We start from the raw sequence: 288,358 nt of genomic DNA on the forward strand, positions 1-288,358 counted from the left end.
CTTACTTCTAAGGGTGTAGAAGGAAGGTCACCGCCGAGATCTGCTGTTACAAAGCCCCACAGAGCAACTGAATGAGAATGTGGTAACCAAAGCCCCCCAAGCAGAGCAAGGAACATGTGACTACCTCCAGGTGAAGGGATTCTACCATTAAAACTAACGTGGCCCTCTCCTCAGCTGTGGCTTGTCTTCCAGCTGCTGCAAATGTGGTGTTCGGGCTTTCTTAAATCAATGGGATAACCCTTTGCTAAGGCAACAGGTATCTGTAAACTTTCTTTCAAACACATATTAATAATCCATTTTTTTTCCAAGACCTCTTAGGTGCTCTAGAAAGTACAGGACAGGCTTAAAAAACCTCCGTGTTTTCAGAAAACTTGGCACCTCTGTTATTTTAACCTCGAGGGTTTCACCTTAAGTGTTTCCAACTCTTCTAAGTCATTTAAAGCTTTGCAGGGAGAGCAAAGAAGGGGACAGAAAGTCATCTTGGCAATTAGGATCCTGTAGTGAAGTGAGATTCTCAGTTCCTATTATAATAATTTTTTTTTTTTTTTCCCTGAGTGAAAAGTGCCAGAAAAATTTTACATCTTTAAGCTCTCAAACACCAGCCAAACACTCAGAAATGCATCACTTCAACAAAGCTTCTAAGAACTCAGTCTGTATGGAAACAGAACAGACTGACAACCAAGGCATGACAAAAAGAGGAAGACACTGCCTCAAATTTGGAGGTGGAGAACGTGGCAGGTTCAACTGGAAGCACATAAAAAGCTCACGGCAGACACTGAGTTGGTCACTGCCGCAAGCAGGCTGCTAAACTTCAGCTAATTGTTGATGAAGGCACTCGGGGTTATCCTGTCTTCCCCAGCAGCTCTAGCTACTTCCATTTGCTGCTGGCTCCCAAGCCCTCCTACTGTGAGTTTTCAATGGAGGAACAGGGACAGATTCAGCTCTGGACTGAACTACGAATGTGAACGACCCGCAGGTCCAGCACACAACCTGAGCCAGAGTGCAAGCCCTTTGTGACTTGGGCTGGTGAGGAAACGAGCTGTAAACCATTCCCAAAGCACTGGCAGATAAACTGTAAACTAATTAATATCAGAATTATTGGCGCACAGCAAATATTTTGCGAAGAATTTATCTGAAACTCTGTCACCACTTTACACTTTACAGAATTGATTTATAAATCACTGAACAAACAGTGGCATGTCCAATAAATACTTTATGAATGTTTGCCAACAATTTATCTTACATAATATGAAATAAATACATTGCAAATACTGCAATGTTTGAGCACGCCGTTTATAAATTACAACCTGTGTACCATCAACTAGAGTTTATGGAAACGTTTGTTCCTTTGCCCAATACCAGGAATTTAAAAAGAAATCTGGCCCCACGCTTGGGGCGTAGCAGTATGAAATACAAGCCTTGCCTCTGATCATTCACTGATGCTAGTCCCTACTACAACTCTGTTCTTACTGTTAGTTCTTCCTGCTGTGCCTTTCTTCAAGCTTTGGAAGAGTTCCTCATAAACTATCTATAAATAGATGCACTGTCTATAGGCTCCTCCACCTGAGTTTAACAGTGGAAAAAGCTCCTTGACATCACTTAGAGTTAAAAAGAAAACAGTGCCAACCCCAGCACACTAACTACCAAACATTCCTGTTTCCGAAACTTCTTACAGCCAATACTCCGTCCATGTGCTCTTTTGTAGGTCTGCATCCACCTGCTTTCACTGGAACGATCCTCAGGTAAAAAGTTCTTCAGGCAAAGGTTACCTTTTCCTTACGTTCTCTACAGCAGCTAGGACTTACGGACCCCGGATCCAGGACCAGGATCATGTGCAGGGTAAACACAAATATTAACTCGAACAAAGTCTGATTCATTTTCTTATTACACCTCTCAAACGCCCAGTGATCCAACTCGTCTAGCTTCAGAGAAAACATGAGAAATAAGTTTCAGTCAGTCAAACTTTCTTCCTGTCTGCCATAACCTCAAAAATGTCCTATAGGTACACATAAATCTAGGGGGAATCGCAGATCCCAAGGTTTTAAGATCAGAAAGTCCTACTGTGCTCAGCTTGTCTAGCCCCCTGCACACGGCAGGCCAGCAAAGCTCACCCAACCGCGATCCCGCGCTCGCGGGATCCACAGGAACTTCTCACGTAAGGCGCCGGGCGGCCAGAAAAGGGGGGCTGTGAGCAACCCGACTGAACTATGAAGTTAACTCTGTGTTCAGCAGGAAGCTGATCTAGCTGACCTCCGGAGAACCTTTCCAGCCCATGTTTTCCTACTACTCCGTGACTGAATTTGGCCAGCCCTCTTGCTTTTAATCAATGAAATGTCCAAATGCAGTTAAGTTCAGTCTTTCCCCGAAAATTCAGCCTGAGCAGACAAGCAAGTCACAAGATGGTGACTGAAGATACATTTTGCTCTAAACTGCTGGGACACGCATTTTTATTTTTTTTCCCAGCAGAACACTAACATCACTGTATATGCTAGCCTGCTCTCTTTTTCAACTCTAAATCCCAGGAGGACTTTGGAGGAAAACGCTTTCTTTTTCCTTCTTCATCAGCCTATCAAGATCCCCTCGTTCCTGCTGCTCTGAGAACACAATTTTAGCAAATAAGAGTGCTTCAGATCACTGGGGAGTCCGAAGCGCTGATTGAAAGTCACGAGCTACCATAGCTTTTGCATTATCAAATTGATTTTGCTTGCCTTTTTAATACGCAAAATATCACTAGGGGTGACAGGGAAGGGGGGAAGACACAGAGGGCTTGTTTGACTTTATTAGTTATTTCTGTTTCAGTTGCACCAAGAGTTATCTCTGAGACCAAGGCTGCCCTGGTGCAAAATGCTGGGCATAAGATGCAGGCTCTGTCACGAAGAGCTCACAACTGAAACGAGACATGCTAACAGCTAGGAAGGAATTAAAAAAAAGTGAAGTGGCATTCCCGAGGTCATGCAGCAAAGCAGAGTCACAAACACCTGACTCCACACAGCAGAGGCAGCAGGTCCCCCTGGAGCTCCTGCAGTCGCTGATGCAATGACCTGTCTTAAAGGCCGCTGCTTCACCACCACCACCACCACCACCACCACTCATCTTCTCCACAGTGTCCACAGGAACGCAACAGGAATAAGATCTACTACCTGGCCAAGGTGGCAGCTGATCATCTGCATCTTGCCTCCGTGAGAGGCAGTAACTCCCGAGTTACTCAAGGCTGCCTTGCAGATGCAGAATGTTTCAGCTGCTACTGAGTTTGGAAGGACTCTCTTCCTTTTCTGCCCAATTTTGGATGCTTCCTAGAGAAGAAAAACACAAAAATTACTAAAAGAAGCATGAATGCATTTAGCAGCTTATTTGTAGCTATTTAGAAAACTTGTCTTACCCGTAGTTCAATCATGCAACAAAAATAAACAAGAAATTATATATATATTGCTTGCTTAATTTTTAAAGTCACCTAAATAATTGCCTAGGGTGATGTATCTTAAAGCCACTGAAGCTGATCACGCCTCTGAAGCTAGTGGATAATGTTCACATCCCTCTCTGCAGTTCACTGAAGACCGCAGAAGTGCTGAGCTAGCACTGGAGGGCTGCTTGGCAGCTACTTTGTGGGAGAGAACCCTGTGCTCTGCCTGCCTCAAATGCAGTTTTATTTTTGCCACACCAGAATATGTCTTAGCACAGTAATGACAAAGGTGTAATGTATCCCTTGACTCCAGTAATGACTGGCATAATTCTCTTCTGTAGACTAATTTACTTTAACCTGCCTACATATTATTAAAACGCCAGCCACCAGGGCATCAAAGCAAATAATGGCATTAAGGACTAGTGAAACAACTGCACGAGAAAGAAATGAAGGAACATTTGGTACTGCTACTCCACTTAGGACCTAAACCACAGGTGTCTGGGTTTCCTTATTGACCGATCTACTTCAGTCTTTCTGTTTAACTCTTTTACCAGTATGGAGTTAGGCTGGCTGTATTTTTAAGGAAAAGGCTGGTGTACTCTTATTTGCCATTGATAATTACACTCGCTAAAATAATGGTAATCAAATCTCATCTTTCCAGTGATGAGGAGGACTCTATGGTGATTAGGAGGGACATTTTCTGCTCTCGCAGGGCACTGGGGAACGCATGTTTGTGTCCCTGAAATCTGTCTTTCCCTCTGTTTTCCGGGAAGCAAGGAGAAAATGTAATTCTTGCCCTCTAACAAGCCCAAACTCAACAAAGTCTGTCACAGTCTTCTTTATCGCTCTTAGTGTTACGAGAAAGGCATTGCAAAGCTTGTGCATGGGCAATAATACCAGACAGGTAATTTCTTTTTTCTTAATTTAAGGCAACGTTCCAGCTTGATGGACTTATAGCCTTATCAACCCCCCCTTGCCTTATATAAGTTTAAAAACGTGACTAGTGACATTTAAAGGAGCCCAATTGCAAGAACCAGCTAAAAATTAATAACCTTCAATACACAGTACATTACACCCTTAAATCTTTATGCAGCTTAAAAATATCTATAAAAGCACTAGATTTCCCATGTACAATGTGTGCCAAATTCCTTCAGGGACTTTTTCCAGTGGGGAGTCAAGGCAAAATTGTGTTTATCAATCTTCAGGACACTTTCAATTCATTACAGAAAAGGGCAGCTTATTCCAAAAGATTTCGAAATCTCAGAGCAAAATATTGCCAGCCTTGGAAGTAATTTTGAGCAGCAGACTGCTTTTACAGGATCTTTTTCCTTGGGTGCAAGATCCTACCCAAGGCATTACCAGGACAGCGTAATTTCAGCGCCCTACTGACATTTGCAAGACAATTACTAGCTAGGGAGATAGCCAGCAGTCAGTTTTTCCCAAAGTCTTCCAGAACCTGTTATTTGGTCATATCAGTTGATGTCTCTTACAGAGCACAGAGTTCACAGCTTTGGTCCGAAGGGCAGGCTCATTTTTTTCTTGCTTGTCTGGATACTGCACAACCGTGAGCTCTCACAGCAAGACCTCTGGGAGCTCCGTGGCACTCAGGCACTGTGCAATGACCACAGAAGCAAACATTCAGTAATGAGTCCTCTTCAGTAATGCCCTATTTGCTGTTGGCTAGGAGAGGAATCAGGGACAAACCATGGAAAGACTGTACTTCTTGGGTCTTACCTGGACATCTCGTGAGTTGCTCCACCCTCCCTTCCAGAGCAGTCACTTCCCTCACAAGAACTGTAAGAAGAGGAGTAGAAGGACCTTCCCTAAGAAGAGTTCGGACATAGTTTTAAGCTGAAGGTGTAATACAATCACACAATTCCAGCAACTGACATTTGAAAAACAAATACAAAACTGATAACAGAAGATTGGAGATGAACGCTATTGGTCTTCAGTTTTTGCATTACAGCTGAAGAGCAAGGGTTTTTAATCAGATTTCTTTGTCTTTCATTGCAGTTTAAGCTTCTGTTACATCTGGAGTCCTAGATAGGCTTGCATAAAGCCCTTTTAGTTTGATCACCACAAGCAAGTAACATTAGCTCAGGTAGCTCAGCACATGCTGCAATGAGTTCTGCTTTGATCTAAAGCAATCTGTGACATAAACATTCAGTTCTTCGTGACCTTTAGCACTGAAGTAAGGTATAACTTCATGCCTTCAAAACATTCTTGGAACATTACCTCCTTAATTGTCACGGATACAAAGAAAAGTTATAGGGTTCTTGCCCCAAACTGGCATCAGTGTATAAACAGCAGAAACCCAGCAACATTGCAGGCAGAAAAGCAGGAATTCATCCAGGAGACTCTGCACACAGTAGTACATTTTTTTCTCCTTGGGCAGCACAATTCCCAATAATTGCAAAGAAAATCTGTAATCTGAGTCTAATGCCAGTTCCAAACATCCCCCAAATCAAAGCTAAAATAATTTTGAAATCAGGAAATTAAAAAAGGGAGTTTAATTTTACCTTCCCTTTCAGCAGTTACAAAGCTGCTTTTCCCAGAGTGTGGGGGGAAGTTGCATTGATGAAGATTATAAATAGAATTGAAAAATAAACAGCTATTCTCCAATATTCACATGACCCCAGCAGCTGGGGGTTTAAGGAAAAAAACATATAAAAACCCCATAAGTACTCCCGCTTGACACTTCCTTCTCTGGTTTGGTACTATCAGGTTGGCAGATGCGTAACTGCCCTCTTAAAAACTGAACCAGAATTATACAACTGTCTTTAATGAACCTTATAATAAAAACATGACCATTCTCATCTTTTAGGTGCACGGGAATGCCATTACGCTTTGGATGCTTATTGAAATGTATTCTACTGCTGATCTGGAGCCCACAGGAATCAATGGGAGTTCTTCCACTTTCAGCTCAATAGGCTGTGGGTCAATGTTTGAAACTCAATTTGAAGGAAACTAGTGTTTCAAGCAGCTTTCTCCCTCCATCCACAGCACTGCTAAAGCTGACAGATATCAAGATGTCCAATAGAGCTGGCTGTAAACTCATCCCCAGCCTTTCGCTCTGTTTTCTTTTCACTTCCTCTCTAACACTTAACTCTAAATACGTTACCTTCGATGCATCAAGTTGCCTTTGTACGTCCACGTTTCCCTGCAAGCTGCCTAGTGCACAGACTGTGTACATCCACACATATTCCTCCTTTCCTTTCAGAGAAAAATACGTAAGTTTTTCAGGTGAGAAACACGGAATACGACATATATGTGATGCAAGACTCAGCACTTCCAAATTCCTTAAGCTCTTACCTTGTGGCCAAGAGTATTTCTCATAAAAACAGACAATATAAATACGTCAAACAATCACGAAATTCATTATGTCCCCAACCCCACGGATGTATTATTCACCCTCCAGTTAAGAACGTAGGCCTTATGTTCTAATCTGATGTGGTTTAGCTTCAGCTCAGAGTTGGCACCTGAAAAGGCTGCCTTCTGATAGAAGAAATAAAACCAAAACCTTTAGTAAAAAAAGGCAGCTGCTTCCCCCTCTTTCCCTCCCCCAGGCCCCTATTGGTGTTCTGATAAAATCACCTCTTAACCTTTCCTCAGACAAGCCAAATGAATTGAGCTTCTTCAGGCTCAGGTTTTTTAAACCTCAAAACAATTCCTTGAGCTCCTTTCTAAGAGGAGAGATAGAGGTGAAACAGGACAAAGCATCATTCCCTTAGTCCACTGAGTCACCACGTCACACATCCAGAGAAATCATTCAAACAGTAGCTTGCTGTGGTGTCCCAACCACAAAATAATATGTTTATTTTTTTTCCACCACTTTTTTTGTCGTCATTTTATTGATAAAAACTACACAAAAACTAACTGATCATAATAATTAATTAAAAAAACAAAAAACAATGTTACACATTCTCCTGTGTTTTAGAAATTGTGTCAGCCGGTGAGTTTCACCAAATACTCTTGCTTTAAGATTTTCCTTCTGATCCATTTCAAGCACATCACTTCCATTTTGGTTCCCAAACGTCCGTTAATTTTGCTTAACAAGCACCGCTGGACTGTAAATATGAGAGTCGTTACTCCGTTGCATGTTTTCCCCTTTTTTAGAGCCCGAAAAGTAACTATAGTGTCAACAATGAAGCACAATGAAGATAGTAAAAATCAAAAGCACCCTCCATAGTGTACAGCCTGTGTCTTAAATGTACATGCACCCAAGTTTCTTTGTTTCTGCTGCATCAATTGCCAATGTCCTTTTGGTTCAACATAAGCTTTAATGCCCATGTCTGAAGTTTGAAATATTAGCGCTTGACCACTAAAAAAAAAAAAAACCAAAAACCAAAACCCAACCGAAAAACAAACCCCCAAAAGAAAAAAGAAAATATATATCTATCTTTCGTTTGTTTAAAAAGAACAAAAATATTAAACAAATCTCTGAAGAGTAATAAACACTTACTAAGGAAACATGGCTGACCCACCCCACCCAAACCCTTGCCCTCCCACCCCCTTTATTTTTACCTGTGGTTCTCCTTCCCTGGAACCGTGCAATGTAGAAAAATCAAATATACAAACAAAACTCTTAATCCATCCCTTTATGTAGCTAGAGTGAAATCTATTTTTTTTTTTTTAATAAGAACTTGACAATCTCTCTTTAATATTTACATTGAGGAATTTGTTTGAAAGTTTAAAGCAAAGAAAATCCTGAAGTTCTCAGTGTGTACTGCAAGACAGCACTTCCACAGTCTGCGGAGTTTGCTTGATCCCCTTCCCTTTGTCTGTGTTGGAACATTTGTAACTGGAATGGTAGATTTTAGTTTCTTGCCCTGGTCTCTTCTGAGATGAAAGGTCCCTCAAAAGAACTCCCCACTCCGCCCCCTGAAGAGGTTGTCTCCACCGTTAGTTTGGTATTCTCTCAATGTAAATGGCTGGAGCAGCCGAACGTGCGATTGTGGCTATGAAGCTGTGGTCTCGACTGAGTTCCAGGTTGGTTGTCTCAGCCTGCTCCCGGGCCATGGTATCGTACCCCTTATTTACATGGAGAGGCTTATGAGCTTGGCAGTATCCGATCACTGGTTGGTCGTAACTGTAATAGGGTAAAGTCTTCATGTGGTGAGGAACCTGCACCAGAGAGAGAGAGCAAAAGAGAGAAACATGTAAATAACAGGCTTCGTCACGCATCTGTACAGCATCCACCGCACGGCAGCCTCAAACCCACCGGGTGCCCAGTTCACGGCACAGTTCTGGCAGCAAGACAAGTCTTTGGGGCTTCTGGGTTGTCTGTAGCACACGCAGGTCCCCCCTGAGCAGGACTGCTCCCGTTAGCTGGGGGTCCCCACTTGTGGATGGACATTACGTCTGCCGAAAGCCAACGTAACCACAGACTCGTTCTGGCCCTTTGCAGGTCCTGAAGCCAACTAGAGGGGTCCCCTCTCCAGTTCAGTTGTCTCACTATGTCTGTGGTCTCACGTGCTGAATTCTGACCTCTTTTTGGACAATCTGGCTGCGAAGGCGAAACTGGAAGCTGCTGCTAATACAAACCTTTTAAAAACTGGCCCTTCTTCCAGTGCCTGGAAAGGGGCTGAGCATTTCTACAGAACTGAGACCAGCCCGAGCATGTCACAGGACTGGAAAGCCTGGCTGCCAGCACGCGTAGCTTTCAGCACAGCTGGAACATGTGTTTATCTCTTCTGTGACAAAGCTGCTTGCCCAAGGTCACGATTTCCTGGGTTCTTTATCTTACAACCTCACCAGGAGAAACACTATCAAAGCAGCTCAACTGATGCTCGCTAGAGCTGAGCAGATCCACACCTTGTAAAAACGGTCATGTATTTGAGAAGTCTGCAAGATCTATCTTGAATCCTATCTCTCTTCTTTATGTAAATACTCAGAAACTGCCAGGCCCCCACCCACTTTTTTTTTCCATAAATGTTCTATGCTTGCAAATGTTAATCTTACAACAAAATATGATTTATGGCACAACATCAGCTACAAATCTTCGAAGATAATTTTATCATCTGCAAGAGATGAGCTGATCAAGTAGAAAGAAATATGCTCTTAGGGAAAAAAGCACACACTGCAGGAGACACAGGCAAGAGTTTATTCTAACACTGCTAGAAAACCTGAGCTCATTCTAACTGGAGGTATCCTACACATAATTCAATCTTGTAAGAAATGGTTTTATATTTTCCATGCTGAACTTTAAATGAAGACTACAGAGACGATCTATCACATGCACGGCACACTTCATTCAAAAAGGTATGAAAAAAAGCAAAGGCATTAAGACTAATTACAAGTTTTGCAGGGTCAGAGTTCCTCCTGCATTTGGATCTCCTCAGCAGTTCGATTCCACCCCCTGCTTCTCTGCAGAACGCTGGAGAGATTCCAAAACTCTTCCACTAGATGGGATTCAGCTGAAAACATCATTTTATGTGACAGCTGAATGGCAAGAATGCAGAAGACAAGCTGCTCGGTAGAATTTGATGGGACAACTGTGTTCACTTGTGGATCAAATTCGGGCACGGTGCAAGAAATTGTAACTCCCTTCGGATACAGTAATATCTATGCCAGTTCCTATCAGGGCTTGAATTTGTCCTCAGCCTTTAAGGCAGCTCTTTATGATTCTATAAAAGCCAAGGACTGTTTGTGTTCTGGAGAGTTGAGAGATTGAGGTCCTGGCTTTACAGCAATAATACACAGTACATTAACCACCTGAGTCCTGTGTGCAGCACTGTTTGCTTGTTTTCTCCCCTTCTCCAAACGGGAGTCAAAAGGATCAGGATCTCAACAACATCCCGAAATGGTGGATAAACACGCCTGCTTTTCAACTGTTTCTCAGTAGTTTTACAGAATTGCTCGCTTGTTTTCACTTAAAAGCCAGGTTTGTGTGGGTCTGAAACCATATTAGTAAGGGTCACCGTGCCATGTGTGTGGAGGGAAGGGGGATATTTTTTATCAGTGTGAAAAACAAAATAAAATAGGTGTATCAGGCAACCCACGAGATTAAGTTGTTGCAGGTTAATTTGGAGAAAGCATTTCTAGGATAACGAAGCCCAGCAATGGATTTGCACCTCCCTGTTCTCAGGCCTGGCCCTTGTACTGTTCTTCCTCTCCCTCTTTTGGGTCCTAAATCCCACCAAGGGAATTAAAACACCAAACACATGCCAAATGACTGGAAGAAGCAATACCCTTAAGGTCCCTCCAGTAAAGACTGAATGAAGAAACGCCACCAGCTCCCCCCTCCCAAGTTAGTTCTTGTGATGAATCTAGAACTGTGGGAACAACTAAAAAAAGAACCTTCCCAATCAAAGTGAAAGCCTCCAGAAGACTGTCCCCACAAAACGGAGTGTCCTTTCCTTCCCTGAAACGTAACACTGCCTTTGCAGAAAGACAGGAGGGATCAGTTTCCACCTACAGTGAAATGACCGTACACAAAATCCAAGCCCTCAAAAGCTTTTTCAGGACACAGCCTTGACTACAGAGACTACTGCAAACCTGGGCACAACTGTACCACCGCTCAGTCTGATGCAAGCAAAAAGGATGGGAAATACTGATGACATTGTGCACTCTGAACAAAGCCGACACTATTGTATTTTTTCTGATTCCGAGATCAACAAAACATATTTTAGAACATCGAAGTTGTTGAAAATTAACTTTATAAGAATTTTTGCTGCAGCTTCTGAAGTAACTTCTTTTGTTTTTTCATTATTGCTATGGAACTAATGCCTGGGATACAGAGAGACGTGACCTTGGACAAGTAATTTTATGAGCTGGAAAATGAGAAGATGAAGTCCTGCCCTTGTGCTTGCCCTTGGAGACTGGAGCTCTTTGAGGCAAGGGCTGTTTGTGCAGGGACTAAAACAACACAACTGTAACCTAAGCCAGGGCCTTTCAGCTGCTACGGCCTCCAAGAGACAAAAAAGCAGATGACTGGAGTGAAAAACATCCCAACAGGTCGCTAAATACCTCAGCAAATAAATACAGCCTCTGGGATTCTGTCATCTCTATCTCAAGGCCTTTTCCACCACAGAAGACACATTTTTCACTAACTAGGAAGTGAGAGTAAGGCTGAGAATTTACCTGCCAGCAAATCAAAGGCAGAGCCAAGAACAGCACTGGGATCCTCTAGCAGTGTCCTTCGCTGTCTCCTCCATGCCACTTTGCTGCCACTAACCACAGCCATTTCTGCTACAAAATCCCTTAAATTTAGTTTTGGAAGAAGTTCAATTGTAAAGGAAGAGAAAAGAGTTGCTCACATGGAAACACAACAGATACAAAACAAACCTCTTTCTTTCATCTAATCTGTCGCAACACCTGATTCGTGTGCTCACTCATGGTTATGCTCCATGACAGCGTGGTCTGGTGGAGCTCAGGGGTGGCACACAGAATGCCAAGACGTTTGACAGCAGATGACGCCTGTGTCTGTTCACAGCATTTCCTGAAAAATTTCTATTTTAATTTCTAAAACTGACACTGCCTAATATGTACTTGAAGGATTAAAAATTTTTGCAGTAGGAAAACCACGAATCAACAAGAGAAGGAACTCTAAAGCCACTGATGTACATGGGACGGACATTTTGTTTTAGCCCATGTACGGCACCAAGTAGGATTGTCTCCTGCTCTAATGCCCATACTGTCTGTCCAGCGTTGCAGACAGCTCATTAAGCCAACGAACGAATCTGCGCTCTGAAGAAAGCCTTGACTCCATTATGCAAGAGCTTACTGCTTTACAAGCACTCTGAGTGTTCAGGGCGGGTTCTGGGCTAATGGGCTGGATTAGTCAGCTCCTACGGACTTCTGAAGCCCACACCTCTGTAGATCTTCCCTCTAAATTTAATAAACATTGCACCTTAGCAGCCACACGCTTCAAACAAAGGTTCTATTACAAGCAAAATTTACATAAATCCCCAGCTACAGGAGGAAGATAAAAGATTTAGTGGTGAAAATTTAAGAATGCAAATCTTCCCTTTCGCAGTCGAATTGACATTGAAGAGGTTAACAGCTCCACAGCCCTGCTGCAGCAGAACAACTCCCTTCAAAACAAGCTGGACTAACTTGAGTTTACCCGAAATTCAGTGAAATTCTGGCCTGAATTTCTCAGCATTCCCTGTCCACTTTTCCTTTGTCATTCAATAGTGATGTTCAGCTAAACCCTTAGTCATTCCAACATGCAAATACATGTATTCACATTCCAGCTCAGGTGTTTTGTCCTTTTAAGTTTTTTTTACACTGCACTGAATTTTATCAGCAGCTTTACTTTCTTATGTCGGAAACATTGGGAGGTAAATTAGCTAGCTTGTTCTATAGATCTCTGACGATTATTAAACAGGAAAGTTCTACTAAAAAACCTAGACTATAAGAATTCAGCTCAGACTTCTGCTTCTCATGGGTGCAGCCATTAAAACCTACATTATTACCAAAACATCATTGAAGATCCTTATTCTGGAACTTGAAAAGTATGTCAGTGAAGGTGAAACCTTACCATATAGCCACTGAACCTGGTGGGCTTTAAAGAATATCGGATTGGGACCCAAGTGGCCTTATTTCAAAAAAATCTCTTCTCTCTCTGCCACCTCTCATAGCATGTGAAACTCTCCCATACCTTCCTTGCCCTGCCTCCTAACAGGACACTTCAGACAACCTGCAATTCAGCCTTCATAGGAACTCTAAGGTATGACACCTCGCTACCAAAGAATGCCAAAAGAGTTTAACAGAATACCAGGTTTTTCATACTGCCCGCAACTCCTGCTAAAGTATTTTCTCTGTGCTCACAGCAACAGACTTATTGCAGTGAAAACTAGTTGAGGATCAGACAGAGATTAACTCTCTCTCAGAACCACTTGCAGTTCAGCAAGATCTAATCATCAGCAGTCCCAGGTTGAAATAAATTCCTGGTAAACCATTAAATCAAATTTTGGAAACACAGGTTTTTAGAACAGATCTATTTCCTGTTGGAAGTACTACGAGTTTTTTCTTTATGCTCAATTTTGAAGAAAGATCTCCCACCATTTGTTATCCTGCAGAGAAGGAAATTCTTTCCCGAGAAACATGAATGGCCGTGGATGTCAAAGTGACTCGCTACCAGAATTGTCAACAAGAAGACAAAAACGTCATATAAGGAAGGACTGACAGTCCCAGCACAGACTCTGGGGGGGGAAGTCTTTGGTGGGATGAGTGCACTTAATTTTTTTTCCCTGAAAGGAGAACGGTGTTAAGGGCACAAACTGTCACAGGATCCTCAGACAAGTACCTGCTTTGGCAAGAACCTAAAACCTGGAGCCCAGCAATAGAAGTGATGTACTTTCTGAGAACCAGACTGTTTCAGCTGTCTCAGTCTGGGTACCTTGGCTTTATACAGTCACTGTTTAGACACTGCCGTTTCTATGTCTTCAATTCTGTTGCTTTTGTTTTCAAAGAGAAGGAACACTCTGTTTTTAAAACTAAAGACATGCTCCATTCATCCTGACAGAAAATGCGATAGGACAACCACTATTGCCTTGCAGTAGACACATTTTTCTTCTAAAACCCAAAAATGAACCATGAATATTCTCAGGCCGTTGAACATTATCTGGTTTCACGTTTGCTAGTACTCTACAATCCAGGTAAACTGATTTATGTGTAAGCATTTGCCTAGATAATGATTACATGATTAAATTACACGCAACTTTAGAAGTTGTCCATATGTAGTGGAAACTCTGAGTTAGAAAATATGGAAACTATGTTTTCTCATTAGTGCTAATATTTAGTCTCAGAACACCATGACTTCATTGCTGAATTAGCATCATAGCTGTTGATAAATCAAATTCAGAGTTCATTTTAAACCCCATCATAATTTAGAGTAAAAATAAGCAACGTATACTATCATAGCTTTACGATTAGTGAAGCACACAGCTTCACCTTACAGATAGATTGATTAGGCACATGAGGCAGATATAGCTGGTATAAACAATTTCACTGGATTTCATGCTGCTGAAAAATCAGTTAATAACCCTGGAACATCCCTTTGGAGTCAGCTCAGAAAAACATTCCTATTCCGGAAAATGCACCATCATACACTTCCTATTAAACCAATTAAAAGGGACAAATGCAGACACTGAAGTTAGTTCTGAAACATGAACGGGTACGTGTCGTCTTCTGTACGCAACTGGAACACACACAAAAGTGCCTGGCTGTTTTTTAAAATAAACCTTTTGTTCTGAAATTCATGTTTCCTAAGGTAATTCTCCTATTGACAAAAAATCAAAATCTCATTTACTGAAAAATTCAGAACTCGGAAGTCTGAGCGCTCTGTCACGAGGCGGCATGAGGTTTTTACGAGTACTGTTTTTACTGAGGTTGTCTGTGTGACATCTGAGCATTTCAGGAAAACTGTCAGCTTGATTTATACGTGAAGGTCTTCAAAATCTTTAATTAGCTCAGGTTTTCTGAGAGTTATAGATTCCACTGGGAACTTTGCCTGAGGTTGGTATGCCTACATTAGGCATGAAGCATTGAGCAAGACTCTTTCGGTAGCTTGAATGGTAGGTGCAATTCCCACAATCAATCTCCCGCAATTTCATGTTCAATTTCCTTCCCGCTCCAGACAGAAACCACTTCTTTGCCTCCTCTATGTATTTCCCACCAAATCAGATTAACAGTCTATGCAGCTCCCCTGGCAGATGAGAGAGACAAGGAGGAAGCCTCAGGCTGTAGCTGAAGGTCCCAGGCTACGTGGTCCTGAGCCCCCTGCCCTGAAGTCGTTACCATCGCGATGAGAACCGCCAAGACTGAATCTACCAGTTTTCCCCAAGAAATCGAGAACATACAGCTAAATATTCACAGAGATGGTGTTCCACAGGGACAGGTAATATTGTCAACTCCTAATCTCCTGCGCGCTTGCACACACACACACAGACCTGTATCTATGTTCTCAAGTCAAAGCGCTGTTCCAAGGAAGCTTTTCTTCTAAATAAAGCACAGTACCTCCTTTGATCCACTGCTCTGCAGTCTTTTTTTCCTTCTCTTATGCTTATGTCCATCACAACAGTCCAACAAACTGACTTTACGAGCATCCTACATCCATTTAGAATTGGATCCTATCGGTCCAGCTGGAATTGTGGCTAGTGCAGAGCCCCGCCAGGCACTGAACTACAGCTGCTGGACATGCTCTGGACCAAACGGCAGAGCGCGTTCAGCAGGCTGCGGTCTCCCAGTCAAAACAAGCAGCGAGCCGCCAGGACAAAGACTGCTCTCCTGCCCAGACCTGAGGGTTTTTAGAACTAAGCCTGGAATCTTTTGAAGGATGTAGAGCCTGGGCACAGGATGGCTTCTTCAGCGTGCAGAACGGAAGCCTTTTCTTTATAGAACATCAACCTGGAGATAAAAGGTTTCAGCCCATGTCCTAGTAAAAAATATGTTGGTATCAGTGGAAATTTGGAGCCTAAATGCTACAAATGACTGACAGATGGGTCATTAATCTTACTCAATTCCTGTATTTGTGGCTGGGAAAATGGGATCCCCAAATTGACACAGACTGTCAGAAAAGAGGTCTTAGAATGAAAAATGTAGAGAAACATCACACAGCAGGCACAGGGCAGCAGACAGAGCAGCCATCAGTTCTGCATGTCCTACTAAAGGTCTACTTCTAGTTCATAAAAATTACTAACCAGTAATTAGTAACTACAGGAATTAAACAGACATTGTATTAGGTATGATTATAAGCATATTAACCTAATAAATTATGTCATGTTAATAAGCAACTCATGGCTATATGGGACTATATAATGCTCTACAAAATTGATTGATTTCATATAAACCAAAGTTAATTAAAATATATCTATTAATTTCTTATGTAGCATTAAAATATTCACTATCTTTTAAAACCACCTATAAGCTATACAGGGTATACCACAAAGACAGAATTTTATGATATATTCAGTCATCCTTACAGAGCCTATTTCATGTTTTAAACCCCTATATAACATCACCCTGTCAGCTCCACTGACACTGTGAGCTGGATTTTAAGCTTTCCTTTCCTTCCCTACAGATAACTTCCTAATCCTTCTACCCAATCACGCAAACACCTCTCCCTTTAAAACCGAACCTCTCGAGGGACTGTTTAACTAAGTGTGCTTTTCTAGAGATCAGGAGAAAAATCATGCACACCCCACTGCTCCCTCTATGGGCCGATTTGATCTTTCAATCAGTAAATGAAAAGGTTTCCCTAAAGGAAACTCCCAGAAAGAAGAAAGTCTTCTAAGCCTTGTTATTGTTCCTTGGGCAAAATATTTCTTTTAAATTGCTTTATCTGTTTTTTATGGAGTATCTGGCTCCTGACAAAAAGGCCCACTGATGAAAAACTTCAAGTGAGATGCACAGTAACCTTCGATTTTCCGCCGTGGAGGGCCGATAAAATAAACAAACTATCTAGATATTCTAATTGGAAAGCCATTAATATTGCTTTCAGTGCTATTAGGATAATTTCCTATAGAATTCAATAGGAATAGAAGCCCCGTGGTTGAAAAAAGGTTTTACATTGCTTAGGGACAGAAGATCAGTTTTTCAAAGCGATGCAGTACACTGCAGTAGTTACCTATCCAGATGCAAAAGAATCCCTTTGGGCGCCTCTCCATGTCTTTGGGTGCCTTCAAAAACGTAGTCCCTTTTAAGGCAACTCAGCTTTCATTTAGACACTTTAAAAAGCTATATTCTCCCTAGGAATTTCTGCTCCCTGTGCATTGCATTAAGAGCTGCAAAGCGTAGATCATTTGTACTTAACCTACCAGGACAAGTCAAAGGTCCACCTAGCCAAGCCTCCAGGGGATCAAGAAGAACAAGCAGAGCACAGGTCAACAATCTGGTAATAACCTCCACAGAGCATTCTCCTGACCTCCAACGCTCCCAGCTTCAGTTACAGCTTTCTAAATTGCTGGCATTTCAGGCCTGTAATGCTATGGAGCTGGACCTTCCAATGAGCCTGAAGCATCCTCACAGGCCCTAGGCCCAGCGCAGCATCTGGGAAATCGAGCATACTCTGTCTGTCGAAAAAGAACTATGACCATAAGGGAAAAGGTAGAGTTGTTTTTCCATGCAGTGATCATAAAGATGGTAACCTGCTCCATCCATTACTCCCAATAAGTAAGTACAGTATTTAATAAGAACATCTGGTAATGTTGCTGCCACAGTGACAAATGAAGGCACCGGAGAATGAGTGAAATAAGTCTTTGTCTCATATTAAAATACTGCCTTTTCATTACATCTGCCCAGAATTTATAGTGTGCAGAAGAGCTCTCCAGAAATCAATGGCTTCTTTAAAGATTTTTAAATACTATTTAAAGTTGTACATGGATTCTGTACATCAGGAGACCAAAAATGTACTTCCTAAAGCTGGAGAAACATGACTCAAATTGCACAATATTTTGTCCATGAGTAGGTATAAACAAGGCAACGTGATGGCTTATGATTAAAACCCACACCAACACTAGAAGAAAGGGATACTGGGTGCCTTAACAGACTGATGAAAGAAATGCAAGTTTTTCCTTCTATGTTATCTAGTTATACTATACCCAAGAGGTTTTGGCTCGAATGACACTCTCCACCCATTTTTGATCTAAAAAGTGCTTAGAGCCACATTTATAATTGACACTAATTCCATTTAATATGGCAATATTAAATATACAGATAGTACCCAGCCCCAGCATCCCCAACATGCTATGACACAGAATCACAGAATGGTTTGGGTTGGAAAGGACCTTAAAGATCACCTGGTTCCAACCCCCTGCCATGGGCAGGGAAGAATTTGAGATATATGGAATTGAATACATGACAGAGTCCTTCTCTTCTGACATAATTTAAAGTTAAATGCTCAACATTATGGCATTGACCTGAGAGAGCACATCATTTGTTTTATTTTTCAGTCATCTCAAGGCAATTTGAAGAGGTCCTTCTTTACAGAAAATGGGTGCCAAAGAAGAAGTGGCAGAAAAATCAAAGAAAAAAGGTGCTCACACCACTGTTGTTTCAGCTGATCTGGGGATCAGATGGTCCACATCAGACCATCAACATCCAGAGCTGTAGATCAGGAATGTCTTAAACTAAAAGAAGAGAAGCAAGCAAAGCATTGCGACTGTGAACTGAGCGCAATTTCTAGGAATTACTTATTTCTCCTGAGAAAACCGTGAGATAAATTCACACCAGTGGGAGACAAGAAAGAAACCGCTGGCACTACAGACCTTCTCGGACACGGGAGGGAGCTCCTATTATACTGAATGTCTCAGCAGGATTCTATTCATGAGAAATTACAAGATTTTAATTGCCTCCACTGTCTCCTAGCAGAGGGAATCAGTGTGTACGATGGCACAAACATACTGGCAAGAACATTAATCCAGCAGCAGAAGGGACAGCTTCTCCTCCTGATGTGTGTATGTCACTTCCATTAGCACTGATGGGAGCGGCGCGCCTACGCTGAGAGGAAACTGCAACCCCCCAGCTTCCACAGGTACTGATCCATGACTCACGTTGGGGTGAGGATTTATGTAATTGCCGTCTTCACTGGAAGGTGAGGGAACAGTCTGCATCTTGCAGCACTGTAAGTTACAGGAGAGTAGGGCCGAGCTAGAGGGAAATGACTATTTTAGGTTGAAGGAGAGAAAATAATCTAGGGATGAGGATGAAGAATTGGCAGGAGGGTGCCTACTTGTGGGTGACACAACTGGTGCAACAGCTGGAGGACCTGGTGTCAGGGCTCCTTGAAGGCAGTGGCTTTCAGTCAGCAGAGAGGGTGGAGTGGCTGGAGCGTGCCCTGACCCTGGGAGACAGCCTGGCTTAGAAGCGATGGGGAACGAACACTCACCTCTTCCCAGCAACTCTGCCAAACCCACTGAACGCACAAACTGTGATGGGAGAGCAAGTTCAATCCCCTCACTAGCGTGCTAAGGGCTGATGCTGTGCAGCCCATCAGCTCCAAGGAAAATCTATCTACCTGAACCCCAGAGGCTGCCAGCCTGCCTAGCCGTAAGTAGATTACTAGTAGGTCTCGCTATGCCGTCCACCCCCTACCCACCTCTGTCAAAACAAGACACTACAGAGTAATACGAGGACTTTCATTAAAGCTCATAAAAAGCCTTGAGACCCTTGGATACGAACAGCCACAACAACTCACTGGACTCCTAAAGCCTCTCTTTACTGGGACAGGGCAAGCATATTCTGCCATTGCACATCTATGAGCGCGTGGCGTGCAAAGGAGGGATGGAACAGCAGCACCGTGGCTGCTTTCTGAGCAGACTCCTGAAATGGCAAACGGGAGGAACAGAAAAGGCAGGGTAGGGACTCGCACAGTAAATTAGCAGCAAACATGGGTGCACGCTTCAGTCACGTTCTACAGAATCTTCGTATATCAGAGATCAAGCAAGCAGAAAATTAACGCAAGATTGTCCAGCATTGCAGGCAAGGACATTTCACAATGATAGTATTATTTTTTAATACTCTACAGAAAACAAATGACTTTTTCATTCCTCTGGGCAAGTTTTATAATATGCATGGAAATCATCAGTAAAGACATACTCAGAATCCCTGAGAAAACTGGAAGAAAGATGGGTTAGGAAATATTCTTGGCTTCACAATCTTTGCTGCTACAAAACCAAGCCGATCAATTCAATTACACCATGAAAGCAAAAATAATGGAAATAATTATTATTCCAGAAAGGAATGTCTGGATGACACTAAAAAAAAACCCAAACCCAAAAAACCACATACTAAATCCTCAGAACAGCCTGTATAACAGAGAGGAGAGTGCAGCAACTACATAGAAAAAACACTGAAACACCAGAAACGAAGGTTTAGTGGTCAACCCACCGAGAACTGGCACGGAAACTACACAGTCAAGATGGTTAAGTAGAGGAAAGGACAGATGCTCCAAGCTGCCTTTTCTCTGTGGAGATGGAAACTAGCAAGTCTTCTTAATTTTGTCCCATGTCTAAGTACCAACAAAGAGCTGCTCCAGACACAGGTTCAGGATGGAGCAGCTTTGGGACTGCTCCGCACCAAGACTGCCACTCTCCCCTTTTTGAAACAGCTGGCAGCTGGCAAGGGCCAAAGCTGTAATTACTGGCAAACAGATCGCGATGTGTAAATCTGACCGGAAGCCTGAGACCAGCTCTGAAAAACAAAAACTGTTCAGAGACATGTAGAGAAACAGAAACAGAGCGCCCTGCTCACACGCTGAGCACTGCTCAATCTAGCCAGGAGAGGGCTGTACAGTACACGGACTTTGGTGCCTGGTAGTTGCACTGCACAGACTGGCATTTCAGGAGAGCCAGAGCGGTCTCATACCTATTCTGACGCAATGGACATTAATAAGCAAAAACACTTGTTGCCCGCTTGGACCGTTTCTGTGCTTGAGCACAGCAGTAACGATGGAGTGTAAATGAAAAGAACCCAGTTCAGAGAATCCTGCTGGAAAATAAAATCTGCCCTGTGAGCTAGATTTTGAAAACCCAAGGAGCGGCTGTTAGAAATATCTGCAGCTCACGTCAACAAGAGACGGCATGCTTCAACAACCTCTCAACCAGCCAAGCATGAGCCAAATGGGTCCCAGCTACTCTGGTATTTTTTAAACTTGTTCTGTTTGGGAAAGTAGCTCCAGTGTGTCAGAAGGGATCAGCAAAGAAGTAAATAATAATCCAGTTTTCAGAGTGCAGTATTACTTTGGTGCGTTACTGGCGTGGTGGAACACGGGACTGTAACTGTTAACAACCTTCTGCAAAGGACCTTTCCCTTTGAGGGGTCTATACCAGTTGCAGCCACGCAGAACAAATACCCAATGTCTTGTTCATCTGTAAGGTCCAGCCAATATCATGACCTGATCCCTAACTACACAAGGGTGAAACAGACTGGGAGAAGAAATATAAAGAGATAAATAAGCCTCTCATCATCCAAAATCTGTTGTTTATTTGCAGTGCCTAGAGGCCTCGACAAAAACTGAAACTGCACTGTGGTAACCAATGCTCATGCGTTTAGAAGTCCTTGCCCTGCAGAGCTTGTACTCCAGACAGGCATGACAGATGAAGGGTGGGAGAAAGGAAAATAGCAAACAAGAAAAAGATCTCTAAACTGATGCACAGATTGAGGGACAGATTTTTCCACAAGCTAAATACATGAATACAGATCTTTTATCCCTAAATGACTTCCCTCATCATGTGGCCACTGACTGTGTGTACATTTGTAAGCGACACAGCCCAGTATGACCAAATCTGCAGAGCACAAGAGCTGGTGTGGAGTACACAGTGTCCACAACATACACATTTCAGAGGATTTACATCAAACTAGCTCCAGTCTGATCCCAGAGACTCTCAGAGCAGATCCAGTTTCACCTCATTTCAAAAGGATTTGGGCTCTGTTCTCTATGACTTCTCTGGGATGTCAACCGAAGCACACTGAGGAAGGACAACCTCGAGACCCATGTCAAAAGTACAATCCTGATCTGGACTAAAACACCGACGTAAATACATCCTTTGGGGGCCAGGGAAGCGCTCTAGTGTCCCAAGACAGCAATTCAAGACTCCCAGTTCGAAGATGGTTTTGACTTTGACACCATAGTTTAAGGTGATGCTACAAACCTTCATGCAAGGGGTTTGCCTGCTGCTACTTTTAAGAGCCCTCTTTCCTTCTGCCCAGTTAATCCAAGATCAGCGAAGCCTTCACAGAACTGAGCACTCACAGAGATGGATGCTCATGCAGGTCATGGTCTAGAGGCAGCAGACAGCAATCTCATTGCACTCCAGAAGAACTCTCTGGCAGAGCCCCTCTGAACTGGAGTTGCAGCCCAAAAAACTGGCTAGGTGCTGAAGGTAAGCTGTGCAAACCAGAGCCTTGCATGCACTGCGGCTGCCATCGCCCTGAGGGTTGCTCAGACCCCTCTGCTTCTTTCCTGTCTTTTCAAAGCAAGAAGAGAACAAAGGTGACACTGTGACTCCAGGCCACAGCCTGGGCACTTCTCTGGTGAAGAGACAGAAAGAGGAAGGCTGAAAAAAATGATCCCAGAGTAACTGCAGCAGGAAACGGATAAAAGATTGTGGAAAAGGCATTGGATCTCTATTGCACTAAGGTTTCCCTCTCAAGAGCACAGAGCATACTCTCGAGAACACACTCTATATCGAGGGTTTTCACTGCCATCAGTGAGCGCCGTGAAAACCTTGAATAAGCAGAAGAGGTCAGATCAAATGTGTTCCGCCCACAGGGTCCCTGGAAAGCAAAGGAAATCAAAAATCTCCCCGAGAATGTTTTCATTCTCACCAGGGGGACGGGACAGGCCCCCCGAAATACAGAGCACACTGTTACACATTTTATCTTTTGTCTGCCCCAAAACAGCGATGGAGCAAATGAGGGATAGCAATAGTGTATGAAGATGAATGTGGAATACAAGAAAGGCACTTTATCTCAACGCTCTGAGCTCTGCAAAAAATGAGCATAAAGCACTGGCCATTTCTCCATATCCTTTAACATTACACATAGTAGTGTTCTTCAGTCAGTAACTGAATGGATTCATGAGATTATTGGGTATTTCAGGAGTCAAATGATCACCCACCCTCTTCACACTGGTGGAATGGTTTATGTTTGTCTATCAGAAATGATTCAGACTTGCACGATACGAGATCTACTGCGTGTGTATCTCCCACAAAGCCAAACATGGATAACAGCACGAATAAACCATGATTCACAGCAAGCGTACTGCAGTCCCATCGGTGTTCACCCATCAGGTCTTTGCAAAATTTTATACAAAGCCTGTTTTCAGCCTGCCACATTCCTAAGTCAAATCATGGCAGCAACAAGAACAAACATCAGTTGTTTGCCCTTGTGCTGCACCTTTCAACCAAGGGCTCCGCAATCATTATTCAGCTAAGTCTTGCGTTGCCGGTTTGAGATGAGCGGGTATCATTACCCTCACTTTATAGATAAGTAAACAGAGGTCAAAGAACTCCCCCAAAGCAATCTGCAGAGTTAAATACCTACATGAAAGGGTTTAACACCGATACCACTATTCCTACCAAAAAGACAGGGCAACAGACAAGAGTTGAAGCTGTTACCCCCACACCTGGATCTTTGGTCTCCAAGACAACCCCGCCTGAGAGTCGTTGCCCAATTTAACAACTAGTATCAGATCTATCTAGAAACAACCATAATAATTTATGGCACCTTAACGCACCCCTGTGCTTGCTTACTGCTATACTCTGCAAACAAAGGAAGTGATGGGTTTTCTACATTAATTAATTACCTAGACGGAGTTTCTGGTCATTGTTTTTTACTGTTTTCTGGCACCGTTTGCCTGGTGCCTCACTTCTGCAAGCATGTTCCTTCCAGCCTCTCTCTGCTCTGGTGCATCGTGCCTGCAGCCTGCGCTGAGAAGGGAAGGTTCGTGACGGCGTGACTTGTACGACCCAGCCCGAGGATGAGCTTCGACCATGGCAGCTCCGGCTGTTTTCTCAGCTGTCTGTGCCAGTTGTCAGGGCACAGCAGCAGGAGAATCAGCCTTGCTGCTCATCCAGCGTATTTTGTATAGATGTTACAAAGTTCCTGAATAATTCATTCATGTATTTAATATTTGCCTATTTCCCTAATCCATTAATTTTCTACTGGACTTTTGGCTAAGCCCAATTCTAAATTAATCCTTAGCTACACGGCTCTATTGTGTGATATGGCCCAAATACAGTCAGTCATAAGGACCACACTGAAAACAGACTTTAGGGGTGGGCACAATACAATGGGCTTTAAAGTCTCTGAAGCTTAAAATCTGGCCCCAATGTCACAGATGAAGGGTCATTAAATCAATTACAGATCTTCTTCCAATTCCGGAAAGTGGAACTATTATATTGTTTCTGCAGCCCAACATATAGCCTTTTACCTCCATCAAATTCATCCTTTATCAAATCCATAGGACTTTCCTATAGGGTGCTGTAAGCGTTCGGGTGACCGACTCAACCCCAGCCACACACAGTGCCTGGCAGAGCGGGGCTGTGATCACAGTAAGGCTTGCAGCATCTGCTATAATTCACTAATAATCACCATACTTAACAGAAGGGACACAAACAATGGGGTCCTTGGGAAAAATTGAGTCCTCTGGGTGCCACCTCAGATTAAATAATAAATACAGCCTTTTTCTTTGGCCTGTGTGTTTTCTCATTCATATAAACAAACCAGGGGAAGGTTATTTAAGTATCCATTAGTTTTCCAGTAATTATGTTGTTCCCCTCCCTATTCTTTACCCTGGAATAAAGCACACGGACTTGCACCAAACACAAAAGCAATCAGAAAGACCAAACACAGCGATTCTAATCAGCTACTTGCTGCCTCGACACAATACTCGCTGCTCCGAGGAAGAGCCTCGGAGCCCTCGTCTCCTTGATATAAACAGGCCACCAAGGTAAGACGAGGTACGGTGAAGGATAGTAGTGCAAAGCACTGGTTGCCAGCTGGACAATGGTTGACATGGTTACCCTTTTCCTTTCTGTACTACAGGTATGTAGTAAGTTCAGCTTCAAACCCTCACTACAATACAACACAATGCAATGCAGTCTCTTCCCATTACCATGGAAGAAAAGAATGTGCCATTGACAGACTTCTGTGCCCTTTTAAAGCAGAACAGCTCCGACATCAAAGCTCACAGCACTCCTCTGCAATAGGTATTCACTGTGTCTTTGTGGCCAGGAACTAAAACATTTTTATGAAGTTCTAAGGGAAAAAATTATCTCCTGAAAATGAGCCTCTTCTAGTAAGTGCTGCAAATAATGAACAGCAGGATTGTTTCCTCTGGAAGGTGAAACGAAGGAAATGCAGTCTTAATGTGCATTTAAAGCAGGAACGGGTCAGTCTCCAAGACGTTTATTGGGCATAATGGAAACATTCAGTTGTCAAAGGAAACATTAAAAAAAAAATTGACAGAGTTGGGTAGGGTGCATTATTTAAACACGTATTTATCTATCAGAAAGAACACACTCCTTAGAGGGGAGTGCGATCAACCATGGCTCAATTGTAGCCTCAACCATATGGGTTTTGTCTGACGAATCAGGGGACTATCTTTGTTTTTTATCCCCCCTTTTGCAAGTGGGGCCTGGGTATCACAACACGAAAGGAAAATAATGAAGTACATATATTCTCATAAAATGTCCTTTCACTGACGGCTCTGCTGCCCCTCGTTGACAGGAATGGCAGTTCTCTCAGCGTACCTGATGCAGCCTGAATTTGTACAATAACGATGCAATGACAGCTCTTGTGCTCAGGCTCTGCTGAAAGACTGACATTCAGTCCCTTCAGTCCTGCTGCTCTTCAATCTTCTTTTAGAGAGAGTGGTCTTCATCCTTTTCCTTCGATATCAAGCTGGGAGATATTTCATTCCAAAAACCTTAGTTTCCAGGTCACTTCTACAGACTTCTGCAATAGCACACTCCACCTGGCCTGCTCTACATATATTAACACTCCAACATTTTTTTTTTTCTATATGTGTCACCCAAGATAGTCTGGGAAAAACCCCAAACACTCCAACTGTACTGTAACCTAAGCCTACGTGGTTTTTTTAAAAAAAAAACCTGAATAAAATATGAATAATTTATGTTCCCTCTGTGTTGCTAGAACTGTATGAATTTTGAGGAGAAAATTTTACAACACGACAAAATAATAAACATTAGAAGTTGACACAAATTTAGGACAGAAGAGAACCGAAGGCCCTGCACGCATAAAACACTCGACTGGTCTTCCCAGCCGTCTCAGACAGACTCCATTACTGCAGGCCAAACACCACACTCACCTTCTAAACCCAAGTGCATCAGGTAGAAACCACAGGAAGACAAATACATGGCAAAGCACGTTTGGTTCTTTTTTGGCTGAACACCAAGGGAGGGAAGGGGCAGTTACCCGCTGACCGCTGCCTCCCTCCTGTACCTCCACGGACCTGCCTAGGCTTGCTGCAGCCACGGCTGCTTTGGTACAAACCCCTGTTTCGCTCAAGCTCAGAGAAGATGCCAGATCTGGTGCCGACAGCACAGCAGCTGCCACGCTGGAGCTCTGATCCTAGCTTGCGATGTTGTTCAGGCTATACAAAACAATTAATTCTGGTCCTGTTAAAGACTAATAGGGCCTCTGCAATCGATGTGGCTGGCTGCAGGATGCCCTCTTAGGCAAGAAAGAAGAACAAATTACTTTCCCCCTTCCTTTTTACGGAAACGTTTCAAGTAGTGGTAAACGCAATTATCAAGCCACAGCATCTTTTTTGTTCTGACAAGCTGTACTTTACCCAACCCAGATGTGAGGCGAGGGCCTCGTTCTGCAACGCTGCAACCTTCCTGCTTTCCTGAACACGAATATTCATTTGATAAGCAACCTTAATGACGGGCCACAACAGAAACTTGTCTTCCCCCCACCCATGCACAAGCAAGTACGAACTGGAAATCCATTTTGTATAGAAACGACGGCCACAAAGCACATGCAGAGAAAACCTTGTCCCATTCAAGTCACTGTGAAAACAAACTACTGCAAATCTCTCCTACCCTGACTCTCCCTTTGTATCTGTTTACCCAAGCCTGAGAGCGCAGATATGCTAATATAATTAGTGGAGTTATGGATCATTATTCTGTTGTCTAGCAAACTAACTCCATGGCAATTTGAGCCTGCGCTGGATTATTTTGACTAAATAAATCTCTAGCTCAATCTAAGCAGCATGTAGAGTCCATAGCAAGATTATGACTCCGCTTTCTTAAACCCTACAGAAAACGCACTTCTGTCCCTGAAGGGCTGACGTGCTAAAAAGGTATGGTAAGATTCTGGTGATTTTGAGAGACCAGTTAATTGACACATTATGACAGCAAGTACCTTTATAGAACTGCAACCAGTTGAAATTGGTTTTCAGACATTTCTGCTCAACTTGCTTCAGATTTTACAAGACTTTTTAATTGATCTGGATAAAATGATGTCACCCCTTCCAGCACTGTGAGAAACAGTGTGTAATTCTTCCTTGGCTACTGGTGCAATAGCATTTTATAATGTTATGGACTTCATTCCACCCCCCCCCCAGTCACCTCTCTTCCGAGGTGTGGGATGTTGTTCATTCACCGTCACCTTCTATGTAAGCCTTTCCATACCTCTGACCTTCCTATTGCTTTTCTCTCTCTGTTTTCCAGTTCTCCTACATCTTCCCTGAGGTGGGGTGACCAGAACTTCAGGAAACTCTCACATGCAGTGCCTAAGTTGGAATAGTGATGTTTTCTGGTTTATTCTCAACTTCTTTTCTAAATATTTCTAACCATTCACTATTTATTTAGGACATTATTCAGTGACTGATATAGGCAATAGACACCCCACAGTTGTCAGCTTAGCAATTTCGTATTACAACAGCCCTTAGAAGTCTGGGGTGAACACACAGAATCATTAGGTTGGAACAGACCTCTGAGATCATCAGGTCCAACTGCTGACCTAATACCACCTTGCCCACCAAACCATGTCTGCAAGTGCTACATCAACACGTCTTTCGCACGCCATCTGGTCCTGGCCATTTGTTGCCGTTCCTGTTACTGATTTGTTCTAAACCCCCTGGCTACCAGTCCCCACAAAGAACAACTTAGGTTTGATCCCGCATCAACACAAAGTTTTCCAGTTGCTCCAGGGAGTTCAGGATTCTGGCTGGCCCTTTCCATCAAATATCATTATCGACTTCCAGCTTGCGCTGGATACAGCAATTCCTTTAGACATATCCCACTGGAAGTTAGGTAATTTGTTTATCTTTAAATAAAGGGAAGAAGCGTCACTAAAGGAAATGGAGAACCACTTCTTGAAGCACACAGGCCTACTTCCACACGTAAAATTAAACGTGTGTTTACTAATTAACACAAACCAAGCTTTGACACTACAATCTTTTGTGGCACTGAAAAACTGTTTACATAATCCAATCCACATAAGAACAGCAACTTCTTGGCACAGTGTAATGAAGGGCATTTGTCTCCTCAACACTTAGCCTACTGAGATAAGGGAAACAAGGGCTTTTTGCACTCTGGGTTGCATTAATAGGAATTCTCTTCACTCATTGTCACAAGAAAGCTATTGCTACTACTAACTCCACTTCTCAAAGCTGTTGAAAAACCGTGAGAGAAGTCACTAGTCTTAAAAAAGAAACCCAGTGTCATTTAATCATACACTGCTAGCTATTTGTACCCCTTAAGGAAATCCCATTACTTTAAATTTTTCCCTAAAAGTAATACTGGCTTATATTTGTTTGGGGTGAAGGTGAATTTCTTTTTATTTCCCCTGTCCCACTTCCATATTTTCAAACCATACGGAAGGCTTGGAAAGCTTACACCTATTTTTGAAATTATTACCACTTTTTTTCTTTTTAATTTAGCAGCTCAATGCAAAGCAGTGATAAACTTCAGGAAGTTTTGTATCACAGAACCTTCAAGATATGTTGGTTTCAGGAAGATCAGAGAGCACAGAACTATCTTATGCATTTGCAAGTTTGGGTCCCTTGTTTAAATTCCAACCAGTTCCAACTTTTCCAGACTTACTGTTTCAGGGAGAAAACACTTGAATAGTGCTCCACAGGCCTGCAGCAGATTTTGCTGCTGATAGATTATATCAGCAAAAGCACTGTCCAGAAACAACACTGGGGTTGCCTACTATTTCAGGCTGTGTTTCCAGAAGTTGGTTGTCTTTTCTTTTACTGAATTTGATATTTTGCTTTCTAAAGATGGAAACCGATTCATCTAGTGACTTTCAAAACTGTTTTCAGAGATGAAAATTGTTGAAAATGAAGGAAGTTGGGTCCTAGCCTTCTGAAACACTTCCGTAAATCCCACAAATCACTTTTCTAATATCTTTAAGCTACCTGAAAGCCTTGGGAGGTCTGGCTCCAACATTACCTGGGCTTAAAGAGGAGAGGAGTTCAGATTAATTTATTAAAACCTTTTATTAGAAACGAGATCCTGCCCTGCCTGTTCTTCAAATCTGTAGCAGAGAGTCCGCTGCAGAAGCAGAAGCTAGACCCCTTCTGGATTAGCAAGATGTCTCCAGTGCTCCTGATAAAACCAACTGAGGAACTGACTGGGAAGCGGGCTTCTTCAGAAGAGGGGACACACCAACAACCGCGTCGTGCAAAGACCAGCAGGGTGAGCCTTGCTTTTGTAGACATAAACTCAGTGATTGCAGCCGGCGCCAACCCCTGCTCAAACAGCAGTATGAAATTAACTGCAACTCTCCTGTGTTCCCCCAGAGGTGTTTGCTTAACAGGAACTTCTTTGAACACGAAACATCTTTAATGATTCTATCAAATCCGTGTTAACAGCTTGGGGGTGTATAGCCATTTATTCTAGCATCAGAAATGTCTGTTTTAGAGCTTCAGCACAAACACGTCTGGTTTTTTAACTCTCAATGAGGCTGTTCTGTCTAGCTTGGATCTCATCATAACTCAGCAGCACTTAATTGTATTAGAAACAGCAACAACAGCCTTAAATCCTTTACCTTTACTGAATCTATGACACTAGAAACAAATAACTGAGCCTGTTTCCATATAAATATGTAAAATCTATGCACATTACTCTCTAAACACACAAACAGAAGTAAGGATATGAGGCTCGTACTCCTTTTAGTTATGCTAATTCTGTTGATGCTAGTAGATTTACTCCAGATTTATACTGGTATAACTAACAAGAGGATCATGATGCGTATTTTGATGTGTGCAGGGAAAACTGCAAACAGCATTAGATGGTGCAATTGAATACAGAATTCGCAATTTTGTACCTTAAACTATTTTTAACTGTGCTGTACATCACTGAATCTAACAGCAAACTGATGTTTAAGGAGGGTTTGGAGCACAGTTGCAAGTAGCTGAGCTATTATCTTCAAAAGCAAGTTTGACCCTACTGAGTTTAGCTCATTTCCACCAACTGTTTGCCTCCTACAAAAATCTGCTTCCCATTAATTTGTGTTCTTTTGATGTTATCAAATCACATACTGAACCCGAAATATGCAGCTGTCCTTAATCATCTTTAACCTACGTCCCCATGGCCTTCTCGTATCCCCTTCCCACATCTCTATCTCCAGATTAGCACCGTTCTGTCTTTTGTCCCACGACAGCCTTTTGGAAAGCCTTGAATCCAGAACTTGCGAGCAAGGTTTCTACTTTTTTCTAAACTCCTTCCAGTTCTCAGTCAGGGCTTGATCCAAACTCAAGAACAAACTGAAACAAGCAAAGTCAGTCCCGCCCCAGCGCCCTAAACAACCCTGGGAAGAGCTTTTTAGGTTTGAGACACTAATGTAGACAGGAAGAATTTAATGCAAGTGGAACAGAATTAATTTGAAGGCTTTCCAAAATTTGATATTCAAGGATACTGCACTTTTCAATATGCCACATCCAGCAACAGCCCCAGCAGAGCACAGGGAAAAGCAAACTTGTTTCTGATAGCATTTGGAAGCAAGTACACGCTGACCTGGAGAAACTCTCGTCTTGCTGACGCCACCAGAAGATCTGTCTGCTCTAAGGATGAATGCAGCTCCCAAGGATACATTTCAACTCACTGAAACCATGACACCACAACCCCCCTGGCACCGTATTTTCTTGTCTTTTTGTCATCGAGATGTCTGCTGTCTCGTCTATACGGCAATGTTGGCTCACGGCTTGAACAACGCTCGGAGAAAAGACGGACCTCTCTTTCCTACGAAGCAATGGCGAGGAGGGGAAGGAATAACACAAGTCGCACCTACCTGTCACTCCGTTTGACGGAGATTTAACCGAGAGCGCTGGATTCCTTAGCTAGGCAACGAAAGCTCTCTCCACAATAAAAAACTTTGGCTGGAAAATATGCTGTGTAAACGAGTGAGGCAAAACACTGCTAATTTGGTGCTGTCAAAGTTGTACTGGACATTCGCAAGCAATTTCTCCTCTTCTGTAGCTAAAGCTGGGAAGTAAACAGTTCCTTGTATCTATCTTCAGTTCACTTCAATATATAGCTGGGAAAAATAGTTACCTTTTTCAGGAAACAAAACCAAACTAATCACACAGTACAACCTACGGAAAAATTACTGATACCATTAGTAACTCCCAGTCTCTTCCATGTAACTATGACCAGTACAGAAAACCTTGCAGTAAAATGATTTTTGGAGTTTCAGAATTATTTTCTCAGCACTCCTGTTCAATTAAAGCGAGCATGCTAAAATTTCTCAGGGAATTACTTGAAAATTCAAAGGCACTTTGAATCACAGTTTGTGCTTAAAGTGCTTAGCAATTCCTGCCTAAACATGGAACTGTCTTAGACTCGATGCCTGTTCTGGGAGCAGCACAATGAGCCGTTCTAAGTATCAGAGACGACTACAGCTGTCTTACAGATGTCAGGACCACATCACAGCATCCGAAATCAAAGATAAGAAACCACGACATTCTGCTATCAATGAGGAATTGTTCTCTAGGGCATATCAACAAGGATGATAAGCTGCCGTCTCCAGTTGAGGATGGTCTTATTCATAGGGCTTCCTACACGCAGGTGCTCAAACCCCTCTCTCATGAAGCCTCTCGCTGGGATTAGCTGATTTGCAATTGTATTCTTGAAAAAAGTGTGATGTGAAGACTTGCCTTTATACCGTGCTAGGAATATTCTGTATAAACAGTCTGATAAAGACAAAACCAGTTATCTTCAACTGTTCTGCATCTTTGATTTTTTCAGTAGTAGAGTCCAAGCACCACTTTCCTACTACGGAGTCATCAGACTTTTGATGCCTGTTTAACAACTGTCGGATCAATGACGTTACAAAGGCAACAAACGTAAAAACTGCTGCTCGTCTCCAGACCAACTCCTGAGGAAAGTGTTCCGACGCTCAGGTTTACGCCAATAGGAGCAAATAACACACTTCTAGAGACGCAGCAAAGCCATGTACAAGAAGAACAAAACCCAAGCACAATTAAAGAAACCAGCATGAGACCTCAACTTATGGAAAGCATCGCTAAGTGAAACAGCAGCAGCCAAACACAAACACAGCATAGAGTACAGCACGAGGTATCGGACAATCTGTTAGCGAGCTAATTTCATTCTGTTCACAGGAAGGCAAAATGACACCGAGCACACAAGACTCCTGCCCTGTGAGGCGTGTGCGCCTGGCTCCGGGGAGATATAAATCCATTCTACTCCCAGGCACTGTAGGAGCTAATGAACTCAAATGGAGACCATCGGGACAAGTTTTCTCTTGCTGCTGCCACTCTGCTACACCAACGCAGTGCAATGGGCTCTGCAGTCTTCTGTTGGTAATGCTGCAGCATGTGGAAGCAATAGGACTTTTCCCAGCGGACTTCAGCTCCATCTGTGTCAGTCCATCACTGCTCGCTGCTGCTGCCTCAAACTAAATGGCACTTAAAGGAACGAACACACAGCTCTTTTATTACGAAGTGAACCCACTTACATTCATCTGCTCCCTAGTTTTTATCTCCAAGTGCCTTCACAAACTTAGAAAAAGATCAGCACAGACATAAAGACCAATATCCTCTATAGGAACTGCTGACTGTGAGTGCCCAACTTGAGATGTTTAAAAAGGGCTCTAATTTTCAGAAAATTGATATTTATTTCTCTCAGCCAGTCATGCTTTTGTTGTACAGCTGGTAACCAAAGACCTCAATTCTCTAGTCACTGCCAAAAATTTAACCCATTACCTTTTTATCTACCAGTAAGAAGCGGCGCTCCAGTGACTTACATAGTTCCTTAGCAGTCTTGCACAGACTGGGAAAGAAAAGGATTTCTAGAATTTAAACAACCTAGACAGTTTAAAAAGGAACACTGATCTTACAGTTTCTTATTTAAAATACAACCTTTTCAAACATGGAATTCCTTAAATAATAATAAGCAGAGTTTAAGGTTTCTATTTAAATGTCCCTGCTTTCAAGAAATAGTTTGTAATCACACCACTAGGCTAGAAATTGTGACTGAGAATCAGGAGACCAGTCTTCTGTCTCAGGCTTGCTCGGTATCTTCGGACAGATCAGTTCTTTCATCGCTTCTTCAGTTCTGAGATTTTCAAAACAGCACAATTTTTCACTGAGTGCTTTGGGATATATCGGTGAAAAGCGCTAGATATCGTGATCATTCTTAGTCAATCTGAAAAAAGCACCATCAAATACACTCGTCGTTTATCTCCGTGTTTTTTCTACAGACACCCCACAGCCGCCTTCAGTCTGTGTTTCAGATTTGCCAGTACCAGCAAGCACTGGCTAGGTCAGCCTGCCTGCTTATGATCATCCCAGTATCAGACACAGCCGAGCCTCGAAGCAGCCCAGGAAGCAACTACTCTGGAATACACGAGAGAAACACACGTGAGAGCCCTTGGAGAGGCAGCAACACCACTGATCTGCACTGCAGAACCGAGGAAATTGGCTGTCCGCACGGTACTTTCACGGTGACACGCAAAGTAACTCGGCTATATATTCCATGCTCCATTTCATTTCATTCCCTTTATGTCATTGATTGCAACAACAGCACTTAATAATAGTTTTATACTAAAATGTGATTTTTTCAAATGAATAACCGGTATTGCTGGGCCCAAAGACAATGAAATAACGAACTGGACCCTCCCAAATTCATCGCATTGGCCTCGGAAAACTTCCGTTTCCAAAACAAATTATTTTTATTCTTCTTACTTCCCTTCCTATCAGTGGGGTAGGGGAGGGGGATGGAGAGCGGACAGCGGGACAGCTTTGGAGTTTATCTACACCATCATTTCAAGTTTCTTCTGCAGCCACTACATCGAGAAACCTTCTCGACCTGCAAAATGAGCTCAGCATCATATTCACATGGTTCTACCAGGTGAAGCCTTGGCACCAGTTATCGCAAAACCTGCCAATACTGGGTGGCTAGACAGAACGCAGTTATGCTAACAGGAGTGCTGTCAGGACAGTATGTGTTTATACGCATTTACAGAACGCACAGTTCTGTTTTAAGAAGTGCACTGGCTACCTGAAGGCAGCCAGACCTTCGTTTCAGTGCCTACCCGAGCGATACCAGCTCTAGGCACACTGGGGTCACTGGCATCACAGTAGCTAACCGTGAGGGCAAATAACCAATGAACACTTGTAAAGCTTTTGGAAGACGTGCAGTGTACGTGTGCAGTGGTACGTACCAACTGGAACAGCTGATCTGCTCACTCAGAGCCCCAGCCAGCAGCAATGGCTTCCTGGAGACTGATATTCATGCAACAGGCATATCCTTCTATACAACAATGGCTTTTCAATGAACAATCTACCAACAACAACCACTTTGAGTATAATTAAGTAATTAATTATATTTTCTAATCTATTAAGCCTTGATTGCTTATCAAAGCATTCAGCTGGATCATTTTCCTCTTGTCATTTCCAATTAATTTTGCCTTTTTTTTTTTTTTTTTTTAAGCAAAGGAAAAAGTCTCTCAAACTTCACGGGGAATCAGGGCTTCAGTGGAGCAGAAAGAGTAGTTGCTATTTTTTCAAACTATAGCTTACTAACGGATGATGATGTATACATGATTCCACACAGACAGAGCACCTGATTGCTAGAAAGTATGAAGTGCTCATCTTTCGCATTAGTGAAAAACTCATAAAGCCAGTAATGCTTTTATGGCTCTAACAATCCCTGAAGCTATGCAGTTGCATTCACCGCAGCGCAGGATTAAACACAGCAGCATGGGGTAATTAGCGCAATCAGGAATTAAACTCATCTGGCATCACATGTACAAATCAATACAGGCTGACATGTAACATTCGTAAGTACTAAGTAACAAAAATAAAAAATACCAAGACATTCTGAGATGGCTGAAACTCGCACGGCTCCATCACAGTCCATGGGACTAGTCTGCTTCAGGAGAACTGGAAAACCAGTCCACATTACACCGTCTTGGCTGTTAAAAAGGAGTACGTACTCTACAGTTTTATCACAAAATAACCTTTTCTTTTTTGCCACTAATTTGTCCTGGGACTTTCAGTAAGCACGGAAAACAAGTGAATATCCAATAAAGTGGAAGAAAAATTTGCTTGTGGCAGATCCCTATTGTATTTGGGAAGGAATCGTTTGCGAGAAAACCTGTACAAACATGTGTGCGACAGCATTGCTCCAGCTAACTTCCATACCCTACGTTAGTGTCATAAGGCCTTTAATAAGATGGAATTTATTTGCGTCCTGGTTTTGTTTCGGCTGGGATAGAGCTAACACTAAACCTTGCTCTGTTATGTCTGACCGCTCAGAGAGACAGAAGCCACTGGTGTTCTTCATGTTACAGGTGACTAAAAACCCCTCAAACCGCGGCCCTTGAAATTTCACAACTGCAAAGCCCGAGAGGAGGACACGTTTTCCTGCGATTACACTAGGTCCTCAAGGACACCACTGTGGATACAACACCTTGGATCATGGCACTCTCGTGTCTGGACAGAACATTCAGACCTGCCAAGGACTAGGACTTAACCCTGGGGCAGAACTCGGAAGCAAACCGAGCAAGGCAGTTAGGTCTCCTGGGAGGGGTCTGAAGCACAGCTTCACATTCTCTTACATCCTCTTCATTTGCATTAGCAGCAAATTACAAGCCTCTTTGCATGTAGTCATCTATTAAGGTAATAAAAGGTACATGAACCAGGTATCCTCCTTGCTCCTTGTCCAGCTGGACCAGGAATGCTTTCACATTACATACAATCCATGCAAGCAGATGACTGATTACTTAGTCCCTTGCGGACATATAATCCAGCTGTAATGAATAGCATGGCACAAATGAAGTGCTCTGGTTTACATAAAGAAGTATACATAATGTCCTATGTATAAAATACGCAGTACATATGATACAGAAATTATAACTTCAAATAAACAGGATGTAGAACTACAATGTATAAATACACGGTTGTGATTACAGTGTGAGAAAGAGCGATCCCTATACGAAATAAGATGTAAACCAGAGCAAAGAGAGGGGAATTTATCTCTGAAGAAAGAGAAGAGGATCATCTCACTTATATCGGTATAGATCCAAAGTTTCACTGCTGACTGTGTTGTGAAAGCATAAGATTTTTTCCTTATGAGTGACGCCAGGATTTCTAGGGTGCACATAGAAGTAGGGATGATGCCCCATTTCCTTCCAGCCACCGAGTTCTGATAGTTCACTCTTTTCACACTGTTTGTGAAATTATATGTTCCCAGTTCAGCTCTGGGTTTTTTTCCTCAGGACACTGCAAGCTTGCAACCTTTCTAGTAGTCATAAAAGCCTCTGCAAATCTAACGGGATGTGCTAGAGCACGTAAGATTTCTTCGTTGGGCATGGTGGTTAAAGTTATATTGAAGCTGGAATAACAGGACTGGAAAATTACCCAGCTGGGTACTGATACATCACACATAAAGTACAGTCAAATGGAATAAACCAGACAAAATTAACAGCATTCACTTCTGAGGATAATGATTTGAAAAGATGCTTCATAAAATAAAATGTAATGCTAATTATGCTTTTATGGAACATGATTGTTTAGCCTTAATAGCTATAGGGAGTGGACCATCAAAGCTAATATCCACTAAAGACACACAAGCTGCGTTCCAAAACAGTGCTTTTCAAACTTTTTCAACTTGGCTGCTGCCAATCCTGATGGACCATCATGCAACACTTAGAACAACCCAGCTAAGTTTGTAAACTTTACTACCTATAGGATTCCACGAACCATTTCGAAAGACCCTCTTGGTAGCTGCAAGTTTCCCATTCAGACTGATCATTTCCATTGCTCGGCTGAGAGCCTTCAGCACCCTGTGAAAAAAAACAACCTGGGCAAAATATAAGAGAACTTAAACATTTTGCCAGGACAATTTTCTTTTGAAAAACACGATTTCTGCAAAAATCAAAGGCTTTCATAGGAATCTATCGGTCCTGATTAATTTCTTAATTAGTAGAACTCAGAATTTTAGTTCAATTACATTTATACTAAATACATACAAAAATATGCTTGTGTTTGCCTTCTTGATATAGTAATTGAATAAAAATTTCAGAAAATATCTTGCAAAAACATTATCCACAAGAATAGATTTTAGCAATCCGAGATAAAAGTTCCTTATGTCTCAAAATTGCGACTTTTTCATTATGCCTCAATATTACCCTCACCAGCCTAAACTTTTCCCCTGTTACTTCTGCACATCTGCTGTTTCTCATGAGCTCAACACAAAGGGTTGTGTCATGGTTTAGGCTCACAAGAAACCTAGAATGCTTCCAGCTTCAATTAAGAGTAGCTGTGAAAATGCAGGATCTGGAAATCTAAAGGGATTCCCAGTGAAGTAACTGACGTCTCCAAGACTCCACATCTAACTGTACATCACAGAGAGTATCTGAGAGGTAGGAACCTATACAGCTTAGCCGCAAGACCAAAAATCTGTCCTTCTCCAAGGGCCTCAATTTTACCTCAGTTGTATGAGAAAATGCTAGGGTCAACAGTAGCTAGGATTGTGTCTGGAGTCCTTGGGAGTATGTTCAGGGTTCACCAAGGAGTTTCTGAGCAATGTTTTCCACACCTCTTTCCAATTAAAATCCAGTCTTAAACCTTGTCTTCCACAAGAGCCTCTTACTTGTATTTTTCATGATTTGGGGCACATGCCGTTGATCTTTCCTTTCCAAATGTAATAAAAATTATGTGCATCAAGCTGAAAAACGTAACTGCTACTTTGCCTTTTTTGGACCCGTGGCTAATGTACAGTTGTGTCAGGGCTTGCAGCAAATACAGTTTCAGAGATGCATGCAAGCGTGTGTGTTTGCTTCCTGGACATCTACTCAAGTTTTATAGTATGATTTACACAGAACACAAGCCAGTTACTTAAAGGAAACATCTACGCAGTTGAAGATAAATGGAAGGATTTGACCTTGTTACCGTTACTGTGAGACAATGAAGGCTTGTCAGGCGAGGAGTACATTTGCTCAGCTCATGTATTTGACCCTCCTTGCTATGCCAATGCTCAGAAATGCTTGCACTGGGGCAGGGAGGAGGAGAATGGGGGCAGGACGGGGCGACAATATACATGGTAGAAATTGCCTGTATATTGAAGAAATTGCCTTCCCCTCTTTGCCTTTTTTCTCTGTCTCTTCTAAAAAAAAACCCAAGTGGACAATCAGCACTGAAAACCAGTTAAAATAAAGCACAGCATCTATTTTCTGTACACATCACAAACACACTCAGAACTTCAAGATATCTGACTGCAATGTAAGGCACCTCTAGACAAAGCTCTCAGTGACATCCATTTACTGCTCTAAATAGCCCATTATGCTTTCTTAATTAACCAATTTATTTTTAAGCTTATGTATTAAATTATAATTCTTTTATATATTAATTAATATATTATACGGAGCACTGTAAGATCTAAACCCCTTCAATTGAGACTTAAGCAAAGTCGTACCCTCCCCACTTCACTGTGGGCTTCAAACAGGGCCTGGAATGGGCTGGACAGATGAAGTACATGGATAAATTAATTCCAGGCTGCAGCTTCTCCAAGAGATATAATCACCTGCCAGAGATAAGAGGAAGAAGGGACAGACCCCAGTTTGCACGAGATTATTTTCTAATTTCAAATCTGTGATGAGTCTAACAGATGCAACCACATACACCACGATGAAGTAGGATTAAAGTCTTTTATCAGGTCAGCGTGCCTGCAAGGAGAGCCACACAGAAAAAACAACACTGTCCTGGGAAACAGAAGGGCTCTTTACCTGGTGAGAAAAATTATCCCATTTGGATATTCGCTCACTATCCGCCCCCTCCCTTCCTTTCCCCAAAATAAATTTCCTTTTAGGAGCCTCAAGGATCTTGCACATGGGAACAATCTTTCCCCTTAAGTGACAGTTACATTTTGGCTATTAATGACACAGAGATTGGCCCCATGCCATTCTCCTGCTAAAGAAAGGGATATAGAATATATAATTCTTCCAAATTGCTGCTTCTAGGATCAGCAGTGGAAACTTAACAATCACAACAGAAAACTTCCTTAGAAAAATAATCAAATATATGTCTGAGATTCAGCTTGGTGGAGAAATTAATTTCTCTGTCAATACCAGAACAAACAGGGTTTCTCATCCTTCTCCTGGGGTATCGAAAGTCATTCATTTAAAAATAGATATATAGATGTATTGCCATTTTCGACTGCTGAAACAATGCACTGGAAAGACAGTTACCTGCCTCTGGATAGTAAATAAATTTCCTGCCTTATTGAGTGAGGTGAATACAAAGAGATGAAGCACTAAATCCTGCCCATGGCATGCCTTCTCTATCTTACGTTGTCATGCCAGCAAAAACTGTATCTTAACTCAGTCCAAGTAAATTCTGCCTCAGAAATATTCTTATTAAATACGTCAGGGAAGATTCGGGTTTGTATCCAGAGTTTAAGATATTGACAGCGATATTCTAGAGAGGAGAATTTCATCTGATGGCCTGAGTAGCTTTCAACAAGCACTTCAGTATCAGAGAGAGAATCTGTATGTGCAACCTATGCTTTATCACTTGAACTCTCCTAGGTCACTGTACGAGAGAAAGCAGTTTTAAAAATGTGGTTTCAGAGAAACCTAAGTGCATTAAATAAATCATAATCACTTTAATACCTGGTATGTCCCTCTACAGACTCATTCCGCTGTCCTTTCCACCCTCAACATCTACAATCTTAATGTACTGCAGAGCCCGTTTGCTGCCAGGCACACATGAGACTCGCAGCAACCTTGGACTATACATATAAAATAAACCCTGAAAACAGTGATAAATGAACAGATCAATCGTGGTATTTTAGGCAGCTGCAAACAGAACAGCTCCATAACCCGGTGCATCCAATTGTTGTAACCAAACACTTTCCTCCTCACCGTACCCCACTTCCCACGCTGTTGTTCCAGCACAGCATGAGAAGGTGCACCCTGATTTTTTTTTTTTCTTTTCTTTTATAAATAAAGAGGGAGCACCACTCTAAAGCGACTGGACCTGTTCCTGGAAGAACAGTGACAGCCTTTAGGACTTGCTATTTGGATTTATGTCACGGAATGGCAGGGTTTTTCAATCACATCAGCTAAGAGCTAGAGATAAGATAGGGCCAGAAAGGGAATTACAGGGGATATACCCTGGTATAATTTGGCTTTATGGCTGGGGAGAAAAAAGCAAAAAAAAAATCAGAGGCAGCCATTGAAAGCCCTAGTGACTTTAAGATTTCATCTTTAAAACAACTTATTTACTAGGAGTCAAAATTGGGATAATGTTTCAAAAAGAGTCTCTGTGGTTTAAAAGCTTGAATCTCGTTGTCAGACCTGACTTAAGCACTCAAACGTCAGTTTAGATTATGAGTGCCTAGGCGCATGAAAGTAGCCAAAATTTTTAGGGTTTGGGGGTTCAGAGTTTTTTTGGTTGCTTGTTTTTTTTACAAGAGAGGCTACTAGCTGCCTATACCACATCTGAAAAGGAACCTTTATATTCCTGAATGCTTGGAAAACTTACATTAGAATAGAATTTCTAACAGCTCATGAGCTTTTTTCGGTGGAAGTTCTGACTTTTCTGAAGTAGGCAGGTACGAATACTCTGGGGAAAGAAGGCAGGAATTCAAGCAACTGCCTGCATCACACCTGGGGTTAACGATTTGTCTGTAGGTATTTCTGTGGTACCTGGCACAACGAGCCCTGATGCTAACCGGGGTCCCTAGGCGTAGCGGTGAGGACCGAACGGCTGCGTGACCCATTCTGAACTGCAGCAAACCAGGGGCAGCTTCCTCAGACCGCCCTTCTCCAAGTCCTATCCTCCACCCATCAATGTGACAGTTGCCTCTGGCTGAATGACATTTTGGGAGCAGGAAGTTAAGAGAAAGTTATCCACAGCCACCTGAAACACTGAGTCACGGTAACAGCTACAGAAATAATACTTCCACTGCTGGCGGCTCCCGTCGTTCCAAGGGAAGGCTTTTTCCCTCCTGGCCTTCCCCGACTCCGTGTCAGGCGGTTTGCAGCAGGGCAGCAGATTGCCGGACTCCAATCGGGTGGAAACCTGTAGCAGCACCTGCTACAAGTTAATTAGTTCTTCCTCGCTCCACAACAGCTGCTGGTTTTGGTGTAGGTTTTGTCTTTATTTCATTTTTAAACTGCTTGTTCAACGGAGCAGGAGACAGGGGGAGCCCTGAGCATTTGGTGTTACAGAAAGGCACGGGAACGATGGCGAGGTCAGCTATTAAACCGTATTCTCGACTACAGAAAACATTCCCAAGCTGGACCGTGTGTGAGCAACGAACAATGAAAAGAGAAATGGTAAGGTCAGGCTGGTTACTATGGAGAAGGTATAATCTGATTTAATACAGACTGAGTGTGCCCGTAGTTCTCTGTTTTATTGGGTTGTTTCTGAAAAGCACGTCTCCCTCTCCAACTCCCACCCAACCTCACCTTCATAAACTGAAGTTTATCCAGACAAATATTTAAGTCCCTTAGTCTACCTGCAAAGCCTCCAACAGGGAAAAGGGGTGAGCTTATACACACATCGTACGAATGCCTTTTTACTTGGAGCTACGTTGAGACCAACAAATCGGACCACTAAATGGAAATAATGCATGTGTACATGTGACTGGATTCACACGTCCATCCTCAGACCTGTGAAGTGCAGACAGACCCTTTCCCCACAAAAAAACGGTACCAAGTAGTGAATTGGAAGAATTTTGTCCTAGATTATTAGCAGGCTCCGTCCAGGCCAGGTGAGCTCTGAGGCAGTACGGCTTGCAGCTACCCTAAGTGACATCCTCCTGGTGGGAAGCACCAGTTGTCTCCTGGGCCTGTAAGTTACCAAGACTGCACTTGTACGGTGACTCACAAAACGAACCCCAACAGAGCCCGAGGAACGAGTTCAGCACAATCATCACTACCGCTGATCAAGAGTGAATTCCCAACTAACACAGTGCCCCCGGACCACTAAAATCAGCCCCTTTTTGAAAAGAAGCACAGGCACCTTCAAAGGAAGTGCATGCTCAGGACAGCAGCTGAATTAAAACAATCTGATGATTTTAGCTGTCTTGGCAATCCAATTACACATAGAGACTAATACAGTTATGTGTTGTCTCAAAGATGAGTTGAATGACGAAACTGGTAATGAGTACATGACCATCTACAATTAAAAAAAAAGAGGCTTTATAGAAATAGCAAACCAATCAGCAGATGGCAAACAGATGGATACAAGATTCAGAGATGTGTACATACAAAATTTAATTGAAATTAAAATTATTATTCATTGCAATAAATTCAGCTTGGGCAGATGAAAGACAACATCCTTAAGTACGTAAGGGGAAAAATGGTTTTAAATAATTAAGGCTCTATTTATGAATGTCTCCTGAAGTATTCATGAGAATGTCTTCGTAGGGATAATAAAGAATATATCGCTCCCACATGACAAGCAAAGGTATTCTCTGAGCTATAACCCCTGCAGACGAAAGGAGCACCTGCCAGTTTTAAGAGGCTAGAGGACAGGTAAGAAATCCCAGCTCGCTGGGATAGCAAATCTGACTGCCTTTGGAAAAACTGTGCTGCGGCTCAGGCAGACTACTGTTCAACCACCAAGCACCAGAATCAAGATCTTTGACACCCCCTGCTCATTTGCCTTGTCATGCTTTTAGCAAAGGTCACATCATAAATATTTCTATCACACTAATCAGCCTTTGCAAATGTTAATTAACAGTAAACGAAGAATTGTTTCTTGCATTGTTCTACGTTCTCTTTATCCAAGCACTGCCAAGCACAAGGAGCTCAAACTCGCTCCCAGGAACTCAGCAGCGCTGCATCGCACCTTATAATGACACACAAACGGCTGCCTGATACGAGGCTAAGCAAAATTTCCCAAACTCTCTTTGATTCCAACAAAAGCTCTGGGGTCCTGGCAACTCATGCAACATTCTCCAGCGCTTGGCTGACAGGGTTCACAGGGTCTGCCTTTGAGGATCCTGAATCCCTGCAAACCCCCTGGGATTTCTGTGCAGCCTGCAGCAGCTTAGCCCCAAGGGACGGTCTGTCCTTGGGACAAGCCCAGGGCAGGAGTACAGCTGCAGAAGCAAGCAATGAAGCCTGGCAACGAGCATCAGCGAGGACAAAAAAGCGTTCAAAATCCTGTCACTCGTATATATTATAATACAGCAAGAAGACAGAAGGATTTATTGTACGTTTCCCTCCTTCTAGGGCAGCAGCATCAACAACCAGCACGTTCTGCAGGGACCGAGAGAAATGAACTGCTCTGCTAAGTACCTCGACACAGCCCCTGCGCAATTCCTTCAAGGCAGCGCCCTGCATCTGATCAAGGGCTGGTGACGGGCAGCGATGGCAGGGGCTAATGCCACCACGTGCAACAGACAGCAAAGATCTGCCGTGTTTGCTCTGCCACTCCTGTCTAAGGGGCTGCTTCTGCTCTGCTGGCCTTTCTCTCGCCTGCTAGATCTGCGGTTAGTTTGGTTCTGCGCTCACTCAGTCTGGAAGCTGGTTTTATTTTTGCAGAGAGGGGGAGACAGCCCCTACACGCAGATTTGTCCCACCACAAAGCCCTCAACCCTGACAGAAAATATTTTACCTTTACCTCCAGCAACTGAAAGCACACAGTAAGATTTTCTTTTCCAATTGAAACTGCAAGGAGAGGAGAGGGAGTTGGAGTATTATTACCTGGGTTTGAATATGCCCCAAAGCAGTTCCCTCCCTTCTCTTTAAAGGAAGGAAAGAACAAAACAGGTGCTCATTTCTGCGATGCACATAATGGAGCAGAACTAAATTAGAAAGAATTTGAATACCACGTTCATCTCCTGGATCTTCAGAAGGATACAACAGGTCCCAAATTGCACACAGGCAGCTATTTCCCCTACTGCAGGTGGCTGTTGTTGTTGTTGTTTGAACCGGGGAACTGCATTCCAGTCTGTTGCCGAGACACTAATTTTAATGAATTAATAACACAAATCCATTTGCCTGCAAGCACAATTCAGCCCTCAGATAAACAAGCTGAAGTTCAGGCTGGGAAAAAAGCTCCTGTTGAGCGTAGGTCCAACCCGGAACCTACGGAGCTGCCCATGGAAGACGCTCCAGGACAGAGCAACACCCCAGGGCCTGGAGACCCTGGGGAGAGGCCAGGCCAGCCCCAGCTCTCAAACAGCGGGCACCTATGCAGCAGCAGCTGGAACTCTGAGCTGATGCTGGCACTCCAGCCATTTGCCCCAAGGGCTCCGAGGTACTGCAGACACCAGCTGCCCTTCCTCAGGGCTACAGCTGCTTGTGCTGCACCTGCTTTCGCGGGCAACCGGGCTCCAAGCTTACGGTGAGATAAGTCAAGCCTTCCCTCTACGCAGGGACCTCAGAGAGTGTGACACTGGCTTCACTTGACATGCAAGAAATTTTAGGTTTTAACGGATCAATGACTTCCAGAAATGAGCGAATTCATTTGCAGAAGCACACAAAGATGACGCTTATTTGTTCGACTCCAGCATGCTTCGTCTACCTGCTCTCTGCAGCGTGCGCTCCTTAGGTAGCGGAGCAGCACACCGAATCCTTCCCTGTGTCACCGCGGCCGAACAAACAGTGCACGCCACTTGGGTAAACATCCTGCCACTCGTAGACTGGCGGTTATCCCAGGTTTCTCGCTTCCTCTCCCTCTCTCTGTTTCTATAATTAAAAAAACGGACAACCTCCACGCAGGCTACTGAGCGTGCCTGCCATCCACAAACTCAATTTCACACAATGACAGCCTAATTAATCTTCTTCTTTTGTTTCAATAGCATGCGGTCTCCGCTCAACTGTGGAATATGGTGGAATCTTGCTGAGAACACATCTGTCAGGATTGCAGTGTGAATAAAGGAATACAGCAGGCTTTTGTGTGATTATATCTGTATTTATATAGCTATGTGCCTATCGAGTGCTCCACACACACGTAGGCTAGAACAATCTATACAGTAATGTCCTGAATTTCGAGAAACACCTGTGATCCCAGACGCTTCAGCATCAAAATGCAGCAGGAAAGCCGTCTTTTTGCCCAGGGAGACATCATTACTCCCACACACAGCACTCAGGTAAAGAAAGATTACGCGACTTGTCCAAGGTCACACAGAAAAACTGTGACAGAGCTGGGAACTAAGCCAACGTCTCAGATCATGAACTTAACTCCTAAGACACCCTTTGCCCTTGTTTTCCAGGGTCTGCCTTTCCTTTTTCCTTCCAGGGTTGTAATTAGAACAATTACTGGCCCATCATTAGCACGTCTATAGAGCTGTGAAACTGGAAGCCCTTATTCTGAAAAGCTCCTGCTGAGAGCAAAAGGGCAAACTGAGATACTTGGCCACAACAGAGTTCCACTCACCTGAACGAAACCATAACCAATCTTTTTCTTCAATCTTTACTCACACATTAAGAACTTCTTTGGCCCCTGGGTGCCCAGGTCCTGTGTCAGCTGTCCACCCTCTAACTAGCGTCACTTTGGGCCATCTATGATGTGAAAAGGCTGACTAAAAACTGAGTAGAACATCTGCAGTCTGTCATTCCTGTGAGCAATGACACCCCAACCTCTGCCAAGTCATGGTCTCCTTAGAGTGCTGAAGACTCTTAGGGCTTTACCACGTCTCATAGTATTTGTTTATGTTTAGAATACTTGAGTTTCTGACACCATGCAGCAATTATGAGATTACCACAATTTTCACTGAAAAGACCTTTCATCGAGAACACGACCATGAAGCAAAGCCTCAAGAGCTCCACAGAAATTAAGGACTCCAAAGAAGCCAGCGTGTCATGGTCTTTTGATTGGGGTTGGAGGCTGGTGTTTGAACATCCAGGGTTGTCAGTGCTGTGCTTAAATTGCTTTACCACAAAATAATGAAAGGTCACAGGATTTCAATCAAGATACTCAGCCAGCGTAAATCTTCTCTCCGTGGAAGCACTTGATGCTGTATAGACTCATACCTGCTAAAGTCAGGCTCAATTTATAGTTTCAATATCAATCAATAAAATTTGGTGTCTTGGTTTTAAATATGAGAGCTGAATTTGGCTCTACTTCACGGGAATGCAGCTACGTTACCTTCAATGTAGTTTCCTGCATTCACACCAACAGAGAACCTGATCTGCATCTGGGAATTTTCTCAAGGCAAAGCCTCTGCTTTGCACTACAGGGTTTCTTCCAAATTGGCTGCCTAAATTTCTGATAATTGCTAAAGAAATTATTTGGCTAATGAGCAACGAAACCAACCATTTTCATTGGGAGCTACAGTGGCAATTAGAAAGACAAAAAAGGGGGAGGGGAGAAGGAAGAACCTTCAGGTTCTTTAGGATAATTATAATTTGTGTCAGATAAGACAAATATTTCAATTTTGGGCACCATGTACCTTCAGAATAAATGTGGGCTGTTTTAGTCACAACATGTCACGGGAAGTAGTCTGATTCGATATTTGCAGTCATACAATTAAACCTGGCATGTAATAATTAGGAAGGCAGGTGTACTCAATACATACTACAACGTTTCTTACTAGCTGTTGTCTTACATTAGCCCATCCCTGGTTCACTGATCATGGAGACAGAACCTAACTGCTTACAAATACCCACAGGACACAAAATAGAGGTCGGAGAAAAATTATTTATGGTGGGTGTGATCAAGAGCAATGTGAAGCGACTGAGAGGAATTGGAAGTGAGTAAGTGGGGAAAACCTCCCTGCCAAAGACTATGAGACTAACACAGGCTCCCAGCGGAGAACAGCAGGGTAGCTAACCCATGTGAGACAACTTCACAGGAGCTCATCGAGTGGCTTTCTGAAATGTAATAGGGAATTATCCTATCCGAGGTACTTGTCAAATGCAGTTAGACACCCTAATGCAACTAGGCACCCTGAAAGTGGAGCATGATCTACAGAAAAGCTATGATGATACACCTGCATCATATTCTAGTACACACGTAGCATATTCTAGCACATTTCCAAAATGCCACTGTGTCTTACAAGTTATTTTTCCAGAGAGCAAAATTGAGTTTTTGTAAATCTTTCTGACTCTGCATACTGAAAACCCTGAATACTAGGACCACACCTACCATCAGTGAAGTCTCTTGAAATTCTGATGCCTGGTGATCCTTACAGAAACATCAAAGAACAGTTATTGCTAACAGTAATAAACATTCAGTACTACCATCTTGGAGAAAATTCACTCCTCTGTTAAACAAGCTCCCCTACCAGTGAAAGCAGGTGCAGACAAGAACTGTAGTTCACGTGTCAGTGCACAGTGAAACAATTAGGAGTTTTGTCCTACTTCATACCAATATTCATAAAAGCAGTAGAAACTAAAGTACCATTAGACATTTTTATGGTTACTAAGAAGCTCCTTAGCTATACTAAGTGGGCTAAGGAGTTAAAAAGGAGTGTAAACTCCCAAGCTTCAAGCCAACAATGAAGTGCTTAGAGTCAGGAAGAAAATGTCACCTCCAGAGCAGGTCACTATATAATTGTCTGTAACAGGATTTTTTTATCATCTTATTCTGAAGTATCTAACACTAACGAACTACATACACAATTCAACTAATTCTAAATGGTTACTTTTATGCCTCCCACTAAAAGAGAAGATTTTTCAAAGCTACCCAGGGCATTTAGATGCTAAATTCTCATAAAAATTAATGGGAACTGAGCCTCCTAATTCCCTAAGCGTCTTTGAAAATCTCAGACCAAATATATAAAGTTCTATCCATTCTGAAGGCTCCTAATGCACTTTACAAGCATTACTGGTTCTATACAGAATACATTTCACTGAAATGTAGCTACCTCTGCGATGAAACATGGCACAGGAACACTACATAAAAGTTTAAAGACTGGACCTGAAGAATACCCAGGGGTAACTGGGTGAAACTTAATGGTCTGTGATATACAGAAGTTCAGAGTAGATGATCTAATGCTCCCTTCTGGCCTCAGATGCTATGAAATTGGAGTGAAACCAGAGCCAACCGAACGTTCAGGAAGACCCGGGAAGGTGAGGTAGGTGCCTGAAGAGGAGAGACAGCTCCAACTCCAACGTTCTGCAGAAATCCGCCTGCTGCGCAGGGGAGGGCTAGTGCAGCGAGGGCGGGTGTCAGCCGCCTTCGCCTCCTCTTAGTAAACCCGACCTGGTACCACTCTGGAATTGCCTGAACAGCAGAATTAACTATAGGGGTTCACAAAAGTGTTTGAGTGACATACAAAGGCTCCAGGGCGGTCAGGAGCTCAGCTTCCACACGTCGTCTCTACTGTAACCCTTGGCTGGGAGAGGGACTGGGAAGACGAGGGGGCAGGCGGTGGCCTTAGGATGGAAGTTTTACTCAGCCTCCCCTGAAACAGCGGCCCCGGCTGCCACTGCAACTCTCAGCCGCGCTCCCGACTGAAAGGAGCTTTTGGCGTAATTGAACAGCACGTGCGAAACCACAACGGGCTTCAAGACAGCAAACGATGCTTCCTCTGAACGGCAAGAAAACAACTGCCCTCTTTACACCTGTGTCACCTCTCCATCATTTTCATGCAAGGACCTCCGTGTAGTTCACAATGGTACCGCTTTTTTCCTGCCAAAACTGGTAGTGACACAAAGGCAAATAAAATACTGCATGGGAAAGTCTGAATATGTGCAATTATGGATGAATATATTCTTTGGAGCATACTTAAAAGGATTATCATTTCATGACACTAAAAATTATACTAATTATATCCACAATTTTTTGTACTTACTTATTTTCAGACTATTACGGGTCCTCTTTGGAGAAGTGAAATTGGTGCTTGCAGCCTTGACAGCAAAGGACAAACGCCTTGATAGGCCATAATGCTTCTCTAAGAATAATTAAATCAAAGTATGGTGTAAATCCCAAGGGTGCCTCTCCCTTGGTAGTATTTCTATCAAGAATCTTCAAAACCTTAAATCCAATATTTAAAATTTATGGGTTTCACCTATGGTTTCAAGGTGAGAGGCAGCTGTAGCAATGCTTTGGCACTTCTGTCTATATCGCCTCCTCTTTTAGTCCGATAAAGAAAACCAGATGAACAAAACTCTCACCTGCTTGCCACAGCCTACATAATTTCTGACTGAACACACACACAGGTAAAAGGGTTATAAATAAAAAAAATCCCCATAAGCCTGATGGGTAAACAGAAATACAGTACGAACATACTTGTTTATAATGCAATCTAAATGTTATACAAATAGGGGCCCCAGGCAAGATCAGGAAGAGGTATTAGGAGACATCACAGACAGGTATAACAGAACTCTCATTATCTTTGCTTAAAAATAGGTAAATGATGCACAAAAAGGTTCACTAAATTGCCCTAAATTATCCATGTTTCTGTAAGAGAACTAGCAAGTACTGTGACTAAACATTCTCCATTCAAACTCAAATCAAATCTAATTGAGATGAAGACAAGAGACAAGAAGAGACAAACTTACTTATCCAGCTACATCAACAAGTTTGCGGGTGTCTCAGTATTTGATCATAAGAGTTTCTGGTTTAGTCCAAAACAATAATGCCCATCACAAAGACACCAATCTTTTGAACAACCTAAGTTCAAACCTGAAGTTTTGTTCAGCCTCAAGCATGTGCACACTTTGCTGAATTCTGAACCTCTTTGGATTCAGCTGTAACAGCACTGAGAGGAAATCTTGTATCAGGAGTTTTGGGATACATGCTGGATCTAGAACACACAAAAGATTGTTTTCCTGTTCTCACGGTCATTGCTAACAAAGGCATTACTCTATCAACCTCTCCCACTTGGACTTCCCTTCATCTGTACATGCAACTTGAAGCCCTTTAAAACATTTCCTGTGTTCCTCCTGTGGTTTTAAAAGCTCAAGTTGGGCTATGATCTTTGCTTAAGAGAAGTTAGTGAAGCAATGGATTCTAAATGTTATAATCCAAACGGTCATGGCTGGATGAAAATCCAGTTTATTCAGTAATGCTGCCACCCCGGCATGCAATCGCATTCATTTATGAAACCGTTGCTGCCTGATGGGTTGAATAATGAAACCGCAGCAACATCAGCTTTGAAGATGAAGAACACTGGGACACAACTTTTACTAGTTTCCGTAAAATATCTGTAACATTGTTTAGGAGAAAAACAAGTCCTTTAAGGCCACCCAGATCAACACCCTGATCTTGATTTTCAGCTTCAAAGATCAACTCTGGTAGTGTGCCAAGACAGTAATTGCTTTTAGACCTGGTCCACGTTGAGATTTTGTCTCCCAGCTGATGGCCAGCTCCCGAAACGAAGCCCCAAGGCCAGCTGCTTAGCTGGCACGGATGAACTACTCCCAACTTCAAGCAAGGAAGGCAGCAGTGCCAGTTCACATCATCTGAGCATGTAGCCCCAGCTGTGGGCCAGGGAAGCAGCGATTCGCAGCACAGGTGATGCTTCTCTGGGGACCAGTCAAAGCCCAGGTTCTCAGTGTCCAAATCCTGCATATTCATCTATGTGCACAAACACGGCCTGTGAACTGGAACAGACCAGTCCATTTGCATGCTGGAACAGTCCAGAGAGACCTGGAGAACTTAATTCCTCAGTGTGAGATGGCCACCTCATTCCAGTAAGCTTTTACTGGCAATCCAGGGCATCAAAAAAAGCAAGGCCTAAGCTGTAACAGCGATCTGTTATATCAGTTAGTCAGCATAGAAAAGATTTGATTAGAAAAGCAAGATAACATTCTGATTTAATCTATACTGACACACCACACGAGCTCTCTGCCATTCTCAACTACCCAGGGACTGCAGCTGAGCTCAAAGACTGTTATTTTAAACCTCACAGAAGTCAACGGAGAAAATGCAGGAGCAGAAATAAAGCAAATATCATGGCGGGGAGGGAAATTTGTTATTCTTCTGCACAAAAGCTTCCAGGCCAGCTTTGCTGGGGCTCTGTCCTTCCAGCCTTGTCAGCGCAGCGCGAGCTCTGCGAGCGCTTTCCACTCGACGCGGAGTGCGGTACGGAGACCACGAGGCACTGCAGTCAGAACCGAAGCGCCTTGGCTGAAATACCCAGGGAAAGATCGTACGGTAGCAATTCAAGTAAATTAAATCCTAGTGTGCTCACTGCTACGAAATGCCGAACAAGCTCAAAGTAATGAATGAGATATCATATTTGTAACTACTTAGCAGACACACTAAGACAATTACAGTGATGAAAGCCACACAGGCAGTACTGTACATCAGACTTATTTAGCAGAAGTCCATAAATAAGTAATTTGACTTGGTAAAGCACTCTGGGATGGCTTGGGGTTTGGAAAGTGATATTAAAAAAAAGAATCTACATGTACACATGCAGCTCATTATACTGCAGCACAAGCAATTTCATACTTTCCTCAATGTATTTACACTGCAATGCAATAAGAAGTAGGCTAGAAATGAATGGTTGATGCCCCCTACCACTCAATTTTTGAATAGAAAATACTGTTATTGTCTAAGCAAAAAGATCTGTGTTCAGATGGAGCCGCATTTACAGATAGGCTCCGTTCTGAAACCATTTGAAAAGGTCGCGCAGAGGGAGAGAAGCAGCCTGCTAGACAATGTAATATATAAAATTTGGAATGTCAAATCTAAAGTAAACTTCCAAAAGTCTTTCCATAGGGGATGCTGAACAAGAAAGATGAAAGGGTGAACTGCCATGTAAAGGAATAGAAAATCAGGTGCAAGTGATGTTAAAAGCATCTGCTTAAAAGATTACTAAGATACATTAAAATACTCACCACATGAGAACAGAAAGTATCTGTAAAAAACCTAAACATCATTAGAAGGGAGTAGGACGAGATGATCTCCAGAGGTCCCTTCCAACCCCTACCATTCTGTGATTCTGTGATCAAAAACTTCTAAGGGACATGTAGTTTTTGAGAGTGTGTTAAGAAGGATCTCTACCATGAATTGCTTAAACAGCTGGATGTATAGATAAAACACTAATACAGAAACAGCACTGCTTTGATTATTGACTTGTTAAGCATGACATTTACCTCAAACAAAATACTTGTAATTTATTGAAAGCATCTAATGATCACTGACTAATCTTCTATAACTTATTAATAGACAACCTCTTAATAGAGCATGTGATCCAAAATCCTAGGTAAGAAATACCTTGGGGGACTGTGAGGCAACACTCACAGCTGTCTGTTATTATTCAGTTCATTTTTCTTTCCTCACATCCAAAATATTGTAAAAAAGTACAGGCTTGATCCAGAGCTCACTGAGGAAATCAAGGGGCATTTTTCTATTCTCTTTGGTACCACAAGGGTTGGAGGAAAGGCTGATAGAGAACATTATCACGCTCAGAGATGAAAAAGGCATTATACTCCTCAGATCTCTTTTTTCAAGGACAGAGATAACCCTGTGATTGGGAACTTATCATATGTTCAATTGCTGCTACACTTGAACAAAGTCAAAAGGCCAATATAGGAAGGAGGAAATGTCTCCAGTGAGGCTATCCCCAGGTGACCTCATCAAGAGAGGCATAACAACACCACTTAGAGGGTTCTGACTGCACACAACAGAAAGGAGATGCTCTATTTGTAGCAGACCCGGAAGAGTAGATTTTAAGGACAATGTAGTTATTTCCTGCCCCCTAACAGCACCTCAGTGCTTGACCTCCAGAGCAGTCTGCATAATTTTTATTTTATCTTTTTATTTCCCCCTATCTAAATTTTCTCTCTTACCTACATGTTGCCTTCTTCCCACTGTTCTATCCCCACAGGGAGAGGAGACTGCAGGCAGAAAAGGAGAAAAAAGCAGTCACATCCGCACCCTCTGACATGCACATGATACCCATGCCCTGCCATCCCCTGGGATGCCCAAACACAGCTCACCCTGTCAACAAGATCAGCCCTGACAGCCAAACTACTCAACGCGCCTCAGCAGGGCTGAGTTAACACTTCAACCTCCACTTGCTGTGCTGCCTTGCAGACTCTCAAGCTCCGGTGAAGGAGAAGATACAGAGCACCCTTCCAAGACCCCACATATCCAAATGACCTGCAACAAGGTCCTCAAACAGACTGCTGCTGTCCTGTTGTCACCGGTCTACAACGCCCATTCTTCCTGAGACTCCAGTCCACATCTTTGCTTCTTTTATAATTAGGATTTCATTTCTAGCTTTAGTCTTTTTAATTAATTTGTTATACATCATTAATTTCCCTTGTAAACTTTTTCAACACCTCCCTTCCCAAGACATTTTAAAGTCCAGCAATTAACTTCTCTCATCTCCCTTATCATACTGCCACCTCTGCTATGTGCTCAGTTTTGTTACTTAAGTTTTTTTAAATCACATTCGTTAGTTACTGACAGTCAGTGTCACTGTGTGAATGATAGTCTCTCATTAATTAATATTTTTACATTATGAAAAAAAAAAGAGTATGAGCATCTAGAGGGAAAACTAGCGTACAAGAACTAAAAATACAGCTTTGACTGTCTAACTGTCAATGTATGGTATAATGATATATTGCTCTTAGTAGACAGCTAATTGAAAATGTGAGTTTAGAATGAAATAAATTATCAGCTGCTCTGTACCTTCATAGAAATCAACCCCAAGTTGCCCTGTGCCATACACTCAGGGCACCGTAAGTTCACAGGGACTGTACCTCATTGCATTAGGAATGGGAGAGAAGGAGCCCTTGGAGAGGAGACTGGGGGAAGGAAGAAGCTGAGAAAACCACCGGTTGCTCAGAAAACAGCTCATAGCAGCAGTAACATCAACAACAAACTGAATTAAATTTTGCAGAAGAAAATTTCAGGGCTGCTAAAAAACTCTGTCGGGGAATTGTCCGGTTCCTGGGCGTAGTCTTGGCACATTCAGACTAACAGAACGCTGCAGCCTGCAGATGAGGCTGAATGAGAAGACTAAGTGGTACCTCTGGCCTCAACATCTCTGAACCTGTGATACTGAGACAGAGCCCTTTCCCTGCGATTCTGCCAGATGACAAACTATCATAAACCACCTTTACAGTTCACTTCAGTTTCATTTCAAAATAATCAACCGTTCTTTGAAGGAAGAGTGAGCATGGAAAAGTGAGCCAAATCAGTACCGGGCACCAGACTGCGTATGAGAGGCTTCAGTAAAACTGAGGTACCAGTAGGTGAAGCGATGTCCATGAATCCAGGCACACACGGAGACCTGGCGAGCCTGGGGCTTGAGAGATGCAGGGAGGCCCTGTTTCACACAAGGGCCTGGCTGCACAACTATACCGGAGAATAATAGGAGGCACTCAGATTCCGCGTTGTGGAAGTCACAAAAGTAGCTCACACGTAGCGTGCCTTCCACCTCCAGCCAGGATTTGCTGCTCTGCATTTAAAAGAAGACACAGTCACAAGAACGGGGCTTTCTGAAGCAGCTGTAGTACAAACACTGTATCTGCATTATACAAATTCATGGTGTCAGTGCTTAAAGCACAGATCAAAGCTACCTAAACCCGCGCTGACTCACTAGATGCTCACGGTTCCTTTGGAGGAACCACTGAGTCAGCCAGGAATCCATGGGTTAAGAGTCCCTGATGTTACATTTTTGGTACCACAGACTGTATCTGAAAGCATGACTATACATATGTCAGCTAGAAAACAAGTCCAGAGTTATGTTAGAGAAAAACTAATTAACAAAAGCTACATTAAGATAAAAATGAGATGCTGTATTCAACCATAGTTTACAAGGACATAAAATGATAAATTAACCGAGTTTGAAACGGAAATTGCACATGGTAATTACATGATTTATATTACATAAATAATGAATTAATATTAATTAATTCCAGAGATCTGGATTCTATTCTCAGTTAAGACAGCACAGTTTCTGTGCAAGAAAGACCTTCATCATTCCATCTTGGTCTGTTAAAAGAAAACAACTTTCTTTTACCACTCTTCTTATTGTGACTAGTCAGATTGCAAACTCAAGGACAACCAAATTTTTCTTGTATTTTAATTTAAAATATTTAGAAAGCCCCTTGAGACACTCACAACAGAATAGATGCTACCATTATCAAAACCTGGGAGGTTTTGAAAACAGTGCTACTACATTTTTTTCATAGCAAAACAAAGGCATTAAAGAGGGAAGCGAGCCTCACAAGCCCAGTCCTTCCCACTGGATCTTATTGTCTCCTTATGGGCTACATCTTCCCATGGATCCCTGTCAATGGGTTACCAGATTGACTCCTGGGATAGGTGTGCAAGCAAATAGCCATGTATGTGCCAGCAGCACCCTCTGATATGAAATCAAGGCTCCTATACTGCGTGACATTTCATTGGGATTCTGATGACAGCGCAGCGCTTGGAATGCCGTGTACCAGCACAACCAGCCAGGCAGAGCAAAAAGCCGCTACGGACATCGCCTTCCCGCCGGCAGAAGGGCCTCAGCTCCTTCACTTTTTTGCTGTGTAACGGTGCAGTCATCGGCCCTGCAAGATCCAGGCTGAAATGCAGAGCGCTCCACCAGAAGGGAAGTGTGAAAGACATGACATTTTCCAAATTACCACCCTCACTTCACCAGAAAATTAAGCCTAGCCTAATGTATTTGTATTAGTGGGCAACGCTAGCTTAGCGCACAGGGGAAAATCGTTGGGGAAATGCTACACCACCATATCACGCTTAGTTTCAGCTGACTGGATACAAACCTGTATGAGAAAGGTAATGCCAGGCAGAAAAAGAAGAGAACAGGACAACAGAGAAACCTGTTATATCAAACGCATGGAGAGACTGGGACCAGGTGACAGTGATTTATAACGCAGTATTAAAGTGTCATAGTGTAATTGTCACTCTCAGCATTTTGTGAGCTAAACCGCGCTAGCTGCAGACAGAGCCCTGACTACAGAACAGTGTGTTGAAGAAATGTAATGGGATCTGACACTTTTTGTTCCTCTCCGAATTAGTGCAATTCAGAAATGAAATTTTCCATGACACTGCTGCTGTAATTTGGGAAAAAAAAAATTTGTCAGGAGTGTATGTAGAACAGTTGGGTTTCAAGTTTGATGTAGGAAGTCAATATGGAGGGGAGGACGTGGATGAGGTACATGCAAGACCCTCAGCAACACCTAAGTGGTCTGCAGTTCTAGCAGAAGAAACCCACAGATGGACAGCCTGGTTGGCTTTCATCATCCCTAAAGCAACAACAAAATCACAGAGCTTCCTGCCGTTTCCAGCAGGCACCAGAGAAAGCCCTAATCCTGCCACCTACTTAAGGCTGGCTGGTGAAAGGGCATTGATGAGGCTCTGCTGAAATGCCAGGATAGAGAGAAGAGAAGAGGCTTGGCACCTTGCACTTCAATTGCTTCTTTCAAAAACAATGTGCAAGAATAATCAGACTATTGGAGTCCCTTCTTACAAGGAACGGTGGAAAACATCAAGGAATTTAACCGTGGCTTCAGAGCCTGCATCACCTGTGTCACGTTGCGCTGTCCTGCGGTGCTCCTCCATCCACCCACACACCGCACTGCTACGCGGTGCCTTTCCCCACCCCAGCTGGACCCGGGGCCAGGGAGGCCGAGCAACCGCCCTGCTTGCTCACCCACGAAATGGTACATTGCTGCCTCGCTTCCAGACAGAGCTCCCCTTGCTATTGCCTCTTGTATGCAAAGCATTGATTACCTCGAGGGAAAGTTAAGGGCCAACGGTTTCAACAGCTCCTAATGAATTAGGTCTGCAACTTCAGTCACAAAGTTAAGTTAGAAAACAACAACCAGGATTTAGGTTATTTCCATTTCTTAAAAGGCATTAATATAAGCACACTTCATACAAATAACTATTTCAAACACGATCGATGAAGTATTAGACACTGGTTTTCTGAGTGAGCACACAAGTCATTTACCTGAGATTAAACATCTGGATAACAGCATATTCCTCTGGGAAGTTTTGACTCTGATCCCCCGTTCTTGGGGTGTTCATACGCAGAGTTCCGCTATAAACCATGTCACAGCACAGAATCTCCATATTAGAAGTCTAATGCCTACTTTCTTAGAGTATTTTAGCAGACTACAAAAGAATATTTGCATGTATTGTAGCCCTCAAATTTGTGGAACTTTAATCTAGGAAGACGAGGCCTATTCCACTTCAGATGGTTAATAAAACAGATGAAAAAACCAGTAATCTCTGTTTGAGAATCCTTCAAAACCCAAAGTAACCACTGTAAAGTTAATTTTTTCATTAAAAAGCTATAATTTCAAATGCCTTTTTTTTCCTTTTGTAGGATTTACAGTGATATAGCTATGTGCTCATGTATATCCAAGGGATAGCTTTAAAGATAAAAAAAAAAATCCTGTTAACTTGTGGGAGATTTATTTTGCTAAGGAAGAATGTAGATTTGGCAGAGAAATGCAGAATAAGGATGATGTTGATAGCTGTCTGAAAAAATTGTTGGTTGGTGGAAACTTAATTTTACCACTGGAAGCAGATACTAGCAGCGAGATGAATAACTGGAAAAAGAATTTTCCATTAAAAACAGCTCCATGGGGTAATTTTCAACCAGCTGAAAGATATCTACATATACGCACGCGTACATTCATAAATCAAGTATGTTCAGGCAAATAACAAGTACGAAATTAAATCCAAACCCATATTACACACACATCAGCATATATTGATAAATATACACCAACTCAGTAAATATTTTGCTTCTTGTAAGAACTTTTCAGAAAAATATTTTCTGTTCACATCAAAATACACATCTATTCTAATCTAAAGAAGAAAAATGTTATCTTCTAACAAATACTTAATTTTGTAAAGTGTATTTCTCCTCAACAATCAAACCCAGGTAACTTTTCAGCTGCTCTGATATGCCTGCACGTGTAAGGCTGTTGTTGTTGGGTTGTTTTAACTCCGACGGATCTGTGCAGTCACAAACTCAACTGCTAACACCTTACTGTTTGAACTAAACGAAACGCCACACAAAGCGTGGGTCACAAGTAATGGTATCAGCAGGAACCTTCCACAGAAGAAACCCAACGCACCTACAGAGCAGGTTACAATGCTGCGCTACAAGAGAACGCAGCTAAGGCAGCCTTCCTTCATCCAAAGGAAGTTTTATGGGCAATCACGCATCTTACACCATTTCTCTAATGCTCATCATCTTTACCCCACCACATGCATTATGTCACATGACTAAATGACATAGGAGATGAACTAATGCAAAAGAGAGAAAACAATCTAAATTTTTGAGTTCTTTATCAACATTTTGACTATTAGACTTTCCTCCTCCTTATGGAAAGCAACTAATATTTAACCCCCCCGACCAAAACACACACAAAACACACCTTTCTCCTCCCCTGACCACACACTCCTCTGGGACAGGGAAGAAAGAGTAAGATGTCTATATTTTATGTTACGATGTTATTCAACAGATCTTTTTCATGTCAAGGTCTTATGCTTTTGAGAGAAAAAAATCTAGATTTTTTTTTTTTCCTCCATTGTTTTAAAGTTTGAATGCCTTCGTTGGATATAAAAGAGAAGAAAGCAAAGAAAGTAAATCCATCATTGAGAAGGATAGCGTGAAGTAAGATATAATACATATGCCACACATGATTTAGAGGATTCTGGCATAAGAACTAAACAGTAAGGCTCTGCATGCAGATTCATCGATAATGCAGTAATTTATGTGACAACATTTAAGAATAAAAAATTATGAAGGAGGAATACGCAAAAATAAATTTCCTTCAACACAGCCTAAATTTAATAAAGCAATCTAGCAACTGCCAGCGAATACCAAAGCTCCAGAGTGATTAAATAAGTAGAAGCATAAATTATGCAACACTGTTAATCAACGTGCACGCAATTTGGAAGAGCTCTTCTGCAGCGTTCAGAAAGGAAAGCGCCCGTTGCATTGTGCAGCCTCTGCAGCACCGACACGGCAGCATCCCACGTGCACGCACACCGACCGCCTGGAGAGCACGCCGCTCCTTGGGCCAGGGTTTCCGTCTCCTGTTGCAGGAGGGTTTTCCCTTTGCAACACCATCCATCACTGGGGACGGGCTTTCGCAGTCCTGCTGCAGGAGGCAGCTGCCTATAGCAGGATTTCTCTGATGCATTTATTTTAACATACAAAAAGGATTTCCTTCTCCCACCCCCCCTCCTTGTTTGGAAAGATTAAGGCTAATCTGAACACTGCCCCGGTGGAAATCTAGGATTTATTTTCCATACTCACTTCTACTTAAAAGCACTAGCTTGAATTCACGACACATTTATCACCAGGTTTAGCATCACCAACTAGGCTCTATTAATAGCTTTCCCAATTTCTAACGTTAACATAAGTTTCTTCACACACACACACGCACATCTTTTTCTTTGCCGTTTTAAAGGCATAAATTTATGCTGGCAATTTCAAATGCATTTAAATGGCGTTAAAATGGCATTTCAATGAGACAAGCGGCTCAGTCATTCCTGCATCTACCTAAGATGCAAGAGACCAAGGTTGGTTTCGGTGCCTGTCTGATTTAGACAGCTCATGCAGGCCCTTATGTTCACAGGTATTTCTGTGTTATTCCCTTGTAAAAGTGTCGAGACTTATGTAACTATAATCCTTCAAACATCTGAGCCTGGAACTTTCTTTCCCTCTGAACCTTACTTTCATCGTCTTTAAAATTCATGTTAGTGAGTCCTAAATTCATCAAGGTAATGAAGGATGTGCATGCTAGAAATCATGAGGTGTTAGGATAATTTTAATCTAGCTGAGACTGACAACTGTCAGGCTCCTTTGAAAATCACAGGTTTAAAAATAAACTCTGTATTATTAACAATTCTGGGTGCGAAGGAATCAGAGCATTATAAACAAAGACCTTATTTTCTCTTAATTGATCCTGTGCCACTGCCATTAACACAAACAGGATTCAAACACCTTTTATACAAAACTAGCATAAACTTCTAAGTCCTCAATTCATGGATTCTTGCTTTTTTCTTTTTTTAATTCAGGCCTGAGTATCTCAGCTGAACTGCTGAACTAATCTCCACACCAGAATAGGAATTCAGCCTTCCGATCCACTTCAGCTCTCACTCTCAGGCTGGGAGCTACAGAGACAGGTTCTTGTTCAATAAACGGCACCACTCCGTCAGACAGTCTTTCTTACTCGCTATTCAGATGATGCCAAGACTTTCCACTTGAACAGATAAAAAAAAAAAAATTTCCTTATTTCAATGGGATCAGAAAATGGATTTTCCTTAGTGGCTAGTTAGAGTAAAATACAGTGCACTTCTGTCATGAAAGGGCTGATACAGGTTTCACTGTACAAAGAGTCCAGTCCGAAAGAAGTCGGTGAAGTGACAGGATGCAACCGGCAGCTAATACATACACGAGTGGGAAAGGAACCCAGGCAACGCCGCCGCACCTCGAGACACAGATGCAGGCAGACCAAGCACTTCGAAGTCCTTAGCACTTGTAGACAGATATCAGAACCCCATGAGGAAAAATGACCATTTAACACGGGTACACTTCACAGGCTGGGAAACCGATTTTAGATAGCTTATCTTACGCCCTTTGATAAGCCAGAGCTTGCAACAGAGCTCAGTGAACTATTCTACAGCTTCTGATACCACAGATAAGCAGCAGGTCATACTGGGCATAAACCTTGACAAAAAGGTCCGTAAAACTGCACTCCATTAATTACTACTAATGGTGGTGGCCATAACAGACACCCTTCAGCTTTACCTACAAGTAACACCAGGCAGATCCTTCTCACCTGCACTTTGTTTAGGCCCAAACAATCAGGCCTCCAAATAAACATATTTTACCAAACTCAACACTTCCTATTCAGGTAACCTATGCCACCAATTTCCTTCAGTTTTACTTATTCATGAAGGTTAAAAGGTAAAGCCATGTTTTTCCTTCCTTGGAGTTTCACACAATTTATTGCCGCCAAGTAACTACAGTTAGCGCTACTGGAAAGCTCATTAAGAATTAAAAGTCAGGCAATATCCATCACTTTCACAAAGTTTAATCTAAAGAGAATGTGGGGAAAAAACCCAGAAAACTGAATACAATCTCTGTTTCTCTGAAGGGTAAGCGGGGGATCTGGATACCCAACAATGCTAGAAAACGAATTAATTTTTACTTTCTCTGCAGTTTGCCAAAGTTTTGAACAAGTCAAGGTTTCCCTCATTTGAGGGTGACATTAGAGACACCACTTTGCAGTTATCTGTATATTTTGCCTTTTGAAGTTAACTGAATTCACTCTGACAGCAAGTGGACTGGAATGATACCCGTACAGCCTTCTATCAAGTTGCAGGAACACCTGAACGCTACCTGACACACACTTTTTGTTCATTTTCCTTATTTATCTGGCACAAACTTCTCTACACAGTGACCTCACACGGAACGTTACTGCTCCACATGCCTGAAGGCAATGCAGGCTGCACACCTGCCTTGGCGACCTACGGCCTTCTCTCACATTTGCTGGTTCACCTGTGCTAAGCCTAGTCTTCTAAAAAACAACCGTCTGACAATTTATTCTTTAACTTCTGCTGCATGATGAAAGCACTAGACCTACGTTAACCTTAGGATCGGTTTGTGGAAGTCAACAGCCTGAAATAACCCAAGAAATCTGGTCCACAATGAAATTTCTATATGTTTCTGCTGTAGAAATAACTACAACGAGAGGTATCTGTCAACGATTCAGAAAATGTGGCTTAAACTGAGCCTAATACTTCCAGGATAAAACTTTCAGTTCAATCCATGTAAATGGTTCAGTTTAACCCTTTCTCTCTTTAAACAGATTTTTGAAGTGACAGAAAGAAATGAGGCAACTTAAAAAACAGAAATTTGACAGCAAACAGGCAGTTTGTAGCTTTCTCCTTCCTGCCTCAGTCTGCACCTGTAATTCACCGACGAACACGCTGCCTTCCTCCCATCCAGTGGCTAGCTGCACTGTGTAGATCATAAACCAACACCTGGATTGTCTTGAAATGGGCACGTACAGCACCTCAGCACAACACACACATCTCTGTGTGCTGTTCTAATTAAAGATATCACTATTTTATCTTAAATTAAAAACTAAATCAGCACCAACTAAACACCAACACTTTGCCATTAGCTCAATAAAGCAGTATTTTCCACCATGTTACCACAGGTTCTGTCAATCCTATTTCTCCTCTCCCAACGGTGGAGAAACACCAGTGTTTAAAACCAGGACTCCTCTGGACTTCTACTCGTGGGGCAATTAAAGCCACATGCAAAAGGTGTGAAAGACAAACTGGCTTTACCACTGTTACATAAGAAATTATCTCACCTTTCTCTAGAGTTTGGAAAAAAGTCCACTGCAGTTCTGGCTGAGTCCCTAGTTCAGGAATTTCCCGTCTCCCTGTTGTGATTTATTAATTATGCAACATGCATAAACAAACAGAAACCAGTTGACACACAGGATTGCTTTTTAAACAGTCGCACATTACCTTCAAAAACAATCAGACACACATTGGAATTTATCTGCGTGACCTTGAGCGATAATTAATCAGATCTGCTGTGAATCATGACTGATTTATTTCAGGTGACCTTCCAAGCCTGTGCTGTCTAAGAAGTTTTACAGGGCAGTGATTAATGACAGGCCCAAAGCTTGAGATCTGACATATTTGTGACCGACCCACGGCCTCCTTCCCAGCACCTCCCTGGAGCGGACAGCTGATTTGTGTCCTCTCCTGGAGGGCCTAACATCGAGCTAATGCCAGCAACGTGCCAACAACGTGTCCTTGCAGCACAGGCGGACAGCAGCATTCAGGGCTGCCTTCGGCACAGGGCTCTCCCTCTGCTCGGCACCGGTGAGACCCCGTGGATCTGTAGGAAACAGTCCTGGGTCCAGCTGTGGGCTCCCTGGGAGAGGACAGACATGCACATGCTGGAATGAGTCCAGTGTACAGTCACAAAGATGATGAAGGGACTGGAGAGCCTGACACGTGAGAGGGTGACAGAGCTGGGACTATTCAGCCTGGAGAAGAGTTCCTATCGGTATACACACTCATCTGACGGGGTGGCAGAGAAGGAGTGGGTGAAGACAAAGTCTGGAGCCAGACGCTCTGGTATGCAGTGAAACAACAAGAGGCAACGGGCATAAACTGAAATAGAGAAAACACCACCTGAACATCAGAAAAAGCTGTTTTACAGCGAGGGTGCTCAAGCACGGGGACATGTTTCCCAGAGAGGCTTCTGAGTTTCTGTCCTTGGAGATACTCAAAGCCCAACCCCAGGCGACTCTGCCCTGAGCTGCAGCGTTGGAGTAGATGATCTCCAGGGGTCCCTTCCAGCCTCAGCAACTCTGTGATTTTGCAAGATACTTTAAAGAGAAGCACACGAGATGACGAAGTTTCCAAAAGACAGAAGAGGCTGGTACTACCCTCACATCTCCCCTGTACTGAATGTCAAAGGGAATGTAACTGCCTCTTGAAACAGGGTTTTAATGAAGATTATACTGTTTGCACCTTTTCTCCAGTAAACGCTGCTTTCTGTGCAAAATGCCGACTACAGAGCATATACCAGGGCATAAACTGAGCTATAATTTACTGCTTACATAGATTTCTCACTCTAAGGCCTCCACCTGTTTCTCTATGCTTGAACTTCAGAAGAGCTGAAGCCTCTACTTTGCCTTTACCCTTCACTACTCATATTCAGATCCACGTGACAATCTAGCTTTATTTTGTTCTATCACTCTTGCTCAGTATCCTGGAGAGATCTGTATAACTCTCGCAGGCAGTTTCTCTACACTTTGCAAAGCAATCTTCCTAATCATGATCTGAAGCAAAATCCAATTACAGGCCCACTCTTCTGTCCATTAGATTACTATTAGCAAAGATAAAAGATATTGCTTGTCGCACTGCCCTCCCTCTCTGCTACCCTAAAACCTCCCACCCAGACAGCTCTAGAAATAATAGCAACACACACTGCTATGGAAGGATCCAGATCAAGAGGAATATCTTCCTTCCCAGTTAGCAGAAATGAAGGGACCAGCTGCTCTTGTAACCAATGGTGTACCTGAATCATGCTCATTACAGCTCCAATTCGAGAAGAGCTCACCACCCGATCTCCGTCTCCTTGTGGCACCTAGAGGGGCAGTCAGCTTTTCAAAACCGCTCTGAACTCCACAGTTCCCATGAAAGTCTTCTGGGGTTTGATGCTTGGTGCTGAGCGCTTTTGATTAAAAAAAAAAAACAACCTGCCCCCAACCACAGCTGCTGGAAACTCTGGCCAAGCATTAACACGTAGCTACAGAAACACTCTTCTTTTTCTGCCTCTTGCTGACCTTCGCTACTGCAAAGAGTGGCTGCAACGGGGTCACCGTGCAAAGGCCACAGGGACTGTCTCGAGGGCGGCGAGGGAGCACAGCACGGGGCTACAGAAGCAGCCAGCGCCAACGCTGGGAAGGGGAGGCAAGGTGACAGCGAGGGCAAGGGGCTGTGTACAAGAGATGGACGGACACAAGCCAGGCCCTGGAAAGCGAGGCAGCGCACGTACAGGTGTGCTGCGGGAACTGCTCCTGTCTCTCCTCTCTCTCTGCGATAACCACGGGGCAGCTTTGCTCCCTTTCAGCCACGCTCCAACACACAGAACAGATACAAGCTTGCTGAAGCAACGTAGAGAAGGGGACACGGCATCTAATTAAAATGCTAAAACCTGGCTTTGCCACTTATTTCTTGCGGGATCTGTCACTTCACCGGTCCATACCGTTCCCCTCTATCTAGCTTGTCTGTTCAGCGCAGGGACTGTCTTCTCCTTAAACACCTGCACATCACTAAGCACAACAGGGCCCTCATCTCAGGACACCTCAGCACTCCTCTAATATAAACAATAATATGCCTAATTATATGTTGATAGAGTGGAAAGATTAGATAAACTCATTTTACATAACCCTAGCAGTGAATCTGCTGCTCTGAGAGCTTAGAGATTCCTTTGAGCTGCTCCAGTGGCGAATCTGATCCTTTGTACACGGGCTCCCTTTGAAGTTCTCCGATCCTTGACTCATGCTCATAACACTTGCTTCTGAATTACATCCCAGCACTAAGTGGAGCAGCACAAGTTCTTTCAGATTATTTTTCCATCTAATTAATTATAACTGCATGCCTCAGGTACATCCACAGGAAACCCTTTAGTTCACTAAGGTCTTTTTCATAGAACTATGGAACATTTTGGGTTGCAAGTGACCTTAAAGATCATCTAGTTAATTTTTTACCCTTGTAAATATATATTATAAAGGTAACATTCATCATGTCCAAAGCATATAAGACATCCAACTTCCTGAGACCCCATTACGCTTCTTGAGATGATCCTGGCTTACAGATTCTAACTCGTTTTCCTTGAGAAATGTCTGGGGTGATATTTATCCTCAACACACATCTAAGAAGTCCACACTCCTAACAGAGAGGTCTGAAGTAGCCCATTGCATTTCTTATGATCATCCACAGGTTACAGTCACTGTGCAAAAGAGCTTCCTGTTGAGGTGAAAAAAGAAAAGGAAATGAAAGAAAAGGCAAGTGGGGTAATAAAAAAAAAAAAAAAAGGATTTGCAAGCAAAGCTAGAGGCCTAATTTAACAGCAGTTTTTCATGTACTTAATCAAGCTTTAGGTTTTTGTGTTTATCTTTGATGCTTCTCCAGAAACTTCAACCTGCCCGAGGTAAGAGTCCAATGAAAATCAGAGCAGTTACTGGATTTTCAAGCTGTTCACAGGTATGCCGTGCAAACACAGGCTCATTTGGGTTCAGGTATCTACTACCTTTAGCACAATGAAACGGGACGTTGCTTCTCATTGCTAACTCACGCTGTGTTTTTAAGCTCATGAAACAAAGTGCTGGATCCTTGGCCTGTTGAAATCTCAGTATTGCTCTGTAGGGTTGTGTTAAATGGCACTTGTTTAGGAAATGCCTGGCCAGTTTTTTTTTCCATTTGCCTACAGCACTTTTAGTGTCCCTGTCACTACAGTTCCAAGTACCCAAGGGAATTTGTACAGAGGTCACATCGGACAATTCATTCCTGCGCAGGCTCAGGGTACAAACAAGAGTTTCCAAATTGCTTCTTTTTATAGCGCATCAGTGTTTTGCATTGCTACACTTGGGTATTTTCCTTATCGTATTTTTATGTAAATATTCATATGCTTTGACAGAATGTGAATTGGTAATTTTTTTCAGCAAAACAAATCTTTAATGAATATATTTGTCTCTATATATAGTACTATTTAATACGCATGGAAACTTCATAATAGGGAAGAAATTGCAAAGGGCTCTCAACATGCTGTAGGAATTATTCAAGGTTTTAGAAGCCTGTCTTACAATAACTCATGAGCAGTTCATTCCATTCAATGGGGATGGTAGAGATTTTTTCAGTTAAAAATAAAGCTAATTTGTTCAAACAAACATTTCTTTACATGTAAGAACACTTTAAGAATTTCTCATTTCGAAACACTGTACAAAGCTCAGACTGTTAGTAATTAATTTTGAGAGCAGGATTACCCTCATCCAATTTTATAACACACACACACATATGTGGATGTACATATCCATGTACGTTTGTTTAAGTGTCTAATATCAGCCTTTGCAAATATTCACTAACATAATTTCAGAAGACCAAATTAGGATTTTCTTAATGATGGACTGTGGGCTTCGGCTGCCTAAATCTTTCCACTGTTTGCTAAACCCTCCGACCAATAATAACTGTAGGATAAGACTTTATGATGATCTTCTGAAGTCAGGGAACAAGAGATTAAAGTTTGGGGGTTTGGGAGGTTTTTTGTGTTTGGCTCGGTTTGGGTTTGTTTTGTATTTTTTTTTTTTTTTAACTCTAAACGCATTCTAAACAGTAGGTTGCTCTTTTATGCTAACTATGTCTGGGAGAGAATGGAAATACTTGCTGAGAGAGAGGCATAAATAGCTTTGATATCAAAGGCATTGAAAAGCTTTATTTACATTCACTCTGTGTGAATACCAGCTTCCATATGGTCAAACCCATGGATTATAGCTCTGTGGGGGAAGGTGAATAGGTTATCTAGAGCCTCTCATCTGAGTTGTAGTCTTCCAGCAAATAACATAGTTCTCAGCTTCTTCTGTTTTAATAGGTCTATCTGAACTACTTCATCATTCAAATCTGTTGTGAGCTGAAGTAATGTGGAGTTGCTCTAAACTAAGTGAATAAAACTGAAAAAAAAGATAGCAGAGGAGATTGTGTTGCTCTTCAAGATGATTATAACAAGTGTGTTTTCTCTCCAGTGGGGATTAATGGAGGGGACTATTACAAACAGAAACAAGCAGTGGAAAACCACTTGATAGTCCTCTCTTACAACCTTTTCTTATGCTGCTGCAATACTGCAGAGTGAGACAGCATAACAGTACAGACTGGTTGACCAAGACCAATGAAGCAGCGGCTAAAAGCTTTTGCTGCTGCTTGAGTTGAAGAATAGCTGCTTTAGCAGAGAGCCAGCATTGGATCTCGTGCATGGCAAGACAGCTTTTTTGCTAGACTTATAACAGAATAATGATGAGTGGACCGAGAGCAGCCCTGCAGAGGAGGACTTGGTGGGTGAAAACCTGAACATGACCCAGCAGTGTGCGCTCGCAGCCCACAGAGCCAATCGCATCCTGGGCTGCATCCCGAGCGGCACGGGCGGCAGGTCGAGGGAGGGGGTTCTGCCCCTCTTCTCCGCTCTGGTGAGACCCCCCGCCCTGCAGGGCTGCGTCCAGCTCTGGGGGCACCAGTAACAAAAGACGTGGAGCTGCTGGAGTGGGTCCACAGGAGGCCACGAAGATACTGGGGGGGCTGGAGCCTGTGAGGACAGGCTGAGAGAGCTGGGGGTGTTCAGCCTCGGGAAGAGAAGGCTCCGGGGAGACCTTAGAGTGGCTTCCAGTGCTGAAAGGGGCTGCAGGAGAGCTGGGGAGGGACTCTTTGTCAGGGAGGGTAGTGATAGGACATGGGGTAACGGTTTCAAACTGTAAGAGGGAAGATTTAGCTTAGACATGAGAAGTTCTTCCCTGTGAGGGCGGTGAGGCCCTGGCACAGGCTGCCCAGAGCAGCTGTGGCTGCCCCCTCCCTGGCAGTCTTCAAGGCCAGGCTGGATGGGGCTGGGAGCAACCTGGTCCGGTGGGAGGTGTCCCTGCCCGTGGCAGGGGGTTGGAACTAGATGAGCTTTAAGGTCCCTTCCAGCCCAAACATGCTGTGATTCTACAATTAAACACACTGAGAAAACTCTCTCCTCTGTGTACGATTCCAAATACCTATCCTGGAGCAACAATGCTAAAGCAGATCTTTTAGAAGGCTGCTAATTGGCTACCAAAGGGGGGTGGGGGTGGAGGATGGGGACAGAGAGAAGAGAGATCAATTAATACACATCAAAAGCTTCCAACTCTGGCCCAGACAGCACAGTCATCAAAGTCATCAGGCAGAACTGGACTTATCTCATCCCCACTGGATTATACATGGCATATGAGAAAAGGCTGAGAAAAGGCTAAGGGCATCAGGCTTGTTCAGCTGGAAGAGGAGGAAGCTCTCTACAGCAAAGGTCTTCAGAAGATGGAGCCAGACTCGTTTCAGGGATGTACGATGAGAAGACAAAGAGGTAACGGTCACAAGTCGCAGCGAGGGAAATTGTGATTGTACATATTAAAAAGAAATTACAAAAGAGAGCTGTTGAAGACACTGAAACGTAGCCCAAGAAGGATGGTGAATCCTCACAGATTTTCAGGTCTGGCTTGGACAAGGCTCTGTGCAACCTGCTCTAGCCCTGATGAGCAGGGGCTTGGATTAAGATTACCTCCAGAGGCTGCTTCCAAAAGTAATCTTTCATCAATTCTATGACTCCAAGTTCTTCCATCCTGTCAAATCCAAATGTTGCCATGAAAAAATGCCCCAAAAATGTCATGTCCTACGGCAGTAAACAAGTTAACACAGTAGCAAGATAGAAAAATTAACAGGATTTCAAACAATGGATGCCTGCAGACTGTTAGTGCCTTCAGAAAAAAAGCAGCTGTCAATACACACTGGGAACATCTCAGTAGCCTTAAGAAATCCACTGTCTCTGATACGGCAATATCAAACATGAAAGCCTCTTTACTTTTCTGTAGATTCACGTATAATTTTTATAATTCACTGATCTCGCAGATATTAAAGCCAGCTAATCATAACCCTTCATGCTATTCTTCCATCAGAACCTTTAAAGTATTATTTACAGACAGAAAGAGCTTTGCTTTGATTGCTGCCGATTTGAACCACTGGTTGATCAGGCAAAAATCAAAAACAATTATTTCCATGCCTGTACAGATTCCCTCATCTGCCACCTTTGAAAGACTGAAGAAACAAACTGCACTGAATTTACGCTTTACTTTGTTCAGCGAAACAATTAGCTCTCTCAGCTCCTTACAGATAAATGCCAGTAACTGTCATTTTGAATCCTGTCTCACACGCTATGGATCACCTGGGCAATAAAATGTTCGTATTGGCAGCACGCGACTAATCAGCCTGAGGCCAACAGGAACAACACAACTTTTGACAGAACTGAGCAGAGCTGGCGAAGGAGCCCGGTGCTCTGAATCGAGGGCTTAGCCACACTGTCAGTCAGAACCACGGAACCCAAAGGAGTCAGACCTGAAGGAGGCAGGTTAATAGCCTATAAACAGGGGTAGGACTCGGAGTTGTTTCACCCAGCACTCTGTTTCTAGGAGCTTTACTTCCTTAGTCCCAAGGCATATTCAGACAGCAGATCTGATCTATCCACTGAAAACCTCTGAGGAGTTAAGCGACTATACTCCTCATTTTAAGCTTTCCATTAAGTAAGAATCCAGAGTTTCATTAAGTACATAATATTTAGCTCATCCTGGAGTTAAAAACAGTGCTTTGCAACTCAAAGAGAAACAGAAAGCAAACACACACACAGAACGCTGGAGGGTTTTTTTAACTCACTATTTTTCAGTCAATCTGATAATAACTCGCAATTGTTACAAGCTTGAGATTGGCACCACTGGTAAAGGATGTTTTTCTGTGCTCTCCAAAATACTTTAGTTGCAATTGTCTGTTAACCCAGGGACTTCTCCAGCAAGCCAGCAGAGTGCTTGTGCCAAACAGCCGATTTCCATGCAGCTGCATGATTTCCCACAAAATTATTCACAGCTTGGTGATGGAGAAGATAATAAACATATGGAATAAGATGGAGACGGGTTGGAGAAAAGAGGGTATAAATAAAAACTCAAAAACTGCCAGCTGGGGAAATAAGAGACAGAGTAGGTACGAGTAAGAGAAATATAGGATCAAAGAGACAAGACTGACTTCGTCAATTTTGTGAAAGGAAATCCTTCAATAATGAAGAAAATGAATGAAACTGCCACCGATCCCAGGCAGTAGTAACACTTTCAGAGAATACTAATGTAAATAAAGAGCTGAAGTTTCATTTTTAGAGACTTCCCAGTTGCCAGTCCCGAAGATAAACCTCAATGAAAGCACACCTTATGTGCCAAAGTTACTTTGAAAACTCAGTTTTCACCTAGCCTGTTACTTTCTTCCGGAAAAAAACGTATCTGGAAGCTAAGCTATGTTAAGAATTAACTGAAATCATCTTGCAATGTAACATAACCCATGGTAAGCGTAGGAATCTCATAGATCAGCAGAAAATACATACAAAGAGAGTGCTACACATACTACATCTACTCATCCATATGTACGATTCTTTTAGTTGCTTTAATAGTAGAAAATCACAGGAAAAAGAGTAAAAGACAGGCGGTGAGGGGTGTTCTGTGGTCTAGTCAGCGAAAATAGCACCTTCTTACACACTTTTGCTTTTCATTTCCCATAAAGCCTGCTGAAAGCACACTGAGCTTTTAACTGCTAGAGGGCAAGAGAGGACAATATTGTAGGGATGGACAAATTAGCAGGAAAATGGATAATGGAGGAAATTACAAAGTCAGCCCAATTCTGCGGTTCTCAAGCAAGCCAGTCTCTTGCAGATGTGCAATTTGGACTATACCATTTATAGCAAAGTCAGGCTGGAAAAGAATATCGTACCAACAGCACTCCAAAAATTTTGGCTCAGGGAAAAGAGCTGACAATTACCCTGTTTTTCGAATGTCAGGATGGAGTAAGCAAAATATTACATCTCTCTTGACACCATGGGAGATATCCAGTTCCATTCATAACCACGCCATCTGGGCTGCCTGCCTTCTGTTGTACCCACTTCCCACTTCTGTAAACAGTTACTCTTGCTGGAGGCAGTTCTGTTTCCTAGAAAAGCCAGCGTAACGTGGTCCTTGGCACAAGGAGGCACCAATCTAAATGATGAATGTACACCCTGGAGTGTTTATTCCAGTGTACTGCATGCCTGAAGAACACAGTTTGCGTTCTACAAGTATTTACTGCATCTCTGCATAGGCCATACCAGGAAATTAGAAACTGTACTGATTTCCATTTGTATCAGCATGAGTCAGCTTAAGTAAGAGAATATAAAACACAACGGAACAGACATATACACCAAACTTCCACCTGCAAATCTTGAAGATAATATGTTCCAATTAAATCACTGCTGCTGCAGGCCTTGAAGTATTCGCTAAAGATTGACTTCAATGTTAAAGATCCCAGTTTTCAGGATTTTTAGCTGCCTCAAACTGGCTAGGACAACGCAGAAATTCAGGATATTTTCTCTGGCATCCTAGAGCACATCTTTTGAGACAGTAGTTTATCCCAGACTTTCATTTACGACACAGGATTTTCTCCTCTTCCTTGCCTCAAACCACAGCACTGAATCCCACCTATTCTGAGCACAGTGACAGAGAAACAGGAGAGTGGGACCCAGGCCTTGGGCTGCACCATGGAGCGAGCTGTAGTTGGCACAGGGGTTTTTGGATAAATACCCGGTACTACTGCAAAACCACTCTGGGATTCCTGCCGACTAGCTCCCAGACTAAATACATGCTATGTGCACCACAAGTCTGCTCACCAAGGATCCCACAATCCTCGTTTAAAACAACCTAACGAGAGACTACTGAATGACTGCGGGATTTTGTACTGCTTTCTCATCATCTCCTGTCAGGCAGGACAGAGATAGGGAACATTACAAGAAAAACCACTCTCCAAGTATCTCAAAGCAAATTTTTCAGATGTAAACGTTTAAGTAGTTAAAAATAAATCAAGAAAGTTAATGATTAGTTTCTTGCAAAAACATCATTGCTTGCTTCTGTGCTGTCAAGAAAAGCTCTGAGGAAAACTGTCTTGAGGAAGGAGGATGAAAGTACCTTTCAAAGACTGAGTAAAATAAACTGTGGAAATGTGGAAAACAGTTTAACTCAAGTGTTTTATTGCTTAGTTAACACTTCAAACCAATGACTTCAAGTCCATACCCACCCCGTGCGACAGTAATTTCAATGTATTTTACAGAAGTATGTTATATTCCAATCAATAAGAAATCCTGTAATAAGTAACAACTACAGAGAATAGCTTTACTCATCTTTTTTCAAGATCTAGAAACAGTGCTCCAAAACACAAGGACATGGGAAAACAAACAGTTGAGGTTTTTTTGCTTCGTACCAGCAAATCACTTGAATCTCTATGTCCCCTGGGGGTAGCATCGCCCTGTATTTTGAGCACCTTGTGAAGAGGAACGTTACAAATGATGTTCTGCATCTTTAAGATGGAAGAGCACGACAAATCACAGAAATGCTTATGATAAATGTTCCCAGATGTCATCTTCTTCTGCAGATGTGCTTCCTCTGCAGAACACAGTGAAGCACACACCACCCCCCCCAACAGTGAAGGCACTCTTTCAGGCTGAGGAAATCATCTTTCCCTGCCTCTCCCTCGATGGTCTCAGTAGTGCCGTTCTTGTTAAGAGTCCAGACACCTACCGGCACCCAGCTGCCTTCCCCTGCTCTGTTACTTTCACAGTAAACCCCTCTGTAAATTAACGGGAGCTACCTGCTTGAGTAAGGAGCATTGCTTAATTCACATTGTTTCTGCTGATACTGAACAGGCAAGAACCCAACGTGGCTTCTTCATTACTTCGTAGCCAGAGTTTTCACTGTAATACTGATGGAGACTAGAAAAAATGCTCTGACTTACGTGCGCCTTGCTTTGTATTTGCTTATTTTAAAGCATTAAATGGCAAAAATAGCTTCATAAACTGCAGCTAAGTGTGTCACTGTTGGTGTTGTTGAGCTCTGAGCGTGCAAACTGGCTCCTCGTTCCCCGTTCTGACAGACGTTACCTCCGTATACGGAGAATCAGCGGAACAGCCAACAGAAAGGGAACCCAGCTAACCCTGGCCCCGTCCCTCACAGCTCCGTAGCTCCCACCTGGCATCACCACTTGCCAGGAGACCCTTCGAACTACTATTTGAAATGAGATGGAATTCTAGGGATGGAAGATCCCTCTTCACCACGGCACAAAATGCAGCTGCTGAAGTCAACAGTGTATCAACAGGTCCAGCATCTGCTTTAAATTAACCTCCGCCTTCAATGTGGGTTTTTTGCAGGGTTTTGCTTTGTTTGCTTTTTACAATCACGACGGGCTGTGCATCGCTCACATACTTAACGTTCAAGAAGTGTGACGGCCACGGCCAAGGATGCTGTACACTGATTTACCTCTCCCTGTTGCCATTACGACAGCTAAAGATCCAATGCATTTAAATGCTTTCGGTGAGAGACAGACCAGCAGGGCACACCAGAGGAAGCCACATTACAGATACTTATTTCAATACGAACACTCTTCAGGCCAGATCCCTCACCTGCTGCACACAGGACAGCTCTAATGATTTCAACACAGCGGTACTGACCTGCCTGCAAAGGACACCGGTATGTAATGAACAGTTATTTTCTGCAGGTGGATGAACTACTGTCATTATTTTAATAGCGAATGCAAAACCATCATTGCAAATCACATAATTATATTTTACAGTATCACTTTCTTCTCTTTGCCTGATAAGTGTATTTTCCTTCCCTTTATCTAATTCATTAAACTCCAAAGCAAACAGAGAATTTCCCTGCCAATTTCAAAGGGTTTATGCAGGAGATCCTTGATGAAGCTAGATACACCTTAACTCATCTGTTAAATCGTACCATTGATTTACTATACATGAACATTCCCTTCACCTTGCATACTCTAGCTGGATCAGGTCGGATCAGATTATTCAGGATGGTAAGGTGGAACTGTCATTCGAGGGCAGAGAGAGATGAAGGATTAGCTGAACATTTTGACTGGGAAGTGGGTCATATTTTAACTCCTGTCAGTTCAAATATCTGACAATTCATATTGGCACCCTGTGTTTTATTCTAACTGCTGAACTGAGGCAGATGGAGGAAGAAGTTTGTACTTGAGAATCCTCTTCTAATCGAGAGGCCAACAGATAAGGAACACAATATAATCTCTGCAAGCTTCAGAAACTGTTAATGTTTCATTAACCCAAGCACCCCGCTCCCAGTTTACTTTCTGGTCTTTTCATATATGATCAAGGCAAGCAGAGGAGAGGCGAAACAGTTTGCCAACACTCCTTCAACTTGTCAGCTGTAAACCCAGAGACATACCGTAAACGTGCCTGCTTTGAGCTCCTCTCCTCTGATTACAGGACTCACTCTGCTATTGATTTGTTATAAACAGCACAGCAACACACATGGATTGAGTTTCACAATTAAATTCAGTAATTCATTACTGTCACGGACAGTTGGTATTACAATAATACATTGCAACATCAAAACAAGAAGAAAGAGGGAGAGAAGGAAAGTTCTGGCAATGGCTTATTTTGAAGCTTCTTTAAAAGACAAATTTAGGGCAGACGGGGTGATTCAGAACAAAGACTCTCTGAAAGTGGTTTTTAAATAGGACTTCAGATTCATCATATACTAATTTAAAAGTGGGCCTGCAGACGGATGTGCAGAATGCATAGCGGAAAATGCTTCGGGGTATGCATGGTGCACATGCACTAACTGAACTCAGGCAAATGCATCTTTGCTCGCACAAGTCAAGTGGAACAGTCTGGACTAAGAGCGTTACTTGCCTTCCTTTTATCAGGAAAGCACATGCTGTGGTGTAGGAAAGCCATGCTCTGGTTTGCACAGTGCAGCCTTGCAAACGGCTTATGGGCCAAGCACTTTATTGTATTTTTTTTTTCCCCTTATAGGAAGGTAAAGTATTATTTTCTCTTACAGAACACATACCAGTGGAAAGGATCTAACACACTTAACACTATTACACCTTTCTGCTTTAGCTGCAATAGCAGCGAGGAATTCGGCTACCTGTAAGGATTTGGGCCTCGCTCCCTGCAAATTCTGGTTTCCTGACATCAGTGAGCCATCCACCTTAATAACGCTGAGATTTCCCCCTTACGCGTTCATTTGCATGAATAATCCTTAGCTGAATGCCAAGCCTAAATCCTTGGCTGAAGTCATTAGCGTTATGCCATTCCCATTCTTCAAGCCTCGCTTCCCTTCACTAGAGGCCCATGACTATGTCCCATCACTTGCCGTCAGAGGCAACAAAGTCATAGGATCCTTTTCAAGCAGATCTGGCTCATTTGCTACTCTCAAAATGAGTGATTTTCTTTTGTATCTAATGTTCTAAACACAACACTTGTATGCAAATAGACACTGCTCTTCTCTCCCAGAGAGAAATATGGTCAACTACAATTATTACTTCTCTATTGTTGTTATGACTTTAAGCTGTTCTTTAAAGCCACTGTGATCTCTTTCAAGCAGTGGAGAAAAAGAACACTTTAATCACTAAAAGAGAATTAAAAATTCAACACTTGAGTCCTGACTAATAGATTGGTATTTCCCATGAGCTGTCAGAGTAAGATTAGCTATTAAAAATTCACTTGTCCACTGGCATGTTAAATCTACCTGAAATGGGGCCCTGCTTGTTTGTATGTTTAAAGAGGTGTTTAAATTCGATCTATCCACAATTTAAATAAATCAGAGGAATTTATTTGTGTCTTTTTACAAGTTTTAAGACCAACTTCCATTTCAAGAGCCAGCAGACACTCAATCCTCCTTGTCCTTTCCCAAGTGCCAAGGCTGTCTCAACGTCTGCAGCGTACCCTAGATCAGGAGCACGCTGCAGCCATTGTACTGAGGTACAATTTGAAGCCATGTGTTGTAAACTCCCAAAATTCTGTTTTGTCACCACAAACTTTTCCATTAGCTGGGTCGGGGCCTCAACTAGAGACGAGACACAAAGATCTGCAGAGAATCAGGAAGCCCAGCTGAACCTTCAATTAGCCTCTGAAAGCACACACTCCTCCCCACTGACTGAACGGATCTAAGGTACATAGGTAGCAGTCTATCCACAGTCTAAACCCAGGTAGAAGCAATCTACCCTGTCCCCAGTTCTTCACCCCTTCCATCCTCTCCTTCAGAGAGCTGCAAGAATAAAGCCTCTGTTCATCCAGGCTAAGCACGAGATGTTCAGTGATGGACACACGTTAGTTAAAAAACCAACCAACCAAAAACCACCGAACAAAACCCCACAACCGTCCCACCCTCTGGAAGGCAGACTTTGTGGCTGGCACAGCTCAAAATGCTATTTGTGGAATCCATGGATTATTTTTTTCCTGGGATGCATTACTAGCTTTCTTACCAGCTAAAGGAACCCTGTCACTGGCCAGGACGCTTATGTGCTACATGGACACAGAACTGAAGGAGTCCCCTCCTCGGCAGGCTTACATGAAAGCACAGGAGACCTCAGACAGGACACGAAAAGAAAGACTGAAGTAGTATCGATCGGCATGGTAAGCAGTCGTCACAACGCCTCAGCAGATTGATTGCTGTTGAGATTTACTTTTTTTTTGGTCTTTTCCCCTACAAAAAGAGAAAGAACTTGAATGCCTTGAATCCTGGCAATGTTGGACACCATCTAGCTTTCTGATCGTAAACAAGCAACACACAAAATTTAATTTAGAGCAAATCTGAACCGTGTTTGCCAGTCTAAGTGAATTCTCCTATGACGAAGATTCTATAGATAGCTTTCTGTTTCATTTCATGGTATTTCTTCCACCGTGATGTTACAACCAGAAACCACACTGGGAACAATTTGGGATTGAATAGACAATGATAGTGTCTAGACAGCAACTATGCCTGAAGTATTTTTGAAGAATATAAAACACAAGCATTACCATCAGCTCTAATAGCTGGAAGTTGATAATGATACTGTTAATTTTAACTGATTCAAGGTAGGTATTTAAAAAAAAAAACCAAACCACAAACCCAAACCAAACACACACCCCCTCCCCAAACAAAATCAATGACCTGGAATAAGAATTTAATTTTCAAAGCTGGACAATTATTAACCATTTATATTATTCAATTAATACTGATTTTTCTAGCGAGTAGTATGCTTTGTGTCCCCATCTGGTATTCAAGCACATCATTTATTTTTATTTTTAAGAAATAAAAAGGGCTGCAAAGGGGTCTGATGCACAACTGGAAGAAGGAGAGTGAAATCAGGCATCCGATTCCCTTTTGCATTCTAGAAAAAATCATTCCCTTGAAAAATAACTTTTTTTTTTTTTTTAACACTCCAAGGATTTAATGTCTTATATTCCCTCTGCACACCTTCTTTTTAAAGGAGCCTGCCAAAATTTTTATTCACAGAACATTTTCCCTGTCTTTCTGCGGTGCTAGAAGGTTGGTTAGGTTCAGACATTCAGAAAGAGGTCTTTATGCAAATATTTACACACTGAATGACCCAGACTACAACGCAGCACTTCAGCTAGTCAAAAATATTCCTACAAAACCTTTTCTTTGTGCCTCAGAACAGGCTGCTCTGACTCAGTAATACCGAGTGCCTCAAAGGAATGCGTCACATCAAAATACTCACAAGAGAATTTCAAAGCATTTGGTTCTACTGAGGCCAAATTAAGTCAAACTGGCAGTATTTAGTAATGACCTCTGTTTCATGAGAAAAAAAAAAAGTTTGTTTTCTTTCAAAAAACAAAGAAGGGTTTGAAGCTTAAGAATTTAATGTTTTTAATGCCAATCATGTCTTGCCAGAACAAGAGCAATAGCTAGGGCTGTCTGGATCCTGTGGGGTCAAGTATCTTATCAGCATCTGTCCCATTATGTTCAAAAGAAAAGGTACATTTTTAAAAGAGCTCATCTAAGTTTTTCCAGCTCAGCTCCCACAGCCAAAGCTGCAACTAGCTTCTTGACTTTTTCATGAGTAAGCAAGAAAAATTACAAAAAGAAGAAAAGCATCAAAACACTTCAGAAACCTTCACACCAGTGAAACAGCTCCCAGCCTCAGCCCAACGCTCTCATTTCAAGGGAACAACAGAAATGGTCTTTAGGGTCTCTAAAGCAAGTGGCTTCAGCAAATGCTACCCTTTCCATAATAATGCCATTACATTCTATTGGGGGAGTCTCTGCACGACTGCCCTGATAATGAAGCCCATAAAGGATGCAGTCTGTCTTCTGCAGAGAGACCGGAGCAGCCACTGCCTGGCAGGGAGGGAAATCAATGACTCCAGTGCAAGCACCCTGTTGGCTACAGTGTGGAGTTATCAATTTTCTTCCCAGCTAGATAGCAGCTGCTTCAATCACTCTGTTACAAAAACCAAAACAAACAAAACCCCCAAACAAAACAAAAAAACCCCACAAAACCCCAAACAACCCCAACCTCCCCAAACAAAAACACTCACTAAAAAAAGGAAAAAAAAAAAAAGAAACAAAAAAAAAATCCTCCATGCAGCAGCTGGCCACGACATCGTAAATCAAGCCAGAAACATTTATAGGAAGGAATCTCATATTCATGCCAAGCCGAAAATCCAAATTCTTTTGATAAGATTTCAGTTTTTACCCACTACAGTTTCCAGATCTTCAACCTCAAACACCAGGGCACACGTTCACAGGCCGAAGTCTGAAAGCAGATCACCTCAGCTGCTGTAGGTCGTGGAATAGGCTCTCCAGATATAGAAGGCTCTCCCACTAGGTCAGTGCCTGGCCCACTGTCTTCAATGAAATATATTCAATTTAAGATTGGTAAAATGAGTCATTTATTCACAGCCAAATCGTCCCATTATTAAAAAAAAAAAAAAAAAAGGAAAAACAACAACAACAACAAACCAAAAAAGGAAAGGATATCTGCAATCAGGTAATGGGAAAATAGAAAATCATAATCACAGCTTCAGCTCCCCCAGGCTTGTGCTAGTTTTTAATGCTGAGCCAGAGCCTGACATAGTTAAAACAATCACTGAAATGAATGGTACTGTGCCATGGTTGTAACTGTGGTTGGTCCAAGGCCTCACTTGGCATACATTCTGGCTGCTCATCTTAAAATAAGGGCAGAGACAGACACAGGCAGATCAAGATCTTGTCTAAATAAATTACTCGTTCTAAGTATCCCACTATAGTTGAATCAGAACAGCACTTTTCAGAAAAAGCATGGGTTTAGAGTATGAGAATGTTCTTTAATGTGTTTTCCTTTATAAAAAGGACCATAAAACTCTATTGAATTAAAGCACCATTACACTGAGAAAATTTATGAAATAAACACAAACTCATCCCTTAAAACCTCAAGACAAGGCCTACCTGGTTCTCCCATAGTTCCTTTGAAAAGTCATCTGTAGAGCAGTAAACGCAATTCATGGATCCCGACCACAAATTAAGTTTTGAATTTATCGTGCATAATGGTAACCCCCACACGTGTGCCTTTATCCTACAGTACGTGAGTCCTAGACGGTATCTTTCTTGGACAGGAAAGTAATGTAGAGCTTACTGCAGCGCAGGGTGTCGCGTGGACAAGCCAGACGACCCGCAGCAAACGCACACCGCACAACTCGCTGTCCTGGCAAGTTCACAGCACTAAACTCTCAGGGCTTTTATAATAAATTGTTTGTGCTTTTCAATTCGTTAGACTTTTAAATTAATAAAACTGCCTTCCCCTTCAATGGTACACAATGGATAATGAGAACAATCATCTCGAATCTCTAAAATATTCTAGGACACTCAATAAACTTGATACAGTGCATGCAGGCCCATAATTTGTAGGGGAAAAGTAGCAGATATTTCATATTTAACCACTGCAAGTGTCAACTCTGTGTACATGCATCACTGAAAGACTAAGTAAAGAAGAAAAAAATAAGAAACCTCTAAATATATTTATTTCAAACAAACATAACACTAGGCATTCACACGGACAGCACTAGCCTAATGTAATATTTAATTTAAAGCTTGGGCTGCTATAGTAGCATTACCAAACAAAGTTATTTTGTACCGCAGAATATGGCTTTTATTTTAATACTCTGCCATTAACCAATGCTGCCAGTTCTGAACAGGCCAAGTGGAAACCTGAACACAAACTTGAAGACCGCCCATGCAAATTCTCATCCTCTTTATCTTCTTTCACCTTTCTAGGACTCCTGCCAAATTAAACTTGTCATTTTTACTTGCACCCAGGCAAAGATCTATGTGGGCTCACCACCTTCTGAGCCCCTCTGCCTGCCTTCTGGGTGGCAGGCAGCTTACTGCAGGAGCTAGCAGGGTTAAGCGTTCTTCCACGAGAAGTTTTGACTTTCAAATGGAAGCCTTCAGGATCAAGACAAATCCATCATTCTAATGCTCAGAACTAAGCTGTTGAAACCAAAGGAAATGAATCCATACAGTGGATCATTAGCCATGTGTAGAGCGTTGCTCCCAGAATTAATAGATGCTATGTCATGCCTTGGGACTACTTTCAACCCGTTCCCAGTCAGCTGGAAAAGGACAGAGGGAAATTTCTATTTTTTCCCTGCTCTCTCTTCCTTCCTGCCTCTTTTTAAAATCCACACTGTTGAGAACTTCTCCACAGAGTAATTCATAATCTAACTCTATTAAAATAAGTGCTGCTGCTAAGCATAAACCCAAAGATGAATTAGCAAACCAGTACAATAATACTAATAATGAGGAGCTGCAAGCTCTCTCCAGGCATGGGACCATCACGAACTGAATGCCTGTCTACCCCCTTGAGATCAGTGCTCCAAAGTGCCACAAACATCTGCGTCAGAAAACAGCATCAAAGAAATCTGGTTCTACTGCTCAAGGGTTGTCAAACTCTAGTGCCTCTTCTGGTTTCAGACTGACCAGGAAAGCAAGGAGCACTGCCTGCTCTGCAGCATACAGCAATAATACAATCTGTGGACATCTACACATCCACTGATTAACTATTAATGTACACTTTCTTTTACCTAAAGTTCTCAAAGTACCTTCTGAGCCTTGGGATACATCCCAGGGACCCATTAAACAAACCGCTCTTTTTACACCGCCAACCACTGCCCTAATGTGGGCACACAAGAGGAAAAATCAAACCCATGACACCTCCACTTGTGTAAAGCAACAGACCTCATGGCGCGCTCAACTTTCACCCCAGGCTCCCGTCCTACGGCGTTCAAGGAACCAGTTGTCTCAGTGCTTCTCCAGTGTCTCACTTTTTCCTCTCTAACACAGTCAAGGGCTGGGTAGCTTTAACTGTATTTTGTCAGCACAAAGCAACGAGTAACAGCTCATTCCCCCTCAGTCATTCAACGCACCTTTCCAGTTATGGACATTTTCAAGTGTCCTTAAGCGTCCAGATCTGGTTTGGCCCCTACCTCAGCAGAGAAGATGGAAAATATTCAAACATCTTCATGCAGACTGGGCTTCAAGATTGCATACACAGAGAGCAAACGTTTAACGTTAGAGTGCCCATGAATAAATCTGGGCAAAACAGGGGGAAGGGAAAACCATGTTGGCAACATAGGCTTTTGACTGTACTGACAGACACCCCCCCCCCACGGGTGTGCTTCCTAAAACATGGCTTTCTGTCTACAAAGTTGATCATGAAAATTTAATGTTTTTAACTCCAAGCGGCGCTGCACTGCTCTAATGCAGCTGTAGGTTAAATTTCTCAGTCCCACACAGACCAGGGACTGACAGCTGCTCTGATGAATCCCTTCCTATGATGTATGTATGAACTGAGGGACAGCTTTCAATTGAAAGCGTGCACCCAAACTGATTTCAGATGGTTATAAATACCCCATCTTTGCATACAGAAACTATTTTAAATTGCTGTAACCAATTTAAAAAGCCACCACTAAGGAGCAGACCAAGAAGATGGTCTCTGTTACACGGACTAAAGTTCATAATAATGACCTTAATTCTACACAAGTTTCTTGCTTTTTGAAAACAGAAAAGACTCCCAAAATCTCACTTCAAAACTGTTTACAACTGAGGTATTCACCACCCTTATAATTTCAATAATTATTGCTATTGAATGAATCTATACATCTGTGACTTCTAGTGATGCCAAGTTTCCCTTCTGCTGTGCTACAGCCAACGGAAATACGGGTTTTATATATGCATACATTGTGTGTGTGTGTATGAACAGTCTCAGGAGCAAGTACTGAGACTGAGTAATTTTGGTTTTGAGATCACGTAAGGGAAGCCAAGCCAGTGCTCTGCGAGAGAACTGCGGCATACAAAGCACCTGACTTGATACGAGCTTGACAGTTTGCAGTGAAATTAAAGCTATTAACCTTAGTCTTTTAGCTACTTGACAAGCCAAGATGACAACAGTACCTTGACTCTAATACAGCTCAGTAGCTCCCAAGGCACTTTTAAAACTGCTCCCAAACGGAGGGGACAACGTACTCTTTCACAGAGTCATGAAGTGGACTACTGGCACAAGAACGAACCCAGCTCCACTGTCTTCCACTCTAGTCCCCGTTCACCAGCCTGTACTGGTGCTGTCCTCCTTATAATTGTCACTTTATCCCACACACACGACCTCAACAGACTGAGCTGCTTGTCTGACTTATGGAGGAAAGGCTTACAGCAGGCTTAGTAGCCATAACTCAGCACCAGTAAATTGAAAGTGAACTGGTTTTCAGAGTTGCTGGGAAGAGACCTTTAAAGATAAAGAAATAAATACAAAGAACAAGCTGCTGGAAGGGCAACGGATGCAAATTCAAGATCTCCTGATTTTATTCCAAGCTTTTGCCAGTGACTTAATGAACAATCACAGACAAGCCACTTCATGTTGTTTCTCAATACGTTAATTAGGAATAACGACACTCATCTCACATACAGTTCCACAGCTGAAAGGTGCTATGTGGCAAAGGTTTCATTTTTATTTAAAAAAAAAACCCAACACCTGGAGATAGAAACTTTGCCAGAGAAATTTGCCAGAATTCTCCACATCCAAACAGCAACTCCCAAAGAATGCCAAAAGCAGTAACAACAAGCTTTTCCTGTACACTGAGTGGCACTGTGCCGATCAAAATTCATTTGCCATGAAGAGCTACATATTTAGGGCTACGCTCTACTAAATCAGAAAGAAAATGCCTCAGAAAATTTAGTACTAAATGTTTTTCCATGCCTAACTATCCATTTTGAAAGAGTATGTTCTATACAAAAACACAGACTTCAAGTTGCCAACACTCAAAATTCTTGCTGAAGGTGATTTGCTTTCCATGCCGCTGTGAGATGCAAAAGGAGGAGTCTCGGAAGCCCAAGCCATCAGAACACTCTTGTACAGGAGTTCTGTATACTCCAGTGTTGAATACTGTATCTGTTGTAAATTAAGATAAGGAATGTAATGGCTATAGTTTAATTGCTTCAGCATAAATAAAACTGCAGAGCCTGCATTTAAAATCACATCTTCCTTTGAGCAAATCTGCTCATTTTTAGCAACCAAGACTTCCATCAGGCATACGTTGTGTCAGAAGCATGTTCTGAAAGCTTAAGCTTTGTTCTAACTGAAGACCACAGCATTATTTGCATCGGTTCCAAAAGAACCAGTCAGGACAATGTTACATTTCCGCTAAGTAAAATCTCCTTAGAGGTACTGAACAACCATGTAAGCTCCAAAACTTCTCCAGGACAACAAAGCTGCAAAAGAGCTCTGTCCTGTATCCACACAAATAAGCTTAAACATTTTGCACATTCATCAGTAATGTGCTGGATTTTGAGATGACCGCCCACCTTGGAAGAAAAGCTGGAGCAGAGAGTTCAAAGCCTTTGGGCAAAATCTCACCACTGCCTGGCAGAGCCTGCAACAGAAACAGAGGTTCCTCTACTCTAAACACTAAACCAGACTCTGCCCTGCATTAAGTGAAGTTAACTGTGCTAAAAACCAACAGGAATTGCCCCTGCTCAGTTTGTTAATTCAGCCCTACTGACGATGGCTGTTGCCTTGAGTAACTGGTTCTATTAACAGCTACAATAGCTACCACATCACAGGTGGCTTTAGCGTCAGAAAGGCTTGACTATGACTAAAACACACACTGTATCGCAGGTCTGTACAATTATATGGAAACATAAAAGATAAATCGAATATGTTATTAAAATGTCTCACAGACATAATGTAAAAAAAATATCATAGTTTAATCTTGAAAGTCATCATCTTTGATCATTTTAAGAACTCCAACATACCTCTCTTGAAACAATATGATTACATATAATTATACCTGCAATCCAGTATTTTTGGCAGAGAGCACTGTCAACCTCTGGAATTCACCGCTGCAGGGAGTACCGTGGTTATGTATTTTCTAGACATTTGAATAAAAGAAGAAGAGTTACTAGACAGAAGAGAAAGAAAGTAACCTATCTGATACTAGACTTGATCACTAAAATGATCTGGGCTTTGCAGGTGCTTCATAACCGTAGTTGATCTTCTCTTGTAAAAAGTACATTCTGTACTGAAACCAACAGCTCATCTAGCGCCATCCAACTGTGCCGCACCATCCCCATCTGTTGTGGTAAACGGTGTTTCAGAGGTCTCATTTGTTAGTCCGAGCCTGATGTGTTCAGTCTTCCATACCACAGTCTCTTAGTCTCTTACAGCTGTTCAGTCTTTACATTATACCCCTACAACAACCCCGCAGAAATTACCCTATTCAGTGGGAATTAAATCAAATTACAGCTACCCCCTCTTTCTGTTGGAAACACTGCCACTAAACTAAAAAATAAAAGGTGCCCAAGAAGCAAAACTACCCAGCGAAGGAGCCTTTTCATTGCTTGTGTGTAATTGGATCTGGTAAAAGAATGAAACGACAGGATCTGATCCTCTGTTGCAAGGACATGGAAAACCTGAAATTGAAAAAAACCCCAACCCTGATAGGCACTCCTCTGACCCTGGAGTTCATTTAACAGATCTCATAACGTGGGCCTTGCAGAAACAAAACTAACTGGAAGCAAATATTCCTAAAACGCATAGGGGCCAGTTAATGCTTTGGTAATGGCTTGACATAAAAAGCGGCATCCGCCACATGTCCTGGTGATAACAGGACGCTGGTTAGTACCTGCTGTCCTGAGGCTCCAGTGACAGCCTTTCAGTATGCAGAGCCTGTCCTTCTCATCGGTTTTTGGTTCGTTGCTGTTGTCGTTTTCTTTAAGTGAGAGAAAGCAGAAAGCTTTCTTCAGCCATATTTCTTAGCCTTAAATCTTTTAGTGAGTTAGAATGAGCTCCTCTCTTGATTAAACACAGGACTCTCTTTTACTCCATCATTTTCAGTATTATCACCAAGAAGAAACACATAAAAAACTCACTGTAAATGAGCAAAGTTAATGAAAAAGAGAGACATGCGAGGCTTGCAAACCCTCTCACTGTTTTTCAGATCTCACTATAACCTATGGCTCTTGCACACCACCTTACCTAGAGAAAAAACGCTGCAACGCAAATGGATCTGTAAATTATCTGTGTCTAATGCAGGTAATTGGGAATGGCCAGGATGAAAAAAGCATCTTAGCTGGAACGATCGCCAGGAAAAAACAGAAAAGGCATTGAGAGGAGGAATTTGTGCCTGAAATTTAAATTTTCAAGGCTCAATTCTCACTGCAGCCTGGCCTGATACAAAGCTTACTGACCCCAGCAGATAGAGATGGTCTGATTTCAGCAGGGTTTGGATCAGGCTCCTACACCAAAACACTGTTTCCCCAGCGTGCATTAGAGAGATCTATGCTTTCTCATAACTGAATATTCATTAAAAGAAGACAGCAAACAGACACAAAAAGAAGAATACAATGAAACAGTACATGACTCAACAATAAATCATCATCGATTTTGCTAAGCCCTCTCGAACCTGTTTACATGATGGAGAGCAAGCCTAAAAGGAAGCCACGCACAGACTGCAACGTAGTATGCAAACCATCACAAAAGACTTGGCAAATTAAGTGCAGTTACCTTATTCTCCTCTTTCAGATTATTCAAAGAAGAATTATTAACTGTATGGGGAAAAAAGCCTACTATGTCCTTCCATGTTTCCTTTTATTAATTTGTAATTCATTCTCTCCTAATTATTAGGACCAACTCTGCAATGTCCTGGATGAATGCTAATAATTAAAGTCCAGGAATTTTTTCTAAATTTAATCTGACCTCAGCTCTTGGGAGTGGTGGTTTGTTTTTTTTTTTTCCTCTTTTGAATTAGAAAAATTGGGGAGAGACATTTGTTTGTGACATCAACAGAATAGTTGGTTCTTAACATGACAAATATACCACGTTAATTTGAGGGTCGTATACATAATGCAGAATATCAATTTTGTATGACATACGGGCTTGTGCCTGCACAATAACAACCTAAAAACAACATTGTGTTGCCAGTGACAATTACTATACTGTAAACCATTTCAGTGGGTCACACATTAATTTAATTCATTGCAGCAGGCAGGTTGGCACGCAGCGAGAAAAATCACCGCAAAACGACAAATGCTGTACATTTTACAACATAAATACTTCCTTCGGGGCTACAAACCCCTGTCATGACAGAAGCACCTTCTGGCATTACTCCAATTTACTAAGTCAGTCCCACTGCAACAAAAAAAACCAACCAACCTGCAAACATACGTTCCAACCATTGTCAACTCCATTTTACTCCATCCCTCACATGGACGCAACTGCAGGGAAAGCATCCAGGAGCTTTCATCTAAAAATCGTGAGGAGTACTATGAAATATAAACCTAGAAGCACTTCTCTCCTTTCCTCTTAGAGCCAAGAAGTTACCTGTAAACAAGCCCTGAAAATTCATGACTCGGGAAACATTTCATGTGATATTGTGAGCGGCATGCTCAACTGGGGATCTCAAAAGAGCTGGATTCACTTTAGTTTGACAGATAAACGCTTTAATACCTTCAAAGTGTTGCATCACTTCTCCCGTTGATGCTAATATAATGGAGAATTCCATTCATTTCAGTGAAGCTAAATCCTGTGCTGGAGGATATATATATATATATATATATATGGATCTGTAATGCTGCTCGTTCCTCAAGGTTATATCCTGCAAGACGGCCCAGCCGTTCCACGGCTGATCTTGAACAGCCCTGAGAACGCACACTGCAGGGGGTGTACGGACAGAATATGAACATAGCGTGACTGTATTTTCCTGCACTAATTTAATCTACGTAGCACGCATGAGAAAAGAGTGTGTGCAGTTCTGAAGGCCGATGGGCTGCTGTCACCAAGGGGTTCTCAAGAACAAACACACACTTCACATTTCTGGTCTTAGCAATGGACCACGGAGGTAACCGTCTTGTTGAGGGTAACAGTGTCTTCAAGCTGCTTCAGAAGGGTACGTTAAGAAATGATCAAAATGAGTCTGTTCATCTAACAATTCTAGTCTTAAAATTCCTTTCTTGTTCCTATCTCCACATGAAATTGTCTTACACAGGAAGGGACTGTATCACATCCAGAGTGCTTTTCAAATGTACCGTGGAGACATGTCACAGTGTAAGGGCCCCTGCTTAGTGCTTGAAAGCAATGGGAAATCCAGGAAAAAAATCCCAAGTCACAGGCTCTTAAGCCAAAACACCAGCAGGGGGAAGGTAAGTCAGATTATTCAGTGTTAAAAATCAGTTGTAAATGCAGAGAAACTTTCTACGTGCTCTATACAAGCTACTGTCTTTCTCGCCCTTTCTATCAACTATTTTAAGCCATTTTATCTGTGCTGGCATCAGTTGTTGCTAACCATAGTAATCTCCTTTTACAGAAAAATAAAAAGGCTTCATAAGATTATGTAAAGTCAACCAAGAATAGAAATGAATATAAATACCAAGGAATGTATCGGCCGTTAACGTTCAAGACAAGATGTAATCTTTGGGAAGCGACAAGGTTTAGATGTCTTTAGCAGGCACTCACCCATTTGTGTAAGAACTACAACATCTGGAACTGATCTCTTTAGACTTGGGGACAGGATTTCAAGAGAGGCTGGTGCAGCAACTGCAGCTTTCTGAAGGCCATGGTCAGCAGTACCGCAACCAGGACTTGGCTTAACCGTGTAGACTGAAGTCTCTCATTTTTGGCACTACAGCAAAACTGAGACCTGCTCTTTCTCTTCGTTAGGGGAGGAAAAGGCAAGTTATTTATGTTTCAGGTTTTACCAGTTTTCATGCTTTTTAAAGGTGGCACTTTTTTTTGTGGAGGGGTGGGTGTGCTTTTTAAGTCTTTTCCCTCCATCATCATAATTTCTCTTTTTCATGGAATGAACAGCCTGAAGGAGAAACTGAAAATGACTGTAATCCTGACCCTAATCACACAGAATCCTGATTGCAGAAATTAGCTAGAGCTTCCAGTTCTAATGAACCAGCTTAAACAGAGAGAGTGTTTACATGCAGGAGAACCAAGCTTACTCCAATTACTGCTGCTGCCTTAATGTGAGGTGCCCAGGGCTGCCAATTCTCTTTTGGCTGCAATTCCCAGAGGTTTAATTTACATCTTTATGATACCTTTTCTCATAGCTGCTGCTGGACACGATTAGTAGCTTGCAAAGAAAATTTAAGTGAAAGCAGTCAGAAATTTTAGGTGATTGGGCTCTACAATGCTTGGGAGCTCATGGATTTCACCTCAGCATTCTGGGTCATTCTAGAAGACTGAAAAGGCAAATTTTCACGTTCCTATGAAATTGCCCATATTTCTGCTCATCTGTTACAATGTTTTGCAACCTTTCTGTAAGAAAAGCTTACATAAAAAGGATGCCACAACTGACACACCCTTCCACCACCCTCAGAAACTTCAAAACCCAAGCAGCAAATAACTGTATCTGACAAATGGTTTGCTTTAAGGGAAAGGAATGATGAGCACTAATACTAGATCACGTGAACAGGGCACATGAATGCCTTCCTATGATGCATTATAATGAAACTTGCAATAAAATTGCTCACAATACTTTTTTTCCTCTCTAAATCCTGTGTTGCAGAGTACACGAGCCTCTCTGTAGCTTCCATAATAATATTTCTTAGCATGCAGAGGTCACACCACTAGTCTCAATGCACTGCTTTTTTTCTCTGGCAAAAGATCTCAAATATTGGCCATTACAGAGCAAGGTATAAAACAGAACAGGGGAAAGGCAACACAGCAGATTAAGCAAAATACAGTTAAGTGCTTCTTTGAACAGGAGTGCATAAGCACTTGAATGAGGGCCTTAGCTCAGAATCTCGTTAAATCAGACAAAACTGCTGAAAGGACTTACCTGGCTTAAGCTCCTAAAAGTTACTGTAAAAAACATTTTAGGCACTTTGGAGCCTGTGTCTTGTCAATTTATGGCTCCTATGATCACCAAGTCATACCTGCAAGCTGACTGCGCTCTGGCACCACTCTGTAGCAGCAGGGTCCTGCCCTCACCAGAAAGCTACCTGAGCACGGCATGTCTCCTCAGCCACCAACGCTCACGAACTACAGCATCCAGGTACCACACAGTGATTTCCAGCCGCATTAATATGCCACATAGCAAGTTGGCAGCTGATGAGCTGACATTCAGGCACTCCTTCCACAGGGAAGGTAAGAGTGCAGCCTGACTGCTGGGGATCACTTCTGCCGCTGCAGATGGGAAACCAGAGCCTCTCAAACATGAGTCAGGCTTTAAAGGCACTTAGAGCTACTTGGCACCACACCAGCCAGATCAGCACCGTGCTGAGCCTGAGCCTCTCGGGTGTAGGGCTCTACCAGCGTGGTCATACTGGTCCCAGACTTACGCTAGGCACCTTCCCTTGGTACTGCATCATGCTGCATGGCTGACCAACCGTTCAGACACACCTCAGGATGCATTTATCATATTGAGCTGCACTGAACATTACAGATTGCTAGAAAACATAAGCAGGTCTGTAAGCAGTTAATCTACATTAGAAATTAATTTTACACCTCTCTTGTTCATCACTAGATACTAAATGTTTACAAATTCAGCTGTAAGTGCCCTACATCCCTTCCTGCCCATTAGATCAAATGAGAACTTCAGAATACTGAATACAAAAAATCACAACCTAAATGTCAATGCTAACCCGGTATGCAACACCTGTGTAGCATTATTCTGACACTCAAACATAGAGGACAATAAAGTTTAAAAGAGATTTCAAGTCACTATGATTAAGAAAGTTGTGACAGTATTCTCTTTCAACATTAAAAGCCAAAGGAAGACACACTCCATTTTTAATTCATTCCACTAGTTACAAACAATACAGATGCTTCAGAACAGTGAATTACATTCTCTCTCACACTCTGAGCACAGTAATAAGAATGAACAATGAGATGTGACTATGATGGAAAGCCAGCCTTTACATCTAAATTTCAACTGACTAGTCTTTCTGCATACCCTCCCTCACTTACACCATCGCAAACTGCAAGTACTACAATGCTATCCGTAAAGTAATTTATCTTCTCACTTCTCTCAGTCTCTCATCTACCAAACTATTATGAAAAATTCTTGTGCATCCTGTTTCTGCAGTAAGATACTACTCCTGAATTATCTGCACATCGAACATTAATGATGACATGCCTTGTACCTGTGTAGGATAAGATGCCTCCAAGTTTAAAGCTTCTACTGATTTCCTTTGTGAAATAAATCTCTACGCCTGATAGAAGCAATCCTCCATCCCTGACAGACTGCATCTGCCTCATCATGTGCAAGAGAGATGACATATCTGTGTTCGCAGGGAAGGGGGGTTATACCCTGATGCTCTGCAGTCCTGTGGCCACACAAGAGAGGGTTAAAATCTGCCAACAGCAGCAAGGCTTCCCCCTTCCCATGTATAGCTCCACCTGCTGAAGTAAATAGACTTCCTTAGCATAAACACTGTAAATATATTCAAGGTGCTGCCATTTTCCTGCTGCCAGAACGCAGCAGGTGGATCCACCCATCAACTGCTGCAGCACTGAAACCGAGGCAGCTAATACCCCACAGAGTGACAGGTTCGTGCTGCAGACTGCGGCAAGGAACACGCAGAGGAAAACTTGGCTTGGAAAGGAGTGTTCCGAGAGAGCTCTCCCGTCTTACCAGAAGTAGCACTACAAGTGAAGAATCACACAACTCCAGGAGCTGACCTACGCCACAGTATTAGCAATAAGCATGCATTACTCATCTTACCCATCGGCAAGAAGATATTCTTGGAGGCAGGCTGGATCCTTGGGAGCCATTATCTACCTCATGGAGCAGCAATGCTCTTTGGCTGACTTGGTACCTCCTCTTCCTTCTTTCTTGGTTTTGATCCACAGCCAGGGATCAAGCCTTGCAAAAGAGAAACTCAGCTATTGTAGCTTCCAATTACTCTCCCCTCCCCTTTTCATACCATCCTGGCTAACTACTGTGCGTGGACAAAACAAATGCTGTTTGCCAGATGAAACAACACCGTCATCAACAACAGTGTGCCAAACAGATATACCTCAATTAAAACCAAACCAACCAAAACCCACCACCATTGAGATGCATATCTGTTTTGCCACGTCTGGAGTTGATTCACGGTCCTTCAGTGATTTCACCAGGAAACTGAAATAAATGTATCTGAAATTTGCATCTGTCTGTATTATACATTTAAATCAGTGGGGCTTCCGAGTGTTTTATTAAGAAAGCACAGATAACGACTGAAAGAAAATGCTAATCTTATTTGGTGGCTCCTCTCCATTCAACTTCACTGATCAGACGGACAAATTAAGAAAGATAGTGTGCTTACCCAGAAGCCATTTGTTAGACATCTTCAAAAATCGATGCTTGACACAATTGAGCATCTTTTTGCAATAGAATTTTATTTGTCATGTTGGGCTAGAAGCGTCAGTTAATAATTCACTCCACAGTTCCATAAACCTCCATTGCTATCTTTCACACAACCTTGCAGTTTCACAGGCTGTTGTTATGAGTAGCTTAAAATAGTCTGTTATCAGTCCTGACCCTCACTGTTATAACTCAAACAGATGCACTATCTGTGATCATTCTGACAAGGAAACAAAATAAACAACCCAGTAACTTTGAAAAGGACATATACACACTGAATACATACACATATAATGGCTGCCCGCTCAAGAGCTCCTACCGTGAACAATGGAAAGGTCAAACCAGCAACACAGAACTGCTGTCCCAACCTCATTACAAACTGGGGATAGGCCAGTCACTCAGTTCTGATTCAGGTTTGGATTTTCTGTTTTCCCAAGTCCTTGGATGCTTGCATGTATGCATCTGGTTTGAGTGACAGAGCTCAGAACAGTCAAGCTGCAGGTCAAGGTCACTGGAATTAGTATGATTTGAGCATACAGGTAAACATTCAATGTAGCCAGGCTTAGTGATCTATGATGTCCCCCACAGAAATCTCAAAACCACAGAATAAAAATATATCATACCTGATGTAGTTCAGCTTCCTGATTTTCAAGCTCACGAAAGTGCATCAGCCTGAACTTCATTGTCCTAGAAAGGCTACAACTTATACATGCCCTAAGTCTTAAGTCCAACAAGTGATATTTTTTGCCTGGTAACAGAAGAACACACACATGGAGACAGAATTCCTTCTCTCAGCCATGACACGCAGTTGCAGGGCTACACGCATGCCCAAGGCCCTTCATGCACAAGCTAAATGCAGCTCCTGCTCTCCTGCTGTAGGCACTCCCCAAGTGCAGTTGGACTATGGCACCTGAGCACTTCACCTGCCAGCATCTCGGAGAAGTACTCCTTGACTTCCCAACGGACAGCTTAGGCTTTTATCCAATAAAAATCTCCCAAAAGACCTGGTCCCACCACAGTTATTTATTGCCTTAGGTCTTTACAAGAAGGTCAGACTAAGGGTCAGCAGGCCCCAACAAGAGAGGGGTCACTCTGTTGACCCCACAGGTGAAGGAAGCTCCAGAGCACAGGGACTTGCCATGAAAGTTCTGGATGAAATTTCACTTCTCCAAATCTGTTGTGTCTGTTCTGTTCAGTTTGGTTCTGCAGTAGGGACAGAACCTGCGATCGCTGTTTGGACAGCACGGCAAACCCTCCGTAGGCTGCCATTAACTCTCTTCCACTTAGCACATCTTTATAATGCAATGTTGGCTCCACTGGCTCGTGCATTCCATGGGCAAGCAATTGCAGAAACAATTCCACATACTCTAGGAAACAGGGAATTATTGGTTTGGAAATCAGAACCAATGTAACTGTGGGGCAGCGCACAGCAGTCATTTACAAACGCAAGGGTAGGACACCGCTAATGACTTTAACTTTTAGCACAACAGGAGTTCCTCAAATACCTGACTTTGATGGATTCTCTACAAGCATGTGAACACACCTGTAGATTTGACTGCACGATGCCAGCAAGGCGGCTATTTTGCTGCTATGTTGTTCACAGTCTAAAGAAACAAAACCTGGTAGAGTGAAGAAACACTGAGAAAACAGACAAGCTAACCCAAATTCATTATCTCACTATTGTACTCTTCCTTTAAAATACAGGATACGCAGACAGATGGGAGTTAGGAGCAAAATCCATATGCTTTCCTTAAAAAGTCTCACAGAAAACTCTCTGAACGGTATTTGTGGAATTAATCAGATGAGTAGCAAACACTACAGATTTGTAATGCATAAGCAGTGTTGCTATAGCTAACACTGAATTGTTCCATTACAAACTCTGATGAGTTTAATATTCCTGGTTGTGAATGAAACACTTTGGGCCGAACGCATTGGGAATCACACCGAAAAGGCACCTACCTAGATTCAAACTTTGTGGCACTAACAAAGAATAAATTTTATACTGAGCTAAAAACCGATAGGGCAAGAAACAGGGGAAAACGCATTCCTGATCTACGCTAAAATTAAACTATTCGTAGTTCATTCCTATTAGTTTAGAAGAACATCATTAAAAATTCTAAACCCTGTGAACAATCTGCAGGCAGCGCAAACAAGCCTGGACAGAGAATTAATTCTAATTGTCAGCAACGCTTCAAAAAAGATGTACTAGTTTTAAAGCTTTGCAAATTTGTAAGTACCTAGATATTCTCAAAGAAGGAAATGTCAGTAGCATAACTCTGAGAACTACCAGCAAACAGATGTTACTATGATTACGAGAGAAATTAAAAAGGAATAGGTTGGGAACCTTTTCCCATTGCGATTGAGCTGTTGTTACTCAAGGGCATCTAAAAAATATTTCTCTAGTTCCAGTGTAAGCTCTTAGGGATAAGTTAATGGTGGGTGAACCATAGAAGGTGTCTGGTGCCACACTTAGCAATATAAATGCCTGCATGCTCTCTGCTACTTAAGCCCCAGGACAGGTACCGCTCCCCATTTTTTGTTTTTAAAGTGTAAAGGAAATCAACCCCAGTAGCTTATTTTTACATACATCTTTATCTGTCGTAAACTATCTACCTGGGTCTGGAATAACAGTATCACAGCAGTTGCTTGTTACTGTTGACTCATTTTCTCTTCCATTGCCTAAAGCAGGTTGCAGCCAGAGGTGTTTCTGAAGTGGAAGTAACACATGATGTCTGTGGTTAGGAAATTACCAGAAAATTAGCCCTAGGAAAGGATGGAGGAAAATACCACCAATCTGTCAAGAGACTATATTTAATCTTCATATATTATAATAACATTTTTATTAAAGAAAACATCTTTTATCTTAGAAATCAACAATTCTTTATATTGATCACTTCAGTGAATCATAAACGAGCTCTATCACAGGAGAACAGTAGCTGTGATTTTACGGTGCTGCCTGCTGGAAGAGAATTTAGCAAAACCCTGACCTTCCACTGCAAACACAGCACTGTTTATAGAACTTGTACGACAAAACACTTTGTAAAGAATATACAGAAAAGCTTTGTGCTAAACTCCTTCTCATTATGTAAAAGCTTTTAATGTATTACCAGTTTTAAACAAATCTGCTGAGGGGATATTGTCTCTGCATAACAGTAATGGATTTAGATTACACCATCATCAGGAATCTCTGTTTTTGTGATTGAGCACAGACTAAAGGCTTAATGCTTGAAAACAGGGTTGGCCTCACTGATTTATGAGGCCTGAACACAATTAAGCATCCTCCCACTTACTGTGAAACGCATGACTTAAAATGCACACAATATACTCCTCAGCACTTCTTTGCCTTATATAAGTATATATATATGTATGCTTCTTTATATGTATATATACATATATATATGTGTATACTTTTTTGACTTATATACGTCACCAATTACACGCGAGTGTGTACATGGCAATGAAAGCCTAAACTGAAAGGACAGCAAGCAAATAAGCAGTTGCTCCTATCACACATTTGAGTACCTGGATACAAGAGGCCTCTCCATTTTCCTAGTTGCTAACTAACTGCTAATAATAGCATTAAAGTAATATTACAGTAGCGTCCCTAGGATCTGCTAGGGTAAAAAGATTCCCCATAGGACAAGCTATGTGGTTATATAAAAGCGTTCCAAATGTTAGCAGAGAGCCTGATAGGATACAATAGCATAATCAGGGAGGAAAAATAAAGTTCAAAGCTAAAAGCCCCCAATCCTTCCCCCTCATGCAAGCAGAGTTCGAGCCCTCTTTGCACGGTGCCCTATGGACATAAGTTTGAGACTATCCCAGCAAAGAGGGATTTTTAAAAATGAGAGAGAATGAGTAAGACCAGACATTTGCCTATATAGTATACAATTAACTGAACAGTGAAGAACAGGTGGGGCATGCTAGTTACATTGCTTTGTTGGTTAAATTTAGTTAATGACATTATTACTGGCTGCTAGTATATCAGATCTGTAATTAAGCAAATACTCTCCCATGATTAAAGTTATTGTAACTAAAGGTTTGAAACGAAGACAAGTACAGTTGACAACTTTGTCAGGTGGTTCTAAGTCTGTACTTCAACTCTGAGTAGATATTATTCCTAGTATACCAGTTCATAACTGGGCCATGCTTTCCCCAGAAGAATATTCGCCTATTAAGTGTTGCAGTTTAGATTACTGGATGCCTTGCGATATGCAACGGTTAAAATTTCCCTCCCTTTACCAGGGGAAGGAATGTAAAATGTGTCCATCTTTTCCTTCAAACATCATCAGATTTAGCCTGAAAGCTAGAGTTCAGCAGACTGTACAGCAGCACATAGTATTTTTATTTATATTATAATATTTTAAAAAGTAACACGGTCAAAACGAGCAGAAACCATTTTAATCTTCACCCCTTTTATGCTGGAGCAGTTTGATCACCTTAAGGGGATTCAAAATAAAGGTCTGAAAGCCATATGGGACACCACAAACACTAATCTAGTTTGCCTTCTATGCCCTCCTCACTCCCTCCCCCGTCTGCCCACTGGATGCACTTGATTTGTCACGTTCAAAAATGACTCAGAGCTGAGGTCAAACAACGTGCAGAACGTAACCGTTTCACTCACCATTCCCATGGATTACCCCAAATGGGGAGATTAGAGCAGGGCAGGCAGCTGGAAACCTCACCCCCCTCCTCTCCCCGCTTCCATCCCCTGGGCGGGAGGAGGGAAGGTACGCACAGGAACACTCCTACACATCAGCGTGCTTTTGGGGTGGGGGGGTGTGTGTCCTAATTCCGTCGAGTTTAAAGTTTAGCCTGTGGTCTTGTCTCCTTTTGAAGAGCCAAGACATTAACTGACTGGATCCTCAGGTGCAAGAAGTCAGAATTGGCTTGAAAAAGATCTCTGGGCTCCATCTAGGGTTAACAAGTGAAATATTTCAGTTAGAGAGGGGACTAAACTGGATTATCTGAAGGTTCCTTCTGGCTTTAAAAAAATACATATAGAAATCAGAGAGAGACAGCTGATTATCTGGCTCAGTATCCTAAGCCTGAACACCGGGCTACTGAAGAAACAATTTCAATACACCAGCTTATGAAAGAAAAAAAAAATGGAAACACGAGAGTATGTAAAAGGTTTATAATTGTTTATTTTTACCACTGCCACACGAATTCTGCCCTCAGGCTGCTATACATGCCTGCATGCTCCCTATTCCATGGCCAACTGCGTGGCAGCAAAATCAAGTCCTGCAGGTCTAGCTAAGAGCAGACAGCAGCGTGGTGCAGTCTCTTTCATTTCTATGACTGGCACGATCAGATTCTACTGACTTTTAGCTAATTTTTCTTTAGAAAACAATCCTCTATACATACCTGTCTAGTATTTCAAGTTTTCAGGAAGCTGAAGTTTTGTTGTTGCCCTCCGTTGTTTCTGTGCAACGTGGAATGAGTATGAAATGCTGGCAAACCAACAAAGGAGCATGCATTTCACATCCCTGCTGCACAGGGGTAGGCAGCCACACGAAGTACGAGAAAGCCCCAGGACAACACGCAGGAAAACCCACCCAAGTCCCTAGCTCTCCACAGAAAACAGAGCAGTGTACAGTGTCATCTGTCCGGAAAGGTAAGACACTGTGGCAGCGTTTATCTGACACAGATGCAAATACTTACAAGCAATTCTAGCACTGAGGGAGAAAGGAAAGAGAGAATAATTCCACTAGACAAAGATACAGACTTCCTTATATTAAAATATAAAGCACGAGCAGGCTTCCAGAATTTCCTTATTAGCTTTGAAAAACTGCTGTGTATTAAAAAGACCACAGAACGTGTTTCATTTTTTCAGACCAGCAAAGAAACCGACACCCTGCCATTTGTTCATTTACAGCAAATATTAACATGGAACACAATTTTCTGCCTGACACAATCATTGTAATTTTTACCAAGACGAATGTTTTGAACGGCGAAGAATAATTAAATCATGTTCTATTTCAAAAGAAGCCTCATGGTCTCATTGCGTGTTTTTCACCGTTTTGTAAATCATCTAACGATTTTCTGCTAGTTTAAATATTACCTCTCCATACCAAACTGATTAGCTAACGTGAAATATACGTAGCAGAGGGACTTTCAGGAGGCACCAAGTTCCTAAATCATCCAAAGATTTCCTGCTACTGTGAATGTTACTCGCCCTATGGAACAGGTCAGGATAAAGCGCAATCAGCAGGGCCAGGTTCCTGTCCCTGATGTTTCTTGTTCATTTCAAAACAAATAATCTGCTACAAAAAGTGAAAGGAGAAATTTCACCTTGAAGCTCCAATTTTCAAATTAACTCTTCAGTCACCATAAAGAAAAATACCTCTCAGTTTGCTCAAGATCCTCTCTCTCCCTTCAGAACAAAAGCTTCCAATCAGCTAAACCATACATTTGATCAGGATACAGGGAAAAGTCTATCTGTAGACATAATCTGATATTTAAAAATAATTCAAATCTGATATACAAGGGTCATAAAACAGTGAGGAATTGTCATTCTCACTTTTTAAGATGTTTTAGGTGAGCAATGAGTAGCTGTTTCTTTGTAAAGAATATGGCCTGTATTTCACTTCAAGTGCCATGTGTGAGAATAATTTTACCTGCACACTTTACAGAGCAGGCCTCCTACTCTTTGTTCTGCTCAAAGCCGGGGGAGCAACGGGCTCACCTCAAACACAAAAAGCCTGACAGAAAAGAATTTGATGCTTTGTGCATTGCACGAACCTGTAAGAAGCTGGACCCTTTAAGTGGACAGGGGTACCTACTACCACTGAAAGCTAAAAATGCCTAGTGCCAAAGCAGTCTCAAGCCTTTCCAGCATTCATCTGGAAGTTCTGACAGAGATTTTAAGAAATGCTGATCCCATTTTCCTTTAAAATGAAGCTAAGCTGTTAATCCCCAGGAATATTAGAAAAACCTACTAACTTTTTCCCAACTTCAAAAATATTGCCCTCACTAAGTAATTCTGATCTCTCTCTTTTTGCAGCCATGAAACACTAGCTAGACGATCGTATTTCTCTGGTTCTCAGAAACAGCAGAGAACCAGGAATCAGAATGAATCCCTTTCATTCTGCAGGATCTTAGAAGCAAGTTAAGCTGGGCTGTTTCCCAGCCATCTCTGGAGCAAACACACCCGAGATCAGGAAGCCTGCTTGCTGCTGCTGTACCTCTGCCACGGGCTCGGGCTGTTCACAGACAGGGGATGATGGGTGGCCTGGTGGACACAAGCAACAGCGTTTTGCTGGAAACGACTCTGATTACAGCTAATGCCGGAACACTCAGAGATGCCCAGCTCAGTGTACCCTGCCTGCCACGACACACGAACGCCACCCCATCAATAATGCATATTCATTTCTGGCACTCTCGTGTTCCTATTTTTAGACTCCGATTCTGCATCTTATTCCGTACAGCCTGACCTCCGTGCCCTCACAAAGGGACAGTTAAGTTCACAGTTCTGAAGCTTTACCGTAGGGTTGTGTACGATAGCCCACAAGAGACCACTGGTGTGATCCAGTAAAAGACAAAGCTCTCAAATTCATCCGGAGTAGCTACCTTGGCACCCAGACGAAGTACTGCTCTGTTTTGCAAATGTGAAAACCCAATAAACTAAATGCATTTCTCAAGGTCACAGGAGGAGTCGATAGCAATTTCAAACAGAATCCAGCTGACTGACACCTTAATGACAGATTGACCATTAATCTGCACTTTGACTCACTCACAGCAGTGCGAAGGCGGACTGAGGCTTCAAAGTCAAATGATTACATTTTAATTTCACTTTGCACTGACAGGAACAGGGACATAGGTATGGGACAACAGCTAATCCAGTCTCTAAAGAGTAAACTCCATGGAAGCACAGCTGCTTCATCATAATACATATGCCTTCTCCTCGAACCACACGAGCCTACATAGCTATCCTATGTATCCGATATATCCTCGTTCTGCTGGGCTGCATCGGTAAGGGAACAGCAAGCTAATTCTCTTCTGCCCCACACATAGTGATGGGAGCAGAAAACCAGACCACAACAACGAACAACACGGATGTCACACTGGAAGAATGGAATGGAGAAAGCAGATTTATACTTTGAATTCTAAAGTAAGTTAATTTCTATCAGAAAGTAGAGAGCAGGACCAGAGATTCCTTTAATACCAGTGTAAAGATTTATTTTTCTTGCCATAATGAACCTGGAATTCAAGTTTGCTCAATGATAAAAATTGGAATTTTAAAAGCATAAGGCTAATATACACACACTGAATTTTTAAACCACTAGCAGGTTTGGTTTTTTTTTGGGGGGGGGGGAGGGGGTAGTATCACAAGTTAACAACTTAACTTTGCAAATTATATTGAAGTCTTACTGAAAAGAAAGGAGGACTACCTTGCATTTACATGCAGCAGAACTGTAACCTTTTCTGCCCACACACGTCCGAAAGCACCATTATTCCATTCTCTGCTAAAATGACAAAAAAATAATCCTCCACCCCAAGAGATAATGCAATTTATTAGTATTTCAGTGCTGAATGCACTTGTCGAATCTTTAATCATCCGATTCTTTACATTAAAAACTGCAGAGGGAGTCTGCCACTGGGGAATAGTAACAATCCACAGAAGAGGGAATATTTTTGGAGGATGCTTATCAAGAAGAAATGGAGATATCGGTAGGAACGATGGTACTGCTGCTATTGTATGCTGAGGAAAACATTAGAGGTAGCTGGGGAATAGAATATGTGAGAACAGCAGGGCTCATCCATGCCTTGATTTGCTAAATGCACACTTGAGAAAACTGGTTAGAAAAGATTTGCACACCATGATCTAGGTATGCCTTTGCATACAGAAATAAGAGATTTCTTTTAAAGGGGCATGGAAGCAACAATCTGTTTGGCAATGCTGCCCCCTTAAAGTCTGCTTGTTGTAAAGATTCCAGGGAAGTCATGATCCTTGTTAAATGAGGGAGACAAAGTCAGAAACTCAAGCTGCTCAGAGGCTTGTTGTAAAAGCTCCAGACTTGGCACTGAAGAAAGGGGTAAGGTGATGGAAGCTGTAACTGAAGTGACAGAACAGGATAGAAGGCAAAAGTCTCCATCTAATTCTTTCATCACTTTTTTCCTTATTGCTTCTCCCCAGCCCACCAGCTGCCTCTTTTCACAGCTTGACCGTTCCTATTTTCCCTACATTAACAATGCAAATCATGAGTACACAGGAAATCTAAGTGATAAAATAACTGCTCACTTAGGAACAATACAAACCCCTGACAAGTGACCTTTCTATCAAACTCGATCCATTTGTGTGTAAAGAATTTCAAGTCTATCTTCTATGAGGACCTTAGCTGGTTTACATCTACAGAGGTTTATGTCTACAGACTTAATATTCATCCTACGAATAATCTGCTTGCTGTTTTGCCTCGCTAGGTAACAGACCGTTTTAAAGAATCTAAATTTTAGAGTGAAGTCTTTCTTCCGTTAGAAGGTAGTCAAATTTGTTTACATCAGTCATTTCATGGGAGTCTAGCTCAGCGCTTATACCCTAACACCTGCACTGCTTACTTGGCAGTTACATTTCACCTCTGTCTCAGCCTCCATTTTGCACATCAGGATCCACAGATATTATACGGACAGATCAGAAAGCGGATTCCTTCATGCAGAACAGCTATTTTCAAGATACAACACATGAGTGAGGAAGTAAAAAACAAACCAGAGAATATACAAAACCACATGCCAGCCAGTATGAGAGCTGCCCGCAGAAGATGGAATTTCCCTCCCAGGGAAATTCTGCTGTTTGAAATTTAATTTTCCTCTAACAGAGGAACACAAAACCACCTGCTACTTTTGGCAAAAAAAGATCTGAGCTTGTTTCAGCCCTTGTAGACAAAAGGTTTTCAATGTTTCTAAGAATGAGTAACACAAGAACTAAGAGCACCAGCACATATTTCAGTTTTATATACATGACACCCTGATATTCGCAAATTCACAAATCTAAGCAATTTATACTGATTCACCTGCAGCCTGCATCAAAGTGAGTTTCTCCTAAAGGTCTTCACATTCCAGCAGGTGTCCACACTGTATGGCTAACTCTAAATCATGTCTTTCCCCCCTGCAAAATGGCCACTGTCAGAACTATGACACAGGTAAGGATACATCTGGAATCCACAGAAAGACACATGTGTCAATTGCTTCACAGTACACGTTCAGAATTCACCACCAGGACAAGAAAATAATACTCTGCATCTCATCTCATTCACTGGTATTCCAAGAAGCAACCTTAGCTCTCTGTGTTTTCCTATGAAGATCTGAGAGAAGAACCACAATGGGTGTTTTGACCATATTACACTATTAATCATCTAAAGGAACTTGCTACCTTGTGTAAAAAACCCCACCTCCTTACATTGAGTTGAAATTCCATGAGAGAGGCATCATTTTGACTGATCATATGGAAATGGCAAGCAGCAAAAACGCCAAGAGAAGCCTCAAATTTGAGACTCCAGCCAGAAATGCCTCTTAGGAACACAGTGCTGCTTTCACTAGTGCTTTGACAGCAAAAAATGAGAGCTCTGCTTGCTTCTAATCCCCCCCTCCTGCCTTTTAGGTCCGCTACCAGGAGGCAGACTTGGGTTTTGACCACTGTCTGCTTCAGAGTCACATGTGACTGAAATAAAACCTCCAGCCAACAAGCGTGAGAACGTACCCTGTGCTAGAATGCCTCATTGCTATGGAAAATTTATCAATTAATATCACTAAGACTTTATCCCCATTGACTAAATCTAGTTCAGATGGAATTCCAGCAACCCTTCAAACAAGACGACTACGGCGTTACTGGTATCAGCAACATTCACAGCAGCAACAGCAGTGAAATTCCAGAGTAAATAAACTAGACAGTCACAGCGCTCACAATCTTTTCAAACCATCAGTTTCTGATAGTCACATGGGTGTTAAGTTGCCTTTAATTAGATGTATATGATCCAAATCAGCTTGACTGCGACGACTCACACATTACTAAGAAGGCACATGACCCCTAAATATACCATACCTTTCAGCAAAGAGATTGAGTCATTCTGCCCACTCCAAAGACATTCTTAGCAACGTGCACCAGGAGTATCAAAACTCAACTACACTTTCAAAATAATCTTGTTTTATCTGTTATTTTAACAATAAGATCTAGAGTCCCCCACTGAAAATGTAGCTCCTTGCTACCAAATGCAGTACACATGGACTGTCACATACAATTTATTTCCTTAAATATCTGAGAGATTAAACAGCCACAGGCTTAGAAAGAAAACGGACAGAAGTGGAATAAATAAAAGCAAGGTATGGAGTCTCCATGTGTAAAGTGTCCTAGGCAGTAAGATGGTAATATTAATATGAAATTAACCTGAGTAATTTTGTTATGATGACTACAGTGTATGGAGGAGGGAGGAAAGATAACGAAAACTTACAATAAAGGCATAGATATTTCTGAGTATTAGCTAGTGGAACTGAAGGGGAGAAGTCGTACATTTCCCTTCCACATTTACTTTGCTATAATCACGGTTTTGATCTACGTTACTGACATTTACTGCGCTGAAAAGGTCATTAAAACTCACCTGGCAAGCTACAGGAAGCCATTCCAAGCATGACCCTCAAGTGCCTTTTGTGCAGGAGTGCACAGGTGTAAAATACACAAACAACAACACTTGGTGATAATTAATTTCAGCCTCATTTGCCTCATGCCAGCCCATCAAATCCTCCCTCAGAACAGAACTTCTTTCAAACCGTTATGAAGAAAACGCCGCTGAGGTAATATATGGTTTGGCCATAACATACTATTAGCTGCACCTCCAGCCACGTGGATGAAAACAGCGCTTGGTGCAAGCACTCCATCACAAATCATAAAGTAACTTAATTCACAGATCTGCTAATTAGCTGACAGAAGAATCACTTCACCAAGTAATTTCATCTCCGGCAATTATGTCAGTTCCCACTGCTGTTGGGAAAGACAAGACAAGACGACAAAACTAAACCTTGGTAGTCTCAGAATCCAATCTGGCCGCTCTGAAGTCAGTGCCAGGCTGCATTAAACCCTAGATTCTCCGTTTGCCAACTACTGGAAATGGAACTTTGGTCACTTCACAGGATGTTGAAACAGGAGCCCTCTGGAGGGAGGAAGGAAATTAAGTTAACCAGTGAGTAGCTGCCTGCTTTGAGTGCTGCACAGTGCCATCTGGACAGTGTGCGCTAAGCCAGGAGCTTAAGGTTTGCTGCACAGGACAGCTTAGCTTTAGCATTCAAACCGCTGCTATGCTAACGGCGCCTCGGATACGAGGTCTTCATTTGAGACCACAGATAAATCATATCAGCTGCATCTTGCAGCACTCAATTGCATTTTTAATGCGCAGAAGGCAGCAGCAGTTATGTTCCAGTGACTTCTAGTTTCGTCTATACTTACTCTTCTGCCTGGCAATTGCGAATACCAACTCCTGGATTTCAAATGTAGGCACCTTTGGCACAAGGGAGGCAAGGGACACAGTGACACAGCAAGTCAAGATCAAAGCCCAGATCCTGCTTTACCATTCCAGTCACCGGACTGCTTTAGTTCCCTCAGCAACGCTCTCAGATCGAAAGAGCCTCGCCTTGACCATGGCCCACGTGTACAGTGATGCAATTTCTATCCATAGTGAGACCTGAACCTCGGTGGTTGGCACAACCGACAGAATATTGACTCTTGTGGTTTTGCAGTAGTTGTAATTATAGCAAGAGCCGTTACAGATACATCCGTACAGGCCAACAAACAGGATGGCACCTGCCTGAAGCCACCTCCCATAAATCTTTGTCATTCCTCCAACGCCAAAGAAAATCAGTGGCCACAATTCAGAGCGTACTAGCACAGCCCACCACAAAAATCCCGTTTCTGTACCAAACTTTTGAGATGCATATGTAAAATACCTGCCATTGAAAAGATCATCTGCTTCAGTGACCCACGACGTGCTCCGACCCCCTCCCACGAATCTCTCTTTACTGAGGCAGGCAGAAAGCTACATTATGCAGCGCTGTAGAGCACGTACCTAAAGCTGATGCCCCTATGTCACATCCCCTAGCTGTAACTAAGACACTCGCCTGATTGTATTCAGAACCCAAATGCTACCTTCCCAAAGCTAGTGCTACTGTGAGTGCTGTGGGAAGGCAGCACTGCAATCGGATTTCTGCAGAAACCAGTTCACTTCCTCCTGACGTTTTTTATAGGACTCAGAAAGTTTCTGCTACGCAGAAGTCCCTATTTTATTACAACTTCTTGATCACTTTCTCCTCGTACTTCCGCATAGCATATTTTGACATGCTTTTTAAAAATCTTCATTAAAAACTGTTGTCATAAGTTTAATGAATAATGAAACATAAAAATAACAATTCATTTTGTAGTGAGATTTCCGTCCCTAAATTAAACAACCTAATTACTCCCTACTCTCATTAAATAAGTCACTTTTATTAGCTATTTTACAATATATGTAATGTAACCTGGCTCCCAACTATTCTGAACCCAATTATAAAAAAATAGTACTGTCTTTATTGCATTCGGCCCGTATTATGCCACTAAACCCCTGAGAATGGTTTTATAATAAGATAGCTTGCAAGAATGGAAACCCACGTTGATATTCAACCAGTAAGTCTGTCTAAACAATCCCAGACCTTTAACAGAGTAATGGGTAAACTGAGCCAGAGGGTGATCCACTGTCCACCGACTTTTGCCCTTTTCTAAATCGATATATTTCGCACACAGAAGGTAAGTAATTTGCTAGAAGTTAACACAGAAGGGCAATGGCAGAACAAAACTTTTAGATTTCTCAGTCTCAATTTTCACATACATTTATTAGTCGGTGAACTGATTTGGCTCAAGGGGAACTATACATGACAAAACAGAAGCATTCAGCCAAAAAAAAATCCTCAGGGCCAGATTTTCCGCAGATACACAACAGCACACTTTTACTGGCTTCCAAGTTAACCCCCAAACGCATGGCCAGACTTGAGAACTGTACGCTTACAGAGACGGGTGGCTCGCCCGAGGGCGAGGAGTACTGCAAAGGAACCATCACTGACCTTGTGTTCTAGGAGTTATTGCATGACAGAGGAGGCATCAAGCTACAGCCACCCAGCGAGCAGACGGCAGGAGCAAAGGGCAACACTGCGGCTACTGCCCAGGGCCCCGATTTCTCTCACTGCAAACACTGCCACCATCACTACAAAAACACTACGCCATTTCTTCAGCTTCAGAGTTTAATGACCGGTTGTAGAATAAGGGATCTTATCCAGAAAGATTTTGAAACTTTATGCACAAAGCAGATACATGTAGATGTATTTCCACGCTCTGGAAGCATTTGAAGGAGCAGTTTCCAAAGTTTTTGTTACACATTAAACCACAGCCTCGTTTCTTGGTGTTACGGGGATTTGTACATGTTAACAGTATGATTCAGCAAGGCATACAGTTTTCACGAGGGGGTGGGAGAAAGCAAATGCAAACTGTCAAGTCATATATATGAAGGCTAAAATCTCAATCGAGCATTTTGAAAGCTTGTCAAGAAAATTAATTACCCTCTTGATTTAAGGAGTTCATTTTTGTCCCCACAGACAAAGGCAGCATTTAACTATTAAAAGCTTATATTGGTCGACAACTGACATCCAATTCATAACACAGCCAAAGGCAAAATACAGCATATTCAAAACAGACATCCCCCAGGCACCCAGTTCTTTACCCCTCCTGTGTATTGTTTTGACTTCTGTCAAAATTTCCCCAACAGTAAACCCTATACTTACGCAGGAAGATTTGTCAAGAAGTTCTTCAATTCATCATTTTATTTCCACAGAAGAGTGATTTTTAACCTTAGTTTTCTGTGAAAATAGGACACTTCAAAAATTAACAAAAATCCCCACATTGGCCGCAGAACACGCACACTTCATGCCCTGGCTCAGATGTAAGCTGTCTACCCTGGTAGCTGAACTCTAACAAAGAAGAAAACCAGGGCTTGCGTCCTCCCATGCTATTCCCTTGTGTCCGTTAAGTTCACCACGAAAAGGGAGCCCAGAGGGTAATGAAGTCTAACGCAAGACACTGAACAGGTGGAAACAGTGTGCAAACATGAGATGAAACAGAGCCCTTGAAATTAAATCGGTTTTTTAAATGAGAAAAATGGGTCATAGTCTATTTTGGAATGTTTTCTGTTTTTTTTCCTCCAGAAGGGAGAGTCAGCCTAAGCCAACCTGGAGCCATGTGTACTCAGAGACAGAAAACAAATACGAACCACACACACATAAAAAAAAAATCTTCTAGTACATGCTAGGTAGAATAAAAAGAAAGACAATTCTGTTGTTCAATCATCAACCCCCACAAAACATGGCAGCAATCACAAAAGAGAAGAAACTGTGAAGTATATATAATGCAAAAATATAATTTGGCAAATGAAGATCAAAAGTGCATACTAACAACAGAAATTTTCAAAACACTACAAAAGCCTTGCCCATTTGAGATCAGAAATAATGGAAAACTCATGAGAACATCTGTTTCTACCTTCCTCTGCATATGAAACCACTCTACAGCAGCACTGTCCACCCATAACTGAACTAAGCCTCTGGATTACTTTATGAAGTAGTAAGAATTATCACCTATGTCTTAAGTGCGCAAAAGGATTTCTCACTGTCAGCAGATGAGTCAGTAGTGAAGTGAGACCATCACCCAGCTTACTGTATCCCATACATCATACCAGGATGAATAAATGCGTCCAACTTTATACCCATTCAAGTAAAGGGAGGGTTGCCAATATCATCAAGGAAAAGGAGAACACTAATATTCTTCTTTTCTGATCTTTTAAACTCCTAATCTAACAAGCCAACCACCACCATTCCTTCTGCCTTATCTGTATGAGTCTGACTTGCAGTACAGGGCAGCAGTCTTGCACTACAGCCAACTCAACATTCAGATTCCCTGCTGTAATTCCTCTCAAGCCCTCAACAGTGTAGAAGTCATCAAGTGATGACTTTATTTTATTATGCAAGCAAGGCACATTGTATTAAAAACAACAACAAAAATAACCCAGCACAGTCTTCCAGGAGACATGATTAGCAGATGTGCCCATAAATGTCACATAATCATAAGAATGTTCTTACAGGAGTGCTGAGCCAGGAGACCTTCAGATATTTAACTCTTCTCCTTCATGGTATTTTACTGAATAATGCAAGGAGAGCATCAACAAGTGTTCTTTGAGCTGACTGACAAGCACAGTACAACGTTTCTTTTAGTTCGTCAGCATTTCATAATCTCTGTGTGGTTAGACCCACTGAAAACCATTCGAGGTTTAGGGGATTTATGCTTGATATCTTCCCCCCTCCCCACATGATTAATGCTGGTTTACACTCCATTAAAGAATTAGGCCGTACAACTGCCTTAATGCAGATGACATGGTTCTCAGTTGTGCAAAAGAGTAAGCAAAAGACACAGCTGATTTTATTACCAAGATTCATTTCTTGTCACCATATTAGCTTCACACATGAAAACAACTATGTATTTGGGCTTACCCTGTCAGCCAGGCCGAAGCAGGAAGGTAAGCATCCGGAGTGAGCCTCCCAGACAACAAGAGGAGCAAAATAAAACAGGAGAGGGGAGGGACGCAGGAAGGGTGGCAGGGGAAGCAATATTTCTGGGTCACCAAACATAACCTGGTTTAAAAACAACAACAACAACAACAAAACCCCGCAACATACACACAAAGTAAAAAACCCCTAAACTTTCCAATTAAATACCTCCAGTAAAGTACTAGAGGCAAGATTTTTAAAATGCTAGCAATGTTGGGTGACTGCTGGTTTCCAGAGCTCCTTTCTGGCCTCACCAAAGGTGTGAATGATTTGAAACTCTGGCCACGTCTTTTTTTTCGCGTCCTACATTTTCAGTTCAGTCACGCTCACGATTTCCACCTCCACCTTCCCTCTCCCCACGAACCGACATGGACCAATACTACAACAAACATACCGAGGGCAGGCAATTACCAGCTTGCCAAAATGAAACTCTCAGGTACCTTATGTGCTGCAGGGACTCTGCAGCGCAAAATGGAATGAATCATGTGTGTCCACTGAAATTAAACCAAATACAATACAGCCTAAGTAGAGCCATTCATCACTTAGAGGGCCAAAGGGACTGTCATATCGTACAATACACTGGTAGCATTCTGAAGAGAACATTTTCTCTTTGCAACTCGGGATGGACAGGGAGACTGTAATGCAGGGGGTTACAGCAACAAGAGAGCGTGCAGCCATCGCTTTACCTAACCTAGAGAAATAGATCAAACAGATATTGTTGGGATTATTTACAAATAAATGGGAACAATTTTGCAGCATTTAGCAAAAGACCATGTACGCTGCAACAGCAGTTGTCAAGATGATCAAGGTACCTTTTGGTAATGCACCAACACAAATGAACGCTCCTGATAGATATTTTTCAAGCTAATGATTAGACTGATGAAGACAGAAAGCACATGAATATTGGTGAAGCAGCAGTAGTCTGCACGATGAACTGTCAGCTCCAAGCGCTGCCCAAATGCTATTTTAGACTTTTTTTTTGCAGACAGCGTGTTGCAAGGAGTGTTGAAAGAGCAATCAGGGTTATTTTGCAAATTACCATGGAAAATCTGCAAGCACATGGGGAGAAGGCATAAAAGTGCTCGTAAATTTAACATAAAGAAACAAACACAATTATCCAAGACAGAGCCATTCAAACTGCCACAATACTTCTAAAATACATACCACAATCTTAATCACTTCAAGTCCAGTGCAGTTGGATAATGAACACCTCCCGCAATGCGCTGAGCACCCTCATCACTTCATGATAGCAACATGAATTGTTCCCAACAGCTGCCAATTTACAATGTTGGTAGCAGGTAAGAGTAACCTGCTTCCGATTCTGTCCACACTAATTGATTTATCGGAAGAACACTTGCTCAACCTTCCCCAGCCAGATTCTAGCTCTTCTACTCACTGGTCTGTCCAAATACTACCACAAAAGCCATCTTTTCTGGGTACAGTAAATCCCAAATAGATGTGAACACCAAAACAACTGTCCTCGTTACAATCGCCAGGACAGTGAAGTCAATTCTTCCTTGGGGGGATGCTTTTACAGGATCTGAAACCAGGGTCTGTTACACGATGATTCTCACTTGAATGTATGAGATCTAGAAGATTTATCACAATTGACACTAGCAAGGGCTGATGTGCTGCACAACGCCATTGTCTGGACACACGACGGAAGAGCAGAGCCTATCAGAAGAGGGAAGTGTTTGGCCCTCATCAATATTATACCCAAGCACCCAGTATCAGCATTCGTGACTCCATTAACACCTTTACAACAGAAAGTCTTATTACCAGTTTACAAAGAGAGGAATAGAAGAAGATGAAATAACTTCATCAAGCAAAATCCAGCCTGAGCTGGGAATACAACTGATACCTGCTGTGTCCCAGTTTTCTGCTCTGCCCGTCGGGCCAAACACTCCTCTCACAGCTTTGTCTGTTTGTAACTAGTCACCCCATGACTGACATCTGTAAGGGGGGGTGGGGGGAAACACAGACAACCAACCCAACCAACCTAAACCACAACCTCAGCAAGCTCAGCAGAGTGCTCTACTCCATCGTCTTTTCAATTTCTCTTAAAGGAAAGGAAGCCACAGAATGTCTCTGACTTTAAAATGTGTATAAATAGCCTGAATAATCAATAAGTTTTGCACTTCATAACGATTCTGCACTGAACATGGATTCCTCTTTATTTTTAAGACTAAAATTGAGAAAAACAGTTGATACATCAATAACATTTTGAAGGATGAGAAACCCTCCTCTTCAATTCACCCCAGTGAGATGAAGGCTGATGGTTATGGGAAGCAGCCATGATATGATCAGGCAGATTCTTCTGTCTCATGGGAAAAGGGTAACTATGGAGATAGTCAGCAAAATCATCAGCATAACTGGTTTCATTAGTGCTTGATACAGAGCACGCAGACCTTGGGCAGATTCAGTAACCTTTTTCCTTCTCTTTCTTACTGAAAGGACATTGCTCTTCTCTGGAACTGCTAAACTGAAGGTGGCAGTTTGGGTTTTAGACTATGCACCTGAAAAAAAAATATTAAAAATATCCCAATCCTGGCTCTTAAGAGCCTTCACTACCGAGTGAGGATGAGCACACGTTTCAGGGAACAGTTTTCTGTCAGAATGTACAATTTCATTAAAACTGAAAGTGCTTCATGGAAACATGTCTGTACTGGCAGAGCAACGGCAGAACGTAAAGTCAGAATGTTTTGTTCAAGGTTTCCCATTTCATTCTGAGAATATCCAGACATTTGGTTTTGTTGAGTTGAAATAATTCGGTTTTTCACATTTACAGTCCATCCCTTGCAGTAGTTATACGAGAATATCAGTCTGATTAGGTGGGATTTATTTTTTTTTAATTTTACTCCATAAAAAGCAAACAGAACACCTAATTCTAATCTGCCCTTGCAACAAGCGCTCATAGCCTGCAGAGAATGCCAGCTATTGGACTACACATTCACAGTTCTTGGGGATGGAGGTGCGGATTCAGGTCAGTCTGTGGCGTGCTAGGTACGGAACAAAACAGAGCACTAACAGAGACTTGCACAAACAGGACAAAGCAGAGTCAACCTCTCCATCTCACCCCATCTTGGCAGTAGAGAAAGCCTTGGCTCCATCTTCTAAAATACTAGTTACCGCAACTGAAAGAGCGTGGATCGTTATTTCAGCCTGCTGCTAGCATGTGGGAGCAGCGGAGTTGCAATGGCATTTTGAGTTTTCAGGAGATGTACATACTGCTTCCTGATGACTGCTGTATCTCAAACCAGAACATGGGCTCACGGATTGTAAATAAGGTGCATCTTCCTGCCAACATTTGGGGATCTCAATGAGCTCTACTGCACTTCTTAGTGTGGGCCCAATGGACACTGATTGTACAGTAGCATTTTGTGCTTTCAAATATGCCTTAGCTTGGAACCCGGACAATCTATTTTTTCTTTAAACTCTGAATAACAAAAAGGAGTCCAACATGGAACATCCTTAACATTTAATGTCCCTTAATGATCTCTTGTACCACTGTTGAGCTTGAGAGGGATGATACTGGGCATGGCAGCAAAACAACGAGAGGTAATAGTGCCTCTGTTAGAGAGGGAATTACTACAGGAATATTGGAAGCACAAACACTTGCCACATTTCCTAAATGGCAGTCTCTTCATTCCCCAGCGTGAGCATGGTCAGAAAAAGTGGTTCTTTTTCCTGATGTGCTCTTACACAGTAAGCAGTGATAACAAAAAAGTGCTTCTGCTGGCTCAGAAAGGGAAGTAAGGCTAAAGATAGACTAAGAGAAACAAGATGACACAGTAAAGGATAAACTTTAAAGATGCTGACAAAACTGCTAAAGCAATTTGTGCCTCTTGCTTTCACTTCCACTGTATTCCTCAATTCAGGCCATGTTTTATATTTTAGACTGGAAAACACAAGAACAGTGGAGAGTAGAAATGTTCTGTGGTTTTTGGTTGTCCGTGCCGCCATGTCAGACATAAACCCACAACTTCATAATCTCCAGCAAACCAATTCAACAAACCCTAGCAGAAAAGAGTATTTGTGACACCAACCTCATCAAAAGTGGAAAAAACCCAAAGCACAACCCCTAGGATGGCCAGCGTAAAGACTTCCCTTGCTAAGCAACTGTTTACAGCGTCAGACAATTCAAAAACGCCAGACATACCTACTGCTGCGCTACACTTGCCTTAGACACGTACCACCATTAATCCTTAATGTCAAAATACTAGCTACTAATGAATATGAAAGGACACAACTTCAACTACAAGAAAAAAACATTCTTTTGCAGAAAGAGAGCAGTAAACCTCTGGATAATTAAGAACTATGAATATTTAGCCCACAGAAGAGGAATGAATTATAAACACATAGCCACGAACACCGAGCATCCTTCAGTTTGTAAAGTGCTTACCCAATTTTTAACAACAATTTTTTCATTATACCATTTTCCCCTCTTCCTCCCCACCCATCAAAGAGATATTCTTGTTGGAGGATGTCATCAGTGCTGTTTCAGATCTGTCAGATATAATCTTCTAATCTGCCAACTTTTCACAAGGAAGAGATGAGCTCATGCACTGACTGACAAGATGTGCTGAAAAGTCTGGGCTTTCTCGAAGCCTGTTAAAAGTTTAAGTTCCCCCATTGTGTGAATACTGTCAAACTTGGCCCTGCAATTTTCATAATGACAGCTGCTGTCAGTTTAAAAGGGTAAATTATTCACTTCAACTGGGAATGCTGACAGTAACTGTAGCAAGGGCCTTAGCAGTGGAGAAAAGAAAAAGGTTCCAGGTATCTAAGGAAAGATGTAGTAAATTCACTAAGACATCTTAGCAATACTCCACTTGGGCTATTTTCCAGCCTCCTTCCAAAAACCTGGGAAGCTATTTACTCTGGCAAGAAAAGAATAACATAAAATTAAACCACATCAGTAATAAAGTTTAAGAGACCTACAGCCAAGTTTACGAAGATATTTTGATGTCTGTAATTACACAGCTTTACTCTATTTACAAGGACACCATGCAATTTAAATTGTCCAACTCCTGTATGCTTTCAGTGGGAGAGCTGAAGATACCTGAAGTATTTCCTGAAGTAATTTTAAAAGCTCCATTAGGTGCTCATCTGCATTTTTTGAAACCTGTTTCCACTATTTCCTACCATGAAGGGGATTTAGCATATATTCTTTGCAATTTCTTCTCCCCCGCCCTACAGCAGAGCTAGAGATCCACCTTGGCAAACCACATTTTGAGATCAATCCATTTTGGAGATGGACAGAAAGAAATAAATTGCAATTACATCATTCTCTTTGTTCGAATGAAAACGAAGAAAACAAACGGAAAAACATGACTTCTCAGCACTGCAATATGCGTCACTTAGGCTTTGCGAACGCCTACTATTCCCATTCAAGATTTTCCATCTGCTCTTTCAACAAATTGTGCAGGTATAAAGGATGACAAGCAGTCGCAAAAAGTGGAGAACTTACTCTCCACCGTCTACAATTGCATCTCCAGCTTCCTTCTGGAACAGGTATCAGCAACTCCTTTCTGCTCTCACTGGGAAACACGGCCGTGCCCTTAAGCCTGAAGCTTGCTAGGACGTTTCAAATGCAGAATGTCTGTTGTAATAGACACAGAGGGTTTTTGCCATGTGCTGTTAACACATTTCTGGTTCCTAGCAGTCAGAAAAGATACAGTTAAACCAAGCGGGATGTGGTTTTTTGAAAAATTTGGGTTCATTTAAACTGAAATGCATTAAGTCAGTCTGGAATAAGATAAAATAATAGCATTACTATACAACCAGCCTGAATAAAGCACTACCTAAATCCATTACAACTTGCACCATCTATTCTCAATTACAACAGACACGGTGATACTTGTACATGAGCTATCAGAAACGTTAAATTAACTATGAAGTGATACAATCTCCCTCAGTAATCGTAGCCACCATCTTTCTAAAGAAACAAGTCTTGCTGGCTGTAATTGCATGAGAGTTCGGAGCATCTCTGCTCACCTGTGTTCCTGCTAATTCCATGCTCCAGTGTCCATGCCTCAGCAGACTCACCTGCCTATTTGGAAACCGGATTTCAGCCTCTCTGAGAACAGAAGCTATATGCTCCGCACATACTTGGAAGAGTAGGCACTCTTTACTTGTTTCCTAAGGTTACAAGAGGCTAATCAACACTTCAATTCTTGGGGCTAAGGAGAGGCTGAACATTTACAGACTTATGTGGGCTCATCTTCATCTCTCCCTGATACTGACGTATTTTAAAACTTGATTGTTGCAACTGTAGATAGACCTAGAGTTATGCGGACTCAACTCCGAAAGAAATCCATCACCCGGTCTATGAAAGCAAAACAGTTAATGACTCCCCTAAAGTTGTCTGTAGCCCTTTTTCTACTGCCTAGGTCAAATGAGCGCTCACTCTGCAGAGAGATTTGTTACAAGCTGTTAGCCATTCCTTTAAGATATCTGCAGCACATTCTCCTTCTGAAACTAGAACTCTCATAAATCTTCTAAAAATGATTCTGAGTTCAGAAAACTTCCAGAGCAGGCTTGAATTTCAGCTTTGTTTCTCCCTATAGCCAGTACTGAATAGGACCATAATTTACTGAGAGTATCAGCCAGCCCACACCACGCTGCCCAGCAGAGTCTGTAGCACAGAATGCTCCACTGCTTCCTTCATGTTCTTACCGAACACCAAAACCAGCTCCTCTCGGTACCTACTAGTGGCATTAACGTTAAATAGATGATAATGGTGGTGAGATTTTATGTGGCTCACAGAGACACTTTGAGATTGATACTTACAAAGCTGTGCTTAACCTACAATATAACCATGCCTCCTCTTCGTCTTGTGATAACGTGCCTTCTTAGTAGTTACTTGACAGCTGTATTCAAACTTACCACAAACTCATGCATACAAACATGCTTTTGCTACGCGAGGCAACAAGGCCAACCAAATAGTCCCTAAACACCAAAACAGAAAATAAAACTTCTGCCATTAACCAGCTCTCTTGAACTCGAAGGCTGCGTCCCTGCTGCAAACAGGAGTTATGTTCAGCATACCTGAAGTAAGGTACCAGCATGAAACAGCCTGTACAAGCTTATCAGGACCCAAGGGCGTTTAAGAGAATCTCTCAACGATGAAATCACTGTATGAACTACTCAGACAGGTCCACGTGTGATGCAACCAGGCGTCAGCAGAACACAGCGACATGCTCTCTACTTGAAGCATCTCTGTGCAACAGCCCAGATCGAACGCAGCAGAAAAAGGAGAAGGGAAAGCTTTTCTGGACAGTCGTGAACAGCCAAAACAAACAAAACCCCTCCAAGTTCTTACTCTTGCCAGCGGTTCAGTGGCTTTAATTTTTATTCAGATGATTAGTCTGTTTCCACTGTCAAAAAGATTAAGAGATTGATCTTTGACTAGGATTAGAATAAGGCTTTTAGTATCTTTTCAAGCACGGTGCACATTTTTAGTGAAAACCTTCCCCTTCTGGACGCAGCTGTTGTATCATTAGGAACAATTCTGTTCTTTTTCTTCTTCCAGAATCCTTCAGTCACTCCTCTTCGGGATGATCAGATGACAGTGCTACATATACAGCAGTTGCTTGTGTAGTGATGTTAAAAAAGTCTTGAAGATAAATACAGTTCTATGTATGTAGTATTGTTGCTGAAAATAAGGAGGAGGACCTGATCTTATAGAACAGCTAGCTCTCCATGAACCACCAGTGACCTACAAATCACAATTTAGGAAGCTCTGTGTAAAGAGTACAAAAAAGGGTGATGCTGGTATTTTGTCTATAATGATGCCAGTAACTTGGGGCCGTTGCGCAGCAGCTTCTTCTATATTGCAGACAGAGCTGGAGAATGCTACATCACCCATGATGGATGCATTCTAAATCAAGCCAGGCTTACAGGATCTTTCAAGAAAGCATTATTGCTACTACTCATTTTACAGCATCATTATACATCAGAACAAGCAATTTAGGGCGGGGAAAACCAGATAAAAACCCCTCTGTACACATGCCAGTACTTCAGATGATTGAAAAACTGATGGAAGTTGAAAACCTTCCCACTGAGAAAACTAGAAGGAAATAATACAAGTGCCACTTTTTGCAAAACAATCCCCCTTCCTCCCCACCCCACACTGCTAGCTATGTTTTATAGCGGATTTCGAGAGGCCACTGCCCTTGGCCTCAGTTCTCTTCGCCGGTACTCCTTATCTACTGTTTTCAGAACAAGAGTAGATGTGATCTACTGCACCAGGGGAGGGTCAGGCTGGATATTAGGAAGAATTTCTTTACTGAAAGGGCTGTCAGGCATTGGAACAGCCTGCCCAGGGAGGTGGGGGAGTCACCACCCCTGGAGGTGTTTAAGAGATGAGGAGGTGTTGTACTTAGGGACATGGTTTAGTGGCATCGTCAGAGCCAGGACAAAGGTTGGGCTCGACGATCCTGAAACTGTTCTATGATTCTATGATCTCCACTGAGCATCTAACTCCCTTCTGGTGCTCCACTAGCAAGACAACGCAGACCTCTTACACGGATACACACCTTAAAAGACGAAACACAGCAGTGGGCACGGAGGCCCAGTGGTACGCACCACACCTTTCCATTCACAAGGCCTTCTTTTAACTTCCCCCGAACACAGATCTGGCTCCTGTACTAGATCTTTGTGTGTTTATATCTGAGCAAGTAAGATCAGCTTGCCCTCAGTACTGCTTTTTCCATTTTGCAACATTCTCTCTACAATGAGGTCACCAAGACCAACAGGTTCCAAATATAGCCTCCTGGAGCAATCCTACAGCCCAGGCTAGAGTACATTACCTACTCCAACATAGATCTAATGCTTCTTCTCTTGATTTTATTTTGGTATCATTTCCTTCATTGCTTTTAAGCACCATAACAAAATATTTAACATTTCATTCTCTGTAATTTCAGTATTTCACAGCAAATAGATTATTTTAAATTCAATTTTACAAGTGTCTTTAGCATCATTTTAATTGTATTTCTTTCTAATCGGAAGTACAACAACAGAGACTTATGTCCCTGTAACACCCACTGCTACAGAGAAATGCAAGCATTAAAAGCTCCAGGACAAATGTAGCTGGCTCAGAATCTTCACAAAAGTTTCACATCCCACCAGTCATAGCACAGGACCAAAATGTAGTGATCCACACTTAAACTCTGACAGACTAGGAGTGGACTCAGGCAAATAATTTATCTGTTTTCCCCCTCAATTTCCTAGCTGTCCAAGTTTATTTTATTAGGAGCTAAGTCAATTGCAGCACTTATCTGAAAACCGTGGATGCTGAGCAGAGTAAAGCTATTGACCACTGAATGCTTACAGGACTGTTTACTTCCAGCTGAAAAAGAAGTGTGTGGGGAAAATCACAGACGCTACAGCTACATCATTTCAGAATTCATACTTTTTGTATTGCAAGCAACAGACAAATTCTCCCCATAATCAGCTAACTAGTTAATCCAGAACCCATCTCCCTTCACCTCCTGGAAACAGACAGCCCAGACTGTGGGTCTGCAGCAGAAACTACCCAGTAGAAACCGAAAAAACTATTAAAGAAGAATTTCTTAACTTTCTCTGTGCAAAAACATAATTATTGTTGCCACAGGTTATTTATAGTACAGTAAATGCAGCACTAATGACTATGGTGCGCAAACATAAGTTTACAGTCCTTAAAATGAGTGGAAAATATGAGGAAACACATTACTTTTTTTTTTTTTTAATCAATGCAGTTGCAATAACTGAATTGATACCACATGCATGGGCACGTGTCACATTCCAACTTCCCTCTCAAGAAGCTTTTGACCAACATTGCATCTGGATACGAGACAGGAAAGTGGCACTACCACCACCACCACCGCCCCCACCGCCCCAGCACACCGCTTCTTGCCAGATGTTTTGCTGTGAACGAGGATAGCCCTGAATGGGCTCACAGAAAACTGCGGCAGAGGAACACAGCCAGCAAGCTGCTACCCCACAGAATCCCACAGTCAGTCCTTCCTCCTGACTCCAGCCTCACAGAGTAAGATTCACTGCCACGTACAGGGCAACACCAGCCTACAACCTTGTGGTCTGAAACATGCCTCGTATCATCCTGAAATGCTACGTTTTCCCCAAATGGATAAAATCCAACATTCCTAAGCACTTACTGTAATTATAAATTCTGGTTAGGCCAAAAATCTAGCTTATTTACTACACAGGGATCTTTATACAGAGACAGGAAAGGACACGGCTTGAAGGCAACCCTCTCCCCACCCCTCACTGGTAAATACAAACACCACCACAAAACCCACCTCCATTTGGTTCCATCCAAAAGACCGATTTACCTTTGTCAGAGCATCTGCATGAAGATTCTGGCTCAATACGTCTCAGCACTGTATTTTGTATTTTTCTTAATTCTGTACTTCCAGAAGGGGGAAGGAATTCCCTGTTCGCTCTCACTGGGTCTGTTTTCTTTCAATTCCACTGAATAATGGTTGCATAAAGAGAAAAAAGGCGGCAAGAACAGAAGGATCAGAACCTGGATTCTCGAGTTCCATTCCTGACCATCGCCTGTGCATCACCCGAGCTAAAGATTTCTTTTAGAGCAAGATTTGTAAAAAAAACCATTCACCTTTGACTTCCACCTGCTCTAATTCAAGTTACTGAGAATGGTAATTGTCAACTTCAGTCAGAGGAGGACTAGATAAACAAAGTGGGATTTTGGAAATCCCATATTCAATATATTCGCTATCATGCCTTGCCATCTGATGGAGGTGTTGAGAACATTTAATTAAAGCTGATACAACTCTGAGGTCCCTGTTGTGAAAGGCAATAGATTGAGGCAAAAATTTGTTAATTAAAGGTCTTCTATTGAGATAGCTTTCAAAAATGTGTCCTTAAAAGAGAACAACAAACAAGAAGTTGCAAAAAAGTATTTTTGTAACAATTTCATCAGTTAACGACTATAAAGTTCTTTACCTGTGCTAGCTTTTTCCATTTTCTATGAAATTTAATTGACTTTTAGATTCCTACATCAACACAGATGAACACTTTTTAAAGGATCTATGGACAATCCAAAAAATGAACAAATTAACAAGGGTAGAATTTGGATGCAGTGGTGAAAGAACAGATACATTTTCAATAGAACTATTTTTAATAGCAAGAAGCCTGGTCTGAGTTTGATGACAACGGTCAAGTACGCTGCAGCGTGCTGTAAGAGTGAGCTCTACGCTGGCAGAGCCGTGGGAAATATCTCAAAGTTCAGTAACATCTTTTTCACCCCTCTGACTTCACGTAGCTTGCACAGATCGCACAGGGGAGGAAGCAGCCAGTCTCCTGAGTAGGAGATATATATGCTGAGAGATTTTAACTTCCTCAAGCACGGACTATATGCTTTCCCTTGGCTCAGTAAGCAAGTTAACTGACTAACCTTGAAAGACCTATGACTGTAATCTTGGCGAGGTCTCTACCACAGTGACAGACCTCTGATCATCTCATAAGGCGAGTGATAAGCAAAGGCTATCAAAGTGTGACATTCACACGTGATGCTAGAAGTATCCCAGTTTTACAGCAGGACACAGAAATCTCTAGCAAAAACCAGGTTCACGGGCCCTTTACAGACACAAGGTAATAGCCACACATTTCCATTCAGCTGCAGCACTCGAATTCCACCCTGGACTCGCGGGGGTCTGTGTATGTGTGTCTCAAAGCAGGAAGAAGTGCAGAAACAAGCCCTGCATACCTGAACGGATGACATATTTTGACTGATACAACTTCATCCACTGAAGTTACACACAACGCTTAGCGTATCATCTTCCCTCTACTACTGTTCTCTTGAGGACAGAGATATTCATTGAAATGTACCCTGCAGCACCCGAGTACTGAAATCCCACTGAAGCCACTGGGTAGCAATGAGCAACCACAGGATTGGCAATTGTTGTTAGCATTTGTGTTTCCCTTGAAGCCTGAAGGCTGTTACATGCATGTCAAAAAAGGTTATATGGAGGCACTGATACCAAAAGCAAAGCTTCAAAGTCACACACTGATTTGCAGTGGCTCTATATGAGGTATCAAACTTTAAACACTTCAGTACTTTCCAAAGATTGAACCCTTCCCACACAGAGGCTTATAGATGTTTAATTTGCAAGGATGACATGCAGGATGACAGAGCTGCACGGTGAAACACTAGCTATAGCCAGTTTTGAGGTAAGTCCCTAACTCTGGTAAACACTTTCTGGCATACATGGGAAAAATGGAAGGGGGAAAAAACAAACCAACCCCAGAAAGGAAAAAAACCTACCAGTAATAATCTCCATCTTATTAACTGAAAGGAAACAATGACACGTATGATCACACCAGCATTACTGAATCAGTACATCTAACTCTTCATGAGGCCCTGTATAATTTTGTGTGAGAGATGCAGGTGCTGCCCACACTGAGTAACGGTGGAACCAAAAGCCTGTCTGCTTCGGGGCACTACAAGGACATTCACAAAACTGTAGTCTGAATTCTTGGTAAGCATCTATCCTTTAGTGTTTCACTCAAAGAAATGGAATAGAGATGGCTCGTCTAACAGCATTTACCAGCAAGAAAAATACCACAGTTCATAATGTCATGGTATTACAAAAGCAGTTAATTTGCAGTGTCGAATAAATTTGTGCAGGTGCACAAGGTTTTGCAAACTATCTGCTGAACCACTTTCGTGGTCTGAGTGTCACAGCATCCACATCAGTACTTTAGAAAGAAAATAAACATTTAGAAAGAAGCTAGATGAGACAAACACACCTTGGATCAACTGCTGAAGTTGCAGAAAGCCTGTGGCTACTATGCAATTCCTAAATCAGCAGGACAGGACACAGGGCTTAACTGTTATTTAGTCACACCCACGGGCACACATGCTCCTCCTCCACTCTCCGTTCCTGCCAATGCACTCTTTTTGACGGCCCCAGGCATCGCACAGAAGCAGCAGGCTCCTGTTCTGCACTGCAGCTTTGGTCTCATTGCCTCCCCGTATCAAAATCCTTCACACACCGACTTTTAGAAAGCAAGGCACAATGCTTTGGAGAGGCAGATGCTTTTGTGCAAAGGCAATTCTTCCCCTACTGAGGGCTGAAAATTCCTAACACAAAAGTCATGCTGCACACTTACTACCTTTTTATACACAAATGAATCAAAGCCCGAGATGTACTAAAGGACAATTCAAGGTGTGGGGTTTTTTGTTGTCGGTGGTGGGTTTTTGTTTTGTTTTGTTTTTAAACTAAGTGTAGTGTTCCCCAAAATTGTTTCCACTTATCGTTTAGATGGCTGAAAAGCATACATGCAAAATGCATTTAGGATATGTACGCACACATTGGAAGCCTCGTTAGCACCCTCCTTTATTTGGTGAGAACAAAGCAAGTATGATTTAAGCTGCAACTTCAATAAAAAGAGAAAAATGTTATTACAGTTAGAGCGATAAAACCCTCTGCAAGGGCTTGACAGCTGAGAGAAGTCATGTATGTTGGCTCAGAGTAATGGAAATAATTAAAGGGGGAAAACATTAGAAGGCAATGCTGCTGTAAGTAACACTGAGTGGATGCATCAGTAAGCTACTGTATATGTCAAAAAGCTCATCCAGGTCTAGCTCAGAGCTCATCAAGGTGATATAATGAGCAAAGTGAAATATATTCAAAGTAATTCAAGAATTGTTAGCACAGTGTAAAGGTCTGCACTACACTGAACGTCATTATCAAGGCCAGCAGCCCAAAAAACAACCGTACACAATGCATGATTGATGATGAAAGCAACTGCTGTATCAGTCAGTAAGGCCAGGCACACCTGTGAGGTCACAGAAAGGGATGAAAGAGCAACAGTCTCCGCTTGTGTCACCACATTCTGTGTGAAGCGATGCCGAGACACGTTGAGTGGCACCGAAAGCACAGTAAAAAGACTTGGAAGACTGAAATAAAAGGGAAAAGGTAAACAGAACGCTTTCCTCTAGCCCTCTTCTCATCCTCCCTCCTCTCCCATCTCTACTTATCACTGAGATGTACAGACAAAGAGACAGCATTCCCCAACCGAGACACTGATAAACATGTGGAGGAAGGCGGTGCGAAATCACACTCTCTTTTTCCTGAAGACAGGGAACAGTTGCACGTCTTTGCTTGTATGCACACAACGTTGGGTAGGTAGGCAGCCCCGAGCCACTCATGCTCAGTACATGGTGAGAGTCTGCTGTTGCTATCGTCACGTTATAGAGGAGTCTCCTCCAAACTGGTGGTACCTAAGGCAGCGAAGTGCTGCAACCACCACTTGAACAACAATTTCTTCACTACTATGAAGAAGCCAGGGATGACGTACATGATTTCAACTCTTCATTTTGTGCATCTCCCACTAATGAGCCTAGAGCTTCCAGAGGATATCTGGAATAAACAACATCTTGTCTGGTTTTGGTGATGTAAGAGCAGACAAGCTTGCACTGCCTTACATTTCCCTCCACATTTCACCACAAACACACAGGTTGTGTATTACCCAGCACCAAAGGTTGGAATTAGATGAATGAAGTACACAACTGTCCAGACTGAAGCATGCCTCATCCTGGTTCTTGTTGCTCAGCCCCGCAAAACAACTCTACTCTGGGAAGGCAATCAGACTGAAATGAGCGCCCACCTACACCTCAAATGGAACAAGCTTTTCAACTTTTCCCACACCAAAGCAGAATAAAATGTATGGGTCAGACACCACCAGATCTGTTCTGGAGCGTGACACCTCTTCCAGACTAGTTATTTAAAACATTGAACCTTCATACTTGAAAAGCATATAGCCTTTGGGACATCATCAAAGCAACAGTAATAATTAAAACTTGGAAAAGAAAGAGGAAAAATGAAGATTAAATTTACCAACTAATACTGGATGTTTGACAAAAGTTTCTGACCAAAGAACCAATATGAAGTGATTGGTTTTTTCATGGAAAGATCGAATAGAGTAAGTTGAAGTGACACTCAGGAGTGCGAATGAATTGTTGCTCAACAGGATGTGACACCGAGAACACCAAGGGTTGCTGTTGTACTGAGTTACTTTGATTAACAATGTTGTCCGCGAAGATTGAAACTTAATTAACATTTTTAAATTGTGCTTTGACATTTTTAGCTCTTCCTATAAAAGCACTTCTGCAGCTGTGTCATTAAAACAGAGAAGCTTCGCAGCTTTAACTCTGTTTGAACCACTCGCCCACTGGAGCCTGATTGTGTTTAGACTTCTGACAACAGAAAACCGCTTCGAATCCAGATGTAACTTTCTGAACATGAGCAACGTACACCAGCACTAAAAGAACTTGCTACAAGCTACTGAGGTAAGGCAGTGACCAGTACTGGACCCCTCCTTCGGAAACAGGATTAAATCACACACAAAATGTGGTATTAACTTTAGCACAAGAGTTTTGTTCAAATAGTATCTTTCAGCACCAGTGTAAAGTAAGCTTGACCTTGGTGAATTGATACCACACCTATCTTTTGGCGAAAAGAAAAGGAACTGAAGCTTCTCCAAGCACTTTTTGTGCATTGCTCCCATTACATTTCAAAAGAAAGCTTCCCAGTTAAAGCAGAAGTACCAAAGACAACGGAGGAATGGGACATAAATGTTTCCTCTCCTGGTAAAAGGGCAGGGCTTGCAATTAACTGTTGTTCTCCTCCCTGCTGACAGCGACGCCCAATTCAACGCACAGATTCCCGCAGGCAGGAGCCTTCGAAACAATCCTGCAGGACAAGCAGAAATGTACAACCGAGCACACTTTTTTCTTGCTGTCCCATGAGCTCCCAAGATGTTCGCTCCTGGACCTGTTTATGCATCTGCAGTGGAGCTTTCTGCAGGTTTCTGCAGAAACTGGGCATTGCTGCTGCAGTACGAAACTTGGAACTGTATCTAACGTTGACTCTGGGTGCTGAGACAGAGTTCCTCACGCATTCCCACTGTCCCAACAGTTTACCCTCTTTTACAAGTCACTCCTTGATACTTTCACAGGTTTGATTCAAGGAGGGTCAGTACTTCTCTTTGGTAATTTCCTTTCTCGGGAGTATTAAAAAAATAGAACAGAAAGACATACATCCTGGAAAAGAAGTAAATTTAACTTTCTAAAGACAGAATTATGATTCTGTTAAAACAGTGAAGGAAAAGATAACTGCTATGTATTATACATGGAAAAGTAGGTGAAAGAAAGAAAAGACTGTGAGGAGAAACATTTTTTCTGAATTCTGGATGTACAGTCCCTTAAAGTCTCTCCCACGAAACAGAAAATGTGACCCATCTCATTTAGAGTAGGAATTCAATGGGATTCAATAAAATTTACTCTACTGGGCAACAGGATTTTAAATAGCTGGGGATATATACACGCTGCAACAGGTACATGCTGCAATGTGCAGATGCACCAACTCAGACATGCTACAGTAAACAACCGTTATTTGTTTTACTGAATATTTAACAGCTTCATTTAGAAAGCAGAGCTATTTTACCTTTTATATGTGCATTAGGTGTCAAGACACAATCACATATCAATCTATTCAAATCAAACCTAAACCAGAGCCTCTTATATAAACACACAATGCAATTAGAAGGAAATGGTCATCTCAATATTGGCACACTAATGAGAACTGCCTCTATGAAATGACTGTATTCATTTAATTAAAAAGCCCATTATGGATCCCATTCAAAATGCTGTTCATTGAACTCTTTCATATAAATCTAATTTGCTTTTGTAGAATGTTAGAAGCATTACGTTTATTTGTACAAACAGGTTCCGAAGAATAAAGTCTTAGGAAAATACAATCCACCCCTCATGCAAGGGGTTTAAAAGGGCTAGCTATGAAGGTGAACACTAAAGACTATAAAATACTTGGGACTCACGAGTAGCATGGATGCAGCAGTAGTTTCCAACCAGTTCCTTTCCCACGGTACCTCTTCCACTCCTGCGGCACAGACGGCTCAACCGCAGCTGCAGCAGTTGCTGAATCACCACAAACTTCAGTCAGTTTGTTTCAGAAGCAGCTGTGCCATCCCGTAGTGGAAGGACGAACCTCAGAGGAATGACCCGCAACCCACGACAGCAGTTCCCCAGGGCAAGCCACCCCTGATTGTTTGCAAAGACGTACTTACCACACTGAGCTACTCATACAAAACAGAAATAATGAAAAATGCATCAAGGCAGAATTAAGGATGGCTACAACAGGAAACAATGTTTTTCAACAGCTGTGTACACTGGTTTGGGTCTTCACTGACAAAACAGCAAGAGTTGAAGCTGAAAGATGCTAAAGAATCTGAACCATTGCTCTGTGAAAACTTGGGGGGAAAGCACTGTAACTTTTTTTTTACAGTAAGTTAAAAAGCTAGCGTCAGCCAGATCCACAACTTCTGCTTTGAAAAGGCACTGCAGGCCTAAGCAGCTGCTTGGTTTTAATCTCCCTTACCTCAGAGGCGTAACAGGGAGCAAGACCACCTTCAACGTGCAGAATCACTTCTTTAACAGACAAGCAAGTTCCAGAAAGATACGCCCAGCATTGGGGTATCTGCAAGACATTTGCCCTGGCAAAAAAAGGAAGGACATCTTCAGCTCAGCACCGTACCCGAGCTCACCCAGCTTTAAGAAACACCCTGCAACCCGCGCAGACTTACCTGGAGCCTCAAAGACGACAGCATAAACCTTTGCGCTGTGCTGCTTTGCTTACTACAGGCACCCCCTGTGTACCGAATGATAAATGTCCCCATATGCTTCACCCACCAGGGCCCCTCACCACCAGCTGACCAGGAATGGCGAAGAAGGCAGAAAATCTGACATGCACATCTGATCTATTTTCAGGGCTTTGGGATCAAATATTGCCCATGCAATGTGCGTCTAAATATGCCGGCACTCTCGTTTCAGATAGTAACTCTAGGTTTGAGAGGAACGTAGAAAAGTTATGGCCTCCATGTCGGAGTGGTACTCGGTTCCAGCGCTGAACTGTAGTTTCAAACATTAAACTTAGGTCCATACATAACAACACTTGAATTATTTATGCGATTGCTAATGTTAAGACCCAGCATCTAAAACAAATGCCTTATGCCCTATCTTTGGCACACACTTTCACTGCTAATGAAGGCATGTAATGCCAATGACCTCCATTCCACATTTCAGCTACGCTTAAAATTTAGTACACCAGAGACTGAAAATCATGGGCTGCCTGTATTTACATCCCATGCAATCCTCTTGAAATTAATAGAGCTTTGTAGCATACATAGGAGGCAATTTGGCCCAGAGTACGCAGAAGGCACACTTTCAGCTTTTAGTGTGGATTATGGCGCATTTTGTTAAGCTGTCAAGCATCTCTGGTAAAAGCAGACTAAAAGAGCGACAAGCCACCAGTGCTGCCCTTTAGTACTCCACATTTTGCAGCATTTTTAGTTTTCAGAGGCCCTTAGAAAACAGGATTTTAGGAGAGCCTCATTAGTCATAATGTCTATGTCCTGTCAATGCAATTATGTTCTACCAGATGTTGCTAAGTGCTTTGGCTACTCTTCGCTAGCCTACATGTCTGTTTGTTGGCCATCACCACACCAGCTCAGGATCTTCCTGCATATCACATCGGTATCAACGAGGTTAATGTGAGGTCTCGTGGATCTTTCTGTTTGGGTGCTTTTGGCACTTTTCTGAGAGTAAAAAAATAGAATACGGAGAAGACAATATAGAGACATAAAGGGTCATTCTGAACAGAAGCCTTTGTCAGAGAGAACCATTTGATCATTATTAGCAATGCTGCCTGAGTCTAGATATGTTCAGTTTCTTCTGGAAGCTCATTTTCTGAACTCTTTAGTAAGAATATTTTATTCTCTTTCCTACGTTAAAAATGAAAACCTAGCAACAATAATATAATTGTTTTCTTAAAGAAATCAAGAGCTTAATTGTAACCTCATGCAGCTTTCACATTACCAACAGAACATGCTGAATATCTTTGCTACATGTCTGTCGTGCTAATTTAATCTAAACAAGCATGAGTGGGAAAATCTCAGACTACAGTTCAGTAAGTAGCACCAGGTCTTAATTTTCCTCAAGTCTCCTGCACTTGAGTGATGCAAAGATGCAAATCATCTCCCTGCTTATGCAAGGATAGATGGAAGAGCGTAGTACGCTGTATCTGACCTGCCTGACCATTACTGCTCTGTAAGGAAGGGAACTCAGGGTCAAAGACTCAGCTTTTCTCCCCTCTTTGCTATACAGCCAGAAAGAAAACTTCCTGCCTGAGGAACAGAACAAGAAGAGATCCACTGGATCAAGCCAAAAGCTGATTCAGTCGATACCCTGTCTCTGTTAGAAGAACTACATGCTATTGAGGAGCACGAGAACACGGTAAGCGTACGCTGTCTTCTTGCGGCAATGTGACTCTCCGATCCAGAGCTGTTTTTGTTGTGCTCCGTCAGAATCCAGTCACACGTCAGAGACTCGCTACACAGGAACCCTTGCCATTCTGCGCTAACAAGTGTGTAGCACCCATAGGCATCTTTCTGTAAGTTAACAAAACAGGCAGAGGAAAAAGAGAAAAAAAAGGCCTATTTTTAAGCCACCGTTAAAAGATTATATTCTTACCGACAGCAAGCCCTAGCAGACAGATCTCAATAGGCCTCTTCCCATTCACTCCTTGCGTCTGGGTAACAGGGCAAGTTAAACTGGGCAACAAGTTCAAAATATGAGAGGACTTTTTTATTGCGCTTTAGGTTATCATTAAGACTGCACCATTCCTGTAGCCTAGAGATCTCAGTTCGAGGTAGCCTCTATCTGTTACGCTGTAGCGAACGCTTAGGGAAGACAAAGCACTAAATTTTGCCTCATCTCCTAATGACTTTCAGAGGAACCCGAGTGCTGAGACTGCCTTTCTGCAGCAATCTTTCTTTGTGGACCCGTTTGCAGTAGGAGAAAAACCAAGTAGTTTAAAATTGTATCAAGTGTTTTAAGGGAGCTATTCAGAGGAAGGAACTGTTGAATTCACAGCTGCACTTCCAAGCTATCATAATGTTATTCCAAAATCAACCTTCACTCAAGCAGTTGTCTCTATCAACACTAAATGGCCTCTACTTTCCACTCGGTATGGCCTAGACTTAAATGTTTCTGGAAGAGGTAAAGACTGAGAATTACTTAACAAAGCTAGATGGTGGACAGTACACAGCTTTGCACAACGCCTTTTCGCCTAGAACCCGCCATCCATCTGCAAGCAGGATGCAAATACAAACAGAAATGAAAGATAATGCTGACCATGGGTGGCAGGGTTTTTTTTCTTTCAGCTCTTATAACAAGGCAATAATCAAACATGGATGGGACACAACCATCTTTTTGTCTGTCTGTACACTCCTAACACCACCGGTGATCACACGCCAACATCTCCCAAGGAGCTCAAGGCCTCAAGCTTGACGTGAGTGACTTGTTCTGACTTACGGATTGTTTTCGAGGAGGTTCAAAACCTGGAATTTAAAGAGTCAATCAGGAGTTTCGACACGATGCTAATAAGTCAAAATTAAGGTGTGTCAATAGGTTTTGACAGAAAAGTTATTATCTGCATTATCTAAACCACATAATTTCACATGACTATTCCTTAGCATATCATCAAAATACATTGACATTACAATTTAAACCATCTTGGATACTGCTGTGACTCCCCTCCAAACGACTACTTGCCTTAATAAGGAGCACGCAGCAAAAGGGAAGGCCACGAGCTGCTGAAGAACCACAGCCCTCCTACGCAACGCCACCACAGCCCCCAGAGCGCTCAGGGAACAACCTGCCCCTGTTAACGACGGACCCTTCTCCCCTCCGGAGACGGCAGCAAAGAGGCGTGGGGTCACCCAGCCGGAGCCCACCAGCCCCCGCCGAGGGAGGCCCCGCCATTCCTCACACCTCAGGGGCGCTCCCGGCCGGGCCGCACCCACCCGCCCTCCTGCCGGCACGGGACGCGCGGCTCTTCTCGCTCCCTGCGCCTCGCCCTACACCCGCACAGCGCAGGGCGACCCGGCCCTGCGGCCCCCGAAGTCCCCACGGCCCCGAGTGACAGGTAAGGGCCGCAGCCCTGCGACAGACCTCCGGCGGGCAAGCGTCCTCCCTCAGGCCCCGCTCAGAGAGAGAGGGGTCGATCCGTGAGGTAAACGGGAGAGAAGTTCCTCCTCTCTGAGGAAGGGAGGCCCTCTCGCATCCGTTCGTGCACGCACCAGAAGAAAAACAAACCCCAAACCCTCTTAAACTTGACATGGGCTCCTGGATTATGCTAAAGCCTCTCCATCTCGGGAGAGAAAACCCTTGCGCCTGACCCCCAGCAGCCAAGGCCTACGTGGCACTGCCAGAAGCAGCAGCTGAGCCCTGTCATTTGCAAACTTCATGTCTGCAGCTGGTAAAGCCGGTTATTCCCGCTCAGAACAGCTGAACAGCAGTGGCAATTATACTGCAGGATCTGTCACCTTAATCAACCCGAGAACAGGGCAATTTATTTTCAATGGAACATTAATTTCAGACAAGCTAAAGTGAAACCTTTTAGCAGCTTAATGCAAAAAAGGGGGAAAAAATGTGGATGTCCCACTAAACTAAAGCAGTTAAGGATAAAAGGTAAAATAGCTATCATGGGAAGTAGCGGAGATTAAATCCATCCCACCTGTACCAGAACAATTAGTAAGATACAGAATGCAGAGTCAGGAAAAAATAAAATAAAATCAAAAAATGTATTGGGGCTTGTCTTATATGTGGAATTAAATCCAGGTCCTACAGAAAACTGTATGTACCCTTGCTAGGGTGCAGTTTCTGAACATTTAAACACATACAGATCTCAATTTAAAGTGAAAGGTCAGGGATTTACAGCAGCAAAGAGACCTATAGGCACATGTGCACAACAGCAGCAGCAGCATAGCTAGACTGGAGAACAGGCTGCATGCATTTTAGGCCACCTATTCTCCTGGAAACATGCCCTAGAAAATACAGACTATTATACAGAGTATTCTTCCAGAGAAGGTTTTCAGGGAATATAAGGGATTTGCTTGGCCAAGCTCCACTGAAGTTAAATAGGAGACGGGGATTATTCCTTAGGACTGTCTTGAAAGTCTTAATCATAGATGTCTATTAAGTGTCTTATATTATTAATTCCTTAATCAGAATGCAGTTGACAAAGCAATCCATGGAAGAGGTTCTTCGCTACAAAATGGCAGAGTAACTTTTATAAGATGATATTATGTTTACAGAATCCAGTATAATTTTACAAGTTTTTCATTCTGGTTACTACTTCTGTCAGGATGCACAATTTTCAATTACTATCATGTTGACTATTAGATCATGACAGTTCAGTTTTAGTTAAGATATACCAACGCTGCCTTCTTGTCTGCAGTATTCCGAACATACTGAGCCAATCCTTATTTTCTGTACCCACCTAAAGCAACCTGAAGTCCTCAGGAGGAATTAACAGTACGTACATTACTGCTTGTGTCACCAAATAGGATTCTGTTACCGTAATTATACAAAAATTACTTAAAAAAATTAGAAAGTATGAAAGGCTGACAGACAAATGCAAGGAATGAGTCCTGCTGCTAAGCGATGATACAGCTTCAGATAGTGTAAAGTTAATAAAGATTCTTCAGGAAGTGAATCATTAAATATCTAAGAGGGTGGCGGGGAGGAGCTTTAAAGCTCTGAAGCTGCTTTGAAGCCATTCTGAACTCAAATAAAAGTGTCACCAGCAAAAACGGACACAACTTTTTTTGAGAAGATAAAAACATTCCATTTTGACATTTTCAACCCAAAATGTTTTTCATCTCAGAAATATCAAAGTGGTTTGGGTCTTTTTGGTTTTGCCTTTTGGGTTTCTTCTTTGGAGACTGGGCTGTCAAAAGTTAAAAACAAGTCCTGTATAATCAATCAGAAAATCCATGGAGCAAACTAGGATTTATTCACTGCAATATTCATAAAGCCCCTTCTCTTATACCTGCTGATCAGCTCAGCAGCAAGAATGGGTCAAGCAATGCGTATTTTGTTAGTTTATTTCTAACTGTTCTTCTAAACATTCTTTAGACTCCCAGGTAGCTTCTCATCCAACTACTGGATTCAAGCAGCTCACACCATTCGGGGTTTCACTCCACAACCTCTTTTCTAACTTTAGGTTTGTGCTTCCGAAAAGACACCTTATTCTTGTCATAGACGAAGAGACTAAGTGAGACTTTCTCCCCTAAGCCAGACTACTGGCAAGCTGATTTCCACAGCTACAGCCTGTGCCGAGGCAGAGATTTTTCCCTGCCGAACGTGAACAGACTACTGCGTGTATTTAGTGAGAGCCACAATGATCACTTGCACTGCAAACCATTAGTATCACTTCACTGCAATTCTGTGACTCTCACCAGAATACAAATACCAAATAGAAAACACATGATCACTTCCCAAAGACCTTGTGTCTTTATTACTATTTTTTTTAACAGAATGACACCACAGTAAGTTAAATATATTCCAACCGTAACTGGTCAGCAAGAGGTCCGTCTAGCTGTGGGTGTCACCTCTATCACTGCACGCTCAGGTACAGAAATCAAAAGCTTTACATCAGCTTCAGTGTGAAATGGGGAGGAAGAACTGACGTACCCAGGGACACACTGCAGCGACAGTGGCAAAGCAGGAATTGATGCTCAGCTATTAGGCGTCGCTGCCCCCCGATACACACACAGAGAAATGATCAAGTAAAAACAACCACCGATTGTCCCCGTCTTCTAGGGGGAACCTAACAAACAGCATTTATCACCTCTCTTAACAGCTCTCATCTCAAGGGAAGCCCCCAGTCAGATGAGGCTGCACCTGCCGTTTCAGCAGACCAGTCCAACGTCCGTTTCACACCCAATTTGAAGAAGAAAAGCTCCTCATTCAAAGGAGACAACAGAAGGCTCTGTGAGCTTGTCTGTGTCAGGGAGTCATAGCGCATGGTCTTGGCGTGCTAGTCCCCGTCCTCAATCAGGTAAGTCCTTTAAAAAAAGAAACACCTTTTCTTTTCTCTTTTCCCTTCTCTACCTATGACTGCTTAGCACTCCCTGTATTCCCTTTGCTGATACCACAGAGGAGAGCAGGTGACAACGTGCAGAGCTATTTCTAATCAGTTTTCTTACTTTGCATCACCCACCTCTACCCACTGGTACTACAAGAACACAAACAGCTCCAGATAATCTGCAGACTGACAGTGAAAACGGCATCGTGAAAAGCAGATGCAAGGCGCGCGCTTGTTGGCCCTTGGTTCGCTGGCGCTGAGCGACCTTGTCTATGCTGACTTGGAAAACAAGACAATCTGCTACCGATATGAACTAGGCCATGCTCTGCTCCGTCTGAAGTAAGAGAGAACTGAAATCCACGCTGTAGGGAAGAAATATTTATCCTGTGGGTGAGATGGTATGCAGCCAGCACGTGCTGTGCTCTGTGAGTATCCGGAGGTGCTAGTTTATCTTCTGGGGACAGGCCGACAAATTTAGAGCAAACCCTGAGCAGCCCTTGAAGCACAAAGCCAGCACGGAGGTTATTTCAAGCATTTCCTGAGAGCAGATCTGCTCTCTGTTCTCTCCCTTACAGACAAAAGACTAAAAGAACAATATAATTATGCTTATGAATCAGCAACACTTAGTTCTTGAAAATATGATAGATTAATGAAAGTAGCTCCTTTCTGTGTAATTTCTATGCTTAATGCAGGTTTACAGTTAACACTGAGATGCTAGATTTGATATTAAAGACCGCTGCTTCGCCCTTCCTCTCTATAGCCATTAAAGTATCCACTAGACAACACAAACAGCTTTCACTTAACAGGCAAAGGAGGAGAAATGACGAAGTCTGGCATTACATTAATATATTGGAAGGCACACCATTATTTTGTTCAAATATGCTTTTGGAAAATTGTTATCAGCCTCTGAGGATATGGCTCAAAACCCCATCATTCTCTGGACAAAAGCGATACCTGCCCAAAAGCCTCATATGGATATCTGTGACAGAGTCCTCCCAGCCTGAAATGTTCCAGTACTTAAATCTTGCAATATTTCAAGTTTACATAACGAAATTTCTTTGTTCTGTAACTTCCATGAATTTTGTTAGTTCTTAATTCTGCCAGTGCAGGGATTGACAGGTAATGGTGGTATAAATCTCATGTCAAGGACGTGAAATGCAGACATGTAAGAAGTGGACAGCTGGGAAGAGCTGGAGCTTACGTGACTGGTCCCACTGCAAACAGTACCATCAACACGAGTTGGGCACAGAGAAATTTCAACAGCGATCTGGGGCTTGAGAAACACAATTCCAGCCTTCCTGTCCAATGGTAGACAGACGAAAGAAAGGTCTGTTTCTTTACATAAATAACATGATATTGGATTCTGACATCAGATTCACATGAGAATTTAAATAAGAGCAGCCATGCATACATTAAGAGTTATGTTTGCTAATAATGGTTCTTAATTTGTCATTTCTGTGCTTGAATGAGGTTACGCCCCCACCCCCCCAGCCCAATTCCTGGAGCTTAATGCCAGAAGTAACTGTTTCATCCACTAATCTGATCACGTATTTATTACAAACAGAAACTAATCCTCGACAAGTCAAATCGGAATGCAGTGAAGAGTTAAATGAAAACCCCCCAGCTCCTGGGAAAGATACATACTGTTTTTCTCTGAGCTTTCCCCAAAACATAGTGAAAGGAAAGACTGAAAATATACCAAGTCTAAGCCTACATAAACCAAACTGTTGCTAAGAAGACAGATACCCGGTCTAAGTGCACAGCCTGTTGATAACTCCATCCCTGATCGTACAAAAGGTGTTGTTCAAAAACAACATTTTATGATACTCCAGAACATAAATGCTTCTCTCTAACTACCCATCAGCAGACTATACCCTCAACCCATGATCCTGACGATAAATGTCTCATTATCAGCCTTTTCCTTATGGCTCATTAACTTTTTTAAAAGGGGGGGGGGGGGAGGGATAAATGACTTAAGACCCATCAGTGGGGGCTGATGTATATTACAGCAAACAATGGTTCCTTCTGTTCAGTGTCTCTGGTTTGTCCTTCATACTCCAACCTCTCCATTATTCCTATCTTATGTAGGGTTTCAGACTCGTAAAACAAGACACAAGCAATAAACTGGGATTCGATGAAGCTGAATTCCTTTTTAAAAGAAACATCTCTCTACGAGAATTCTGTGTTGAAACAAAGGGCTAACAGTGCTAAAAAGGGGGTGTGAGAAAAGGAAAGAAACTGGCATTTGCAGAAGTTAGAACAATGCAGCCCTGACTTGTATGCACTTGTTATTGAGGTTAGCTCCTTCAGGCTGCCTTTAAAATACTTGTCTCGCTTCTCCTGAGGGAAGTTCAGAAAGATTTTCAGAAGATTTCAAACATTTAAGTCCACTTCCACTAACTGAACAGTATTCTACCCATTTACTTCCATAGGAACAAAGCCAATACAACAGCAAAAAGCTTCTGGATGTTTCAGCCCGAATGGCCAGAATTTCAGAAGAAGTTGGCGTGACTGGGTGCACTTCCCAGTGGAAATGTCAGAAAGGCTGTGGCTCAGCATGTGTCCTGCAACTACAGCCCCTACCTACCACAGACACGGGAGCTACTCTCCTGACAGACGCAGATGATCAAGGACTCAGCCGCTCAGGAGAACACGGGGCTGACACTGGTGAGTTAACAGTGCTTCTTACGTTACTGTACAACTCAAACGAGTGAAGTCATTTGTTCACATACACTTCAGAGAAGTACTAGAAAACACTATATTTATATGAACATTTGAAATAATGTGCTTTGTCTTCTCAAACTGTATCACTCCGGACCTCAAAGCACGTTAGCGGCACTACTGAATCAATCTTCCCCGACGATGACCCTCCCATGGGGATCTGGGATTTCTAAAACTGAGGCTAGCACAAGAAGCATCAGAGCTGCTGAGCGGGGAGGGAGAACTAAAGTCAGCTTTGTGTGTCCTGACTACTCCCCAGTAAAACAGCATCATCCCTAAGGTTTCAAGTGATAAAACTGTTTCCTCCGTTCCCACTATCTACCTTGGCAAAACGTATCTTCTGAGTGGACAGTGCAAGATACATTAACGGATAACCAGTGGGATGCTACTCTTGTGCTACATGTATACCAGGGCTCAAATGTGAGCTGAATGACTCCCTAGTGTTTGAATTTATATGCAACTTGGGGACACTGGATATTGTGTGTTGCTACACAGAGCTAAAACATTGCAATCTCTGTTTATAAATCTTTGAGAAAAATGCATTTTCCTCAGCTGCAGCTATGGCAACAAGCAACCCGATATTGAGCTGAGCTGCATAGTGTAACATACAAAGGACGTTTCTGTTAACTTCTGAAATAATTTATTGGAAAATCTGAGGCAATTAGACTGCTGTCCATGTATTTATTCAATATGGATGGGTTTCATAATCTCCAATGTTGTCAAGTAAAAACTGTAGATTTTTTTTCTTTGTTTCTCAGAGCTGGTTTTGTTTCACTTAAAAACAAAACGAATTAAAAAAAGCCCCAACTGACGCATCCCAAACTTCAAATTCTGAACTTTTGTGAAAACCTGTGACTTCACAATTGGCCATAAAGGTCTAGCTCTTCCAGAAACGAGACACCTGATTTCATAATCATTCTGAACTTTGGGATATCTATTACTTTGGGGACATCATTGTTTTGACTATGCGACACCTTTGTGACACGGATGCAGCCGTTCCTGAAGCACAGCAAAGATGGGGGTAAAGATCTGGGCCTCAAGGCTGTGTCTTTAATAAATACAGCTCTAAAATATTTCTAGTTTCATTGCTAAGTATTTGAAATATTCAACTTCTGGCACCAATGTTTCAATTAACAGCATCCTTGGTATCCCCTGCCTACACATTCTTAGGATGTTGCCATCTGCACTGATCACTTTTGTGGCAGGTGCACCCACCCCCGTCCAGCCCTGAAAACGATCAGGGCTCCCTAAAGACCCTGGAAGGAGCAGGTCTTTCAGGAGACCAGGCAAAGACCCGGGGATGGGGGGTTTCTGGCCTTTGGGAACTTGGTTACCTCGTTTCTCCTGCTGGCACCAACTTAATTAAAAATGACCACAGGCCAGATGTGATTTGGGTATAAATGGAGCCCATTTGAGTCGGCCCTCCTGGAAGCAGCGGGGCTGCCGTCGGGGACTCTCCCCTGGGGTCCCCTGAGGAAACTCTCTGGGGTCAAGTGCCCTCACTCCCCATCTTGGGTGAGTGATTTCTGCTGGATATATCCTTGAGCGAGCCCTTTCCCTTTGGGGTGAGTGATTATAGCCTCTGGGTACCACACCCTCAAGTGAGAGATTTTCCCCCTTTCGCGGGTGAACAAGTGCACATTTTGGACTGTTTTTGTGAAAGGCTCGTTCGAATAACTTAGAAATTCTTAAGACAGCTGTGTAGTAAGACATTCCCGACTGACATCGGAACCTTATTTTTGTCTATCGGAGTGCGATCTAACTTTAGTTAAGAATAAATCCCCACTTTTTTTGGAGTAGTTGCTCTGTCTTGTGAGTGCCTCTGCCTGGCACCTGCACTTGCAGTTTGCTCAGGTTTGTAGGGGTGTTCTGAGAGACTGTTCTGCTTGTTGTGTGGGTGCCTCCATGACAACTTTACAGGGGACAACAGTCATTCTTGTGCTACTTTTAGAAGACAAATTAAAGCAACCTCCACAAATTATTAGTATACAGTTACTTGACCAAGGGAGTGACACCCTATGTTCGTAGGCAATATATGGCTAAAATCAGTCAGCAAATCAATATATGTCTCTGTACCTTCATTTCCCCTTTTGTAAAATGAGGATAACAGCACCGGTCTCCTTTGTAAAATACCTTGAGATCTATCAAAAAAGGTTAGGTATTATTGGCAATATCCAGCTTGAACATGAAATCCCTAAGTGTGTCTCCTGCAGTCCCAGGCAGTCATAAAGTAATTGAGAAACCGTCCGCATACAAATTACCAAATAAGGGACTCCAAATGCTTGTATTTTCTTTTATTTACTCCAAACACTGCCGAAAAAAAGTGCAACCTTCCTCAACTGTTTCTGATGTCAAGTACTTACATTTGCCTTCACCCTGTGTTTACCCAGAATGTTATTTTCACAGCTGCCGAGAACGTCATTATCAAAGAAACAGCCAGTCTAAATTATTAAGAAAACGGAACAATTGATGTTTCTATAATACACAGTATTTCCCATCTGAGCCTTGAAATCAATTATGGAAAACATTAGGCTCCTCTGTCTTCCCTTGGACCAATTTCAAGATCCAGTATTTTATCATCATTTGTTCCAACGTTGTAATTGTCCATTGACTTTGATTAAGCTCTTTTTAGCCTAAGCTCTTGAGCACGAAGACTCTTTCTTGCCTCTGAATGCATAAAGCAGCTTGCTTTGTAGGGGTTCCACCCCCTTTCCCATACTTTCTGGTTTTTTCTTCAGTTGAATAGGTTATTTTCAAAGTATCTTCTGCAAACTTCTCTCCCATAAACCCCTTTTTCCCTTTTATTCTCAGACTTTATAAACAAAGGTAGGTGCTATTCTTTCTCAAGTTTCTTTTCCTGGCTACAAAGTCCTCAGAGCTGGAAGCACTCCAAAACAAGGAGTTGCTCAACTGCTGGACACCTGCTTGTTGAGTTTCAGGCAGGATTCTGCATTCCTTGAACCAACTTACTGTAATTATTGAAATTCTCTGCAAAGTTATCACTTCTCTGAAATTCTGGTGTGTCGAACTTTGGTGCAAATTGAGTATCTTAAACGCAAAGCACCCAAAGTGCCAACCCATCACTAAGAGCTCCAAGCACTCATTCCACTTGGATGCCAAGACCAAAGCAGTTCCAGCTGAAAACCAGGTTTCAAACCTCTGAGATCCACTGTGTAAATAGTGGTCTATCTTGGTTTCTGCAAAGTGACAGATTAAAAATGATGTTCTTATGCCATAGGGACAGTATGTTTTAAAAGCATCTCACCTTACAAAAATAAAAATACTGTAACATTCCAAAACGTTGCTGAATGTCCCTCTTTTCACTGTTTCCATAAAAAGATGAAGAGAAAAGAAATCATCAGGGATCAGGCAGGAACAGGTCCTTTGCTTAACTCTTAATAGCTGATAGAGAAGGTTGACAACTATTCAACACCGAGAAACTAACCCTGTACTCTGGCATCGTCACGCTCCGAGCAGAGCCTTTCCTGACTATCTTCTTGGAGGTCTGTCCCTAATGAAAGCAGATCACCTCTGTCCATCTCCACGGACTCTATCTAACCTTCACTTTCATTTCTCTAGCTGAAAACCTGTAGATTAGAGCAATCAAAGGTTAAGAGTAATGCCCCTTTTTTAATACAGGAAACAACACGGACACACTGTCTGAACCTTGACAGGACCCTCAGGGTTCTGCTGTTCCAAAAGGTTTCCTTTGGCCTGAATGAATATGAAGAATCAAAAAAGGTGCCTGTTTCCAGCATCTGCTTGACCTGCCTGCCCCACTCAGCAAGGTATTTAAGCATATACCTTACTCCAAGCAAAGCCTTTGGGGACTATTTGTGCACGCTAAGTAACTTACTTAGTGACCATCACTCTTACCACAGTGTAATTCTCCCTTCCAAACAAATTACATCTATAAAGCTTCAGTTGGACAACTGAATTTCACCGCAGAGTGGGGAAGGAACAAAAGAGAGAAGGAAAGGGAAAGTTAAGAGGATTTGTCAGGTCTGCAGGCCTCATGGGAAAGGCTGAGATTAGAGCCCAAAACTGGACTTGCATGGTGCTGACTGAAACCTGCTTGAGTTTGGAATTAGTATCGTTTAGCTTCCTTAAAAACCAGTCATTTTGCTGGCTGCTACTGAGAATAAACTCTAGGCACTTGGGTCAGGGCTGGTTTAAAATCATTATCACTCAAGTGGAAAGTCCATTATCCATTCTGACATTTGGCCTACTCTTTTTTTCTTCTCTTTTTCCCTTCTTAATACTACAGCACATCGGATGATTGTATTGACTCATCCTCTTACAAAAATAAACATTCTTGGATGTTGACAGCATATTTGAAATCAATGTCTTTCTCGACTCACTGCTGCAAATACCCAGATCTTTGGGCTCATGTGGGGTCCTTACTAAACCGAAAGGCAAAACTCCTATTAAGAGACAAATTGACTCCGTAAGTAATACAGATCCCTGAGACGCTGTAAGGTCCTGCAGAGGGACCTTCCTTTGCAAACGCCAGTCAAAGCACTGAACAAGAAAGGTTCACGTTGGGCCACGTCATCAATAATCCACACGCTCGCCTTCTGGAAGAGCAGACAGGACGTGAAAATGGCGTGAGCAGAAACAGTGAATGAGCTTATCTGAGGAGAAAGGTGGATGTGAAATGTACACCTTGAGTTCCCCTCTCTTTACACCTCTTTGGGGACCCACACCACACAGGCCAAAAGTAGATACGCACAACTCCAAGTTGCAGATCCTTCACAACTTGGCTCACATGTTTCAGCAAATTAAGCTGGTTAAGCTCAGCTCTCACTGACTGCAGAGCAGACTCCTCTCTACAACATGAAGTTACGCATCCTCTCCCTCCTTCATCGCCTTCTACCCTGTGCGTGAAGGCTTGGCCCACGCACAAGGGATCAGTAGGATCCTGAAATATGCAGGAAAAGGATGTACCAAATGGAGGGGAATTACGTGGCAGCGATGTCCAGTTTTGTACTGCAATTTGCAGAGGATTTTGGAAAATTGGAAAAGTACAGCAAGACAAGCAAAAAATGACTGGTAGGCTTGAGAAAACGTCCTTCAGCAAGGGGCCTTAAGACCTCAATCTATTTATCCCATTAAAAAAGAAGAGCGACTAGCTTATCATGTATACATACCTTTTGAGAAAGCAAATAGAAAGTACCAAAGAGGTTTTTAAAATCGAGTGTAGAATGATATCAAAAGAAACAGTAGCTAGATGTGAAATGCCAGACTCATACAAACTAGAAGTCAGGACTTATTCAGTTATTTATACAGCAAAGGTGGTTAACCACCAGAACAAACTGCCAAGGGAAGTGGAGTCATCTCTGTCTTTTGGAGCATGCAAACCAAGACTGAATGACTGCCTGGGCAGTATGCGTTAATCGAACGTAAGTTACTGGGTTCAATAACCCCAGGTGAAACGTACAGCCTGCATGTTCAGGACTGGATGTTCTAATGGTCCCTTCTGGCCTTAGAACGGGTTAATTGAGTGCACAGTGTTAATCATTTTAACAATATATTGTATTGTGCTTTCCTCTCCCTTTGTGCATTTTAACGAACATTTCCAAATTCAGTTTAGCTGCCCCACCCTCTGAATACAGGCTTCGTACTGAAAAAAGCTCAATTACAACACAATTGATGAAATACAGGTGTAAATCACTAAGGATATTTCCATACTGCGGTGAGAACTACTACTAGCTGTTAAAACAATGGTTTCCCCCAGTAATTCTCAGAGTATCTTGACTCCACAATACATTTGGTAGCAGATGTTTTAAAACTGCAGTCCGAGGAAATGTGATATGACCAGGATACAAATCCTTCTTGTATAGACATAAAAGTATATATAACATGTGTGCGTTTAGAACGCGCCCGTCTTTCCCGCACAGCCAAGAACTGCGTTCTCTGCAACGACTCTGTCTGAGCAGTACCTTGGATTATGTTACTGGATCCCAACAGGAAGATGACTTTCACTGTGAATCAAGATAACAAGGCTTCCTACCCTCCTTTCCCTGTGCATGCATGTGCACACACTGAGAAAATAATAATTTCCTTACAAACTAAAAATATCCCTTCCTGTAACAGCCGAACTAACTGCTTTTTAAAAGATGTTTTGCTGTCCTGATCGGAATCAGTACATTCCCTTCAAAGACTGCTAATGTGGAAATCAACATTTGAAATGCATGCCATATTGAGGCATCTTTTTTTTCTGTGTTTTAAATGACAATCTCTCTCATTTCTTCAAAATAAAAAAAAAAGTCTCACTGGGAGTTGCAGATTCCTAGGGACAGTATTGTCAGCTTGTGTTCTGTACAGTTTTTAGCGTATGATGTGCAGACTTTTAAAGCTGAGATTTAGCTGAACTAAAATAATGTCCTGGAGAAAGTAAAAAGCGGATGCAGAATATCTTTCACACCTTAAAGGTGACAAAGGGCATCTACCTGCTCCTACATGGTGAAATATCAGCTGATTAAAAGTGTCGGCCAGCTTTCAAAGTCAGTCAAATAAGAGCAGAAATGAGAACAGGAAAACACAGGTCTAAACTGAGGGACATGCTAGTAAATGAGAATTTAAGCCTTTATATTGAAAAAAAAAAAAAAGGCAAAAAAATTTCTAGGTCATGTGGCTAAGCAAAGAGGTTACTCAAAAAACTTATTATCTTTAAAATACTGTACTTTTCATGCCTTATGATCCTTTCTTCAGTCATCATCTGATTCTTCTCCACTTGTACTTGTCATAATGCATCTCGCACAAGGGTCAGCACCAGACACAGTAACTCCCAGTAACACAGATCCTACCAGATACAGTTTGTATTTACTTCGATGAGAGCTGGAAGGCATTCGGTACCCTGTGAAAATAATTCAGATCTCTTTAGGGGTGTCTAATGAGCTGTGTATAATTTACAACACAGAATGTACTGCCACATCAGCTTTTCAGCAGGTACCACTGCAGCTGCACTGGAGAATGAAAACAATCCAACCGAGCTAGTTTGCTATCTCCATCTACTTCTATTGAAGATGTATGTTGGAAAAGAGACAAAAGAAATCCTTTCTTGACCTTTTTCTTCTGGGTACTGTACACGTTACAAAACAGAACCTAACACAGGCTCAGAAGGTGGCAGGTAGGAACCAAGACTGGAAGAATTCGGTTGTTAATAGCTGCAAAAGATATGTGTACTTCTCACCGCTGCAAACCAGCGCTGCTGACAGAGTGATGGAAAGCTGACAATACCTCGCCAAGCAGGGCGAGGCTATCATAACGGAGCAGATGATTAGTTTTAAAACTTTTAATGCATCTCTGTCCACTGCAGTCTGATGGAGTGAACAGTGTCGATACCTCAGGGAAATGTGAAACTATTTTATATCTCATTTGCAGGAACGAACACCCAGGAGGTACTTTCTTTTGACAGAATACATAAGACCTACCTGAGTGCATTGCATTAGCTTTCTGTGCTGCTCCATACAGCAGATGTTAATATTTTTTATCCTGGACTGGCCTCATTAAGCTGCCTAGTATAGGAGGAGAAAGTAAACCTAATAAAATTTTTTAGGTTTGTTTTGTGTACAAAACGCATTGGCTGTGCAGGGGGCAAGCACTGGCAAACAGCAGCAAATAATAAGCTGGGTTTAAGATGAGGGGCAAAGCAGGAGAGCTAAAAATGAGCTTACCTAGAAATGCATTGGGAATGGAGAAAATTATAGTCTGACTTGGTAATGACAGCATAAAAAAGCCCATTTTGTCCCACTGCAGGAAAGAGTTAACGTCTGTCATCGACACAGAGGGCGCATGGTTTGTAGGTAAGTCAGCTGAGAGAACAGCAGCTTATTATTAGTTGCTCACTGGATGGCGGCACTTCTTTAGCTCAAGTGCCAGATGCCTGGCCAACAATATTAAACCTAGAGGCAGGCCCTCCAGCTGAAGAAATAAAGCACACAGAACAGAAGATACCACAACAGAGGAACTAGAGAGGCTACAGAATGCGGGCTGAGCCGAGCCAAACTACAAGTAATCAATCAAGTTGGACATAGCTGGAACATTGTCCTTTGTTACTCAGTCGCTTGTTCTCAGACCAGAATTAGACGGTTCCTATTTCTTTACGACTCTTGTAGGCTCTCCAAGAGCTGCTACGCGACCTACCTCTAAGGCAACCGAGAAAGTGGCTCAGGCCCCTCGATCAGCCACTCTTCTGCTGAAGCTCACAGTATCTGCATCTTCGCTCCGTTCCTGCCATAGCCCAGGCAGGACATTAACCCCGCAGAGGGCATGCAGATTGCGTCTAACAGTAAGCCAAGACTTCTCTTCACTTCAGTGTCTACAAACCATTCAACAATTGGCCGTGTAGGCAGTGAACTGTTAATTCTGCCTTTTAGCCAAGCTCCGCTGGTTCTGTTGTTACCTCCTCATGTGTTTCATCTGCTTGCAGCAATCTATCCAGCGAGCAGACGGTTCGTTCTCCAGGGAAGTGGCTATATGTTTGTTACAAAGCAAGGGCAATGCCAGGCACGCTGGGGCCCAGATTCTTGACTGGGGCTATAATGAAAATTTTATATTTGCATTAACCCAAAATGAACCTACTTTGCATAGCTAATGAGCGTCTCAAAGCAATCCCAGAGATTTCATAACAACATGTTCCCACAAAGAAAGATCCTTCACTGTACAGTATCTTTAGAGCATTGCACATAAATATTTTAGCAAACAAGATTAAAATTCCAGAATGCACTTTCTCAGCCCAAAGGTATAATCTTCACCTAAATAACAAAAATTATAAAAACAGTCAGAAATGTAAAAGTTTCATTAGTTTGCAAAGTGAGTGTCAAGTCACAATTATTCCAAGGAAAATGTAATATTGCAAAAATTACCAGAGCCATCCTTTTTATTAACATTACTTGATTACTTGTGAGCAGGATCATGTTAAAACTATTACATTAATATTCCTCAGAGAGTTGTACTATAATTTTAGCTTCTCTTTCTCACTCTCACTTGTTTTGCCCTGTGAGTCAACATAGGAGGATGGTTGGCAATCAGCTCCTGCAATTATCTTTCTCCCTAGATTTGAATTGTTAACCGTAGCTTCCACTAATAGAACTGCAAATGAATAGTATCCTTTTCACGTGTATTTACTGGATGAACCTTATGCTCAATGACTCTTGTGCTCGAGGCACGATGCTAAACAGAGGGCAAAAAGGACAAGTTTTATTTCTATTAGTTTGCCTAATGGCTGCAACGGAAATAAAGACAGGAGCAAAGACCAAAGGGCCAGACTAGTACATCCAAGGTGACCGGATGGCTCAGAAAGACTAGAAATGGATGACAGAGACTCCCCCACTTGGGGAATGCTTGCACATACACAGGATGACATTCTCCTCTTCTAATGGCTAATCTGGGGACCTCCTGGTGAGTCTCTGGCTCCTCTGGGCCAGATTCAAGAAAGACTGCTGATTTCCCATTGATTTCATTTGCAGGTTACAAGCATAAAAACTGGTCAATCTGGGTCCTTTGCATATTAAGTCCTTTTGGAAAAAGGAATTTATTCTCCAAATTAGATTTCTAGAATTTTCACTTGGTGAAATTTCTGCATGAACATACACTTAGCTCTCTGTTGGGAGGATTCCAATTAAATGATCTCATGATCTTTCTACTCTGCCTAAATGCTCACTTCAGAGGCATAAAAGGATGGAAAGGACTAGCAAAACGCACCTCCATACTCTTTCTTGGACACTCCAGGGACAACATAAAGACGGTTACGCATATACAGCAAAAGATTGACATAAAGTGTGCATTATATATACCTTCTTTGCCAGTTTGCTAATACATGCTTTTAATAATTGGACCTGTTTTTTTAGCTTGCAGAGTACAGGCCTTTGAATTCAAACCATGCCAAGTACTGTTCCACCCTACTGCATGTGGTCATTTTTCTAGGTAGAAAAATGGGGCACGTCAGCGTCCTGAGAATGTCCTTCGAGTATTAAAGCCTGTACAAAGACTAACCCGGTAAACTTCAAGATCACACTTCACAACACTCCAGTAACAATGTGAACGTTCTGCAAAGAATGACAAAAGTCCACCAAACCCAACTTGACAGTAATTGGCTTTTTCTGCCTGCCAAGGACACAGCTGGTCTACTAGACTGCAAGCCACAAGTCCATCGATTCAGCTGCTCTTGGAGCTGCTTACATGGATCAAGAAATTCCAGTCGGAGATGAACACTTCATGTTTCATGCCCGTGTTTTTGTAACACATGACAGCAGTAATTACATGATCGTATGGTTGCGGGATGGTTCTGTCCATTGAATCATCCAGGTAAATCCTTGTTAGCGATGCCCTTTGCCGGCATTTGGAATTCTGTCACAACCCAAGACAAACACTGCAGGGAAGCTATTTTAGGCTCACAAAAAAAGAAACTGGCTTTCAAACTAGAGATCATTACAGTAAAAAGAATAAGGGGAAGGAGAAGATCAGGATGTATTTGATGATGGCACACTGCTCTCAGAAGTCAGGTAATTACCTAGCTCTGGAAAATGTTCCCCAGAGAGAGGATTTAAGCCAATGGTACTATAAATCTCCGTGGATCTATAAATTGTGCAGCCTATGAAAGTTCTATACCACAGTCCAGAGTTGCCCATCCCTTGTCATTGGCTGCTGGCAGACAGGCTGAGATGACACAGAAATTAAAGAATATGTTAATACTGTTTTAAAGCTTGGCTCTCACATTATTCATACTGACTCCTGAAGAAAAAATGAAACACAGATACTATACAGCGTGTGAAACACTGATCCTAGACCTAGAAATTTTGGGTGTTACATATTTCAGCATTTTTTCTAAATGAAGAGCACTGTTTGAAACTGTCCTTGCGCAGCTATGTGTTCCTTCATCGCTAGGGTGCTCCAAGGTCAAATAACTGCACCACGTTGTTATCTGATCGCTTTGGGGGGGGGGGGGGGGGGGAGGGAAGTCTACTCAATCTGATCAACTTTCTTCGCCTTTTGAAAAATGTACTCCTTCTAATGTCTGCTGCTTTTTGTATGGCTTGTACATCATTATTCCTCTTCCTTAAAAAACCATTTCCCGTGTTCCCTAAATTTAAGCAAATCAAATCCGAAAGCAAAATGTTTTTCATTTTCATCAGAACTTTCAGCAGAGGAAAATAATTTCTTTTTTTCCCCACCTCCTTTCATTTTCCAATAGGCTTTAATCAACATCCCACATACTAAACTCTTCCGAAAATCCAAAGTGGAATTGTATTGATTCAAAATACTCAAGTCCTATTTGCTTTCAGCAGTCTTTATCCAGAAGATACTTTTTGGAAAATATAGTGCATAATGGACTAAAAATTATCCTCCCCTTCTGCTGTTTGACTCTTCAATACTCAGGTCTTTCTATCCTTCTGCCTGCTCCCTTTCAAGACTCCACTGCATCTATTTTACACTGTTCTCCCCAGACTCTTTCAGTTCCCTACACCAGTACATACGTGGACTTTCATATTCATAAAAAGGAACCAGCATTTCCCAGATCTGCTCATTACTCCTTAAAATGAACTACGAGTTCTTCTAGTACCGAGTGTTGGTTGTGAAGGCAACATCTCTTCGACCTCTGTAGCACAGATCCAAGCCACAGGAGCCAAATACTGACCTGAACCAACGCCAAAATTGGCACTGGCTTCGGCTGAAATAGAAAGAAGATGCACCAGTTCCCACTGGGAACTTCTGCCATGACTTGAACTGAGTGGTTGGTACCACAGCCTAAAAAGTATAATGTAAAATCACAAAGTACATCATTATTATTCACTTGTAATGAACTGGCCCCCTTTGAGAGGGTGCACAGCAGAACTGGTGGTATCCTTCAGTGTTTAGCCCGTCACAGTAGCCACATTTGACAAATCACGTACGAGAAAACTAGCTGATGCAATTTAATCCAGAAAAATTATATGTGTTGGATCACATAACTCCTATCTATAAAGCATTATAAATAGCAGAATTCGCTGTTCACTCGACCAAAAAGCAATTTTATAAGCAGAGCAATGGGGAAGCATCTTCATAGCTTCACCAGGCCTTACGTTTCAAGGTCATTGAGTTTAAAGCTTGTTTTGTTGTGGGAATTTTTCTTTTGTTTTCAACAGAAAGCCTGCAGAATCTACAACACGCACCACTGCGAGAAAGTATTAAATGAAATTAGCAAAAAAAGGATATCTGGCTGGTCTTAAAAATCTTTCCACTGAAGTATGTACTTGTAGTCTTTGGCATTTCCTTACGCAGAAGATGACAGGGTAATCATGAGAACATTTCACTTTCAGGAAGCAACATATTAAGTTCTACAATCATAAAAAGCACGGCAAAGCAGAATGTGATCACTGTCAGAAATGTCTGGACATCAGATGCGGTACTGAAATAATTCAATCTTCCATACCAGATCATATACTATGTCTAAAAAAATTACTTCTTCTACAGGGAAGCAATGGCTTGGGTTTACCCACGTAATGATACCAACAAAATTACATTGGTAAGAAATTTAACTTGGTGTAAACTTCCTTTTCATACGCTACTTCACAGTAAAAACTTCAAAATACGAATCTATAGGCACAGTTTTAAAAGTAGTCGGTTCTGTTTCCATACCTAAACAAAGCGATAAAATGTCACCGCAGTGTTTGTTTTTTCTATAAGTAGAAACAAGTAGGTTTTAAATTCTGATTGCTTTACTTACAAGGCAACTTTCCAAAGTGTCTGAATGCTCTCTGAAAATCTGACCATTCTCACAATCTCTGGCTTAGCAGCTTGCGATAAAGCTTAGCTCTTTCAAATTCCCTGTGTGTATTTGCTACCTAGAATCTTACGTACAAATGCTTTCGAATATTTCTACCAACACATCTGCATGGAAGTTCCTGAGTTTCTTCTCAAAATAAGATGGATTCAGCATAAACAAATAAAGATGCTTGTCGTACAAATAACACTCTCTTTCCTATAGTGGTATATACTTCATATGCTTTTGTCTGTTTAAAATGTGCTTCAAGAAGACTTCGTAACTTAGGAACACCTAGGAACTCTGTTACTAAAAGCTCCATCTACTGGTTGTGAATGAGTACGGAACTTAGAGACACCAATGTCCACCTTGCCAGCAGTTCAAATTGATGTCAGAAGATGATTTAATCCTTGTTCCCTTACTTCAGATTTTCCTCAATGTGTCCCCAGGCTTCAGCAAGCTACTTGCAGTGGGAAAACATCTTTGCAGTTTGTAATTTGTCAAGGGAAAACTTGAGTGAGTTGTAAATTACACACACACACACACACACACACACACACACACACACGTGCCTTCTGACAACGTTTAAAAAGAGAAGTAAATTTTACAGACTGTAAGATTACTCTCATAGCTGTTTCTCTACCAGGTTTCAAACCCGCACACAATATAAACTGCTGTTTAAATTCCAATCTCCAGGGACAACCATCCAAGGGCACAGATAGCTTTATACCACCAGGGACGCAGGAACGCACCAGATGTAAAACCAACGGCTTATCTAAGTTTCAAATAACTTAGAATTTTGAAGCAGAATGCTTAAATTCAATGTTGAATATGTTACTCCCTATTCACTACTCAGGTTTCTTACTGCCTTCTCATCATGGTAATTAATGTCTTGCTTTACTTATTTCCCATGTATTACTGAGCCACTCAATGTATTAATGCACTAGAGCATTCACAGGGCAGGGGAAGAGACACAGGAAGAGCTCAAGGAGGGAAAAATGTTTTGTGTGTGGTGAGACCGCTTAAATACAGGTTTGGGTTTTTTTCCACAAATAATCCAATTTAAGAAATTACTACTACTCAGAACAGCTCTTCTCTGGCGACCGTAAAAACACACCTTAAGTCCCCTGTTTCATACTTTGCTTATAATGATGGTTTTTCGGCAGTGACCTCATGAGGGGATTTGGGCTAAAGCCTGGAGCCTCCTGTGGAATCAGTTAAGGAACATTCTCAAGACTGAGTTTTCTCGTATTCCTTTGTGAACCATTTTGACAGCCACTGAAAACTTCCACAGCTTAATGGGTTCAGCTCAGGCCTCGAGAACAGGTGAACCACCCACTTGCGCCACGCATTGCAGGAGTCACCTGCCGTCAGTCACCGCGGTCACTGCAGGCCTCTGTCACCGACCCTCCTAAGCCACCGTGGAGGACACTTCAGAACTACTTTCAGCCTCTCACTTTGACTGATGGAACATACGGACTATTTTGTGTTTCTTCAGCACCTTTCTCTGCAACACCACCATGCATTTTACTAGCAGTAATTAAACTGTCACTCCCTTTCTGACTTCTATTTACACTTATTTTAAAGGTGCAGCTACCGAGACATGAACACACCAGATTACTTATTCAAGGTCACACAGGGAGCCAGGGACCAAGTCAAAGCCTAAAAATCCTGCCTGAGCAACCCACACACTTTTAATTGGTCAATACGCTTTCTTTTTCTTTTGTACTGGCTTTCAAAGTTCCATCAACACAACTCTCAACCATTTTTCTGCTTCCCAGTCAGTCTCACAAGGCTGTCATATATCCCCAGAATGATCAACACTGTTAAAACTTCAATGGAAAAACCAGCAAAGGAATGTAATACCAGAAGCCACTGAGGCATCTTGGAAATCATCTGCATTTTAAGGAATAATTAATAAAGAATGGCATTATTCATTTACAGTGTTGGGAAATCAAGGCTCTGCATACGACTCCGGGAGAGAGCTGTCAGATGTATCATTACACAGAAGCCATATAAATCAGATATTACTATTTACTCGTTCTTGTAATACAAGGAGGAAAAAGAACATTCATTGAAACAAATGCAAACTGTAGAAAATATAATTTTCATTTATTATTTATAAATAATACTAATATCTAAAAAGCAAAAGCCCATGTATCATGAGAGTGATGGTGCAAATTTTTAGTAAAGGAGAATTTTTTTCTCCAGAGAGTTTGTAATCTAAAGAGTCAGGTGAAAACATTTGTGAAGGGCTTTTTCCAGGCACATGCAGCAGATCAGCAGCAGAGCTGGGTACAAAACTCCCCCTTTTCCTATACTTTCCACTAAATTTCCTTAGTGTTTATATTTTATTTTAAGTCTTGAAGGCATACATATGCTGTTTGACCAGCATAAAACACAAAAGGTTTCCAAAGTCTGCTTAGAATCACTGGATGTTCCTGTTGTTCAAATAATAAGCAAATTAAAACTAGATTTTGGAAGACTGTACCTACACCTTCTCAAGGTGCAGCGGGAATCAGCCTTTATTCTGACAGGGATGATAAAAATTGAAAGAGGCAAAAAGTGGGTAAGCTCAGTGCTTGGTAGAAGCAAAGTTAAACCACCAGTGAACCCAGTTGTAAATCTGTACCCATGTCATTGCAAGTGCTGACCTGAAGACGCGTGAGTGGTCTTTCACAAGGCTGTAGCCATTATCAATTTGAATGAACAAAAGAGAGGCAGTTGATACGTTAAAAACGGCTGCAATGCTGAAGTTCTAATCTCATTATTTTCCTGGATTCTTTTTACCATTCTAAAACTTCTGCGTCTCCAACACCTCCCTCTCCCCCTCCCTGAAATCATGTCTGTTTTCTCTCAGGCAGCATAAAGTGTCTTACAGGACCTGTAGGAGATAATCTGTGGTTTGGTAGAGCAATAAAAAGGGCTGACATTGAGGCCACAGTTCAATGATACAGCAAATCTAGCTTTAGGCTTTCTAGAAGCAGATGAAAATCACGGTGGCCACATGATGCAAAGCAGTGATTTGGTAGAAACTCAGTCTTGTGAGTATAATTCGATTACAAGAACCCTGATGTTCTAACCATGCGAGTCTACAGGCTTTATGCTAGATCAGATACTGCTTGTCTTTCCTATCTGTGCCACTCCAAATTTAGGCCAGACTGGGCACTGCCTGGCTTTCCACAGCCAGCAGCGTACATCAGCCAGCAAGGCTGGAGTAAGTTCATTACCTTTAGCTTGAAAGAAATGCGATCCCCTACCCCTGTCTGATCAAGGTTAAAGAGGCACTACTGGTAATGCACAGATGGAGTATAAATGACTGGAACTACAGACGGGCCCTGTAGACCTGAAAGGTTGAAGAAATCCTCTCATTTACTCAACTTCATTCCTGCATTGCCCTAGCGTAGCTAAAGGAAGCATTCCAAGGAGTATTATTATAACACAACAGCGATGGTGCGCTTGGTAAAGCTGCACTCTTGAGTTTCAGAACACCTGTCTGTTCCTGTACAACTAGACCAGACTTTCTTGATTCTACAGTTTGTTTCTGTAAAAAAAAAAAATTTCTGGTGTGACTTCTGACATTTATTGAAGCATGGAAAAAAACTTTTACGGTTTGAAGATGATCAAAGTTGCCCACCAAGACTACTTCAAATTCTCACAGGCGGTATTACACATGAATACTTATGAGCACGGTACAAGCTCTAAGCAAGCATAATCAGAAACGTCATCCTGAATCAGGGCCAAAGACTATAATCCCAGTTCTTTGTTTTCCTTTTTACAGCAGGGAGAGACGCCCTTGTTCCTCACCAGCTGAGTCGGCGTTAAGCGTTCACAAGAACGAGAGAGGGGCAGACTTGCTTGCACAAACTCAGGTCAGAGTTTAGAGTCCTAAGCAACGTAAAAGATCTCTCTGCTTCTTGATCCTGCACGTAAGTTACAGTGAAACGGTAATTTTAAGATGTAACTTTACATCATGATGGAAGTAACTGTAAAATTAACAGTCATTTGAACTGGATATGCAAGATACGTGTTAAAGAGACGGTGCTGGAAGACAGGAGGGTGCCCTCAAGCTGGAGTGCCCTGACCCGAACTGACACATCATTTCCATTTTCTCTGTCCTGGCCCAAAAGCCAACACACACCCAATTTTCAAGCCTAGCTTCAGCCCCACAACCCAAAAACTTATTATGTAGAGATTGTTTATGTCCACCACAGATGATGTAGATCTATTATTCATTAAAAAAGGAAAGAAAGAAAACCAACAAAACAACCGAATTTTTAATAATTAAAGAGCCTCTGATGAAACAATTCAGAAATGTATTCTTAGGAGATGCAAGACGGTGAAATCCTACATCTTCCACCAAATTCCTTTCTAGTTTATCTCAGAACTTGAAAGTCTGTCTGGCTGCATGGATTTCAGAATTTCAAAGCTTCAAAAATACCCATGTCTGAGAACAAAGGAAAGAAAAAGAAACTCTTTCAGATGCTAAAATCACCTGCTGATCTATACACTTTGGAGCTTCCCACCAGCACCTGGCAACGCACTGGGCTAGCCATTCAATGGTAAATTCACCTCTTTCCAGCATAATGAATACATCGTATGTACCAAGAAACTGGAGAAAAGGTTTCCTTTTCAATGTCAAAACTTTATTAATCTAATTTTTATTTATCTTGCTCTTTTACTAAGTAGAGGCAAATGCTAAAGACCTTGTGATATTTACATCGGGAATTTTGTTAGAATTATAACTTCTTTCTGTAAGTCTTTTCAGGAAGAAGGGTGCTGGCAGGTGACTGAAGCACTAGCTTGGAACTCAGAAAATCAACAGCAGTAATGACAATTTTACATTTCGATCAGTCAGTCTGTCTCCAAGCGCTGTATAGCAGAACTCTAACATTATCGCCATTTAAAAATGGGAAAATTGAGACAGTGCAATAAGCTGATCAGGCTCACTCATCCTGCTGATGTGCTGAAGACAGAAACCAAATTTCACAAGTCGTAGCGTAGGACCCCGTTGTGCTCAACTCCTAGTCCAGTCAGACACGTATCTCCTCAGAGCAAATCAAATTACTTTCTCTGTAAAACGTGTTATTATTTTCCTATCATCCATAAGGTGCTCAAACACTACCGTTTTGAATGTTACATAGGTATCTGCATTTCATACCAATGCAATGTCTCGCTGCAATTTTCTACAACTGTATCAGCTGTGCAAAAAAATTTATACATCTAGCACGGAAATATCAGTCAGAAAATAATGAAAATTACTTTCCAGCCTCCCCGAGCTACAATGTTCCAGTCAGGAGCTAATATGAGTTGCCTGAGGAAGGCATATGCTACAAGTTATGAAAGTCCTTCAAAATGCAAAAACCTTGCTCCATTTTTAGCGCTGTCTCCTGACAGCTCACACGTTCCAGCCGTGTCTGTAACAATCCTAAGTATGGCTTCAGAAAACTGCTCTGTTATGCTGCAGTCCCTAGGTCCGGCTTGACTTGCACCCCTAAACCACCGTGATTAAGTAATTGTTTATTTGAGTGTCATCACACTCACTCAAGACATAGACTTAATTTTGCTCCCCCAAATTCGTGTTTTTACTAGTTTTATTAAAGTTTTTTCCCTTGAGCTAACTGTTTCTCCAGTACCTCTCTATTTTGGTAAGGACATCTCTTCTAGTTCAAGTGTTAAACCCAAATCCTGACCCAAGTGGACTTTCCTGTCCAAATTCTTCCTGCAGTTTCATCTTGAAGTGTCCCATGCTGGTCTTCTGTTCTGTTTAAAGAGCTGCTGCTCCTTTCCAGAAGGAGCTGTGCTTCACTGTTGGCTATGGAAGTCTCTCTTGAAGTCCCATAACAGGATCCAATGATCCTGTGTTGTCTTTCCCAGGCTGATACAGACAGCAGCGGTCATGATGTTAGTCATCGCTACACTCCAGAGACCTGAAACATGAATTTCACCCCTGTTTCTCGGGCTGACCATCTGAAATGGGATTCCCTACACCATATTCTATCAAAACCCCACTGCAGGGAAGCTCTCAGTTGCATACTTCAGCAAAAAGCCCATTGACTCCTACTGGCCTTCAGTACATGCCTAAATTTAGCATTACCTTAAATACTGGTTTGAAGAGGAAGACTTCCCATAGCCGATACCTACAAGCCCAAGATTCCCAAATGAAATCTTTGTATTTTCTAAGATTTCACAAATCTTTATGTGAAAAGCACTTTGAACTCCCAAGAAGAATGGTCCTATGAGTACTACTATACTCATGTCGATTTGGAGAAGGCCGATTACGTGACACGAACACCTTGCAAAGAATCATCACCCCCCAAAAAAAGCTTTCTTCCTCTCTCTGCTAGCAGAAACTACAAACTTAAAGCATTTCATTACTACACTAACATCTCTCTATTATGGCTTTAACACCAATCTGTTGAGCGCTTTTTGAATTTCAGGCCTGCCATCATTCTTCTAGTTCTAATTTGTGAAGAGGAAAGGAAAAAAATAAGGTAGAGTCACCTTGAGAAGATATTTGAAATATATGAGAGTGCAAATTAAAACGACTGATGAGAGGCTAAGGTGCTGTGAATGTGTCATATTTTTAGTTACGTCCATTGAATCAATCAGCAATCAAGAAAGATTAAATTATTGCTCGGTAAAATATCTTTGTTCTGTTTACCTTTCCAAGGATTGGACCTGGTGCTCTTTTAATACTGTACCTAAACCCTCCCTTGAGATTTGTACCTGCCCGAAGCTATTTGTTTAGGCCTCCTCGTAGAGGTCCGAACAATAATTTCACGATGGAGAGCCATGTTATTGGCCAGATTTATAGCACACCAGATGGCTGGGGGATTCCAGAGAGATGCCAATATTCGACTGCAATGAAAAGCAAATTTAAGATTTCCCTCCATGACCTAATAGAGGCGAGAGATTACTGTGGCAATTACTGTATGACCTCCGTCACCCCTACAACATTTTGTAAAACCACTGGAAATGCAATTAGTTTTCTGCATGACCCACCTTATTTACAATGTGCGCTGTTGTGTTACATTATTTGGCAAAGGACAGCGATTTCCAAAGCAACGGCAGTTCCAGGTGTTCGCATTTAACTGAGATATAACAAGATCTGGTCGGTACGGCCGGCACAGAGCACAGGTCATAACTTAGAAAGTCACTGGCTTGGATGAGCAAGGTCAGGACAACTTCTGTGCTCCTTGCCTACAGTCAAACAACCGCCCTCAACAGCTGCTCCTTCCAAGGCTGACATTGCAACCTGAGCTCATAATCGTATCACCCTACGTTGGCATTACTGATGTTATTGCATTTATCAAACTTGTAATCTTATTAAATCAATAAACTGGTTTATTAAGACCCGTACCTACGGTTCAGGCTCCGAGGGAGGGAGCAGATGGTCCCGTGGATCATGCTGTTGTACGCTCGTTTATGGTTACGGGGGATGGGGTTGTAAGACCCCGCTGCTCCTTTCAGCTCTATGTTCTGGTGTTCAACCAGCACGTACCACCTGCTAAACCAGACTTTTTGGGAACCTTCTATCAATAACAGTATCTTGACTGCAACAATACTAGGAAGAGAGAGAACGAAAGGGAAACAGTTTACACGAGGCCACACACATGTATTAGATTTTTCTGTCACGGCAGTAAATCTTCCCTTAAGGCCACCTGAGCACTAGGTTTTGTAAAATACTTTGTGTTTCTGAGGCAGTGTGCTACAAGGTCACTAGACTGAGTTTTTAAAGGTCTGTTGTCCTTAGCACTCATCATCTTTGAGATTTGGAAAATTCACCTCTCCCTGTCTTTGGTGCTCCTCCCACGGGAAGGTAAGCTTCCTGCTACACGGAGTACCACCTCCTACTGGCTTGTGGCGTCCACAATGGCAATACAAGTAGTGAGTAATAGACAGTTTGTATTTCCATTGATAAAAGCATGCCGGGTAAGTCCTCATTTCAGCTGCTATGTCAGTATTCTCATTTCAGTTCACAAATGTTTGCTTTATCCAACCGATTCAAATATAAAACATCTCAGAGCAATAGGAACAACATATAACCTGTTAATTAAACATTCGAAGGTCATTCATTTGTTAAGAAAACAGATTTCTAGTCAATATTTCATCTACTTGGCTCTCAGGTTGTCAATTCAGTGGTTTTCAGCCAGGATCGTCAGTGTCCTCCTACAAGATAAGATATTCTCAACTCTAAATTGGTGCCATTTTTTTCTCTTCTAGGACAATTTCTACTTCTATGAGAGATACAAAAAGGAAGTCAAGAGGAATATGGGTCTCCACAGAAACACCTTGGTATTGGAGGTAAAGAAAAGATTTTTCCTTATATGTGCCTGAACACAGGCACAACCCCATTCACATGGTAACCTTGAAGCTGTCCCATGGGGGACCACATCAGCTGGAGTGATACAAACTGTGAACCAGAAAATAGCTTATAATTTTGCATCTCAAATCAGCTCTTTGCTAAACTTTCTCACTTCGCCAACCTACACAATGCAGGTATCTTAATGGCCATGCGGGTTGCTGGCCTGTTGCAACATCAGTGAACACAGTTTTGCTTTTAGCGAAACTCTAAGTCATAGGTTCTTTCATTAAAACACTCCCAAGATGAAAAAGTATTTTCATTATTAGGTATCAAGGTATCTTTTAAAGCAATAACAAAACTGGAATCTGCAGTTTAAGGGAGGCAAATTAACAAAGGGCTATGAAAATTATAAAGTTGTTACGAAAGTGATGAACACCGCAGGGTGCACGTAAAATGCTCAGGCTTTCTGAAAATACGCTGTGGTACTTTCCTCTTCAGTGGGAGTCGGTTGATTTGTAACACCACATTATGTCAACAGACAAAAATCTAGAGGGTACCAGTTTTTGGTTTTAATAAAATTTACTGAGGTAAAGGGCAAGTTTTTCTGGAATGCTTCCCCTGCCCTGACAGCTCCCAAAACGAATGAAGACATGATTTTCAAAAGCTAGAAAGCCCCAGTGAAGTTACAGGCCATTCCAGCAAGCTGCTATGTATGGATAAAAGATCAGCCCATCGCAATGTATTTCTTTTAGCGGGAACTATGGTAAGATCTGTTGCGCCTGCCTCACCAGAGTAACTTGGGAGGGCTTAGCTCATTACTCAGTGGGGCACCTTAAATTAACTGTCTGAACAATATGTTAATGAATCATATCAGAGGAGCTGAACGATTCTTCTCTTTCCAAGTCTGTCATTCTCTGTTTGGGTAAAAATCTGTCTGTTACGGTTGTCATCCTTCACCGTGTCCCATGTCACCATAGTTACCTTCTGCACTACCTGCCTCAGAACAGGGGGACACCGACAACACAGGGGGCTCCCCTGACTGTAACCCCTCCTCCCCGTCCCTTTGGGACCTGCTAGAAAAGCAATGGGAAAATCCTCCACGATTTGTTTCCAAATATATCTGAGGTAGCCACTGGTGTATCCTTAGCTCGTCCCTCTGTAAATGTGCTCGTCCGCACTCACATTGGATGGGTACGGGAACCGGACGGAATAATTTGCGTCAAGTAGGTGTTTGTGCAGAGATACACGGAGCACGGCCATTATGAGCTTTTTGGGCCAGAGCCATCTCTTTGATCTCTGCTTGTACAGCTTCTACCACAGTGGCCTTACGATCAGATGCTACCTTTGAGTGCCACTGTAATAATAATAGTAACACATGAACAACACACCAGTGCCTTTCCAAACAATAAGCCGGGAGCTGCTGTACAAAGACAGTGTTTTCGATCAGCAACAGCCTCTTTCTTCCATGTTTTCAATCTCCAATGGACCTTTCTAATTTACTTATATAGCCTCCATTACCATGGTAACTGAAGACGCCACAAGTCTTTGCTGTACTCATGCTCACAACACAAGTGCAAAATCTGGAAGCACAGTAATTCTGTGGGAAGATTCTCAGATTACTGGTTTACACTCCAAATCCCATCACTGTGAATTCACTGCTATTGTCCTCTGTGCTAACTAGATTAAAACCAGTGCGCATGTGGCTCCCACAAATAGATTTTTCCCATTTGCTCTGAAGTCAGCAACTGGAGTAAATACCCAGAAACCCCAGCGAGCTCATCCAATCTAGACAAAGTCTCCCCAGCGCAGGAGAATCCTCTCTTAAAACTGCAATCTGCAACTACCTTGGTGAAAGACGAATGCATGTATGACTACCTGCATTCCAGTCATACATTCATTTGCTGTGCAGAAATACCCACAGCAATGTGCAATTAGTTTTCATTGTGTCTTCCCAGCCCATACACCTATCTGCCCTGGGTCATAATGTATCCCAAGGCACTCTAACACTGAGGCACAATAATGTGCATTTATGCCAAGCCAGCCATTGCAGCTTAACTCTGAGCTGTGACAAGAATAGTAAATGACTAATGAACCCTTCTCCAAAACACTGTCTCATTAAGAGTCTGTCCTCATTAAAAGGGGCAAATTTACCATAAACAATTGTATCCCTTATGCACAGACCTCAGCAGCAGCTGAGCATAACATACAACATTTACCCCCTGCTATCCAGTAGACAGTATCACTGAATGCTCTGGAATTTTAACTAAACATACTATGTGGGCAGCTCTCCGTCTTCAGCCAGCGCTTCAGGGAAGGAGATACAAATATAACGGGCTCTCTTTATGCTTCGTTTGGTATATATAGCCTATCATTCCATACATCTGTTCTGACATACATGAACACCTGTCCATTATACAGTTGGGATACTCAGGTACTTTTAGAAATTCCATCAGGCAAGTGATCTGACTATTTTAGCACACTCAACACCATTGAGCAAGCAGGCTTCCAAATACATTTTTAAGGTAGATCTCAGGCACTGAAGCCCCCTGCATTGAGTGCCTGAACCCTGCATTAGGTCCCTGTATTGACCCAACAAACTCCTCTTCTCTCCTGGATGAACTCGTAGCATGCTCTACAAAAGGAGTCTGACATGCAAGTCAATGCAACTACGCCGAATGAAGATGTTCAGAATACCAACACTACTTTGAGAGGCCGTTGCCTTTGGGGAGAAATTGATTTGTTGTATATGAATATAACAAGGCTTTCAACGATATTCACTCTTCAAAGAAAAATTAGGCATAACAGTCAAGCTTACACAAATTATTAAAAGATGGACAAGTATATAAACTAGTTCTAAACCCCCCCTAAATGGAGAATCTCTTAAATTAATGCTCTATCGACATAACAGCCCTTTTACAAACCACAGTAATATAAAGAGGCTTTTCTGTAAGCAAGAAGTGGGTTCAAAGATTTTTCATCCCAGTTATACACATATTTGCAGATAACTCATTTGCTGGACAATGAGCAAATAATGAGAACCTTACAAATGAGATGATTGGAGGGAACCCTGATCTGCTGAAAAGCCAAAGAAGTTTCAAAGGCTAATCTGCAGCATAATGTCTTAAATCAAACTAATAAGTTAGCTCTGCGCAGAGAATGTGTATAGACGATAATCTTATAATTATTAATTGTAGAATTAATGTGCAGTATTTGTTTGTGTGGTTAAGAATCCAGTTGTTTGCCCTCTGGAGAGAGGACCTGATGACCCCACTCTCTTCCATCTCTAGGCTACTGTCTTTCAAGGATCAGCTCTGTAGACACCATCTCCTGAAGATGTCAGGAATTTTTTTTGGCCATACTCTTAGCGACACTTGGTTACGCCCTACTTTGTAAGCTCCACAAATATTTTGTTCATTCAGTCTCCTAAGACTCCACGCAGAGAGCCAGCCCTTTGGGGGCACACAGGGGCTTTCATCTGGCCATGCAGTTAGGTTTCCTTTCAGGATCACCATGGGACACGGTGCAGCTGAGGACACGGCCATAAAGCAAGAAACACTCCCAGGTATTTTGTCTCTACACAGAGCACATGCTTCCAATGCTGACATACTGACAAAGTCCCAACGCCCCTGGGAGACCTGTGCTGAAGGGTGTTGCTAATTAAGCATACAGACACATGCATACGTCCTTCCACACACATGCTTATGGCAGAGTTCGGATACAGGAATATGTGGAAAAGAGCACACAGACCTCCAAGTCAATTTTCCATATTCTCTCCCAAATAACTGACGCAAGTTCAGGAGCCACCCCCTCACTGGTTTAGATCAGTTGTTTGATTTTGGTTTTTTACTTTCCCAGATACAAAAGAAAAGTCAATTAATATAAATCTTAAAAGCTTTTAATCAAAACCCATAAATCACCCAACCATTTCACTCTAGTTGCCTGTATACACCTCCCTCTCCAAATACAGGTTTTTCTTCTTACATTTCTATTGTCCTAGAAGACAGAAAAGATGCAAATCACATTCAAATCTTTTAATTGGTTCCACTAATAGCAAGCAGTGGCATCTCCTTTGCAAGCGTAACGCTACGCTGCTGGCCAGATCTCTACTTGTCTTCTTCTAAACCAAGCGTTTGGGGAGAGTTATGCTGAACGGCTACATCCTCTCAGGCTCACGACAGATAGGTAGGTTACCTCTGGGTGGTCTGACCAAAACATTTGCATACTACCCTTGTCACCCTTGCTTTCTCTTCACAGCTCCCCCTCCAGCTTCATTTTCCAGTTGGCATGTGAGGGCAGATTGTACCCAGCACTGTTAGGTCAAGCAAGGGGAGGTTCTCCCTTGCCCCTGCAGCCCTCACAACCGCAGGTCACACCTGTGGTGCCCACATTCCCCTGAGACTCAGCATCTTCCCAGCAACTCATGAAAACACTGAGCAGTGGTAGCAAACCCATCTGCACAAGTCACCACCATAAGGCCTCCGACAGGGACGTTTCCTCAAGCTCAAGGGCCTCTGTTTTTGAGGATCTTAAATACAGAATCCCCTTCCCAAAAATGTTTAACCCTTTAACTCCCCTATCACATCATCAGGGTCTGATACTACTGATGCAGACGTGCTCAACTTCAAGCACACCGTACCAGTAATGTCAAGTCTTCTCATAAACTTCCTTGGAGAAAGAAGAAAAAAAAAAAAAAAAAAAAAAGGCCTTTCCTGACTGGCTGCAATTCCAAATCCTCACACAGGGACTCTCTTTATTTGTGTACAGGACACACTTCCAGGAGTTCTCATTCTCCAGTTGGAGACTTAAAGTGTCCAACTAGTAACACTACCACCACGTGAGTGAGAAAATTTGACACTCAAAGCAGCCTGAAATAATACAGCATCTGTTGAGATGGATTAGCACCATTGCCACAGCTGCCAATAGGAAAGTAAAACTAAGAGACATACTCAGTATAATCCCAGCTTCCTTGCAATAATCCATCCAGAAATGAAAAAAAAATACTTTTAAGGTAAAAAAAAAAACCTAACATGAGAAAAGTTTGCAGAAATTAATTGTGCTGCCTGATGTGACATTAATTAGGAGACTCTTGGACAAGAAAGTTCTGTGGTCCTTTGATTTGTTCTTGGACATAATGTTATACAAAAATAACTCCATTAATTCTTTTTCTTCCCTACTTTTTCTTTTACTTTAAATGTACATCTTCAGATGCTACAGCTCAAAGCTGGTTCATTTCCAGCTTCCCCTTTATGTACATTATCTGGTTTCTTTTTCTGCAGTTGCCATAAAAAATATGTGACTCAGAAAAAATAAAAATGGATATATATTATATCACCCTACAGTACAAAATAATTATAGCATTCCCTACTGAGTGATGGGCTCAGATAAAAGCCTCACAGCCTGTATATTTAATCCATTTAATCCCATACATCTCTATTAGCTTTCAAACCACAAGTTCCAGTGTCCAACTTCCACACGCCGAGTACCTCTGCACCCACGCTGCCATGCCTCCCCATGGCCTGGAAGGATACTGCCCATTTGTGTCATCAGAGAGGGATATAAGCTTTTAAAGCTTAACGACGCAGCTCATTTAACTACTGAAGTCAATGAGGCCACTCACATGAGTAACTGCTCACCAGTACCGGTAAAATGTCTATAATTTGGTCCCCCAATAGTTATTGCTTTTGTTTTTCACACGCAAACAGAAAGAAACAGATGCAGGCCAGCGATTTATAAAGGGGCCTCTGCTCTCCAGCTGTCATTATTTCATCACAAAACATGATGTGATCTAAGCCAAGGCTTGGAGGCCAGGAGCATCCCAAATTCCAGTAAAAGCTGATGGACCTGCAGCATCCTGGCATACCCAGAAACCACCCCAAGAGCAGATTTCCTTTTTCTGAGTCACCCGTTCTAGCTGCTGGATAAAACGAGCACGCTTGTACGGGCCAAGCCATCTTCAGTCTAATTTATCACAAGTCCCACGGCATAGCATTTTTAAGAAGAGCAGAGATTCCAAGACTTCCATCCTCTTTTGCTCCCTCATTTCATTCTTTATCACTCAACATAACAGCATCGTGTTCCCCAGCAGGAGAGCAAGCTCGCCTTGTGGAGCTTGCAAGCAACAGAAGTATGAGACACATCGGCCACAGGATGGCCGTGAGCTCATGCAGAGCCTCTGGCACCAGGTTTGCCTTGGTTTTAGGGCTGAAAAGAGAACAGCTGGAACTTTCACCTCTTTAAAGCAGTCCAGCTTTTTTGGCCCTTCTCACACTTGTCATAATCATATTCCTTCTGCATACGCCTGAGTGATGAATTTTCAGAGAGACGAATAAAACAGGTTTTTATGCAAGTTTTATGCATATCTGAATTTTCTCCCCCCAAAAGCCTTCATTCTTCTTCTCCTGAAAGCTCTGCCAAACTTAGGTGCTATTTCTGGTTAGCAATTAGCAAAAGAATCAGTCCCAAAAATACTGCCGTTACCAAGCAGCAGGGTTTAGGGAAGAGGAGGAAAAAAAAGAAAGAAAAAAATAAAAGGAACACATGCTATAGCCCACTGGCATATGATATTCTTTTAGAGCATGAACAGGATTTCACATCACATGCTGTGCTTTAATTTCAGAATCCACTTCTAATTGTGTGCTCTTTTTACTCTGCACCACAATTACATCTTACCATGTCCTCAGATCTGCCTGATTTCCTGATCCCTGGCACATCTAGCTAATTGACCACCTGCATCTGCCATCATCTGACATGTGGGGCGACGAAATGTCTCTTTTCTTAAAGTTCAGCTGCCGCTATGCTTGTGCTCTGCCTGCTGCAAAGGAACCCACACACTGCCCTTGATGAGACGGGTGGGAATTTTTTTCAGGCTCCAAGTCATAAGGACAACACATCACTGTCAGACAGAGTCTGCATTAGCAGGTCTCAAGCACTTCATGGTGAAAATAATTATTATTATCCCCACTTTACAAGTGGGGAAACGAGTATCTGAAGAAATTTAATTACTTGCTCAAGGTCAGCGGCAGGGACAGACACGAAACCTGGGATTCTTGGATTCCAGTCATACATTCATCAGGACTTCCTGACAATGCAACATCAGAAAAGATGATACACACACAGTGCACATCCTCAAGTCACTACTGATTGCATTTACCACTGATTCCAGGAAACATTGCATCTGTCATAACTGTCAATAGAGCTATACCCTACTTCCTTGGAGAGCCATGCTTTGCCTCTGGGAGTTCGAGTGGAGAGAAAAAAAAAAGGTAACGTGTGCGAGATGCATTATGTCAGAAACAACAGAGAAATTCAGAAGCACTTTCTCGCACTGGCAACTTTGTGTAATCCTTCTTCGTTAGCTTATAGCAGAAGTGAATTGCTCTCCAGTCTAATCCTGGCAAATGGGAACGGAATTGGAGCCCAGGAGCTGTCTAGTTCATGCCTCAGTTGTGCCAGAGAAAGAGCACAGATAGATGGCTCTACCTACTACTTCACATTACTCATTAGCACCGAGAACGGGTATTCACCGGTGCCCTTCTTCTACAGATAGGGTCAAACGGGCTTACAGGCTGGGGCGCATTCTCCTCACGTTACTTAGCTGCACGCCACGGGAAGCACTCCGTGTGGGTGCAGCTCCACTTTTGAGCCCACAGATTTAAGATTTATAAGGAAAAACCCCTACTGCCTTTGGGAAGATTCTGCAGAACTGTGCTGCACTGACGACTGATTCAGACTTATCTCCCTACTGAAATAATGAGCACACAGGAAACGTTCAGGACATGGGAAGAAAGAAAAGTCCATCCATGACTGAACTCTAGAGACAGCAGTCTGAGAATCTATTAACGAGGTTTAGCAAGGCTGCCTCTCCCCACAGACGAGAAGACAGAGCGTGTTTTCTGTTGACAAGTAAAGTATGTAGTGGAACAGAGGGCTCCTGCCTCTATTTAGCAGCGGGCATAAACAGACTGTTAGAACACTTAGTGATTAATGGGTCTTTCCTAAGCCATTTCTGATAGCAGGTAGCAGGACTTGTCGTTGGAGAACTGATCAGTGCGAAAAGCACGGTCATGCTCCACTAACTAGCAGTCATGTACTCACTAAGTAAGTTCTGTATGTGAGATTCAGCGACCAGCTGCAGCAAATTGGGCCTGACTTATTTTGATACTGAACATAAGCAAACGGGCTTTACTTGAAGTCTCAGGGTTTTTATCACTTGGCCATGTTTTGCTTCAGATCTAACTCACAGAGCCGTAAGCCCCTGTCTGCAGCCGCACAGGGAGATCACAGTGGCAGTCAGGCAAACACCCTGCTTGACCGCTTCTGGAAGTATTGTGGTGAGCCCGTTTACTTCTTTCAACACCCAAAAACTTTTCAAATTAGTCTTTGGCTTCTATGACAGTGACCTACTTTTAACCTTACAAACTGAGACCAAAGTCTAGCACCGCATTCCACATCTGTACAGAATTTTTCAGCATCGAGGCACCTCAGAAGAAAATTAAAAGCCACCACCACCAGCCCCTGCAGAGTACCTCCCCATTTGGTGATCTCCTGTTTTCACAGGTGTTAATTGGCTGCACTTTACAGTACCTGTTCAAATTATTATGGAGCTGAAAAAGGAAGATAAACAAAGGATATAAATTGACTACTCTTGAGTGAACACAGAGAGTGACAGACACCAGAGCAACCGCCACAGACATCCCAACATAGAGACACGTAGAATCCACTCCTAGCATCCTAAGGGGAAAAAATGAGGGTAGAAGGAAGTGGGGACACAAATCGTGCCTTGGATCACTGGTCTAAGCTGTAAACCCTGCTGCCAAAGGAAAGACATTCACTGTTGGAAGACACACCCTCATCATCTCGGCATGCCCAGTGTTGTCAGTATTTGCAAAACTCTTACTGAGTAGCCACTAAGAATAACCTACAGGCAGCAGCTGGTACAGGCGTACACTGCTCACTGTCACGGATGCGCTCCTGAAAAGTGCAACGACGAGCAGTTAGATGGATACCTCGGTAATTTTTTCTGCAGGAATTAAGTACTTGAGAGTAGATGCACACAGGGACATAAATACTCAATTTAAATACATGGGGACGGTACCTATGGCATGGAGGAGGGAATGGCAGAAGCAAGTTCACCAGAACTGCCAACTGAACATCCAAGAAAAACAGGAGAGGTGGAGGAGATGCTGGCTTTTCAAAGTTGGCGATGCTGGTTACTTCTTAAAATGACAATCAAGAAATGATTCCTTACTGACCTGAGATTTTGATCAGCAGATGTCTTCATAACATCGAAATCCTAGGGAATGCCCTAGGAGTGATCTTGCCCAAGTCTTCTCAGACAGATCTGAGCGCCCAACAAATCTTTCAGTGTAGATGTTCTTGCTGTCACTTGCCTTGTTGTCATCATCCACCTCAAATGCACGTCGCTTATCAAGGTCAATCAAATCAATCAAGGGTGACGGATGGAAAAACAGGATAATGACAGTTAGCCAAGGAAGGTATTAAATGATCAATGATTAAACTCTGAGACAAAGAAATGATGGATGTGGGTGCTACCAAACCTGCAAAACCAATGACAGGGGAAAATCTCTAATATGGCATGATGGAATATGACAAAGAATAAATAATCCTGCATAGAACTAGGGAGAGGAAGGTGCATGTGAGGAGGCCACAAGAGAATTTCCTCAGATCAGACCGTAAGTTTACTTGGACAACTTCTAAAAGTGAGCCTGTGACCTGAGCAGAAAACTAGTTTTAGCCTGGTACTACACACAGAGACATACTAGGAGACTGCAGGAACTTCAGTGATGTCAAAAGTGATGCATAACCAATAATCCCAATTTGGTGGCTTTTCAACATCCAAGAATCCTGCTGTGGCTACACGGTGCACTTGACTGCCTCAAAGCGTGTGGTTTATGTTGCTGCCACAGCTTGAATAACACTGGACAAAAGATTCGTTGTAGTTTTATGTGTAAGTGCCAAAGTGAGATGACAGAATGTGCTGGTTTCATCTGGGACAGAGTTAATTAATAGCGGAGCCTTGCCTTCCTGGAGATGGCCGAACAGCTGCCTGCTGATGGGAAGTGGTGAATGAATTCCTCGGTGTGCTTTGCTTGTGCACACAGCTCTTGCTTTACCTGTTAAACTCACTCACCCACGAGTTTTCAACCCATAAGTTTTCCCACTTTTATCCTTCTGATTCTCTCCCCGGTCCCGCCAAGGGGGGAGCGAGCGAGCAGCGCTTAGTTGCCCTCTGGGGTTAAACCACGGCATGTATCTAAGAAAATGCTCCCAGGAGAAACAGCCTCTCTTCTAAAGATATTCTTTCAGAAACGTTCGAGGTTAAGTACTTTGTTTTGCTGTTACCAGGTTGGGAGCATCAAGTGTTTTCAGCACACAAATTACTTCAGAAAAAATAAGACTGTCCCTTCACATTTGCACAGCGCTCAAGAGACAGAAGTCATATCAGTTGGAAACTCAATGTTACTGTATTCTAAATTAATACTAAAAGCTATACCAATTAACACTTCAGCTGCTGAAAACCACGTACTGCCAATCTTGTCCTACTGCTTGTGTTGTTTAAGTTTCATAGGTTAGAATTTAAGCGTAATTTGCAGGACTAAAAACTGATTTGCATCACACCTAACAACGTATTCAACTCTAAGGAACCCAAGGTAGTTTCCAAAGATCTGCATCAGCAAAGAACGCTCATAGGTCTCCAAAAACCCGCGAAGATGTGCCCGGAGTTCCCTGCAGAGTCCACCTGCCTGACTCTGGGAGCCACCAGAAGAGATCCATCCCTGCCAGTCTTAGACGGAAGGTTCTGTTCAGAGAACCAAAGCACTTCAGATCCCCGTCACGTCTTCAGCAGTTCATCCAGAGGAATTATTCTAAAACTTGAAAGCGCAGTATAAATGAGAGCTACAAAGTATTTTTCAACACCATTAACTAGAATTAGCCCAGTCAAGCCACTGCACATTGACTGCGTATATTTTTTGTACATAAAAAGCAGAGGGTGGGTAGAAGTAATGCTTGGGACATGCCATGCAGTATAATTTTAGTTGTTTTGATGTAAAAGGAAAAAAATAGAATTAATTCAAAGGATGGTATTTTAGGCTGTGTTGCTGTGCATGAATCCAAGTGCAGCAAGTTCCTCTAAAAATAAGTCTATGCAGAAGAAATTAAAAGAACAAAAAAGAAAGGTTGGAGGTGTGATGAAATGACTAATGGCTCTATAATAAGTGAGCAGCTTACTGCTTAGCTTCATCGTACGTTTGGCTGTTATTTTTTTAGCGGATTTTATGCAACCAGCATTGCAGTTGATAAACCAATGCTGATTATTCATTTGTGCCTCAAGAACTTTGTTTTGTTTTCGGTATTTTAATTCCCACGTTTTATTACCAGAATTACGACGAGTACAAACTATCATTGTGTTACAGCATAGAGATCAGTCTTGTCCCTGTGAATTAACAAATACGATCAACAGAACTCCAGTCTGGATACAGCTCCCGCTCCACGCTGAGCGAGTCTGAAGAACTCAAGGCACGTGCGCCAGGAGCGTGTTACTCCAGGTTCTTTATCTCCAGAGAACAGCTTGGCAACTGCTAAAACCCTGTGTTTCCACTAGAAACGTGTGGGTACCTCTTCTGACAGTAGGGTGTATCGACACACGTGATACCGAGATGCCTCACTGAAGTGCCTAGCATTGCCTGGAGTGAATTCTTGCCCAAACAAATCCCAGAGAGGACTGACTTCAAGCTCTTGGACCATGACTTCAGCGTCTTGGATCAGATCTGGAAGCATGAGCGCTGAATACAACAAACAGTATAAGAACACCGGAACACTGACGCAGTACAGGCGTACCTCACAAGAGACAGGCAGCAGTAATAAGGGAGTTAGCGAGAGCACTATCTAAGATTTCCAGGCAGGAGATCTGTTCACTTGTATCTCCTCAGTGCCTTTCCAAGAAGGTCACCACAAATCTTCCATTTAGGTTTCAAAACACAGTCATTTTCCAGCAGCCTTCGGAATTGTTAGCAATTGCCCTCCTTTCAGACCAGCCACATTGCCGCTGATGCACTTGAAGGCATCGTCATGCCACAGGCGTACGAAGATGCAAAGAGACAAACTCACCCGTGGTGGAAACACAGAAAACCCAGCGGGCTGATTTCTGCTGTATTCATCCTTTATCCTCACACACTTATCCCAAGGGGAGAGTTGGTCTTAACAACCAAACCCCACAGACACCTATAAAAACCCAAGCACTTCACCAGATAATTAACTGGCTATTCAGCAAACTGGTAACATCAGTGTTTATACCAGATCTGTTTGGTCTAACTTGGAACAGCGATAATACAGCTTTCAGAACTTCTGGTTTTGTCAACTTTGAAATTATCTGGGACAGTTTCTTGGCAACCTGAAGAACCGTATTTTCATATATTCAATATGCAAAAGTGGCCACTGGTGCTATTTAAATACTTGCATAAAACGGTTAGATTTTGAAAAGAGCTCCAAAAAGTAACACTTCCCCCCCACATCTCTTTTTCTTTTTTTTTATTTTCCTTCCAAAACATATTCAAGCATTTTCTTAAATGCAATAAGCAGAAGTCAACTCTTTAAATATTCTGGCTGTGTTTCTGGTTGTAACAGGGTAGCAATCAAATTTTGGCCATAACTTTTCTGTGTCTTGGGCTCTTCTTCACAAAACAAGAAAAATACCTCATTCTGCTCTACAAAGTGCTCTGAGACTAACCAACACTAGTAATTATTCCGATCATGTGCTTTGAAATCTGCAGATAAACCAGTTGCAAGCAGCACCATTTGTTTTCACTACCGAAGGAAGGATGTTTTCGTTTTTATGTAGACCTAGGAAGGCCTCTGTACCTCCCGCTCAATTCAAGCCCTCCCCAAAAAGAGATGGCGCACAGCACTGCGATGGCAAACCACGCTTCTTTTTTATTGTATAGTATGTATTAAGGTGCTTAATTATTCTGGAAGCGTCCTATTTTGCCACATATAAAACTAATGATGAACATGCAGCCTGGTTATGCTAGGCATTTTAAATTCCTTTCTCTTCCAACCACCTTTATGACTTCTCAGATGAGGTCAGGCATCTGTTTCCTTCTGTGCAGGACACACCTCCCTAACAACACTAAGAGGCTGTTCCTACATTCAAGTACTTCAAGGCAAACTTTACATTTTGCAGCAATTCCCTTCAGATTCACAGTTTCTTAGAAAGAAAACTTGCTTTTCTTTTCATGGTCTGTTCCACAGTGATATGCTCACCGCTATTGTATTTTCTAGTGTAAATGTTCTCAAATCGAGCACAGCATCGGTGAGAATACTCACATGCTTAAATGCTGATCATTTATACAGGTTCCTGTGTTTCTCATCACAGTAGCAGCTGAACTTCTTCCAGCAGATACTAGACAATTTTAACAGTAGCCAAGATGGGTAGCTTTGCCTCCCTCTAACACCAGGAAACATAAATGCTCTGCCTTACATTCCTATTAGAATCTGTCTCTTTGGCAATATGTTTTGAAAGTAAGTTCTGTAAGGCAGTTCTTCCATCTGTGTAAAACACCTACCACAGTGCGTTACAGAAGAGAGAAAAAAAAAAAAGGAAGGGAAAAAAAATTAATCAAAGAATGGTCTGTGCCGTCTTGACAGGAAAATGGCCAGATTTGTGATAGTTACTCACTTCCCTAGCGGAATTAATGAACAACATGACGGAACTGGCCCTAAGAACACGTTCGCCTTAGTACTGATGAACTTTATACAGAAGCAATTTTAGAATCGAGAGAAGAGTCCTCAGCGCTTTGCAAGGATCAAGTCCTCATAGCCAACTAGTCTCGGTGCAAATGAGTACGAATACAGAGTACAGCGTGAGGCCTGGCGTGACACGGCTTTACCAGGCAGCCCTTAGGATGCCGTGGAACTGTAATGGCAGCACCTTCCCTGGCTCAAAGCAGGACTTAAAAAAAAAAAATCTGCAGCAAGGTTGTCACGCACCGCTTCCCCTGCAGAAAGTAAATAATAGATCCAACTGACACGGGTCTTGCTGAAGGGGGGCGTGGACGCAGGGCAGTCCGAACCCGACTTCATCTACCTCTGCAGAAGCAGACAAAGCGGCATAAAGAGCAGAGGGAAGCCAAGGCAGTCGTTAGCGTGTTGTAGGCCTGAGCTGCTGAAGAAGCGCAAACATGGGGGGAAGGAGCACACAGCGGGCAAGTGCTGGCTCTGGGAATTAAGAGTCATTCCTCTGTAGGCCAGCGCTCGTGAACTGGAAAGAGATGGAACAGGCTAGAAAACTGTTGCCTGCCGAGCATCTGAGTTGAGGTCAGCTTGGGAGGGCAATGGGAGAAGGGCGATCTTGCCTGTCCTTACTAAATAAGTAGCCCCCTCAGGATTAGTCCTGATTAGCAGCCCCAACAACGAGGCTGATGGCAGATAAAAGCTCTGCTCCTGGCTGAAAGCTACTTGGTCTGAAGGGCAGGACTGGCTACTGCTCCCAGGACCATCAATCGAGCCTCCTGGCCAAGAACTAAAAGCATAGAAACAGTATCATATCCGAAACATTCAAACACCACAAAATAAGCCAATGCTTAGGCATTTATCTTGGCTGTAAACTTTCTGCCACTCTGAGCCTGCTATCTGCTCATATTAAATAAAAGGTGAATGCCAAAAACCAGTTTAAATACTGGCCTCTGTTCAAAACGGCTTGGTGTCTCTTGACTAGGGATCAAAATCCAACCCTGCGTGCTTCTCTGAGATACAGCGGGGGTAAAATGTTAGCGAGACACGTTTGAAAAACAGCAATAAATAGGGTAACAGGAATACCAGGATCTGTAAATGTACCCTGCACAGTACCTGCTTTCTGGCTGCATCCAGGACTGGACTGTTTGGTGCAGGAAGCACAGAGGATTTCAATAAAGGAAAGCAAAACTACCTCCTCGTTATTTCCATCAGCTTTCTGCCTGGTTTAACAGCATACAGGATACCAGCAGGCAGGGAGGAGAGCCGCAGAAGCACAGCCACCTGAAATGTTTGACACGTTATCTGTCTGCCAGCAAGCATGAAACACCTATTAAAGAGTGCTAGTACCTTGAAGGACAGACAGTTTTACTCTTATTTTAAACTACCTCATTATTTTAAGGCAAGCCTTTTATATGGAGAAGCATTACAGAGACGAGATTAGTTTGCAAGGGGCTCGATTACAAATCAAGCCTAAAAAGGAAGGATTAGAGGTTAGAACTGGCAAACTAGAAGGGTACATACTTCCAAATCATAGCAAGTGTGCAGCAGAGAGTCCATGTGACTACACAAAACCAGGACTCCTGGGTTCTCTTAACAATGCTTGGAAATTGTGTATGATTTTAATGGCGCAGAAAAGAATAGGGGTCACAACATCAGCCCTTCCAGCCCTAGAAAAAAGGTTTTGTGGACCCAGCAAACCGAAGTAAATGACTTTGGGCAAGGCTGGAGCTTAGTGGATTCACCACTGGGACAAGGGAGACAACCCTCACCAGTTCTTAGGCCAGACTTCTTGGCTGAATGAAGCACCACGTAGTGCTCAGAACACAACTCTGGCAGACAGGGCTCTCGGGCTATTTCTGGTTTCAAGATGGACTAATCTACCATTAAAGCAGACCAATCGGAAGTCAGAATTTCTGGGGGAAGCAAATTATTTCAGTTGTCGTAATATGTGGAACAGTTTGGTCAGCTGAACTACTTGTTGTTCTGCAATGGGAACTAGAATTTCTAGCAAACGGGTCTTCTGGGGACCGACGTTGATAGAATGCCTGTAAGCAGGTTTTGTACGTTCTTCCATAGGAGACCCTGCGCTTGAGTGCAGGAGGAAAGGAAAAGGGTGGTTTGGGGCTGGATGAAACGCAGCGGGCCTGCCGCAGATCCATCAGTATGGCGCTCTCCATGTATAGTCCTTACTTCTAACCTATGAAATGGGCATAATTAATGGACTTTTCTGTCTTGCCCCTCTTGGTTTTAAGTTCGGTGGAAGAGGAGCTGTCCTCTACTCTCCGAATCCTATTCACCTGTTCTCACCTGGATGCTGTTCTAATGCAAGAACAGTCACGTCACCATTCAGCCTTGTTCTGCAACGCAAAGTAAAGACAATGTGTTCACTTCTAGCATTTTTTATCTAATGTGGTATCCAAATTAAGCCTTTTCTTTACGACAGCATTGTCAGAAACAACTAAAACTGCAAAAACATACTTATTTTTTTCCCACACATAATACTGCACAATCATTGTCAAAAGCTCTTTGATTTACTGGCAGAGAAGAGGAAGATTGTGCTCAGTCCCAGCCAAATGCCTTTTTTTTTTCCTTTTTTTTCCCAGTATCTGGCTTGCTCACCTACCCTTTGGCACAACTTGTTCTAGAAAGTTTAATGCTATTGCGGCTTCAAAGGGGATGGGAAGCATTGCAGGCTTTTGTCTTTCTTGAGCAAAGTCAGCATTGGGCAAAGACTGATAGAAAGGTTCAGTCTGTCTCGCAGTTCCCAGATCACCAGAAAGAAGCACCCAAGTGTTTGTGGGGAGGATGAGAACTAAGCAAAACTTGTCATGGTCAAGATGATTATTGGAATCCACCAGCTCGTGCTGGTGACCTTGCTGTTTGGAGCTCATGCACTGAAATGAGTGTTCTTTTACACTTAGGTTTTGTCTTCATCTGGGAGCAGTTTAGAATTAAATTTACAGTCATTGCACCTCAGTGTTTACTTCTGTTTGTACTGTGAAAAAACCTACTTGCCCAGCTCACAGAGGAGCAGGGAGCTTAAGAGTTAATTAAGCAAAGCAATTTCTACTTGCATACTCAGATAACCTCTGCTCTGAGAGGCTGACACAAGGTCAGGAAGAACTGCAGTCCTTGCAGGAGAATTCAGGCAGATCCGCCTCGCTCTGAGAGGAGCAACAAGGCAAGCTCAGATTCATCAAAAAACGAGAGGAAGAGCAGCTGTGTGGTGGGACACAAAGCTTCTGAGAGCTCCCCTGCGGACAGTCTGTCCTGGGTCACTTGAAGTACTTAAATTTTTGTGACTTTTTAAAAAATTATTATTACTACTGTTACTATTTTCAAATCCTTGGACGAAAGGTGTCAAGCCAGAGGTGATGTTAAAATACCTCACAAGAGGCAGCTGATGGGAGCGATCATTACTGTTGTTATTTCAGTAGGTCCTTGCTGTGCCACACACACCAGACGAGTTAAGGACTGAACAGGGCAGTAGTTTGGCACTGGGACCAGTTAAACTTTGTTAACCCTCAAATTACTTCCTAAAACCTAAGCTTAGTTAAACGCTGTGTGATTGCCAACATGAGGAGAAACTTCCAGACAGGCAGACTGTGAGCACCAGCAAAGACACCATGAGAATCTGAATGCCTCAGAACTGTGCATTGTCTACGTGGTCCTAAGCTGCGGGGTCTGGCGTGGAGACCTGACAAAGGCTCCACGAGAGGCAGCGGGAGCGCGCGAGAGCCAAGAGCTGTGCCGCAGGGCCCCACACCCGGACCACGCGCTGCACAGCTGGAACCACCCCGGCAACCCACCCGAATTTCTTCTGGACCCCAGTGCCTCCCCTGCGGGACCGGGGCTCACGCTGGAAACCAGGCGCTGGCCTGCCCAGCTTCCCTCCTGGATGGCTCCATCTCCTCTGCTCAACAAGGGCATCGCATCACTCGTTGGCATTAAACACGCTGTGATTAAAAACGCTTTGAGATCAGCCCTTTTCACCTCCCCGTTGCCAATTCAGTCTCAAGCCACAACAACAGAAAAGGTACAAAGAGCGAAGAGAACGGAGGCAGAAAAGAGCTGCAGTGGAAAACGGGCCTGATGCTTAGGCCAAGGTTGTACTTCCCCAAACCACAGCTGACAAACTGGATCCAGCAAGAAACACGTGTGGCCTATCATGAAGCAGGTTGGAGAGCGGTGTGGGTTAAAGTTTACTGGCTATTTATCACATATCCTGACTTCCCAGCCTTCAGCCCTTGTTCTTAGTTTATGTCCTTGAACACTGGACTTGGCATCCCTACCAAAAAGCATGACTTCTTTGAATAATAATTTCAATCCTGAATATCCTCATTAATCACATACATGTCTTTCGAAAATACATTATTTTTACACCTTGTTGCTCTCTCCATTTCAAAGACATCTCACAGTCATGAGTTCCAAAGAATGACTTTATGTTATATAACATGAAAAAAATACAGTGAAAAGCTTTTGTTTTAAATGCTTCTTGTCAGCTTCTGAAAAGGTTCCATTATTCTTTGGGCTTTTAAGTGAAATTCAAGTACTACACAATGCTTTAACTGCCCTCTTTGATGAGCAGAGACTTGCCCTTAATTCAGAGCATCACAAATTACATGTCAGATCAAGAGCTGATGTACATTTTGATGTAAGATCTAGCATGTTATAATTTTTAAAGCAAATTAGATCATGCAAAACCTTTATATAGCCTATCTGGATTTGATATGCTATGTTATTTTATAAATGATTTATCATAATTAACATATGGTATTTGTTAAATATGACACAGGCCAAAAGTAGGATCTTTTCATGTGCAGTAAGCCTAAGTGACAGATGAAGGTACAGCAAAACCTCATATTTTATTTATTGTTGAATAGGAATGAGTTTGTGTGCTGAAGTGTAAACGATCAAATCAGGTAATTTCAAACACACCTCTGGAACTCAAGCCACACAGAACAGCTTCCATTTTTTTTCCGAAGCAATGGCTGATGTTTACCTACAGACATTTTCCATTCCTCGCCTTCCAACTTCTGTGTACAGTATCCAGCCCAGCGGTTCCACGCAGATGATAACAGATCATTTACAGCCTTCCCTGAAGTAACTAATGGGTTCAAGCCATTCAGCACAGTCTGAACTGAAAATAAACTGGATCAATGGAGTAGAAAAAATGGAGTTCTACCATCAGATCATTTGACCCCAGGCATAACAGAGAGTCCACCTCTCTTTTAAACCAGACTAGACTTTGGTCACAACACATCCAAGACGTGAACAGAGCAAAAAGATACAGATAGTTTATTTAAAGGATTTAATAGGGGCGGGGGGGGGGTTGGATCTCATTGATGAAGGATTTAAGGAGTCAAAAAGATTTATGCATTCTGATTCTATGATCATTCACGGGGAATTATATCCTCTGCTGTTTAGCTGCCACTGAAAAACTAGCACTATTGCAAGCAATTCCTTGATAGCTCAGACTTGCACTGTGCCCCACCAAAAGTAGCAGAAAGACCCTTCAGATTGCAAGCCCACGTCCTGTACAGCTCGCTCGCCCACCTGCCGAATGCAGGGAAGTCTGTCTGGAGTCCCTGCACGTGCAGTCCAACACCTTCTGCTGCTCCCGACAGAAAGCTGTAGTTTTTGCATGTAACTGCTAAATGCAAATAATTGGTCCAGTGCATTCTGTCCCGCGAAGGCAACCATCCCCATGCACCTCACCGGGCAGTCTGCCTGAGAAAGACCTCTGGATACTGCTGCTCGGGAACTCTGTGGCAAAGTTTCCGTCACAAGAAATACCCTCGATCTCCTTTCACTGGAAGAGGCAAACTGAAAGTGAAGTTGGTTTTGGTTCCCTCTCACTCCCTTCAAACTCTTCAAACTGGGGTTTCTTTAAAAGCTGTTGTTTTGCCAAAGGCGACATCGCTCCAGCTGGAATTTGAAGCTAAGAAGGTGAAAATATCAAAGGAAGGGCTCTGAAGACATTGCTGTTTGGGGTCAAAAGCAGGTGAGAGCAGAAATCCTACAAGAAAACTTACTCTAAGGTTTTTCAGCCTGGTCTGGTTGACTCGAACAGCTGCTAAATTCCAAACTTCTGAGCTTTAACTCTCAACACCCAGCGTGAACCTGATGCAACAAGACTACCACGAGCTGTCTTCAGAGTCAGAGACACAACGCTGCATCTGGAACCTGCCATTTCACAGCCGGTCAGACACCAAGAATATACAGCACTTGAAAAGGAAAACTACGGCAAACAAAGCCAGGGACGACGCAGTGCTGCGAGTTCTCAAAGGACCAGGTAACAGAGCAGATCGGCTACAAAGCCCGGACTTCACACGGGAGGCTGAGACCACCGCAGTGTTGGCGTAAGCTGCTCCTCCTCCCCGACGGCCCGGCCACTTGTCCCACCTCGCTGTTGCCCCTCTCATTGTGCTGGCACAGATGACTGTGCAGCTGCATGGTGAACTGGTCCAACTCAACAATTTTCTAGTTATTTCTCAGAAATAAGTACCACTGTGAGCAAATGGGAAATGATGGGCTCATCAGGAACATCTGAAACGGATAAAAACATTATTTCTAAAAAAATATTTTCTTTTCAAATAAAAGCAACTTATTTGCCCTTAAAAACAGTAATAGCTGACACTGAAAAATACTAACCCAAACGTAGCCCGGGAAACAATCCTTTTCGCTGTATCATTTTACACAGCAGTACTGAGATTATACCAGATTCAAGTAAGGACCAAACAGCAACATTCCAATTTGGACAAGAATGTCTTTCTGTAGTTCCATAAATGCAAATTAGACAACATCTACCTCAAAGCATTTCAAATTTTCTGACTCTATAAATGGTATTTTCATACACGCGTTACATTATATTTCAACTAGGAAGGAAGATGAGAGACTTTTTTTTTTTTTCCCCTCTGCAGTTGAGCCAGAATGGACTGAATCCCAGTTCAATCTGCAGAGTTTTGCTGTAACTGTACTTTTGGGGTTTTCATGCTTTCTTCCTGGAGTACTGACCAGTGCAGTGCCAGTGTTCACCCTGCTGGGATCCCAGCAGCATAGACAGCTTGTGGCTCCATCCTGGAATTCACTAACCTGATCCAAGGCACCAGGGAAGGCAATGAAGAGATCCTCATCCCAATGATCTGTTGACTACTGAACGCAACAGATGGGACCTCAGTGCAACGCCGACGTACGACTTGCAGCTTGGGATCCATTTCACTTCTGCAAATGGCCTGATACTATTTAAGCTGTCCTGTTCAACTGACATCAACCCTAACTTTTATTTCAACTCTTTTCTTTTTCTATATAAAAATTGTATTATTTTGGATTTAATTAGTTTAAGGTTGATAAATCTAAGCTTTCACTTCTAACACCTGTAGAACCAGCGTGTTCATAACAGAGCTTTTAAATCCATTATGAGAATAATATAAATCAAGTTTACACCTGTGAAGTACTGAAACTCATTTCATTTCTGCTTAACCAATTTAATTCCAAAGTCATGCTGGCAATACCACTTTCAAAGAAAACGGTAGTCTTTTTTTTTTTTTTCTTTTTTTCCCCAGCCTGGAACCTACCCGTTCAAAACACGCAAGGAAACTGCAATGAATCTGTGCTCACATTTCAGCTACTCTTTACAAGTGAGGCCTGTACAAAAGGTTGAGGCTGCTTCAGAAAGAACCAGACTCTTACTCCATCTCATAACACCGTCTGCGCTGGGTCTAACTTTTACAGATATGGAGAATATGCTGAGAATATGAATGGAGAGTGCCCCAAATGCTCAAAACTTGAAAACAAATGGTGGCAACTTCAGATTCAGGACTGCTTGCTGCTGAGTGCTGTTGGTTTAAATGATCTTTGGGATTTTATGGAATACATTTGAACACACGAACTCTGAATTCTGGGATTAATCATTCTCGATTTCAGTATTTTTCATGAGCGCCATGGACTACACATACTGTGCTCTCCCCTACAGCTCAGACTGGCTGTGTTACTTCCATTCCACATCCAAAGTCTCCAGATCAGAAGCAGTTTCAGGTCTGCTGCTGCATTTCCCATTCATTTCGCTCAACAGTGCTGTATTCATTGTAACTTAAACCATTCATCTAAAACATGATGTTCTTTAGAGATTACATCAGCGTTTGTAAAAGATGCAAGTCAAAATACTCCCTATAGTAAATTAATGGATAACTTATGTAACAGTTAAGTACTGTGCTTTTATTAAGCAACATCTCTAATCTGGAATGGATGTGCTGACTTAAACACACTTGTTGATGATGTGCAATGAAGCTCCCTAGAATACGGCGCTCTTGCCAAGACCCAAGGGTCGTTGCTGCTGGTGAAATTATAGTTAAGAACCGGATTTGCAGAGTGAATAAACAAACTGAAAAAGGAACATGACAAACTACTTTTACTTTGGGTAAAAAAACCCCAAGTATTTAGGTGGGTTAGGAGCCTGACATCCGTTGATATTTACTGGCGCTTCACCTCCGAAAACAACTGGGCTTTTTTTCAGTGTAACCCAAGACCACTGAAAATATTTCCTGGACCCACCACGTAAACTTGCCTCAGCTGAGCCCAGAGCCATTAGTTTCAGTTACGCTCTGCTCGAACACGTTCTATCCACGATACTCGGACGTGGCTGACATAGTTCTGAGTCATTACCAGCTGAAAAGCTCCGTTAACGCACCACATACTGCACATTGCATCCAAGCCCTCCCTTCCTAAAGCTGGATTTGTCGGGATAGAGCTGAAGCAATCAGGGGCCGAGCAGGATGGGAAGAGCAGCCTCACTCTGCTCAGAGGTGACTGACGGCACTGCTGCCGAACCCTGCCAGTGGGACATTGCCCTGAAAAGAACATTTGAGAACCTGAGATTATAGATATTAAAATCTCCGCTATTAAAATACGCAGCACATAATGTTTTTCACAAGAAAGACTCTTTTCAACCACGATTAATTTGTAAAACAGCTGTGTTCTGCCTGTGCATTGTATCTGACCTAATTATGGTAATGTGCAGGGACTAGCTTTGATTCAAGCGTCACAAACCATGGCACTGTTAATCAGGTACAGTGGTGTGAATAGACAGAGGAACATGTTCTGGCTATGGGCCACCTGGTAGTAACGAGGCGTCTGTGCTCTAACCACACATCCCCACTCTCAGGGATCTTTCATCAAAACATTTCATCCCACCTCAGATTACTCACAAACATTCAGAGCTGGTCAACAGGGGTTTTGTCCACATAAGAATCGACAGAATCCAACGCTCCCCCGCGGGCTCCAGTACCAGAGAGCAAAACATAAAACCACACTGACTTTGGTCGACACCCGTCACCCCCACAAGTCTGGTAAGTGCAAAATTTACCTGTTAATTCTATGTTAATTGATGCCATTATTCCCCAGGGGATGGTTAGATGAACCGGGATGTTTTTCCCCTTAACATCTTTAGACACAGTCATTAGAAGAAGGCACTAAGATAATTGCCCGATTTTTAAATACTGTTTTTAACAATCCCAAACACTATTAACTAGCAAACAAACCTAACCCCTCATCCCACAAAGCAGTGGATATCGTGATAAACGCGTGGATACTAGAAAAAACAGGTCCAGATACACAATCGAGCCTAAATTTCATGATTCTAAGTAGAATTCTCTGGGAAATTATTTTTTTTCTTTTTGGGATTTGACTTTTCATAATTATTCTCTGTTCCAATATTGGAACAGCAGCTGCAAAATTTCATGAAGTAAAAAAAAATCTTTAAGCTATAAACGCTGAGCTCTTTTTTTTTTTTAATCAAAACATTCATGTAAAATAATAGACAACCTTTCAAATGTAAAAAATATTTTATTATTAAATACAAATTAAAAATGTGACTTTTGTTTCTTTGTTTTGATTGCCCAGTTAGTGGTGTGCCCGTTAAAAAGTGTATGTTGTAACAGAAAGCTTTGCTACTGACAAATTTTTTTCCTGACAAAAAACAAATTGGACGTTTAGTTTTTCTCAACTCTCCTTTTCAGTTCCACTAAAATTTTCCAATTTGAGGGATGTTCCCAAAAATCAGGCACAGCAACACTGTCTAGTTCTTTCGGGCTCTTGCACGGGATCAGGCAGATGCCCAGGAGACGAAAGATGCTTTTTAACACCTGTGCCTGCGAGCGGGGCAGCTGTGAAGGATGCACAAGGTAACTGTCGGGTGACACCGAGGTTCCCCTGAGGAAAGGTGTTCAATTTGAATCAGTTTATTCAGAGATCGGCACACCCACCAGATTAGGCCCCTGGTTTTGCAAGAGGGTTAGTGGCTGCCGTTAATCAGCAATCTGGTAAAGTATATCGGTAAATGAAGCTGCTGATTACATCATGGACTGATTAAACACTCCGGTCACGTGAGAGCTAACGTACTGGAAGCCAGTACCCAAAGCACTGTCAAGATGGCAAAGGCTCATCAGAAGCTCGGCGACGTGAACGGGATTTCCTCAGGGACGGACAGCAAACGCAAGGTATCGACTCCAAGAAGCCACCTAAGGCTGCTGGGGTGAAGTGCACGAGCACATGCAGGAGGGAGGCAAAGACAACACTTCTGGACAAGCAAGACTTGCTGAAAACGCAGCCGTGGAAGTGGGGAGCAGCGAAACCGTCTCTCGTTCGTCTGGTTTTTACAAACAGCGTTACAGAGTTGCACCGACACGCTGGCTGTCATCTAATCGATTTCTCTTTCATCCAAAAGTCCTGAACTTTTCAGACCGTGGGATGACGTGGTTCGGCATCCAGCTTGGTGTACGAGGCTGCAGCCCACTGATACAAAGCGCGCGGCAGCAGCCAGGCCTCCGAGTACCTGCGCCACGCTCGCCGTCGCCTCCAGCCGCGGCACCTGCCACGTGCCCGCTCCACTGTGCCGGCGCTGCCTACGGGCACGTCCTCAACCAGATCCACAAACTGATCTCTTGAAAAAAGCCTTGCCCATACGGCTGGCCAGGGATATGGCTTCCCACTAGTAAGCGATGGAGAAATCCCAATCACTGTAGCTTTTGTGAAGGCTACTGTCCTGCAAAACAGCTTTTTCTTTCCTTCTCACATACACACACAACCCGTTAAAAACAAACCCAGCCTTTCTTCCCGTATCAAGTCACTTCACATCAAGTTTTATCTCCTTGCTAATGTTCCCTGCTACGTTACACCCCTGAAAACAGCGTTGGGGACAGGATGCCAACAGACTCGGTTACAATGGCAAACTCCCCCAATTTAGCAGGTCCTCTCCTTTCCTTCCCCCACAACATACCCTCAGTAGCACCTCAATGAGATGGCATTATGCAAAAGAGCTGTCACCGCAAAGCATTTTATTATGCTTTGCCTGATTATGCTAATTCTAACTCTATGGAGCCACTTTGCTTTCTCTCCCTCTTCCCTCCTCCCCTCCCTTTTCTGTGCTGCTAGAAACGGGTTTTATTGAAATGAGGAACATGAACGCAGTTATGAAACAGAACAAATTAAACAGAACAGTTGGGATCACTTTTCTTTCACAAGACATTGCATATGTTGCAGTAACAGGGCTACAGAAAATGGCAGCTTTACTTCGGCACTATCTGTTTTTATTTTTCAACTAGTAACATTACACACCGAGGAATGCCGTGACTGCCGTGTTAAGAGGCCAGATTGTCAAGAAGTCCAAAAAAGCCTAGGGCCACGCGCCACTGCGCCCATCGCTGGCGCACAGACGGGCCTAGACCTGGCACTGCTGACCTGGCTCCAGAAGAGCATCTAGGACCACAACTTGAATTGGGGGCTGCTCTTCTAAAAACACCGACGCCGTGTCTGTGCACACGGGTAACGGGAAGGTTTCTAGTTCTGCAGGCCCAACGGTATAGATGCACAGGTTCATTCACGGTTTTTATTTGACTCGTTATAGGACTGATAAACCTGACCGCAATAAAGGCCTGAATCCCAAAGATCTCCAACGATGGGGATGTTCCTACCGGCAATATGAGACTGGAGGTGACAAAGTCTTGTCCCTGATACCCACCCAGAGGCCAATCGCCCAACAGAAATTCGTCTCAGACAAAACCTCACAACTATTCCGCCCATACAAATGCCACGGGCAAACACTACTCCTGGAACAAACCTGAAGTGTTGTAGTAAGAGAAAAAAATTGCAGAAGGGACTAAAGATATCGAGGATCCTCGTGAGAGCAGGAGATTTGCCGATGAGGAATGAAATGCTCCAGCCTTGCCCCACACTACAAAGGAGGGCGGAATATCACCGGCACCTGACCCTCAATGAAATATTCCTCCTCGACTCTAGACACGACAACTGGCTTAATCCTTAGCCCAGGTACAACGTGTACCAAAAGGCACCTGAGAAATTTCATCCTAAATTCAATTTATGGCCTTTGCTGATTGTAAGCGCTTCAGAGGCAGGAAATCAAGCTCCCTGCAGAAGCTGTCACACATCAAGGGAGAGGGGGGGAAGGTATTTTCTTCCTGATCTCTGCAGGCAACCAACAAAAACCCTGAAGGATGGGATTAGTACAATGCAAACCTTAGTTCCCTGACAAAGTACCTTGTAATACCAATGCACTAGGTACCTAAGGAGTTCTATCAGAAGCTTCATTATTTCTCTCCAGGAATTCTCCTGTTCTGGAAAAAAAAAATCTTTTACAAAATTATAAATCTTAAAAAAGCCCTCAGGATCCAGAACAGTCCTTCTCCAGTCTGTTCTACAACTTCACTCCTGGGAAATTTATGTGCCATCCTGACTTGTAGGCCAAGTGGAAGGGAGAAAAGAAACCATAAAATCGGGTTCTGAAGTGCCAAGACAAAATTGGCGCTGGAGATGAGGGAGAAACAAAGATCCTCCCCCACTCGCTCAGCAAGAGCCACTCGCTCTTAGTTGACTGCGCTCCCCTCAGAGGTCCCTGTTCCATTAATGGCTGTGTCACTGACATATTCCTCCCACAAACACCAAGGCAGCTGTGCAAAAACATTTATAGTGACATGTTTGCCCTCGTCTCTGAGGACATAACTCCTTCGGAAGCTTCTCAGCCAGGTAAATCTGGTACAGATCAACAGATCGCATCATCCTTATTTAACGCCTCCAATTTTTACGCTCAGCACAGAGCACTTTCCTCCTCAGGGAAGGGATTTCTCCGTCTCCTATACCATCAGTCCCTAGTCTTCGTGCAGGAAAACCAAGCAGTCTTCGCATTCTTATTTATTTGTTAAGACTATTTTTCTCATATTGTCTTCTAACTCTCACAGGCTTTCAAGTCATGATGCAAAATTAGTGATGAACAGCCAGCACCTACGTAAATGGTCACCTCCATCAGAGACTCCCAAACCAGCAAGTCTGATGTCATTCCATATTAGCCCTTTACTAACAGCTGTATTTTGTGGTCACTGCCTGGTAAGTCTGTCAAGCTGGATGCCCAGTGCTTCAGTAATTCCGAAGCTAACAAATTCATCACCTTACTTTTAAAAGGCCCTGTTGTTTAATGCATGCATAAAAATCATAAATACAGTACCCGTTACATAAATAAAATAAGCCTTAGTATTGAAAAGTAGTGACAAGAAAAGATGGATGAGTGGAAAATGCTTTCTTTTATGAATGGTGTGTGAATTCATTGGTGAGCCGATCGATCTTCATGCTTGTACGGCAACAGCCCAACTACTTGCAAAACACATATATTTTGATCTCAGGATTTCTGCTGAAGAGATTCTTAACAGCTCAAAGACAACCACACAGAAAATGACAGGAGCTTGTAAGACATGAGCAGATGTGGTCAAGGATAAGAATTAGTATCTGGAAAAGTCTAGATTACTTTTTTTCCCGGAGGACTGAGTATCAGCAGTCTGCACATACTCCATTGCACACCTCCTGTCCAGGGCTAGAAATAAAATTAAACCATGGCATTGATCAGAAAAGGAGTGAGGTCTTACAGGATCACTTGCTGCTGCAGAGACCACAAACTCCTTCACTCTGTCTACTTGTAACCCCCAAATTCTCAGTTTGTGAAGTTTTCTTGTGGCTGGCAGTGACACTTTTGCCGTTCTTTCGTCACCTGCCCAGTTCCTCCACTCACTCTTGAAAATGTCAACTCCTGCCCTGCAGGGATGGGGAAGGGAGCAGTCCTCCACGTTCAGAACACCCCACAGCCAAGTCCCAACACCGTAAAGACTGCATCCGTAGTGCAAGCTGATGGTACAATGAGCTCAGCAAAACCTTCCATGGACTTCAAGGTTTTTAGGCCTTTTGAAGCCAGCCTCCACACGCTACTGTGACCGAAGAACACGAGGTCACACACCCGTACAGCATTAGTAGTCCCAACACACAGACAGCCCCCGCTTGGCACCCCCAGCTTCTGCTAGAAAGCTTCCTTGTACTTTATTGCTGACCCACTGGAAGACATTCTCTGAATCACCATGTTTCATTTTGAATGTTCACTGAAATTCCAAATTTTCTTTACTAACTTGTTTTTCAACTGCTCTAGAAAGAGGATGACCTCTGTAAACCAGAACTCAACAGCGACAACACCTTTCTGTCTGTGGCTTCGTCTTAATTACCTCCTCTTGCTTAACTGGATCTCCCATCCCATGTTTTTATCTCCATCATTAATTAAGGATGGCTTAAAATCTAAATCTATACTGTATGGGCAAGACTTCCTTCTACTTTGATACATGTTGATAATTTCTTTGATCCTCCAGTACATCAGCACCATGGGATACCAGTTCCTCAGATCTTTCTAGGGAACACCTCTGAACATCAGATCTCTTTCGCCCTATGAGACAGAAGTACGTTGGAATAGAAACCTGCTCTTCTGCTATTCAGATTAATTTCTCTGGGGTGAAGAGGAAAAGGTATTTCTGAAAGCTCATTTAATACACTTAGTGTTTCAAAAGTACCTAAAGACCCCATGGAAAAAATAATTTCTTTGCAATCCTAGCAGCGTTAAATATCGTTATATAAATCACTTTTATAACAGTGATGCCTCCTCCTGAACATCTGGTGACACAAAAGAGGCAGTCTATTGCAAAAAAAAAAAAAAAAAAAAAAAAGAAAAAAAACCCCCACATCAAAGAAAACAAGTTATGTTGAACCTGAAGACGATTCAGGAGCAATACCCAAAATTTCCAGTGTTTTGCGATAACGTTTGATATTCCTAATTAACTGTGATAAATCCCCTCTAACAGTCTCTTCCCATTTCCTAAGCCTGCCGGAGTCAGAACATCTGGAAAACCCAGCCCATGTAACTGGAGGATGGTACTTAACTGATTTTTTTTTTTTTTCAAAAACCTGTCTGAGGGTTTTTTTTTCCTCTCGCTACTATAACAGAACGATAAGTAGAAAAAACCCTACAAGACTGGTAACGATTACAGCATTTCCAATGCCATCCTGAGGCGCGAAACAGTACATCTGCATCTACTGGAATGCATCTTGCCCATTATATCAGATTTATAGAGGGTCCCTTTCTGTTCCTATTTCTTGAAGGGAAACAGAATTCTAAGTGTCCTTTAAAGGAATTTACAACTCATGTTCTGTCAGCAGCTATCCTCCCCCAGCCTTGGAGAAGTCTCTAAATCCAGAAGGAGTCGGAATTTACACACGCAAGCTTTCAAACCCCTTTTGCCTTTTCCTTCATTTAATGCCGTGCTACCTGCCTGCTTGTAAAGCCACGGTACTTTTACAGCCTCCATCAAGAGCCTTGCACTATTACTAGCACCCATTTGGGGGCCATTCTGTGTGATCCTGCTATTTTCAACACAGAGGCTGAGGCACAGGCTATCTGTGCAAGGTTCTCAGAGGCAAAAAGGAGTTGAATGACTCCTCTGGAAGCTTCTCAGCCAGGTAACTCGGGTACAGATCAACAGATTGCATCATCCTTATTAACACCTGCAATTTTTATGCAAAGGGTTTGACCACAACTGGCTCAGTCTGTTTCTTTCGCTGGCTGAACTACGAATGATATAGGTGGTTCGCGGTTCAGGTTTGGTTGGGTTATTTTCCTTGGTTTGTTTGCTTTTTAAAGGTGGCTGGTAGAATGCAAGTCTATCTTAGAACCAAACCACTCGTAACACCAAACCAGTTACCAAAAGGGGACACACAGAACCCAAGATGGAAAAGAAATGTGACTGCAAATTGCATAAAGGAATCCTAGTCCCTCACAGCTGCATATATCCACCAACCGTGTGCTCAAGACTTAATTTTTTAATGAGCAACTAAAAGAATTAAAATGTCTGAGACCTAGATCCTACAGTCTCTCACCAAATACTCAGGAGTTTGGCCTCTGCACTTCATTGTCAGATAATGCACTGGCTGCAGTTGCTTCTGCCACAGAACAGTTGAGATAATATCTTATTTATTTATTTTATTCATGTTATTCATTGCCCTGAAGACTTTGAGCTCTGGTTTAGAGCTGTGAAAACAGGGTGTTAATCATTATCTTTCTGACAGAACACAAATTTCACACTTTTTTTCTTTGTCCTGTATAAAAGACTTCACATCAAGCAAGGCAAAACAAAGACTGTGTCCTCTACTAGTTGAGTTTAAGTGGCTTTGACTAAGAGGTGGCCTTTATGTACGGGGCAAAAACAGGCCCCCGAGTCAATTCTTGCACCACAGAGACCTGTAAGAGGGATGACAAATTCTGGCCAAGGAGCAGGAACAAAAGAGCGGAGAAGGGAAAAGGCAGGAGCTAGGCCCTCCCTGCTACATTTTTTTTTTGTTGTGTAGCCTCACATTCTTGTTAAATCGAAATAAATCACTTCAGATGAAGTTTTGAACTGTGTTCGATGAGGATTAAAGGGAAATTTGAGTCAAGAGCTAATCTTAATTATAATTAAGAGCTAACTGGTACATACATAAATAATGAATCTACTGCAAAGGAGGAACGCTCCTGTCTCACCGCCTGCCCGGCTACAGCTGCTGCTCAGAGGCAGAGCACTGCATTCTCTTAAGGACCAATTACCAGCTCCCCCAACCCCTGCTCAAATAACTTTAAAAATCTTGCATGGGCGCTCTCTGTACGCTCAAGTCCCCTTGTTTTTGCTGTTGGTAAGCAGCTTCAGGGTTATTTTTATGTTCTATGATTCAATCTGAGGTGGAACCCTAAAATGCTAATATAATACTGGCAATAATTTCACACACACAACCTCAATAAATTATACCCAGCCCAGGTTTCAGCAAGATAAATCTCTTTCTTTTCTGTTGTTGTCATACATATTATTCTACTATCTTCTACTTAAGACAGATGCTTTTGTGTTGTTCTGTACTCTGATTTCATAAACGTTCATCCTTTTAGTGATATTTTCCTGATAAAGGAATGACAGAACAACAAAGAACATGCAATGAAGTTAATTGAATATGAGATACAAGTAGGTGCAAAAACGATGGGCTGGCCAATACCTACAGTCAGCAATGAAGAATTACATCCATAGCAGATTTTCGTTGGTAAACATGTTAACTTGCTTCTCCAGCTTCTGAAATGTGACTTGTTTATCATTTTAACAGTGTAAGAGTTTTCTCATTCATACACCTGGGACACTACATGCAAATGATGATTTATATTCAGCAAAGATGGGCTGCTGTAACACTGAAGTGCCAGTTTAAGGGCAGCTACTAGGGAAATAAAGTTTTGCATCTCTTCATCAAAAGCGGCAATTACAGCTAAAAACATCCAACAGGTATTGGCTCCAGCTTCAAAATGAGCAAGCGCTGGCTCTGAAGCAAGGACAGGCAGGTAATCGATTCCCTTCCACATAAATTCCTTTCACTGAATTCCCCACTGGACTATTTTTTTTCCTCTACTCACTTCAAATGGAATACTGGTTCCGTTAAAACCAACAACAAAACTTCTTGGACACGTGGTTTCATTTCGTCTGTGGGTTCTACACACCCAGGCACCACACGTAGACAATACTTTCAAAGGAAAAGCGGCTTCTCTTCAGTACCCTGACATAAAGGTAGGAAGAAAGTATAATGAGGGAGGCAAACAACCGCCACCGAAAAGCAATAGGCCCACTGAAAAACAAAATCTCAGCTACAGCATAATGACAGGCAGCAGGGGAGGGAAGGTGCTTAGGTACTCGTTAGCGCAACCTCGTCAGCTTAACCTGCACAAGGGTCTAACTTTAACAAGGCTGGGATTACTGCTGTCACCAGTCTAGAGCAATCAGTTGCCTCATGTCAGCAAACAGAAAGGCAAAAATAGATGAATGAATCAGTAGCCAAACACAAATGCACGTGTGCATATGCATTCCCAAAAGCGCTAAGACAACAGAACGAGCCACATTGATTTCAACAGACTCCCAAAATAGCGTATCATCTAGAACAGAGGTGACACCGCCGAGTCACAAAATCGTTCAGGTTGGAAGGGTCATCTTGAGATCACCTAGACCAACCCCCTGCTCAGGCAGGGTCAGCCACAGCAGCTGCAAGGAAAACATCTGTTCCATTATATCCAGGAAATAATTATCCAGAATTAACACCATCACAAACAGTTTGGGCAACACAAGCATTTAGCCTTTGCTCCTGCCCCTCTTTCTCCACGAGCAAAATTAATCGATCTTGCAGCGTATTCCAATTCTTAATATACTCTGCCCGCCTCAGATGAAAACAGAATGGATTCTAACAGTAATCGTGTCTCTGAAAAAACGTGCTCTTGCCAGCAGTTCCCTCCTGTTTACATCGGGAGGGTTCAAGCTCGAGTTCCTCTATTGACTGCAACTGTGGGAGAGAGGTGATCTCCCAGGCAAATTTCAAGCCATTCAAGGCTGCAGAGGTCAAAATCAACACCTTAAGCCTCCCTGGAAAGAAGGCCATCATTTCTGACCTCGGAATACCAATGCACCACACCAGGTACGCCAGGTAACGGGCAGGACTACACGCTGGCTTCGCTGGGTGAAACACCAGGGACTAGAGCCAACAGGGAGGTACAGCGCTAACGCAGGAGAGAGCACAGCTCCAGCCGGAGCCTCCGAGAGCCGCCAGGGCAAGCTCACAGTCAGGGTGAGTAGCCCGGGCTCTACTAAGGTAATTCCAGCTATACAAATCTATCCTGTCGAGGCACAGTAAGGGAAGGAGTACTTATTTTGAACGTATCCCAGTGTCCTTTAACAATACTTACAGAAGGGAAAGATGATAAAATACAGTTTTCAGGTTCTGAAATTCAAGAGGAATCAGTCTCACCAGAGAGAAGTGTTAATCCTCTACAGTTTTAAACAGAATGAAACTCCTGCTTTGCCTCCTTCACCACCCCAGTATTCAACTTCTATCAGTAAAACTTCAAACTCTACCCCCGGAAGCACCAGCTAAAATTAAAATCTATTGTAATTATGGCTGATTGAAAAATAGAATTTTTGCTCTGTAGAGAATTCGAATTTTTTAGCGTTTGTTATTGATCCAAACCAAAGAAAGAAAACATTCGATAGAAAGAGAAGTTCAGCAAAAACCTATTAAAAATGCCAGTTGACTTTCAGTTCGAGTCAGTCCCTCATAGAGTCTGCGGTTCAGGAAACCCTGCACTGGCAGTTTTTCTTATGGTCCCATTCTGCCGCTGGACTCCATCCCAGCCATGACTATGGTGACTCTACCGACAGACTCTGACAAATCACACGCTTGCCAAGCAGCGGGTCTCGAGAACTCTGTGGTTTGTTATAAAAGGAAACATTTTATTCATACTTTGGAACCCCAAAACTTTCCCTCGGAGGAAAAAAACCCCATTCTTTTATAAGACGCATTTCATCTGAACTTTTTTCCCCAGTCCTCATTCTTATACTTTGTAAAATGAATTCTCTTTTCTGTAATATTTGAGTGGGTCAGTAACAACGAATACACACCTCTTCTCTCTGCCTTTAGCTAGTCCCCGTTCCCCGGTGTTGTATTTTACATTGCCAGCCAACGGTGTCGGGGTGAGACCACAGCACAGACACTGGCAGAAAGGTGAGGGCCGCTGAACACCGAGCGTATTCTCAACACATCCCAGGTAGGCAAAGACCTGGGCTAAATAACTTTGTGCTCCTGCACCGTGAGGCTTCGGTGCTTAACCACCCTCAAAACGGCTCATTTCTGTGTGCCAGGGCGGATCAGGGTTCCCACACCGGGCTGCAGTGCATGGTGCTCTTCCAAGGCAAATTTTTCTCATGGCATCTTCTTGGACTTGCTTTTTCTTTCTTACTTGTCACTGTCTGGTTTTATGCACTTGCATTTCATTATCTGAGCCTCTTTGAGAGAAGGGAACAAAACAGCTTCAAAGATGCTGTTTCTGTGGTGGGAGGAGAATCTGCAGGAACTGACTTTTCACCTGGAACCAAGATCCCAGCTCAGCCACCCACTGAAACACAGGGCAGCCAGGCCACTGTGTGTTACAGTTAGCAGGTACACGGGAGCCATGCTTAATTATTCATTCTTGACTGCCTTATCTGCCAGTAAAGCCCAGATAAACAAAATTAAAAAGCGCCCCAAATTCTTGATGATTATAATAAAAGGACTTGTACTCCAAAGTCACATAAACTCTTCTGAAGATCTTGTCCTGGTACCCTGCAAATGTGCAGACTTCTCCAATTAAGACTTCCTTATAAAGGCTCCTTAAGCCCAAAGGTGTCATCTAATTTACATATTTATGAGCCTAATAAGAAAACTGAAAAGACACAACTCCGATGCTTGTGTTTGCCTTTTCGCCGAAGCGAATAAGCTTCCTCTGAGCATGCAAGCTGGCGAGTTTTGCTACACCTGGTCATCAGAGAACACGGGCCATGCAGGCCAACGCTCACGGCTACCGGCCACCTTTGGTACTCTGCTGACAGCTCCCAGTTCCTAGTGATCCGGTGATAAAAGCTGCCGTACAAGGGACTCTAGGGAACTGAGGTATCCCTCTCTCTGACTCCTGCATCAATTCCATGGTGCAAAAGAGCCAGAGGGAAGGAAAAAACCCACAGAACTATTTAGGGGCAGCAAGTTATAGACTAATTGGAAGAAGTGAGACAAGACCCAGTATAGATTTCTCCCTAGCTAGACTTATTTTTCAATATGAAAATAAAATATTAAATTAAAACAGTGACTTAATGATTTTAAACTATTACAAAATTAGGTTATGAAAGTCAATTAAATTCGCGGTCTTGAAGCCTGCGTTCCAAGTGCCTGGCACCTAGCATGGAGGACACAGCTTGCTGCTTTTGCTGTAAGGATTAAACACAAGACTTGTAAACCTGCCCTCAAGAACCCCCCCAGTCTTAATCTGCTATAAGATAACAAAGCAAATAAAGCAATCTTATTTTCACAACTCCCTGTTAATGCTGAATCTTCCACAAATAATAGCTTGGTACTGAAGAACAGAGCTACGCCTTAATTTGTTATGACGACGACTCTATTAGCTTGAAACAACTTAAGCTAGCTTTGCTGAGTTCCATCCCTTAATTAATGTGACCTTTCAGTGCTGCTGTTCAGCTACATTTCCACTTGGCCAAACACAGACCACTTTTATGAACTTCTGATCAACTAAGGCCTGTAGGATAGTTAAAGAAACCAAAACACACCAAATGAAAGTTTAAATGCCAAAAGAAGAGAGACTTGATTAGCTACGCCCTTCAAAGCACAGGAGACCATTTAAGCTGGGTCTTCTCTCGCCTTATGCAGCAGGAATCTCTTGCACATTTCTTCAGCCTACTTAACGAAATCTATTCGTTGACTCATGCAAGAAAATAGTTGAGAGAACAGAATCACCTTATTTTCTCGAATGCTGAATTTTGAACGAGGTGTAAAAGCAGTGTGACCCAAGAAGTGAAAGGCAACAATAACATCAAGAGCACTGTGCTCTTAGGAAAGACTAACAACCCTTCCTGTGCCAAAGCATCCTGTTAAAAACAAATGATGTACCTGTTATTTGGAACATGAAATTACACATCTTCCTGCTTTCAGCTGCCTGCCCCTTCCCCTTCTGCCGTATTCAGTTTTTAACAATTCTTTACTGCACGGGCGCCTTCTGCCCCCCTCATTTGGGAACACGCCTTGACTCACAGATTGCTGTTCAATTCTGTGCCGTACCCCAGAACTGTCGCAACTCTGGGCAAATAACCCTCGTTTATTTGGCTCCCATCATCCCACTGAAACCAGTCAGAACTTAGATACCAAGACACTGCTCCAGATTCGTCCCTTATTTTTCCCGTACTTCAGTTACTAGAGCCATGCAAACAAACCAACAGATGAAAAAAACGCAACAAACCCACAAGAAAACAGAAAACCCCACAATGGGCAAAGATTACTCAAACACCATCTTAACTAAGGCAGACGTAAATCACCGCTCAAGATCAGGACTCCCCTTTGTGCCACTCGCACAGTAACGACTGGTCTCTTTCGATGTAACTTATAAGCTAAATTATCAAAATGAGGCAGGGAAAGGAAATAAGGGGAGAGAAATTAGTCTGGATTTTTTTACTGCTAGCTTTACTTTTTAATGTAACAGTTAAATAATTAGAAGAGAACTAGACTCAAAGGACTCCCTAAATCCAGGAATTACAGGCATCCCAAATTTTAGTCTATTTCACAGATACTAACTTAATATTTGAGTAGGACAGGACAGAAAAAAAAGCACAAATGTAAGTACCTTTGCTGGTTTTTTCCATGAAATTTAGAATGCTACCAGAAATTTTCATCAAAAGCACAAATTTTTAAGTAGCCCTCATTAGTACCCATGCCAGATGCATACAATAGTGAATTTCCATACGTACAGAAAGAAATAAGTATGATTACTCTCATCTCATAGCCAGGGAAATTAAAAAGCATCCATTTCTTTAATTTAGCTTTGTCAGAATAAGCCCTTTGTAATATTCCCATGATCATTTTGGGACTACTTCCGTAACGGGAAGAAACAAAGCGTGCCTGTGCATAATTGTGTACATAAGAATACGTGGAGGTTTTTTCTTGTTACTAATTAGAAGGCACTTGGATTTGATAGCTACAAAAACCAGGAGTACAAAACTAAGATAAAGCAAATTTAGAATTAGACAAGTCTCGACAGTCTACGCAAAAGCCAGGAACAGGTCTCAGATCTTCTCTAATATCCTATTCCCTGGGCAATTTGGCAACAGGCTATAAATTGTACTTAATCCTAAAAATATTTATCAGTTGACCAATCATCTGTTAGCCTTCGGTTGTCAAGGAAACCGGCATTTATGAAGATCTTTTTCAGACACATCATGCCAAAACAACTGTAACTGAAATGCAGGGGAGCAGCCAGCCAGACCTGTTCTTCCTCTGCCTCGCCTGCACTTCGGGGCAGAGCAGTGACAGGACGAGATGAGCATCACCCAGGGCAGCACCTACCCAGGCACTACGCGGGGTTTTCAGGGAATCTCCCCTCACAGAGCCCACACCCCCCCCCAGTGACATCCCCTGTTGCTTCCAGCACAGCAGCTCTTGCTCCCTAAAGGCACACGAGCCGGTGCCTCCATCTGAGTGCTCATTTATTGCAGCCAAACCCTACTCTGTGGCCACGAAACAGCAAGTTTTCCACCTACAACCCTCAGAGAAACTGGTGATGGCCAAAAGATGCTTTGGCTTCTAAATACGTGATTCTGGTGTCATTCCTTGAACTTGGGAAAGGCAAGTACCCAGGCACAGAGACTTCTGACCTGTCGTCACTTAACAGAGCGGTTTACTTCTTGACAAGACTAACGCACGAGAGCTACTTTGAGGATTAATTAATTAATGCCTTTTTCTTTGAAATGCTTTGAAGATCAGGAGGCTAACTACACCGGTGTGGAGCAAACACGAATTCTACCATCAGATCAGACACATTGATTTCTGAGGCATGTATGCCCTTCCTTTTATTTTCTCAATAAAATCTTTTTATACTTTTTTTTTAATGGAACACCATTAAAATCAGTCAGTGTCAAACTATGAGGAACAATTCTGGAAAGTACATTCCAGGCAGATATTTATAAATTCATTTGACAAGAACGTGGCATTTTCTGATATTCGCTGCAAAGAATGCAAAAAACCACCGAGTTGCTGTGGTTACCCTAACGATGCTGTGCCCACCATAATAATCCCCAGAGCTTTCACAGACTAACGTGCTACATTTGGACCTTATTTGTGTTTTCACCTCCTCCTCTTTAAAACAGAGTAGAAAAAATGACAAGAGGAAGAAGAAATGAGAGACTTCCTTGCACATCTATTACCCTTAGCCTTCTGTTCCATCTGCATTCAACACAGAAAATTCAAGTGGTAATTTTTAGCGTACGGCTTTGAATAGCAGACCAAAATCAGAGCAACTGTTAAAAAAAAAGTGTGAATATGGCAGACAGGAGAGGAGGTCCCATGAGAAATACATACATAGTGGCATTTTCCATAAAGGGACAACCTTGCTTGACACAGAAGCACTACCACAGTATTGAAGAGCTGGGGCCTTTCAGCTCCGTCATACATATGTAAATAGATCAGCTGAGGCCACAAGAAACTTTACAGCAAGAAGATGAAAAATAATTTACCGAACGAGAAAGTAATGTCATTCCTCACGCTCTGAGACTGGCTTAAATGTGAAGAATGAAATTCTGTATCTGTGTGTATTCTTAAAACACCTATAGCACCTTTAGTTTTTCTTGTTCTGTCCTCTTTAAAGCAAGGACATCTCAACCTACGGACATCTCACGACAATGACTTCCACAGATTTCTTTCTTTCAGTGGAAAAAAAAAAATATTCTTTTCAGATACATTTTTTTTTACTTTCCTATCTTTCAGTTTTACTATCTCCTAACTTTTGAGTAGTGAGACAGAAGAGAAGCTCCAAATAACTATTCTCCAAATCAGTCATTACTGAGGATACTTTAATCATGCTTCATCTTAGTCATCTCTTTTCTAAGATTAAACACTTCCAATCTCACTCACGCTCCGAAAAATGCTGGGAAAGCAACAACAATTACAGAGCAAATACGAACACAGAGACATTTGCAAAAGAAGCACCGACAGATGATCCTTCACTCCCGGCACACATACGTGTGCGTGCCACCGCCCACGGCTAACCGGTACGGCTCCGCAGGGAAGCCCTTCAACCACTGGTGAGCAGGACCGCGCTGGGACGCGCAGGCACGCTGCCACGGCGGCTATTGGCAAACAGCTTGTGGACGCAGGGGCGAGCCAGCTCCGCGCACAATAGCGGCTCGGGCCTGGAAAAGGCAGGGCCCCGTGTGAATAGTGCCCTCTGTTCAGAGGCCACGGGCCTTCAGCGCCAATGCCGCCATCTTCAGCCTCGTAACCCCCCGCGGCGGGACAGCGAACACTGACCTATTTCAGAGATAAGAAAACTGAGATTTTGGGGACTTCAGCAGCTACCGCGCCACTGCGATAATCGGTTATGACCTCATTAAGTGAAAAGGCATTGTCTAAGGGAATGGATTCCAAGAAACCTGCATTTAGTTCCAACACAAGCGCACAGAATGGATTTACTCAACACACTCCACTTCCCTCCGTATCCATTTCCCTTCTCACCATTGTGTTCCTTCTCTTCACAGCAATTCACGTTCAGGGACGTACAGTACCTGCACAATGAGGTCCTACGCTCAACTGGGCCTGGAGGTGCTGCTACAGGACAAACAACAGTCACAAACCAGCACCACACGACTAAAGGAACTGATCACATTGGATATAAAGGATACCTTTTACTATCGCTATGGCAAAGGTGAGATCAACTACAACCACAATACCCGGAAATATTTTGCAAACAAATTCACAACAGTAAGTGAAAACAGCAAAATTTGCTGGATAATTTATTCACAATGAATAATTCCTCCAGTTCTAATAGTAATACATAATTACATACCATGATGGAGTATTAGGTATTAGTTGGGGGTACTAATTAATGTTTGTACAGCTTCTTGAAGATGTAATATGCTTAAGCATTATTATTAAGTGGAGCATTCAGTTTTAAATTATTTTTACCATAACTCAGAGCAATATCACCTACACTCTTTCAAAGAGCTGTGATCAGTTGAACATGGTATCTACTGATCCTCTGTCGTGAAGTAAAATTCACAGCATAAATTAGGTACTAGGAGGAAGTATTAACAGCTCCCTGGTTGCTGAGCAGATTAAAAGTGAGATGATTTATTGCCATTTTAAAGGATCCATTGAGACAGAGGGGTGACTTTATCTGACACATGACATCACACCAGCTGAAGTTTATGAGGTAAGATCAGATGGACTCTTGATTTGACAGAATACCAGAAGCTTCTGCAGGCTTCAGAGTGTTACAGCAGATGCTCGGTACCTCTGGCAACAGGCTGCTGAAGTCATGAAGCCATCCAGGTGCCTTATATTGATATTACTTAGATCAGAAAAGCCAAAAGCCACGAGCTACACCTGTGCTTGCCCAAGCCTGATCAACTTACTGCTCAATTACTGCAGAAAGGAGAAAAAAAACCCATTTGATATTAAAAGCTTTAAATATCTGCTTCTGGAACTCAGAAAGAATGAACTCCGAGGAAGTACAGCATTACCATCACGAAGGGCTTTTAGTTTAATAAAATCTCCACGAGATGCAAGACAAATGTAACTTATCCATAAACATCACAGGTTAATATGCTCCGAACATACCGTGCCAGGTAATGCATTGCTTTTAGTTTTCCCCCAGCTACGGAGACAAGAAGTAAAGCTAGTGGCAATTTCCAGTGTCAGAGCAGCCCACTGTCATTTGGAAGACAGCACGTTGGTATTTATAGCTGCCAAACTCAGTCCAAAGGACAGTAATGCAAGCAAACTGCCTGCAGTTTTATGCTAAAAGGAAGGTGGATTATTTTTCATGAGGGGTTTCATCAAAAATCATCTAGCTTGCTTTCAAAACTTTCAACATTTACATTTTTTAATAGTTCTGGGCCCCAGGCAAATGAGCCATGAAAGGGAATACAGTGCACGTCCACTTCATGCAAGACTCACAGAAAACGCCTGTCAGTTCTCGTCTGCAAAGGCCAAGCACTTTGGCTTTTGCCTCCAGAACTTCTCCAGGAGCATCCCACACTAAAAGTCTCTGGGCCTGAGGAGCCTGGATAGCACAGGTGCCTTTGCCACGTGTGAGTAGCTATTCACGGCTCAAGGAAATGTTTCGTAGGGACAGCTGTTACACTTAGCTTGTTTGCTAAAACTACCTCGTGCAGCTTCATAAAGGGTTTTGGCCTCCATCTCTGAAGTCAGAGAGGAGATTCATTACACAACTTGCAATCACATTCAGCTCCTGACAGTCTATTTGTGTACATACATTACTCTTGACAGATGCTAAAATGAATGTCTCCTAAATCAAGTGCAGTGTGAAAATGAAAATCAAATATTTTATGTTTAGATGAGTCATTGCTATTAATCTTCTGCATCTGGATTCTTCTGGGAGTCTAATTCCAGAATCTTAACCCAGTGCATTTTTTTTTAATTGTATGTGAAACTAACATAATTGAGTGGCGGATTGTGCTGCACGTCTCCCTTTGTGAGTCCAAGTTTAGATACCAACATGCAAACCCAGGCAAGTTTGGTCCAGCTGACAGCTAACGGATGCATTAGCACTCTCAGTGTGGAGCTGTTCCGTCTAAACTAGGCAAACAAGGAGTACTGGCTAAGGAGCTCTTGCTTGAAGAAAGAGATGAGTTGGCACATTTTCAAGGCCAAATTAAGAACTTAGAAAACTGCACTTGGGTACGTTTGCAGCGAATGCATTCATTTTCCCCCTAGATTTTTCATCAATGTGTTACAGCCATTGATGCAGCGCCTATTAACTCAACAGCTTCACAGCCACTCTATGCCTAATTCAGTGGTGTAGCACCTTAGCTGAGCTAAAATTCTCTGATGCGCATAAAACATCATTTTAATGATTCAAGCGATACCCCATTCTCACCAGGACATAAATGTCAGCAAACTCTTGCATCTCCAACTCAACACACTCTTCCATATTTAACTCTTCCCAACTCCCAAGCCCCTCAAGTCAGACCAGACATTGTGGACGTAGAAACAAGCAGGTTTTTCCCTAGAGTTACTCTTGATTACGCTGCCCCTCGGTCACCCGTACTTCCATTAGGTTACCTGGTACATGAACATGCTCCGCACACGTTCTGTTTTTATCACAACCTTGCCATTTGGACAATTAAGGACACTGGGCAGTGTAGCAACTTACTCAAGACCCCTAAACAAGCTTAACCAACGAGCACAAACCCCAGCTCAGCTCCAGAAAGGAACAGAGCCACGTTAACATGGCTTTGTTGCCAGGATAAGTGGCTCTGCTTCCCAGCGACACTAACCGATCCAGTTTGAGAGCCACGGGACGATTACCACGCTGCCTCTGAAGGCAGCTCACTCGGTGACAGCTTGGGGAACTGCAAAGCAGCAGCACCCACAGACGTCCTTGGGAGAGCCGTGCTGGAAACACCAACGTCAGAGTAGAGTGTGTTCTGAGGGGGCAGGGGCAGAAGCCACAAAACAAACGGCCACTGCAATGACCACGTCCAGGCTGCCGCACTGCGCTCCAGGTCAAAGCTCTCCCAGGCAGGGTCGGCCCCTGGAGCTGCAGAGCACGCACGGAACGTCTGAGTCAAGCGCGGGACCTGCGCGGGTCGCTGCGTACGCCGAGAGCCTGGATCGACAGCTCTGTGCTCACATACCCCTGTTCAGTTTAGACAGTAGGTCCCAGGCCACCGGTATTAACTTTGGAGTCAAAATTACTCCTTTATCTTGAACAATTCCTTTACCTCGGGTCTATTTGTGAGCAGACTCCACTTCGTAAAGATCAGGAAGATACACAGCGCAGCCTAGCTCAGTGCCTGTACACAAATTCATACATAAATTCAAGCATACTTGGTCATATTGGCATTACAATCTATTACAATCTCTTTCATAGCGTCGCATCATTTAATTGGGTAGCACACAACCTTGCCTTCCCCGCTAACCTTCAAGAAAAGCCAGTGCTACCACCCCAACGGGGGAGCAGATGAATGTGTGGAGATTGCACGGAAATCGTGTGGGAGAGCAGACCTGAACCAGGCAGACCCCAAAAGTCCTACACTATTTTGCTGAAAACTCGATCCTCCTGCTTCTCTACAAGCAAATAACAAGGCTAAGATCAGTAATCTCTATCAGAGATTATAACACAAAATTAATTAGCTGTTTAATTACTTTTTTTTTTTTTTTTTAGGAGCAAAATCACTACAGAATCCCACACAAACACACAGATTTCATTCTGCAGGGAGTCAGATCAGACGATACCCACTGTGAGCTACAGTTGCCCACTTCCTAAATTAAACATGAAAAATCCAGAGCATCTGTAAGGAGGTTTCTTACATCAGCCTTATGAACATATCTCTGGATACTTAAGCCAGAAGCACCCATCTTCAAATACAATCAAGAAAATGTCCTCCAGACGTTAATGGTGACAAGGTTGAAGGTAATTCTCAATTAAAAAGCAGACAATGCAGAACAAGATGATGAATAAGAAGAAAAGATAGAGCACAGCCGGTAGAATCTCTGCTCTTCTAAAAACGGTGACGAAGGCTGCATGATAATGCAATTACTCCCTGCTGAAATGAAAGACTGTACCTCATGGCATCCAATCAAATGATGCTTCTGATCTTTATTTGGCATTTTTATTTGCAAACTTTGTTAAAACATAGAAAAATATATTGATATATAAGCAATTCTACTAATAATGATTCACACCCAAGGAACTCTAAATATATGCCATTTGGAAACCATTACAGAATGCCATTTTTGTGTGTGAGTGAGTACTAGTTCCCTCTCAGCTAGAGCAGCAACAAAAAGACAGGATCATTACTTAGAGACGAGATGACAGTTTCTGAAATACAAATGTTGGGAGAACACAGCGCACATAAACATCTGCAAGATGAGTGTAGTCATAGCACAAATGCAGAAACAAGTTCCAACTACAGAAGTCCAAAGAAAAGATTCCTTCAGGAAGTCACGGTCACAGCTGTGAATTTCTAAGGAATTCCACACAGCAAAACCAGAAGCTTTCTGTCATCTGGCCATTTTTACAGACTCTGGACCTGTTTTTCATTCTCTGATTTAAATGGTCTCACAACAAATCAGTCTCCTCGAATTTAGTCTCTATTCCAATTTTCCTCCCCAAAAGTAATTCTTCGACTTTCAGTCCTACAAGAGCCATTCACCTGAAAACTGAGAGAGGCTTTAATCACCGTGGGAATACACCGACTTTGCGGTTGCCCTGTACTGCTTTCTTTCAGTGGTTTCACTATCTAATTGGTTAGAAATAACATCCAGGTCATGCACACAACTGGTTAAACAGCTGTATGCAGATGTTGTAACAACAGCGTGCAGTCAGCACTGACACCCACTCGATGGTTCAGCTGACATAAATAACTGCAGGAGCCAGGCCGAATTCTAGCACGTAAAGTACAGTAAGGTCAATAAAATATACACACATGATTGTCTCTAAGTGTATTGCCTTTCTTTCTCGAAGAAATTTTTCATTAAAGCTTTAATAGCGCAGTCATCCATATAGAAATAACTGATTATTTTTTAAATCCTCGGTTAAAAGTTGATGCCCTCTAGCCAAGAATCAAGCGCGGCATGTCACTTCTGATAGTATCTATTAGTATCACGAATACTTTTGTGGTTTCCTAGTAGCACTTGTTCACACTTGGCTAAATCAATAAGCAATTTCCCCATACGTATGCAATATACAGTAGCTGTGACAGGAACCAGATGGCTTATTCTATCCGCAATTGAGTTTAGTATTTTACAAAAATAATAATAATAAGAATAAACAGAACAAATTTTAGAGAGAGACAAAACCTGCCCTTTGCTTAATTCCTCTTGTGCTACCTCCCGCAGCCATAACAAAGCCAACAGCAAGACCAGCGTAACAAGGCAGCGGAGGAGGAGAGACTTGGCGGCCCCGTCCTTGCGCCCCACGCTCACACGTTAACAGGGAGAAGTCCCTTTATTTACTCTGTATGCAGAGGGACACACGACCCCCACGGAACCCAGAAAACAACTGGCAACACCAGGGTAGGCCAAGTTTTTGCTCTCTCTTGCTCAGACAGCACGTCAAGGGCCCAGAACAGCCTATTACAAGCTGAGGGCCCGAGCCCTGGAGCTCCGACGTTTCAAGCACGTCCCAAAGCATTCTGAAAGCCAGATCCAACTTCCTACGAGGTATGCATTGTAACTCCTAAAACACTCAAGGGAATATTCATGTTAATTATTTAAAGTCCACATAAACACCAGTTTTATTTTTAGATTGTCTTTAAACGTTTTTATTAAGCATTAAAGAAAATGAGATTTGTTCAATTAAAATATATTGGCCGTTACTTGGGAGAAGAAAGGCCAAAGCCCATCACACAATTTAAATAAAAAAAAAAAGAAAAAAACAGCTCAGGCCCAGAGAAGTCACAGGAGGACAGAAAAAAAGAGGGGAATATTGAAAAGGAAGTGTCTCTTCTTTTCTCCTTAATTTTCCTTTAAACAACTTTGATAGTCCCCTTGCTTAAGAGCTTGTTAGTTCGGTTTCCCTTGTGCCTGCTCTAATCCTGTTCAGGCAGTCCCAGCATACGAGCGCGCTAAACAATTCCCATTTCTGAGCCACGTGATTCTAGAAAGCATCCCATGAAACCACAGTGAGCACGGGAGAGGTAAATGTTTGCAAATGACATTTCCACACAATTATGTGCTGCCTGCTTTTCTAAATGGCAGCAAAAGCTAAAGACTAATGCGAAAAGGGTAAACGTGTTATTTTTATTGCAGTAGCCTTCAGAGGCCCCAGCAGCGACCCCGGGTCACACACCCAGGAACAGAAGGTTGTGCCCAGCCCCATCCCAAAGAAGGTTCCCGTCCAAACTGATAGAAGGCGAAAGGGAAGAGTGAGCTGCGAGGAGGGGAGCCTTTTGTGTGGACGTGAACAGGGACGTGAGAACCGGACCCAGACCCCCGCCTCCCTGGGCGGCGCTCTCCGAAGGAACAACGCTGCTTCCCAGTGTTATGTTTTTCCTCTTTAAGTACAAATGGAAGAGCTGACAGCTCTTGCTGTTGGAGATAATCCAGAAAGCTCCTATTTTCTTTCAGGTTTGAAAGAAGAGGCGAGACCTCAGTGAGGGGAGTATAGACAGACTTTGGAACATAATTTTCTCTCAACTTTCTTGATGACATAAGGGGTATTTAAGAGAAAACAGCTATCATCTGTTTGTATATGTTGAAATAAATATCAACAGCTTGGGACAGGCTGTATTATTTTGTTGATTCATTTGCATGTAATTTAGCGGAGATTGAAATAAGGCACATACACGGTTGGGATGTGCATTACTGAAGCAGATGGATTCTTTGTGTGGGGGAATTCAGTGTTCCAGATTGGCAGCTCTAGAGACAGGAGTCCTCTCTGTAGCCATCAGACAGGTACAACAGCTGTGCCATCCCCTCCGCAGAGCGTTTCAAACCCAAGGTGGAAGGAATAATTGAGTCTCTAATTTCTGGTATGTCTGTCAAAGCCACTAAACTGTTGCTTCTGCTCTGGGCTATTTCGGGGGGGGTATTATTTCTTTTTGTTGTCGTGATCCCGTGGATGAGGAACCCAGCATCCTGGGTACAACACGAGTGCAGAAAAATGCTTCCATTCATCCTTGAAGAAACTACCTGAGAATTAGCAAGTGCTTTCCACGTAGGCCAGAACACTACAGAGCACTGAATCTTTTCACCTGTAGTTAACGTAGCTGGATTTAAACTGACAAATTGGAGGTACGATCTGACACAGACTGCCCAGTGGCAGAGCCTCCTGTCTTTCATATTACACTCACAGAGCACCTGTACTCAGCACCTCCCCTCCCCTGCTCCGCTCCTCACCGTGGCTGCCTAGTCCCTGCCATGCCAGCCCAAGTAGCCAGCGTGCTGGTGTGGCAGAGATGCTCCAGCTGGGCTGAACAGCCCTGCTGATAAACCCTTTCATCAACCCACGCCACGACCCGTCTGTTCCACACGCAGTTGTGCCTGCAAGCCCATCTCAGGTGGGGAGTGGATGACCCTGACACACACAGTTAGGATAGGGGCTGAGTGTTTTCCACCAGGCTCTGGCTTCTCTCAGATCCTACAGTTTTTACTAGAAAGCAGTGATGACTCAACACATTGCAGGAGGTCACTGACAACTAAAACTGGTACCGTTCCTCCCTGCCTGATGCTTTGTTCCTGTTAAGCATTTGTCTGCTGTGATGACTGCTCCATGAGCCGATCACACAGTGCTCAGCAGCACACATACAGTGTGGCCCAAAGGGGTCAGCACACACTAGACCTCCCTACCAGCATTATAAAGAGGTTTTCAAAGTCTTTCTGTAATTTCAGAATGGAACACCCCAATTTTCACTTCTAGGCTTTGTTTCCATAAATACTTCTTGTGTCCCATTTCTGCTACTGCACATATATGTAAAACTACAACTTTGTGATAAGCCTGTTCTAAAGCACTTCAAATAAAGGGGAACAGCATGTCTCTCCCGAACGGCTCATTCCTCAGATCTTGGGAGTATGCAGATAATCTCCTAATTGGCATGTTTCACTTGCCACCGTGGTGTGCTCATTAAGAGGATTCTCCTGCACACCCTGCTGCACCGGCACCTGAGGGAATGGCTGGGCAGGAGGGACCTGGCTTTACACCAAAGGCGACGGCCAGTGAAGCCCTGGGCACGTTTGTGTGTGTTAATTAAAGGGAGTCAGGGGTGGGCTGAAGCCTCTGGTCCCCCCTGTGGTTAATGGAATAGCCAAAGACGACTCCTGGCTATTCCATTAACCAAGGAACGGCTACAGGCGTGACGGCGTTCCACACCTACCCCAGACGCCTCCCGGACCGTGTGCTCCAAGCCTTGCCAGGCGTTATCTCAACTGTCTGCTAAATGGATCCCCCATGACAAAGGCAGAAAGCTACACCAAGCGGTGGTAAATCCGAATTTCTGAAATGCTTCTGAAGGCAGACAGCAATACTTCTCACTGCGGCTCTGTAAATGTCCCGGAAGAGATTATATTCCAGAAAACAAAGTTATTTTTCTGGTAAATTCTGTACAATAGGAGTTCTAAAATGGGAATCAGACTAGACATACTGGGCATCTAGATGGCTTAAAGAGAAAACTTAGTTTAAACCTGGTAAGTCCTGATCCTGTTGTCTATCTACATGGTTAAAGCCATTACACAGTATTTTGGCTCCAAGAGGATTCTGTACATGAGAAAGAAGATTATGAAAATCAAATTTATAGGCCAAAGGTCTGGTTAATAGCACAAGAGGAGAAAGTTGTAGAAACGACACAGAAATCTTACAGCCTAGTCGCTAGACTAAGAAATGAAAGCAGAGATACTCTGCAGACAGGTCTGGCTATGAGACAAATCCAACATCCCATTGCATGGTGGGTCTCTGGTGGGGAACAGGGTGACAAACCCACCTATTGCCAAAACAGGGCTCTGTATTTGGTGGATAAGCTCAGCAGGAACTTGAACAGTGAAAGGAGGGAGGGAGAAACCAGCAGTGGGAATGAACAGTCCTTTTCATTGTATCCTGGTGACGCGGGAAGGCATCTGAGCCCGGAGCAGGCTGTTCTGAGCTCAGACACAAGGTCACACTAGCAGAGCAGTATTTGTAATTGCTCTAGAACTGCCCCATGTCATGCTAGCCTGGAGCACATGGAGTGAGCTCAGCTTTGTCTCCACTTGCATGTATAGACCTGCTATGAATAAAATTGAGGGACAATTTGGTTACAACTTGCAACTGTTTTCACAGGCTGTTTAGACAGCCAGTTCATGTAGCAGAGACAGCCTGAAAGTGTATACAGCATCTGGAGTACGGGGGGTCAAAGGCAGCAGAGCCTCTAACGTGTTACACTACAATAAATAGAAATTATTGCTATGAAAAGCAAAAATGGGAGGAAAATCATGATCAAGCTTTTCACGGATAAAGTGATTTTTTGCTAGAATATTTAAGATAGCCTTGTAAAAAACGAGGAGGGAAATATCGGTTTAAACTGCCTTTAAAAAGATAAAAATGGACAGCAGCAGAGCAGCAGCAGCCTTTTCTAAAGATCCTTACTGTAAAGAAATCTGGCAAGTTCAAGGACCTTCCTTGAAGAAATCAGCTGAGGCTCAGAGGTAGGTAAAAAGACATGCCAAATTAAAAAAAAAAAAGGGGGGGGGGGAGGGGGGGAAGGGAGGAAAGAAACACTTCAGATGATAAAATATCAAATGGACGAAGTAGTTGAAATAAAATAAAAAAACCTCAGAACTGACTCATTGGAAAGGAGACAGGTGGCAAGCAAAGCTCCTAACAGCTCTCTGTTTGATATTCATGCTGTTGTCTGACTCAAAGAAGATGATGAAATAGTCCCAAGCAAACGCTTTTAAAAGGAAACAAAGCAAACCTTGCATCCACATAATTAGCAATCAGGACAAGGAGAGAGGAAAAATATTTAAGTGCCTACCTGAGAGAAAACGAATATTGCAGCGCTCTGAAACAAAGCCACAGCCTGATGCACAGGGAAAACTTGCCATAAACACTGACTTTGAATGAGATCACAATATATAAATATTGACTCAGTAAACATAAGCAGAGAGAAAAGGTGATTTTTTATCTTCCTGTTTTTGAAAGGTCTGTAAAGCCTCTGGAATTCAAAGAACAAATTGTGCATGTTATCTGTAAGTACCACATCCATCCATAACTGACACACACACCACCACGCACTTTGCTCTTCTATCAACACAGCTACTCACAAGCGGGGCATTTCTGCAATAACTACTTCACTTGAATCATTTCTGTCACGGAAGGGAACACCACATAGTGTTTCTTCTGTTTGGGAGGGGAAGGATGGTCTTGCAGGTGCAGCACTGGTCTCGCGGTTTTGAGTTCTAAGGCCCCCAAAGCTTTCCTGACTCTAGGGAAATCCAGTGTCATCGCAAGACTTGCATTTTCCACACAACTCCACCTTGCTCCGATTCATGCAGTAGACCAGACCTCGTCATGGTGTGCGCAAAGCATCATATGAAACACGTAGAGAAGCATTTTCAGACGTCACCTCTATCTTCCACGTACTTTGGTATGTTTTGCATCAGGTGACTCTTTGGGCAGCCAGAGTTCTCGCTCCCACCCCTCTCCCCCTGGATGACTTGGAACCTTCGTTGTAAACAACAACTCTTCCACACGAAGGTGCCCCAAGGCAGCCCCTTCAGGAGCTACAGTAAGGCCCGTCTGTTTCCATGCGAGGAGGTGAGGTACTGCGCCTTTTGGCTACAACGAGGTAATTCAAACCACTCATCTCCTGTGTTTCAAAAGTCCTGAATGATGTAGAACATCCAAACTGAGACCTCTAGAACGGAGCTGACTTTTCAAATTGCCGTCCTCCACCCTGGGAACTGGCTAACCGATGCTTGTTATCTTAGCATCAAGTATGACCAATTATAAACCACGTTTTGTTCACTGGCTATTTCAACCTCATTTCCCTGATTCAGTGAACTGCTGTTTCTGTGAAGCAGACATTAGTTTTCTGAGGTTTTATTTGCTTTGTGACTACAGCTCATTTGAGCACGTTTCAGATCTGGCATGCATTTGTAAACAGCTTATCAAGAATTAATAAATAATTAATACACGCTGTAAGAAATTATCAGAAATCACATATGACCACTTATTTATGTGCTTATCCTGTTTAAAAATTCATCAATGATTAACTAGTACTTTTTAAACCTCTTACAGAATGTACACATAGTGACTAATTAATTGCTACATTAAGTTTGAAGTGTGGCTAACCCATACCCTGTTGTAACTGCCCACCCAGTGGAGACTCAAAATAACAACAAGAGGTGAACTGTAAAAACAATTTATTAAAAAAAAAAAAAGGCAAACCCAAGCCAACCAAAAAAAAAACCTGAACATAAAAGATTGGGGCTTTTTCTTTTTCCAGTTAAAACATATTTTCCTTTGGGTTTATTACTTTCCTTTTTTCTTTCTTTTTTTAAGAGCCTTTGTTGGCAAAGAGGCCTTGATGTAACTGAACATGAATTTAGCAGCGTAATTTCAAGTACATCAGTGAAAGAACATATTCATGTGCTAATTTAACTTCACGTCCTTGATAATAAGCACGCAACAAAACTTAAACATTACTGCTATTATGCTACTAAGAAACATGGTTTAGAGGCTGAAGAACCAGGCAGGAAACCCACTGATTTCAGTTCTTAAATGAACACACTTTAAAACCGGCCTTCAGGTCACTTATTCCCTCTGTTCCTCAGCTCTCCGCAATAGGGATAAACCATTCGAGCACATCACATTAAAAGCTTTTTGAAAATACCACCAAAATGATCTCCTACCACAGCACCCCACAAGAGCATTAGTTTTGGAAAGAAAAGCTAGTAACAGGATGAAAACCATTTTGAAAAGCAATGCTGTATGTTCTGAACACACAAAGCTGGCCCAGACACGGGCTGCCTCTGCACGTACGCCCCCAGGAATACCCGCACACAAACCAGCACGCTTCGCACAGCCACAGCGTAGCGAGCACGACCTGCCCACAGAAGAGCCAGGTTTGTGAAGCGTCTGCCTAGAAGCTCAGAGGACAAAACCCAGACACATACAGCCAGGCCATTACACGTCGCTCACTCTCATAGGTGCACTTAAGCCATGAATGACTATCACACCAAGGTACGAAGTATATGAAATAGTTCAGGAAACGTATATTCCGTTACTACTATAGTCAAGTACAACCATTAAGAAGCTTCTACAGAATCTTGCTGCTGAACATTTTCTAGGTAGAACTAAGCAAACAAATGAAAAATGCTCTACTTGAACAGAGACCAGACTCTACTTTTACTATATGTTTACTAACTGGCCCACACCACTACTCAAATCCGAATGTTGCTGGAATTCTCTCCAGTCCTCTCCACCTACTGCCTGCTTACAATCTGCCCCATGTTTTCAGTTCAGCTTTGTACGGCTGTTCTCATTTTTCATACTCTGACACGGAGACCCTGTGGCCAGCACCAGCAGCTTCTCCGAGCTCAGGTTTTACCTCCTCACTCCCTTTGCTTATGTGTTTTCTCACAAGTAACCATTTGTAGCCCAACACTGCCAGAGTCCCCGTACAACATTATTTCTTGAATTATGAGGCAAGATAGCTATGCCTAACCAGTGGCACCCTTCTCACTGCTTCCTATGGACTTGTAGAAATGTCAGTGAACATCACTTTGGTTTTTTCTCTCTTGTTCATCCAGCTCCGAAGGAAGTTCAACTGTGCCCATCACCTGAATATTTGATTGCTGGATCAATATTGGAAAGCCAGAGCAATACTTGTGAAGTCACTAGGACATCTTCGTTCTTAAGAAGATATTTTATGTGCAAAACAACAAACCTCAATGCCAGATTTGTCACCCTGACAAACTGTTTGCCTTAAAGAATTGCCTTTATTACATCCCCAGCCTCGAATTAGACATTCAGAATAGCCATATCCTTAAGGCACACGTCAGCTTCCTCTTCTGCTGCTTTTTGTTAACACTTGCACATAGACTCCCCCACCATGATACACAGTGTAAGGTATCTCCTGCTGTTAACACCCTGCTTTAACCCCCGTGGGAGGATTTACCAGAGATGCTTTCAAACCTTGGGTCTGTGCCCTCACTAATCAGGAGACCAGAAGAGCTCTGCCTGCTTGAGAAAGGTGCTGTAACACCGAAAGGAGCACTAGAGGACCGAGCCTCCTTTTAACATCCATCTTCCTTCCCTTCCCTTCCCTCCTAGCTGCTGGGCTGCTGTCAGAGCTGCTGCCGAGGCGGTGCCGCTGTGGGAGCGGGGCTCTGTGCGGGGGCTCGGCAGAGGGAAGGGAACTTGCACGCAGTGGCACGGGCTGGGGACACAACCGCCAGCCCGACATGCACCCCACTTGGGAAAGGTGGGAGAAGAAAACTGCACTTGTGTATCAAAAACCCAAGAGTATTCCTTAAAAAATGAAAAGCGTTGGCAGGGGGCAGGGAGGCTCTGAAGAGCAAGAGAAATCCAAGCTGCAATTCAGTGACAAGAAACTCATGTACCTCAAATAACATGTTGCCTTGCTGCTAACAGTGAAAGTAATGCCATTAAATGAATAGGAAGTAGTGCAACTCCAGACTGTAAATGATGATATTCTTTCACACATACGTATATATATGGGAATGAATGAATGACAGAAGAGACTCTTTATTTCCTTCGAGCTGAATTCAGTTGTATGCTGCTAGTTTTGGTTAATATTTAACCATTACTTAAGACAGTGAACATGAAATAGTTAAATCATTCAAAGGCTTTTTTTTTTTCCTTTTTTAAAATAGCAGGCAAGATTAAAACTGTTCTGCCAATCCCCCTGCTGAAGGAAGGGAGTTAACACTTGCTGGGAAAGAAGAGAAATCTTGTCCATTTTTTCACCTGACAGATTTTCAAAAGGAATAATATTTTTTCCTTTCAGGTCCTGATATTTCTGCTTAGCGCTGATCTAACACACTGTTATATCTAAAACTAAAAGATGGAACGTAAGCCCTTTCAGGTAAGGATTTATTTCATAGTAATGTTCTGTGTCTATAAGATACCTCACAAAGTAGGACCTTGACCACGGACAGGAATTCTAGCTACTGCTGCAATGAAAAGAGGTAGAAAGAAGTCAGCATATTTAACTTCTACCTTCAGCAGCCCTGACTAAAACTGTCACTGTTGGTTTTTAAGTGAAAAAAGCATTTTCTATTCAGAAAGCATCCGTAGGAAACATCCACTCATGATAAAACTTCAAAGACAAGTACTTAAAAAAAAAAAAAAAAAAGAGAAAAAAAAAGAAAAAAGAAAATGCTTGGGTTTGGGATATGGCTGGCTGGTTTGTTTTTTTCCCTGAAAACAAATACTTTCAATTTTGCAGGTTCAAGTTTTAATGAGGATATAAAAACCCCAAGATGTTTCTGGGGAACAAAAATGTTCACAAAACCTCTTTTTGTTCTCCTGCAATAATTTTTTCCCAGCTCAACTGTCCAGGGTATGACCTGCAATCAAACTCATGATAAAAAGAAAATAAAATTCGAAATACAATTCTCAACTTTTATACAGATCTGCAAGCACCTAGGAAGAGAAGGTAAGCCTTACTCATCTCATTTTAGAGATGGAGAAAGAGAAGCACGAGGGACCTGAATTTGTATGCCCAAAACTCATCATCGGCCCAGTGGCAAAGGCTGAACAAAACCCCTTATGTGCCAACTCGGGGCCTTCCCTGCTGTAGAAAGGAAAAGAAAACCAACACCCTCTTCCCTGGCAACGCTTTGGTAGTGAAGGAGAGCAGAGGAAATCCTACGCTCAGTATTTAACTGCTGAGCTCTGCTCCATCCATCCCTGCTCTATGCCTGCTGCCCTGCTCCCAGTTCTGCTCTCCCAAGACCAGTTACTCCGATCTGACTGCCACGGTCAGCAGACTTGCACACTGGGGAGCCATTTTAACTGCAGGCTTCCCAGCCAACAGGCCTCTGCCCAAACCCTGGGCACGCTCCACCCAACGGACCTAAGCGAGCGGGTGAGCTAGAGGAAGGGTGCCCAGCGGAGCGTGGCTAGAATCAGCCCACCGGCTCTGTGAAGGAAGGCCACCAACTGCAGCAGTGGCATCTGCTTCCAGGAGATGGCAACTGCCACTTTCCCCCCTCGTTTTTTAAATGATCAGGTGTGTCAGAAACACTGTGGGAGCTGCACGCAAGAAAAAAGAAAGTGCCTAAAAATTAAGGCACTAAGTGGAATATATCCATTCAGAGGCACACAACCCCAAGGATATATATGTAAATATCCGATACGTCATGCAAATTCTTTACCTGTAGCTCTTTCAAAAGGAGAGGAATGGTTAATGAATAAATAAAATAACAGCAAATCCTCTAAAGATTATAGCAATTGTAAACAATAAAACAGGTTAAAAGACACCCAAGTAATCTGGGTGCTAAATCTGACTTTCCAAATCAACACAGAAAGACACTGTCGAGACGCGTCACGCAATACTTAGGGTACGATTCCGGCAATGCTGAGAGCTCGGTAGAAGGCGGAAGGACGTGTGCTTTAAGGAGAGAACAGCGTGATGAACTGAGACAGGGAGGAAGATCTGGGCACAGAAGCAGCTCAGAAGTCCTACAAGATGGTTTTAAATGGAGCTTGATCCTGCATGGCATTTCAGTTATTCTTGACGGCTGAAGTACCCGAGAGCTGAGCTGGCTCCAGTAAGTGTTTTGCAAACTGCCACACTCTTCTGACATCGACTTTGAATCCATCTTCAGCAGTTTATCATGCCAAATTAATTGGAGAAATAAACCTGGTAAAATTCCTGGACTCATCAATGATTTTTAATTAATTACCTATAACCGGAACATTTGTTACTTCTGCAGAACAAGACAGACTTGGGATCTTTGACAAACGCCTTCATTTTTTCCTCGGCTAAATTCTAGAAATCCTGTATTTACAGAAGGTCTTGGAAAAAAATATTCTAGCTTAACACCTATCCTTGAAGAGCCTGTTTTCTTACGGGTACATAGCTAGCTGAAGAAATCATTAGCAATCATATCCCCATTGCAGCAGTTCATTAAAAATGAAACAGTACCATTCCATGTAGTTGAGGCCAACGACCCACCACATTTGGGGGGTGGGAGGTGAAAGAGCCTTTTCTTCAGGCTGGTTTAAAGCAAGCAAGCTAAAAAGGCCCTTTGGAGTTGGGCAGCAGATACACAACAACTTCTTAAATTACACTGAATAATAAAGGAAACACAACTTTCAGAATTCACACCAATCTTAAAAGTAGTAACATAATATTGAGCTTTGTTTACTAACAGTGACTTGCAGACACGAGCATTTTGGTGACTTCCAAGTCAATGCAAGCTTCTATTGCACTGCTCTAGTGACATGCCTTAAATGGTATTTCCTAGCAGGGCAAACTACCAGCATTTTTAATGCCATTACCTTGAAAGGGTTAGCATTGTTCCATTGACATAAACGTGGAGCTGGACACAGACTCTAATCTCTCTCAGAAGAGGTCTCCGTTTTCCTCCTCATGCCCTAAGGGATGCAGGAACAGCGAGTCCCTGCACGAAGGAGCTGTGGAGCTCCAACACAGAGCAAGGCAGGACCATGAGTTAGAGATCAGCAGCTGGAGACCTAGTCAAAAACAGGGTGAAAGGAACAAGAGCGGAGATGTGCTGAACATCGCTTACTTCAGCAGTTTGGATAAATACATATTTTCCTATAATGATTCCATTAAATTGTAATTTTCTTGAAAGCCAGGAGTGGGCCTATTTCCGTGCGCAAGCCTCCAGATGACTTGCTGTGGTTTGTTTGCACCCGCTCTTCACTGAGCTGGCTAACACACACAGATATCCTCAGCCACGTAGCGAATCTCAGGTACATCATCCTCTCAGATTAGCTTAACGTCATTGTGGAGAAAGGGATGATTTTAACAGCCAGACAAGTAATTTTTCACTGTGAAGTTTACCAACCTTTGTAACAAACTACCAGAGAAGTGGAATTTTCTCCCTAAGACCTCCAGTGACTCTCTGGAGGCACTTTTTAGTCAAAATAAACTATTTAGTTTATAAACAGTGGAACTTTGTGAAGTTTCATGGCCCTTGATGTACAAAAAGGCAAAGCAGATGGCTAACTGCCTCTTCTCCACTCAAATTTTTTGTGTCTATCAGGGTAAAATATCCCCCCTCCAATCTTCATTAGACATGAGAGAGAGTGAAATACAAAACGCTGTGCCTACCTTTTACCTATAACCTATGTGGCAGATCCACTGAAGCAACGTTAATTCCAGTCTCTTGTCTATTACAGGAAAACAAAGAAGTCTGGACCTTGCTCTCAAAAGCTAATACAATACATGTTTGGGAGCTAATCATAAACAGAAAAAGGTTAATCGATTCCTTAGATTGTTGAAGCTTCCTGCACACTGGGACTCTTAATATATTCAGCAAAGAAAAGGCAGCAAAGAAAATACCCATAGATTTTGTTTTCAAATAAAAATTTCTAACAATTCAAAATCGCCAGTGGGTTGCTTCCTTGTTTGATTTGTATGATTTGTGTTCCAGCTGCAACAACACACAAACTGCCTTCTTTCCCTCGTTTTCACTTTGCTTGTGACATTGATGTGGCCTTTTAAGCCAGAAGCCTAACGTATGATTTAAAGGCTCTGGGAAAGAAAATGATAATGCTGGGGAAAGAAATGGATCAGAAATGTACATTAAAATCATGCAATTTCCCTGCACTCCAGAAAACCACTGGGACAAGGGAGCACTGGAGTAGCTATAAGTCAGTCTCTGTTGCATCCAAATACAGTATAGACATTTTAAAAGAACTAAACAGGCATGTGCTAATACCTCACCAAGACAAAGCAGACCACTTCAGACTGGCTTTCACACTAGGAACAAAACAGACTGAGTCGGAGTCCCTCAAGGCCCCAGACAATACTTCTTTCATGCAAAAATAGTAGCTAAAGCCCCAACCCTATTCTGTCAGCCACTGTGCAGGAAGAGAGTGAAAGGCAATCCTCCCCGGCTGACCCTGGAGTAAGTAGGTGGGAGGGCCAAGACTACAAGACAGGAGAAATTTTCAAAGATTTAAGGATTGGTTTCAATGCTGAAATTCTAATGAAAGTCAACATGACCTTGCTTTCCTTTTTTCTTTTGAAGAATGACAGTTCGCAATGAAACAATCTCTCCCAGCTCACACAATAAATTAAGAGCGGAGTGTAGAATGGTTTCTCAAACTTTTGGCCTCCAGCCGTAGCTGAGTGGTGGATCACCTTGCTTTCCGAATTCACAAGGAGGAAGGGCATCCTCCAGTCTTGGAAAGAAAGGTTGAGTTTCCTGTGTAGAAGCTCTCTCCTACATATTCCTGAATGTTATTTAACTCTGAATTATGCCAGTCAGTATGACGCATCTCTATACTCAAAGAGTTCCAAGTAAGTGGTATGGTTTCTTTCTATAATTGGAAGAGTAAGGAGGATCCAGAGGAGCAGACTAAGATCTAGCCTTAGGTTCTTCCACAAATTAGAGCTGTAAACAGCGAGCAGACCTACATTAAAGGGGAGTGCATAATTGCCTAATGGGATTATGCATAATGCAAGCCTGAGGATGTTCCCACTAACATCATTTCTCACACACATGGGACAGAGCTGCTCTGAAGTGAGGAAGATCAAAAGTCAAGTAGGGAGCTTTGTACAAATTCTTGGTCAACTTCAGTATTTGTAGCATTTTTTCCTTCTCGGCACTAAGAAGGAAAAGAACTGTAATCAGAGCTGGTTTCCAAATAACGTGTAATCTTATCAAGTTGTTCTGCCTTTTGCCAGTTACAGCACAGCAATTATACACCTTCCCAGGTGAAGGCCAACCACATGGGAGCAACAGAGGAAAACCATGTCAAGAACACTGAGGCTTCTATTTCCATAAAATCTTGGATGAAAGATGTACTATAGACGGAAATAAAATTATTACTAAAATGTTATCAGTCTTAGGACTTGTTCTGATGTGTGTGTGTGTGTGTGCATGTACACACAGACACTGAACATCTGCCCTGACCTTCAGTGCTCCTCAATACACATTCCGCTAAATTAAATGGATAATGATGACCCAGAAAAATAATTTTTCTCTTCTTCACATAATGTGAGAAGTGCATGGTAATTAACTAGCCTTTAAGAATGACACTGTTGATTATTTCAGGACAATCAAATAATAGTAGAGAAATGGAGTCTGAATGGGAAGGACGGTGTCAGATGTACAGTTTAAACAATAGCTGTTTTGCCTGTCATTCATACCAAATTACTGCAGGAGGGGGGAAAGAAAAACTATTTATAACCTGTCAGTCTCAAGAAACCACAATTATGATGATTTAATTAACACATGGAGAGGCTTCAGGCAATCACACCGTTCTAAATTTAAGAAGTAGCATATTTCAGGCCCAAGATGATTTAGAACGTTAACAAATGCTAGTTGAACCAGGGCAAGAATTTGATGGCCTTGTTGGTTCCTTTTAAAGCATCCATCACGGCACAAAGATAATCCAAATTGATGTGTTAGCGAAAGATGAGAGCAGTGAAGAATCATCTGGGGCTTCAGAGGCCATCACGCAGAAGGAGAAGATGATTGTTAATGAGAACTGAATCTGAAAATGAGCAAAACCACACAACTCAAGTCTATTCATCAAAGACGCTCTAACACATTGGAAAAGTCCAGGAAAAGATTAAGTGAGGTTGTACGAGAGTGCAAGGCACTGAGAGCGAGACTGACCTTCCCATGGAAGCTTACACTCAGTGCCAAATAGGCCTTTGCTTGGCCTGATGCCCAGGAGTGGGTTTTAACCCGAGCACAGTGCAACCACAGAACACGGGACGGCCTTCCCACTGCACACCGCCGAGAGGTGGAGCCACCCAACAAACAGAACGTCGTCCAGGGCTACTTACAACCTGGACCGCAGGACACACTGGTCAGCTCGTCATCCTTCATCTCTCCATTTCCTCTTTCTATGCCCTGCTTGTTTAGATCACCTGTTGTGTCCTTCTCTCCCAGGCCCAAATTGATTCCGTCAATATTTTCATACAGTAATTAAAATTGGGAGTTGTCAGCCGCTACCCACACTGTAACAGATAGTTACAGTAATAATACTGCCATTACACTGAGCTCACCTTCTTTCTATTGCCTGCTTCTTAACTGGATTAAAACACAAGTAGCACACAGGAAAAGCCTACCTCTTCCATAGGAAAAAAAAAAAACACCACCAGAGTTTACATAGCGAAAAAGATATAATGAACCCTTTGCTTTAAAACTGGTTCTCACCTTGTCTGTCAAAAACTGGAGATCGAGATTGCTTTTTCTGCAGTGTATATTTATGTCAGGATGCAGTTGGAAGCATTGTGCACACACCCAATGCTGAATGTACCAAAAGATCTTTGTAACACTACATAATTACTAAGCTCTGCCTGTTCCGATGAAGGACGTGCCACATTCCCACAAAACATTTAATACAAAGCGACTTAAACCATCTAATTTTTCTCCTGATGTAACACTTCTGCAGTGCAGTTGAAGTGTTCGGACAGAAAAGACTATGCATTTTTGTATGACAGAAGAACTTATAAAATTCAGTATCAAATCAAGATTAAGGTCAGTCTTCCCCATTTAGGTCTTCACATAAAACACACACCCATACCAGCACACAATGTCAATGGTCCACCTTTGATCACAAACAAACTTATCATGCTAGTTTTCCCCACAGGCTAAAATCAGAATTTTTTATTATTTTTTTTTTAATTGTTGTGTATTTCAGAGGGCACTGAGTAATATTGTGATGCTGAAGGAACAGAAAAAATGGAACCTTTATAGCAAAGAGCTGTTGCATACGATTGTGATCTATGTGATAGAGTAATTAGGGTAATGCTACTTATCTGAGAACTTCAGATAAAAAGTACTAGGCAAAAAAGTCCTTGCTTTTTTGTCGCACAAAGGATAGAAAAGGAAGAAGAGAAGTTCAAGCACCCTCACAAAGTCCTGTCATTTTCTGTGGGAAGTTGCCCACTGACACAGCTTTGGATCACAAAGCTTTCAGGAAAGACTCTCTGGCTTTCTCGCATCCGTGAACCTCTCGTATTCCAGCCAACTATATTTAAATACATCTAAAGAACCACAAAAATACTTTAATAAACACCTTACATGTATCAAGCTATACTTTAAGAAACAACGGTGGTGATTTTGCTGTAGCTAGACTACACCCCAGCTGGTGAGAGATTTTAGATGAGGAACATTTCCTGGCCTTTCTTGCCTTCCCCATTCTTGCAGGTGGAACAATTGCCATTCGAGTGCCCATGACACCAACATGACTGATGTATCTATCAGGGCGAGCTCGCTATTTCCTTCTGACTTAAAAAGGCAAAGGCAAAACAAATTAATGAGGCCAAGAAGCCATTATACCAAACAGCCTCTCACGCCATCCCTTCACCACATACTCTGGCTTCTAACCGGAATTTTGCAGCTAGGAACAGAGACAACAACTCCCAGGAAATCTCTCAGAATTGATCCAGTCATCTTTTTGTGTAGATGGAGAGATCTACAAGCAATCTAAGCTTATTTGGCTGCACAACAGGCAGATGTGATAAAAGCTGATTAGTGTCAAACACATTTACTGCTGCAGCCCATCTGTGTTCGGTCCTAAAATACCTGGCTTGGAATGACCAAATACCAGGATGTTAGTGGGGCAACAAACAGATCACACAGGAATTTTTTCATGTCAAAATGTTTACAACATGGATAGCAGGAGAGAGGGCTGCCCACTCCTGCACGCCAAGCAGCTCCTGCTAGAAAAGCGTGCCAGCTCCTGAACACAAGAGGCAGACCATGAACTGTACTCCCAAAGGCTTTGAAACGCATCGGTCTCTTCTACCAGGGGCAGATTGTCTGCCAAAAGGAGCACGTGCCTGGGAGCATCACCGTCAAGGAGCAGAGTAAACCAGCACATACACAGCTCTGGTTATTTCCAGCGCCCAGACCAGCTCAGATAGCTCTGTGCTGTCTTAAAGAATCAGGTCAACTCTATTATTCTAGAGAATAGTTTGAGGAACATTTCCAGCAGCAGGATACTTACTAATAAGATTGTTTGCCCCTTTTAGATTGTGGGGTTGGGGTTTTTGTGTGTGTATGTGTGTGTTTAAAAGGAAAATAAAACAACAAATGAATACGTTCAACAGATTTCTTCACTATTTCTGTTAGCGTTCTCCCTCCTGGCATGAGCTACATATGGACTAAAATCAATTTTTTTCTCCTCCTTAAAATACTGGCAGCACATCACAGAGTTTGAGCAAAAGCAGAAGAAGGGGTGAGAGAAAGGAAAAGAGACACGGAGAGGGCAAACTGCGTCTGTCACAATTCCAGCAATACAGGAAGCCTTCCTAGGGCCTAAGCAACGGTTTTTAACAGGAATCTAAGAATCTTCTTTTCTTGTACAAAGCTTTGACACAGCAGCATCCTCTCCATTTGAGCAGTCCTCACCGTGCGTAACTCAAACCATGAAGTTTCTAGAAAGTGGCAAAATTAGGAGAAGTAGAAAAAGAGGCGATGAGAAGGCAGGGAGGATGATAGTCAATCAGTTGCCCTCCTGGCTGGACATTGTTTAAGACTGTGAATCCTCAGTGCAATTTCAGAGTTCTGTCAATTAACTGTCAGCCTCTGGACGAGACCTAGTGGAGCAAACGTAATGCCTGCAATGTGGTTAGGACAGTTGCCAAGCCTAAGTGAAAATTTGGGAGATGCGGGTTCAGCTTCTTCCTTTGCCACTGACTAATCTGCATAATCTCAGAGCAAATTGCTTTCGAGGTCTCAGCAGCATCTGTATTGCAAGACCAAATTTCAGACAAGCTAATCTCTCACCCAGGCACCTGAATAAGGACTGAGTAAGACTTTTAGAAGCGTTCAGCATCCTTCTGCAGCTTCCTTTTCAAATTTACAACCAGTTTCTCAATTGCTGCTGATGCACAGCTGGCTGAGTCCTTTCGGAAATACGGCCAGTCATTTTGGTAATATCTTTGGGAAATCTCACACTTTACAAGTGCTGAGTCCAGGAAAATTTGCCCCTCTACATTTGCTGCTACTTCACTAGTGCTGCTAGAGCACAACTTTCTGTATATTGACACTATACTTGCAATAACAAGTATGCAACGCCAACGAAGGCTCTGAATGGTAACAAATGCAAATTTCTGCCTTTGGTCCTACTCCTTAGGACATTTCTAAAATTTACCTTCTCCTCAAACCTCTCACTGGCCCTGTGCCTAAAAGATTTCACCTCTGAGCCACTTCTGACATATTTCTTGCAGATATACTGCACTGAGGAAAAGCACTACCAGCTTAGCCTTTGCTTACTCTCCCAATACAAACACAGAGCTTATGACAGTTTCACTAGATTGATTCACCCTCCAGTTTACAACTCAAGCAAGAATTTAAGGTCCATCTATAATCAGAGAGGTGGAGGAAGAAAGCCAGAGAAGGTGCATAGCACTGAAGGATAGAAGAAAGATAAATTAATAATGCCCATGCTACTGTGTTCCAAAACAGAGCCACTGAAAAGACAACAGCACTGCCTTGGCCCTCAAATGAGGACGGTAGGCTATCTAATTAACTACTACTGCTTCCATATTCCTCACTCATCACCCTCCACGTTCTTTTCTTTGTAATGCACCACCTGTGGAATCACGTTCCTTTCGCATTGCCCCAAGCTATGATGAACTTACACCTCTGCCATGAAGTCCTTGCTGAGTATTCCTCATAAAAACATAAGGCCGATGACCAAAGGAAATATCATCACTGTTCTTAAAATAAATAAATAAAAGTCTGTCAAATCATTGAGTGATTTCTCTCCTGAGGTCGCAATACCCCATAAGCTCATGCTTAGTTGCTGGGCAGCCCTTGCAAAGTTGGGTTAGAAAACCATGAACGCCCTTCACAGAACTAGAACCTGGACTGAACAGCACCTGGGCCACAGAGATTTTGGTTTTCTCCTTTTTTGCATCTTGTTCAAAACAAATGGTGTTTAGTAAATAAATAATAAACAACACTGGCATGTCAACGTTTCCTTTTAAATTAGGCTCAAAAGGAGGAGGTCAACAGCAGCCCACCAAGCCTGGATATGTTGCATTCCTTTCTCAGTCTATTTCTTCCCACTGGCAAGAGGGGAGGGAGCAGAATTCAAAGTGAACGTGATTTTGTGTGACTGATTTTAGCATGTATGAATACAAGTGACAACCGCCCTGGTTTTCACTCCAATGGAACACACAGGAGCATCACAGCAGAGATGTACTCGTACGTGAACAGGTGGGCCTGTTTGTCAGGCGCTGGGGCATGGTTAGACATCGAGACGCGAAAGTCTAACACGTAACCTCGCAGGGTCTGTGTCAATCGTCTCTCAAAGGGCTCCACATCAACTGTGCTCAGCTAACAAAAAGATGTTCACTTGTTTGGTTGGTGGTGGTTTGTTTTGTAACTGCCAGCCTGAGAAACGGGAGATGAACAACCTTCCAGTACAAAGAATGAAACGTTTTTGTAGTAATGTTCCTTCTCCCCATATACCTTCATAGCGTGCTATATATAGATATTTTGTGTGCGATACGTATGAAATACATCGTATTACAGCTTGGTTTATGAAATTGCTTTTTATGGCTCCCAGATCTTCAGCAAATGTACAAATAAATATGAAAGAGAGAGGGAATAAGACGCACATGCACAAAGCAAACCAAATACCAAAACGAGATAGCAGCAGCCTGCTGACTGGATGGTGAGAGCCAAAATCATAAGCATCCAGTTATTTTAGAAACCCATGCCAACAGACTAAACAGAATAGCACAGGCCAGGTGTCAGTGATTATAATCCCACCGATGCCAAGAGAGTTGCTCCCATTTACAGCAAGCCTGACTTTGGCTCTGCCTCCACAGCACAAGAAATAATTCATAAAGCACGGGCTTGAAAAAGCCGCCACACAAACTGCACCCGCAACCCCCCTGCTCGCAGCGTAAGGCCCCAACACAGGGCAGCTCTCGTATGCCTGCGTGGCTTTGGCTTACGCCAGAAATCTCACTGACCTTAAACCCCCACCACACACCGCCCCTGCTCGTGTGCGCAGCTGCTGTGAAAAAAAGAACCTACATAAATCCCCAAGCATGTTATTTCAAGGCCAGTTCTGCCACGGAAAACATGTGGTTTGTGGATGAGATGAGCTGGATACTTCTAAAACCAAAACCATCACTGAGAACATAATAGGCATGCTCACACCACCTTAGGCCACACTCAGAAACCATTCATTATCGCCCAACTACCAGCCACTGAGGCTGCTCAGGCATCTTTCCCAGGTTGAAATGGAACGAAGCCATTCTTTCTTTCCTGAAAGACACACCATTTTTGGACACCTTAGTACTTACAGGCGTGTGCAGGGGGAGACACGGGAAAGCAGACAGTCATTTGAAAATATTACTAAAAAAGGAAAGTCAATAAACTCACGACCAACGAATTGTGAAAGCTCGCCTGCCTTCAGCCGGCTAACGAGACACTCTTCTCCCCTCTCAGCGGTCCGTTTTCAGAAGAAACCTCTGTCTGAGCACAGTGAACGAGCAGGTCAGACTCACAGGAGGGTGGGCCTGAGCTATGTCTCACTGGTACAAAATCATAGTTTTCCCAAAAGTACGTACATCTGAGTAAATTAGTAAATAATGAAATGTTCCATTTTCTTTTTTTTTCTCCCCCAAAATAAAACCTTTCCACTACTGAAGCTACTACAAGGATTTTATTTTTTTTTTACCATTTTTAAGTACTGTACAGTGCATATCTATCCTTTTACAAGTGGAACCTTGTAGCTATGGAGACAAAGAATGTTAAATCCAAGCTGAAGACAGTATTTCAGTGGGGGCTCATGGTTGCTACATGTGCCTTCAATGATCTGCTGTCTTCTGTCTCCTGAAGTCTTCTGCACTAATAGCCAAGGTGTACTAACCACCATGGAAATAGAGTGTACTTTCTACTAGTCACAGCCTCGGATGGCACTGTCATGTTCAGTACAGTCTGACTGATGTACACCATAACCAAGAATCCCGTGGACAACACGATAAACAGCCTGAGCTCTGCAAAGTTGTGCACCAGCTTAACTTAACGTGACGGAGTAGTGGAATAAACTTGTTCTGGTACCATGACAGCACCCAGAAACCAGGAGAACTGGGGTCCCCTTGTGCTGAATGCTGTGTGCAATCATCGACATCAACGTGAAGAAATGATGCTACATTGACCTGCTGTTACTAGACCCGGTAGGACTCTTCAACTTTTTATTTATCTCCTATAATCCAAACTGCCCGAACTTCAGTCTCCCAAACAACATCACATATTCCCTGTCTTCTGTGCACCACAATCATGATCTGTTCTGTTACAGATTGTGGTTTCATTACATGGACTTTCAGCTATGGTGTGCAGATTCAGCCGTCTTCCCTATCATCTTGGTGTAAATTAAACTGCATTTTATTCAAGCTAATGAAACTTCAGTGGTGTTGAAGTTGAGCATGAAGAGGAGACAGCCTTTCAGGTCAAATTAATGCTCCTTGTGACAGCCAGTGAAAAGCCAAAATAACTTTGTTAGCATCACTTACTTTCTACTTGTGCTGTTAACAGGAAAAAAAATCCCCACATTGTCATTCACATGATACTGGCAGAAATGGCAAGGGTACAACAGGCAGTTTTCTTCTTTGAAGACAACACTGCTCCAGAGAAAGCAACCCCAGACACTTATTTCTTCTTCCCCTTTAGCTCCGTGGCCCAAAATCAGCTACGGATTTCAGGTGCCAAATATGAAACATCCTAAAGATGCCTTATTGTCAGAAAGGGAAAACATCCACTTTTAAAAAAATGAGGAGCCTAGGACTGCAGCCTGCTCACCACCGCTCAACTTCAACACACCTTTCATACTCCCCGGCTGTCAAAGACATTGGGCAAAACCTACCATAGTCAAACCCAATCGGCATAAATGGATATAAACACATTTCAACCGGCACATTAAGCACTCTCAGGCAGGATGTCCACAACCAAGGAAGCAAAATCACCCATGGTCCTCTAATATCACATCATGGGCAGGATGAAGTAACAAGTCCTGAAATGTAATTGCCCAAATTGTCTTTGCCAGGTATAAATAAGCAATGGCATTCCCAAGTAAAAACATTTCTTACATACACATTGAGTCACTGACAATACAGCAACAAAAAATACGGAATTTTCTTGCCAAAGCTGAACAACAGACAAAGGAAGCACTAAGAGCTTTTCCTATTTGTATTCCCCATGTTGCTGAGTCAAAATCATAACATGGCTTCAAGCACGAGAAACTCCTAACTCCAGTAGAGCTGTGTCTCAAGCTAACCCTTCACTGATCACTGTAATGAAACTAAAAAAAACCCCAAGAATCACCCTCTCCCAACCCAGGTATTTGCAAACGTACCCTTTGACTTGGGGCCTTTGCCAGGCTCAAGTTCAGAAGAGCTAGTAAGGCAGCTTGTACGTTCCTGCTTCTCTGGGAAAACAAGCAAGTGCCTAACCCTAAGGCTGTGCTGCAGTCCTGTTGTCCCCTGGTTTACTCCTGAACCAGACAGAAAATGCAGACAATCTCTGGCATTATCTTTACACAGGCCACAAGCCCCTCAAGATGTGACATGGGATCTGGAGGAAAGAGGTTTCCATACCTATTTTTAACACAGAAAAGGTTCTTAAACTCCTCTGTTTCTACCAATGCATTAAAAATCTCTTGTAGCTGCTGCTAATAAAATGGGTGCAAATAGGAGGAAAATAACACTCCAGATGCCTTCACCATCGTTGTTTACCTCAACGTAACCTATTTTTTTTAATAATTATTCAAAATAATCCCTGACTGTTGTTATTTAATGAGATAACCTTTCAAATTGAGCAAACCCAAAAGCAAAAAAAAAAAAAAATTGGTTAATCTTTCTAGTGTTTAGAGACACCTCAAGAGCTTCAAACATTTACCTCTCCTTCCCAGCAGCTGAAATGGTTTTAGGAGGATCATGGTTCATACCTCACATTCCCTGGAGCCAGAGATGGTATACGTGCAGGGGCCAGATCCATTAACAGATACATCCATGGTCTCAGAGTTTGTTGGCTTGTAGTCCACGTAATACTCCTGTAAAGGGGAGTTCATTTGCCTTTCAGACTCTCGGGCCTTTTTCCTGCGCCTCTTCATGAGAGAGTGCTGCTGGAGCTGTTTCATGCTGGCTGGATAGCGCTTCCACGACACGTAGATAACCAACAGAATCATGGCCACGGAAAGAAAGAGGGCCACGCTCCCAGCGATGATTTTGTGAAAGGAAACGTGCTCGTACTCTGGTTCCACTCCAGGTGTCGGGAGGTCTGCAGAAGGGCTTGGCACAGCAGATGTTGGCTGATTGCTTTCCAGTTTGGAAACAGTAGGTTTAGGAATGAAGACAGGTCTCTGTGGGGTTTTGGGTGCTTGGTACGATCTTTCAGTAACCACCACCTGGATTTCAGCACAGATATTGTATGTTTCCACAGCATCGCTCACTTTTTCACCCTGGATATGTTTAGGGCCTGCACATATCATAGTGCTTTCTTTATTTCCCTTGAAATTCTTAAGCCAAGTAAACAGAGGGCAAATGCTTCGAGTACATTCCCACATATTTCCGGACAGAGTGATGGAGATGAGCGAGATCCATGTATTGATGGTCTCCTGAGAGATGTTGGTGAGTTTGTTGGAATCCAGGTTCAGCTTTTGCAGGTTGGGGAGGCACTGGAAGGTCCCAGGCTCTATCCCTGTAATGTCATTTCCTGATAAATCCAAGTTGTGCAAGGAACTCCAAGTCCACGTTAACCCTTGGCTAATAGACCGGATCCTATTCCACTGCAAATAAATTGAGCGAAGGTTGAAGAGGCGTGGAAAGTGGGCAAAATTGATCTTAGAAAACTGGTTGTGCTCCAAGTGGAGCTCTGTCAACTTCAAAAGGCCAGCGAAAGCATTACGGGATAAGCTCCGCAGGCGGTTGTAGCCCAAATCCAGGAAGTCAAGGTTTCGGCAGTCTTGGAAAATTCGGATCGGCACGGTTTTCAGCGAGTTAGACCGCAAATGCAAGATCAAGAGTTTGCGAAGGCCCTTGAACTGCTCAGACTGCAACACCTGCAACTTGTTGTAAGAGAGGTCCAGATTGCGGAGGTTGGGGACTGGGTGAAACGTTTTGTTGTGCAGATGGGTAATTTTGTTGGAGCTTAGAATTAATTCCTTCAGCCTGCGGATCCCCTGAAATGCATCCTCATCCACGGAGCTGATGTAATTATGGTCAAGATAAAGCCATATGAGCTGATTCAGGCCCGCAAACTGATTTGATTTAAGCTTCTGAATGCTGTTGTACCGTAACGATAAGCCTTGAGACCCGCCAGAAATATTCTGAGGGATGTCTCTGAATGCGTGAGATTCGCAGTACACAATCTTGCCATCGCATCTGCAGTTCTTGGGGCAAGCTCGCTGAGCCCCCGCAAGCACAACAAACAGCACCATAGGAAGGAGCACTAACACCACACTCATGCCTCTCAGCTGCTTAATTAAATGGAAACCTACAATATTAAAAAGAAAACACATGTGCATTGTAAAGCTACTGAAATAAATCGCCGGCAGATTACTAACGTCAGCGGGGTTTCTAATAAAGCATTAGTGAAGCAGTGGATTCTGAAGACAACCTGTTTGCCTCCTGTCTTGCACTTTTTGTTGTGTAAATGCCTGTTCCTTTGAGTTTCTGGCTTGCCATCTCTCCTACCCGCACCATCACCAAACCTACTCTTGTTATTCAATTACTGGTGGGTGATTTATGATCCCTCAGAAGGACCAAGAGCCTGTTCTCTATTCGCTTTTCTCCTGTACATCATCTCTCAATGTAGCTGGTATATCCTTATCACTAGATGCTGAGGTTTTAACAATAAACATATTTGTCAAGTCACTGTGCTGAATGCTCCATAGTGCTGGAGAGGAAATGAGCCAAAGCTTCTGGTATTTACGTGCTGCTCAACGTGTTTCTTAATAAAAGCAACTGCAAGTCTAATTCCTCCAAAAATTACTAAAAAAGTGAGAAATCTACTTATCATGAAGTTTGATCCATCTTTACAACGTGCATTTATTGTAAAATTAGGCAGCAAGTAAAGGCTTTATTTTTTGCACCAAGCGATTTGTTTTTAAGAGCAGGTTTATTTTTATGTACCTAAAACATATAAACAGATGCACAGAAACCAAGTTCAACCATACAGAGAAGCGTACCACACAATGCCCGTGTGGGACCCCAACACCAAGATAATGGTAGCAGACCTATTTCTTTAAAATGAATCACAGTCTCAACACACATTAATTTGAAGTTAGCTGTGAATACCTAAGCATTTGTTACTTTGCATATACACTATACACTCTGTAAAAACATACACATCAGGTATTTACATCTAAACACTGCCTTAAGGGCAGCAAAACACAGAAAGTTTAAAGGGGTATATTCCTATTTCGACTCCCCTCTCTTCCACAGCCCTACCGATTTGAAGATTTTGCATTGAAGACGTCAAATTTATCATACAGTAGCAATGCTGTTACGTGAGGACAGGCACATTTTCCACATTCTTTGAATAATTATGAAAGGGGCTGGAGGGGCTGTCAGAAAATCCAACATACATACGCACGCTTTCCTTAGCCTGTAATAATTTTAGGACTGCTGCCTCTGTCCAGAGTTGCAATCTTGCTAACAATTAAAATGCATTCTTCCAACAGGAAATATTTTAAGGGCCGGTATCTCCTCGATAAATAACTACTTTATTATTTGTCACAGACACGAAACCAAGCCTGTGCTGCAATTATTTAATCCAATTTTAAACCAAGGGGCCATCTGCAAAATAATTCCTAATCTAAAACGCCCCTGACTACGTGTCTTGCCTTTCACTTTAACAGTTAGATTTTTAATTTAAATCCTCATCTTTTGCTGCTGCCTATGTGCCAGCAGCAGCCAGCGAGAAATATGTTCTGGCTGTTACAGACTTGGGGGCTGGGGGGAAGGAGGGAGGGAAATAAACCTGTCACACTTGAAAAAAAATAAAGACTGGCAAATGACTGCTGGAAATCTAGCAGCAATATTGGGGGTATCTTTTCAAAGAGCAAACAAGCCTTTTCCAAATCACCTATACAAGAAAATCACCCCCTCCCCTTCGCTTCCCACATACTGCAAAGTGTTAACAGTCCTCCCTGACAGCCTGAATAATACCATTACAGGCTCATCGACTATGAATATAAACCCAGAAGAAATTTTGTGTGAGCGTGCCTCATGCATACATGTACTTATCTATACGTCTGCAGGTGTGTGGGTGGCTTGCACAGACAGCGACCGTACTCTCTACAGTCCTTAACTCGGTGCATGCATTTACAGATTAATTACATACAAAACCACTGCAGGAGGAAAGGTGTGTATGTGCGGGGGACACACACACACACATGATCTAAAAATACAATAGCAAGTACAGTGAGTCACCTGGCAAAGGAATGCACTGCTGCTGTTCAGACTGTTTCCCCCTCTCAAACAGCTAATAATCCAACTGAAAAATATACCATCCAGCTGCAGCCGTGCTAACAAACAGGAAAAGTTCACTTACCCATCCTTTTGTCATCAACAAATGTCCTCCTCTTCCTTCTCCAGCTGTCGCCTTCTTTCCTTTTCTGCTTTCCCTTTGCTTCTCTCTCTTTTTAAAACTGGTCTCTTTTCTTTAAACCATCAGAATCTTCATGTCACAGCACGGTTGCCACTCACATCACCGCCATCCAGCGTGCATGCCAGTAACCCACACAAAGTTCCCTAGAGAGGACAAGCAAGAATTTTGGGGATGAGGAAGGGAAAGGACAGGGAAGGGGTTGGGGGTGGGGAAGACAGGACGAAGGATGGGGGGGAGTGTGGGGGGGTAGGGAGGGACTCTAAGCTCTGAGAGCCATTGTGTAAGTCATCAGAGAACCATCAGCATTAAGTGGCAATCAGCAAGTAAAAGCTATAGCAGACCACGAAGGTAAACCAACTTCTCTGGGAGAAATAAAAAAATCTTTCCCGGTACCTAGCATTTCTCATTCTGCTGCCTTTTGCCATTCCCAGACACAGCCATCCATCCTCCAGCTTCCCCGGTCCTGAAGCAGGCAGGCCTCCTGGGCTGTGCGAGCCCCCAGTTTAAAAGCTACGCAGGATAGGTTTATCCATTTAGCTGGTCAGGTTTAAAGTGTTTTGTAGCTGTGCTGAGAGGCAGCTCTTGTCTAATTCAGAAGGCTTTCCAGAGAGCGATGATGCTTTGGAGCTTGTTGGTGCTAATGTTCTAGTTTGTGATACACTGAGTGCCCTCCACTGGAGAAAACAGATCACACATTAAAGGCATGAACAAGTGATCCTGTCATTGCTATGCAGACTTTCTTCCTTCAGAAAAGAAAATTAAAGACACAGTATTGCCTTGCCCACCATCATCCTTTCCCGGACCCCTTTGCCTTCCCTAGATTATTAAATATTTATATTGTGGATTTTCTGGCACACAGTGTAAAACACTAAACAAAACACCTGTTCCCTGGGTACTTGGCAACCTTTTTCTATTTGCCAATCTTCTTCTAATCCACCTGACCTGTATATTTTTCGTGGGCAAATTCTAAACTGTTTTTCTTTTCCTGTACTCACAGGGAGAGAACAGGAACGTTTGCAGATTAAAAGTGGAAGTCGTGTTAAAGGGTCAAGGGGGGCAGGAAACGTGCAAACTGATCATCCATACAGAAGGCATTTAATTGCATGCATCTAATCCAACTGTAAATATACTGAAACCAGCTTGGATTTTCTTTTTTCATCCAAGTGCCTTTCAGCCAGGAAAACACTGAGTTTGATAAACAAGGCAGAAGTGAAGCTGTAGAATGACTGACACCTTTTTTCTCCTGACCTCCTCTTCTCCCCCAGCTCTCCCCCATTCCCAAGCCGTGACTTCTCGCAGCCCAGTGTGCCGGTCTGGATTTCAGCAGATTTCGGCCACAGACCCTGCGGTGGGATTTCGGGTATGACGCTTCTACAGTGTTTCACTTCCTGCTGTTTGTCTGGCTTGCTTACTAGGGCTTGAATTAATTTTCACCCAGGTCAACAGAAAGATGTCAAAGGGATTTGGAGCCAGTGCAGGACCACGCAGAGCTCCTTGGACTAGTTCTGGTCAGCCCTACTAACCAGAAGCAGCAGAGAACATAAGCCTCAGTGCCGCCCCACACAAAGATCCAGGTACCATTTTTGGTTTCAAAGGAAACTCAGGCTTCTCAGAGGGCAGCACTGTACTGTTCCCTGACGTTTTTAACCTGGGTTCCTAAAATTTGTATTTTAAAGCTTATCTTTGTGCTGTCTGTCCAGCTGCTCCCTCCTCTCCCTGTGCTAAACAGACATCCGGTATTTTGAAAAGAATTCTGCACCCAAATCTTGAGTTTAGATGACAAAAAAGGTGGAAGTACTTCATAAAAAGCCTGTCATGAGCTAACCATTTGGCCTTACTCGTTTTTTTAAATATTTCCCCCTTACGACTAAAGAGCGCCCTGCTCAGCATTTTGCAGCCCGTATCGCTTGAGGTTTCTGTGTACTACTACTCAATTCCGCTACTATAACAAAAACGAAAATTGCATAAAACTCAAGGTCAGATTCTGAGCACTTACTTCAGTTCCTTATTCCTGGCTCAGATAAAGACCACTGCTTGTCCCTAATATCCATTCCAAATGAAGTCACCCCTGCCCAGCCCCAGTACCTGGTCCCCTGCAGGATCTCCAGCGGACCAAAAAGCTTGGGACACAGAATGGACGAAGTACTTCAACTCCATTGAAAAAAAAAAAAAATCCAAAAAATAAGCCATAGAAACTAACTTTTCACCTCCTATATCTGCATCCAGCCTGCACATCTCCAAGCTTCCGAACAAAAACCTGGTTTTGTTTGTCCTGTTATGAGATTTCATCGCTATCTATAGAGCAGAGACTGATTTACACAAGAAAAATATAATTAATCACTACTCTGAACTGGCCAGCAGTACATACACCTCCCTTAAACAAGATTCAGAACTTAATTATCATAAATTACATTGAAAGTACTTTTTCCCATATCTCTATTAACTACATCTGCATTACAGTCAGTATCCCTTTAGCTAGCATTCATATTTATTCATGATATAATTTCCTAATAAAGGTAAAAGCTAAAGTATGCAGTTATTACACCTCGTATTGATAATCCTCCAGGAAGAGTCCATTTGAAACTCTGCCAGATCTGAGAGTGAACCGAGGAGAATGATATCTAAAGAAACTGCACCGTTTTTCAGGGGATGTGTTTTCCTGGATCCTTTGATCCTACGAGAGCTGAAGCAGCATTGTCATAAGCTGTCCTACTGCCGTAGACTTACTGAGACTGAAAATCCGCACATTCCTACAAAAAGTTTTAAATAATTTCGTTTTCGTAAAAAATCCTGTGATACTGTAATGGAAATGTTCACATATTCCAAACCAGAAAGCTTTAGTATCTGAGCTAAAACCAAGCGAGCTTTCACTCAACAGCACAAATGCCACCCCCACCCTCTTTTTTTTTAATATATTTTCTGATAAAACATTAAACAAAACCATTTGAACATTTGCCAGAAGAAGAAATGGGGAAGTTTTCATCAAGTCTAAATAAGTGACTCTAAACGGTAAAAACCTCATAGAAGAGGATGAAAATGCCTGTTTGTGCTTTCTTTCTGTTTCTTTAGAGCAGCGAGAGGTACAAGATCTCTGCACAGCTCAGAGAATCCTGAAATGTTCTAAGTGCTCAGCTGATCCTCGTCCAACTGGCAAAGTTTCCTGCCGCCTGACCAAGAGTTACCTAGATAAATTATCCATACTCACAATTTGGTGTGTCATAGGATCTATAGTTTCTCTTCCAGGACAATGGATCTGTACATGTCTAATTAAGTTTTTGATCAATACAAACAGCTGTGATTATTTTTTTATATACACATCAAGTGTACATATACATAGACACACACACAGCCAAGCACGCTTGGAATTTTAGCCTTGACCCTTTCAGCCCATCGATTTGTTCCCATGCACAAATACTTAGAATCAACAACAGTAACTACTACGTACATGGCACAGTGACTTTGCAAAATGTACCAACACCGAGAGCCCTCACAACCTGCCTATAAGGAAGAGAAGAACGTACCTATACTTCCCCGTAGTACCAGCTGTTCAGTTACTGGAGAGCTACAGCCTTGAATAACTTCTAGTAGCAGCAGTGGCAGAACTACTGCTGGAAGGAAATGAGCTAAGGCTCTTTGGCCAATTTCTTATTTTCTGCATACAGAGACCTCTAAGGTTTGTGCTGCTCCTGCACAGGCTATTCAAAATACCCTTGGTGGGAAAGACATGAGAAAAATAGGCAACCTTAAGAGGTGCTCAGGCCTGTCCAAGATACTGCCAGATCCATGTTTGCAAAGCTCATGACTCAGGCAGCAAAGAGCACTTTATATTTCCCCTTGATCTACTCAGCCATTAGGTCATATTGAAGTTGCATTTTCAAGGCTTTATAAAATCGTTTAGACTTCTTGGCTAGATTTAGAGGTTTCAGGCACAAAGAGAACAATTACAGTCATCTAGACAGAACATAAACCAAGAATCCTTGTTTCATCCCAGACCCGTAATTTCTGCGATGACATCCATTTCGTAGAGTGGCCTTTATTCGAAATCCACAAAGGATGGAAGAGCCACCCCATTCCTGTGCAAGCTCCTGCTGCGTTAACACTCCGCACTACTACAGAGCTTTAAGAGTCAGAGCTCTTCAAAGAGCCTGTATTCGGCATGAGCCCGGCATCGGTGTCTTTCCCTGGCCAACATCAACCTTCCATCAGGCACAACAGTCACACATAAGTCTTTGCTCCCAACATCTCCTTTTCTACCAGGTGCTAATGTAACCTGCTGGTGCGTAGGACAGCTCCTGCGATGTGCAACCAAAGACACAACCCCGATACAGCCTCTGACTAAAGAACTTTTGCTTTGCAGTATAACTACGGAGGTTGATATGACTCAAAGCGTAGAATCGGGTCACCTCAGCTGTGGTGATCCCAGATTGAGCCACTGCATCTCATCCGAGATGGCAGATAACACTCCAGGCCAAGCTGGACTCTACACTAGGCCAAATACTAGTTTTAGATTCTCTCCAGCTTTTTTTCAAACCGTTATTCTCACAAGCATATTATCTTCACCGAGATGTGTTCCCTCTTCATTAAGGTTTTATTTAAATTTTTCTTAGACATCTAATAACTATTTTTACTTATAAATTTATCCGCTTAGTGACAAGTGTCTAATCTCAGCTCTAATTGCTTTTAAAGCATCTAACAGCCTTAGCAAACCCAATCTAAAAATAAACAGGCAGCCCAACAATACAGATATCGCATATCCTAAGATTAACTAGAACATAACTCCTCCTCAAACGCAAGCCCTGCTTTTCTATCCAAATGCCAATTCCTTAGTTTGCAGGATCATGTGTCAAGAGTTTGCTGGCAGTGTGATAGAGCCAAGAGATATTTAAGATGTGGATGTACCGCTGTCAACATGTGGGAGCCTGTAACGAAAAGATGGTTGCAACGGCAACAGTTCGACCACGCTCCACGTTGCCCAGGCATGCGGTGCACCGGACAAAGCCGAACGCGCAATGCTGACAACGTTCTTCTGCAGCAGCCCGAAGCCTACCTGTAATCCCCAGGGCTGTTCAGGCAGAGAGGTATCTAATTAAAATAACAAGAAGTAAGAGACCATTCCAGCTGGGCAATTATGCAACACCGGACTGACCACGCACTTCATTAAGAGACTGTTAGAGGTACAAGTCATGTCCATGGTACTGGGAACTGCACCTTTAAGCAAATTTCTTCCCAGCTCTGGGATTCAGGGTGAGGAGGTGCCCATTATCAGGCAGGGGCTGTTGCAAATCCCACTCCACATTGTGAGTCCAAAGAGACTGCTGAATAGAGGATCTTATCACGCTTCCAAACACGGGAAGTACTTCACACACCAAAATACCTCTGTTTCCCAGCACTGAGGATGGAGAGATTTTCTTCATGCCCTCAGTATGGAACACCATTGCACACAGCCTGTTCCAGTAAGATCTTGCACAGGCATCTGGGATCTTGTTCTTATCCTCTAATGCCACATGCTCTGCCCTCTTTGGCCTCAGCTACACCACCCCCCAGCAGTCACTCACTCCAACTACTTAGCATCATGGCCAATGGAAGTTATCGACACCTCCAATCAGCCTGTTTAGCTTTCACGTAAAGATCTTTAAGTCGCTGCATTCAAAAGGAGCTTGCAAATTCCACAGGCTAAAAACGAGTACAAATTCTCCAAGCTAATCTGGCACATTCTGAACGAAACAGATGTGTCCACATTCGATGTGTACTAGTAATGTACAGACACAAACAGGAGTCTTTACATATGTAAATGGGCGTATGTATTTCATGAACTAGCTTGCACATCAAATTTTGCTTAACATGTACTTTGCACAACGCTGCTGCAATGAGAAAGACAAAGTTAATTGGCAAGCCTTTCAAAACATGACTTCCTTCAACGTCATTACAGGCAAAACAGTAATTAGGGGGGAACAACTTTGTGATTTCTAAGGTGTCTATATAGAGTTTTGAACTGTATCTGCAAATGAGCACCAGTTCAGAACAAAAGGGGAAGCGGACTCTGCCCACCCAAATTGTTTAGGAGAGTTCCCTGGAAAACCGACCACTGGGGGTGGGCCCAGCAGCATGTGCAGGAGGACAGGGACAGCCAGCCAGCGTGTGCATGCATGCATTTCACTGCTCCAAAGTAATCAACTTCCCTGCTTGAGTGACAGCATGAGCCAAATCCATCCAAAATCTGCCTCTGCAGTTTCTGACCCACAAAGACTCTTTAACCTTCTGGGTGCTTCTGCTAGGAAGCGTTATCACAATCCTGTAAAGATGACACCAGGCCTCTTTGAAGACACAGCCATCCTCTGTAAGAGGTGTACTAGCACAGCTACACTGATCAAAAAAAATAGGTCCTTCGCTCATGTTTCCTAACAACTTTTCAATACACTGGTTAATAAAGGCACACAAGAAATGACCACATCTTGCTTCTCTGCTTACATAGCAACTGGCATAATGGATCAGTATTTTGGCATATCTTTATCTCACTAATGCATTTTAACTCAAAGTGAGCGTTTTTGTAGGGATAACAGTCTTCAGTACAGAGACACATGAACCAGCCAACAACAACAATTCAAATCACAGGATTAAATGCTACGAACTCAGGGTGAGCTTTCAGGGAAATGAGAACGTGTTTCATCATATCATCTTGAACACATGATGCCTGACTTTGTTAACAATCAGCTCCAGTGGAATGATTTGGTGATAAGCCCTACTTCGAGCCGACTTATCTGGGCTGTATTCACTGGCTTCCTTTTCATTTGGTCTCATTCACCAAGGCTGAAACAGATATGCCACTCAGAAATCAAATGCTGCAAATTAAGCTAGCATGCATCTTTGCTTCAAGGGCTACTGAACTCAGACCTTGGGTTTTCCTTTCCCCCTCTCTCCCCACTGCTAGTAAACTATGAATAAATTAGCAATTGGAGTGTAATGGCTGGAGCAAGTTCATTACTATCCTGTCATCCTGGGCAGAGGTACAACTTCTGACATTGAGGCTCTAATGTCCTGTGAAGTATGGATGGGAATGCATACATCCAAGTTCTTATCTTCAGCTCTTCATATGCTAAATGTTTAATTGTCAGCTGTTCATGACGGCTGCCATTTGGCTGGTACATTAAAACCAGCACACAATAAAACCCTTTCTGGATTCCTGAATGTGTTTCTACACTATTAAAGTATGGTTGATTTTAATGCAGCACATAGAATCAGCAAGACCGTTCCCCCACCTGTATGTATGGTGTCACACATAGAGTTAACAGAGAACTCCGCAGCTAAACAAAGATGCAGAGAGAACGTGACTGTCTCCCATTTGACAGATGAAGAACTGAAACTTCAAAGGACCGACATGCTCCAAGTCTCACAGAATACCTGTAGCAGATTGTGCACTGATCCGGTACCTTTTCAGATTCCATCCACGGCTTACACCCATGACTACCCTTCTTGTAGACCAACCAAGCTCTCAAGTTGTGACCAAACAAAAAAAAAAACCCTGCAGGACACAGTCAAGTTCCCTAATCCTGGACTACATTAAATACCTCAGGTTAAAAGCCATACTAACCATGAGTCACGGAAAAAGGAGGCGCACAGCCATAGAACAAGAGGCAACGAACACAAGTCACAGCGCAGGAAACAGCAACTAGATAGAAGGAAGGATGTTTTCATCACGGGGTGGTCACATACCAGAACAGGTTGCTCACAGAGGTTGTGGAATCTCTACCCTTGGAAATATTCAAAACCAGAGTGGACATGGGCTGAAGTAATCTGGTCTAGTTGAACTGCTTTGAATAGGAAGGGCTGGACTATAGATATCCAGAAGTCCCTTCCAACATCAATTACTCGAGAAAAGGAAAGTAAGCACCTAGGACTTTCAGGGTGAATTAGATACACACCTTACTGCTTTTGTAGAATTCTATCAGGCACCAGTCAGCATGTTCAGCAAGTAAACAACTCTGTAAATCAGGACTGAAGTTCCTCATATGATGCTCTCACATAAAAGGACAGCTTTTCACACCTGAAGTACCCACAACTGGAACCTGAAATGGAAAAAGAAAACGCTCAACACTCAGAAAGTTTCATTCTTCCAGAACTCTGAATGACCAGATGGGTAAATAGACAACAAATGAACTCTTCAGTTACTGGCAACAGTTAATTCTCACTAAAGTGAAAGACTGCAACTGATTTTAATTTTATATTGAATTGTGTCTCTATGCGAGTGTATTCAAAACATGAAGCACTCCTGAAATAGGAATTTTTTCATCGGTACTCATTCCATCTGACATATACAACATGGAATACCACAAGCATTAATCCTTTCTATGGTTTTCATTTGTTTGGGATTTCAGAAAGGCTTTCTTAAATTTTTCCCCCTGTCACTCTACCTCTTATGCTCCTCAAACCCTGCTCATAGGAAGTTTCCAATCTACTTAGCAGATTCACGACCCAGAAGATCAAGAGGGTAGGCACCTACTGTAAGTACCTGGATTGACTATAAACTCCACAGACATTACCACTAGGTTGTTTACTCACTAAGATGAATAGGAGAAGGAAAATACTGGCCTCTACCTAGCTACATACCGAAATTGTATGTAAGCGTCAGTACAGCACATTCACGCTGCGGGCAGCCTGTGGACAAGACAGAAAGGGAGGCTACTAAGGATGATTTGCAAGAGACAGTCCTATTCCTACAAGGCTACTCCTGCTACTCCTGCTCAAGTCCTAGTGCATGCAGGGACCCTGCTCACAGAAGTATTTGGATTGGAAAAGACCTTTAAGATTATCGAGCCCATCCGTAAGCCAGTGAAGGCTTCCATCAGCATTCTCCCACAACTGCAGCAGCCACAGGATGAAATCTGTTTCTTGTACGCATTTGGAATCTGTGCAAAGGTAACTTCCTTCCTTATTCCTTGATTTCCACAGGAAAGCCTGAGAATGGCAGCCTGGAGCTGTTCCCTTTCTGAAAAGACTAGCTGAAGCCACTGGGATCCAGCTGCTGCTGCCGGTCATTTTTCCTGCATCATTAACTTCTCTTCCCTTCTCGTACAGCAGAGCAGAATGACAGCTGAAGGTTTCTGCAGTATGAAAACTTTCTGATCCTGCTGTCTCTGTACCCACTGATGCCATCATGGCAGGTACGCCTGCTGATCAAAGTTAACAGGCACGCGGCCTTAACAGCACTAATTTTCATGCATTCACAGCACTTGTAGGTGCCCGACTAGACATTTTTCTGGCTACAGAAGAATGGTGCTATCCATTTTTTTTTTTTCCCACAGACTGCAGTGCAGCCTGGAGGCTTCAACCCAAAGCAAAATCTCACCGAGGCTACGAAAGCATACCAGGCTCCCGAGTACCTTCTCTGCACATTGCTATTTATACGATTGTTATTTAAGTACGATATTATTTATTGTTTGCATTGCAATGGCACGTAGAAGTCACCATCATGGACTGATCACAGAACCAACTGGTGCAATACACAGTAGCATCAAGTAGAGTTAAAATATTTAACTATTTAAACATTTTCCAGGAGAAGAAAAAAGAAAGAAGACAGTTTCAGAGGGGAAATAAGTGATCATTTTTACAACAACCCACAAAATCCTGTCTCAATTCAGGGATTCACCTGGGAAAATATAATTCAGCAGGTTTTGGAAATGAAATCATTCACGTTCTTCCTTATTTAAAACCACTAACTAGTGAAATTTATGGCCACGGGATCTCATTAACCTGCAAATTGAGATTTTTTTTTTTTTAATAAAGTTATGGAACTTTATAGTGATTACCAATGCCTTCAGATTAATAAGGAGCAAAACAACACCCAAGTGTTTTGAAAGGGGGCTAAATCTTCTTATGTACATCAACCTCTTATTAACGGGTGCTAGAAGGAGTATTTCCTAGTGGAGAGAATTATCCCTTATCTATTACATCGTGCCCTAAACGAGTTACTACTACCGGCTGCTGAAAAAGAGGAGACAGAAACAATTCGACCATTTATGTTAGTCATTGGGAAAACACCGTTTGGAACCCTTCTGGAGCACTATGTTACAGAGGTTTTAATTTCTAGCTTCAATATTCTTCCAGTAACACTGCCCTACCCTAAGCTAGTTAAACAGGCTTAACCTAAGGACCTCAGACACCAAGCAAGTCCTAAAAGACAAATCTCTCAAATTTCCTCATGAGAAAAGAGACTGGTTGAACACTTAAGTCATTATGAACAGGGACGTGAAAAAAAGCTGAGAAAGTTCCCACAGGAGGCGTGAAATGTGCAATACCAAGTGCACCAACAGGAAAATTTTGCCTTGCCACTTCTCATTATTACAGCTATTATCAGTGAGGTTAAAGCCTTGTCCAGAGCGTGCTCTCCACAGGCTGAGCATCCTTAAAACCGACTGACATCAAGGGCACTCAGTACCTCACAAAATCCACCCTTACTTCCTCAGAGTAGTTACCAAAGAAGTCTCTCGTACAAGCGCAGATTACACTGAACACACTGTATAGGAGAGATGCTTAATGTCGCTTTTTTTCAACTTAAAGATAATTTACAATGCTGCAGTAATACACACGGCCTTACTGCAAGTCCCCTGGGTGTTTTCAGAACAAAAATGAAAATAAAACCTAAGGCTGATTTACAGAACCACTAATCTGCATTTCTGAATGCTGCTATCACGTAACAAAACGAACTTGGAAGACAACTCAGGTCAAATTCTGACTTGAGTTATCTAGGAGTAAATCCAGAGCGGCTCATGACAAACACTGCACCCTCGTATCTTTAAAAAAGCAGTGGAAAAACACAGAAGAAGGTGTAGAAATAACTCCAGCCATTTCAGCACAGGCAAGACTGCCTACTGATCTAAGCCTACCCATTTTTCCTACATTAGGCAAGTTCGGGTTGGGACAGCCGCCTGGCCACAGGACCCGTTTAAATCACACATGGCTGCCGGCAGGCTTTCAGTAGGCATTCAGATTTCTACTAGACATGCTATTCCGTTAGAAGGCCCGTGCACAACAAAGTCTTCACCAAAATCCTCCGGGACAGAACACAGCAGCACTCCTCCTGGGGCGCAGGCCCTGCATCCCGCTCCTCTTCACTTACCGTGGGCTTCACCATTACCCATGGTACGACACTGGGGGTTCATCCCCCTTCAAGAATGAGCCTGGTATTTCCTGCAAGATAACTAGCTACGGATTAGACAATCCCATTTCAGGTTAATATATATCATATGACTCTCCCAAGAAATTTATATAAAATAGGCATGCGTAGGTAGACGTTGTAGACAGAAGAGTAAAGAAGCGCAAATAATCAAAAGTAACTGCTTAATCACTAAACAGTAGAAATCTAAACCATATAAACATCTAAAGAGAACAGGAAAATGGGGATAAAGACATTTGAACAATAAAACATATTAGCCAGAAAAGGGAGTCAAAGTACCAGCAACGCTCGCCCCTGTTATCTACATGGTTGACAGAGGAAATGCTTTGTTATTCAAAAATGGTGGGTAATTGTCTGTACAATTTCATCCTCCAGGACTCAGACTGCACTAAGCCACAAAGCCTCGCTTGTAAAGAAATGCATTGTAGTTGAAAAATACTGTCCCCTTTAGTATTCAGCTGTGTATACTCATTTTGAGTAAAAGCAAGCGATCACACAGTCTAAGAGACTGTCACTGATGAACCCTGAAATAGCCATTTAGCAGAAACCACAAGCAAAAGCAAAAACAAAGGTCATTTATTTATTTTTGAAATTTACCTCACTCCTTGCAGTGTACTAAATAAGCTGTAAGGGTGACAATTAATTGAAGTGGATGCACATCCCGCCAACCAGGGAAAAATCCCCACCTTTTATTTGCCTCTAACCTTTCTGATTTTCATGACAATGCCTGCATTTTCTCACTTTAAAACACAAACAAGTCAATGTAAGCATGGCTGGAAGGCTAAGATGATTACGGGATAATTCGTGTTTGCAAGAGCAAACAAAATCAATTGCAATTGTTTAGGAACCAAGCACATTAAATGGTGGTGAAAAGATATTTGCTGGACTTTCATAACATGGCTTTTTTAAATCCCAACGATGATAAGGGACAACCTGACAAAAACCCTCGGGAAGTGTTTTAGAAATGTACGCACTATCCTATGCACAGTGGTAACGGAGGGAGCTGTCTGCATCTGCTGCAGATGAAACAAGTGGATTTGGACAACGCTTATAAACCACCACCAAAAACCCAATCCCTCCCGAAAAACAATATGAGAGAGAGAAAAATTGATTGGTTCAGGAAGTCAATTGAATTCTCTGTTATAACAGATTAAATACAGAATTACTCAATTAACTTCGGATTAATTATGCCTTTCAGGTAAACACGACGACTGTCATCTTGGCTAACACGAGCCACTGAATCATGAGGTATTGAATCAACTGCTTCTCACCCTGACAATAAGACCTCGTTAGCGATCTAAAAGGCCCGAATCGTTCCCCCCTCCATCCATACCAAACGTCCGCCATTGACTGGACACACACGCTTCACCGCTCCTGTTCTGTCCTGGAGATTTCACCGATTTTTCCTAAGAGCTGTTCATTCTTAGGGAGGGCTGGGAGGGTGTATCACGTACACCGTCGTTTGAGTTTTAGTTACACATCATGTCAATTCTAATTTTTGGTCTCTGCTTGAGAGTAGAAATGCGAAAAGAAAACCACAAGCATGTCAGCCAAGGAGAGCCGGGACTATTTAGCCTCAGGAAGAGAAGGCTCAGGAGAATCTTGTCTCTGAGTCTACAGACCTGACGGGAAGGGGAAAAGATGACAGAGCCAGACCCCTTGCGCCACCCAGGGACAGGAGCGGAGGCAATGGGCACAAACCGAAGCACGGGAAATTGCTCTTAAACATAAGAGAAACCTTTTTACTGTCAGGGTGCTCAAACACTGGAAGAGGCTGCCCGAAGAGGCTGTGGAGACCCCATTTTTGGAAATGTTCAGAACTCAAGAGGGGACAGTCCTGGGAAAGCTGCTCTATAGCTGATCCTGCTCTGCACAGGGATCTTGGACTGGTCCATCTCTGGCGAACCCTTCCAGTCACAACTATTCTGTGATTCTCCGAGAAGGATTAAAATTGCAGCTCTGTCTGTTGGTAATCCACCCATAATATGAATTATATAGATAATGAAGGAACTTAAAGGTGCCTGAGGAAGGGGAAAAGAAAAAAGGTCTCAAGTAATGTGTCTTCGTTTAATTATTTATGGCAATGCTTGACGGTCTCATTACTGGGTCATACATGACCTCTGGGTAGTGTCTTCATCCTTCCAGATTAATAAGTTATTGTGACACAAATAACTTTGGCGATTACTTCTTCTTTAGTGCCGCAGAAATGTGTATTTTTCTGCTGAGGAAAAAGGTTGATTTTAACACAGGCAAATGTCCTTTAGAAACAGACAGTATCATTATACTCAAGAGGCCAATTATTCATTTGTTATTCTTTTTTTTTATCCTAGTTTCTGCTCTACAAGACTAGGGCAAGTTGTGAGGGGTTATCTTTACTGAGGTCCTTTAGATAGTCTGCACAAAATGCCTAAGAGTATTTTAACATGTAAAAAATTTGCCAGGCTGTTGTAAAATACGTGCATTGTCAGGAAGCACCCATTTTTAAGGCACCAATTCTTATTCTAATTTAATAAATTAATCTATTTTCTTATTTTTCTTCAGAACTTCTTGATAATATAGAAGTACTTGCTCTATAAGGACAGCTAGATTTTAGAACATCCATTTCCTAGAAGATACAGTCTTCTGGGGAAAAGAAGAAAACCAACCCAAAACTCGAATTAAGAAAAGTCGAAATGTCATACAGATCAAACTCTGCATTGTTTCAGTACAGAAACACTAAACTACATTGCTCATGTAGGTAAATACCACAGGAATCAGACACTTATGTAAATAATGCAATGTGGGTTTGTACTTGAACCTGAAAGGAGAAAGTGGAGCAGAGGACTCCAACATCATCTCCTGAAATGAACAAAAACAGTCGGGGTTTTTTTCCTGCTAAGACGACTGTGTTTTTTAACTGAAGATTTTTCCCACAACAATTTTCAGCTACACAACTGCTGCCCCTACCTCTCAAATCAGCAAAGCAAATTACATTCTTGGCTACACCCTTCGACGAGCAGACATGCCTCCCTAGGGTCCCACGTTATTTAAGCGCTGGGCATATTCATCAGAGGGCTGACAGAGAGGGACACTCTATGAATTATTTTCACAGATTACTTTCAGCATCTGATCATCCCATTTTCATCTTTGATTTTCAGTCTCACAAGCAAACCGCAGTTGGCAGGTTTCACGTTCAACAGCGATGCGTTCTTTCATCCTCTGAACGTCCCGCTGCAGGGCTGTCTCACCCGTCCCCTGCAGTGCTGAATTTCTCGGTGATCTTCGTCAGGCAGGGCAAACACCTGATGCACGAAGCAACAATGCTTAAGATCATTCCACGGAAGCCGTTCAGTGAAGGGGGGCTGGCTGCACACGCTGGCAGCTGCAGAACTCCTGATACGTACTCAAAGGACACAGGTAAAGGTGGGGGGTGGGCAGATACCTTTGCTGGTTTCTTCCCATCTCTGTCCAAGGAGGTACTTTTATTCAGCTGGAATGCTTGCATCTTCAGCTGCCGCAGATGCCTCTGAAAATCTCACTCATCGCTTTTAATGCTAGTTTCCATCCTCAGTTATTTGTCAGGCTCTAAAAGCCCATCATTCGGGGTTAAATTCTTACACAGCAGAAGAGTGAGTTAAGATTATGCTCAGCATCAAATGCCTTGAGGGGAAAAAAAGCAAGAATCCACTACAGGATATTACGTGTTTCATAACTATTTAAGTCAACATCCAATTGCGATTATGAATGCCCTAGAAATGCTGACCTACACTAATCGGAAGAAAAAAATTTAAAAAATCAGGAAACAAGGTAAGGAAAAGACACAGCAAAAAACATCATTCAGCAGTGTGGGATGAACCTGGAAATTTGGTTTCTATTTCTGGCTACATTTTGACAAGTTACCTCCCCTGTCTGTTCTCACCTTTCCTCCTACTGGGACAAGGTTTTTCTCTTGCGACTAGTTCAGTATGATTTATGCTGTGCTGGCATCTAAGGGTGTAAACCACAAATTGTGTACGGAGAACCTCAAGAGATGTTCCCCACTCAAAAGAAAGTAGCACAAGACACCTATGATCTCGGCTGGCCTCTCTTAATGCTGGCCTATCAATCAAGCCCTTGAATGCAAGAGAAGCAAACACAGTATTCGTGCTGAGAACTGTTGAACACAACTCTCCTCAGCAGCGCTTGCTCAGTAAGTGTATGTTCATCAGGGAGCTAAATACAGAATCACACAACAATCTAGGAAAGCTCTTCCACAGTGAACAAGATCTAATATGTAAATAATGTTTTCTCACATTTATAAAAATTTCTGTTTACCAAGAGTGAAATACTTCTAAAAGAGCTGCTTTAGTTTATTATTTAAATGTAGATTACAGATGACCAAAAACCTGCAATGCATAAGGAAATATTTTCTGAGAGGTTGAAAGCGCCCCTCACAACAGTGTTGGGTTTCACAGGTTTTCAAATAAAATCAAATATAGAACCCTGTCTTCTACTCATCATCTAGGCAACACCCTTAAATAGGTCCTCAGGAGCTGCTTTGGTCAGCCCTATACAAAGTGCATTCAGTAGAGATTGCTCCAGGGATTCGCTTTTTCTCCCCCTTGCGGGGTGGGGGGTGAGGTGAGCACTGCCCTGTTTCCACAGCAGGCCAAAACACAGTAACTAAAATAAACCAGTTATCCACTTAGCTGTTGTCTTGAAAAAGGCTAAAATGGAAAGCAACATTTTAGAAGGAAAAAGAAAAAGACCAAGAAATAGAAAAGCTCTTTCTCTTTCCCTCCCAGTTCAAAAAGCTGATCCCAAACACAGAACACCAGCGTTCAGGTCCCTCCTCTGCCCAGCTTTCACGAGGCAAGTGCGATAAGGGCGGGCTTCAAAGCACCGGCCATTCCCAGGGCTTCCTGGCTCCAAGCACCTCACCGCACACTACAATTACAGTATACATCTTGGATTGCTGAGGATCCAAGAACAAAGGGAAGTTCTACTGAGGAATGCCCGGTTGGATGGAAATCCTCCTGCTTTTTTGGAACATCCTCCGTGATGCGCTCCATATTATCCCCAAATTGTACCGCAACTGTTCTGACAAAATTCGCTTCAGCTTTTTCATTTCCTAACAGTCATGACGAAGAATCTCTTTTGAACTTTCAAATTCAGTTTCAGATCAATCCCCCAAAACTCCAAGGCCACGCCTTGCATCCCTTCACATAACTATTCCATTAAAATGCACTGCTTCCTAAAGGATTAATAACGAGTCGAGCTCCTCGAACAGCTGCATCTTCCTAATGGCTAAAAGAGAGAGATCTGAAGAAAATGGGTATCTGGATTCCAACTGCAGCAAAGATTAGGAATACTTGCCAAATTGAGTACTTGCTTATTTCTGGCTTAACTATATTGAACAGGGATATACGCATTCCAAACGCACTTTTTATTTGAGAAGATACTGATAAAAACACACCTAAGTTCACCTCCTTGTGGCTGCCACTACCACAAAACTGAGTTGAGAGTGACATCCCACACAGGCACCTTTGAGCCGTCCCACAGTGAAGTGAAGACGCTACAATAATCAGATCACGCTGTAATTTACTCTACACACATCGTCTGCCTCCCTGTAGATTTCAAACCTGTAATAATTGACCACTTGAGTTCAGAGAAATCAGATGTTTGTCAAAAGATTCTGCATATTGCTCTCATTTAGGCCTCAATTCAGCAAAGCATTTAAAATCTGCTTACCTTTAACATATGGTTAAACCCCAGTGAAGCCATTCGTACATGCTTAAGTGCTGTACTGAAGAGGACTGGAAGTAAGCACGTTTGAAAAGTAGAAATACTAAGCATATATTGAATGAGTTGAGCTTTTTACAACACAGAGTTATTCAGTCTCCTGTTATTATAACCACAGACAATTCCTTCTTGCACTAACACACAGAGGAAATTAAGTAAAAAAAAATTATTTACATTCTAGAGCACTGAGAAGCCTCTGTTCCTCAGCAGAACATAAATACATTCCAAGACACAATACACAGCCGAGCGTCAACATTTTCCCCCCATCCCATACAACTACTAGTGCGTAAGTTTTCTTAGGGCATGGCTGACCCACGCACAAAAATACCAGAGCAGAGACACTTGAGCCCCATCAGCCACAAACTAATTCCTGCCAGAACTCAAAGCAACAGAGTCATGTCAGCACAACACTGTGTCTAGTTTAATTAGCTTTGCTGAGAGGCAGAGCTAATTAGCCCATGCATTGCCCTACTACCAGTATACTGCTTTTAGACAAATCAGCCTGCTCTAACCTGCTTTACACAATGTGAACACAACCTAGAAGACATGGCCCCTAGCAGAAAATGAAGCGAACATCTTAAGAAAATCATATGAGGGAGTTCACGTCGTGTCCTTTCTAGAGCTAACAGGACAATGACTGCTACATCCCAACCGGTAGGGACAACAGGAAAAAAAGTCCTTGCAATAATTAATGCAGTTGGATGGTAACAGCATTGACTTGGGTAGGAAATACTAATTCAGGACATTTGAATTTCAGCCACTTTTAGCACACCCTCTCCTCTCGCCCTCACCTCTGCCATCTCCCTGACTGCTCGTGCTGCTTAGCCCGGGTGTTCTTTGCACGTCTCAGAGCTGCTTTGCTGGACAGATGAAAGGTTCATTTACATGCCTGTAGCAGCTGTAGTGGAATTAATATTGGTCTCATTATCTTAGCTTAGGGTGTACAAGCCACTGGTTTTGCAATGCATACTGATGGAATAAAGAGGGGGGAAGAAGGAAAACAAAGCTGGCTATTTTCATTATGAATGATATAGCAAAGAGTTGAGGAAATCCTAGAAAGGAGAGAGTTAACATGGAGTAATACCCTGAAAGCTAATAGCACCTAATGCAATTTATTAAAAGAAATCTGTTGAAGTACGCAGTCTATGCCACGGTAGTTTTAATTAAAAGGTGGAAGAAAAGTGAAATCATTTATCCAAATCACCCTTCTTAAAGTTAGGGCCCAGTTCTGAAATATTCATTTCCATACATCTACAGTATGGGCACTACAAACTCCAAGATTTAAAAATTCAAGAGACTATTAAAAAAAAGATTTATCGTTTGCTGCTGTTTAATGAGCCAGTAGGATTCATTTAGGTCAGCTTTTTCAAACTTTTGTCCTACAATTACACAGAAAAAAAATCACTGTCTTGGGGCGGGGGGATGTTAATATACATCAAGTAGTTTGGACATTAAGGGAACTACTGAGTATCATGGAACTTCTCCACAACGTCAGAAACTGTCAGCACTCAACTACAGAAGGAGAAGGCAGGGACTGGGAGGTTTAAGTGGGCTTCAGCAGTCAGACCATGACACTATGCTCCTTCACAAATCATCTACTGGTACCGTACGCAGGAACACCCCCTCAAACACAGGCTTCTACCACCAGAGGTAAAACAACCGCTCTGTTTCATTGCTGTCTCTGCTTTACGCAGAGGAACACCTCGACAAAAACACCTCAAAGCAAGCACTGCTAACTTATAACGAAGCAAGACTTTCCCCATTCACTAATTATGATGCTTTTGAGATCATCTGCCATAAAAATACAAGGCGTGATGCACAGTCAGTCAGTCCCCTCATCGATTTCAATGGCTCCAGACCAACCCCACCAGCACGCTGTGAAACATCTAACAGAACAGGATTTAAAGCTGAGTGCACAATGAAGAAATGTACCGATTGTTTAATGATTGATGAGGGAAGTGTCAGATGAATTATTTGCCAAACGGTACTAGCCCATCTGCTACAGAATTTTGCACGTAACAACAGAATGAAATTAATTATATCTAGTTCACATACAGAAACATTCTAAATTGTGAATCTCAGCCCCTTTTGTAAACAAGTCCAGCATCATTATCTCCATTATCCAAGTGCAAAAACTGCAACATTAGTGGAAGGGTAGTCACAAGCCCTAACTTCAGAGACAGAAGGTGCCTAAATGAGAAAGCAAGTCCAACACAGCCTAGTCAGTGATAGGAATGATGGGCTACCTCAGAAGCAATTCAAAACTCGCTCCATTCGCAGAAGCTGTGAATTATGGAGGAAGGTCCTATCTCCAGCTGAGGGTGCTTGAAACTAAGCGATGCGAGTGCCCCCCCAAATTACTTTTCCCATCACCTAGCAGGACACTGGCAGAACCAGCAAAACTCAGGTCTGTTGAGTCCCAGACCTCCGTCCCTGCCCAGAGCTGAACTGCACGTTTGCCAGACACTGATTTTTCATGCAACTTCAGTTGCCTCAATTCCAGATTCCTCTGGTGTGTTAGATCAAAGTGTGTTTGAATTTAATACCATTCAGATTTCAGTAACATTGGAACTGCATCACTGATTACTTTTATCCTCAATATACTTTTTGCCTCCAAGTTAACTGTTTGTTCCCTCTCTAATCATGTTTTAAAGAACAAAAAGCATCACATTCTCCCTCCACTTTCTCCAGAAGTTTGACTCAACATACACACCCTCCAATCCCTTCATCTATTTGGACTTCTCAAAGCGAGAAAGTTACTTCCAATGAAGCAACACAGTCCTCAAGACAGTAAATTTCACGAGATTTAGAACGCCACACCTCTCCCAATGAAGCTCTGAATTTGTAAGACTGTTCTAACATTAGGAAACATAAAAATAAATCTTGCAACAGGAGGAGCACCGCTGCACCAAGTGTTTAACTGTACAGTCAGCAGTGCAGTGTACTGGAAGTAACTGAAAGGCACCAAGAGGCAAAATGTAAACATCTAACCTTCTTTTTAGTCTGGGAATGACAATTTTCTTCTGAGCAACATTCTGCTTTGATTTGCTCTTAAAATCAGTTAAAAGAACATTTTACCTTAGACATTTCACATAGGCAGAGATCTCTGTGCAACACTAGGGTTTAGAGATCTTTAAATTCAGGGGCGTTTCTCCAGTCTGTCTCCAGTTAAATATTCTTTGTTGTATTTCATCGCCATCCACATTTCCATACAAACAAAAAATCCAAAGCCATAACTCGGCCTATTATAACCTAACTACACTTGCTCCTCATTTTTAATTCATCTTTCTACTTTGACTCCAGAAGACAATCCTTCTTTACAGGCAATGAAAAATTCACGAGATGTAGAAAGGAGAGATTGAAAGCAACCCAGTAAAGAATGATTAGGCAAAAAGAGGATTTGGTCTAGGATTGAATATGTCACTGGGTAGGTCTACTTCTGCTAAGTCAGGGAAGTATAAATCACTCTAAAGAAAAGATTTCAGATAGGAGATTTTCAGCTTGTGGGAGAAGGTCAGGGCAGCTTAAGTTCCATCTGTAGGGGAAACGGTGCTGATAGGAATTGCTGAGATGGATGCACTGCAAGACAACAAATCAACCCGATCATCTCTCTCTCAATGCTGCTGTCACCTCTTTTGTGGACGCTCTCTCTCAGGCCTCTAGCAAAAAAGTGCACCAGATACTCAGCTGTGTCTGCATCAGAGTGAAGACAGATCCCTGACAGGGGTAAGCACACTGAAGACCTGGTTTCTGCGAAGTACCAGTTCTCTCTGAACAAATCCTAAATTATGCATATAGGGAAAGATTTCAAAGGACAAGCCAGAGATCATAATGTCAGGTAAATCCAAAAGGATTTAGGACAGCATTTCTGCACCAGAAGGCAGCTTCCACAGCAGTCTAACACATACATTTTTCTACAGCAGAGCCTGTGTCTGTGTTGAGGTTCTGCTGGTGGTCCCACAGTGCACTTAATACACCGCTTAGCTGCAAGCAAGCTGGATTCTCTAAGCCTGCTCATAGGCTTAATGCTAACAACGCTTTGGGTTTTGGTTAAGTCCGTCCCAAGCATCTTTTAAAAAATGCTGTAACTAATGAACACTAAAAATTATAATATTGTTTCCAATTACACAGATACGGCCAGAAGGCTCTGAGTTTATTTTGAATGTGTAAGGGGCAAAGACTATCAGAACTAAATCCCATACGTTGAACTGATTTCAGACAAATGGTGATTCAAGAATTTACAGATTTGATCAAATGGCATGAAAGAGACTGAAAAGATTCCTACTGATGTCGCCTGCCATTGGATTAAACCGCAAGCAAAGACGAACACTTCAAGTACTCAAACTAAATACTAGAGGTCCTTGAGATTCTTCTGCTGCTGACAATAATGCTGTTCCTTATCTGTCAGCGTATCTTTATAATGCACACACACAAATATTAATGTACTAACAGTGCTGCTAAAAGGGGAAAACCACACCCATTAAGACTGAGGACATGTCACTAAATGTCTGTAAGCACCATCTGCCACTGAGCTCTTTTCATAAATCCATCTGCTGTTAATTTTTTTCTTCCCCAGACCTGTCTGGCCAAGTCAGATACACTGAGCATCTAAAGCCTGAAAACCAACAGCATTTGCTCTCTTTTGGTAAGGTATTTCTCTCTTTTGGAATGCAAAGATCACCAGTTCTAAAAAATCTGGATCACTTGCGGAAGCAGCATGGGTCAGACAAGGTGCATAAAATGGTAAAATATTTCTGTGCCCTTTATGCACAGCTGAAATTAAGTATCTGTAGTGAGCTGGATCATTCTGCCAGTGTTGTTGCACTGGGAAGGATTTGTCTGTTGTTTCTTCTGGGGAAAGACATCAGGTAAAGTGAGGAAGAGCAGCGAAGAAGGAGGTGAGGGAGGAAAAAAATATATATGTGCTGCCTGGTCCTGAAATATTGAATCCGAGAGATGTAGCACCGCTGACAAAATACTGCTTTTGTCATCTTAGTTCACATCATCGGAGGAACTCGTGTAGCAATGCCAACAGAAGAAGTTTTGTTGGCATATGCTGTAGTTCTACAGGGAGAATCTGCCAACATAGTTTTGCAGAAATAATTGTAAAAGCGAAGATGTGTCTTTGCTACCCTTCAGCTCCCGAATCTGAGAGCTCACATATATTATCCCTGCTCCTTTCTCTATTACCTCCAAACATAATCTTGGAACAAGGAAAGGAAACCATGACAGATTAAAGGAAGTTTAGTGTTCTCATCTGATTACTGGCTGCAAACTAGATTTAGCAACAATGGCCAGGAATTACATAGCAATAAAATAATCTCAAGTATCTCCCAATCTCCAGTAATAATTCAGCATCATTATAGCCATTTACAGATGAGTAACTTCAAGCACAAAGAAAACAAGTTCCTTTCCAGCACACTCGTGCGCACAGCGAGGCAGTGGCCCACAGCACAACAGCACCCTCATTTCAGAACGACGGCCAAAGCCAATTAATGCTGTTCCCTGCGACCGCCTGCTTCCCCCCTCCCAAGTCTTTTAAAATTGATTCAAAACAGAAACTGGGAGAGAGGAATGGCAGTTGTGGAACGCTCCTGCAGCAGTTAGCAAGGTGGGACACACCCCCTTGATTAAAAAGTCTGCTCACTTCCAGCCAGCAGCAACACCTCTGCAGTCCAGCACCCATCACTGGCCTCCTTCAAACCAGGCCAGCCGTGCCAGGCTGCAGGGATGCTGTGGCATCCCACGGAGGCACCAAGAACAGAGTCCCTGCTGTACAGCACCTGCTTACAGTGTTCAAGTCTCACTGCCACAGCAAAGCATCCCCAAGGAAGTGCAGGAGTCCTGCATCACTTTTTTTTGGAATCAGCCAGCTCTGACGTACTTCAGCAAAACTGATTGTGGAAGTTGGTTGTTTGCACAGAGGGTTCTAAAAACCCTAGGTTACGTACGAGAGGATAATTTCACATGCAGGTAACATGGCCTGGTTTTAATTAAATCAGTCACAACAACTTGTATTTTGAAATAAATTCTGGCACTATATTTAACAACACAGAGCCCTCAAAACCTAACAAGATATGATGAATCCTATATTTTTAATACAGGGGTTTTTTTCAGAAATCATACAAATTTATGTATCGGTACAGTGAATTTCAGCAGCTGCAAGCTTTGGATGTGGTGCTAAGTGTTAGAGTAGAAAAGTGGTGTAACTGCATGTAAGCCCTGCTCAATTTTCATAGGAGGCCACACAGAACAGACTAGTACAGCTCTTTTGTTTATGACCTAATCCTGTTGCTCGTAATAGGATTAGCATCAAGAACAGATGCAGAGTAATTCATGGTGCATTCCTTCCAGATACAAAACTATGCAGAACAGTTATTCTAACAGTAATAGAAAAGGTAAATTAATGCCTGCGGTTATCCAAAGCACAATGAACATGTGCAACCTTCCAGTGTGCATTCTGGTCTCCGTAGGTTCACAGCAGACAGAACGCTTGCATGAGGACAAAGTAGACGCAGTCATTGTCACACGACAATGGCAGAAGCAGAAGACTAAAGTGTTCCATAAGAAACGCTTCTTTTTTTGAAAAAGAAAATACTTTGTTAAGGTATTTTTGGACTGTCATGCTGGAGATAATGATACCTTTGCCGGTGACTATCTTCAGGCTGCTTAAAAAACACCACATCTTGAAACGACATTTCCATTAAAGTATATCTCACTGTAATACCCATGTCGCTCTTGATTGCAGTCTGCTCTTTAAAATTCTCCTGTCCTGTTCTATGAGAAATTGTTGACCAGTAGACTTGACTAACGTATTTCCAAGAAACTAAAATCACAATTTTCAGATTTCAATTTTTGCCTAACATACAGTCACAGAAATCAAGAGAATTGCTCAGATTTCACCTTTCACAAACTAAACTTCTCATGTAGACATGTTACTGATTTAATCATCATTCAATTATTTTCACAAGGTAAACATGACTGTGCTGTGTGACTGCAGAAAATCACCACCAGGTTTTCCTCATGCAATACAGCAGGACCAAAGCACAAACTGATTTCAGACTGACTGCAAAGGCACAGGGAGCTTCTCCTCAGCTTTACAGCTGACGGGTACCCAGCAATCTTGACTCTACTTTCACGGGACGCAGCGAATAGCAGCAACAGCAAGATGTCCTGGAGCCCAGACACACAGCAACACAAAGCTGTGCTGGTGGTGTACCAGGAAGGTCAGATTCCATTTCTCCTCTTCTGCATCACAACGTGAACCCACGGGCCCAATTCCCTATTCAATGAGCTTGGAATGGCTTCACTTAGTAAACCAGATTTATAGACTTCCACTAGTAGTAAAGAAAATCTACTTCCCAATTATATTCTTAAGTGTAAAGGTTGTGCTATAATTACTTTTATGTGTAGTAAATAAGGAGGTGAAGCCCAGAAGTGCCAGGCTTCTGTTTGCTGTCTCAGGTCCTAACACATCCTGTCTGGTTTAGCTTCTGGAGGTATACATGAAAAACTACAGTGATAAATTTAAGAGAAATAAAAGTTGATCTTAGCGTGTCACGTGTGTACTACCCAAAATAATAAAAAGGAGGAGCATGGAGCTGGAGGAGGAGTTTCTTTTGGATAAGCCACATTCTAATATAAAATATCATTTCAGTTTTGTTATAAACCAGGTACGCAGTACAGAAAGAAGCAAAGATTTTGATTCTTTCTTTAATTTAATCTCCCATTTCACACCACAATGCCTTAGGAGGGTAAGCCAGACAGACACACTGTCAATAAATGGAAATTGAGGTCAAGTTATCTCTTAGGGAATTTGAGTTCATATACAAATCCTGTAAATTGGAACCACAATCTCAAGTTATTATCCACATTTTCACTAAAGAAGTAATAAATAATACTTGGTATTTCCAGCATGCTCCTCACTGAACAAGCTCTGTGATACATTAAATGAATTTTAATTAATTAAGTCTTCCATGGGCATAGTATTACACATATTTTATGACTTAAATCAGATTGACCATTGCTAATTACATTAAAGAACCTCATAGAGGACCTATTTGAAATCCAAGTCCATGGTGCTAAGGACTGTACATATGGCAATAAATGACAGACCCCTGAAGAACCCGGAATTTAAACATCGAAAATAGACAGAGACAGGAGAAAAAAGAATACATTGCCCTTATTTACATATGGAGAACTGACACGTGGAGATAGAGGGCAAGATTCTGAAAATAAAGTAGTATTTTAATATGAGTATAAATTTGAGTTTCTAACTTAGCATTTAGGATAGTAGTAAGTAACTTAGATATTCAAAAGCGCTGAGCAAACAGCAGATTCAATGAATGCTAAGCACTTGCCAATTCTGAAAAATTAGGCCATGTATTTCAGGTTTCCTATGTAAGCTTCTATTTTTCCATCTTCTTCGCCCAAGTGCCACGTCAGAAGCGAGGCAGTCTGCCTATCAGAAAGTTTTCTGAGTGACAGGTAATGACTTCTCAACATCACCCGCCGTTACAGACTGCCTTCAAAGATGAACGCTTCTAGTTTGGGGCCTTTCAGTAGTGTGAAACTACTCACAGGTAGGATCTGTGAGTAAGGGATCACCCACTGCAAATTTATTTACCATACGAAATGCAGAACAGCACAATACACAATGGAGTTTTCATTTATAAAAATATTGGCAAAGCCTGGTCATTCATCTCCTATACGTTCCTTTTCACAATTCTAATAATTTTGTTTAAAAGCACAAGCTTTGTGAGAAGCTGGCTTCTCACGCATTGAGTTTCTTGGATTTGAAGACATATTTTATTCTCTGGAGGGATGCCACACATGTTCATTTTGCAGTTATTAATTTGTTCAATATCTGCAAGATCAAAGATAGTTTTTCTATTTAGGTCAGCCATATTTTTCCCAAAATGAACCAAATGAAAGTTTATGCACAGCGCTATTTAAAAATAATAATTTTTTTTAAAAAGTCTTCCAGAACATTTGCATGCTCTGTAAGAAAAAAATGAGTAGGAAAGAAAAAAATTATTACAGAGTTTGTTGCCGTAAGAACTATCCCCATCAGGCATAACCCAAAGGCAACACAGACACAGGTTCACAAACTTTATGTGGAATCTGCTCTATTAATACAATCAAGCGTCAGCCTCTACGTGCCGTCTCGCTGAGAGGCAAATATCGTTTGCTCAACCTTGCCCGAGCTCCCCTTCGCACCTCTGCTCGCACGCACCGTGGAGCCTCCCCCCAGAAGTCCCCAGCAGACTCACACCGATCGGTGAGGCCCCGGCCTCCCTGCCTCAGCAGGGGTCACACCTCCAACCCCAGCCACAGCACCAACAGCACCCAAAAGTGTGAGAGGTTTCAAGGGAGGTTCTTTTCTAACACGGTGCTGCTCACAGAGCCATCCTGACCTCACATAAACCCAGGAAAGCCCTTCCTTTAAAAGCATTTTACCTGCAAATGCTCAGTTTTGCCCTTCGTTTCAACCGTTTCCAACGTGCAAGGCCGAGCAATCCGGCTGTTGCTATTCCTCAGGCCCAGATCACCAGTGCAGGGAGCCTAAGGCCTCTGCAGCAGCCAAGTCCCAATAAAACCGGTATTATTTTGGCAATTAAATAGCTTGTGAGGTTGACAAACCAGAATGTTGTGTAACAAAGCCCTTGGAGGATGAAGCTTCATAAACCCAACAACATCTTTCTACCTCACTTCTGCACTGGCCACCCAGAGCACCCCTTCAACTTCTTTTTGCATACTATAGCACACAGTCCTGACAAACCAGGGTACAGCGGACATCTTTTACGAGTATGCATTTTCCAATTTTAAACAGTCTTGTCAGTATCAGTTAAATCAACCTTTAACCAGAGTTTTCCTTTAGTATTTTGCGAGCAGTCAATTTGCTAATTATTCACATGAAAGTTATGCTAGGTAGCCTTTCTGACGTCGTAATGCTGTCAATTTATCATGTTGTAAAATTAATTACAGGGAGCTCAACGTTACAGACTTTTTAAGGCAAAAAACATCCATGGATTTTTCCAATATTTTTATATTCTGAATATATATCACAAATAAAAGGAAAACAGAAACACTACGGAATCCCATATTTCATAAATAGTCCAGTAAAGAATACACTGGTCCCACTTCTGGGGTGCAGCGTCACCTCAAATTTGCTAGGCACACGTTTCCTCTGGCAACGTAAACCTCAAAAAGAGCAGCAGAAGTAAGAGTTGGCATAGCACAGAGAGCAATTTAGTAGATTATCATAGTGCTGAATTGTACCTCCAGAAAAGCATATGTGGACGTTCCAAAAATAATCTGACAGTTTATCAAAAGTGGCAGACAGTGCCCTGGGTCATCAGCATAATGGCTGGGAAGAGACGGACTGCGTGTCACTGGTAGAAGTGGATGGCCGAACTGGAGAGCAAAGGGGAAGGAAGGGATGGGGGGGCAGGAAGAGAGGCAGAGGGACAGTTCTCATTAGCATGCCACGCTGACGACGACCGGGCTGATGTGGGTCTAGAATACTAATGCAGCTGGTATCCGAGAAGGGTCCATTTGAAGCGTCGTTCCCCTTAAAGCCTGACCAAACAGTAAGACTGCTGACAACATGCCTATCCCCACGTATTTCCTTATGGCATATAAAAGCATATGCAAAAACATCAGGCTTTTTCTTCCCCCATTTATTCTCCCACTCCACAACCATCTACTCTCTTCTGACATTTTTTTCTTTACTGAGAAAAACCACAATGTTTTTCCCTGCTTTGCATTATTTTAATTAAACGCAATTCTGCCCATTGTCATCGCAGGAGGAAAACGGTAACGCGAGTTAACAACATCAGAAAAGGAAGATTTTTATTTCATTTTTTTATAAACACCAACAGCCAAGTGATTGCGCTCAGTAAACAGTAATACAGAAATGCTCTTCGGAGCGGAAAAGAATCCAGATGTAATGAAAATATTTGATCTCCAACCCCATTTGATAACATCACAGTCATGACTTACACTAAGCTTAAGACAAAACAAAGTGCCCTAAATATCACAGGTTCACGTTCCAACTCAGAGAGTTCAGAAGTTTTCTCCTCCCGCTTTTGGTGGAGTTCTACTTCATTTGCTGGGTGAGGAGGGTTCTGGGAGGATCATGAAACTGTGTGCTTGGCCTGCTTTTCACCAAGGAATCATGGAAACCCAGAAGCAGTAACAGGCATTATGAAAGCTGTTTGTGTTGGAGATATATATATACACACACAAAAAAAGCACAAGCACCAACTGACTTGCCCAAGGCCACAAATTCTGTAGGAAAGCCAGAAATTGCTGCCAGCTCTCCTGGTTCTTTTTCCATTGCCACAAGGCCCCTCTCCTTGCAAAGCCAAATTCAGCTGGAAAGAAAAAGAGCGGAGTCTTTCCTTTACGGAGAATTGAAACATGGATTACAACGTCATTATGTAGAAACGTCTTTTCATGGATGCTGGCAACTGGGTTTGTTTCCCATAAGGAGACACCAAGTTATTTTTTGGCATCTTGAAAAATTTTAGTACGAACCTATTTCCATGTACATTTTCGAAGAGCAAAGGGTAATTTCTTTCAGTAGCAAGAGATGTTACCATTGATGTCAGCACTCCTTCGCGTGTCTGGTGCTGGGCAGTCAGGGGGATGAGCAGGAACAGACTCCACCAAGCACGACCTAAGCCTGTGCTGTGTGTGTCGGCTGAAGCTCCCAGATGATATCCGTGAGGCAATGGAAGAGAGCGATTGTACTATGTGAAATATTTCTAACTTGATTGACTCTGAAGCTGAAGGTCTCAGGAGGTTTTGAAGAGAATTGAAGTTAAACTTAGGCACTAAACTCCAGCATAGATAATTTTTGAACAACTGACCATTATTGTCACGTTCTAACAACCTACTTATGCCATGCAAAGCAAAACCTCCCTGTCGTAGAGGTTTTCAGTGTATATGAGAAAGAACTACAGGGACAGAAATTGCTAGAAGGTGTAAGCACAGAAAAAATACCCCCCTGTAGGTTTATTCAGCCCACAGTCTTCAAGCTGCAGCTGAATCCCAATCAACAGCTGCTTTTCTACCACCACCTTACCTGCCTGCTCTTTGTAATGCCCCCGTCCAGTGAGTACAACATTGTCTAACCCATTACTAGGTGTACAAAGAGTGACTCTGATTAGACCCTCTTCATTTCATTCGCTGTCACAGAATCACTAACAGCTAAAAGCGCTATGGGAGAGAAAAGAGAAATGGTGAAGTTGAGAACTCGCTAAAGCCGGAGCAGCTACAGCTCACAGCTCACCAGCGGGTTACTGCAGCTTTAAGATGTTTGGCACAGAGACAGAGCACACTCTGCTGAGCCAAATCTCACACAAGCTCCTTTTATTTAGTTTGCTACTCACTGAGGGGGGAAGGAGAGCAACTGTGGCAGAAACAACGTGTGACATGAACACAAAACAAATGCCTGAATTTCAACTAAATTCACAGAACTTTATTGCGGAATATAGAAAGAGTGAAAGAGAAGGACAAGAAGGGTTTGTGTCCTCTGCAGATAGAATAAAAGAAACTAGTAGATCAGCTCCAGTATTTTCAGCAGCAATTTCTGTAGTGAATCCAGTCCAGAGTTCACCTCCATAAATGTGTATCCAGAGTAAATCTATTGACAGGGCAATTGTGAGTGTCAAACCAAAGACACAAACAGGCAAGTCTGCATTAGGGAACAGCACATACACCAAAAAACGGGAACAAACCATGCAAACCAGTATTTTCCCCCCTAAGAAAGCCTAAAGATTATCTAATTCTGGTAGTGTTGTTAGCATTTACATACCTAACGTGTCCAAAAATTCCAACCAGCTTTGGCACACACTACGGTGTAAAACACCACTTACAGACAATTATTATTACTAAAAACTTTATACATAATTTACGGCATCAAAGTGCTTCAGGCTGTGAACAGTTCAGAAAACAAAACTGAGTGCATCAAAGTGACGTTTCACAATGTTTTGCAACAATTGATGAAAAACTCCATTTTCTAGTTTGGATGTAGCAATATATCCTGTATCTGCACTTTTATCAAGGAAAAGCTGCTTTGATTTACACAGAACCACCAACAAAACTGAACATGAAAAGGAAGTCTGAGGAGGCAGGGATTTTGAGCGCCAGACGACCTGAGTTTGGGAAACTGCCTTAATTGAGACACTTCAATAGATGATCTCTTCTGTAAAGCATGATGAAGCTGAAGGTCGCTTAACTTCAGCAGAAGATGAATTCTCTGCAGTGTCCTGGCATTGCATCAGAGAAAAGCTATCAGAATTGCGCTTGCTATCATATTCAACGACCACAACGAGATTCTTCTCAACTAGTAAACACGCTTGCTGATATTTCTTATTTTGTATGCCAACTAAAAACGGCACAGTTACTTCTGAGCAGGTAACAATTTTAATCATGGCTGTTCTTGCCCGTAGTCGGTTCTACTCATCTATTGACAAGGGTTAGGCCATGCTTGCTACTTTCCCAACGGAAGCAAGGCTCAAGAATGACCTCCCTTTGCAGGAGAAACTGAAATAGAAAGTAAGGGATGCACTCAAGGTCATCTAGTGACTCAGTAAGAGTTGGGAATGACACAGTAGTTTCCTACTTTAAGCATCGTATCACACTGATCCGGATTTCTTAAAGTTTGAACACATTAGACATAAGGAGGTGATCCCTCCGGTAGGGGTTTTCTTGCATCAGTCCCTAACCGTTTTCATCTCAGTATCCCTAATGCAAACAAAAACCTGTAGAACAGCTCACGTACAAAACATTGCTTCATCTTTGTGCTGGTCTTAATGTGTGAAGTATTTATCTTTCAAGAGCTACTTTTTCACACTCCTGTCCATTAAGCCTGAGGGGAAAACAAGTGCCTGGTAGGACCTGCTTGCATTCTGTTAAAAATAAAATATTCTTCGACAGCTCCACCTTTCTTGCTGTCGCATTTCTTCAAAAGACATATAACCATTTCAGTGCATGCACTGTTAATGAAAGAAGTTTCCGTATCAGTTTCAGCAGAGCATTGTGTTCAATTCCTTTCCGCAAGGTTCTTAGATGTCTCTCCTATTTCCTATTCCTACCATTCTGTGTACTTGCTAGACACCATTTTTAGTATGGCTGTTTCCCATCAGGCAAAACTGAATCCTGTATCACCCAAAAAAGTATATGATAACCTTAAACATCAAAATATCTTAGAAGATAATAAACGTTGGCTTCTTTCTGTCTGCCTTACTTAGTGAATTTTAAGGGACTGCATTCCTCAAGAATAGGAAACCTATTTTTAAAAGGCTAAATCTCGTACGATAACATGATGCCCGCAGACACTGGTTTAGGAACCCACACGTAGACTTCATTAGGCTACCCGAGGTATTGCTAAGAGGTTGCTCAAAACTGATCATTTATATTAACTTTATTCTGCTGAAGCCAATGACAATATTCACCTTCATTTCATTACAAAGAAAGAATCATGGTAAAAGTAACGTGTCAGGGATTAGCTTTTACTGCAAGTTCAAGACCACTCTTAAATAATTTAAATGTTATAGGTAGAACCGCAATAAAATGATGAGGTTTATTCTGAATATCCAGACCATTAATACCCTTTTCAATGGCATGACTTGAACCCCAATTTCAAACCCTATGGATCAGCTGCCTAAAAAATCACAGAAGTTGTAACTCGGGCTTCCCCAGCACTCGTCTCCTTCAACTTCCTCACCTTTGACCAGGAACTGACGAGTTGCTACAGCCTCTTTTAGGCCGCCTTGACACACCCAAACAAAGCAAACGCAGCAAGAGAGATCATCTCCAGTCTCTCTCCTTCTATTCGTCATTCATTAAAAATAAAAAAAAAAAGACCAGAAGATACATTTTCCTGAAGTTGGAGCTGCCCAGGTTCAAGCGCCTGCACATCGCACTGGATTTACGGTATCCACATTCAGAGCAGGTCTATGGTGCCACAGGACTCTTGTGCATGACAGGATGTTTCAGCAGCTTTGCTGGAATCCATAGCCAGGAACTGCGAAGCTTTGATATTTCAGTGTCATATCAGCTTCAAGATTCATGCTGAGCCAATTAGAGGTATGTATCCCTTCAAAATAATTTCATAAACACTGCTATTTCAAAAACGAATGGGGAAAAGCCGTGCTTCTGGGAGTACGAGTCTGGCAGTTCAGAGAGATTCCCACTGCTCCATCTTTAAGCTTCCTCTGCAGCTCTGACAGTAGACTGAAAGATTACATTGGAAAGGGTTGATCATTTTCGGAAACAGACTTGGGTAGAGGACACTGCTGTTACAAGAAGTTGCATCCCCTGCATACGCTTTCCCACCCATTCTAGGTTTCAATTCTTCTGTTATATAAAGCATGAAAAACTAAAAATGGCTTTACTGAACTAAAAGAAAGGCCACCTCTGGCACTGGCTTATGGAGAGCGGCAAGGCAAGCACTGAGCAACACCTCTATGTTACACGCTCACAGCTTGCAGTGGTCAGCGTTCAGCACTAATAGATTTCAGCCTAAACAACCTCTGACAGATGTTTCCTCTTCCCTCCAGTGATTAATTGCTTTTTCAACTTATGCAGAAGTTTGGTATTCATAATATCCTGTGGCAGAAAAATCCAGTGTTAAATTACACGAAGAAGAAAACCACACCCTTTCAATGGCTCTGACCTTTCCCCATGCTACTCTCATTTGAAACCCTTATTTCCTACATTGTAAGACAGATGGAACTTTTGTTCTGTATTCGGTTTCTCCATGCTACTCATGATTTCACAGATCTTTGTCATACCCTGCTAGTCACCTCTTTCTCGGCTGAAGAGTGCAAGTCTTTCATGACCCCACTGCCTTTCCTCAGACTGTTTGTCACTCACTTCCATGGTATGGCTTTGGCCGTGACCAAGACACATCAGCCTCACCATGCCTCAGCCCTCATCGTAAAAATGTAATCTTTACTTGCCCTTCAAGAACACTGTAAAACTTCTGGCAAGTCAATGCTACTAGAATAATCCATCTAAACAACCGAAAACATAACTGACGCTGCATGCTGCCTGAGCATGGAAATCAAACACACCAACAATGAAGGACCAGGCAAGCTATCTGAAGGGGAGCACAAGATCCTTCCCTGACCCGCTTGGATTTTTTAAGACTATTTTATACTGCTATTTTCTCAAACAAAAGAATGTAGAAGAGAGATAGAAGTGTCACTGTTTCAATGGCAGATCTGGATTTTCCCCTACTTATCTTTCTCAAAACCAGGTTTTAAGATAAAAACTATCAAGGGGTTCAAAACAGTTGGAGAAAGATATTGACATCATGTTCAGAAAAGTGAAAAGTATGTTTCTGTAATCTTGGAAAATGGTGATCATTACAACCTTGTCACCTTATCACAAAACCAAATCAATGTTGCTAGTTTTTTTTGCTTTTACAGCATAATCTGTGCTGAAGAAGAATTACACTGATTACTTTGCCTATACAGAGCCAGACAGGGCTCTTCACGTGAAGGAATTCCCCTCTCCCCTCTGAAGTCTTTAAGACACACAGATCCGATAGTTAACCTCTTTGACACCAGACTGCCTGGCTGGCAGGGACAAGATCAAATAGCAACTCTGGAACAAAAGCATTCTTTTCAGGCTTCATATAAAGCAAACGGGAATCTTTCTAACAATTTCCATGAAAATCTGTGTATTTTCAGCTTTCAGACATGAGCTCCATTATGCTCATTTCTATGATCTACACAAAAATGTCTTAAGCACTAAGCCTGAAAAATCATTTTGCCACTGCAGAAATGTCCTTCATTATAGATCTGTTTCAGTTAGTCCTATCAAAAGACCTTTCTGAAACTTCAGGCCTTTGAAATAGATCCCCAAAATGGAGTACAGTTCATAAACAACTCTCAGAATCACATAATGTCAGGGGTTGGAAGGGATCTCGAAGGATCAATCGCAAGCAACAAAAGATTCACGACCACAACCAAAGCTCCGATACCAAGACTTCTGAAAAAACCTGTATGAATACATCCAACCTGAAACAGAAGTTAGAGCTCTGCTCCTGCTTATCAGGAATCTCACTTGTTAAAAACCTGTGGAGAAAACACACATAGAGATATCTACGGGCCAAATAATAGAGAATGAATAACATAATGTCATTGCAAGGACGCATGAGTGTTGATTTAAAAGATTAAGTCTTCCCTCAGGTAATACTCTATCCCATCATCTTCATTTCAACCTGTGAAGAGCAACAGGGGCAAACATGCTCTTTAGTTTGTCTCAAGAGGATCAATTCTCATGAGAAGCTGCACAGCTTTGAATATAAGCTGACTTAATTTTCAATTTCTCATCGAAAAATGAAAAATAGTTAACAATAATCTCACCTTTTTGGGTTCTATAGTCAGATTCAACACTTAAAAAACCAACAGATGTACAGCAAAGATGACACAACTCTAGTTTCGCACTGATGTCAGGAAGAAGCCCCACTAACCTTCTGCAACAGTTCACATCACAGCATAGTCCTTCTTCAGGGACACTGAGATCCTTGGGGTTAATATACATACACCAGTCAGAAAATATAATAATCATTGCTGTATTTTAATTATTTTAATGAGCTGAGACAATGAAAGGTAGGTTAACTATTCATACGTATCTGACAGATTTCATTAAAACCGCCCAACATCTTGATGCTGAAAGGTCTAATTTGACACGTTTTATTTGCCGGTCAGAATGCAGCACTTCCATCTTTTCCAAATGCAATCATATCGCATTTACAGTATCTCTTCTCTCCATAACAAAGAAAGATTTTAAGATGACAACACGGGGAAATACCGTCTGACAAATTAGGTTTAAAACCAGTCACTATCCCTCGCATCACTTAGGTTATTTGTTTCTCCCCCTGCTGATATCCCTTTGTCACCAATTACTTGTGATGCACGTTGCAACCACTGTGCTGGGTACTGGGCAGTTTCACAGTGAGGAAAAAAAAATAATAATATCTTTCCACAGTGAAACTGTTATCCTCTTTATTTTATTGATAAAGGACAGTATAGAGTGATTGAAACAAGAGGAAATAAATTATCAAAGAATACTGAAGAACAACAACAAACTACTTTAAAATAATTGAGGCAAAAAAACCACGAAATGTTTGGCTTTAAGAAGAGACTACAGTATTTTATGTGAGAAGTTCTGCATTGTGTACACTGAGGAGCTGTAGGCGTAGACTAGGATGTGAGGTGCGAGATACCTTTCCACCACAAGGAAAGAGTACGGGTCCTCACTCGATCTGAAATTCAGAAGAAGATGGAGCAAATCAGCCTCTCACGCTGTGTCTATGGTAAAGCCAACAACAACTGCCAAGGGATAGTGTTCTCTTTCCATTGCTGGCAGCAAGAAAAACAAAAAGATGCTCATCCCAAAGAAAAACCTTCTGCTACCCTATCATCCCTATTGGAAATTTAGAAGGAAAGGTAAATTTCAAAGTCTTTTTATCCCAAAAAACCCTATCCACTTAAAGACTATGTTTGCCTCTCTCCTGACTGTGATATTCCTGATTTTGTCTAGCCAAAAGTTTCTGGCTAGGAAACAGAATCTCTTACAAGAAGAAGGAATGCAAGCAGCCAATCTGTAATAAGCAGCCAAAGGAAGGGACAAATATTTTACATAATTTTTTAATCTTTCAAATAACAGCTCTTTCTCGACAGTTACAGGCCTACTAAATACAAGACCAACACAAATAGTGGTGAGGTCAGATAATTTAATAAAAACCTTCACGTAAAAAGTTAGCTTTATAAAGAAACTGCCAGATTCATACCACAGAATTTCACCTCTCTCACATCCTTCTAAAGGGTGCTTACAAGACAGGCAGAAAGAAATGCAATCTGTAAACCTTTGCTGTAGTTCAGAGCAACTGCCTAGCACTTGTGCCTGGCCATATTCCCTAATCACACACCACTGATAGCTAATGCTGGTCAGAACAGCATATAGTGCTGAAAAAGCACTACGTAAGGGCTGCTCGATCACCAACGCAATTACAACAAAGATCCTTTATTATATTAAAAAAATCCAACACCCAAAAAAACATCCCCAAAACTAAAACAACACAACCACCACCGCCGCCTCTGCAAAATGCCAAAACCCCAAACTGAGACAAGAGCAAGGGGTTATGCACTAGCCCGAAGGGTGTGTTCACAACTTAGAAGAGCAGGAGCGATGCAGAGGGCAACCCAACATACACACACCACCTGAATTGCACTCGAAAGGCCAGGAATGCATTCCAGGACATTGGCAGACCACCTCACTTCCCTGTTCCACGATCTCCTTTTCTCCTTGAGCCATTCAAGGTGCAAGAAGTTTGCTGGCAAAGCCGCTTGTTAATATTCAGAGGCAACACAACCCAGCTTTTGCATGAAAGTACAAGATGAATTTCCGAAATGGAAACGCAGTAGACACTCCTAAGAGATGTCATTAACAGCAAAAGGTTTTATCAGGAGATGCTCTTTTTCTCAGCCCGACCAGTGATTCCTTTTCCTTCCAGGGACAATGACACAGACCAGGCAGGATTTTTCCTACCAGATACTCGAAAACTATTTCAAGCTACTCACTAAACATTAGGATAGTAGAATACCATAAGGGAAATTAGCAGCCAAATAAAGATAATGGCAAGAAATTAGTACCATGAAAGAGGATTAGCCATACTGAGCTTAATAGGATCACACATCACCTAAGCCAGCAACTGTAAGTAAACATGGGCAGCAAACAACGCTCTCCCTTCCTCCCCTCCCAAATGCAGATGTCTGAGCTACATTCAGCCATACCCTTGGCATCTCTTTAGAATAAATGTGGCCATTTGAGGCTTCTAGGAAATAATGACTTATGCTAATTACTCTAATGAGGATTCTACTTCGCACTCCCTCGACTCCCCTCTTGCTAAATTCCTTTTCTCTTTAATATAAAAACACAACGTCGGAAGACCTAAGTGTAATGAGTTTCACAGTGTCAGTCCAGCTTCTTTTGGAGCAACCTCCATAACCAACAAACCCAAACACTAATTAGGCCCCTTGTTGCTACTGTGTGCAGTAAAGCCAAGGACAGAAGGGATATTAACCTACCTCCTTTAGTCGTGTAATCTTAAAGTGATCCTCGCAGATTTAAACTCAATTACAGTTGCAAAGGGTGGAGAAGAAAAAAACCCAAAAACATTCAGAGCCCTCACCTTAGGTGGAGGACAAATCAAAGATTCTGAGGTTTGATGCATCCCTGACCAATGTAATTATAGCTTCAGCGAAGGTCATTAAATCGATCTGAAACAGGTGAGAATAAGAGAAGTCATTCCCCGCCCCTGCATAAACAAGACTGAAGAAAAAGCAGGAAAAAGCCCACAGACAATGTCGGAGGGAACCTTACTGGTGTCAGGAAAGGATTTTTCACATTTTTAAACCAGGAAAGAGGAAGTTTCTGTTGTCTCCAAGAATGTTCCCCATGCTGAATTTTCAGCAGCGGGATGAGGCAGGTAAGGGATAAATCAGCTTGGCAGAAGGCATCAGAGTCTGTGAATCTGGGGCTGTTGAAGACATTCTCACTAGTACTTGGCTGCTCCCGCATGCTGGCCCCAAGTCAGCAAAGCACACGAAGGAAACAAGACAGCACATTGCCAGAATATTTTCTAAGTTACCTAGAGCGGCCTTTGCGGCGGGGATCGGGACTTGACTCAGCTGGTTTCAGACACCCCCAAGTAAACACCATGTATAGAAAGGGAGGGCAGCTCCAAGTTTAAAAATCAGACTCTTGTAAATCATTCTAGACTGGGTTGCCCAAAACCAAAATAAAGCCCTTCTATCAGCGGCCCCTTCTGAAAGCCTCATCCACCACACCTCAGCTTTACTGAGTATTGCAAAGAATGTCAAATCAATAGGACAATGACACAGAGGCTTTGCACACATCATGATATCCTCCCTGTCTGAACACTACAAAAGAAATCTCAAGGAGTTTCCTAATATGACCATAGCTTTTGTTATGTTTGTTTTTTTTTTTTTACAATAATATTTAGGAAAAGACAAAGGGATTTAAGTACTGTTTTAAAGAATGCTTGCTCTTAGGAGGTCATAAAGTAGCATTTGGAAAACATGCAATAGGAGAGTTATATAAGAAACTGGAGGGATCTTGGAAGACAAACTGATAGCAGACACATGCATTTGCATTAATTAATAGCCAGTGTTTTGTCTTTTTTTTTTTTAAAAAAAAAAAAAAGTCATCAGAAATTGCTACCTACCCAGAACCAGATGGCAGACCTCACCAGGCCCCACAGCCATATTCTGCACTCATTATTCATGCACAACTCCTACTGAAGCCCATGAGAACACTGAACGAACAACAAATGACTGCTACGAAACCTCAAAACTTCGGCAGGAATTCCATGGAGAGATCAGGGCCTCTTCCTCAGCTATCCTAGAGATTCTTTACTCTAGGAATACAGAGTGGGTGTGAATTGAAGTGCAACAGAATTCAGGCCACAGGGTAGAAAACTGCAACTGATGTGACACAAAGCCCACTGAAGTCAACACGGTTTTTGTAACAAAACTGAAGGTGCAATATAGCAGTAAATGCCAGGAAGAATACAGCAGTAAGCAGCTGATAACACACCACCTGTAGATGTTAGTCAGTGTTAGGATCAAGAAGAAAATATCCTGCTCAAGAGAGACTGCATTTTGAATCTTCCTTTGAAGAGGCAGATTAAGCTCAGCACGTTTCTGTCTATCATGCAATGGCAAGGAAAGACTTGGAATGTGACCATCCACCTTGTTTTCTTCTCTTATGGCTCTGCACTGTTTAAAGTCTACCGGTTCATAATCTCCTTTCAGAAGATTTAGTTGGATTTATATTGCTGAAGGAAGAATAGGGTGCAATGGGTACAAGAAGAGTGGGGAGGAAAGTAAAATCTTTAAATTGCCATCTATCAGAGTAACCGAAACCTAAGGCTGACGACTTCAGGTCAGGATTTGTTTCAAATCTGCGTTGGAAGCAACTGCACGCTCCTGGGGATTGGCAAGGAGAGGTACAGCCTTTTACCCTTTAGGAGACCAGTTCAAATCCAGGTCACTAGTGGCTTTCAGCAATACCAGGGACAGACTGGAAACAGATTTTCCCTCCTAATCTAAAAGCAAAGCGGAGTTCTGCTTCAACTGGCCATATTGCAGAGCCCCCAGCTCCCCTCGAACGCTGCACTGAGAGCTCCCCCTCCTGTTCTGCTTCAACTGCTAGTTCCACACTGGTGCAAGCAACTGGGAGACACAGGGGGCAAACTGGTCCTGGCCTAGCACTGTCCATTTAGCAGAAGTTTCCCCAGCTACTAACAACTGTTTGAGCGTCTCCAGACAGGTACAATCATAACAGTTAGGGGTTTCGTTTGGTTGTTTCTTTTTAAAATGACAAAACACTCTACATAGCCAGGTTACCAACGCTGACAGCCACCTGCACCTTCCTACTACTTACAATTCCCTGATCAAACAGAAGATCAAGAAACAAAACCCCTGGATATTTGCAGAGGCACGAAGAGCACGCACTCACTAAAAAAAGAATCCATGACTTCAGGGCATGTACTGAACCACTGCTTAATAATATTTTGCAGTATTTCCATTGCCAAAAAAAATCCAATTGCACTGGAATCTGCCATACAAAGCTAAAAAAAGAACAAAACTAAAACTTTTTACTTGAATGGATCAACTTTTCCATCAGTTCAATGAATGGCTGTGCAAGTTTGTCAGTGTTGCTGAAACTGTTAAAAGTACAATCATTTAATTTTTCTGTTTTCTCCCCATGCTACTTTACAGAGAATTCTGATTATTCGCTATCATTTCAGGCAAGAAACATTTCAAAATACCAGTTTCCAATGGAACAGGTCTCCTGAGCTTCACTTCGTGCTCAATTTAGAGGGGATACAAAGATAAATTAAGGAGTGGGCCCCTAAAAGGAGAAAGAAAAAAAAGCTTAGGGACATGTATCTTACCCATATTTCAAGGCAAGTATTTACTGCCACAGCTTAGATCCTTAAAAGGCTTCTCTCCGTTGCAGAATAGCTCAAAAACTCTTCCAGTCCCTAGACAGTGGTGGTTCCCTTCTTTAACTTTTTCTTTGCTTTCATCCTTCAGGTCAAGAAAGGTTTCCCTTAGTCCCTCACTTTCACTGAACTGTCCTTCCAGTTGTCCAGAGTAAAAAAGACCCAAAACACAAACCTCAGAGCAGTCAGCTCTGCAATTTCTAAACTTGTGTCCCTCTTGTAGGACTTCTGTGAAAGCTACACAAGACCATGCCTGCTGCGTGAAACAAAAAAAGTAACAGGGTCCTTCAATTCCCACACTTCCCTCGAGTTTGCTGCGGAGTGCTGAGCTAGCGTTGAGCTTTCTGTATGCAAAAACTGCTCCCGAAGTAATGTACAATCCTTACACGATTTGTAGAGATGTAACCTGCAGTCTGTAGCCCCTCCCAAAAATCAGGCATATATAAAGTAAAAATGAGATGTCGTGTTAGCCTTTCCAAGGATCAAACAATTCTAGCTCCATAAATTAAGACATCCCAAAGCTGACATTTACACAGTCTCTTTTATCAGTAGTAATGCAAGTACAGACTATGCATGATGATCAAATTTGAGTGGAATTTCAAGGTTAATGCAAAGAAAATTCATACACGTAAGCTTTCTGGATTTTCCTTGAAGTGGTTCTTCGCATCTACATCAATGCTTACTAGGGATCCTCGTGTACCGAGAACTAGAGGTACCAAATAATATCCCAGGCTGCTCCCCAGTATGGACCAGTGTTTGCCGTTCTCCTGGTATGAAGGTGGTGAGCTAGAAGGTAATAATCGCTCCGAGGCCACACTGAGTTTGGTCACGCTGATCTGAAATGGTGGGTTTGCTCTCAATCCATTTTAGGAGCCTGAATCACCTCCAAAACAGCACAACAGGCTCACGGTACGGAAACACGGAGACCTTTTTCACAGCACTCGATTTCAGTAAATAGAATAATTTCCATAGGGTTGAGAACAATGGCAGCGCACTCCATCTCACACACTGAACTGCGAGATGTGCACTCCCACACCAGCAGTCTATAACAACCACATCTTTGCTGAAAGCTTTTTTGGGGAAAAAAAAATTTAGCCTCACCACTATCAGAATTCGAGCAGATAACACCTTCTGCAGGGAGAAAATAGTGATGAGGTTGAATATAAGGAAGCAATATACAAGGGAAGAGGGCAAAGTCATTCTCAGAGCCCAATCAGAAATATTTTTAAAGGGCTGTGACTTCCATGCAGGTGCACAGCTCTTCTCAAAGCTCAGCTCCACCAGGTGTCATTAGCTGGGCATCCAGCAATGGAAGGGGAGATTCATCAATGACATGTCTGACAAGCCATAAATAACTAGCTTTTTTGTACAATTTCAATCCCAAAACATACTTTCTGCTAGTTGTTACCACGGAGAATAATAAAATGGAAATTGCTTTGGTTTGACAAGTGTTGAGTAAAGCTTGCCATGCTTCAAAACATTCTGTAGTATTTTATAAAACATATAGGTTAACCAAAACACATAGAATCAAGAAAAGAGAAAACCCAAATACTCACAAAAAGGCATAAGCTCCCTGTTTCATACACTGACTAAACACTACTTATCAGTACAATTTGACACAGTAATTACACCAAAATCTTTCTATGCAAAGGCTGAAGGTAGAAAATGTTCATTACGTTTTCGCATTTCAGTATGATTCTCCAAATCTGGCTGCCTCACTGTGCATATGTCAATCAGGTGCACAAGGAAATAAAAGACCAAAGCACAAATGTTCTACTGAATGCTCCATAGCAGCAAGAAAATACACCTGCGATAAACTCACCCAGCAGCCCACTTTACCAATCAGCAGTTCCTGGTTGTATGGTCTCTGCTAGCCCTTTTTCTTAAACAAACTGCACACAACTTGACCAGAAAAAGATGGAAAATGGAATAAATCCTACCATAGCAGGTGAAAAATGTGATAAATCTAACAGTAAAGAAATAGCAAGGGGTTTTTCTTAATGAGGAACACAAATTACCTACACTGAGTGACTTCTATGAGTGAGGCTGTGGCGTCTACGCAGTTCTTACAGAAGTGCATATCCTATTCATTTGAGAAATCCAATCAGTATGACTGGCAGCTGTCCTTAACAATGCTGGCTAGATGGGGTAATTCTTTTTTTGGCATTTCTATGCTGGAAAAATTTCTTGGAGAAACGCAATTATACCAGCAAAATGTATTTTCACTGGTCTACTTTACGCTACTTCCCCGAACTCCCTTGCCAGCGTGTGCTCTGTCTGCAGCAGAAGGGTTTCCAACACAGTATTTTCTTAGTGTACATTACACATTGTTAAAAAGGAGGCACTACTAAACATCCACTAGGAAACAGCCCCTAGAGACTGTTCTTTGCAGGTTCTCATTAGAGCTGGCTTAAACTTTTATTTTCATTTTGGCTGAAAATAATTTTTAAGTTTAAAAACTCCTGTGCAAGATACCGAATGAATTTCTGAAAACATTCAGAGCATTCCATTTTTCAAGGCACGCATCTACAGAAAGAGAAAGACAACCTGCACAGTGGCCACAGGAGATAAGGTAGATATGACAAAGAAAAGAGAAACTGCAGAAACAGGAACCAGGAGTAACCGAGATCTAATCAAGCGAAAGGCCTGTCCACAGAAGGTCAGATTTATGCACGAAAAAATAGGATTTTCATTCCTTCAGTCAGAAGAAAACAGGACCACGGGTGGGAAACTAATGCAAATGATTGTTTAGAGCCAGAGTAACAAAAAATATTCTTCTGCTATACATTTTTAACCCATACCTCCTGCACCACTGGAAGGTTCTAAGTGTATTTCTAAGTAGGGTGCCTGTGGAAACTTTATGAACTGTAGATATTTCCGTAACACCATCACGGCTGCTGACAGCTCACAGCACACTTTTATCACATTTTCAGACGCTGAACTCTTGCGGGGAAAGACACCAGGAGCTGGAGAGTATTTAGGCTGGCCTGTGGCTGGGTGGATAGGTGAGAAATTCAGATCTAAGTTCTTCATAAGCAGAATAATGCTACAGTCTGCAGCGCGTGTCTGTGCTCTGATTACAAAACCACTGGATGGTACGTTATCTGCAGGATCACTTTCTTATCTGACTGTACACTTGTACCTGTGTTATTTTTCATGTGGAGAGCAGTACTGAGAGCACATACGAAATGTATTTTGACCACAGCTGCTCATTTGTTTCCCACAGGGAAGATCAGTGAGGTAACACGCGGTCTGAACAACCCTGAATGGGAACACATCCCCCGGCCCGAGTCATGTCAGTGGAGCAGGATGAACACCCCCAAAGCACTGCTCAGTACAGGTAAGCTATACCTCTGTCACGTACTGCCAGCGGAAGGATGCATGAAGACATTCTTGACGACAAAGATAATGTAAAGAAATCAGTCTCCAGTGTAAGTCCCCGATAATGGCACACTTCCACAACGAGAGAGTAGAGGATTGAGTACTGGACATCTAAAATTCTTGACCCGAGATCACACAGGAAGACCGCAGGGTACCTGCAGAGTAACCCACATCCCAGGCCTGCTCCCTAACTATCGAACCATTCTTTTCTACTGCAAAAACTTCTAATGGCTGCCGAAATACCAGCTACCTAAACTTTGGTTTTCTTTTTTGGAACCCATGTGTTAATTCCCATGGCATTTGCACTATTTCATATGACAGAGAGAATACTTAATGATAGGCAAGTTTTGCTGAAGCAAGTCAGTAGCTAATTTAGATCTGGCTTTCCTTAACAAACCAAGACTCTTCATCTGTCCTTTTAAGTTATCCTCAAACGACTTTATTTCAACACTGCAGATGAAGACACAGTCTTTTAAAGTAACTGTTTTATCCTCTTTGGGAGGCAATTAAAGAGTGCAAGAAATTACCACCTTCTGTTTCTATTCGTGTCATGGACGGATAATTGGTTTGTTTTCGAAGAAGGAAAACTAGTCAGACATCACCAGTTGCAACATCTCTAAGCACTCAAAGATTACCAGTGCAAGAGCAGTTCTGTCAAATTGAAGGACGACATTTCTAACAGGCTCCCGGAATTTACGTCCAAGCAGACGCCCTCTGCAGCAAACACTGTCTGTCAACTACGGGACTACTCACGCCCTCAGAAACACATGCAGTTACCTCACCTGATGCCTCCATCAACAAGGCTCCCACCATCATCTCCCTGTCCGTCTTCTGTCTGGGACAAAGTTATGAAACACACAGGTAAGTCTTTGCAAGATCAGGACCCACGTGTGCTTTTCCTTTCCTTACCACATCCCGCAATGGTGCCATGATTTACCCGAAAAGCCAGCTGCACACTACATCGGAAGGCTGAAGATGAATACAAAGTGAAGCACTGCAGATTGCATTGAATCATAAATCTCAAATTGACAAACCTTTCACGTTTTGAGTTTAGTCCTGTTGCTTGGTTTTAAGTTTCCTGAGTTTCAGCAAATACACCCAGATTAGGAAGAAATCAAAAAGAAAATGACAAATTGCAAACTCAAGAACGTGCTTGTTACCCTACCCAGCCTGGGCAGGAAAGAGGCAACGGTGCTCTATTTGCGTTGCAAAGCAGTTCTGTTCCGCAGGCACTGTCAGCATCAATTAAAGCCTGACCTATGTTAGCTTTTTGTCAATACTGTAACTAGTTTAGAGATTGCTCTTTAACTACAGTCTGGGAATCAACTTTTGGAAAGACAAATCTATATAATCACTAAAATTGATCAAGAGTGGACAAGGGAATTACAGAAAGTTTCTGAATTGGATGTATCCACGGTGCATACGCCTAAACTTGAAGGCTTTGAAATTCAATTACAGAAACTAAAATAAATGACCATAATGTTTTCTATTATCAGATACATAGAATTCATTTTCCCTTCCTTCTGCTGCCCCAATAAAACAAATTTCAATTACTTTTTCATAATCAACAAACTTGACCTTCTATCAGAGTCCCAACAGCGTACAACTTTTAAAGTTAAATAATATATCATAACTGTAGAACAATATAGCAGAGGATTTGCAATTTCGAAGCATAGCATCCTATTTTTAAAAGCAAGTATTGGGTGCTTATAATGCATCTGGACTAACCAGATAAAAAGCGGAATATAGCACACTTGGCCATCCTATGTAACACCTAAATCCTGGAAAATGAATGTGCACGTACTGAATTCCTCATGTTCATCCAGTCTCTGTACGAGACACGCATTGTGTGAGCTCTGTAAAACTCATGGTGTGCCCAGAAGAATGCCTAAAAAGCCCCGTCTTTGCAAGTCATACAAGTTCAGGTAAAATTCATGGATGTTATTTCCCCTCAGAATCTGGCTCTAAGCTTCAACTTGCGAAGAGGCAAAAAAGCTTTATCGTCAACTGGCTCATTTTCCATAAATCAATCAGGTGGCTAAAAACAAGGTCAAAAGCATGACCTTAACAGAAGTACTTCGGTACGAGCACTTAGCATAGGTACTTGAGCTGGTGTCCAGCTAGAACACAGTAGCATGGCCAGGTTTACAACACTTTTCTCTCACCTTAGATTGGTGTAATCGGGAAGGGCTGTGATCTGCAGCCAGCATAGTGGTACCACTAAAAGTCCTCAGGATATAGATGGATGTGCTACAAAAAGTACTTTATCTGACACAGAAACTGTCCAGAAGACAACTTCATTTCTGAGGCAGCTTTTGAGACTTCAAGCTTTTCATGTTTCTTGAAGAACAGAACCAACACCTGAACTTTTCACTTAAGGCACAAGTTGGGAAGACTTTGTAGCCCAGTTATGAGAGACCTGGCTTTAGCTGAAGAACCACCACATTAAAGGCCTCAGCTTCACCTGATTCATCGGTCACCTCTTTCCAGATCGCTTTTGGTGGAAGGAACACTCTGATAGCCAAGATCAGTGTCCTAGCTGATCAGGCCTTTTAGTACAAGCATTTATTTCAATAGCATTTTTGACAGAATTTAAAAAATTCCCACACAGTAAGATATATTGACAAAATAACCCTGTTTAAAACATTACAATGACATCTAAGCTGTCTCAGTGACTGCTAAACTTTCCTTTATAGGTATATAGAACCTGCATTAGACAAGCATTCTAAGCCTTTTCCTCTCATTCCTCCCTCTTCCTCCATTAACACAATGTGGCTTGGACGCTAGTTTTACATCTCCACCAAAAAAAAAAAAAAAAAAAGGCATTTTCAGTTGTCACAGGAGCAGAGGAAAAAACAGAAAACAAATACGGAGTTGCCAAGGTTACTGACAATCCTTGCTGAAGAGATGAATGGAACTGCTAGGGAGGAAGCAGGTATGAAAGATACTCAACTTGAGTTTCACAGTCCTCCTATTTCAGATGTGACTAGTCCTAGGCTTTTTTTTTTTCCTGCTGGGAAATTTAAATCAATTTGTATTCAACAGAATTCTTCATATGCTGTCTTGCAAATATAAGCCTCAAACAATACACATGAAATTGCCCCAGCCTCTAACAGTGTTGATCTGCTAAAGCTCCTATAAACCACGTCATATTCAAATGACAGAAGTACATTTATACGGTCTCAAAAATCCAAAGTCAGATGTAGTAAAGCTAAAAATAAGGCATTTTCTTCTGCCACAAGAAAGAAGAATGAAGAAGATGCCATTTATTCTAACCATACTGAAATCAATTAGCTGTTGTGCCTGAACCTTAACACGGTAACTTCCTAATTGTCTCCTATGCCCCCTATTGCAAACAAGTTGTTTCCCCTTGCCTCAGAGAACAGCTATTTTAAAATATGAAGATGAAAGTTCCCTTATTGTGAAATTCTATGTGGTTTTGATCCAAATCTATCTAGGAATATCTAGTCCAAACTGGAAACACCTTTCTGATACCGTGGCACATTTAATGAAATTATCTTCCTAACAACCAATCTGCTGCAGTGTTGAAACTCCTAATCGGTTTCTAACTACCTTCTAGTGCACCAGATTATTAGGAAAAGGATCGTAAGAGCTAACTACGATAGCAATATCTAGAAATGAAGGCACTCAGCTGGGTTTGCTTTACAGATGATGCAGTCCATGTCTTTACATCCTCACGGCATCACACCTCTATTACGTCAATATTTTGAATATACTGCTGCATGATCAGTATGTTCACTTCTTTCTCCCCTTTCAAGGACAGAGATATTAAGAGTTAAAGCTCAGGATCACACAATTAATTTCAGGACCAATGGAACAGTCACCTCTCAAAGAATAAAGATTTGAAGACCAATTGCTTTACTACCATGCCAACCTATCTTCAAAGGAGCGGGCACACTCCTTCCCCTCAGTCATACAAAAGTATTTTAAGTTTTCTGGGTTTATACAGTATCCTCCCCTCCCAAGCTGGCTAATTTAAGAGGAAAGCCCCGCAGGAAGACAGGCAAGGAATCGCTTCAGATTCATAGCCACTGACTGCACTGTGCATGTGTGATTTTACACCACTGATTCTCAAACAGATGGTGTGGGCTGCTGGCTACAAAATTATGGTTGCTACTAGTAAGTTTGTTTTTCCTAGTTACCTTTCACAGAGCTCTCCAACACAGTCTTAAGATCCCATTCTGAAAACCACTACACTATGTGACCAAAATAGCATTACAACAGCAGAGCACTCTAGCACCAATGATCTCAAGTGCTAGAAACTAGGTACTTGATTTCCAGTCACTGAGCTCATTTCTTCAGGCTATTGTATTCCAGGCTGTCCTTTGGTATCAAAGGCTTATTACCCTCATAACCAACAAACCTCAAGTCATTCCCATGGAGGTTTTAGACCCACAGATCTAAAACTTTGGACCAGAGACAGAGAAGGAGTTACCTGACCTGCACGCAAGGCCTGTGCACTGGAACACGTCACAAGACAGGCCCCCAGCACTGAAGGGAACTTGGAACTTTTACCAGTCAGTCACGTGCGTGTCACCCAGTGTGAGGCCTCTGAACTGGGACCGCTCTGCGCCCTGCACAAGGAGGTGGCTGGGGAGAGGGGCTGGCCGACGGAAATAAGCCAGCTCTGAAAACAGCCACGTTCAACTCGCCCAACGCATCAAGGATTCCCCAGTTTCAGAAGCTGTCGCAGTCCCAAAGCTCTCCATGGGGCTCTGCCACGCTCTCAAACCCCACAGATCGTTTTTGTTTGCACAACATACCACGAGACGAGGACTGAATTTGTGCGTTTTGAATAGCAAGTAACAGGCTGTGGTTGACTTTCCTCCACCACAGTCCAAAGAAGTCGGTTCTTATTTCGAGTTTGTTTTTCAGAAGCCCGATGCAAAATGCACATTAAAAATCCGCAGCCAGCTTGGTGAAGATCTTACAAGCAGTTTTTATTGCAGGCTGCTGACAAAGTGAAGACAAATCATCTATGTTTTTGGTGTCTTGCTCCTAAATAAAGAAGGAGCCTCTCTGGGAAGAAGTATACTTTGGGATGGAAAAGAAAGCATTTTTGAGGACTTCTAATCTTCATTATTAACCTCATAAATCATGACTCCAGGAAATTAATTAAATTTAACAGCAACAGGAAGTTCATTCGAGGGAATAATCTAGTAACCTAAGGGAATACACAATTCTTCCAGCTTTTGAAGCAAGCAGGATTCATCCATAAAAGCAAAGCACAGAACTGTCCTTCAGAGAAAGGTCCTTCAGAGGAAAGAATAAGATAAATCCCTCATAACTGCTTGGCTCCAGACACTATCGCTTTCAAAAAAGCAGATTTGCAATAAAATTATAAGAGCACATCACCCTGTAAATAACATTTATCATTAGAAGATTCTTTTGAGCGGTGGAAATTTTTTGTGGGGATGTCTCTAAATGAAGAAAGTCTAAGGAAGATGAGATGGGCAATGATGAAATCCCATTCATTTATCATTAAGGAGCTCGAGGCTCTTTTCTATCAGCCTGGTGCAAAGAGAGTACATAAAATAATTAAATGTTCATAAAACACTAACACCGACTTGCTAGTCTCATTACCCTTCAACAGAGGCAGAAAGATGGCTTTTGCACAACTGAGACTCAAAACCAACAGGAGTGCCCTTTGAATACAGTCGCAGGAACCAGCCGACCTGTGAGCACACAAGTAAACGCGTAACGTGAAATTCTGCCGTCTAAAGGTACCGGAGCAGCTGAGTGGGACACGAGCAGGGCACAGACTGACTATCAGCTTCACCCCTGCATACACAGTGGGGAAGTGGAAAGCAGAGACACCCAAACTGCTTGAGGGGCTGAAAGCAGCACAACCTTTTACTGACGGATCCACAGGTATCTCACCTTTCCAACAGCAGCTCATACAGCTGCCCCTTCCAGTGACCATCTTGCTCACATTGCTGTGGGCCATGAAGCTAAAAACTGAACAGCAACACTATTTCACGTTAATAAAGCTAAGCCATTTGCATTATAATTCCCATACACTTCATTACAGTTACATACTGTTTTCAGATCGGGATTTTAGCATACAAATATTACAGTCAGAAGACATGCTATTTTAAAATTCATTTCCAAAATCAAAAGTCAAAAAATTGTGATCTTTATAGGAAAGCACTCAAGTGTAGAGCTGTAGAAAATTTTCTATTTTCTCAACTAAGTAGAGGAATCAGAATTTAGTACTATGTTATTAATACACCGAAAGTCACACTTTGACACATCCATATGCTACATGCTCTACTGGATATCCAGCAAACAGATTAAGCACGTGTTTCAGCCAGAGTGTAAAAATGCACTTGACTGAAATAAAGGGAAGACACTGCATGTCTGTGTGTATGAACACGATAAATTGGATTTGACAAGTTTTAGCAAAACCCTTCTTAAACTTTTGTTCAAATAACCAAGACCCAGTTACATAATGAAAGTGCTCTTGTGATAAAGAATTAAAAATCGTTCAGTTTTTCAGGCTGTCTTGAGGATGCCTCTTAAACAAAACCTGATAAACACGAGCTATTTCATACCATATTCAGTGCATAAATATTTTTCTACTTTTGTCTCATTTTTACTTTTCAAAGACCACCTCAATGTCACTTTATGAAATAAAGCCCTTTTGTGTTGAAACTGTTAAGCATTAGCCACACAACTATACCTCAGGTAAAATTGGCTCACGCTATTCAAACTCATATTGCATGTGACCTTTTCCATCTTTCCAGTCTGATTTATTTTTGGACACTTCCAGATCATGTCAGGATTTGCAGGCATTAGAGGGTGAAGGATCAGAATAAATGCTGATTACAGAGAAGAAAAGATCCACACTTCTAAAGACAGCAAATAGCAATTTCATAATGGAAACAAATCTGAAGAATGTGAAACAGCTAAAGCAAACCAAAAGCACCTACTCTCCATTCCACATATAATTTCTCTTACAGTCACTACAGTGTGTTCTCAAGGTTTTTGACCATTTGCTTTCTCAAGTTTGAATATTTTTAAAAGTACTACTAGTCCCTCTGATACTGAACAAAGGGAAACAAAACAAGGATCTGGTATAACAGCCTTGCTGTTTTCATACACAGTTATTTCTTATTGAAGATTAAGAAATAGTGATGACTAATAGAGGCCAATCTCTTTCAAGTAAGGGAAACAAGTCTAATTTAGTGTCTAGTAGAGAAAAGAAGATTGCCTTGTGACTCCATCTATCTGAAACTCACCATCTTCAACACATGATTCAGCATTCCGCTTTCAGATTAATCTGACTCAGCTGCCTGGAAGCAAGAACCCTTGAAATTTTATGCCAGTATTATGCGAAATGTCACTGTAAGAGACTATTGTCCAACAGTTGCAGACAGAAAGATTAAGCATCCACATTACTTTTTCCATTTCTAGCAAACTCCCCTGTAATACCTCTATTACTGTGGTACTGAATGGCAAAGTGCAGCAAAGACCTGGATCTGTCTGTTGAGCTTTAGGCAAGTCTTTTCATTTCTCTCTGCTAATGTGTGCTCATTTCTGGAAAAGCTCATTTTTTTTGCCTATTTAACTTGCATATTAATCTCCATTGAACTATACAAAATGAATTTCAGTCTTCATGTGAAAAAAAGGGAGGATGGTTTTTGATTCACACCCTTCTTGATTTTCATCAATCAACCTTTACTGCTTAAGTACTGTTTAATCAAAAAAAATCCCAGATGGCTCCTGAGATTTATCGCAGCATCATTGAAATAGAAACTACTGTATCTCAGCTCCCACATATAGCTGCTCATGAGACTAACTTAACTAATCAAAAATATATATCTAAAAAAGCAAAGGGAAAAACCTCTTACATACTTCTGCCTCTTAGGAATACCAAAGCCTTGTCCCTCGTGCCTCTAAATAGGAAGCTGCTCATCCCGCCACCTCACTCAGCTTAGCCCTGTCCTCAGCGGAAGGACATCACAGCTCCCCGTCCACGGTGAGGAGGCTGCACATTCCTCGTCTACCCCTACGACGCGTTCAGAATATCCGTCCCTCAAAGGTGTTGCCTCTGTAACACTTCAGGTGACAAGAGCCCTCCTTTCAAGCAGCACGATGCAATATCACCGCATCTCGTATTTCTGCACCTCTCCTATTTTACGGTGTCACTATACGGAAGCAAAGGAGCAAGTGCTGCAGTGGGGCCTGGTTTCGGAGAGTACTGATGGCCACACTACATCTTCTGCCACACTACGCTTTGCCGCATTCGCTGTCACACCTCAAAGCTTAAGAATTACAGAAGTTGCTTGTCTGTCTAGGAAGAAAACAAAGATGAATGGGAAAAATCTATACATAGCATTTACTGTATTGAACGATTCTCTTGTAAAGCCACGTAGTATTAAACAGTGATGATAAAGAACACCGGTGCCATTTTCGGTAGTGCCTTTAAGTGTTAAGATTCACCAACAACACAAAGTCATAATGGTCAAAGCCATACAGCTGTGGCTATTCGGCAGCGAAGTAATTGTACAGATACAGTTCAACTTACACATAAAGGGAAATAGAATTGATCTGCATGAAGTACAAGTCTAACACCCTTCTGTGTTACAGATTCTGCTAAATTACTTTTAGCATTAGCATGCTGCGATGGCTTTCATATTGCCATACGTGCATTCAATATGATCAAATTCTGGTCCCAGCTACAACATGGGCATGCTTATTGCTATAAAAATTTAAGATACTGCAAATTCAAGGCCTTTTCCAAAGCTCAGCGGGGTCCTTGAGTGCACTTGCTTCTCAACGTCCATGGGGTTGAGTCATTACACATCATCAGAAATTTGAACTGGCAGTTTTAATGGTGCCCAGGGGACTTAGGCACTCAGCTTCCATTAAGTTTCAATTTAAGTTATCTAAGATCACACCGAATACTTGAAATTACTAGCATAAACAAGATCCAGGGTAAGTTACGGTACAACAGAAAATCTGAAGACAGATTTCTGCTTCTTCATATTTTAGAAGTGGCTTGTCAAACTATTCAGGAGAGTTGTGCTCTATTAAAATCTACCAAGAAGTCCCCAATATACCAGTTTTAGCTGGGACAGAGTTAACTTTCTACTGCCTACCAGGGTTAAATCACGACACCTAAAGTACCCAGCAGTTGTTTTCTCCTAAGAATCCTACTAAGTATACATTCTCAGCCTTCTAGTCATGATACTGGAACAACTCGGATCATTTGCTTTCCTCTCACTGCCTGGAGAACGCAGTGATAAGCCAGGAGAACATGTGTCTCTTCACTAGCAGCCTACAGGAAAGTTTTTTGAAAGGTCCCTTTGCTAATATTTTGCTTTAAGTTCACTACTGATAATTTCAATTTAAAAAAAAGAAAACAGTACAAAATTGACTGAAATTGTAAGTTAAAAGAACCTGAATGAAAAAAAATACTACCGCTGCTACAAATGCTGTGTAACAAGTAAATGCTGTTCCATAGGCCACGAGCTTGCTGACACGTCAGGATGTTCTGTGCAGAGGTCATGGGTGGAGCAGATCTATCGCTAAAGACAAACATGCCTTGGGACCCACTGATTTTCATATCAGGACTGGCTGAAGATTCCAGAGGACCATCAAGTACACACAGATGGATATACACACACAAACGCTCCTCCTGAGGGCAACACGGGTTGCCAAAAAGGATTACACAGAAGCAGAAATTCTGTCTGAGTTACAGACAGAGAAAGAGAGCTAGCAGGAGGTCTTGAATTCAGGCGCTATGTTCTGCTCCTTAAGAAAAGTACAAATTGATGTTAAAATTCAACACATGCAAATAAAACAGAATGAAAATTACTATCTGCATTTATCATTTTCTATCTGCAAATCCAACGTTCCAATTTGAGATTTGTGCCCAGTTTGTGTCTTTGTGAAAGCTCTCCTGCTTGTGCCCACATGTCCTTCCAACAAAACTTCCACATTCCTTAACCAACATTGAAACAAAAGCCAAAGTAACCAGTGTCTTTAACCCCTTCTGAGCCTGAGCTCATTCTTAGCTGCTGCAGAGATTTTTGCAGTACTTCCCCCACCCTCCCAAAGAGCTCAGAAAATATGGTTTAATGTTCCTTAGTGGCAACAGGCGTGATATTGTTGCTTCAGTGCTGGACTTACTATGGAAACTTTATAATAAACTTGGAAAGCAATATCTGATGCAGCAATCTGAACTAATTTTATTCAGTTAATCTGAATAAAAAATTGAAGATATAGGTACAGAAAGGTAATAATTCACAAACATTATATGCATTCTGTACCGAGCTATAAAGACGTATTTTTTTGTAAATAACAATTCCAAAGGACTGATCTCTCAGTAATCTTTTTGGCCAGCCAACTCTGAAATAACATTTTGACAACTACTGTAAACGAGAATTATTAAACCTGCTAAGAGAAGAGCTCATTCTAGCTCAGTGTCTCCAACAGTGTCCCTCATCCTGTCTCTAAGAGCAAGTCAAATCCAAGTAATTAGGAGACTATGAGAACAAGACACACAGAAAATGTACTTTTCCTGCTACAGCTTAATGATTTCAACTAATTACTGTTTTAGGGACCTCCTGAGCCACAGGTGGCCACTAGACCATCGCACTAAATAACCAGTAAGAATATCTGCGCATTTGGTCTGATTTGAACTGCCTGATGCTGCTGAACCAACTCACACTGAACGTGGGCAGCTTCAAGTTTTTAGGCATTTAAGAGACAAACGAAAACCACTGCAAACTCCAGGGTTCTTAAAATGATCTCAATTCCAACCACTGTGACTATAATCTTTACAGTACTATGCACTAGCACGTAAAATCCCTTTCTATGAATGCTGCATATCCTTTACTATCACACAAAGCAAGCATATCTCTCAGCCATTTTAATACATAACACATTTCTCATCTCTGGTTTGTGTGATCCCCCACACCCCCTGCCTCAGATATTCCCTATCTTGGTTCCACACTACTATACAGAAGCTAAACTACACAGCACTGTCAAAAAAGAGAAATACTACTTCTCACTTTATCATTAAAGAGCTCCTTGCTTCTCAGATTTATCTCTGGTATTAAAACTCTTTGTTTAATTAGTACTACGGGATGATTCATGAAATTTCATGACAATAATACCTGTTCTGGATTTTTTTTTTTCCTGTTTAATAGTTCTTCAGACAATTTGTATCAGCTGTGCACTGCTTTTAAAGAACTATATCAGCGGAAAGCATTAACCTCCAAAGAAAATTCACTTCACTTGAAGGACTGCTTGCCACTAGTGATTAAGTCAAGTTGACCATTCATTGTGACTGTTAATGTGAGGCTCAGCTCCCGCCCCTCAAACCCCTGCCTGAAAGATCTTTTGCACGTGTTTCATTCAGAGAATCCCATAGCTGCGCCACTGCAGGACTGTAAAGCAGAGGATCAAATGATCCCTTCTGATTCTGTAGTCTATGAACACACAGAGCACCGGGTACCAAAGACATGCTTAAAATTGAATTGTGCACGTAGGCCAGACTCCTGAGTCAGCATCACAAATATTCTACGGCACAAATACCTACGGCTCCAGTCTTCGGTGTCAAGAATCCTCAGGTCAGCTCCTCAATCTGCCAGAGCTTGGAATAAACTGGGAGATCATTACTCTACCTGAATTTACTTTGTTTGCTTATAAGCTTTTCCAAGCAGAAGACACACACATTCTTAGTACGTCTCATAGTGCAGCTGAGGGACACACCCAAAAACCGCAGGCAGGAATGAGAACCAGTCCCCTCTCACCTGAAGCTCAAGTTTGAAATCAACACCCGAGTCCTTGACAATAACTCAATATCAAACATTTTCAAAGAGATTTAGCTCATCTTTTCTGAAGGGTTTGTCCGTGTACAGAGGTTTTTGTGTCATTCATTCTACTAATGTGCAAATTGCTGTTAAGGCATCCAAAAGCCAGCCTGTGAGATCAGCCCCTGCATTTAGAATCCTTTTCATCTAATTACTGCCAGTAATCTTTCCATTTGGAGTACGGGTGAAAAGGTTAATTATTACCAACAGATGACCACTAGTGGTTGAAGCGAAAGAAAAAGAAGTAGTAGTCAAATGTGTAATTGCCAGCCTGCCTTTCCGACTAACAAACCTAAGGAAGTCTTTTCTTCTCTAATGACTCTTCCACAAGTAATCTCTCATTTCTGAAACTCATGCAAATTCAAGTTTGGAAGGAAAGGGCAGAGCAAATTGGACTTATTTGTGAACTGACAATACATGCAGTGAATACCATATGAAACATCTGCAGGGAAGAGAGACAACAATACATTGCATCTTTGTGACTACGACAGTAAATTTACAGATACTATTCTGTTCACAAGGTCTTTTTTCTGACTTTCACTGCTAGTCCGTCTGACGCTAGCACAGTACACACCGCACTCGCTATTCACACTGCACAGCTGCCTTCCAAAACATGCTCCTCCCCAGAGACACCACAGCTCCTGGTGCCTCTCCCTACTGTCCCACCATCACCCTAGCTGCCAGCCAAATGTTTTCCCCAGCAGGGGAAGAGCAGGAGCCAACTGCCCTTTCTGCATTCACCTTGCAGTCCTCTCCTGCGTACGACCACGTCACAATACCACTGACCAGCAACTTTTGAAGAAGCAGCCCTCTTTCACGGGGAAGAAAGGACAATTCATTGCAATGAAAACATCTTGCTGAAATTCACTCAACCTCAGGGTAAGATTCCTTATTCAGAATCAAAGACAGGGCAGTTCCAACTCAATACAGTGAGGTCGGGGCTGCCTTAAAAAAAAAAAAATCCAGACTAAATCCACCATCAAAACAAGGCCGAGCACAACCATTTTAGCTTTGCATCAACCTGAAATATCACGGAGTAATTCTACAGTGAAATTCTCCTTCCTTTCCCCAGAGAGGCACACCAGTGGCATCAGCCACTTAAGATGTTTTCTTACAAAAAAAAATCTGCATCACTGAATCCTTACCTCTGTACTTAGCCTTGTGTGTCTCAAATTCATGACAAATTTGCATCTGCCCAGATCAGAGCTCTAAAAGATCATCTCATTAAACAATATGAAATAGAGTATTCAATGTTCAGCACCACATGTCAGTAAAGAGATGTAATGAAAGAAAGGAATGCAGAGGAGAACCACGAATATGTTTGGGATCCTGACAACAAGGAAACACTGAAATTATAGGTAGTGATTAATTTAGGGGGAAAACAACTGAAGCGAGACTAATAATCACCTTTGAATAGAAAAAATATTTCCACAAGGAGAAAGAGAATCTATTCTCTGTGTCCATGGTGGAACAGCATAAGCAGTAATCGGCTTATATTGAAGTAATGAAGGCATAAATTTGGCATCAGGAAAAACTTTTAATTGCTATGACACTGGCACTGAGTGAGCACCCGAATTAAATGCTAGGAAGACAATGAGTTCCCCCATTGGAGGTTTTCAGGAACACAGACACAAGACTGTTAGGAACAGCACGTGCATATCCCGCTTGCCTCAGGGCCAAGGAGATGGGTTGAACGAGTTCACACATCCCACCAGTTCTATTCGCCATGATTTTGCAGTCATGCAATCTGCATAATTTCCCCCAAGATGAATACTAACAATTAGGCCACACTGTGAATGGAGATGGCAAACAACCTATTGTCTTTCCTTTCAAGTGACTGAGGTGTATGGCCAAGACAAGCAGGGAAAGTTGCACCAGCATTATCTATTCCACAGCTCAAACGGAAATCTTGTTGAGAGAAGACTTTGGTTCCTTCTGCAACTCGGCACCCTTTCTTAAGCTCCATTAATAATCTGAACTATGAAAGCCAACCCTGAGTTTTCCCTCATCATAGTATATACTCCATTGATTATTTAATGATGCTACTACACAGTGATGCAAGCGACATATTTAAAAAATGACAATAAAATGACAATAGAAAAAAGTTTTTTAAGATGCTTCTGTGACACTCTCTCCCATTTACTAAGCGTGGTGCCATAACGGTTCATCAACTGCTGACATCTGCACTTGCTCTAACACAGGCAACTCCCTCTGCTTTGGGAAGTGCTGAAGACCTGTGCACAGCATCAGTACGTCCTAGGTTTCGACAACAAAACCTACAGATACTTAAGAATTTATTCTGCCTATCTGGGCACCGTGGACAATATTTCACATACTGTCTTTCATTTGACTGTGAGGAACTTCCCTTCCTTCCAGTTTAGAAAATGCTGGTAACTTTACGCACATTATTAATCAACACCATCAAAACCTCAAGTAATTCCCAAAAAATAGATTATTAATATGGCAACATGTTCACATGGTTGTAAATCATAAACTCTGTATCATAAAACAACACACTTGCACATCACGTACCAGGTAAATATGACACCAAAACACACAGAAATATGCAATAACCTTTTTGAGGTTCTGCATGGGGGGGAGTGTTTACATGCAAGCCTACCTGCTGACTCCTCTGAGCAAGAGTTTATAAGGCAGAGTGGGAAGAAAATTTTTATTGATTTAACTCTTCACTATGACCAGGCAGATTGAACATCAGCAATGACTAAGATTCATAACACTAGCTGAACAAGTCACGTGCTGAAAAAAATACAGTATCTTATGCATACACAGAGGACTAACAAGGGCGTGCATTGAGAATGTGGTTTTCCCCCCAGTATCAGTCCTCCACTACACTGGGGTCAGAACGCTGCTCTGACAATGAATTCTCCACCACCTTCTAGCAGACAGCTACCTGTGGTTACACTTAAAAAGTTATGCCTGCTTACCACACAGTAAAACAAACACCCTGGAAGCAGAGAAGACAAGTAAGAGGAACTAAATTATTTCTACGTTATTTACTAAGTGGCATGGCCAATATCTACAGGAGTAGAAAATAGCATAGAATAAGTAACCCCGTAATGTTCTTCCTCCAACTGAATTCTCCCTTGACATAGTAAAACATGGCCCAGAAGTATTCTCTGATTGTATTAAATAAACATTGGGGGAGGGGTGTATGTGTCAGGATTTAGAAGCTGGGAAAATATACGGCTCTCCTGAGACAGAGTCATCCATTGAGCTAAGCCTCACAATCTATTTAGGACTTTCTTTTGAATGCTAGTGAGTTTTTAAGCCTTATCTGATGAGCATAATGATATTAAACTGTTTTTCATTACCCACAAAAAATGAACAAAAAGGATAAAGCTGCTAGCATCTCAGGCTATTTGAATGGAATCAATAGTCTGAATCCCTCAGTATATCCTGCTCATAAAAAACCCATTTTCTTTAAACTAAAAGGAATTATTTGGACATGAGAAACTAGTTTCGAAGCACTTTCGTGAAAAAAAAAAAATCCTAGGAAGATTTCAGAAACAAATGTAAACCATACTCTTGTATACACAGTTAGACATACGTATATACACCTGTATGTATGTTTGTACACATGCACATGTGCATTCATACACGTATAGAACACAGGAAAGAACCAAAGTCACCAGCCTGGGGGAGGCCAAGAATCAAACGTGAGTCTGGGTCACAACTCCAGGAAATGTGACCGAGTTAAAACAGGGCAGAGTAGGATGCTGTAAGCTTGAGGCATCGGGCAAAAGAAAACCCCACCTTTTCTGTAGCTGAATACCTCCGAAAAATATCCTTAACATTGAGAAACTCCCTATTCACTACCCTGCACTGTGCCAGGCAGACACACCATCCAACAGCAAAAGACCTGAGTTAGCAACTACGACCCAGAAGCAGAGCTAACTGTGAATTTTCCAGTGCAATTTTTTTAGTCAAAAAACACTGATCTGTTGAAGCTGCACCTTCTCACAGGAATGCATCCACTTCAAGAAACAGTCGCCATGAAAGTTTGTTCACACCTGACAATTTCTGGCCAAAATGTGAGCCAGAACATTTGTAACAACAATAACCCACTTTCCAGAGCACTTGCTATATAAAGCAAACAGGCTCAAAACTGTGCCCCACATATCTACTTGACACGTTACCTGCCTAACTTTAGGCTACCGGTTCCAGCTTGGCCTGATTCATAGAAAGGGTGAGAGATTCTTGGAACCTGCTGGGCAAAGCACTGAGCTGACCGGTGAGGGTCTCTGCTTTCCCGGAACAGATGTTTCTTGTTTGTTACCACAGAACTTGAGAAAAACTGTTTTTATTTTAATTCAGCACAGGGAAGAATCATTTTACTGAAGAAAGCAGGCAATTGTTTCTCAATAGTAACCAGAGGTGTCAACTTCATTCTGACATGGACCACGCTATGTATTCATCTGCTTTATGCAGAGAATAAGTGCAGTCCAAGACGCAGTTAGGAAAAAAAAATTTAAACCATTACGGACCTTTGTGATTCATGAATGTGTCACTGTTCTATCTATCACTTTAAAACTATTTAATATCTACTCTTTGAAACACACCCTATTATACGCTGAATGATTAATATCATTCTTTTGGTAAAGAATTTGCACATGTTAATTTGAGATATTCAAATCTAAACCATCTTAAAATAGACTTAATCCTCCCATGGTGTAAATAGGGATGATTCCTTTAAAGTCAGTGAAGCTAAGCCAATTTAGAGCAACTCAGGATCAATCCTGCATGCCTCCAAGGCTTAATTAACTCTGTGTACCTTTTCTATCACATCATGCTCTCAGATGAATTAAATGTTTAAGCTGTTATCACCTGTGAGATGTGGAGCCGGTATTACTCAGAGCTGCGTGAACAGGATATTATTCTATTAATATTCTTGCGATGGCCTCCCAGATGTTGGGTGAGCCTGCCTTCCGAGGAGCAGCAACAATTACTATACTTATGCCCTGAGTTTAATAAACAAGCAAAAAATAAGCACCACTGAGGAGCAAGCCCGTCCATCAGTAGTTCTTACAACTGAAACACTTCTTGTGAAAAGAATTCTATTCCCAAACACGAAAGAATACATACGTACAGCTGACTGCCTCCACCAACCTGAGGGGCATATGGTATCCATCAGCACTGGCACATAAAGCAAACGTAAATTTGCAAACACAGCTCAAAAAAGGAAAAGAAAACAGTCTTCACCTAAAAAGTCTTTACTATTGGAAACATCAAAGATGAAGAAGTTTGCAGGTCGGGGGGGGGGGGGAGGGGTGAGGGCAAAAGGAACAATACATGCAATTATTTATCCAGTATCCAGTATTAGGGGAGAAGGTTGGGGAGAGGGAATAATTATCAATACAGCTCACTGAGAAGCCCATCAAGGTAGGTATTCCAAACCTGGCTGGCTGGCATCGTTAGTATCATCACTTTTTTGTTATGGCTGTGAAAGTAACTCTGGAACATCTGTACTATTTTTAAAGATTTTTAATCTTTATTGCTTCCATCTTTAATTTATTTTAGTATACTGTCTCATAGCAAAGTAAAAAAACACCATGTCATTCTGAGGTTGGCATATTCAATTTTCATACGCAGCTATTGGAGACAGATTTATAAACTAATTAAGTATAACAATCTCATAAGCACTGCTTATGTCT

At 42.3% G+C, this 288,358-nt stretch overlaps 1 protein-coding gene across 1 annotated transcript; it reads right to left on the reverse strand.

The window, feature by feature from the left end:
• Positions 1-8,302: 8,302 nt before the first annotated feature.
• On the reverse strand, positions 8,303-225,377 carry LRRTM4 (leucine rich repeat transmembrane neuronal 4). The gene is made up of 2 exons (XM_009961782.2): positions 223,806-225,377; positions 8,303-8,524 (listed from the first exon to the last, which is right to left on the reverse strand). Exons 1-2 carry the CDS (start codon positions 225,375-225,377, stop codon positions 8,303-8,305), a joined length of 1,794 nt encoding a protein of 597 aa, XP_009960084.2.
• Positions 225,378-288,358: the final 62,981 nt, after the last annotated feature.

The sequence above is a fragment of the Leptosomus discolor genome, chromosome 23, assembly GCF_034619465.1.
Source record: "Leptosomus discolor isolate bLepDis1 chromosome 23, bLepDis1.hap2, whole genome shotgun sequence".
Lineage (NCBI taxonomy): Eukaryota > Metazoa > Chordata > Aves > Leptosomiformes > Leptosomidae > Leptosomus > Leptosomus discolor.

Coding starts and splice junctions, on each gene's coding strand:
- LRRTM4 (XM_009961782.2), bottom strand. CDS start 225,377: ATGTGTTTTCTTTTTAATATTGTAGGTTTCCATTTAATTAAGCAGCTG. Junction 8,525..223,805: donor CTGGCTCCAGGGAATGTGAG/GTATGAACCATG, acceptor TCTCTGGTGCAG/GTTCCTCACCACATGAAGAC.